The sequence below is a fragment of the Maylandia zebra genome, linkage group LG23, assembly GCF_041146795.1.
Source record: "Maylandia zebra isolate NMK-2024a linkage group LG23, Mzebra_GT3a, whole genome shotgun sequence".
Lineage (NCBI taxonomy): Eukaryota > Metazoa > Chordata > Actinopteri > Cichliformes > Cichlidae > Maylandia > Maylandia zebra.
Genome location: NC_135188.1, coordinates 3,127,693 through 3,358,957, shown reverse-complemented (window position 1 = coordinate 3,358,957; position 231,265 = coordinate 3,127,693). Strand labels below are relative to the sequence as shown.

The 231,265-nt window shown below is 40.7% G+C and overlaps 12 protein-coding genes and 2 long non-coding RNA genes across 27 annotated transcripts in view; 8 read left to right on the top strand and 6 right to left on the bottom strand.

The window, feature by feature from the left end:
* Nucleotides 1–5,392: 5,392 nt before the first annotated feature.
* LOC106675458 (cytochrome P450 2J6) lies at nucleotides 5,393–11,685 on the bottom strand. Of its 2 annotated transcripts, none has more exons than XM_014410033.4 (9): nucleotides 11,407–11,685; nucleotides 8,927–9,089; nucleotides 8,682–8,831; nucleotides 8,443–8,603; nucleotides 7,551–7,727; nucleotides 7,287–7,428; nucleotides 6,855–7,042; nucleotides 6,620–6,761; nucleotides 5,393–6,414 (listed from the first exon to the last, which is right to left on the bottom strand). In XM_014410033.4, exons 1-9 carry the CDS (start codon nucleotides 11,608–11,610, stop codon nucleotides 6,236–6,238), a joined length of 1,506 nt encoding a protein of 501 aa, XP_014265519.2. In that variant the 5' UTR covers nucleotides 11,611–11,685; the 3' UTR covers nucleotides 5,393–6,235. The 2 variants fall into 2 exon arrangements, with proteins under 2 accessions (XP_014265519.2, XP_076736200.1); XM_076880085.1 differs by lacking the exon at nucleotides 11,407–11,685 and adding an exon at nucleotides 10,794–10,988.
* Nucleotides 11,686–20,982: 9,297 nt separating this feature from the next.
* On the bottom strand, nucleotides 20,983–25,269 carry LOC101474698 (cytochrome P450 2J6). Its single transcript, XM_004555037.6, has 9 exons — nucleotides 24,984–25,269; nucleotides 24,734–24,896; nucleotides 24,341–24,490; nucleotides 24,098–24,258; nucleotides 22,937–23,113; nucleotides 22,673–22,814; nucleotides 22,241–22,428; nucleotides 22,006–22,147; nucleotides 20,983–21,800 (listed from the first exon to the last, which is right to left on the bottom strand). Exons 1-9 carry the CDS (start codon nucleotides 25,185–25,187, stop codon nucleotides 21,622–21,624), a joined length of 1,506 nt encoding a protein of 501 aa, XP_004555094.3. The 5' UTR covers nucleotides 25,188–25,269; the 3' UTR covers nucleotides 20,983–21,621.
* Nucleotides 25,270–26,334: 1,065 nt separating this feature from the next.
* On the top strand, nucleotides 26,335–29,413 carry uqcrh (ubiquinol-cytochrome c reductase hinge protein). Its single transcript, XM_004555038.6, has 4 exons — nucleotides 26,335–26,497; nucleotides 26,800–26,826; nucleotides 27,164–27,325; nucleotides 29,186–29,413. The coding sequence occupies exons 1-4, from the start codon at nucleotides 26,456–26,458 to the stop codon at nucleotides 29,216–29,218; spliced, it is 264 nt and encodes an 87-aa protein (XP_004555095.2). The 5' UTR covers nucleotides 26,335–26,455; the 3' UTR covers nucleotides 29,219–29,413.
* Nucleotides 29,414–39,894: 10,481 nt separating this feature from the next.
* On the bottom strand, nucleotides 39,895–42,798 carry LOC143415002 (uncharacterized). The gene is made up of 3 exons (XR_013095609.1): nucleotides 42,655–42,798; nucleotides 42,347–42,450; nucleotides 39,895–40,581 (listed from the first exon to the last, which is right to left on the bottom strand). It is a non-coding gene; the product is annotated as an uncharacterized LOC143415002 (long non-coding RNA).
* A 39-nt stretch (nucleotides 42,799–42,837) lies between these two features.
* On the top strand, nucleotides 42,838–65,652 carry LOC101475573 (vitamin D3 hydroxylase-associated protein). 5 transcript variants are annotated; one of them, XM_076880265.1, is made up of 15 exons: nucleotides 42,838–43,187; nucleotides 45,253–45,366; nucleotides 45,535–45,675; nucleotides 45,850–45,983; nucleotides 46,391–46,597; nucleotides 60,422–60,462; nucleotides 60,575–60,699; nucleotides 61,971–62,096; nucleotides 62,177–62,274; nucleotides 62,504–62,603; nucleotides 62,696–62,739; nucleotides 62,845–62,884; nucleotides 62,960–63,068; nucleotides 63,964–64,097; nucleotides 65,188–65,652. In XM_076880265.1, exons 1-15 carry the CDS (start codon nucleotides 42,939–42,941, stop codon nucleotides 65,308–65,310), a joined length of 1,785 nt encoding a protein of 594 aa, XP_076736380.1. In that variant the 5' UTR covers nucleotides 42,838–42,938; the 3' UTR covers nucleotides 65,311–65,652. The 5 variants fall into 5 exon arrangements, with proteins under 5 accessions (XP_076736380.1, XP_012775590.2, XP_004555097.2 ...); XM_012920136.5 differs by lacking the exons at nucleotides 60,422–60,462; nucleotides 60,575–60,699; nucleotides 61,971–62,096; ... (5 more) ...; nucleotides 63,964–64,097; nucleotides 65,188–65,652 and adding exons at nucleotides 46,682–46,722; nucleotides 48,572–48,696; nucleotides 48,824–48,949; ... (5 more) ...; nucleotides 50,206–50,351; nucleotides 53,025–54,099; XM_076880266.1 differs by lacking the exons at nucleotides 42,838–43,187; nucleotides 45,253–45,366; nucleotides 45,535–45,675; nucleotides 45,850–45,983; nucleotides 46,391–46,597 and adding exons at nucleotides 53,152–57,472; nucleotides 58,693–58,806; nucleotides 59,389–59,529; nucleotides 59,860–59,993; nucleotides 60,131–60,337.
* A 766-nt stretch (nucleotides 65,653–66,418) lies between these two features.
* LOC101475271 (vitamin D3 hydroxylase-associated protein) lies at nucleotides 66,419–73,900 on the top strand. Its single transcript, XM_024798874.2, has 15 exons — nucleotides 66,419–67,036; nucleotides 68,636–68,749; nucleotides 68,995–69,135; nucleotides 69,475–69,608; nucleotides 69,760–69,966; nucleotides 70,064–70,104; nucleotides 70,230–70,354; nucleotides 70,584–70,709; nucleotides 70,800–70,897; nucleotides 71,132–71,231; nucleotides 71,310–71,353; nucleotides 71,456–71,495; nucleotides 71,571–71,679; nucleotides 72,499–72,644; nucleotides 73,583–73,900. The coding sequence occupies exons 1-15, from the start codon at nucleotides 66,812–66,814 to the stop codon at nucleotides 73,703–73,705; spliced, it is 1,773 nt and encodes a 590-aa protein (XP_024654642.2). The 5' UTR covers nucleotides 66,419–66,811; the 3' UTR covers nucleotides 73,706–73,900.
* Nucleotides 73,901–75,665: 1,765 nt separating this feature from the next.
* On the top strand, nucleotides 75,666–81,460 carry LOC106676248 (vitamin D3 hydroxylase-associated protein). The gene is made up of 15 exons (XM_024798876.2): nucleotides 75,666–75,949; nucleotides 76,290–76,403; nucleotides 76,747–76,887; nucleotides 77,032–77,165; nucleotides 77,317–77,523; nucleotides 77,620–77,660; nucleotides 77,786–77,910; nucleotides 78,140–78,265; nucleotides 78,356–78,453; nucleotides 78,688–78,787; nucleotides 78,866–78,909; nucleotides 79,012–79,051; nucleotides 79,127–79,235; nucleotides 80,058–80,203; nucleotides 81,143–81,460. The coding sequence occupies exons 1-15, from the start codon at nucleotides 75,770–75,772 to the stop codon at nucleotides 81,263–81,265; spliced, it is 1,728 nt and encodes a 575-aa protein (XP_024654644.2). The 5' UTR covers nucleotides 75,666–75,769; the 3' UTR covers nucleotides 81,266–81,460.
* Nucleotides 81,461–88,759: 7,299 nt separating this feature from the next.
* On the top strand, nucleotides 88,760–92,692 carry LOC143415011 (uncharacterized). The gene is made up of 2 exons (XR_013095620.1): nucleotides 88,760–88,811; nucleotides 89,297–92,692. It is a non-coding gene; the product is annotated as an uncharacterized LOC143415011 (long non-coding RNA).
* A 4,439-nt stretch (nucleotides 92,693–97,131) lies between these two features.
* Nucleotides 97,132–111,795, top strand: LOC101474138 (vitamin D3 hydroxylase-associated protein). Its single transcript, XM_076880264.1, has 15 exons — nucleotides 97,132–97,429; nucleotides 97,764–97,877; nucleotides 98,224–98,364; nucleotides 98,704–98,837; nucleotides 98,989–99,195; nucleotides 99,293–99,333; nucleotides 99,459–99,583; nucleotides 99,776–99,901; nucleotides 108,288–108,385; nucleotides 108,620–108,719; nucleotides 108,798–108,841; nucleotides 108,944–108,983; nucleotides 109,059–109,167; nucleotides 109,713–109,858; nucleotides 111,481–111,795. The coding sequence occupies exons 1-15, from the start codon at nucleotides 97,250–97,252 to the stop codon at nucleotides 111,601–111,603; spliced, it is 1,728 nt and encodes a 575-aa protein (XP_076736379.1). The 5' UTR covers nucleotides 97,132–97,249; the 3' UTR covers nucleotides 111,604–111,795.
* A 5,221-nt stretch (nucleotides 111,796–117,016) lies between these two features.
* LOC101474422 (vitamin D3 hydroxylase-associated protein) lies at nucleotides 117,017–161,306 on the top strand. Of its 7 annotated transcripts, none has more exons than XM_076880131.1 (17): nucleotides 144,881–144,993; nucleotides 146,136–146,208; nucleotides 147,100–147,337; nucleotides 148,243–148,356; nucleotides 148,595–148,735; nucleotides 149,618–149,751; nucleotides 149,948–150,154; nucleotides 150,240–150,280; nucleotides 150,400–150,524; nucleotides 151,718–151,843; nucleotides 152,590–152,687; nucleotides 152,886–152,985; nucleotides 153,172–153,215; nucleotides 153,314–153,353; nucleotides 159,726–159,834; nucleotides 160,263–160,408; nucleotides 160,755–161,306. In XM_076880131.1, exons 3-17 carry the CDS (start codon nucleotides 147,158–147,160, stop codon nucleotides 160,875–160,877), a joined length of 1,728 nt encoding a protein of 575 aa, XP_076736246.1. In that variant the 5' UTR covers nucleotides 144,881–144,993; nucleotides 146,136–146,208; nucleotides 147,100–147,157; the 3' UTR covers nucleotides 160,878–161,306. The 7 variants fall into 7 exon arrangements, 6 of the variants coding, with proteins under 6 accessions (XP_024654468.1, XP_076736247.1, XP_076736246.1 ...); XM_076880129.1 differs by having other exon boundaries at nucleotides 144,964–144,993; nucleotides 146,785–147,337; XM_024798700.2 differs by lacking the exons at nucleotides 144,881–144,993; nucleotides 146,136–146,208 and adding an exon at nucleotides 117,017–117,156.
* Nucleotides 118,652–130,803, top strand: LOC106675967 (vitamin D3 hydroxylase-associated protein). The gene is made up of 16 exons (XM_076880133.1): nucleotides 118,652–118,728; nucleotides 121,308–121,545; nucleotides 121,890–122,003; nucleotides 122,347–122,487; nucleotides 122,827–122,960; nucleotides 123,112–123,318; nucleotides 123,415–123,455; nucleotides 123,581–123,705; nucleotides 123,935–124,060; nucleotides 124,151–124,248; nucleotides 124,483–124,582; nucleotides 124,673–124,716; nucleotides 124,819–124,858; nucleotides 124,934–125,042; nucleotides 125,229–125,374; nucleotides 130,489–130,803. Exons 2-16 carry the CDS (start codon nucleotides 121,366–121,368, stop codon nucleotides 130,609–130,611), a joined length of 1,728 nt encoding a protein of 575 aa, XP_076736248.1. The 5' UTR covers nucleotides 118,652–118,728; nucleotides 121,308–121,365; the 3' UTR covers nucleotides 130,612–130,803.
* A 14,014-nt stretch (nucleotides 161,307–175,320) lies between the features above and the next one.
* On the bottom strand, nucleotides 175,321–181,240 carry LOC101476045 (diencephalon/mesencephalon homeobox protein 1-A). The gene is made up of 5 exons (XM_004555042.3): nucleotides 181,059–181,240; nucleotides 178,941–179,108; nucleotides 178,592–178,770; nucleotides 177,290–177,725; nucleotides 175,321–177,098 (listed from the first exon to the last, which is right to left on the bottom strand). The coding sequence occupies exons 2-5, from the start codon at nucleotides 179,092–179,094 to the stop codon at nucleotides 176,680–176,682; spliced, it is 1,188 nt and encodes a 395-aa protein (XP_004555099.1). The 5' UTR covers nucleotides 179,095–179,108; nucleotides 181,059–181,240; the 3' UTR covers nucleotides 175,321–176,679.
* Nucleotides 181,241–224,991: 43,751 nt separating this feature from the next.
* LOC143414999 (transmembrane protein 275-like) lies at nucleotides 224,992–227,859 on the bottom strand. Of its 2 annotated transcripts, none has more exons than XM_076880259.1 (2): nucleotides 227,763–227,859; nucleotides 224,992–227,377 (listed from the first exon to the last, which is right to left on the bottom strand). In XM_076880259.1, the coding sequence occupies exon 2, from the start codon at nucleotides 227,334–227,336 to the stop codon at nucleotides 226,767–226,769; it is 570 nt and encodes a 189-aa protein (XP_076736374.1). In that variant the 5' UTR covers nucleotides 227,337–227,377; nucleotides 227,763–227,859; the 3' UTR covers nucleotides 224,992–226,766. The 2 variants fall into 2 exon arrangements, with proteins under 2 accessions (XP_076736374.1, XP_076736375.1); XM_076880260.1 differs by having other exon boundaries at nucleotides 224,992–227,358.
* Nucleotides 227,860–228,416: 557 nt separating this feature from the next.
* The window catches only part of mknk1 (MAPK interacting serine/threonine kinase 1), a 6,989-nt gene continuing 4,140 nt past the window's right edge, over nucleotides 228,417–231,265 (bottom strand). Inside the window, exons 13-14 of one of the 2 annotated variants that reach the window (XM_004555044.5) lie at nucleotides 231,144–231,187; nucleotides 228,417–230,819 (exon numbers count right to left, since the gene is read on the bottom strand). In XM_004555044.5, the coding sequence (XP_004555101.1) occupies nucleotides 230,600–230,819; nucleotides 231,144–231,187 (264 nt within the window). In that variant the 3' untranslated portion in view covers nucleotides 228,417–230,599. The remainder of the gene's footprint in view (nucleotides 230,820–231,143; nucleotides 231,188–231,265) is intronic. The other variant, XM_004555045.5, reaches the window with a different exon arrangement.

Here is a 231,265-nt window from a genome sequence, read left to right as displayed (position 1 = left end):
TGTGGGATCACTTCTTGGAAGTTCCATAATTCCTAAATAAAATGACCTATAATATTTGAAAAATGGATCCTAAAAATATTTATTCCCATTTACAGCAGGAATTATAATTGGTTGTACGGTGTGACTAAAGTAGGATGAAGTGTAAAGTTGTAATCATCAGACATATCGTGTATAGTTTCAAACACCATCTTATTACTTCAACTTAAAAGATCTGGCATAACCCATCTTTGTCAGGGTTTTCTTTCTATATGAGATCCTATTGTACATTAGGATCCACAGTCATGATTTTGGTGTGATGATCATGTAAAGAGGCTAGATGCTGTCATGCTGCTACAGCATCTGTTATTTCATAAGTGGACCATAATATCCTTACAGAAAATGGATCGATTAATGTTACTTGAAGGCTTTCTTTCCTCTCTCCACTGGTTTTGGCAAGAGTTTAAATTACCAGCTATCTGACTGATAGTGTTTGTTTGCTTGGGTTTGGTGGTGATCGACATATGGCTCACTCAGTCCCCTGACAAGTACACTTAGGTCAGTAAGTTTTTGGATATTGACACTACAATGTCCTCTGCACATCACCACAGTAGTGCTGGGTGATATGACGATATATATCTTGTGGACGATAGAAAAGTGTCTATCGTGCCATTTGTCTTCTATCGTTTCTAACCTAATTTTATAAATTATGACATAAAATATATCATTAACCCTTTAAAACTGGTCGGAGCAGGCACGCTCCGTTTTGCCTAACTATTTTTAAATCCCTGTAGAACTGGAACCACGTAAGCTAGCGCAATAATTTTTTTTGCATATTAAACCGGAGGAGTTGTACTTACGTCTTATGCCATTAGCTTGTCCTAGGTCACGGGTTACTTGCACATATAGCTTTGCAAAAATTGCATAAAAAAATGCTTGCAGCAACAAAAACATAATATTCCAGAAACACGCTTTGCTGATCCGATCAGCTGTTCATAACACTTCCTACGTTGGAATATAGGTCAGCGCGAACTATCGCATGTCCGCCATTATCTGCCCGAAACCGGAAGTGACGTCGTTTGCGCGGAAAATGTAATTTTTTTACCTTCAGGGCCTTATAAGCCTATGCTGGTGTTTTTAAAAGTTATGTTTGACTTCATGCTTTTCTGTATCGTTTCTGGGATGCTTAGAACTCAAATCACACTGTTGGAAATAGTTTATTTTGATGCACATGCTTTTTCATTGCAGCAAGCTGGGAAAAGTCTTGAGTTTGCATTGAGCCTGGGGGCTTGTGTGTATACAACATGTATACATCAAAAAGGCTCAGCTTCAGCCTTCAAGATTAACCAGTAACAAGATGGCTACACGTTGCACGCAACAAACATACTTAGCTTCAGTTGGAGCAGGTAGATTTACTTAAAGATGAAAATAAACACCACCGATGTCAAACATCAAAGCTATACTACACATGGACTCTTTTTCCTGTGTTCTCAATAAATCTAATACAGTTTTTAAGAAGTGAATTGGAGTCAATTGGAGACAAATAACCTTGAGCATGTTCCTAATTCATTCATTCATAATAAATTAGTACTTACTTTGTATGTTTATAATTATGTTCTGTTTACCAGAACAAATACTAGCGTATTTGTACTACTACTATAATACTACTACTAACTCAGGTGAGTTCAGTTAACTGGTGAGTGTTAAATTGAATGGCATTCATCAGCTTGTGTCTTTCTAGAGCTTTTTCTTATTGACCGCTCTTCCACTAAAAGCAAAATTCCTCCATTGATACTCACATTCATACTGTGCCTTTTACTCTGTGCTGTCTGCTAGCATACTATTAGCAGCAGACAGCTGAGGACACAAAAGCCTCGCGCTCCATGAATTACAGTTTGGTTTTTGATTTAACTAAGAGAGCTTTGAGAATTTGCACTAAAGTGCAGATAACAAAGAAGGTACCAGAATGATGACTTAGTTTTGTCCGATGTACTGAGGACAGTGTGTTTTAGAGAGTTAGTATTTTAATTTACATTGTGTTATAAAATCCAGTTAAATTAGTACAAGCTAAGAAAAAAACAAGCTGAAGTTGGAGGTACAGCAGACGTTTTGTTGTTGTTGTTGATTTTCACGATGCTCAATAGCGGAAAGTAAAAATAACATTGGCTTACGCATAATATTTATGTACTCCTTCACTGTTTTTCTTGTATATCACTTGTACAAGATTACATTTTTGCATTTTAGATGCAAATATTTTATCTTTTTTTAAATCTTTTTTTTCTTTTGATCATTTTTGTTTGATATTTTTGATGGGACTCTTATCTACTCTCATCCAAAGATGGGTGTACCATGAGGAGTAGTGTGTATCAGTTCAGTCCAGCTCCAGGTGCTATAAAAAACTATTATTAATTGCAGTTATATCTTTAATGACCTGGATTTCTTGTTACTGTGTAATATAGATGAAAATCTACCCCCAGTCTTAGACAGGCAAATAAAAAAGTGTACTAATGAATACAACACACCTGCCCCTGATGGAAGAAGTTCAATCTTCACAATGCAAAATATATTCTCCTACAAAGTCCTTCTCCAAGATGATCCTGGAAACAATAACTGCATCCAGCCTACAGTTCTATCAAACCACAATTATTGCTTAACTTCACAATAATTTAACTTTATTGGTCTCTGACCAGTTAATGAGCTCTAAAAGATATGACGCTTTAGGGGCATAGCAAATATTACCAGAGAGCAGGAGAACCAGAGATCTGAAGAGGTATAATGATGACTGCACAGATGACCAGATATCAAGGCAAACTGTCTTTAAAGAAAGGACCATACCATAAACTCCTCTGTATACCAAAGTAAGGAATTCTGCTCAACAGGTAAAGCTTGGCTGAAGCTGGGTTTGAAAACAGGACAGTGATCCTGACCACAGCAGCAAATCTACGACAGAATGTTTGAAAAAGTAAATGCATGAAACGCTGTGTTTATGCACAGGACTTAAGAAACCTGTGCATAAACAAAGGCCTTCCAACTTTAAACACTGTAAATTATATATAAGAAATGATTCCTCAGATAAAATGACTATGTTACTGCTGCTAAAGATGGTTCTACAAGTTCCTGAATGATAGGTTACGCTTAGTTTTTCACAGGTCTGCAGCAAATTCACTGAAAATGTTCTTTTTCACACAACTGTATATATACAAACCGAAATATTTAGAAGAGTAGGGTACAAAAATACATAAACATTATAAACTAGGAAGAACAGTTGTGCAAAGTCTGTGAACATAATGTGCAAAGTACACAGCTCAGTGTTATAGTAATATCACACTTTCAAACATTCTGTTCTCATTTCCAGGGGTACTGGTCCTGATGGGCTACAGCTCCTGGTACAGAGGAGTTTATGTCCATGGTGAAAGGTTCATCTCTAGTACTTCTTACCCACCACATGGTCCTGGCGTTGTACAGGTTTTGAATTGTAGGCAGAAGGCAACTAATGACAAGCAAGGTATGCAGAAGAGCATCTGTGAACACACAGCATGGTGAACCTTGAAGTGGATCGGCTACAGTAGTAGTTAAGAACAGAAAACCAAGACTCCAACTTCCATGGGCTCACCAAAATTAAATGCAAGTGTGTGCTGTATGTAGTTTTATGTGTTAGATGTAGTCTGCTATGACAAGGACAACTGTATTAAAGAGCAGCAGACTACTGAAATCCCAGGAAAGACAGGATCTGATTACAGAAAATACTGAATCTATACAAAAAATACAGCAAGTCAAAGTAAATACTACATCTCATCTAGGTCAAGTAAGCAGAATTTTATTGGAGGAATAAACAACACTCCTATCACGCAGTGAGTAAAATTTCCATTTTAATATAACTTAGGAACTACAGTATGTGCGACAGTAGTGATGCACACAGACTGTTTGACAGAGTCTTGAAAACCTATGGACAATTTAGAATCACCAGTTCACCTAACCCCACTAATTGCATGTTTTTGGACTGTGAGAGGAAGCAGGAGCTCCTGGACAGAACCCACACAAAGACTCTGAGAACATGCAGCTAACCACTGTGCATGCTGCCGTATTTAGCTACCAATTTGGTTCCTATTTAATTTTTATACTTTTTGTTTTCTGGTTTTGCTTTTAGGCCATTAAAGGACACCCAATCTACCTGTTTGTCCTCTCTTTAGCTGCATAATAAAAGTCCATCAAAAAGAAAAAGGTAAAGAAAAAAGGATAGGGATGGGTATCAGTTAGGTTTTATCCGATACCAGTACCAAACCGGTACTTTTGAAACGGTGCCGGTGCTTAAACGGTGCTCGAACCAGTGCTTAAAGAATGAAAAACACAAACTTTGTCCAAAACCCTCTCATGTTTAGCTGTTTCCCTCTTTTTCTTTGGTCATTTTAGCCTTTGTGGCCAGGGTGAAGGGAGTATCTGCCATCAAACAAGAAGACAGCCGCATGTAGCTATGATGATGTTTGCTAGTTCACCTTACATGCATTAATGTAATAACGTGGTTAGCCCACTCAATGTAAATTACACACGAACAACATTAAGCTACTCGCCCAGAGAAGAACGGCTGCTGCTGCCATCATCATCCGTCATCATTTCTGCTACACTGGCAGGGCTAGGGGCCAGGACTCTCCTCTTCGGGTTCTTGGGGGATGTTGCTAACTCCGGGTCTGATAACAGGCACCACACCCGCAGTAGATGTGCTCGGTGTGAGGGCTTGCAGCAAGCTATCAAATACGGTGCATTTCTTGGCTTTAAAAAACCCCCGCTATGCGTCGCCAGGTGTTTCATCAGATTCGAGGTGTTACCTCCTTTGACAGTATCACAGTATCAGCTTAAAGCACTTGTTGCTGCTGAGTTTGCATCTTTTGCTGTGAAGTACAGCCAGACTTTGACTGCTTCGCCTTGGGCATTTTTAATCTGTAGCTCTGCTCTAAAAGAACGTACGTACCTGGGCCCGCCTACTACGATTGCAAAGGTAAAATGATTGGCTAGAATCCAAAGTGTATGACATCTCAGTAAAAAAAAAGCACCGGAATAAAGCGCCGAAATGTGCGCTGCTTTTCGGTCTGGTTACTACCGTTTATGTCAGAACCGGTACTCATCCCTAAAAAAGGACTGACAAAAAAAAATGGACCAAAACCAAAGACTGTATGGAGACAATGACGTTGATGTAACTAACAAAAACAACTAAAGGAAATAATGCACTTATTATTAAAGAAAGCAGAGAAATTTCACTGGTGCGTAGTGAAATTCAGATCAAAATATGCAATCAACTATTAAACTTGTCATATTCTCTAAACTCTGAACTATATCAGAGTTTCTTTTTTTTTTTTTTTTTTTCTTAAATGACATCAGAAACAGCAGTATGCGACATTACGCTTCAGTTCATCCTTTGTCATTTTTTTTTTTTTTTTTTTTTTTTAATAAATAGGACAGGGGGAATGAATGAGAGAAAGAGGGGGAGAGAAAGAAAGAAAACCAAAGGGGAGAAGAGACGGTGAGAAGGGGGGGGAAGAGAGAGAAAAAAAAAAAGAACTCCTGGGTCACCTGTATGGAGAAAAAAAAACAAACAAACAAAAAAAACAAACAGAGGAGACAGCAAACAACAAAGAGTAACATAATAATAGAGAAAACAAAGCACCATCACAATAAACTAGCTAGTCATAGATATCAATATTTACTAAATAATAAACGATATTGTGCAGCACGCAAGATAGACAGCGCACAGTGTGCTTTGAGGCAGCAGCCAAGAAAGCTTTAGTCCGCGTCTGTGAATACCCATGTGTGCATACCTGTGTGGATCAGCATGCTTGCATTCCAAAGGTTTCTCCATGTAATGATCTGCTAGGGAGTGTGGGGGGGCCACAGCCCCGTCCTGACATAAACCTAATGACAGGACCAGGAGAGGAAAGCTAAATACAATGAACAAAGAACACATGACACTGTCAGAATAAAACAGGAAAAACTAAAACTAAACATGACAACACAAACTTAACAGACCTAATACGTGATGAATAATACAAAACCCCAAAACATAGAAAACCCAGGAACAATAACCAATAACTGCCCAAACTAAAGGCAAATAGGAAATAACACAAAACCTAATCACATATCAAAAATGAGAAAAATACAAAAAGAACTCAGAGCGCTGGGTCGGAGACCCAGCCTGTGATACTATTAATCTTGTCATTTTTTTCCTTAAACCTTGAACTGGTAATAAGATCACAAGTGCTGGCAGTTTCTAATGACGTGGGGTTACGCAGATTTCATAATTCTTCGGTGTCAGAGTGAGCCCAAAGCGGTAGTCCATATCAGGCTTCACCCCGGCAGGCATGGAGAATGTGAAGTGCTGCATGAAGGAGGTGAAGAAGAGGAAAAGCTCCATCTTGGCCAGGCTCTCTCCAAGACACACCCGCTTACCTGAGACAAGACACTGACATTAGTCCTAGATTTCCTTTGGATGACTGTGCACAGATTAGTTACTGATTCAATAGAATTACTTAGGATCTCTTTTTGTCCTTCACCAGCCATCTCTTAAACAGCACATTTTACAGTGCATGTTTGGAGAGGCTGCTGAAAAATCTTGCACAGACATTAATAAAATATCTACAGAGTCGTTCCTTACCAAGAGAGAAAGGCAGAAAAGCTGCTCGTTTCACAAACTTGCACTCCTCATTCAGAAAGTGATTTGGATTGAAGGTGTGAGGCGTCTCCCACTCTTTCTTGTCAAACAGCACAGATGTCAAATTGGGAATTACTATAACTCCCTGGCAATTGGAATAATGGTAAATAAAACACACAAAATGAAATATGACATAAACCATGTTTGTCTTTTACTGAAAATTGGTTTGAGCAATGACCTTTGGGACTGTGTAGCCCCCCAGCTCGACATCTCTGTTGGTGACATGCGGCACGCCAAGAGGAGCTATGTTTCCAATCCTCTGGATCTCATGGATAACAGCATCAGTGTAAGGCAGGTTTGCACGGTCCTCCATTGAAGGCTGTCTGGACTCTCCAATCTCTCTGTCTATCTCAGCCTGTACCTTTTCTGTGCAAAAGACAAAAGAAAACAGTATTTCAGCAATGAAATTTACAGCGTAGTGCAACAGCGCTGATTATTAAAGAGATTTGTGCACCATTGCACAATACATTATACATCTAAAAAGCTGAGTATAACCTGGAAATAGTAAAGTTTACACTTAAATTATGACCAGAATGTTCCTTTAGTGCCACACATGTCCAGATTATTTAATAAAAACAGAGAGCTTTCCAGGCCTGGTCAATACTCTTACCCTGAATCTCAGGATATTTTGCCATGTAGAGGAAAGCCCAGCGCAGGGTGGTGGATGTGGTTTCAGATCCAGCCACAAAAAGATCCAAAACACAAATAACCAGATTTTCCTCATCAAAAGTGTTGTCGTCCTGCCCCTTATTCTGAAAATACATGCAAACACACATTTTAAAACATTGGAAATGATTTAAAAAAGTGCCTTTATTGGCAGTGTTACCGGAAATATATGGCAAGTTATGATGGCAAATTAAGTCTAATCTCCTACCATTTGAATCTCACTGAGGTAACAATCAATGTAGTCACGTGTTTCTGAGGGATCCCAGGTCTTCTTGTGCTCATTTAGCTCTACCCATATGAAATCCTTCACTTCATTCCACATCTGCTTGACACTCTGATGTGGACCTGGTAAACGTCTCATCAGGACAGGAAATGCATTGTAGAGCTACAAACAGAAACAGATTGGAACAATACATTCACGTTAGTGCAAATGCCATGCCTCAGTCTAAAGCTGTTAACTATGAAGCAATTTGGTTTTTGGCAAGTACGATATATATTGGTTTGTTGGCGCAGTGGCATTTTAAATGATATTTACCAAGCAAAGTAAAACAGTGCTCAAGGGAAACAGGAGAGAAGTCTGCAGGATTATGAGTTTGATCATTGCTGTCAATGATTTTGCTGAATATAAAGCCCATAAGGTGAAGTTCTGATTGGGAAAATCGTTTGTCTTTGTGTTTTTGTAAATGACTGAAACACTGTTACAACTTATATGTCAAAAACATTCACTCGTACTGTAATATGTGTGTGTAATATGTCTAGAAGATGATCAGAATATCTCCAGACTCTGCCTTTATTTTGATCCCATACGCTCTTGGAAAGCATTGTGACTTCATCGCATGTTTTGTTTTGTTTGTCCAATTGTCCATTAACATAAACCATCTACAGTTACCTCCACACCTCTCTATGGTGACTGGTCTTAATTATGACAGACACTTACATAATCTTCAAGTAGTGAGAGTTCATTATTAATAAACTTTACATACCTGTGTCAAAAAAACATCATTCACTGACCTTACTATAAATTGTATCACAGTAACGAATACATTTCACAGTTGCGGCACATGAATTTAGGATGTGATCAGTATATTTAAATGCTGTACCTGTCCCCAAATGGAGCCTTCAATCTGGAGCGCTTTGTCAAACAGTTGCATCATTTTAATGAACTTCTCTTCACCGTACTCAAAGCGATGGCCGAACACCAGGGAGCAGATGATGTTGGAGACAGCATTGTTGAGAATAAGGTGTGGATCGAATGGCTTACCTCCAGAATAGACAAGAAACTTTTATGTAAACTGTGAATTTGTTCATTATAAAATCTCACTGTGTAATAAGCACGTACCTTTATAGCTTCTGATGTTTTTTGCACAATATGTAAATTCATCCAGGACCACAGATTCAAGTGACTTCTTGCCAAATCCAAACTGTCTAAGGGTCGAAAGTACAAAGCGTCTCTGCTGCTTCCAGAGGTTTCCACTACTGGTAAAGACACCTGACCAGAAATAGAGAGGGGAAAGCAAACAAAAAAGAACCTTAAAACTTTGAACTTTCAAGCTTTGGGTCTGTTTTGATCTATAGTAGTCTTACCCAGTCCATGTGCTATATCAGTCTGTAAAGGAAGGTCCGGGCGGTCCGCCAGGCTGTCTCCCTGCGTCACTAGAGCTTCTTTCAGAATATCAAACCCGTTTAAAACCACCATCCGTTCCTGTCCCATCCGTAGACTGTACACATTTCCATATCTCTCTGCTAACTGGTAAAGGATTTATCAAAGAAGATACACACAAGCAGTGTTGGGAAGGTTACTTTTAAAATGTATTCCATTACAGAATACAGAATACATGCCCCAAAATGTATTCTGTAACGTATTCCGTTACGTTACTCAATGACAGTAACGTATTCTGAATACTTTGGATTACTTAATATATTATCATGCTTTTTACAACAAAGTGAATGTAGGGGAGACCGGGGATAGTTGTAACGTGGGTCAGTTGTAACACTTCCAATTTCTCCAATCAGGGCTAAGTTTCAAATGATGCCCAATTCAGTTCTGCTATCACACGTGAAAAATCAGCACATTTTGTCAAACACAGACAATTTAACATGAAAAAAAGTAATTTGTATGCCAAAAAGTAAGTTTTTCTACTTTATTTCAATGTTTAATAGCATTATCTGCTTTGCAGTTAAACTCATCAAATTTAAATTATGTTATTTGTATGTCTATGGGGATATATTCTGCGCAGGTCTTTAGTGCTAATGCTTTAGCCGTTGGCTGTAATGTTAGCTAGTTCATGGCTATAGGAGTCTGGGTCAGTTGTAACAGCAACAGTCTGGGTTAGTTGTGACAATAATGCAGATGTTGCAACTTACCACACTATTACTTTAACTTATATTAAACAAGTTGGGGCAACGACATCAGCAGAGAGAGGTTCACTGGTCGCTTTTGTATATGCGGTTAATGCCATTGGCAACACAATTACTTCACTGTTTGTGTTCCCCACACATACATTATGCAGACCACTGTGTCAGAGATGGACCAGTAGGAAGTACTGGTAGTGGAAATAAATCAGGATGGGTGCAAGAAACAGATTTCCTCATCTTTCTGAAGCACTTTGCAAACCACACCAAGGTAAGCCATGATAAAAAGTAATGGAATTGCGATGCTGGTGAACAACTACATTTTTTCAGCTTCATTGTTATGTTTAAAATTGGTGCAAGAGTTGTAGGTTATAATGCCCACTGAGCCAATGAGGCCAAACTCAAGGAAGACCAATCAAAATTAATGAAATATTCAGTTGCAGAAAATTCCATAATTTGTCTTTTTTGGGGGGTTGGAATATGTTCAAAAGCTAGATGTCTGCATTCTGTCACACACACACAGCTGCATAAATGGCTCTAAGTGCATTCATGTGTTGAATAAACAAAGATTACATGTTAATATTTTGTCAGTACCCTTATTTCATTGTGTTACATTTCACCCCGGGATATGTTACAACTAACCCAGACTATGGGGTTAATTGTAACATTTCACTCTTTGTGTTTGAGGCCATACCATGCAATGGGTAATTGTGCTGCAGAGAAAATAGCTGCACTATTTAATAGCAGAGACATGTAAATACTTTGCATTACATTTTGAATCCACTACCTTAAACGAGCTCCAATTTACAGACAGAAATGTCAAAAATGTTACAACTATCCCCGGTCTCCCCTACTATTGCCGTGTGATTTATTACTATTACTGAAGGTCCGCGACTCCGAACTGTAGTAAAGGGACCTCTGTCTAATACGGCGGGGTCCCTGTCGGCTCGTAGCCGAAAAATAGCTTTACTTTGTTGTGTGGGTCAACTTTTCTTGCGAGAGACAGAGAGAGGCGTTGAAAGACTGCTCCAACGGAACTTATTGTTTTCGGAGGAAAACACGAACACGGTGTACAGTCGAGTCTTAATAGCTTACTTACAACTGGGCTCGTCAGGCTCTCTTCTTGGCTGAAGTGGTTATTATTATATTTACATGCTTCCAGCTCCCGGTTTTGCTCGATGACAACTCGTACCTTTCCACTCCCCTTTTTCTCCCTCCTCGCGCTCACAGACCCATAACGTGTATGGCAGTCCATTCTCCCTGCAGCACGAACTACACTGCCCATGATGCTACATTCTTTAGAGCTATGCTTGTAGCATTCTGCCTGTTATCTTAGCACAACAACAACAACGAAAAGGCGCTCTCTCACCCAGGAAACACACAGTCACAGAGAGAGAGAGCGTCGCCCTGTAACAACTGTAACGCTGCCGCCTGGAACAACAGAACGTAGCTGTCAAACAAAACCCAAACAGTCCTGACCCGCGACAATATGAAACAGGAAAGTACCGCAGTGTAATCCATTTATTTCAACAAAGTAACTGTTTTCTGAATACCACCTTTTTAAACGGTACCTGTAACGGAATACAGTTACTCATATTTTGTATTTTAAATACGTAACGGCGGTACATGTATTCCGTTACTCCCCAACACTGCACACAAGGCTTGAGATGAAAATATGAGTTAATAAGTAAAATTGTAAGATTCACAGGTACCTGTGTCATACTCTCATGGGCTCTGTTCTGATCTATAGTGAATAGGTTGCCCATAATTGGAAGACCCCGGGGTCCTGGAGGATAGCCTGCTGGCCGACGATTCTTAATATAGTCTGCAGTGATGATGAAAACTGCAGCGAAGAGCAGCAGACTCTTGAGATCCCAGGAAACATAGGTTCCAATTACAGAAATTATTGAATCCATTCTGTAAATACAGTCACTGTACGTGGGTACGATTTCTCCTGTAAGACAGATGACTCAGTCTGAGAGTAGGCAACAAGTGCTATCACTGCAGTGAGGGCAAAGCTCAGTATTACTATCACTTGGTAAAGCAAATAAAGTTTACTCTGAACTCTGGCCTTATTTCATGGGAAAAAAAAATGTGAAAAACATTTTTAATCTAGGATGCTAAAATCAAGTATTGTTGCTCAACAGTAGAGAATCTTTTTGGCTTGAGGGTGGCTTGATTAGATTTAAGAAATAGAGATGAAAATGAATTAAAAAAAAACACTTTTAAACCACTATCTTTGGGGCAACACTAACATACACAGAAAAAAAAACTGCTCATTAGAATCTTGAAGATGAGTTTGTAGTTTTGCCATTTGACAGAGTGGAAGATGTGAGATTTTTGCTCTAAATCAGAATCAGAAAGGGTTTTATTGCCAAATGTTGAGCAGGTTTACAACATTAGGAAATTGCGGCGGTGCTTCAGTGCAAACATACTGTCATAAATTATGCTAAAATAGACATTAAAATAAAAATAAGAATTAAAAGTGCTAAGTAGATAGATAAGATAAGATAACCTTTATTAGTCCCACACGTGGGAAATTTGTTAGATATATACATGAGTGCAGTTGGTGATCAGTGCCAAACATGGAATGATGCAGTGAACACAGCGTAGGGTCATGTGTTAGTGGTGGGAACAAAAGCGAACAAAAGTAGGACAAGTACAAAAACAGTGGCTTTAAGAACATGGCCAAATTCATTTTCCTTAATGTTGCAACACTTTTCAGCACAAGGTGGTAGCATAGAGTATTAAAAGTAAAGTTCCAAATAGCAATGCATTAACATTTTGATTAATGTTGCAAATGAATCGATTGCACGATCTGTTATGTTAGGATAATATGCAAAATTCGTTGTTGTCCATAAAGAGCGACCCGGACTGATTAAAAGTGAGATAAAGCAATTTTAAACATCAACACAGAGTTTAAACGATGGGTATTAAAATACAGTGTCTTTGTAACGTCGACGTTGCTTTCACGTTAATCTAACTTGAAACTCATAAACACCGTCTGGATAACGAGACGCCGTCCCAACTCGGAAATCCGACCCTCGGGGGGAGTAGAGGATTGACTTCAAAATAAAATACAGGTCGTTTAAATAAAACAGTTGGAGCTTTGATCTGTGAGTCGAAGTGAAATGTTTTGCTTATCGAGCATTTTGTGTCCTGCCTCTGAAGTATAAAAAGGATCCCAAATTGTGTTGCCACCAAATAATCCGCTTGGATTCGAGGTGGCCTCTAAATAATATGTTAAACGTGCACTCTGTTTAAAATTTGCAATACGTATGTTCACCTTTCCCCAGGCAATGAGTCGACAAAGGTAACGAACTGAAGTTTAATTTTGAAAGTAAAGCAACTGGAAGTCTAGTGTGTGCCTTCGCTAGCCTATTGCCCAGTGCCTTTTGATTGCATAACGTCTCCAAAATCTGAGAAGAAGGCTTAGTTAGGTCCTGTTAGATCTCCAGGGGACCAACAGGCAAATGAGTTATTTGGGGCATTTGAGACAAATTGTGTGTTTTCAATAGAAACCTACATAGATAGTGCCACCTTTAATCCACTGAGTCTTTTTTGGGTATTCCAACCTGACATTTTCTGGCAAATAGTTTCTTTCTCTAACCACTACGTACACCTTTTCTTCAAGTCCTTGTTGATGCAAATATCAGTGCATTCAGGGGCACTGACACTGTCAAGATGACCTACTGAAGTTCAAACTGTGTATCACAATGGATAGTAAAGGTTATTTAAGTCTATTTTTAGACAATGTTCCAAAAAGAGAAAATATCAACCTTCAAACACAGTAGTAGAGAGGACATGATTTAGCCACTGGACCTGGGCACGTCACAGTCCCTGAGTCTACCAAGAACTCCTCAAACATACCAAAGTAAGGCATTCTGTAAGTAAGACCTATGAAACAGGACAGTGATCCCAACCACAGCAGCAAATCTACAACAGAATGGTTGAAAAAGTAAATGCGTGAAATGCTGTGTTTATGCACAGGACTTAAGAATTCTGTGTATAAACAAATGCCTGCCAACCTCAGTGAACTAAACACTGTAAATGATTTCTCAGATGTTAATTAGTTACTACTGCTAAAGATGGTTCTACAAGTTCCTGAATGATAGGTTACGCTTAGTTTTTCACAGGTCTGCAGCAAATTCACTGAAAATGTTCTTTTTCACACAACTGTATATATACAAACCGAAATATTTAGAAGAGTAGGGTACAAAAATACATAAACATTATAAACTAGGAAGAACAGTTGTGCAAAGTCTGTGAACATAATGTGCAAAGTACACAGCTCAGTGCAATGAATCCAGTGAGCAAACTTTTTAAATCTGGAGTAAATACGTTTAAGTGTGTGTTATGGTTATATCACACACACTCACATATTCAGTTCTTATTTCCAGGGGTACTGGTCCTGATGGGCTACAGCTCCTGGTACAGGGGAGTTTATGTCCATGGTGAAAGGTTCATCTCCAGTATTTCTTACCCACCACATGGTCCTGGCGTTGTACAGGTTTTGAATTGTAGGCAGAAGGCAACTAATGACAAGCAAGGTATGCAGAAGAGCATCTGTGAACACACAGCATGGTGAACCTTGAAGTGGATCGGCTACAGTAGTAGAAGACCACACCATGTGCCATTCCACTCAGCTAAGAACAGAAATCCAAGACTCCAACGTCAAGTGCAGCAGACTATTGAAATCCCAGGAAACAAATACAGCTGTGAGACTGAGCTACCAGCTGGGCAGCAGGCTGAAGTGAGGGTGAGATGGCTGTTATGAAGGGTGGAGAGGATGAAAATGTTACAGCCGGCTCAACAAATTCCAGGGGTCCAGAGGCAACTGAGACCTCCAGTTCGGTCTCTGGGGAAGCCCTGGGGAGAACCTCAGTCTCCATGCGGCCAGACTGAGCCAAAAAGTCATTCGGGTCTGTATGCTCGGAACTCCCTAGCTCCCAGCTTACAGTCTCAGAGGGAATATTTTCTGAGTCTTTGGAGGTACAGCAAACAGTTTCTATTTTCATGTTTACAGGAAGGGAATTTATAGCACCAGCAGAGTCCATTTTACTCACTGTGGCATCCAGAGCCGCTGGTCCTGAGTCTTCGACCAGTACAGGAGTGAGTGTGGATGTAGTTGAACGCTGCTTGCGAGGACGCCTTCTCCTCCGTGAAGGCGGGGCCGGGTGTATGGAAACTGTCTTCTGTTGTTCATCTGGGTTTTGATTTTTAATGACATGATTAATAGACACAAATGAGTCGGGTTTACTCACTGCGGTGATGAGCGCTGTTGGTCCGTTGCCAGCTGACCGGGCTGAAACCGCAGGAGTGGGTTGAGGCGTAATGGGATGATGGTAGAGAGTGCGGCATGCCTTCCGTAACGGTGGATCAAACGATTGTGCCGCGAGCATCGACGGGAAAGCCCTCCGCCGACGCGTGAAAAACCAAGCGGCTAGAGTCTCTAGGAGAGCGGCCAAACTGTCCCTGCTCGGACCACCCAAGCCAAATAGTTCAAAACTCGAGCTCTCCCTTAACCTAGTGACCAGGTGCCTAAGTTTGTTAATGTCCAGAATGTTCGTGGTGAAGGTAGTGGATGTGAGGTGATGGTCAAGGAACACTACCTGTATGTGTCTCCTGTGTGGATCTACGGCCTGGACTACGCTCCGGCAATAATCCCATAGCTGCGCGAGCGATCTCTCCTCCGTGGCAACTCCTGAGTTTGCTGGGTCCATGGTGGTTGGCTGGATCGTTCTGTCACGGTCTGGCTGGCAGACCGTGGGGATGTGAGAAATGAGGACCCAAAATGCAGGACTTGACGCTAAAGGCAGTGCGTTTATTTACAGGGGTGAAAATCCAAACAACAATAAATCCCCCGTGCGATCCCGACTCCCGTTCCGTGTCTTCTCCCTTATCCCATGCTCTGTCTCCGTTCCCTGTGTACTGTCCGTGTGCTGCCTCCTGGTCGCCACAATTCCTCCTGAGGAAACACGCATACAAAAGGCAACCGTGAGTACAAAACCTAACGGCAGACTTGCACTAACCTAGATTAGATTAGATTAGATAGAACTTTATTAATCCCTCGGGTGGGTTCCTCTGGGAAATTCGATTTCCAAAAAAGCACAGCACCGACAGAAGTTACAGAGTTACAGAATATTATATATACACACACACACACACACACACACACACACACACACACACACACACATATATAATACAGAGACAATATAAATAAAATATACAAAGAGGATAAATAGAATAAATAGGAATAAAAAATAAAAATACAAGTGAATTGCACATTTAAAGTATTGAGGTCTATTGCACTGTTGACTATTTACAAAAGTATTGCACAAAAGGTATTGCACAGCAGGGACGTGCAGAGAGGTTTAAAGGGGCGGGTGCTCAAAGTTAAAAAGGGGCACATTGAACCAGGCTGAATAACAACAACACACATTCATCAAGAATCTAATATGGGAAGGGCAGGGCTGTGTTGATCTGAGACTGTAGACATTAAAAAGTCCACAGGAGAGATGGTAGCTGATTAAACAAGTGTCATGAGATAATAACAAAATGCAAAGATTGGTGACAGCGCTTGGAACCATAAGGCAACAAAAAACTGTGACATAAACTCGGCTCTGCCTGTGAATCACTCTTTGCTTCTCTTCTTCCTTCCTTCCCATCATTTCATATATCACTCTCCACTTGCTGTCTATCTGAGAACAAGGCACAACTTGCTATTGCAATAAACTATAATCTAATTATCCACACCTAACAACTCTTGCACTTAATCTATAATAAAATGATGACAGAAAAATGTTATAGCCCTGCCTTTAGTAGCCTCATGCAGCTCCTACTGTTTCCTCCTCATGTCCTTACCAGCCATGTCTGCACAATGTTATATCATGAGTAATATTTTTTTAAATCCAGCTAAATAAAACACACACATGCACGCACAGTGACATTTTAGACCTTCTTCAGAATACTGTATATACTATGGGCATCATGGTGCTGATCCAGAATCCTTACATTATTATTCATTACTAGAGCTACAATAATAAAGCAATGAGGAGGGGGAAGTAATAAATATGAAATAATGTATTTATGATGATTCCATTTGTTTCACTATCCACTCTGTGCAGGGCAAAGCTTATTACATCTTTAAACTGTAGAGATACAATCATTTTACTGCTGTAAAATCCAACTTTTGTCTTATTTAAAATATAAATCTAATATAATCTGCTTCTTAATGTATGTTTTTTAAAATACAGCTTGTGTTTTTTAATATATTATAATTATAATAATTATTATGTGGACATGCATATTAGATCGTTTTTTAGTGAAATATAATCCCTCCAGAAAGGCAGGAAATGCCCAGAAACTTACTTTAAAACTAAATATGTTCTAAATACTTTAAAACTAAATATGTTCTAAATACTTTAAAACTAAATATGTTCTAAATACTTTAAAACTAAATATGTTCCCTAAAACGGTGACAGAGCTACAGACCCATGACAGCCTTACACAGGTAGCCAGCAGCTGTGACCAGCACTACCTGTGCAGTTAATAAAAGGACAGGTAATGTTTGTCGCGCTGTTGCACACACAGCACGCTCGTTTGTTTCAGTTCGTCAGTTGCAACAAGACAACTTACCAACGTGTACGTAATAAGCTAATACTCCTGGGTGCTACACACTACAGTGTACGCTGTGCACCTACTTACTGGTTTTGTCGCATCAGTCTGTGTCTCTGAGTTAACTTGTGTTTCTCCTACAGCTCCGGACCGCAAAAAATGCGCGTGCTCTATGTGAGCTCGTTCCCAGCTCGTAACCAGCGCGTTCTGCCGTTGAGGGCAATCATTGGTTAATAGTGATCATGTGACTGATGCAAGCCAGATCCTTTTATTTAGCAAAACTGTGATTAATAGTTAAATATTATTGTTGAGGGGCACAGAAAGGACTCCGCACGCACACACACATAAAAAAATAAATAAAATTTTTTTAAAAGTTGCCTCAGCAAAAGGGCACTTTGGGCACTCATCAGGAAAGGGGCGGGTGCTCAAGCCCCTCTAGCCCCCCCCCTCTGCACCTCCCTGTTGCACAGTGAGGTGAAGAGGCACTACAGCTTAGTTGTTCCCCCCTCCTTTGTCCTCCTGTTTCCCCTCCCTCTCCCCTCCAGAGAGGAGTTAAACAGTCTGATGGCGTGTGGGACAAAGGAGTTTTTAAGTCTGTTAGTTCTTGTCTTTGGGAGAAGCAACCTGTCACTGAACAGACTCTTCTGGTTGTTTATGGCCATGTGCAGAGGATGCCCAGCATTGTCCATAATGTCCATCAGTTTCTTTAATGTCCTTTTCTCTGCCACTGTCACCAGAGTGTCCAGCTTCATGCCGACCACAGAGCTAGCCCTCCTGATCAGTTTCTCCAGCCTGGATGAGTCCTTCTTTGCTGTGCTGCTCCCCCAGCACACCACAGCATAGAAAAGTACTCCAGCAACCACCGACTGGTAAAACATCCTCAGGAGCTTCCTGCAGATGTTAAAAGACCTCAGCCTCCTGAGGAAGTACAGTCGGCTTTGGGCTTTTTTATACAGGTGCTCTGTGTTGCATGACCAGTCCAGTTTATTGTCCACCCACAGCCCGAGGTACTTGTACTTGTTGACCACCTACACCTCCTCCCCCTCTATCTGAACCGGCAGTGGACCTGCTCTAGACCTCCCGAAGTCCACAACCAGTTCCTTAGTCTTTGAGGTGTTGAGTTGCAGGTGGTTTGTGTGACTCCATGCGACAAAGTTCCTCACCAGACTTGCACAATACCACCTCTGTTCAAAGATGGCCATTCTTAACTTAACAATGTAGTGTATGCTGTAGAGTTTAGCGAGGAATGCTCAGACCTCTACATTGGAGAAACCAAACAGCCACTTCATAAACGCATGGCACAACATAGAAGAGCCACCTCCACAGGACAAGACTCGGCTGTCCATCTGCATCTAAAGGACAAAGGTCACTCTTTCAAGGATGCCACTGTTCACATTTTGGACAGAGAAGATGGTTTGAAAGAGGAGTGAAAGAAGCCATCTAATGATGATGATGTATACTTTATTGGTCCCCCCTGGGGAAATTCCTCTCTGCATTTAACCCATTCACTCAGTGAAGCAGTGGGCAGCCACTGGGCGCCCGGGGAGCAGTATATAAGGTCGGTACCTTGCTCAGAGGTACCTCAGGGTTGCCGTTGAATGGATTTGAACCCTAAACCTTCCGATCATGGGGTCACCACCCTACCTACTGAGATGTCCCTGCCCCCATCTATGTCCACTGTGAGCGACCACCTTTGAACAGAGGCGGTGACTTACGACACCAACTGTCTGCCATCTATAATCCAGTTTTGAGATCCCTGGGGGCATAGCTGGACTGGCCATCAGGTCTGATGGCCTGATGGTGATTTTTCGTTTTTATGGGCCGACGTTTTTTTGTTTGTTTGTTTTTTTGTAACGTTATAAACAATGAAAGGTGGATTGGTCAATTGGTCATGATTGACTCTGGGCTGGAACAATTACAGCCGATAATGTTGAACTTTAAAGTTCCGTATTTAGGTGTAAAGGAACGCAATTTGCCCCAAACTTCAGCTAGAATGAAAAAAAAGACACAAAGCTGGAGTTATTCTGCGTCTTTACACTGCACTGCTGCCTGTTCTTCTCTCATTTTCTCCCCCTCCCTCTCCTGTTGCTACTTCAATCATGAAACTGATCAATGATCAGCTGATTGGCTTTTCTGTAGTAAGTCCCGTCTCTCTTGTTTGTTTATCGCCCACTTTGCACCAGAAAGAAGAAACCAGCGGACGTCGCGCTAAACAACAGCAGCACGTTTAAGCTTGATCAGCTGTTGTTAGAATTTATTTAACATTACTTTCTAGTATCAGCTGATGTTTGCTGGATCCACAGCCGTAAAGGGGCTGGTCATGATATCGGTTTGGTGAGAGGGAAACATGAAGATGAAACCAGGAGATGTCCTTACTGAATCATCAGAGCTGAATAGGTGATGGAGAAACAGGTTTACCTTTTAGGTGACATGAATGAGTTGAAGGGAAGTTATGAACTGTTTCTGAGAGACAAATAACACCAGGATCCTTTTCTACGTAGCTGACAGCTGGTAACTGTACAGGGGCGGGTCTAGCAAAGTTTTGCCAGGGGTGCAGGTAGGGCATTAACAGGGAGAGGGGGGCACAAGGAAATACTTTTCTTTCTTATTATTATTTAAAATCTCTCGCTTTTATTAAATAATTATCTGAATCTTACAACCAAAGTGATCATCTGATGTAAAATGTATAGAAATCCATTATTGTATTTAGTCAACATTAAGTCTAATATACCCTAGTAAGCTATAGTACTTTTTCCTTTGAGGAGGTACCATGTGTGCAGTCTGCAATTCTGTTGAAGAAAGATGTTGAATCTATTTAATTACTGTAGAAAAATAATTGGTTTCTGTGCATTTGTTTTACCCTGGCAAAAGATGAAAGTTGATTACGTCGATTAAGCATCATGAGGCGGAGGATGGGGGGTGGTTCCCTATTTTTTTGCTGGGAGTTGGCAACCCTGCTAGTTAGGTATATGTAATTATTGATCAGGTTGTTTGATATTTCCGGTAGGTACTGTTTAAAATACCAGAATTGGGAGGATGGTGTAGGTTTAAGTTTTTTAGATACATATACACCAACAAGATAGTGTACAACACTGTCACACCAGCATTTGTTTTCATAGGCTTTATGGCTTTTCCTATAATACCTGGTGGGCTGGTCTATCGTCAAAATGCCCAGGCTGATTTTTTTGTCCCAGTCCAGTCCTGCCTGGGGGGCCACTCCTACAGGGGTTAAATCTGGGACTCTCCACCATTTGATCCTAGAGTTGAAGAAGCTTCTCAGATGAGAGGTGAAACATCTTCAAGCAACTTAACGAAGTCCAGACGCTTTTCTTTCCAAGCTCCTTAGACCATTCATGAAAGACAAAAACTCTCCATTCATGTCCCACTTAAAATAGTGTTTGAGCTGAAGTCTAGGTGTTTATTTTGCAATAGGAATTTTACTGTCTCTGACTGTTCGAGTGGTTAATTTGATTGATAGATTTGTCCTTCAGATGTAACTAACAGTAATAACTAAAGGTAATAATGCACTTATTGTTAAAGAGGCAAGAGAAATTTCACTGGTGTGTAGTGAAATTCAAATCAAAACATGTGATCAACTATTTGTCACGGCGGGGTGCGCCGATGTGTGTGGAAACAGGACCCAAAAGCAGATGACGACGAGGAGTAGTAAGGTTTTAACGGAAAAGTGATCCTTTAATGATAACGGCAAGGAAAAACCAGGAAACCAAAGCAAACTGTCAAAACACTAAGAAACAAAACACTAAGAGGTACTAAGACCAAAAACTATAACTATAACTGTGGCGGAAACTAACAGGCTAAGACTATAACTGTAACTCTGGTGAGATAAACAGACGACCCGACAATGGCATGCAGAAAACAAAGGGCTTAAATACATACAAGAGGTGATCAGGGGAAGTGGAGACACATGGGGGAACAGCTGACTGACATAAACCTAATGACAGGACCAGGAGAGGAAAGCTAAATACAATGAACAAAGAACACATGACACTGTCAGAATAAAACAGGAAAAACTAAAACTAAACATGACAACACAAACTTAACAGACCTAATACGTGATGAATAATACAAAACCCCAAAACATAGAAAACCCAGGAACAATAACCAATAACTGCCCAAACTAAAGGCAAATAGGAAATAACACAAAACCTAATCACATATCAAAAATGAGAAAAATACAAAAAGAACTCAGAGCGCTGGGTCGGAGACCCAGCCTGTGATACTATTAATCTTGTCATTTTTTTCCTTAAACCTTGAACTGGTAATAAGATCACAAGTGCTGGCAGTTTCTAATGACGTGGGGTTACGCAGATTTCATAATTCTTCGGTGTCAGAGTGAGCCCAAAGCGGTAGTCCATATCAGGCTTCACCCCGGCAGGCATGGAGAATGTGAAGTGCTGCATGAAGGAGGTGAAGAAGAGGAAAAGCTCCATCTTGGCCAGGCTCTCTCCAAGACACACCCGCTTACCTGAGACAAGACACTGACATTAGTCCTAGATTTCCTTTGGATGACTGTGCACAGATTAGTTACTGATTCAATAGAATTACTTAGGATCTCTTTTTGTCCTTCACCAGCCATCTCTTAAACAGCACATTTTACAGTGCATGTTTGGAGAGGCTGCTGAAAAATCTTGCACAGACATTAATAAAATATCTACAGAGTCGTTCCTTACCAAGAGAGAAAGGCAGAAAAGCTGCTCGTTTCACAAACTTGCACTCCTCATTCAGAAAGTGATTTGGATTGAAGGTGTGAGGCGTCTCCCACTCTTTCTTGTCAAACAGCACAGATGTCAAATTGGGAATTACTATAACTCCCTGGCAAATGGAATAATGGTAAATAAAACACACAAAATGAAATATGACATAAACCATGTTTGTCTTTTACTGAAAATTGGTTTGAGCAATGACCTTTGGGACTGTGTAGCCCCCCAGCTCGACATCTCTGTTGGTGACATGCGGCACGCCAAGAGGAGCTATGTTTCCAATCCTCTGGATCTCATGGATAACAGCATCAGTGTAAGGCAGGTTTGCACGGTCCTCCATTGAAGGCTGTCTGGACTCTCCAATCTCTCTGTCTATCTCAGCCTGTACCTTTTCTGTGCAAAAGACAAAAGAAAACAGTATTTCAGCAATGAAATTTACAGCGTAGTGCAACAGCGCTGATTATTAAAGAGATTTGTGCACCATTGCACAATACATTATACATCTAAAAAGCTGAGTATAACCTGGAAATAGTAAAGTTTACACTTAAATTATGACCAGAATGTTCCTTTAGTGCCACACATGTCCAGATTATTTAATAAAAACAGAGAGCTTTCCAGGCCTGGTCAATACTCTTACCCTGAATCTCAGGATATTTTGCCATGTAGAGGAAAGCCCAGCACAGGGTGGTGGATGTGGTTTCAGATCCAGCCGCAAAAAGATCCAAAACACAAATAACCAGATTTTCCTCATCAAAAGTGTTGTCGTCCTGCCCCTTATTCTGAAAATACATGCAAACACACATTTTAAAACATTGGAAATGATTTAAAAAAGTGCCTTTATTGGCAGTGTTACCGGAAATATATGGCAAGTTATGATGGCAAATTAAGCCTAATCTCCTACCATTTGAATCTCACTGAGGTAACAATCAATGTAGTCACGTGTTTCTGAGGGATCCCAGGTCTTCTTGTGCTCATTTAGCTCTACTCGTATGAAATCCTTCACTTCATTCCACATCTGCCCGACACTCTGATGTGGACCTGGTAAACGTCTCATCAGGACAGGAAATGCATTGTAGAGCTACAAACAGAAACAGATTGGAACAATACATTCACGTTAGTGCAAATGCCATGCCTCAGTCTAAATAAACTACTGGAAAGTACAGCACCAGTCAAAAGTTTGGTTAATAATACAGAACCAGACTCAGGGAGGGGCAGCCAAAAAAAGTGGACATATTATAAGAGTTTTATTAAGTCATATTTCCACTTTGTGATCCAAAGGTCCCAAAATTTTGTATGCTATACATTTTTCTTATGAATTGAATATTAACTGCAAACTCAAACTCAATCATTTTATAGGTTTCTGAATAAAATACATGTTTTTTCTTAAAGTTCTGATGGTGGAGAGACATGCTGGGAAAAAGATTACTTGTTCTTTCTAACCTTTTGTGGAAAATGTGTGCTAAGCTGTTAACTAAGCAACAATTTGGTTTTTGGCAACAGTGTTGCGGGATTTCTAATCATGCTTACCAAGCAAAATAAAACAGTGGTGGTCAAAAGAAAGAGGAAGAGACAAGACTCCAGGATGAATATAGCATCATGACTTTGGATTTGAGCATTGCTGTCAGTGATTTTGCTGAGTACAAAACCTAAAAGATAAAGTTCTGATTGGGGGAATCGTTTGTCTTTGTGTGTGTGTGTGTTTTTTTTAAAGTGTTTTTCTTTATTGCTAGTGTAAAAATGTGTCCATCAATATAAAACCTCTATAGCTTCATCTATACAGTTTGGATATTCTCTCCTACTCTGCATGTCACTGCTCAGTGTTAATTTCCTGTTTGTTATCACCTCTTTTCTCGCCTAAAAGGTGACTATTTTTCTTTTACTGCGTCAGACACTTCAGTACGTATGCTTCTAGTAGTGAGGAGACTTAATATTAATAAACTTTACATACCTGTGTTGAAAAAGATCATTCACTGACATTTAAAAAAAACATTCCTGTAAGGAATAAATGGCAGAGCTGTGGCCCGTGAATTTAGGATGTGATCAGTATATTTAAATGCTGTACCTGTCCCCAAATGGAGCCTTCAATCTGGAATCCTTTATCAAACAGTTGCATCATTTTAATGAACTTCTCTTCACTGTACTCAAAGCGATGGCCAAACACCAGGGAGCAGATGATGTTGGAGACAGCATTGTTAAGGATGAGGTGTGGATCGAATGGCTTACCTCCAGAATAGAAGAGAAACTTTTATGTAAATTTATGTGAATCTGTTCATTCTAAAAGTCTTACCGTGAAATAAGCACGTACCTTTATAGCTTCTGATGTTTTTTGCACAATATGTAAATTCATCCAGGACCACAGATTCAAGTGACTTCTTGCCAAATCCAAACTGTCTAAGGGTCGAAAGTGCAAAGCGTCTCTGCTGCTTCCAGAGGTTTCCACTACTGGCAATGACACCTGATCAGAAAAAGAGCAGGGACAGCAAACTTCTCAACTATAAAAAAGAAGGTTGTGTTTTAGGACTATATAACCACTTCTCTATTCTTATCCCTAACTCCTTTCTTAAAGTTAAATTTGAAGCAACCAAACCGAGAGTCTTTGGGCAAACCAGAATAATACAACTGGTTCTGGGTAAGGCCAAAAACCTTAAAAGTTTAAACTATCAAACTTTGTATCTGTGTTGATCTTTAGTACCCTTACCTAGTCTGTGTGCTCTATCAATCTGTAAAGGAAGGTCCGGGCGGTCCGCCAGGCTGTCTCCCTGCGTCACTAGAGCTTCTTTCAGAATATCAAACCCGTTTAAAACCACCATCCGTTCCTGTCCCATCCGTAGACTGTACACATTTCCATATCTCTCTGCTAACTGGCAAAGGATTTATCAAAGAAGATACACACAAGGCTTGAGATGAAAATATGAGTTAATAAGTAAAATTTTAAGATTCACAGGTACCTGTGTCATACTCTCATGGGCTCTGTTCTGATCTATAGTGAATAGGTTGCCCATAATTGGAAGACCCCGGGGTCCTGGAGGATAGCCTGCTGGCTGACGATTCTTAATATAGTCTGCAGTGATGATGAAAACTGCAGCGAAGAGCAGCAGACTCTTGAGATCCCAGGAAACATAGGTTCCAATTACAGAAATGATTGAATCCATTCTGTAAATACAGTCACTGTACGTGGGTACGATTTCTCCTGTAAGACAGATGACTCAGTCTGAGAGTAGGCAACAAGTGCTATCACTGCAGTGAGGGCGAAGCTCAGTATTACTATCACTTGGTAAAGCAAATAAAGTTTACTCTGAACTCTGGCCTTATTTCATGGAGAAAAAAGGATGTGAAAAACATTTTTAATCTAGGTTGCTAAAATCAAGTATTGTTGCTCAACAGTAGAGAATCTTTTTGGCTTGAGGGTGGCTTGATTAGATTTAAGAAATAGCCAAACTTTAATACTTCAGTTCTTATTTTTACCACTTTAAAACTGCTATCTTTGGGGCAACACTAACATACACAGAAAAAAAAATGCTCATTGGAATCTTGAAAATGAGTTTGTAGTTTTGCCATTTGACAGAGTGGAAGATGTGAGATTTTTAAAGCCTTGCATGATCATAAAACGACATGTTTTCACAACCAACCATGGTCAAATCTGCGTTTCTTCAAGGCTGACTTTTAAATGTACCAAAACTAAAATCCTGTTTCCATTCCATGGGAACTTTGCTTGGTTTGTATTTGCCATTAAGCTTTCATTTCAGAAGAGTTCTGGGAAAGCCAGTGGTGTTCTTCTCACCTTATTTAACAAACTAACTCTATTTCATATTGTTGAAACAGGAAAGCAACTCAGATGACCCATTTGAAGCAAAAAACTCTAAAGGGAACAAAGGAAGAACAAAGTACTCAAAAAAGGGCTTTAAGAACGTGGCCAAATTCATAATGTAGTACCACTTCCTAACACACGATGGTAGTATAGAGTGTAACAATTTTTAAGTCGTCGTGCATTAAAAATTTGGCTCATGTTTCAAATGAATGAATTGCATTATCTGTTATATGGGTTTAAAAACAAATAAGTGGCTTTGTAATGTGCACCTTGCGTTCACATCTTAAAACTGATAAAACTCGGATATCCTACCCTCGGGGGAAGTAGATGATTAACTTCAAAATAAAACATATGTCATTTAAATAAATACTTGGAACTTTCAATGTAAAACGTCTGTGAGTCGAGGCGAAACTTTGGCATGTTTGCGTATCGAGCAAAAAAAAGGATTCCAAGTTCTGTTCCAAGTTCAGGCAATGATCGAAGAGCAGTTTGATTTTGAAAGTTAAGCAACCGGAAGTGTTTGCCTTCGTTAGCTTATTAGCTCGTATGACCTGGTGTGTCCTCCAATATCTGAGATTTGACAGCTAGCTGATTCAAGGATAAGACCAGATCATGGTTTTCGAGGAGAAAAGGATCACGAACGGAGAACCAGAGGTTCTTAGTATTTGTTACAGATACGATTTCGTAAGCTAGTGACGTTTGACGTTCAGCTTATAGGCTAATACACCGAGGCTAACTACGATGCATCCTTAGTTGACATTAGCATTAGCCAACCTCTCTATACATCTCTGTTCAGAATAAGATTAAAGGTTAATTAACGCAGTAGAATCAAATCGCAGTCAGTGATAATAATGACGGACTAACTGGTGAAGATGAATCGATACAAAAGCAATTGATAACAATTTCTCGAGGGTGGTGGTTTATTGGTGTTATTAATTTGGTCTTGTGTATTTCAGGAGGAGGAAGAAGAGGAAGAGATGGTGGTATGTTAATTAAATAACCTTAACAGAATCAAAGTATATATCCCATTATGACTGATGGTTTTATTTTGGTCTTTACTGAACAAAACCAATTTAAAAGAACAAAAAGTGATAATTTACTTTGTCATTTGATATTTGAAAAAAATGTGTGGCAGTTTTCCCGTATATAAAAATAAAACAAAAACAAACCACCCACTTCATGGATTTTTTTTTTTTCTTTCCAAATGGACTTTCCTTTTTTCCTCAGCTATATGGCATTGCACTCATTTGAACACTGACACTGGCATATGTGTCTCTTATTGAAAGCCAGTTGCTTTGAGTGTTAAACTTTCTCCTTCAGGATCCTATTGAATCACTGCGGCAGAAGTGTGCGGAGACAGAACACTGCATTCACAACTGGGAACGTCTGGAGCAATGTGAGACCAGAGTTGGCTCCCGGTCTTCAACGGAGGAGGACTGTACCGAGGAGCTGTTTGACTTCCTACATGCTCGAGACCACTGTGTAAGTGTGCCGTTAGGCAGCTGTACCAGACAGAAAGACTAAAAAAAAAAAAACACTGACAAAAGAGCAGGTGTTCTCAGTCCCTCGTTTCTTTATGTTTTGTTTTCAAAGAGTCGATGTCAAGTGGCTTTATTGTCACGTCAACCATGTGCTGTGGTACAGTACACAGTGAAGTGAGACAGCATTCCTCCAAGACCATGGTGCTATGTATAACATATAACAGACAATCAACAGAGGACTACATAAAGTGCAAGTGTACAAAAATTGCAAAATAAAGAAAACAAAACAAAAACGGTGCAATAGAAAAGTGCAACAATGACAGTGGGTTGTGCTAAAAGACTGAGCATTTTACAAACAGTAACTTAAAAAAGGCATGTGTGTATGAGATTTTGCAGATAAGTGCTTGATATAGAGTGTGTGTGTGTGTGTGTGTGTGTGTGTGTGTGTGTTCTGTTTTCGGTTTTATTTGTCATATGCAAGTTAGCACAGGGTCAACATTGCAATGAAATGTGTTTGATGAGCAGCAGTCACTCAGTAGCATGATACAGTAGGAGAAAATATAATAAAATAATAAAAAAAAATAGTAAGGAGCAAAATATTAGAGAGACATGGTAAAAGAGAAAAGATGACTAAATATATATGTATCTATAAATATATGTACACTAGTGATTAAATAAGAAAATCTTGAAAAGAAATATGACGGGAGGGCAGATGGGATATTGCACAGGAATGAGCAGCAGAAAATTACAGTATTGCACTTTTAAATATAAATATCAATAACAATAAAGTGAAGTGACCAGTGCAGTTTAAACAGAGTACTTGTGAAGCTGCAGGGTAGCTTCTGAGTGCTGTGTTGTGTGTTTAAGTGTTGTGGTTGATGTGTCGTATGGCTTGGTAAAAACTGTTTTTAAGTCTTTTGTGTGTGTGTGTGTGTGTGTGTGTGTGTGTGTGTGTCAGTCCAGTCACTGAGTGTTCAGGAGTCTGAAAAATCAAAGTGAGGGTGTCAGAATCTTTCAAGTGATTTTGAGCAGTAGTTCTCAAAGCCCTTTCAGTAAGTATTGGGAGTTATTAAAAGTTACTTAAAGAAATTATAGAAAACCTTGCCTAACAGAGTTCAGGCTGTGTTGAATAATAAAGGTGGGCATACCTAAGTTTGACTTTGAAGTTTGTTAGAATTGTAAAAACTGTTCTTTTATCATAATAAATGCTAATAGCTGCTTAGGCTGTCTTATTATTTAATAGAAAATAAATAACAACCCCCAAAGTTGTTGTTACTTTAAGAATGCTCTTGGAGGAATTTTTAAATCTTTAGACAGTGTTTCCACCTCCACTGTCTGTCTCAAGAACTGCTGTTCTCCAGTTTCAAGTTGATCTATAACCAATTGTAGTTGATTGAGCAATCTGGATTGTGATAATAAACTAAACTAATAAATAGACCTGGCCTTCGGTTTTATGACTGAGCTCCATGTTTTGCTCTGTATGAGTGCAAACCTGAAAGTGAGTGGTATTATGATGTGTAAAGTAGGACTGCTTTTACTCTTGAAGACATTTTTGATCTCCTGAAGGCTTAGATAAATGTGACTGAAGGGAGATTTTTATCAGAAATCATAGAGATAATCATCATTACATTTTTACTCAACATTTGCAAGCAAAGCTGCAGTCCCTCATACATGAAGTTAACTTTAGCTTACCATGGCAATATGACACACCTTTATCTGGCAGTTGCCAACATAAGAGCAACATATACAAGAAACTATCCATTTGTATGGCCTACATGTAAGAGCAGTAACTTAAGTGATATGAAATGTCTGTGTTGTTTGTTTGCACTGATGAATTATTTGTTGTATGTCTTCTCTACAGGTGGCACATAAATTGTTCCATTCTGTCAAATGAAGCTCTCAGTAACTGACCACTGGCTAATGGCTTTCTTCACATATTGTATCGTAAGAAGAACTTGGAGTAAAATACATCCATTTGTGGATCTACTGTATGTTGTAACTTGAAGTGTATACATTATCTGCTCATGTAAAAAAGTATTTAACATGTCTGAGTCAACATTTCATTAAAGATGATGACTTAAACATCTTACCATCTGCCCCATGGTGATTTTTTTTTTTTTAAATATATATATTTTTACAATATGATAAAATCTCTGCTTTTCTACAGTCACTGGTAAATACTTGCTGAAATGTTCTTTCAGCAAGCCAGCTCCGCCAACAAGTCAACTACTGATATCCCAACTATGATGGCCACATCAGTTCTGTTTTACACAAACAGTGGTGCCGCTGTTCTGACAAAACGTCCTACTTTGGCAAAACGTCCTGCTGTAAGTAGTTTATGCACATTTCTGCTGTCAGTAGGTATGACGGTTTGCCACTGAACTTTGCCCATCAGAGTATGCTTGTAGCTTATAATTATAAAGCCAGGACGGGTTGCCACTAAATTTTAGCCGTTAAAGTATGCTTGTAGGTCACATTCACAAAGGTAGGATGGTTTGCCACTTAATTTTAGCTGTTAAAGTATGCTTGTACGTCACATTTGAAAAGGTAGGACAGTTTGGCACTTAATTTTACGTTAGTAGCTTATATTTGCATAGGTATGACGGTTCGCCACTGAATTTCGTGTTGTGCGCATGCGTAGAAACAACGGGTAGGATTGTTTGTCAGGTAGGATGGATTCCCAGAACACCGCCGCAGCTCCATGCCATTCATACCACTTTTGAGAGCACAAGTACTTGCTGCTGTATTCTCCACCAGTTAGACAAAATCAAGGAGAAGTCAACCCCAGAAGCAAAGAAATCACTTTTTTTTTTTTTTCCAGGTCTCTTTTTTTTTTTCTTTTTTTTCAAACTATTGCAGTAACTTTATCTGCATTGCCTTTGAATGTCTGAGCTTCTGTATTGTTATATCATCAAAATCCTGGTAAAAAAATATAATGAATCTACAGTACAGTAAAGGTTAATGATTAAACCTTCACTTAAAAAGCATCTCTAGACCCAGCAGTCTTAGCTAATTATAGGCCAATCTCCAACCTTCCTTTATATCAAACATCCTTGAAAGAGTAGTTGTCAAACAGCTAACAGATCATCTGCAGAGGAATGGTTTATTGGAAGAGTTTCAGTCAGGTTTCAGAGCTCATCACAGCACAGAAACAGCTTTAGTGAAGGTTACAAATGATCTTCTTATGGCCTCTGACAGTGGACTCATCTCTGTGCTTGTCCTGCTAGACCTCAGTGCAGCGTTTGATACTGTTGACTATAATCGATTAGAGCGATTAGAACATGCTGTAGGTATTACAGGTACTGCACTGCAGTGGTTTGTATCATATCTATCTAATAGACTCCAGTTTGTGCATGTAAATGGAGAGTCCTCTTCACACACTGAGGTTAATTATGGAGTTCCACAGGGTTCAGTGCTAGGACCAATTCTGTTTACATTATACATGCTTCCCTTAGGCAGCATCATTAGAAGACACAGCATACATTTACACTGCTATGCAGATGACACCCAGCTCTATCTGTCCATGAAGCCAGATAACACACACCAATTAGTTAAACTGCAGGAATGTCTTAAAGACATAAAGACCTGGATGGCCGCTAACTTTCTGCTTCTTAATTCAGATCAAACTGAGGTTATTGTACTCGGCCATGAAAATCTTAGAAATATGGTATCTAAGCAGATTCTTACTCTGGATGGCATTACCTTGGCCTCCAGTAACACTGTGAGGAACCTTGGAGTCATTTTTGACCAGGATATGTCCTTCAACGCACATATTAAACAAATATGTAAGACTGCGTTCTTCCATTTGCGCAACATCTCTAAAGTTAGAAATATCCTGTCTCAGAGTGACGCTGAAAAACTAGTTCATGCATTTATTACTTCCAGGCTGGACGACTGTAATTCATTATTATCAGGATGTCCAAAAAACTCCCTGAAAAGCCTTCAGCTAATCCAAAATGCTGCAGCAAGAGTCCTGACAGGGACTAGAAAGAGAGCAGATTTCTCCTGTTTTGGCTTCCTGTTAAATCCAGAATTCAAAATCCTGCTCCTCACATACAAGGTCTTAAATAATCAGGCCCCATCTTATCTTAATGACCTTGTAGTACCATATCACCCTATTAGAGCACTTTGCTCTCACGCTGCAGGCCTACTTGTTGTTCCTAGAGTATTTAAAAGTAGAATGGGAGGCAGAGCCTTCAGTTTTCAGGCCCCTCTTCTGTGGAACCAGCTTCCAGTTTGGATTCAGGAGACAGACACTATCTCTACTTTCAAGATTAGGCTTCAAACTTTTCTTTTTGCTAAAGCATATAGTTAGGGCTGGACCAGGTGACCCTGAATCCTCCCTTAGTTATGCTGCAATAGACGTAGGCTGCCGGGGATTCCCATGATGCATTGAGTTTTTCCTTTCCAGTCACCTTTCTCAGTCACTATGTGTTAACAGACCTCTCTGCATTGAATCATATCTGTTATTAACCTCTGTCTCTCTTCCACAGCATGTCTTTATCCTGTCTTCCTTCTCTCACCCCAACCGGTTGCAGCAGTTGGCCCCGCCCCTCCCTGAGCCTGGTTCTGCCGGAGGTTTCTTCCTGTTAAAAGGGAGTTTTTCTTTCCCACTGTCGCCAAGTGCTTGCTATATAAATAAAATTTAATTGAATAATGATTGTACACTCGTGTCTTCAGCTTCTATATTACCTTATAAAAATGTAGATGCGCATTGCTGCTTGAAATGGCAGCAAAACATATCTTGGGCCAGCAGATGCCGAGCAACTTTTGGTATCCAGCAGATAAGAAACATGTACTCATGTGGACATCTGCATGAACCCCCATGCTCACCAGCTGATGACAAAATTTATGTCACTTTGATCCACTCACACCATAGCAATGTCATATCCACCAAGGCAGTTATGGTGGAAGACTAATGTAAGACCTGAACCCAAAAGTATATTTTGAATAATTTGATTGGTTTGAAGAGAGGAAGCCTTAATGTGCTGATTGGATTAGATTCTTACTAGATTTTTTCCAGAAGGAAGGCAGCAACGGGTGTGACTGTTTAGAGTTCCTTAAGTAGGCAGAGATAGCGGGGGCTTGACAGGCAGGTGATTATGACTGGTAAATATTTAGTAATTCCTTTCCAAAGAACATGGACCATAAAAACCTGTCTTTGATGGTATGATGAGAATTAGGTGTGAAGGCTAAAGGGCAGGAACCCAAAAGACTACACCAGCAGGCGCAGACCAAGGCAAGGCACATGCTATCTTTGTTGTAAGTGATCACCACGGTGATTCTACTTCAGAATTAAAGTATCCGTGTACTTTAATGTGGTTTCAGCCACTGCAGTAGCACATCTGTCCTAGGCTTTGTAGATCTCATGGTTGGATGTTTCCTATTACTCCTCTGTGCATATTGTTGAAGTCAGCCTTCTTATGTTTCCTTAAAAAGTGGAGTCATTTCTGAATTTTCTTAAGAAATGTGATAGTCATGTGATACCAGGGAACCTACAGTATAGCTGTTCGTCTGCTGCATTTCAGTTTCAATAATATAAAAAAATTTAAAGAATGTCCAATAGCCGGTGACCCACCAATGGTGTCAGAGAAGTTTTCTTTCTCAGCCAGCTGCATGTTTACTTCATGTCATCCCCCACATTCCCTGTCACGTTCAACTGCTTGTATTTGATTTTCCCTTAAGAAATCACTAGGGTGTATCAAAAATAATCTGAGTTAATGAGTATTATTGTTAAATATTTTTAATAAAATGCCATTTTCTCTGGAATGTTAATAACCATTCATTTACAAACACAACAAAAGTCTAACTTAACTTTAACAAAGTTTTTTGTTAGAAAAAAATCAAATTGTTACGTGCTTAAATTTACACAAAATGTCAGAGATCTGCACTGTCATGAACAAACATTGAAACCTAATTTTTCATGATTTATTGGGCCATTTTTGACTACTTTTGATTTTACATTTGTATCTCACCTTCAAATTGTTTTATTTATTTGTACAACCATTTAAAAATACTACTATAACTAAAATGAGAGAAGAATCAAGTGTCACAATAAGATGCCCCACAAGTAAAAAAGAAAATTACTTGTCTGCCACGAACACCACAGGCATAAACCTGCAGGCCTGACAGCAGGAGGTGTAACACTCCTCTGATTTTCCACCTGGAGACAGTGTTTACCAATCTGCCTGTGTGACATTCATTAGTACCCTCACTGACACACAAAACAGAGCAAGGAATACACTACACACTAAGTTCAACACAACACACTAACTATACACTCCACGCTAAATGTCACAAATCTCTCACATCTCAAAACTCGCTATCGATCTCTCTCTCTCTCTCGTTGCTGTCACTCCCAAAACTTCCCCTAAACAACCAAATCATGTGTTGCAATTTTTTTTATTGGTCGACATAGTACGTTTCCACCAATAGGAAAGAGGTGGCTTTTTACCTTTCTTTAATTTTTTTTATTTTATTTTTTATTATAACTCTGGATTTTGTGGCCTGTCATTAAAATTTAGAAACTGATGTATACTTTGAAATCCGAACTTTCAACACGAGCTGAAATAGAGACTCAGCGTGACTGCAGCTTGTTGTTATGTCAGCTTAAATCAGTCATGTGATTTGGAGGTGCGGCGTATCCTGTGACCCCAGACGATTAATGACACTCACCTTCATTCCATTTCCACGGTGTAACAACCAACCACCTGTGCCAAATCTGAAATAAGATAAGATAAGATAAGATAAGATTAGATAGAACTTTATTAATCCCTCGGGTGGGTTCCTCTGGGAAATTCGATTTCCAAAAAGCACAGCACCGACAGAAGTTACAGAGTTACAGAATATTATATATATATATACACACACACACATACACACACATATATAAATACAGAGACAAATATAAATAAAATATACGAAGGGGATAAATAGAATAAATAGGAATAAAAAATAAAAATACAAGTGAATTGCACATTTCAAGTATTGAGTCTATTGCACTGTTGACTATTTACAAAAAGTATTGCACAAGGTATTGTACAGTGAGGTGCAGAGGCACTACAGCTTAGTTGTTCCCCCCTCCTTTGTCCTCCTGTTTCCCCTCCCTCTCCCCTCCAGAGAGGAGTTAAACAGTCTGATGGCGTGTGGGACAAAGGAATTTTTAAGTCTGTTAGTTCTTGTCTTTGGGAGAAGCAACCTGTCACTGAACAGACTCTTCTGGTTGGCCGTGTGCAGAGGATGCCCAGCATTGTCCATAATGTCCAGCAGCTTTTTTAGTGTCCTTTTCTCTGCCACTGTCACCAGAGTGTCCAGCTTCATGCCGACCACAGAGCTAGCCCTCCTGATCAGTTTCTCCAGCCTGCATGAGTCCTTCTTTGCTGTGCTGCTCCCCCAGCACACCACAGCATAGAAAAGTACTCCAGCAACCACCGACTGGTAAAACATCCTCAGGAGCTTCCTGCAGATGTTAAAAGACCTCAGCCTCCTGAGGAAGTACAGTCGGCTTTGGGCTTTTTTATACAGGTGCTCTGTGTTGCATGACCAGTCCAGTTTATTGTCCACCCACAGCCCGAGGTACTTGTACTTGTTGACCACCTCCACCTCCTCCCCCTCTATCTGAACCGGCAGTGGACCTGCTCTAGACCTCCCGAAGTCCACAACCAGTTCCTTAGTCTTTGAGGTGTTGAGTTGCAGGTGGTTTGTGTGACTCCATGCGACAAAGTTCCTCACCAGGCTCCTGTACTCCTCTTCCTGATCATCCCAGATACACCCCATGATGGCTGTGTTATGATGCCCATGGTGCTGATTCAAATGTGCTCTGGCACAGTCACAGGCATCAGTTGCTACCAAAAAGTTTTAGAATTTATATTCAGTGTTACAATTTATATTCAGTTTTAATTGCTGCTAGGCTCAAAGTGTTAATGCCATCTTATTTTAATGAACAACACTGTCATATGCACAAAGAGGGTGGCACTAAGGAGGTAAGAGATCATTTTAGAGTGGCACATGCACCCCCATACCACCCCTCTAGATCCGCCAAAGACTCCAGGGTGTGTACAGGCTGTACAAACCCTGGGCCTGTTCCTGTTTACCTTCCCTGGATTCCTGAGTTTGGCAGTGTGGTGTGGTGCCAGCGGAGCGAGAGTGTGTTTGGGCAGAAGAGGAGTGTGGCGTGTGATCGTGACTGTGTGTACGGACCTCCCCCCCTCCTTCCCGTTGATCCCTGGAAATCTCGACCCGGCACTTTGTTTATATTTCACCTGGTGATTGTAAATAAACTTTTCTGCAGACTTCAAAGGAAACATGTTAACTTGAGTATATCCTGTAATAATGAGCTAACCAGCTGATAAATGGTGGAGTACACTACAAGCACTACAAGCTCAATTTAAACACGTTTTTTGTCTATTTGCTAAAGGTTAAATGAAAGTTAAGCAATATTTAAAAAATAAGGTCACTAACATATCAAAACAGACATAAACTACGTGAGTGTTTGTGTGTATATTTTAGTTAATCAGTGGCAGTGAGCCGTCTGTGTTTCAATATCTCCGTTTGCAGACAGATATTAATCTTCTGAAAAAAGGTTTTGAGGAAGCTGGTGCCACCTATTTTAATTTTTTAAATATCATTAACATCCATCCATCCATTCGCTCCCGCTTTCAGGGTCACGGGGGGCGCTGGAGCCTATCCCAGCTGTCATAGGGCGAGAGGCGGGGTACACCCTGGACAGGTCGCCAGTCTGTCGCAGGGCCAACACACAGGGACAGACAACCATTCGCACTCACATTCATTCGCACATTCACAATGTGGATTATCCAATTAACCTATCCCCACAAGCTGCATGTCTTTGGACGGTGGGAGGAAGCCGGAGTACCCGGAGGGAACCCACGCAAACACGGGGAGAACATGCAAACTCCACACAGAAAGACCCCGGCCTGATGTTGGAATTGAACTCAGGACCTTCTTGCTGTGCGGCAACAGTGCTAACCACCGTGCCACCGTGCTGCCCATTAACATACTGTGATATTTACCCGACAGTATATGTTTCAACAAAGAATTTTGGATGAAATTGTGTTCGAAAACAATAAATTTCTCTTTTTGGACTTTAAAGTACACTAATTGCCTGCTGACAGCTCCCTTCTGATAGGTAACATGTGTCCTAACAGCACTCACTGAATTACTTTGAAAATAAATACATTTTTTAATAATAATAAAAAAATGTATTTTCATTGATAATGATGTTCACTTTGTTCCTCATGAGCAATTACTGCATGTGGTAGTAAGTCTCAATGATTAACGTTGTATGCATATATGAATTAGTACATAGTGCATTTGCTTTAGTCACCTTGCTGTTGAATTGTGCTATATTAATAAACTTGCCTTTGTTTAGTTTCCCATTCATCATATAAATTCTTTGAGAGAAATCTTTTTTTTATTTGATCATAAATAAGTGATCAAATGATTGAGTTGATTTAGGACCGGCACTATCTTTCCTGCACATCTCATTGTTTTAGAAAATTAGGAGCATAGGTGTAATCTGTGAGACCTCTGCTTCCTCTGCTCCATCCCCCCTTTTTTGTCCTAACAAGTAAAATAGTGACATTAACGAATATGTGAGTTCACAATCAGTTAATCTGGTTAAAATTCAAACGCCACAAAAGTATATTTCAATAATGAAAGTCAGTAAACCAAACTGAGTGGTCAAAGCTAAAACGGAGGTTATTTTGGAGTTTTCTGTTCCACGTGCAACATTTGGGATTTTACTATGTGGCAAGAATTGGGTAGACCAAAGTACAATTGGTAAATTTTTAACTTTTTCCTTTAGCACACAAAAGCTAGTCACTGAAAATAAGTTATTTCATATTATTTTTTCTTTAACTAGGTTTCTCAGTTGTTTATAACATAGAATGTATATGTTCATAACAGAGTTTTGGGCTGTTAATCACATAGCAGTGATTTTTGTTAGTGGTGTACTCACTCTGTATTGTATTCATTTTCTGATGTTGGTGGCTGCTGGTTAATGAGTAAATTTAAAAAAAAAAAGGCATTTTAGAGCAGCTCAAACTGTGAACATTAATAAGAAATAAGGAAACAACTAACACTGTGTTCTTTTTACGCCTTTGTTCACGTAGAACATTCTCTTGCCATGGGTCCAGTAAGTAGATATGTCACTTACCTGACTTTTACCCTCTATAAATTGGATGAACTACTCATGAACTAATCATTACACAAAAGGTGTTAACAAAGATAAAAGTTCTACCCAGCAATGTGCAATAATTCCCTTCTGTTTTTCTTTTCCTTCATCTTGGTCATCAAGTTGGGCAGCACGCTAACGTCCTTACTCCACTATGCTCCACTATGCTCGTATGGGTCTGACCCTTTCACTCCTTAGATTTTTTTCCTGGCACAGCACAATCACACTTTGTAACCAGTTATAGCAATTTCTCATAGGTAATACAGCAACAAGCTTTATGAATATTCATGTGTGTAACCAATAAAAACAGCCTGCAGAGGGAAAGCAAGTTGAAGTGGGCTGGAGACAACTGCTTCCGTCTCGCGAGTGAAAATTTGAGCTCTGTGTGACCTCGTTCCTGGGTGAGCTTCTGTTTATCCAGCAGTATCAGGGGTAAAACTCTGACAGTCGCTCCCTTATGACCTTATGATATGTCACTGTGTGCCCTGACAGCACTCGCTTTTTGGCTCAAGCTTTATTTAGGAAGCAATCAATTTATTCATATAGCACTTTCAGACAACTCCCAGCTGAAAACAAGGTGCTGTACACTTGACATAAAAAACCCTATAAATTAATTTAAAATAAATAATAATAATAATGATAATCAAAATTCAATTAAAACAATAAAATCAGCACATTAGATTAAATTAAAGCAGTTTGATCCTGTTTGCCTATGTTTTCTGGGACATCAGTAAGGATGCTCTTCCTTAACTTCAGCTTGGCCTTCAATACCATCATCCCAGACATCCTTATAGCCAAGCCAACTTGGACTTCCAAAAACTTTCTCACAGACCGTTCACAATCAGTCGAGATTGGCAACCAGAGATCATACACCCTGAACATCCTGCCCTCTGGAAAAAGTTCAGATCCATCAGGTTCAAAACCAATAGACTAAATAACTGCTTCTTCCCATGCCAGCCCTGCCAGGGCTCTGCTAGGACCAAACACAATCACCTCTGTTTTGCTTGAATTACATTTTAAAAAGTTTAGGGCCATACATGTTTTAATATCTTCTAGACATGCCAGAAGCGGTTTAATGGAGAAAGCATCTTTCTGCTTCAGAGGCAGATAAATCTGGCAGTTTTTGGCAGTGGAGGGATAATCCATGCCTTTTAAGAATGGTTCCCAAGGGCTGTAAATGTAATGAAAAGGGCAGAGGCCTTAGAATTGCGAACCTCAAACTGAAGAGCAGCAGAAAAGGATTCATACACTAAAAAGTTAACACAGTTCTGACAGAAAGATAAGACCTAAACCAATTCAAAGCAGTACCATGAATGCCTGCAAGACAGGTTTCTTGGGTTGTACTAGGGTTGTACTACTGCATGCTTAAAATGAGCAGGGATTACACCAGATATCAAACTGCTGTTTATAATAGTAAGAACAGCCTGTCCTAGGCAATCTCCTTTAACAATCGTTGAGGGACAGTATCATTTGGAGAACCAGAGGGCTGAACACAGCATAAAAACCTGTGGTCACACAAGTTAAAATGTACAAAAACACATGTTACAAATTCCCACAGAAGAGAGCTTATCTCACCTCACACTCCCAATGACGTTTCAAGAGACCTCTTCCGATCACACAACAGAAGGCAGTCAATTGCATTTTGACCTGACCCGGAATTAAAACAGGACTACAACAGTTCAAAATCTGGACTACTTTAGAGCTTAACCAAGACAGAACCAGAATCAAAACTAGATGATAGTAGCACTGAAAATCATCATAGACCTGCACGACACTGACAACACCTCTTTATTGTGGTAACATGAGACTGTATCATTGAGGCCTGAGTTTTGCGAACCTATTGATGACATTTTCAGGGTCAATATTATTCAAGTATTGCTTTTCAATACATAATTTGTACCATATTATTTTTTAATTCTACCAAAGTACACTATTTAGATTCAGAAAAGTTTACATAACTATTTAGCCTTGTTGTGCAAACAAGCCTGCATAACTTAATAAATATAGAATTTGAAAAATAACAAACCTAAAAAGATACACTAGGGACTGGATACATGTTCTGATGAGTTTTGGCAAACAACCATTTGACTAACATGTCTGTCTCACCTGCTCTTGTTCCCTCTCTGTTCCTCTCTCTCCCTCTTTGTGCTGACAATCAAGCCAAACACCAACATCATCAAATATACAGTTTACATACTCTTCAGGTAAAAACACAAACACTTTTTAATTGTAAAACATCAAATCAGACTAAATGTTTATTTATTTTAGATTGATAAATATAAAAAACATATTTGTTAAATTTCAAAGTAAAGAGAGAAATTGTCTGTATTTTTTAATTGCAAATGGAACCCAAATTGTATTCAATTCAATTCAATTTTATTTATATAGCGCCAAATCACAACAAAAGTTGCCTCAAGGCGCTTCATAGAAACGGAGAAAAACCCAACAATCATATGACCCCCTATGAGCAAGCACTTTGGCGACAGTGGGAGGGAAAAACTCCCTTTTAACAGGAAGAAACCTCCAGCAGAACCAGGCTCAGGGAGGGGCGGGGCCATCTGCTGCGACTGGTTGGGGTGAGAAATTGAGCCACACTTATGGAGCTCCACAATTCTTTTCCTGGTGTCTTGCTTGATATCTCTTGATTTTCCCATGTCAAAGAAACGGGCTCTGTGTTTTGGGGTGTCTTATATGCATCCACGTGGACTCTACTAACCTATTAGAAGTTTCTTAAGCTCAGAATGGAATCGTCTGGAGTTTTCTTATTAATTAAAGACACAATAAACTTCGTGCATATATACTCCTAAATTTGATTCAATTCAACTCAATTCAATTTTATTTATATAGCGCCAAATCACAACAAAAGTCGCCTCAAGGCGCTTCATAGATAAAGAGAAAAAACCCAACAATCATATGACCCCCTATGAGCAGCACTTTGGCGACAGTGGGAAGGAAAAACTCCCTTTTAACAGGAAGAAACCTCCGGCAGAACCACGCTCAGGGAGGGGCGGGGCCATCTGCTGCGACCGGTTGGGGTGAGAGAAGGAAGACAGGATAAAGACATGCTGTGGAAGAGAGACAGAGGTTAATAACAGATATGATTCAGTGCAGAGAGGTCTGTTAATACATAGTGAGTGAGAAAGGTGACTGGAAAGGAAAAACTCAATGCATCATGGGAATCCCCCGGCAGCCTACATCTATTGCAGCATAACTAAGGGAGGATTCAGGGTCAGCTGGTCCAGCCCTAACTATATGCTTTAGCAAAAAGAAAAGTTTGAAGCCTAATCTTGAAAGTAGAGATAGTGTCTGTCTCCTGAATCCAAACTGGAAGCTGGTTCCACAGAAGAGGGGCCTGAAAACTGAAGGCTCTGCCTCCCATTCTACTTTTAAATACTCTAGGAACAACAAGTAGGCCTGCAGTGTGAGAGCGAAGTGCTCTAATAGAGTGATATGGTACTACAAGGTCATTAAGATAAGATGGGGCCTGATTATTTAAGACCTTGTATGTGAGGAGCAGGATTTTGATTTCAATTCTGGATTTAACAGGAAGCCAATGAAGGGAAGCCAAAACAGGAGAAATATGCTCTCTCTTTCTAGTCCCTGTCAGGACTCTTGCTGCAGCATTTTGGATTAGCTGAAGGCTTTTCAGTGAGTTTTTTGGACATCCTGATAATAATGAATTACAGTCGTCCAGCCTGGAAGTAATAAATGCATGAACTAGTTTTTCAGCGTCACTCTGAGACAGGATATTTCTAACTTTAGAGATGTTGTGCAAATGGAAGAAAGCAGTCTTACATATTTGTTTAATATGTGCATTGAAGGACATATCCTGGTCAAAAATGACTCCAAGGTTCCTCACAGTGTTACTGGAGGCCAAGGTAATGCCATCCAGAGTAAGAATCTGCTTAGATACCATATTTCTAAGATTTTCATGGCCGAGTACAATAACCTGAGTTTGATCTGAATTAAGAAGCAGAAAGTTAGCGGCCATCCAGGTCTTTATGTCTTTAAGACATTCCTGCAGTTTAACTAATTGGTGTGTGTCATCTGGCTTCATGGACAGATAGAGCTGGGTGTCATCTGCATAGCAGTGTAAATGTATGCTATGTCTTCTAATGATGCTGCCTAAGGGAAGCATGTATAATGTAAACAGAATTGGTCCTAGCACTGAACCCTGTGGAACTCCATAATTAACCTCAGTGTGTGACGAGGACTCTCCATTTACATGCACAAACTGGAGTCTATTAGATAGATATGATACAAACCACTGCAGTGCAGTACCTGTAATACCTACAGCATGTTCTAATCGCTCTAATAGGATATTATGGTCGACAGTATCAAACGCTGCACTGAGGTCTAGCAGGACAAGCACAGAGATGAGTCCACTGTCAGAGGCCATAAGAAGATCATTTGTAACCTTCACTAAAGCTGTTTCTGTGCTGTGATGAGCTCTGAAACCTGACTGAAACTCTTCAAATAAACCATTCCTCTGCAGATGATCTGTTAGCTGTTTGACAACTACTCTTTCAAGGATGTTTGATATGAAAGGAAGGTTGATGAAAGTGCTAAAAAATAGACATCTCTCTCTCTCTCTCTTTACTCTGACATTTAACTAATTCAAAAAATATTTCAATATTTATTTATCTAAAACAAAAAAAATTACTAAATTGATGTTCAACAGTAAAAAAAATGTTTTATGTTTTTTTTCCCCCTAAAGTGTAAATATCTGGTTTAAACAGTGAATATACTGCTGTGTATTGAAATTCCTCTTGTTTTGCATAGAAATATACTGAACAACATACAAAGCATAATATATAAAATAACATCTACCTGAGTTATTTCTTTGAAAGAAGCCCCTTATGTCCATTGTTGTGGTCATCAGTACATAACTGAAACCGATTTAGAGTGCTTTATTTAGCCGTGGAGGGTAACAACTGAAAATATGAAATAAACATACATGTAAGCTAAGACTGAAAAAAACAGCATTGTTGTTGTTCGGCTTTTCATTTCGCCATTTGTTGATTCACTCGAAGAGCAAGTAACGTAATATGGGTCAAGTGATCAGTTTGATATCAATCTTTTGTGATACACCGTCATATTTACATTATTTGTACAGTAGGAATGATTTGCTTTGGTACCTGGTCAAACTTAAGCTCTCCTCTGTCTGCACTTCTACAGAAAACTCGCAGGCAGCAGCTTCTCCCCCCTCGCTCACGTGCGTAAGTGCTGTGCTCAGTCGGCTGAGCTCGGATCATACCAAATTTAGGGGGAATTTGCGCGCTATGTGCCTCAAATATTGTGTCGTTTTTTATACAGTTGTCAGTCAGGCATCTAACTGTGAAATAAACTAGATTCCAAAAAACCCTGGGCTTCTGAAACAACCCGGGCTTAAGCCCAGTAAGCCTCCCTACCCGCTCCGCCGATGATTTACAGCCCCAGGACAAAGACGAAAACCACGCAGAACACTGAACCATTTATTAAGAGAGTGAAGATGGACAACTGGACAGCGGCTCTGCTCACTGGTGTTGCCTGCATTGTGGGATACCTGGTTGTGCGGGTGAAAAAGATCAACAGCCTCCGACAGGCAGAGGAAAAGATACAGAGAGCCAGAAACAGGAGAGATGAGAGCTTGCAGCGGGCAGAGCAGGCGGTGCTCCGGTACAAACAGTCGGTGAGAGTTCAGAGCTTTAAACACTGAAATGTTTAACTTTTTCTTTAGATAGAAATCAAAACAAATTATGTGCTTTTAGTTCAGACCTGGCACTGGTGTCAAGCCAGCCTCCAATTCAAGCATTGCAGTCAAGCCAGCCTCCACTTTGTTTTACATTCCCTGTGTATTCAAAGTATTATGGCAAAAGATGTTGAAACCTGATTTCAAAATAACATGTCAATATTAAAGCCATCTCCTTTTGGATTTCAAAGTAAAAGCCCTGTGAATTTTCATTTTTGAACTTCTCTTTCAATGACTTCAGAATGCTCTTTACTCATTCACTGCCATTGACGTCTATAGATGTCAATTGAAAAACTTACGTTGACTGCCATTGACGTCTATAGATGTCAATTACGTTTTTCAATGGGAGGGGCTAGAATACAACCTCGGGCAGCTTGTCAGTGAACATCAGACTGCTTGAAATGTATTTTTCACAAAAAGCTCGTTTTCTCCCTTTTTGTGGTCAAAACAGGAATTTTTGGTGGAACCCACCTCTCTTCTACAGCTGATTACTAAAGAATGGAAAATGGTAGAAACAAGCTTTTTTTTTGGATGGAAGAAGAGAGTCTGTTCTTCATTTTGGTAGGTTCAGCGTTTATATGATCATAACACACAGTTTTCTGTGGCTCTTCAAAAATGAGTAAAAATGCTCAAAAACCCTGGCAGTGAATGAGTTAAAAGCAAAAGTCATATTTACAAAGACTAGTTGCATTTTATATCAACACTATCCAACCACAGAAATCTGAAATTGCCCATATTTGACTTACTCTTCTAACGATTTCAAAATGCTCTAAAAAGAAAAATTCTTGTTTCCACAGGATAATTTCACTCTGTATTTACAGTATAAAGCCCCACAGTGATACCATGTCAATATCAAGTCAGTCTGATTTTACTTTCCAAAGTAATTGAAATTGATATGGTAACATCGTGAGGTTGTATACTGTTGATCTAAGGTGAAATTATCCTGTGGAAACAGGATTTTTTCTATTTAGAGCATTTCAAAATCGTTACAAAAGTAAGTCATATACGGGCAACTTCAATGGGCCATTACCTGCCATGCTGGCAGGAGGGCTTTTAAACATGAGCATTAAAATAAAAGTTAAAAGCACACCAATAATATGCAGCTATTCTAGGTCGTTTGTTTGATTTTGGTCCATATTGACACAATAGCATTACCAGTTGCAGTTGATTTGTTGATTGCACATCAGTGATGTAAATCTCCTGTTCCACCACATCCTAAGGGTGCTCTGTCAGATTTAAATCTGGTAATTGTGGAGACCATTTGTTAGGGAAAATGTTCTAAAACACTTCTTCAGTAAAGACTCAGAGAAGAGAAACACACAGAACTTCTTGCTAGCAAGGGCAGCCTCCAAACTGAGACTCGCGCTGAGAAACTGCCCCGGTCTTTATTTTATACTTCAGTGTGTGTGTGTGTGTGTGTGTGTGTGTGTGTGTGTGTGTGTGTGTGTGTGTTGCTGATCAAAGGGTCATATAACATGAAAGCACAAAAGGTACATCCTTGGTCACAAAGACGGTAGTCTCCCCCACCCTAGATGGTTCACCCTAGATAACACGGTGAGGAAGTCCAGCAGTTAAAGCACTTAAACTAAAACAGACATAGCTACGTTAATCCTACCGTAAAACGATAAAACAAGGTACGAACTCTCATGCTCCCAGGACGTGGGGGTGCATTCCTGGAGTGCGCACCAAGCCTGCAGCCTGTTAGAGATCACACATCCTGTCACTACACAATTAATTATATGCCTCTAAGCATACATGGTTAAATATTTCCTAATACAAATAACTACATGCAGTATTCTACCATATGCAAACTTATATCACTAAAAGATTATACTGACTACTAAATACAATTTTCCATTGACACCATTTAAGCACTGTGAATTGTCATTGTCACGTTTGACAGAGTTTGTAAAGAAGTGGAAAATCTCTACATTCATATGCTTTTATTTGTTTGCTGCAGCTTTTTTAATGACATAATGATTCTGTGTGGGTCTGTGTCTTCTAGCATCCGACAACCGACTCTGCTTTCATCCTGACACTCTCCCTGTCTGAGCTGACACAGCAGCTAAAGGAAGGCTCACTTACCCCCGAGGATGTGCTTTACTCTTACATGGAAAAGGTTCAGTATCCAACATGACACAAATCTTTCATAATAGCTCAAATACACCAAAAGGTTCAATGTTTCCAACAAGAGTTCAATATTTTACAGAGTGATTACAAAGATCAAGGTCCCTTCAAGGTAGATAAGTTAATCTCAATCTGTCTGTGCTTGTTTCCTTTCCAACAGACTCTGGCTGTAAACAAAAAGCTGAACTGCTGCACTGAAATTTTGCTGGAGAGTTTGGACCAGCTGACAACTGTTGGCTCCAACAAGGATGGTCTCTTGTACGGAGTTCCAGTTAGCATTAAAGAAAATCTTGCATTTAAGGTATTACAAAGGTTAAATAATGCAAATATCAATTGCAGGCCTTCTGGTCAGTATTTCTAACTAATTTCTATGTTATGTCTAACTTATAGCATTCCCAAGCATTATTATTCACATCTTTGAAGCACCATTATCATCTTTTTTCTTCTTTCTTTCTCTTTTTTTTCACAACACAAGAATCATGACTGTTCTTGTGGTGTGATCATTAACCTGGACCAGCCCGCTGAAAAGGACAGTGTGCTTGTTCAAGTCCTGAAGAAACAAGGAGCTATTCCCTTTGTGAAAACCAACTTGCCTCAAGGTCTTTTGAGGTAAATCTTTTATCGGTGATTGACATAAATCTAGAGCCAATTTAAAAATACCGGTGTCTGCCATTTCTGCCCGTCAGCCTCCTAGATGCACCTATGGCATAAATTTGAAAATCCGGGTAATTTTTAGAAAAGCTGACCTATGACCTTAAGGGCGAAGTCATTGAGATTCAAAGTCATCCAAGATTTTTAGAAGATACACCAATTCGAAATTCCTATGTCACCTCACTTAATTCTGGAGTTATCACATTCACAAACTTGGGTATCCACTCTGCCCACCTGGAGGGGTGATGACAATACCCCATCTGCCTTTTATGTCTGATGTGGTTAAAACTCAGTCAGTTGTGTTTGCTATTCCACATGTGCATAACATGCAAAGACTTCTCACCTTCTTGTCTGTTCAAATTCAGCTGTGACTGCAGTAATCCTATTTACGGGCAGACTGTGAACCCTCATAACCCCCAGAAGACCTCTGGAGGTTCAACTGGTGGGGAGGGGGCTCTCATCGGGGGAGGGGGCTCCCTGCTTGGTATAGGCACTGATCTAGGTGGCAGTATCCGTATTCCTGCATCCTTCTGTGGAATCTGTGGTTTCAAACCAACAGCGGGTCGGCTCAGGTGGGTCTCATTCAGTCAGTTTCCTGGAAATTTATTATACATTGCTGAGAAAAACTTTTATCTCACCTTTTGTGTAATGATTAGTTCACAGGGAGTTTGTCCAACTTATAGAGGGCAAAAGTCAGGTAAGTGACATATCTACTTAGTAGGGGTGCAACGATACACAAAATTCACGGTTCGGTTCGATACTTTGGTGTCACGGTTCGATATTTTTTCGATACAAAAAAAATGTTCATGCCTTTTTAATTTGTCATTTATTAAAATTATAAATATATATTTTAACTCAAAAGTACAGTTTTTAAATTTAACCCTAACCCTTGTGCGTGTTTTTTATTTTGACAGCGAATGCGCACCTGCGGACCACTTATGTGCAGCCCTGGTTATTTAGCTCATCATATCACAGCCACAGAAATTCTTTTGTCCATGAAACCATAAAGCTGCACTTTCTTTTTGCCTTATAGTCTGATTTGTCATAACTTCTCCGTTTTGTGGTAAGCTTTTCCTTGGCTGTCACTTCTTCACCCTGACCTGTCTTATTTGGCTCAGCAGAACTGAAATATATATCCTGCTGCTCTTACACAGGCACTCACATAACGCTCAGCGATTCTCTGCGCGATCAACCTCTCACATGTTTAAGCTTGCTGTGGGAGATTTCACTTGTCATGTTTGCGTAGTAAGCTAACGATTGATAAGACGATGTCAGAGGAATTGGTGCACAAATTATCGTCACTCACCAATCAGTGCTGTCGCTCTCTATACACAGTTTGCGCGATTGCAAAGTGAAAGCAAAAAAACAAGCGCAAATTCAAACGTGATTTCAATATGTCACATATTGACAGTGGCTCACCGATGCCAATGACATAATTACCCAGCTACATTTCTGAAAGAATGCAAAAGCATTGACATATATTTTTCCTTCCTACGATAGGCCGACGGGCAGGGAAGAGATAGATTTTGGTAGCCCGACTGGAAAAATCGCTAGCCCCGGGACGTCGGGCTAGCGATATTGCGAGCCCTGTATCTGATTGAGGAATCACTCATCTTTGGAAAAGAGAGTTTATTACAGAGAAATGGCTCTTTCCAAAGTAAAAGCTATACTATACGCTTCTTCTGGGCTATATTCTCAGCAGCATATTAAACATATCAGGTCCCCATAAGGAGAATCATGTGCTAACGGCTGTCTAAATGACTCGGTTAAAGTTTGTAGCATACGCGCTTGTTGTTTTTGTCTGCTTCCACTTGTCTTTGCACTAGGATGATGTCGGCGTAAATGTGCAGTCATATTCGTTGTGTTCCCACTAGTGCTGTCAGGTTAATCTCGTTGAAATGACCTTAACGCCACAACACTGCAAATCTCCGTTAACGAGCTACCCCTGATCACCCGTGCATGGGGCTAGACGGCCAACACGTTAACGAGCTAACTGCGCTAACGCACTAGTTCCCAGCCATGTAATTGAGCATTGCATGGCACATCCAACATACTGTTTTACTTTAGTCCATGACTCGCTTACCTTCAGGGTCATACGTCACATGAAAACCAAAATAGTTCCAAAGGCCAGATCTGAATGAGGGTGGGGGAGGTTCAATTTTCCATGTTGCAAGGAGAGCTTAACTTCTGTCTCGCTAGCTTGCCCTGCGCTCTTCCTTCTGACAATGCTGTCTGTGTTGAGCGCTCAGTGGATCTGCGCTCAAAAGTGCAGCCTAGGCGGAGTAGTCGAACGCAGATTCACTGAGCGCTCAACACAGACAGCATCGTCAGAAGGAAAGCTGATAAAATAAATTACAAATTTTGTATTGTTCAATACATATGCGTACCGAACCGAGAGCACTGTATCGAACGGTTCAATATCGATACGAATATCGTTGCACCCCTACTACATATATACAGAATCAAAATTGGGATACTGATAGACAGTCCTGGGAAAAAACAGTCAGGGAATTTTGTTTACTGCTTCTTGTTTCATGTTAAACTAGTGCTATCTTCACCTGGACCCATGGCAAGAGATGTGGACAGCCTGGCTCTGTGCATGCAGGCACTTCTTTGTGACCACATGTTTTCTTTGGACCCCACTGTTCCACCATTACCTTTTAACATGGAGGTGTGTCTTGTACTGTGGGATTCATGTCACTTGTTGATAATCCTTTGTTGTAATTGCCTGTGCATATATATGCATAAATGGTCTCATTTCATGTGAGCATTAAAAACAAAAAGTGATTCCCTCTTAGAGATACAGAACCACCAAACCTCTAAGGATTGGTTGTTTGGAAAACGATGGCTACATGCATCCATCTCCAAGCATGGCCCGAGGCGTTAGAGAGGTGAAAGCTCTGTTAGAGCAAGCAGGACACACAGTAAGACGTCACCACACACACACACACACACACACACACAAAAACAAAAACAAAAACATATAACAATCATTTTCAAGTCATGTTTTTTAATGTTGGCTTTTGTTTCTCTAGTTGGTCCCTTACCATCCACTGAAGATGGATGAAATTTTCCCTGAACTAATGGTAAAGGGTTTTTTAGCAGATGGAGGTACCAGCCTGTTAACCAAACTGTGAGTTTTTTCTTTTAACAGTTTAGTTAATAGGTTTTTAATACCTAGAGATGCTGCCATTGTCTTCTTGAGCACACGATGGTGTTGACTGGTTTTGAAACTATTCCATTAATTAGTTAAGTATCTCAAAATAGGCTTTTTTCTTATGTGCTAATGAGCCCTTTCTTTTTAGGAAGGGGGGACCCGAGGACCCTTGTCTGAAGGGACAGTTTCATCGTTACCGTCTTCCTAAGTGGTATAAGACAATCCATTCATTTCTGCTCAAATCTAAGGTAAGCCCTCCAATTCTGTGACAGACACATACAAAAATAGTCAAATAGATGGTCTGTTTATTTAAATCACCGGATTGAGTGATTTAGCAGAATAATGCATACCTATCTATCTATCTGCAGTCTCCTCGTGTCTCTGCCAACATGAGGGCTCTTTGTGGAGTTCGGTGAGAAAGTATTCTTGAAATGTTTTATTTGTACTTCATCCTTTGTTAGATTTTCATATTATACATGTTCTAGGAATGATATGCTTCATTTTTAGATCTGTTCCTGAGCTGTGGAAGCAACATGCTGCTGTTGAGGTACTGTCAGCTGATGATGCATGGTCACGTATGAAAATCTGAAGATGAAATTGAGATTTCCTGTGTTTTCTTTAGGACTACATTCAAGAGACAATAGCACATTGGAGGAGCTGCAACATCGATGTACTGCTGTGCCCTGTGATTGGACCAGCCTACAACTTGTTTTACTGTAGCAAAATTCCAAGTATGATACACTCAGTGCAAGTGACAACATAGTGTTCTGTTTATCACAGTTTGTCCAATTTCAGCCACAAAACACTTGCTGATAAACTCCCTGTTAGAGAATGGATTATTTTTTGTGATTTTGCATTGAATCACAGCACAACTTTGACTCTTTGATTGTAACTGCTTTTTTTAACATTACTTTGGCAAGAGCAGCCTGACAGCCTGGACAAATAAATTTCAATATTAATTATTATATTGAATATTAATAAATATTCTACATAATAATATATTTATATTTTCTGTTATTTCAGCTGCTATTAGTTACACAGTTGTCTACAATCTCCTTAACTTTCCTGCGGGTGTAGTCACTGTTTCCACAGTGACCGCAAAGGATGAGGAGGAACTCAAGCACTATAAGGGCTGTTATCAGGACATGTGGGACAAACTCTTCAAAGAGGTAGGCAACATGTACCAGTGAGATAAGACTGATTGAAAACATAGTCACTCGTCAGTTTATTTGGAATGCTACACAAAGATGTGATTAAAAACATACAGATTACCAAGTAGGGATGGGAATAGATAAGAATTTAGCGATTCCAATTGCAAATCAGTTCTCTGACCTCATTGGGTTCTCATTGGCTCCACTTTGAGAACCACCATTTCTAAGCAGCGTATCAAAGACATTACACTCATGCAAATTAATTGCATTGTGTGAGGTCAAATGTTTCTGCCTGTTTGAGGTGTATCAAAGTTGGTGTCATTACTCAAAAAAGAGAAAAAGAAAGAGGAAAGTAACACATGCCAGTGAGGGATGACTAATTGAACACATAGTGTAGTTTAAGCTACTGTGACAGCAGGTTTTCCTGCAGAAATAATCTTCTGGGAGACACAGATGTAAAGCTTAAACTATAGATAATTTATTATGGCTAGATGAGAGATATCATGTCTCCAATGTAGCACATGCTTGGAATATCTCACCCTGAAGGTGTCCAGAAGGCATCCTAATCAGATGCCCGAACCACCTCAACCGGCTCCTTTCAATGTAGAGAAGTGACAGATCTACTCTGGCTTCTCTCGGATGGCTGAACACCTCACACTACTTCTAAGGGAGAGTCCAGTAATCCTTTGGAGAAGGCTTGGATCTGCGATCTTGAACTTTCGGTCACAACCCAAAGCTCATGACCATACTCCTCCCTGACTCAAAGTAGGCACTCCGTCCTTTTCTGGCTGAAGACCACAGTCTCAGACTTGGAAGTGCAAATTCTTATACCCACCGCTCCAGTTAGAGCTGGATACCACAACCTGATAAAGCCAACAGGAGCACATCATCTGTCAAAAGCAGAGATGAGATTGAAATGAGTCATGCAGGAGTTGTTTAACTACATCAGTCAAGTGAGGGTACCAACCGTCTCAACCAGTCAGTGAGAACTCTAACATACAGGCAGCAAGACTGTAACCACTGCCCATAAGTTTCATACATTACATTCCACCTCCTGCATGTGAGGGGCCTACAGGAGGGCTGCAAAGTAACTTAAATGTGAAAGTAAGGTTGAAGTGGACAGTCTTACTCTGTATCTGATTTATATGACTATGATAAATGAATGAATATTAGCAGATTATTTCAATTGTGCTGTTGTAGACACGGCCGTCAGAGTCATGTTCCTATTACACCTCTGTGAAGATTAAAAAGGGTTTGTTACTGCAATTTAGACCTCTGGAAATATAAAAGAAAGAATATAAAGTACTAAATAGTTCTTGTTTTTCAAAATCAGCCATTCTCCATTTTGCCAATTTTATATATATCTATATATATATATATATATATATATATATATATATATATATATATATATATAGATATATATATATATATATATATATATATATATATATATATATCTATATATATATATAGATATATATATATATATATGAGCGAAAATTGAATAACAGCTCACGGCGGTCTTGAGTTCTCAGAATTTGTTCTTTGAGCTCACGGCTCTCCAACGGGAGATTGAGAGACCAGTGTCGGACTGCTAGAACGGCTTTGAAATTCACGTAAGTTGTTCGCACTAAAGGAAAAAAACACCATCATTTCATGTAGCTACCATTTCGGCAACAGCTGTGGTCTCAAGGCTGGAGCTGAACAAAACAAATTCTCCCGGATAACGGACGGTGTTTAGACTCTTCCTCCCCTATCCTACGCAAAGCCACTTGGGTTGGCTGGAAGACTGTTTACTTAGCCTGGCAGGGCAAAGGATACTCTCTCAGCTGAACTCTGGACATACACAGATATACATTCATCCCCGCTCCCCTTCCAAATGCCTTCAATGCTTATCCCCTCCCAATGCAGACGGTGGATCACAGGGAACCAGCGCATATGCTGCAGGCCTGGATGCGCTGTCTACAGTGGCTGTCTCTCACCTTTTATCCATCCCTGTTGCTTGTCATGTGTTTCTATGGTGTATTAAGAGTTTTTCATGTACTATGCGCTGAGGTGTTTTTTTTCTGTTCTCAAACTGATCCCCCTGTTGGAGCTCAGTCTTGGGGGAGTTCTTTTTTCTCCTTGTCTTTCCTGATGTTGTGCATTTTTCCATTGTTCGGTCCCGGGTCGCTGCTCGTGTAGCTGACCGGCCAGCTACCCAGCCTGACCTGTCTCCCCAATGTGATGTTTGTCTATTGTATGTACGGTCGGCAAAGTCAGTCTCTTAATCTCCCCTTGGGGATAAATAAAGTCTTCTGAATCTGAATCTCGGTTGTGGGTAACTGCAACTGACAAATAAAGGCTATCTCATCTCATCTCATCTCATCTCATAAAGAATGTCCAATAATGGGCAACCCTCCAGTGCTTTCGGAAAGGTCATTGCCCAATTTGATCCATCCTACACAGGACCAAGAACTGAACCAGATCAGACTATTGTGACTCCAAAATTTGTCAGTGTTTTGTATCATTTCCTTGTGGTTCTGTCATTTATTGTCTCATCTTAGTCTTTTTGCAGGTCTTCTGGCCTTGCACTTATACATAATCTGTATCTGAAATTCCACAGTTTGTCAGTAGGTGAAGGCAAAAGACTGTGGTATGTTCAGCTGCTGAGCGTTAAGTGACAGGTGTGTTTTTTTTTGTGTTCAGGCAGTGACTGGAGGCGAGGGTCTGCCTGTGGCGGTCCAGTGTGTTGCTCTGCCGTGGCAGGATGAACTCTGCCTGTGCCTCATGAAGGAAGTGGAACAACTGGTCAAACAGAGCAAGAAGTAAAGCTGCTTTCATTCTGAGTCTCACATGAAAGACTGCAGACTTCAGAGGAGACACGTTAACTTGATGTTAGGTTTTGTATTGTTGATTGCCAATTATGCTTAGAAATATTTAACCATATATGCTTAGAGGTGTATAATCATTTGTAGATTGAAAGAATGTCTCATCCTAGGAGGTCTGTAACAACTCTGTGTAGCATGAAGAGGGGAGTGCGTTCACTCCTCTACAGAGTGTTCTGGCATAAGATCACACACCTCCTAGGAGAGGTCGTATCTTCTCTTGTTGATATATGGCAAACACACGTATATCTCATTAAGTATAAGAGCCTTTTGTTCAGATGGACCCGCTAGACTCCTGGCACCAGCTTTGGGGAGTCTTCACAGGGTCACATCTTGACCTCACACAGATCACACACACACACACACACACACACACACACACACACACACACACACACACACACACACACACACAAAGGCAAGGTACTCTTTGTGTGTATGTAGACGTCATATGTTCATGAACCTATGCATATTCATGTAACCTCAATAAAAGAGCAGTGTTACGGGAGAACGGACGAGAGCAACTGGGGTCAAGCGAAGGAACGGCGTTTGTCCGGTTCTCTCCCATGCACGAGAAACATGAAGAACTTTGCCTACTTCGTGTCTTGCTTGCTGTGTAATTATATTGTCCTCAACGTTCCAGCGAATAGGTTCAAGCTACAAACCTATCACTTGAGTTTTCCCCATAAATGCTATTTAAATGTGTCAAAGGGTTGAGCATCCTCTGCACTGCCAGTAGGGTTGACTGGGGTTGGTTGTCACACTGTTTCACTTGCATGCATTGTTGATGATTGAAACCCTTATATAGGATTGGTTGTCACGAGTTTTGGGCTTTGTTGTCACTTTGTTGTAATTATCAAGTGAGCTTCAGTAAAAAAAAAAATGTACAAACAAAATGTAGAACTTTTTCAATTTTTTGGAATTGAATTTACAGCATGTAATAATGTAGCCAAAAAAACAACAGAAGAGAGCAGCTTCCACATTCCACGACTGTATTTTGAACTCATGTATTATTGATATTATTGAAAAAAAAACTTCCAGAACTTCCATATAGCTTTTAGAAGACAGGCTTTTTGTTCAAAACTTCCCAACAGGTAACCTGAGCAGTAGTGAGCAAGGCAGTTTAAACATGTGAGAATTAAAACTGACTCAACTGCTCCATGTTTTAAGTCTTGATGCACGCTAGATAATAAAGGTTTCTCCGTTTTAGGGTTGCTAGTCTTGATCTAGCAACCCTTTAACTTACTCAGCTACTCAAGTCAGTCATGACAAATGTATACCCCTTGATAAAAGTATGACCTCTATAAACATTTTTCAATTCAATTCAATTTTCAATTCAATTTTATTTATATAGCTCCAAATCACAACAACAGTCACCTCGAGGTGCTTTATATTGTACAGTAGATACAGAGAAAAACCCAACAATCATATGACCCCCTGTGAGCAAGCACTTTGGCGACAGTGGGAAGGAAAACTCCCTTTTAACAGGAAGAAACCTCCGGCAGAACCAGGCTGGCCCACTTTGCACCAGAAAGAGGTCGCACTAAACAACAGCAGCACGTTTAAGCTTGATCAGCTGTTGTTAGAATTTATTTAATATTAATTACTAGTATCAGCTGATGTTTGCTGGAGCCACAGCTGTAAAGCTGCTGGTCATGATGTTGGTTTGGATATGTGGTGAGCAGTGTTGGGACTAATGCGTTATTAAGTAACGCGTTACAGTAACTACGTTATTATTGTGGTAACGAGCACGGTAACTAGTTATTATGCCAAAACCAGGAAGGCGTTACTCGGTACTGGGATTTAAATAGGCTTGTTATTCGTTACTTCGTGTGGTGGCTATCGCAGAGCTTCCACAGATTCAATAACATTAGCAAGTGGTGAAAGCCAGCAGGTGGATGAAGGAAAAGGGAGGCAAGAGGAGAGACCCGAAGCGGCTGCTGGTCCGAGTGTCAGGTGAACTGAACTTCAGGTAAGAAGTTATAACCTGCAGTCTCTCTGGGTCAGATATGAACCAAGTTTAGGTGGAGTTTATTTTCGTTGTGTTGACTTTTCCGTACTGCGTACTAGCTAGCATGACAGAGTTTCTATACAGCTGGGTGGGTGCTATGTTACTGATGTTGAACTTTATTTTGTTCATAAGGCTAATTATTAGAGTTGCCAACCGTCCCGTAAAAAACGGAATCGTCTCGTATTCAGAGAAAATATCAAGCGTTTGGTATTGAGGTGAAAAGGAACAGTTTGTCCCGGACTTCAGCTACAATGAAAAAGACACAAAGCTGGATTTATTCTGTCTTTGCTGCACAGCTGCCTCTTCTTCTTTCATTCTCCCCCCTCCCTCTCCTGTTTCTACTTCAATCATGAAACTGATCAATGATCAGCTGATCGGCTTTTCTCTCTTGTTTATTTATCGCCCACTTTGCGCCAGAAAGAGGAAACCAGCGGATGTCGCGGTAAACAGCAGCAGCACGTTTAAGCTTGATCAGCTGTTGTTAGAATTTATTTAATATTAATTTCTAGTATCAGCTGATGTTTGCTGGAGCCACAGCTGTAAACCTGCTGGTCATGATGTCTACATTTTAATAAATAATTATCTGAATCTTACAACCAAACTTTTTATCTGATGTAAAATGTATAGAAATCCATTATTGTATTCAGTAAATATTAAGTCTAGTATATGCCCTAGTAAGTTATGGTATTCTTTCCTTTGTTAAGATACCATCTGTGCAGTCTGCAATTCTGTTGAAGAAAGATGTTAAATCTATTTAATTACTGGAGAAAAATAATAGATGTCTGTGCATTTGTTTTATACGTGCATTAAATTAAAATCGGTTTTGTCAGTAAAGCATCTTGAGGCAGAGGGTGGGGGAGTGGTTTCCTATTTTTCTTTCTTTTCTTTTTTTGCTGGGAGGTGGCAACCCTATTAGTGAGGTATATGTAATTATAAATTAGGTTGTTTTATAGTTTTGCTAAGTACTGTTTAGAATACCAGAATAGGGAGGATGGTGTAGGTTTAAGTTTATTATAAAGGCTTTATGGCTTTTCCTATAATACCATGGTGGGCCGGTAACTAGTCAAAATGCCCGGGCTGATTTTTTGTCCCAGTCCAGCCCTGATCAGCTGTGTTGGATCAATGACACATCTAAAACCTGCAGGACACCGACCCTCGAGGCCTGGAGTCGCCCACTCCTGCTGTAGACATTAAAAAGTCCATAGGAGAGATGGTAGCTGATTAAACAAGTGTTATGAGATAATAATAAAATGCAAAGATTAGTGACAGTGCTTGAAACCATAAGGGAACAAAACTGTGAGAAACAAACTTTTCTCTGCCTGTGAATCATTCTTGCCTCTCTTCCTCCTTCCATCTCCTGATCTCATCTATCACTCTCCACTTGCTGTGAATCTGAGAACAAGGCACAATTTGCTATTACATTGATCTATTATTTAATTATCCACACTCTAAAACTCTTGCACCTATAATTCATAATAAAGTAATAATAGAAAAATGTTATAGAACCAAAACATTGCTGGTGTGTTTATGTCTGGCAAAAGGTGTGGCAAAGGGCTGGGAGACCTGAAGTACCACTCACAGCCTAATTGGATAGCACCACATGCTTCATTGCCTGGGGGGTGTTTCATGTTTGTTTAATTGACTTGTATTAGTTGGTTATATGGCAGCCATTTTATTTTCCCCGTGTGTGTCATTTGGTTTAGCTAAACCAGTGTTTAAGTTCCCCCATTTCAGCAGGTCAGTTTATCTTATGTTTGTTTGAGGTTTTGTTAATTATTATCTTGAGTTTAGTCTATTGAGTTGACCTCTTTTATTGGTCTTCCTGTTTAAGTTTTGGCTTTGTTAAATATATCTTCATGTTTTTGGGTCAATAAAACCCCCTTTTTGAATTAAAACAGCTGTGTCCTTTATGCTTTACTGCTTGGTCCCTGACAACGATTTAGGCACAACAGCGCCCTCTTGATTAGCATACTTAAGCCTGACTAAGGCTGACCTGTGCCGTTTAAAACTGGAGTTGCGGTGACAGGACAAAGATGCAAGCCTTGCAGAACATCCAGGATTTTCTCAAGGGAGTGAAGATGGACAGTCAGAGGGCGGCTCTGCTCACTGGTGTTGTCTGTGCAGTGGGATCTGTGGTTGTGTTGGTGAAAAAGATCAGCAGCCATCGAAAGGCAGAGGAAAAGATCAGGAGAGCCAAAAACAGGAGAGATGAGAGCTTGCAGCGGGGAGAGCAGGCGGTGCTCCGATACAAAGAGTTGGTGAGAGTTCAGCCTTAATTTAGGAGTTTTTTTGGGGAAAGTTTAACATTGAATTTTCTGCTTTTAGTTCGAACCTGACATAATTTATCAGATCACTGACAGCTTTTGTTGTCAGCAGGCTTACCTTGAGCAAAAAAAAATAAACTTAGCCAACAAACACAGCGATAATAACCTACTGCTATTTCTAGATTGTCTTTTGCATTTACACTCTGTGGAGAAGTTATTTGAGACACCTTGCTATTACTGGATTAGATTGCCTTTTCTTTTAAAGCCACCCCCCAAATTCTTCCTGGCAGAGATTCAACTAGTTGTTTTCTTAGAGTTTTGATCCAAATTGACACAAAAACATAATACAGTTTTGGTGAGTTGTTGGCTGTACATCCATAATGCAAATCTCCTATTCCAACACACTATAAAGGTCCTCTATTTGATTAGATTCTGGTGAATTTAGAGACCAGAATCAGAAGAAGAGTACAGTGAACTCAATAACACCAAGAAGAAGATTTGAACTTTGTTACATTAGTGCATAATCTTGCACTAATGTAGCAAAGCAGCCATCCGAAAACGAATACAATCAGGTATTTGTTTTTTTCTTTAGAAGTAAATATGGTTTTTCTGTTATTCTAAGGAAACCCTTGCAGAAGCTACTTTTCTGCCCGTGATGTGATTTATAAGCATAATAAGAAATACAGGAGCCTGTCGATGTTCTTGTCGAGAAGCCACTAAACTTTTGAGTATATGTATATCAACATCAACAAGGCATTTTCAAAACTTCAGTAGATCAGTAGCGTTTAAAATACTGAGATCGGAACATCTGGCACTGACAGTCATGCCACGTTTAGTCACATAAATCACGTTTCTTCACAATTTTGATGAATCTGAGCAGGTCATCTTGAACATGCTTCCATGCCTAAATGCAGTGAGTTACTCAAAATGCTTTTGAGCAATTCATCCCTCTGATAGGTCCATACAAAAGTCAGTGCTCAGTTTTCTTGAGCCTGTTCTGGTTCTATTCACATTGTTGTCTACACAATTTACGATGGGTTTTTCCTTCTATACGTCTTCATTGCTGTTTATTTCATCATTAGCAAGCTGTCTTTTATTCAATTTGGTAGGGAGATGCAACACTGGCAAATAAAGAATCTTGATTCTGTAGATCCATACCGTTTTAGTTCTTTGTTGCAGCTTTTTTCTGACATGGTTCTTTGTGTGTCTTCTAGCATCCAACCACTGACTCTTCTTTCATCCTTGGCCTGTCTTTATCTGAAGTGACAAAGCAACTGAAGGAAGGCTCACTTACCCCTGAGGATGTGTTTTACTCTTACATGGAAAAAGTTCAGTGTTCAGCATGACGCAAAGGTTCACTGCCTAACACAGGAGTGGGCGACTCCAGGCCTCGAGGGTCGGTGTCCTGCAGGTTTTAGATGTGTCCTTGATCCAACACAGCTGATTCAAGAGGCTAAATGACTTCCTCAAAATGTCTTGTAGTTCTCCAGAGGCCTGGTATTGAACTAATCATGTGATTCAGGTGTGTTGACCCAGGGTGAGATCTGAAACCTGCCGGACACCTGCCCTCGAGACCTGGAGTTGCCCACCCCTGACCTAACATAACACAGAGCTTACATAATGGATAAAATAGAGCAAAAGATAATGTCTACACTAAATAATCAATTTCATTTTCCAGTCTTGTATCAGTGTTCTACTTTAGGTATACTATCAGCTAACTAGGTATTTCTTATTACTTACACTTATGTCTTTGCTACGGTTAAGGTTTATAGACATATTTATGAAAGCAAACCAGATTTATGTGCCAAAGAAATATTTGAGTTTCCAAAAAGACTTTGATATTCCACAGAGGGCTTACAAAGATTGATATGTTTGTCTGAATCTGTCTGTGCTTGTTTCCTTTCCAACAGACTCTGGCTGTAAACCAAAAGCTGAACTGCTGCACTGAAATTTTGCTGGAGAGTTTGGACCAGCTGACAACTGTTGGCTCCAACAAGGATGGTCTCTTGTACGGAGTTCCAGTTAGCATCAAAGAAAATATTGCATTTAAGGTATTTCCCATCTACGGAAGAGGATTAGGACCAACGAAAAAAAAGTGGGCACGTCTTTTTTCTTCTTCTTTTCCAGAATTCTGAGAAAAGTAGAAAAAAAAAAGACGTGCCCACTTTTTTTTCGTTGGTCCTAATCCTCTTCTGTACCCATCAGTATTAGTAAGTATGTTATAGAATAGAACAGAATGCTTTTATTGTCACTATACAGATGTACAGTGAGATACAGAGCGTCTCCTACTCAGTGTAAACAGGACTGAGTATAGTATTCTCGAGCATCATAGCTCAGGTATTTGATGTACAATTATTGTCTTTGTTTTAATCCAACACTAGAATCATGACTGTTCTTGTGGTGTGGTCATTAACCTGGACCAGCCCGCTGAAAAGGACAGTGTGCTTGTTCAAGTCCTGAAGAAACAAGGAGCTATTCCCTTTGTGAAAACCAACTTGCCTCAAGGTCTTTTGAGGTAAATCTTTTATCAGAGATTGACATAAATCTGGAGTACATTTAAATACTATGTGCACTTATTTAGTTGTCTTTGCCCATTACAAGTGTGCATAATATGCAAGGACTCATTACCCATATGTCTTTGGCCACATTCAGCTATGACTGCAGTAATCCTATCTACGGGCAGACTGTGAACCCTCATAACCCCCAGAAGACCTCTGGAGGTTCATCTGGTGGGGAGGGGGCTCTCATCGGGGGAGGGGGCTCCCTGCTTGGTATAGGCACTGATATAGGTGGCAGTATCCGTATTCCTGCATCCTTCTGTGGAATCTGTGGTTTCAAACCAACTGCAGGTCGGCTCAGGTGGGTCTCATTCAGTCAGTTTCCTGGAAAATTATTATACATTGCTGAGAAAAACTTTTATCTCATCTTTTGTGTAATGATTAGTTCACAGGGAGTTCGTCCAATTTATCGAGGGCAAAAGACAGGTAAGTGACATATCTACTTACTAAACAAAGTAAAATGTGACGTTACATAACTGCTGTAATGTTCCACAGTCTGGGAATATGGTTTACTGCTTCTTGTTTTATATTAAACTAGTGTCGTCATCTCCTGGACCCATGGCAAGAGATGTGGACAGCCTGGCTCTGTGCATGCAGGCACTTCTTTGTGACCACATGTTTTCTTTGGACCCCACTGTTCCACCATTACCTTTTAACATGGAGGTGTGTCTGTTGATGACAATTTTTGTAATTGCCTCATACAGTGGCAGTATAACACCCTTGTAAGTGGACATCAGGCCCTTGTAGTATGTAGTATTTTGGTCTACACAACCCAAAATGTGATGTCCACATATGTGGACGCCAGGTGCTAGGAGGTTAACCTGAAAGTTGAAGGTGAAATGAAGACTGTTCAGGATTATTTTACTGGACTTTGACCAGATAGTTACTAAATGTTCAAACTTGTAAATTAATGAAATGGCTTATTGTCTTAACACACTTATTAAATGTATTAATGTCTTAGAATAAACAATACATTAACATTTATATTTAAAAACAAGTTAACTAAAGGCCATCTTTTCCTTTCTTCTTTGGCTCTCGGAGGAGGCGGGCGCACTTTTTCTCCTCTCCCTTATCTTCCCTGCTTATGTCCTTGTCTAGTCTCGTGGTTTTTTTTGTATTTTCCCTGGAACACTCTCTCACAGTCTGTTCTCTAAAATCTAAAAGAGGAATTATGGATTGGATCAACTGGTCTCTGAATGCAATTGACACCCCTTTCTCAACGAGAAGTTTGGGCTCGGGTGAGCCTGAGTGCTGAAGATATCTACCTATTCGGAACCATGGTAACAGGGTTCTGGCTGATTGGAGCTGGCTTGGCCCTGAGTTATCGAAGAATTAAGGAAGCGGAACTGGCTGTTCAAACCCCCACAAGGCTGCCCGCTGGGATTGGAACGATGGGAGAGGCGTGAGTTTCTCAAAATGGTCTTATTGAGTCAGCACGGATAAGATCTTGGAGAGGCTACGGCTGCTGTGAATACTCAGAATAAGATCTCTGACTGCAGACTGGATACATCTCGGAAGGGCTAGCCCGGAATAACATCTCTGGGCGCAAATTGGATGACATCTCGGGAAGGCACACTGCCGTGAGTTCTCAGAATTGGCTCCTTGAGCACAAGAAATGACAACATCACAGAACGCAAGTATGGCGAAGCTCGCGGCTCTCCAACGGGAGATTGAGAGACCAGTGTTGGACTGTAGAACTGCTTTGAAATTCAAATGAGCTGTTCGCACTAAAGTAAAAACCACCATCACTTATGCGGATACCCCTTTGGCGCCAGCTGTTTACACAGCTGTTTTGGCTGTTTACTTAGCCTGGCAGGGCGAAGGACATTGTCTCAGCTGAACTATGGACATGCACACACATACATATACTGATACTGCAACTGACAAATAAAGGCTATCTCACCATCTCATCTCTCAAAATGATTCACCCTTAGATATACAGAAGCTCCAAACCTCTAAGGATCGGTTATTTGGAAAGCGATGGCTACACGCATCCATCTCCAAGCATGGCCCGAGGCGTCAGAGAGGTCAAAGCTCTGCTAGAGCAGGCGGGACACACAGTAAGACGTCACCACACACACTGATTGCGGTCAAGTGTGTTATGTGAGCCATATGTCTTTAATATTATTTATGTCTTTAGTTTGTCCCTTACTGTCCACTGAAGATGGATGAAATTGTCCCTGAGCTGTGGCTTAGGGGCTTATTGGCAGATGGAACTACCACCCTGCTACAAAAACTGTGAGTTGGATCTTTTTTTTTTTTTTAATAATTACTTAATATGTTCTTGTTAACTTACATCATCTAATAGCTAGAAATGTAATTTTTGTTTCAGCGCTAACCAGTGAACATCGCCATTCTGACATTATCTATAGGGCACATGGGCTTGTGCTTCTTTTTGGAACCATTACAGTAATTTCTCTGACCAGATTACTTTCCCATGTGCCAAGGATTCCTTTTTTAATTTTAGGGAGGGGGGACCTGTGGACCCTTGTCTGGAGCCACAAATTTTTGTATACAGGCTTCCTAAGTGGTTGAAGAAAATAATTTCATTCTTCCTCAAACCTGTGGTGCGTTGTTTCGTCTTCTGACAGATGTATATGAATTCATACATCAGTTTGATCTTGACAGTTTATTCTGATGAAACTTTTTTTTACCCCAGTCTCCTCACACTTCTGCCAGAATGAGTGCTCTTTGTGGAGTTGGGTGAGAAAGTATTCGTGAAATTGTTCATTTGTGCTTGAATCTCAGTTTCTTTGTTACATTTCCATGTGCTAGGAATTATATCCAAACGTTCTGCTTCATTCTTAGGTCTGTTCCAGAGCTGTGGAAGCAACATGCTGCTGTTGAGGTACTGTCAGCTGATGATGCATGGTCACATATGAAAGTCTGAAGGAGAAATTGAGATTTCCTGTGTTTTCTTTAGGACTACATTCAAGAGACAATAGCACATTGGAGGAGCTGCAACATTGATGTGCTGCTGTGTCCTGTGATTGGACCAGCCTACAACTTCTTATACTGTGGCAAAACCTCAGGTATGGTACACTGAGTACAATAAAACAGCATAGTCTGTGCGTCACTTTGTTCTCAACAAATTGTAATCTCAAGGTAAACTATAAGATGTTTAGTTTTAAACATAAGTCACAAATAAGATCAGAAATATTTTTAGGTGACTGTTAGTTTTCTAAAATGTACATGTTCCAGAGATTACAGCTTTCCTGTCATTTATTTTGGAAGAGCCATTTCTGAGAGATGCTAGTCTGTTACCCCTGAAGGATGTCACCTGACATACAAAAAAACATGATGCAGAAAGTAGTGTTGATTTTGGGATCTTTTTGTTTTTACAAGACATTCCCTCTTAGTATTCAGTGAAGTCCCGAGGAGAGCGGTGTACTAAGTTTATGGAGAGCATTCTGCTGTGGTTCAAACCTGACACGGACAAATTTTTGAAATTTTGAACTGGAGCTGACTTTGTTACATTTGCATTGAAATATACACTGGGAGGTGTTGTGATAAGAAAGGCAAAGACATTCCAAAGCCCTGCGATGCTGAATAGAAGGCATTTGTACAACTTGATGAAGGCTTTCATGGGAAAGTTGCAATTTCTTTCAAGCCAGATGGAGAGCAACATTCATCCAGAGCTGTTTTGTTTAAAGATTCACAAAGTTCCACTTATTAGTGCAGCCCTCCAAGGCAGTTGTAGTTTCACATGTAGCCCCTTGGGAAAATTTATTGCCCACCATTGCTATAGAGATTACTCAGTTAAGAGAATTACATGTAGATTAGAACATTAAGACAAATGGCAATGTGAATGCATTTTTATTAAAATTTCCAAATCATGAGTTGATGAAATGGCAACAAAATTTGTATTGGTTAAAGAAAGAATTCTCTTTCCGTATTCTTCATCATTCAATGTTTTTTTTTTTTCAGTCAATACCAATTACACATTTGTCTACAATCTCCTAAACTTTCCTGCCGGTGTAGTCACTGTTTCTACAGTGACTGCAGAGGATGAGGAGGAATTCGAGCACTATCCCGACAAATTTGACAAGGTTTTAAAAGAGGTAAGTGAAACATACCAGTGAGGGAAGACTGGTGAAATATATGGAGCTGGATCTACTGTAAGACTAGGTTTTCATGCAGGTATAATCTCTCAGGAGACACGGATGTGAAGCCTAAACTATAGATGAATTTATTATAGAATAAATTTCTGGGGGGGTTTCAGTCACCTGCATCTTTCTGTCCTGGACCAGCCTGGCTTGTTAGTGGAAGTTAGGGCTCTTAGGTTTTCTAAAAGTGAGGTCATTTCTGAGCTTCTTTAACAGGATAGAACTGTGATGACCACGATAATGTTATGATGCCATAGAACTTACAGCTGTTGACCTGTTTCACTAATGTTAAATGTCCAATATGGGTGACCAATCAATAGTGTCAGTAAGAGATCAGTGGACCTTTTACTTGATGTCATTCCCCAAATCCTCTGTGTATTTCAAAATGGCAATTAAATTAATGCAACAGCTCTATATTGCAGCCCTGATAAGTAACATCATGTGAAACATTTGTGAGGCACGTAATTTTATTCTGAATGTTACCGATTGGGTAAGAGAATTTTTTTAAGTGTTTTCACAGTGTTGGTTGTTTATTCTAATAGTTGGATTGAGAAACCACAATGGGCACTCAAAAGCATCTCCACTAAATAACCAACAAATTAACAAACAGATGACCAAAACTTTGACAATATGTTTAAAGTTAAAAAGCCCTTAGACTGGGAACATTGAAACCAGCATTTTTTTTCTTGCATTTTATTAAAGAAAATGCTGTATAAGAGATAGGGAAACCAGCTGCCTTTACATGACTTTACATTATGGTTCCGGGAGCATTTATGTACTTAGAGATGTCCAGTGTGGTGGTGGTGGGTATAATGATTAAACAGACTCTTTAACACCAACATGTAAAAGGCCCATCCATACACAAAACCAAGAAATGAAACGTATCAGACTATTGTAACTAGAAATATTGTCACATTCCTTGTTGCCATGCAGATATACACACAATGTATTAGTAGTTTCAGAGTTTGTCAGTAGGTGGATGAAGGAGACTGTGGTGTGTCCAGCTGCCAAGCGTTAAGTGACAGGAGTGTGTTTTTGTGTTCAGGCAGTGACCGGTGGCGAGGGTCTACCTGTGGCGGTTCAGTGTGTTGCTCTGCCGTGGCAGGATGAGCTCTGCCTGCGCCTCATGAAGGAAGTGGAACAACTGGTCAAAGAAAGCAAGAAGTAAAGCTGCTTTCTTTCTCAGTCTCACAGGAGAGGCTGCAGACTTCAGAGGAGACATGTTAACTTGAGTATTTCCTGTAATAATGAGCTAATCGAGTCATAAATGGTGGATGAATCTTAGTAGTACAAGTACAGTCTATTCATTTTGTGTTTATTTTGGTCTTTGGTTGTTTCCTAAAGGCTTTAGGAACTCTAACTCTTTCATTTTTCATCTTTCTTTCATACATTCATTTAATAAACCATGTGTTTTTTTTTGTCTTGCTATCCCCATCTATGCTTTATATTTCTTTATATCCATAACAGCAAACATGCTAGATCTTGTTGAGAAAATAAAATGTGAAATCATTAGGCAAGTCTGCTTTATTTGTATAGACCAAAATGACCTCACAGACAATAAAAAGACCAAAAAGCATACTAAACAATATTACAAAAAAGTCACAAATTTATTCAAACGGTTACAAGTAAACAAACAAACAAACAAGCAAACTATGTGAAATACTTAAATATGTACACATACAATATATGCAGACATGAGAAGAATGAGACAAGAAAAGCGGTCAAATATCCAGACAGAACTATGCCAGAAGCTTGTTGAGGGTTACCAAAACTTTCTGAGGTACAGCTTGCAATCGGCCCACCATGGAAAAAAAGGACATTTCAAAGAAATTATTAGCCCAAAATGACCATAACATTCACTATATGTGTATTGTTCATCTGCTAATGACATTAAAACAAACCATTTATTTTTCTAATGTAGTGGTTTGACATTGATATTTATAAACGAATAAAATAAATAGTTCCTGTTTTATAAGCCGTATTACATTTGATTTGATCTTTCAAACCTGCCCCGAAGATCTCTGATGGGGGGGGGGGGGGGGGGGTGGCGGCTTTGTTTTGGGGTTGTTGTTGATTTTTTTGTTGTTGTTGTTTTTTTGTTGTAAAATGTTTCATATATTAAACGGAATTATGACATGATCATCGTGACAATAATAAAGGTTGAAACTGTTGTTAATATAGTTATATATATAATAATGTCAAAAGTAACTAAACTCGAAACACTAATATCCGTTGTTCCGGAGGGAGAATAATTTCCGGGTCACGGAAAGCTAACAGCTGATGCGGTGCAGAAAGGGGAAAAGAGGCGAGTAAGCGGTCGGCTCTCCTTTATCCTAATATAAAAATGATAATAATCACTATAAAATACAGAACTTACGTGAAAATGTTTAGGTGATCGTTCTAAGGAGAAGTCTTAAATGGACTTCTTGTAATTAATTTGGATGCACACGCACTTCAACACATATTTGTTGTTTTTGTTTCCTCTGTCATTCACAGAGTATTTGGAAGTACGCACGCGCAGTGAGTGAGCGTCATTGTTTTATTAAAGTAGGAGCTATTACTTGCTTAACGCGCCTATGTATTTTGCTCAAAGGTCAGCCTGTCCCATTTAAACAACCGTGTGTAAAGTCCACTTGTCATTTAGTCGAGTTTGCAGCAACAGGACAAAAATGCAAGCCTTGCAGAATATTGAACAGTTTATTAAGGGAGTGAAAATGGACAAGTGGGCAGTGGCTCTGCTCACTGGTGCTACCTGCGTTGTCGGATCCGTGGTTATGCTGGTGAAAAAGATCAGCAGCCACCGAGAGACGGAGGAAAAGATCAAGAGAGCCAGAAACAGGAGAGACGAGAGCTTGCAGCGGGCAGAGCAGGCGGTGCTCCGCTACAAAGAGTCGGTGAGAGTTCAGAGCCCTGGACTTTGAATTGTTTAAGTTAATCTTTGGAGATATTAGTTCAAACCTGGTAAACTATGGACAAACAATTTGGTAAATCCAAATTCAAATTTTATTTGTGACGTACACAGTCATACACAGTACGATATGCAGTGAAATGCTTGGACAACTGCTCGTGACCTAAAGAAAAGAAGAAAAGGCTCTGAATAAGATAGGAAATAAATATGAAAATTAAAAAGGGTAAATTTAACTAGGAAGGAATAAAATAAAATATAAAGATTAAAGTTAAAAATGAAATAACTGTACAACACAAATTAGACTGAAGGGTAAATTTAACTGGGAAAGAATAAGATAAAATATACAAATTAAAGTACCGGCAGTACCAAGAGTGACTGGGAAGATGATCTTAGTACTCTAGCAGGGGTGTATAATCTAAGTAGCTCAATGAGGTAGCTTGGAGCTATATTGTTAATAATTCGGAAGGTGAGCAGCAGGATTTTGAATTGAATGTGATACTTAACAGGAAGCCAGTGCAGGTCGGCAAGGACAGCGTTAATAGAGACACGCCCCCCACTACCAGTAAGGAGACGCGCAGCCGCTTTCTGAACAATTTGTAGTCTATGGAGAAGAGTAGAGTTAAGACCAAAGTAAAGGGAGCTGCAATAATCTAACCTAGATGTCACAAAGGGGTGAATAAGCTTTTCCAGGTCTCTATGCGGGACATAATGTCTGGCCTTGCTAATAAGACGCAATTGATAGAAGCAAGATTTGACAAGAGCAGACACTTGTTTGTCGAATTTAAAAGAGCTATCCAAAAACACACCCAGGTCACTAATAGTGTCGGTGAGGAAACTATCAAAGGAACCCAAGGCATCACGGAGTTGGCCACGGGGGATACTACTGTCACGTGTAGAATCGTTTAGCCAACATCGGGAAATTATCTAGGGCGCTTCATTTTAACAGGGGCAACAGTATTGAGGATGGAGGAGCATGTGGAAAAAAGGGTGCTAGCAAAATCATAAACCATGGGAGATAGGGAACAGTCAGGAATGGAGGAGGCAAGTTTCAGGAAAGACAGAAAAATTCTCCACAGTTGCAAAATTAATTATACGTGTAGGGCGTAAGAGAGCCTCAGGGTGAGGGTATTACTTAATTACATAAGTAATTAAGTATACAGAGGTGGAACACAAAGGAAAAATCCTGGTTCAATGCTTTTTTTGTTTAATTTAATTTATTTTATTTTATTTAGTTTTGAACCAGAAAAATCCCTTGAGATTAACATCAGTTTTTCAAGGATAAATTGGTCAAGAGGACAAACCCTTACATTGTTACAAGTTACAATTCAAATATAACATCAAAACACTTAATAAGTAGTTAGAGACAAAATAATACAAAAATACAGATCCAGCTTATAAATGGCAATAACAGTCTTCGGTTACATAAGTCTTTTTGAGTGTTATGAACTCTGTCAGGGAGAGCTTTAATGTGTTCTGAAGGTTGTTCCATGACTAGGATGCAAAATTAGAGGTGATACTAAGTCTTAAATTCTTGCTTTAAATGTTTTTTTGAAGTAATGATTCTGTGTGGGTCTGTGTCTCCTAGCATCCGACAACTGACTCTGCTTTCATCCTGACACTCTCCCTGTCTGAGCTGACAAAGACACTGAAGGAAGGCTCACTTACCCCTGAGGATGTGCTTTACTCTTATATGGAAAAGGTTCAGTATCCAACATGACACAAAGGTTCACTTAATATAACAAAACAAATCTTTCATAATAGCTCAAATACACCAAAAGCTAATTTTTAGAAGTAATCATTAGTAATCAAGTAACTATTTTAATTTTCAGGACTTGTCTCTCTTTTTTATTTTTGACAGGAATGTTCATCCCCTTGAAGCATGAAAACTTCTTTCAGGGGAAAACGTTTCTCTGAATCTGTCTGTGCTTGTTTCCTTTCCAACAGACTCTGGCTGTAAACAAAAAGCTGAACTGCTGCACTGAAATTTTGCTGGAGAGTTTGGACCAGCTGACAACTGTTGGCTCCAACAAGGATGGTCTCTTGTACGGAGTTCCAGTTAGCATCAAAGAAAATATTACATTTAAGGTATTACAAAGGTTATGCAATGCAAATTTCAGTTACAGTTAATAATAATAATAATGGATTGGATTTATATAGCGCTTTTCAAGGCACCCAAAGCGCTTTACAATTCCACTATTCATTCACTCTCACATTCACACACTGGTGGAAGCAAGCTACAGTTGTAGCCACAGATGCCCTGGGGGATCGAACCGGCGACCTTCCGGTTGCAGATGACCGTGGCTCAGGGGGTTGGGAGTATTGAAGTATTTCCCATCAGTATTTATAAGTATGGTACAGTATTCTCGAGCATCATAGCTCAGGTATTTGATGTAACATTATCATCTTTGTTTTTTCCAACACTAGAATCATGACTGTTCTTGTGGTGTGGTCATTAACCTGGACCAGCCCGCTGAAAAGGACAGTGTGCTCGTTCAAGTCCTGAAGAAACAAGGAGCTATTCCCTTTGTGAGAACCAACTTGCCTCAAGCTCTTTTAAAGTACATCTTTTATCAGTTACTCACATAAAAATCTACAGCACATTTAAAACTGAGTGCATGTGTTAAGTTGCCTTTGTCCATTCCAAATGTGCAAATAATGAAAATATGAATGAAAATAATATGCAGAGACTCATTAACTGTCTGTTGACAGCTATGACTGCAGTAATCCTATCTACGGGCAGACTGTGAACCCTCATAACCCCCAGAAGACCTCTGGAGGTTCATCTGGTGGGGAGGGGGCTCTCATCGGGGGAGGGGGCTCTCTGCTTGGTATAGGCACTGATATAGGTGGCAGTATCCGTATTCCTGCATCCTTCTGTGGAATCTGTGGTTTCAAGCCAACTGCAGGTCGGCTCAGGTGGGTCTCATTCAGTCAGTTTCCTGGAAATTTATTATACATTGAGTTACACTGAGTTAAACTCTTGTCTTTGTTAACACTTTTGTGTAATGATTAGTTTACAGGGCCTTCGTCCAATTTATCGAGGGCAAAAGTCGGGTAAGAAACATATGTACTTTACATATAAAGTAAATGTAGTTACATAACCACTGTATAGCAATATTTCACAGACACAAACTGTCTCAAATATTTGAGTCACTGCTTTATATTTCGTATGAAACTAGTGCCGTCATCTCCTGGACCCATGGCAAGAGATGTGGACAGCCTGGCTCTGTGCATGCAGGCACTTCTTTGTGACCACATGTTTTCTTTGGACCCCACTGTTCCACCATTACCTTTTAACATGGAGGTGTGTCCTGTACTGTGAGGTTCATATAATCTGTTAATGATTTTTTTTTTGGTTAAAAACTACAAATTAAGCGGATACATGGTTGTCCTAACGCTTCACTTTATATTACTCTTACCTCACCTGTTATTAATGTCCTGAGATACAGAACTAACTTTACAGGCTGTAATCTTAACCTTTGCAAACTGATTATGTTTAATTGACTGAGGAAGTAAAAAAGATTGACCCTTAGATATACAGAAGCTCCAGACCTCTAAGGATCGGTTATTTGGAAAGCGATGGCTACACGCATCCATCTCCAAGCATGGCCCGAGGCGTCAGAGAGGTCAAAGCTCTGCTAGAGCAAGCAGGGCACACAGTAAGACGTCACCACACACACTATGATCACTGTCAAGCCACGTATGTGATATGAGTCATAGGTCCTCAGTGTTGATATTTGTGCCTTTAGCTCGTCCCTTACTGTCCACTGAAGATGGATCAAACTATCCCTCAGCTTTTGATAAAGGGTGTATTTGCAGATGGAGCTACCACCGTGCTACAAAAACTGTGAGTTGTTCCATTTAATAAGTCAGTTAGTACCATTTGTTTTCTAAACTTAAATCATTTAACATTTAGAGATTTTGTTTCTTTTTAGTTCTAACCACTAAACATCACCATGCTGCCATTGTCTTTACGAGCAACATGGGGTTGTGGTTCTTTTTGAAACCATTACAGTAATTCTCAGTTCAGTGTCTCTGAACAGACTGTTTTCTCCTGTGCCAATGATCTCTTTCATTTTAGGGAAGGGGGACCTGTGGACCCTTGTCTGGAGCCTCAGGTTTTTCCTTATGGCTTTCCCAAGTGGTTGAAGAAAACCATTTCATTCTTGCTCAAACCCGTGGTGAGTCCTTGGTTTAACAGTTAACTTCACAGTTCAGTCTGATAAAACATTTATAATGATGCTGATTTTTTTTGGCAGTTTCCTCGTGTTTCTGCCAACTTTGATGCTCTTTGTGGAGTTGGGTGAGAAAGTATCCTTGAAATTCTTCATTTGTGCTTGAATCGTTTCTTTGTTACATTTCCATGTGCTAGGAATTATATCCAAACGTTCTGCTTCATTCTTAGATCTGTTCCAGAGCTGTGGAAGCAACATGCTGCTGTTGAGGTACTGTCAGCTGATGATGCATGGTCACGTATGAAAGTCTGAAGGAGAAATTGAGATTTCCTGTGTTTTCTTTAGGACTACATTCAAGAGACAATAGCACATTGGAGGAGCTGCAACATTGATGTGCTGCTGTGTCCTGTGATTGGACCAGCCTACAACTTCTTATACTGTGGCAAACTTTCAAGTATGATTAACTCAGTATGACAGACAACTTAGTTTCTGTATTTATCACTTTGTTTTCAAAAAAAATGTAATTACAGGACTTTAAAGATGTTTAAAGTGTGAAGCAAAAGTCACAAATTAGATCAGATATTGTTACTTTAATAGTTTCAGAAAATTACAAAGATATGTAAAATATAAAAGGCAAAAGATAACAGTAACTAATAAAAAAACACTTTATTTTTCCAGTTTAATTTTTATTGTGTTTAGTACTTCTATTTGTAAATGAAGTTTAGCTAAAGTGTAATTCATGTTGTAGTGGATTCAGCGGGTTTCATCACTGGGGAACTGGATAGACATGATAAAAAAAAAAGAATGACAGTGTACAAAACATGTCTGTGAACTCAGTCATCCAGGTCACTGTAGTCTAAGGAGCTTGGAAAGAAAAACGTCATTGCTGCTTGTGACTTACACCCGTTTCCACACCTTGGATGGTGTGATTAGGTATAGGATCAATGGGTGGTCCATGACCCTCTTGGGGACACTTCCATGGGGCTTAAAATCTGGGACTCTCCACCAGCTGCTCTTGGAACTGAAGAAGCTTCTCGAATGAGAGGTGAAACGTCTTCAAGAAACCTAAAGAAGTCCAGACACTTTTATTTCCAAGCTCCTTAGTGTACAAAACAGTTACACGTTATAATACAACTGAACTTTGAAAAGAGGAAAAAAAGAGACATTTCATCAAAGATGAGGACGACTCTCCAGACATTACTTGATTTAAAAAGTAACCTGGGTCTGGATATAGAGTAAGTAAGTAATTGTTTTGTCTTTTCTGCGTTTTAAGCTGCTGTTAGCTACACGATACTCTACAATCTCCTTACCTTTCCTGCGGGTGTAGTCACTGTTTCCACAGTGACCACAAAGGATGAGGAAGAACTCAAGCACTATAAGGGCTGTTATCAGGACATGTGGGACAAACTCTTCAAAGAGGTAGGCAACATGTACCAGTGAGATAAGACTGAGTGAGAACATAGAGCCAGATTTACTAACACGTTGTGTCAGGACAAACTTTTGGCATGAAAAAAAATAGATTTTTCCAAAGCGAGTGCAGTAAGAAGACTTCAGTTAAGAAGTGGGGGCTCAGAGACTTTTGTAAATGATCCATTTGCACGTGTTTAATGTTTATATCCACGCTGTAGACTGCGTCACTATTTTCCTCTTCTGGCATATGAAGTGAAATCAGCTGATTGCAGCACATGTGCAAGTGGAACCATTGAGCAGGATCGATAGGCAAGCAGACTAACAATTCCAAGGTACAGAGCTACCAAGCCACTTAATGCTAAATTTGCTCAATAGCTTCAGAGATGACCTGGAGCCTCTAACCTAAAGGAGTCACACAATGCCAGCGGCAACAAAACTGCTTCCAGCTCTTCAGTTTCACAGCCTGTGCAATAGGGTTCAAAGGGAAACGGCCAAAAAATGGAGAAACAGGGAGGAGGACAGCACTGATCCTCAGAAGAATCAGACCTTTGATGGACATTAAAGCAATGTATTTATGTTGATAAACTTTAAAAATACATTTTTCCTTAATAAAGTTTTATCACACTCCACTTAAACAGTTATAATTCCAGGAGTGTAAACAGCACACGGTTTTCAGCACATCAGCTGTGCTCCAACAACCGTTACTTATTACTGGTGGATCTACACAAGTTCAGCTGCATGCACTTTGACAATACGTGAGATCACAGATGAACACATGTACACACATGACTTCCCCATGAATTCAGCAAATCCATTTTTTTTCTAGGTAAACACCTTTCAGCACTATTTGGGGATTGTGCTCTTTTGCCCTGTTTAGTAAATTACACATTTAGGTGGTGCGTTCAGCTGCTGAGCATTAAGTGACAGGAGTGTTTTTTTGTGTTCAGGCAGTGTCCGGTGGCGAGGGTCTACCTGTGGCGGTTCAGTGTGTTGCTCTGCCGTGGCAGGATGAGCTCTGCCTGCGCTTCATGAAGGAAGTGGAACAACTGGTCAAAGAAAGCAAGAAGTAAAGCTGCTTTCTTTGTCAGTCTCACAGGAGAGGCTGCAGACTTGAGAGGAGACATGTTAACTTGAGTATTTCCTGTAATAATGAGCTAATGGTGTCATAAATAGTGGAGTATTCTCTACACTACAAGCTTAATCTGGGCACTTTTTGTTTTTTGGCTGTTTGTTGAAGGTTAAATAAAAGGCAATTGTTAAAATTACACATTTTTTGTTCTTATTGTTGTAGGTCTTTTGTCGTATTACCATCCATTTCATGTAATAAAGTATGAAAAGGCACTAAAAGAACGAAAACTGGAATCATGTCAACAGTAGGCAAAGAGACAGTGCTAGTACATGTGTAAAAATGTTAAGAATTAGCATTAAATAATAAGTATGTAAAGTAATATTACTGTTTGTGCACATAATTCTACGATTTACATTGTATACATATACAAATTAGTACATACTACATTTGCTTTTGTTTACAACAACAACAACAATAACCTTTATTTATACAGCACATTTAAAACCAGTGGTGTACCAAAGTGCTTAACATACAAGAGGGTAAGATGAAGTAACAGGGAAGGATGAAGGCTTGTTACGACCCGTCTAGGGCCAGGCAATAACATGAGTGAGGCACTCGCTTCCCACCCCAAGACCCAAGCAGCCACAGGAAACAAATCCGTTCGTTATAATGTGATTTATTTACAAAGTGAAAAAAAGGAACAACAAAACGGGAGTGTCAACACTTCAGGGTGAGCCAAGGCCAAAATAATAAACAAAAACAAATCTACACAAATCCCGCTCCCCTGACCTTACCAAAACAAAGTCAAAAGTAAAGACAGAGTCTGACCTCCTTAACTAATTCAAAACAGGAAAAAACGGGTGATCAAAAGAAACGGCAGCTCACCCCTACCCACTCCACTTCCACAACTTTTAAGCCGCACTGTAGCCAGCGGCTGCCACAGTTACACTGCTGGGTCATGAGGAGAAACGCGAGGACCTCTCCTGCAGTAGCACTCCAGACTCCTTTTAATGGGCGGGTCCTCCAGCTGGAACCAGTCACGTCGGGGCGGTGTATCCACGCACCAATCGGAGCAGGGCCCTGGCACAGCTGAATTAACATAAAAAGGTACATCACCTGCACAAAACAAACACATGAACGTGCAAGTTCGTAACAGGCTATGGCAAAGTACCAACATGCTAGCAGGTTAAATGGCATTAAAAACATAGAAGCAAAAGAAATGAATATAAAAGCATAAAAGAACAATATATGTAAAGGATAAAACAGTCAAAAATTTTAAAAATGATTAAAAGTAGTTAAGAATAGACCGGAGATAGAAATAAGCATTAAACTAACTAACAAGCATTAACTGGTAGAAAAAGGCAAGGCTAAATAGGTGGGCTTTTAACCACGATTTGAAGGATTGAATGGAATCAGACTCACGGACAGCGATGGGGAGGTTATTCCATAGATTGGGTGCAGCCAAGGCAAACGCTCGGTCACCTCTAGTCTTCAGCCGGGATCTCGGCAGTACCAAGAGTGACTGGGAAGATGATCTTAGTACTCTAGCAGGGGTGTATAATCTAAGTAGCTCAATGAGGTAGCTTGGAGCTATATTGTTAATAGAGCTGGGCGATATAAGATTTTTTCATATCACGATATGCTTTTTCATTTCGGGCGATAACGATATATATCACTATATAAGCCAAATAACTACATTTGTAGTTGTATCCATAATTTCTTGGAGCTAATGAATTTTACAGTGTTGAATGAAGTTTATGTGTTATGCTATTAATTACATAGCATATTGATTTTTTGTTAGTGGGTTAATCACTCTTTCTCACGCTCATATTAGTTGTTGGTGGCTACTGGTTAATGAGTAACTAAAAAAGGCTTTTTGTCTGTCCTGAAGTTAATCAACCCTACATGCTCACCACGCCCACTTTAGTTCACAGCTAAAACAAGGCAAGCCTGTCGCGTTTAAACAGCTGTGTGTTAGATCCATGTGGCATTTAAACCAATTTGCAGCCCCAGGGCAAAGACGAAAATCACGCAGAACACTGAACCGTTTATTAAGAGAGTGAAGATGGACAACTGGACAGCGGCTCTGCTCACTGGTGTTGCCTGCATTGGGGGATACCTGGTTGTGTGGGTGAAAAAGATCAACAGCCTCCGACAGGCAGAGGAAAAGATCAAGAGAGCCAGAAACAGGAGAGATGAGAGCTTGCAGCGGGCAGAGCAGGCGGTGCTCCGGTACAAACAGTCGGTGAGAGTTCAGAGCTTTGGGGATTTTTCTAGTTTCTCTTTATCGATAATCTCAGCTAATGATCTGCTTTTAGTTTAACCTGGCAGAGGTGTAGTTATTAAATACCAAAATACTGGCACTTTGCAATGTCTCCATGCTTGAGCATGAAAATGAAAGTTATGACTGTGCAAACCGTTTAAGTGCAGTGAACTCATTGCTGTGTTTGAGAAAGATTGTAAAAAAAAAAAAAAAAGTGGAAGGAAGAATCCTGAATCTGTACATGGATGTGGTTCCGTCTCTTTGTTGCAGCCTTTAAAAGAAATAATAACATAATGATTCTGTGTGGGTCTGTGTCTCCTAGCATCCGACAACTGACTCTGCTTTCATCCTGACGCTCTCCCTGTCTGAGCTGACACAGCAGCTGAACGAAGGTTTACTGCGCCCCGAGGATGTGCTTTACTCTTACATGGAAAAGGTTCAATATCCAGCATGACACAAATCTTTCATAATAGATCAAATACAGCAAAAGTCATTTTTTAAACAAGTAATCATTTAAATTAGTCAGACTTATCTTAATGTTTATTTTTGACATTACTCCTACTTACAACTCACTGCTTTTTAGTTCATTTTACACAGAATTGTCTTATTACAGTTAAAGTTTAGACACACTGGATAAAAATATTCATATAAGCAACACAGACTGATGTGTCAAGTAATGTCTGTGTTTCCAACAAGAGTTTAATATTTTACAAAGATTAAAATCCCTTTAGGTGAATAAGTTAATCTCAAACTGTCTGTGCTTGTTTCCTTTCCAACAGACTCTGGCTGTAAACAAAAAGCTGAACTGCTGCACTGAAATTTTGCTGGAGAGTTTGGACCAGCTGACAACTGTTGGCTCCAACAAGGATGGTCTCTTGTACGGAGTTCCAGTTAGCATCAAAGAAAATATTACATTTAAGGTATTACAAAGGTTATGCAATGCAAATTTCAGTTACAGTTAAAGTATTTCCCATCAGTATTTATAAGTATGGTACAGTATTCTCGAGCATCATAGCTCAGGTATTTGATGTAACATTATCATCTTTGTTTTTTTCCAACACTAGAATCATGACTGTTCTTGTGGTGTGGTCATTAACCTGGACCAGCCTGCTGAAAAGGACAGTGTGCTCGTTCAAGTCCTGAAGAAACAAGGAGCTATTCCCTTTGTGAGAACCAACTTGCCTCAAGCTCTTTTAAAGTACATCTTTTATCAGTTACTCACATAAAAATCTACAGCACATTTAAAACTGAGTGCATGTGTTAAGTTGCCTTTGTCCATTCCAAATGTGCAAATAATGAAAATATGAATGAAAATAATATGCAGAGACTCATTAACTGTCTGTTGACAGCTATGACTGCAGTAATCCTATCTACGGGCAGACTGTGAACCCTCATAACCCCCAGAAGACCTCTGGAGGTTCATCTGGTGGGGAGGGGGCTCTCATCGGGGGAGGGGGCTCCCTGCTTGGTATAGGCACTGATATAGGTGGCAGTATCCGTATTCCTGCATCCTTCTGTGGAATCTGTGGTTTCAAACCAACTGCAGGTCGGCTCAGGTGGGTCTCATTCAGTCAGTTTCCTGGAAATTTATTACACATTGAGTTACACTGAGTTAAACTTTATCTTTGTTAACACTTTTGTGTAATGATTAGTTTACAGGGCCTTCGTCCAATTTATCGAGGGCAAAAGTCGGGTAAGAAACATATGTACTTTACATATAAAGTAAATGTAGTTACATAACCACTGTATAGCAATATTTCACAGACACAAACGGTCTCAAATATTTGAGTCACTGCTTTATATTTCGTATGAAACTAGTGCCGTCATCTCCTGGACCCATGGCAAGAGATGTGGACAGCCTGGCTCTGTGCATGCAGGCACTTCTTTGTGACCACATGTTTTCTTTGGACCCCACTGTTCCACCATTACCTTTTAACATGGAGGTGTGTCCTGTACTGTGAGGTTCATATAATCTGTTAATGATTATTCTTTTGGTTAAAAACTACAAATTAAGCGGATACATGGTTGTCCTAACGCTTCACTTTATATTACTCTTACCTCACCTGTTATTAATGTCCTGAGATACAGAATTAACTTTACAGGCTGTAATCTTAACCTTTGCAAACTGATTATGTTTAATTGACTGAGGAAGTAAAAAAGATTGACCCTTAGATATACAGAAGCTCCAGACCTCTAAGGATCGGTTATTTGGAAAGCGATGGCTACACGCATCCATCTCCAAGCATGGCCCGAGGCGTCAGAGAGGTCAAAGCTCTGCTAGAGCAAGCAGGGCACACAGTAAGACGTCACCACACACACTATGATCACTGTCAAGCCACGTATGTGATATGAGTCATAGGTCCTCAGTGTTGATATTTGTGCCTTTAGCTCGTCCCTTACTGTCCACTGAAGATGGATCAAACTATCCCTCAGCTTTTGATAAAGGGTGTATTTGCAGATGGAGCTACCACCCTGCTACAAAAACTGTGAGTTGTTCCATTTAATAAGTCAGTTAGTACCATTTGTTTTCTAAACTTAAATCATCTAACATTTAGAGATTTTGTTTCTTTTTAGTTCTAACCACTAAACATCACCATGCTGCCATTGTCTTTACGAGCAACATGGGGTTGTGGTTCTTTTTGAAACCATTACAGTAATTCTCAGTTCAGTGTCTCTGAACAGACTGTTTTCTCCTGTGCCAATGATCTCTTTCATTTTAGGGAAGGGGGACCTGTGGACCCTTGTCTGGAGCCTCAGGTTTTTCCTTATGGCTTTCCCAAGTGGTTGAAGAAAACCATTTCATTCTTGCTCAAACCCGTGGTGAGTCCTTGGTTTAACAGTTAACTTCACAGTTCAGTCTGATAAAACATTTATAATGATGCTGATTTTTTTTGGCAGTTTCCTCGTGTTTCTGCCAACTTTGATGCTCTTTGTGGAGTTGGGTGAGAAAGTATCCTTGAAATTCTTCATTTGTGCTTGAATCGTTTCTTTGTTACATTTCCATGTGCTAGGAATTATATCCAAACGTTCTGCTTCATTCTTAGATCTGTTCCAGAGCTGTGGAAGCAACATGCTGCTGTTGAGGTACTGTCAGCTGATGATGCATGGTCACGTATGAAAGTCTGAAGGAGAAATTGAGATTTCCTGTGTTTTCTTTAGGACTACATTCAAGAGACAATAGCACATTGGAGGAGCTGCAACATTGATGTGCTGCTGTGTCCTGTGACTGGACCAGCCTACAACTTCTTATACTGTGGCAAACTTTCAAGTATGATTCACTCAGTATGACAGACAACTTAGTTTCTGTATTTATCACTTTGTTTTCAAAAAAATGTAATTACAGGACTTTAAAGATGTTTAAAGTGTGAAGCAAAAGTCACAAATTAGATCAGATATTGTTACTTTAATAGTTTCAGAAAATTACAAAGATATGTAAAATATAAAAGGCAAAAGATAACAGTAACTAATAAAAAAACCCTTTATTTTTCCAGTTTAATTTTTATTGTGTTTAGTACTTCTATTTGTAAATGAAGTTTAGCTAAAGTGTAATTCATGTTGTAGTGGATTCAGCAGGTTTCATCACTGGGGAACTGGATAGACATGATAAAAAAAAAAGAATGACAGTGTACAAAACATGTCTGTGAACTCAGTCATCCAGGTCACTGTAGTCTAAGGAGCTTGGAAAGAAAAACGTCATTGCTGCTTGTGACTTACACCCGTTTTCACACCTTGGATGGTGTGATTAGGTATAGGATAAATGGGTGGTCCATGACCCTCTTGGGGACACTTCCATGGGGCTTAAAATCTGGGACTCTCCACCAGCTGCTCTTGGAACTGAAGAAGCTTCTCGAATGAGAGGTGAAACGTCTTCAAGAAACCTAAAGAAGTCCAGACACTTTTATTTCCAAGCTCCTTAGTGTACAAAACAGTTACACGTTATAATACAACTGAACTTTGAAAAGAGGAAAAAAAGAGACATTTCATCAAAGATGAGGACGACTCTCCAGACATTACTTGATTTAAAAAGTAACCTGGGTCTGGATATAGAGTAAGTAAGTAAGTAATTGTTTTGTCTTTTCTGCGTTTTAAGCTGCTGTTAGCTACACGATACTCTACAATCTCCTTACCTTTCCTGCGGGTGTAGTCACTGTTTCCACAGTGACCACAAAGGATGAGGAAGAACTCAAGCACTATAAGGGCTGTTATCAGGACATGTGGGACAAACTCTTCAAAGAGGTAGGCAACATGTACCAGTGAGATAAGACTGAGTGAGAACATAGAGCCAGATTTACTAACACGTTGTGTCAGGACAAACTTTTGGCATGAAAAAAAATAGATTTTTCCAAAGCGAGTGCAGTAAGAAGACTTCAGTTAAGAAGTGGGGGCTCAGAGACTTTTGTAAATGATCCATTTGCACGTGTTTAATGTTTATATCCACGCTGTAGACTGCGTCACTATTTTCCTCTTCTGGCATATGAAGTGAAATCAGCTGATTGCAGCACATGTGCAAGTGGAACCATTGAGCAGGATCGATAGGCAAGCAGACTAACAATTCCAAGGTACAGAGCTACCAAGCCACTTAATGCTAAATTTGCTCAGTAGCTTCAGAGATGACCTGGAGCCTCTAACCTAAAGGAGTCACACAATGCCAGCGGCAACAAAACTGCTTCCAGCTCTTCAGTTTCACAGCCTGTGCAATAGGGTTCAAAGGGAAACGGCCAAAAAAATGGAGAAACAGGGAGGAGGACAGCACTGATCCTCAGAAGAATCAGACCTTTGATGGACATTAAAGCAATGTATTTATGTTGATAAACTTTAAAAATACATTTTTCCTTAATAAAGTTTTATCACACTCCACTTAAACAGTTATAATTCCAGGAGTGTAAACAGCACACGGTTTTCAGCACATCAGCTGTGCTCCAACAACCGTTACTTATTACTGGTGGATCTACACAAGTTCAGCTGCATGCACTTTGACAATACGTGAGATCACAGATGAACACATGTACACACATGACTTCCCCATGAATTCAGCAAATCCATTTTTTTTCTAGGTAAACACCTTTCAGCACTATTTGGGGATTGTGCTCTTTTGCCCTGTTTAGTAAATTACACATTTAGGTGGTGCGTTCAGCTGCTGAGCATTAAGTGACAGGAGTGTTTTTTTGTGTTCAGGCAGTGTCCGGTGGCGAGGGTCTACCTGTGGCGGTTCAGTGTGTTGCTCTGCCGTGGCAGGATGAGCTCTGCCTGCGCTTCATGAAGGAAGTGGAACAACTGGTCAAAGAAAGCAAGAAGTAAAGCTGCTTTCTTTGTCAGTCTCACAGGAGAGGCTGCAGACTTGAGAGGAGACATGTTAACTTGAGTATTTCCTGTAATAATGAGCTAATGGTGTCATAAATAGTGGAGTATTCTCTACACTACAAGCTTAATCTGGGCACTTTTTGTTTTTTGGCTGTTTGTTGAAGGTTAAATAAAAGGCAATTGTTAAAATTACACATTTTTTGTTCTTATTGTTGTAGGTCTTTTGTCGTATTACCATCCATTTCATGTAATAAAGTATGAAAAGGCACTAAAAGAACGAAAACTGGAATCATGTCAACAGTAGGCAAAGAGACAGTGCTAGTGTGACCAAGTGGTCGGCGGGGTTATGAACAAAATAAATAAACTTGACAACGCCACCTAGGGGAATTACACCCCCAGGAAATATATTTAAGAAAAATAAATAAAAGGAATAAAAGAAGACCGCACAGATTCAAGGATGCACACTGAGGCAGGTTGGCTTCCAATATTAAAACAGTTTTATTTATAGAAATAAATAAAATATTATAAATAATATTTTATAAATAAAATATTAAAAGTCAAGATGTAGCGTCATTATTGACAGTGTCCTACAGTAAAAATAAACAATCGTGGAACTTGGACTTACCAGCAGCCGTGGAACCAAAAGAAAATCACACCAAAAGAATCACTGCAGACCACCCAGTGCTGTACAAAAGAAAGTGTGAAAACGACCCACCACCTGAGGTCCCAGGGCCACTGGCTCGTCCTCCTTCACTGAAATAAAACACAGAAAAGTATGTTAAAAGAATAAAAGGACACTGAGCGTCAGGCTCGCTACAAATCATAAAAAGACTAAAACACACTTTAATAACTTTAATAAAAGAAATCACACACACACACGGGAAAGGCTTATTCCCCACGGGTCAAACTACCACTCGTGCTGGTAATAATTATTCTCAGGCGTAGGCCGGTCTGGCTCCCCACCGGCTGAGACCGGCCACCCAGGCGATTTAGAGTCCCAGCACGACACTCGGGCAGAGAATCACTTCAGCCCGATCACAGAAGTGTGGGTACGAGCAACAGTCCAGGGTAAAATAGAACACCAGGCGAACCCAAAAAAAGGTAAGCCTACTTAATAAAAACAAGATAAGACAAAACAAGACAAGACAGCAGACTCCACCAAGGAGGAGTTCACAACAGCAACTGAGAAGGCAGTCCACTCTTCCAATTTAGGTTGGACAATTTACCATGGAGAGGTGAGTACAGCAGTGAACCCTGAAACAGATAAGTGTAACCTTAAACTCTTATAGCTATGAATGCTAATAAAAGTAGTTCTAACAGCTTACCCCAGGACCGGAGGCACTATACTCTCATTGGTGGAGATACCACGAACACCTCTCTCCGCAATGGCAGAATTAAACAGACTGCTGCGCTACAACAGGCCGGAAAAGGATATTAACACCAATTCCAGTATTCGGAGGGAATCCAAGGTTAAGCGAGAGCATACCTGTAGCTGTCATATAATCGGCTCTTGCTGATCAGTCCGTCGCAGTACGCCAGCATTTACTGCTGTATCGTACCAGAAGCTCGGGAGGAATTAATCCAACAAGACATCGGCTTAGCTTTATACAGGCTAGCGCCACCCTGCAATCAATGTGCAGGTGGGTTCCCAATTAACCCGATCACCTGATACAAGGAGCGAGTGCAGTGGAAAGAGAGCGAGGGTGGTAGAGCGAGCGAGAGAGAGAGAGAATGAGAGAAGAAAAACAACGGAAGGCGAGTAGCCCATCTGGCTACATCAGTACATGTGTAAAAATGTTAAGAATTAGCATTAAATAATAAGTATGTAAAGTAATATTACTGTTTGTGCACATAATTCTACGATTTACATTGTATACATATACAAATTAGTACATACTACATTTGCTTTTGTTTACAACAACAACAACAATAACCTTTATTTATACAGCACATTTAAAACCAGTGGTGTACCAAAGTGCTTAACATACAAGAGGGTAAGATGAAGTAACAGGGAAGGATGAAGGCTTGTTACGACCCGTCTAGGGCCAGGCAATAACATGAGTGAGGCACTCGCTTCCCACCCCAAGACCCAAGCAGCCACAGGAAACAAATCCGTTCGTTATAATGTGATTTATTTACAAAGTGAAAAAAAGGAACAACAAAACGGGAGTGTCAACACTTCAGGGTGAGCCAAGGCCAAAATAATAAACAAAAACAAATCTACACAAATCCCGCTCCCCTGACCTTACCAAAACAAAGTCAAAAGTAAAGACAGAGTCTGACCTCCTTAACTAATTCAAAACAGGAAAAAACGGGTGATCAAAAGAAACGGCAGCTCACCCCTACCCACTCCACTTCCACAACTTTTAAGCCGCACTGTAGCCAGCGGCTGCCACAGTTACACAGCAGAGTGAAGCTGACCCCCCACCCGCTTGAAACGTAAAGGCAAATAGGCGGAGCGGTTAGTGCTACGTTTGTGCAGATTTGTGCAGGTAAAATTAGCGTTTGTGCTGCTACGGTTTCCGAGATATTAAACTTTATTTTATAGGTCATTCAAAGGTCACCATCCCCCCAGACTGCTCCAAAACAAACCAAAATGGTCTACTTTTTTAGTGCTACGTTTGTGCTGATTTGTGCAGGTAAAATTAGCGTTTGTGCTGCTTCTGTTTTAAAGATATTAATGAAAATGTAAAGGTCAACCAGCCCCCCCACATTACCCAAATCCAACAAAAGTGGTATCAAACGTTTGTGCTACGTTTGTGCTGGTTTGTGCTGCAAAGATTTTCGTTTGTGCTGCTATCATTTTAAAGATATTAATAACAATTTCTAGAGGTCATCAGAGGTCAACCAGCCCCCTGTGATATTATTCTGTTATTATATGTTACCTTATATATGTAATCAAAGTAGTTGAATTAGAATACTGCTGTAGATCACATTATACCCTTTAATATAGAGTGTGTGAGCTGTATGTAGTGTAGTTCTCATTATACTTTTGAGTTAACAGAACATATTCACATATTAGTTCATTAGATAAATGTGCATCACTCTGTATCCTTGATCTGCTGGGAATGTGTTACACTGTTTTCTTGACATGCTTAATTGTTGAATCATGAAGAGAAGGTTGTAAGCAGGAGACTCTGTGTCTAAAGACAGGGGAGATAGACAGACCACATTCCACACCCCCACCTTACAGAAAGCAGAGAAACAACTGCCGAGGTCATAACTTAGGCGCTGTAACAGAGAAAGAATGTGATGTTTTGGCTTTTACGACTAGCTGGGGGCCACTAGAGACTATAAAAAGCTGAGCAACCCGTCACCATTTTGAGACATGTGCCTGACCCTCTGGTAGCATCTCTCCCGTCCGGACGTTGTAATGCTCTGACTGTTGAATTGTATGGAAATAAATGATTGTTGATTGAGCATTTATACACCGAGTATTGTCCCTCCTTCAGCCCAAAGATTCAAAGAACTGCGTATTTTCAACAACTTGGTGCCGTGTGACCCGGATCTTTGGTGTGCTGAGGAGGTGCAGATTTGGCCTTTGGTGAGATCGTGGGGCAAAGTGAACAGAAGGCCGGCCTAAAACAGAAAGGTAAGCACAGCCTGTTGTATTATAAATACCAAATGTGCATATTGGGCTTTCCAAATTAATCTGTTCACTGAGTCACATGTATTTTCACAGTAAATTGGTCGGTGTCTGGTTTTTGGCGCAAGATACTAACAACATAAGTTGAGGCTGAATTCCAGTGTGTTAAATAAACTGCTTCTACCGAGAAACTAATAAGATACTACGTTGAGCTAGTTGCAGCCACTTTACCTTCCACATTTAATTTTGTCTAATACTGGCTTCTGTAGCAATAATACATTAGAATTTATTCTGAAGACACGGCCATTAGTTCAGTACATTGAAGTCGAGAAGTTTGTTTATGGTGTCGGTTACGTCCTGCTCTTGCCGGCTATGAAATAGAAGTTGATTTAAGGAAAAGCAGATGCTGGCTTCACGGTGCGGTTAAACACTGGCAACGCGAGAGCGAAACACGTCCGTAGGTTTGGTTTATGATACGGCCGTGTTCCGGTGATGCGGCCGTGAAGTGCAGTAGTGGTTGGTGCTAATTTTAGTACATTGAACAGAGGTTTGACGGTGGTTTGTGGCGTCAGTCGAGTTTTTTTTTTTTAAGGGCTGCGGTCATAAAACAAAGTAAAATTTTACTTGCCAAGAAGTACATAGAGCAAAACCTGGTTTATGATGTCTGGTATAACTTCGGGGATGCAAGCATCACGTTTATGATGCGACTTTGCCCCGTGGTGGCGGTCATAAGCGCAGAGAAAAGGGTATTTTGGTCTATGGTGCAGTGTGCTTTAAGAAGATCTAATAGTTGAGCTCAGAGGTTTCTGTGTAAAATTCCCGCTGAGGAAAAGTGTTGTGTGTGAGTGTCAAAGCGCGCTCTGGGTGAGAGAGTGTGTGTGAAGCTGCGAGGCGCGCTCTGGGTGCTGTCTTGTGGGTGAAGCGCGCACTGAGTGAGAGTGTGAGTGAGGCGCGCTCTGAGTGTGTTTTTGTGTGGAGTGTGAAGCGTGAACACAGTGACAGTGACGGTTAATGTGTTTGATTAGGAGGACATTAGAGCAAATACACATTTTAGGATCAAAGGTTGATGCCTAGTGTACCTGTGGAACATTTGCCCTAGGAGTGGCGACCCTCCTGTCCGTGGACGCGTGGCCAGGACCGGCGGCGTCCGGGTGCCGAGGTGGTGACTTGGGGAGGTGAGGGCCCCCGCATAGCTACGGAAATAACACTGGAACGGCCGTGTAATCACGGGTTCACATTTATTCCGGACTAGAACAAGACACATTTTGCGACCAAACGTTGAGTCTAGATTAGTAAAGAAATATAAAAAGGTTGAATTCCTCGTTGCAGTGGTTGAAATTGTTGTGTGCCTGTCCCCTGACGAGTGTGAAATTAAAATAAAGAGGGAATTTGGAGCCACATAGAGATAGACGGGCATAATTGGGTGTATTACTCTGTGGTGTAATAAAAATAAAAAGGAGAGATAGTAAGAGGTGTGCAGTGGAGAATTATGGAGGAGTACAGAGAGGAATGTGTTGGGAGACTGGCGTACAGTTTACGCTGTCAAGGTAGGCGTGTTGCCTGCTTATCGGTTTAAAAGTGATGAAAATGAAATTAAAATAAATCTCTTAGTGTGTTAATACAGGAAGCTGCGGACCTGGACCAACTGCCCCCACAAGCACAGCGGCCGAAGCAAAATTATAGGTAATGGGAACCACACCCAGCACGAATCAGCAGCTGTGAAACAGACAGCAGCGAGGAGAGAATTAGAGGAGAAATTAAGAGAAGTTTTAACACATAAAATTGGGGCCAACGGACTTGTGGAGGTTGGGAAGGCGTCCGGAGCATCACAACAAAAAGGTGAAACAAAAACACACACAAGCAGAGAAATCTGAGAGAAAGGCTCCTTTTAAGGTAACGCCTAGTTTGAGAAAAGATAAAATTAACCTGCTTTTATACAAATGCACATACACGCAATGAAGAAACAGCTTACACTCATGAACACGTGAAGATTTTCCAGCAAGGTTAAAGAAAAATTAACATACTTAAATGATGAAGTTTATACATTACTGACAAAGAAACCCTCTGGGTTGCAGGACAACAATTTAACTAAAAAAAAAAAGGAACACTGGTCTAACCAACCAGGCAAGACACAACAAATTTAGTGGTTAAAAGATTCAAATTGTGACATGTTTTCTGTTGATTGATTAATAAAAGTGATTACTGAATGAAAGAAAGTTCCTTTTTTGGGCTTTTAAACCTGATCTTAAGAATTTTAACATGTACCTGTGTTGTCCTGTCAACTTGGTGGGTTAGGAGTTGATTATATCGGGAGACAAAAAACAAAAAAAGGGGGAGAGAAGGCTGACATAGGGCCTGGCCCCATTGTCTCCCCTCTGAATAACACAGCCAACACAACAACATTTTCCTGTTCGTTTGTTTTTGCTTTTGTTTTTTGTTTTGTTTTGTTTTTGTTTTTTCTATACATATTTAATTACAGGCTGCTTTGCCGGCCCTGAAAGCCGAGGCTGACTGGACTCCTGCTCTCCCCCATACGTGACACTGACCAAATGCTGCAACAGCTGGACCCACAACAACGACCTGAGAATGTCAACAGACCTGCAGGAATGTGATCTCATGCAGCCGAGACGGAGAGCACTAAACCTAAGGCCCGTTTCACTACACGGGGGAAAAATTCCCAGACTGCGTCAGCTGACAGAGCTGTGACGAGACGCCCGCCAAGCCCGAATGAAAAGTAAGGCCGAGCGAAAGAATGCTGACCTTGATAACTTTGCATTCACACTGTACAGGACAGTGATGGACCAACACGGATGATCGGGTGGCGAAAAAGGGCGTGACCGAGACAGGAGGAGTAACTGAGGTCAGAAGGCACCTCAGAATGGACAAAAACACAGAAGAAGATGCAGGTTTCACCTGCGGTGAACATCGACACTGGAGAAAGGACTGCCCCAATTGGGGTCAGAACCAGGACGGACTGAATTTTGAGCAGCAGCAGCAGCAGCAATGGTCGCAAACAAACTGAAAAAGGAGGGGGGCAGGACCCCAGGGCATGCTTCAGGCCGTGGTTTACCCAGAACACCAGAACAGGAAAGTGATGAACACAAACACACACACACACACACACACACACACACACACACACACACACACACACACACACACACACACACACACACACACACACACGGGAAGGTTGATTCACTGAGAAGTGATGCACACATACACATGCACACGCTTGTGCAATGAAGAGTGATCCACACGCACACACACATACACGCTGATGCAATGAAGAATGCTTTGCTTATGCTGATATGCAAAATGCTGCACACAAACATCCCAATGCATAATTTTTATGAGGAGCCATTGATTTCCATTGATTACCATTGATTACTTAGAATGTGTTATATGTCACCTAGAAGGCATTTATGTAGAGTTAATAAGGTCTAAAAAAGTTTGGTTATGAAAACAATGTCTGTGCGTGATGTCTGTTTATGGCTCAAGGCCTTGACTGAATTCTTTGCTGTGCTTCACACAGCCCTGATGAGGAACAGTGGCACAGAGTGAAAATGATGAATTAATAGTGTAAGGTTAGGTTGGAGTACGGCATTTTCTGTGATTGAGTTTTAATTCAAGGAGGAACAAAAGGTGTTACGGCACCTGAGGTTCTCATTCCCACACAATATTGTCCCGGCAGGAAGCAAAATGTTCCTGTGAATTTCTGGTTGATTGTTTGGTTTTGTTTAGCGCTAGCTTGATTTTATCAGTGAGCTTTGGCTTGTGTTCTTTCTCGTAAGCGAGAGAGGGATAGTTTTATGCTTGGACATGTCTGCAACGGGCCCTAGTTTGTGTTATTTTAGTAGTATTTTGTTGGTTATGTCTGTTTTCGTTTTTGTTACAGTGCACTGGAGAAAAACATCTGAGAGGTGTGATCCACCGGTGGTGATATGGTGATATTTTGTGAGTTCATGATTTAACAATCAGCTCTTTAAACCAGGCCTGAAAGATTGAAATTTAAAGCGCTATGAAATATTCTTACAAAAACAGTTGCAAAGTGTGCTTCTCCATGATTGTAATTGGCTTGGGAGAAATTCACTTATAGGGAACACTGAGAAGTTCTGAGTCTAAAAGGATTGCACCGAGTCAATCCGGCCCAAAAAAACAACAAGGAATTGTTTTCCTTTAAAATGATGACGTCATCTTGCTGGTGATGGAGGCTCGAATAGGTTGCGCGGGAGACTCCATTATCAGCAACATCTGGTATGAATGTGTAGGGAGGTATGCATGCGAATGGACTGTGATGGACTGACAACTAAAAGTTTTGACTGACTTGATACTGAGACAATGACTGCACCCACTGTAGGATTAGTAAATGCCAATAAACAAGTCACCCAGCCGACAAGAGAAGGGTGGATGCTTCGCTTTGTTTTGTTTTGTTTTTTCAGGAGCAGGAGGATAAGAGAGACTGGAGGAGGAGACTCTAGCTTCACATAAGTATGAACTGCAGACTTAACACTGTGGTTGCTGATTTTGAGTTACTGATGTTTGCATTAAGAAAACTGTGCTATATTAGCTGTGTTTTGATTAAGGTATCATGTTATATTATTGGGAATGCCAAATGCTACAGTGGAGAAGACTTTTGATATCACTTATGACTGGAATATGTTACTATTAACCACAGCAGGCCACTGTAAAAAAGTCAATTAAATTTTATAGAGGAAAATCGCCAAAATTGAACAATACCTATGAATGACTGGCCACATTCAGAATAGAGATATGCAATAATAAACATTGGTCCACGTGATTTAGGTTCTCACTTGAAATAGTAAGTTATTAAATGTAGAATATAATCGACAGGGACATTTGATAGGATGTGGTACTGAAAAAGAACAAGAGCAAAGTAAATAAAGAAAATATTGTGTTTAGTTTGGATAAATTCAAATTAAAATGTACCATTACACTCAGAGGATCAATATGGAATAAAACATATGCAAAATTTGTAGGAAGTACATGACTGATAACTGTTCTGTCCTGAGCGTTTGTTTCCAGAGCACCCACTTGACCACACCAACAGTTTCTCGCCACCGAGGAGGGGTACTTGCGAAAAGAATAAAATAAAAATCTGAGTTTAACAAAACAGTTTGAATGTAAATATCAAGCTTACCTTTCTTTTTCCATGAAATGTGCTAGTGGGCACGCCAGCCATTTTGAAAAGGTGGGCAAAACAATTGGCAAGGCCACACCCCCACACATGTGATGCGAGCTACAAGCAAAAACTAAAATGTGTACTACAGTGTGCAAAAATGAAATACTGGGTCATCAGGGGGTCATGAGGGACATTTATAAAACTAAAAGTCCCACTAACCTTAAAGTGCACTTGAAAAGCCCACACAAGAAGGTTAACCTAGCTTACCTAGAAGACCTCATCAGGGGGAGCACACTCCCCCTCCTTGAAGAGCTCACCCACTCAACCCGCATCCCCAGAAAACAGCTAACCCCAGATAAGGCAGCGTGATGGATCCCGAGACAACAGGACTGGGACATCCAAATAAAGGTGTGAAACAATCGCCTTCAAAAGGTTATCAATTCACTTGAACCAAAATTAGGACCACACGGTGCGGCAAGAGTTAATAGTTATTAGTCTCAACACCCAAGGATAACCAGAAGAGCATGACTGATATGATGGAACTGGGATTTTGTTACACTTAATTTTTGCAAAACACAAATAAAACTAAATTGAAACTAAGGATTTTCAGAAAATAAAAACTACACTAAACTAGCAAAGAATTGGTAAAAACTAATTAAAACTGATGAAAATTGAAAATCTGAAGTCGAAGCTAAATAAAAATAAAAACTGATGAAAATTGCAAAACTATTACAACCCTGGTGCAGAGATTGGCAAATCTGACCAGGAAACGTTATAAAATGGATTGTCAGGATAGTCAGCGTTAAAGCCACTTTTGACAGTCCATACTAGGATGGCATTGGACATCTTCGGGGCAGAAAAGGGTTGGTGTGACCAAGGTGTGGTTTGGCTTGTTGTATGTACATTTCAAAATGTTACAGCTCTGGATGGACCAGTTACCAGGGCATGGAAGGATGACAGACTTTATTACATGAGGAGAAGGGACATTTTCGGGATCGAAGATCCTCAGGGATGACAAGGCTGGAGCAACGGTACTCGAGAGAAGAATTTCTGATACTTTCTGAGATATGATGTCACTAACCTTCTCTTTTAAGTGTCTAGCTCCAATGAATTGACACATGGGAGTGTGTCAAAAAGGGGGAGTTGAGTCCGAACATCAAACAATGGTTTTATGAACATCTTAAGACGTTATTTCTGTGTTTAATAATTTAGCTATGGTAAAACTTAAGCTTATAATGTGTTAGACTTAGAAAGGGTTCACTAATTTTTGATTTCTTTTACACACACATAGATTATGATTAGAATAAGTCCTGAACATAATATTTTAAACCAAATTTGAATCATTAGAACAACAATGGATAACAATATTAGATTATCAAGGCTAGGGAGAGAGGTGTTTTGGTTTTCTGTCTCTTGCAGAGAAAGGAACAGACACCAGACGGGGACACGGAGATGTGAGGACCCTTCACAGCAGGGACAGATGTAGGGACTGCCGAGACAGCAACTGGGGTCAAGTGTCATGACGTTTGGGCTCCTGGAGAAGATGGATCCCATAAACACAGCAATAACCATGAAGGGGTTGGCGAAAACCAGGAACACCAGACCAACGAGGTTCGAGAGGCTCTTGGCAAAAAGGGGGACACGCCGGTGAACCCAAAACACACAGATCCTTGTTTGAAATCGGGGCAGAATAATCCCCAGAACTGTGCAATGACTAAAGGGTGGTCTAACCCCGGAGGTCGAAGAAAGAAGCTGAGAATCACCCAACTGGAAGACACTGGTAGCTGCAGCAATAAAAATAAAGGTTAAAAGCTCCTTAGACAGAGGTTCTAGTCTAAGTACATTTGAAAGGTATAAGGGGGCATTAAAATGGGAGTGGAAAACTGGAGCACCAAAATAAAGCTGTGGGAAAATGGGGAGTGATGGGAGTGTCATCTGTAACTGCTGTTATGGTTGTAAATCTAACTTTGCTTGCATCTGAACTGCGTGAACACAGAGGTCATCCCCCATATGGTCCACCCGTTAAAGGGGGACAGAGGGCCTCAGGATCAAGAAAACCTGGACCTTGCAACGCTGAAGTGCATGTTATTAGTGATCTCTTTAATGAGAGATCAAAAGAGGGTATTGTGATATTATTCTGTTATTATATGTTACCTTATAGATGTAATCAAAATAGTTGAATTAGAATACTGCTGTAGATCATATTATACCCTTTAAAATAGAGTGTGTGATCTGTATGTAGTTTAGTTCTCATTATACTTTTGAGTTAACAGAACATATTCACATATTAGTTCATTAGATAAATGTGCATCACTCTGTATCCTTGATCTGCTGGGAATGTGTTACACTGTTTTCTTGACGTGCTTAATTGTTGAATCATGAAGAGAAGGTTGTAAGCAGGAGACTCTGTGTCTAAAGACAGGGGAGATAGACAGACCACATTCCACACCCCCACCTTACAGAAAGCAGAGAAACAACTGCCGAGGTCATAACTTAGGCGCTGTAACAGAGAAAAAATGTGATGTTTTGGCTTTTACGACTAGCTGGGGGCCACTAGAGACTATAAAAAGCTGAGCAACCCGTCACCATTTTGAGACATGTGCCTGACCCTCTGGTAGCATCTCTCCCGTCCGGACGTTGTAATGCTCTGACTGTTGAATTGTATGGAAATAAATGATTGTTGATTGAGCATTTATACACCGAGTATTGTCCCTCCTTCAGCCCAAAGATTCAAAGAACTGCGTATTTTCAACACCCCCCACATTAATTAAATCAAACAAAATGGGTGTCAATCAACTGTGCTACGTTTGTGCTGGTTTGTGCTGCTAAAATTTTCGTTTGTGCTGCTTCTGTTTTAAAGATATTAATGAAAATGTAAAGGTCAAAAGGTCAACCAGCCCCCCCACATTACCCAAATCCAACAAAAGTGGTATCAAACGTTTGTGCTACGTTTGTGCTGGTTTGTGCTGCAGAAATTTTTGTTTGTGCCGTTATTATTTTAAAGATATTAACAAAAATTTCTAGAGGTCAACCAGCCCCCCCATATTAATGGAATCAAACAAAATGGATGTCAAACGTTTGTGCTGGTTTGTGCTGCAAAAATGTTTGTTTGTGCTGCTAACATTTTAAAATGTTTAATAAAATAACGTCTTGATGCGTGCTTAATCATCCAGGTAAGTAAATCCCAAAAGGTTGATTCTGTTCATCTGGACATTTTCAGTTGGAGAAACGTTTCGTCACTCATCCAAGTGACTTCTTCAGTCTCAGCTGACTGCAGGTTTCCCCAACCTTATAAACACCCGTGAGTGAAGTTGCCCCCCCTACCTTCTTCAAATCGAACAAAATTGATGTCAAACATTTGTCCTGCAAATTATTTTGTTTGTGCAGGTTATGTTTCCCTAATTTTATAAACAGTACATGTACAGTGAGAGAGAGATGTTACATCTGTCTTCACTTGCATCCCAGTCATAGAAGCGTTGGAGGTCGTTCATAAGAGATTACAGGATCATCCCAACCTCAGCAACAGGACCACTCTCAGCACTGATCAGTTGTGTTTGCTTTTGGAACTGTCTTAATTCCACCTATTTTGCATAAGGGTCAGTACAGGCAGAAATCTAGGTGTGCCATGGGTTCCCACAGGCCCCTGGTCAAAGTCACCAAACCAGTTCGTAAGCAGGTACAGGTGTGGCCAGAAGGGTCCTCAGAGGCACTGCTTTTCCACCACAGGCCGCCACACACGACAACACCACAGACTTTCAGGAATATACAGAAACTGTCACTGCCTACATCCCAAAATGCATCGATGATGTCACAGAGACCAGGACTATCACTGTCTGGGCCAATCAGAAACCATGGCTCACAGGTCAGGTTTAAATGCTCCTAAAGTTGAAAAATGCAAGCCTTCAGAGCCGGGAATTAGGTGAGTCTAAGAACAGCAAGGGCAAACCTGTCACGTGGCATCAGCTACAGCAAAGCTTCAGCGACAGCAGAGATACTTGGAGGCAGTGGCAAGGAATACAAACCATCACAGACTACAAGCCCACTCTACAGACCGTGGTGACACAATCCCCAGACAGTGTGTGGAGATCCCTCCACCATCATTACTGAACCCAAGAAGTCATCTATCTCCTGCTTTAAGGACTACCGTCCTGTCAAACTCACCTCCATCATTATTAAGTTAAGTGCTTTGAACGGTTAGTCATGCATCAAATCAAATTATTGCTTTCCCCCAACCTGGATCCATTTCAGTTCGCATACCGGTCAAAACGCTCAACCGATGATGGAATTTCAACTGCCCCTCACTCAGCCCTCACACATCTGAACACTAGAGACTCATATGTCAGAGTGCTGTTCATAGACTTCAGTTCAGCATTCAACACCATCATTCCCCAGCAACTCATTCACAAACTGGATCTGCTGGGGATCAGCACCTTGCTGTATAACGGGCTGCTAGATTTCTTGACAGGAAGACAGCAGACAGTACGGGTCAACAGCAACACCTCCAGCCCAAGAACACGGAATACGGGGGCTCCCCAAGGATGTGTGTTGAGCTCCCTTCTCTTCACTCTGCTGACCCACGACGAGATCTACTACAGGGGTGAAGTTAACCATCTGCCAGAGTGGTACAGCAACAACAACCTGTCCCTGAATGTGGAGAAGACCAACAGTGACTCTACTTCCTCTGCAAACTGAGAAGCACAAGAGATTCAACCCCCATTATGAGCACCTTTTACAGAGGCACAGTTGAGAGTATCCTCACCAGCTGCATCACTGTGTGGTATGACTCCTGCATTGGGTTCTGCAGGAAAAAATGACAACGGGTAGTGAGAGCAGCCGAGAGCATTGTGGGGACCTCTCTTGCCTCCCTCCCCAGGAGATCTACTGCACCTGCCTCATCTGGAAGGTCGTCTCCATTACAGGTGACTCCACTCATCCCTTCAACAGCGTCTTCAGTTTGCTGCCATCAGGAAGGATACTGAAGAGCCTCCGGGCCAGAACCAGCAGACTGAGAGACAGCTTCGTCCATCGGGCTGTCAGGATGCTGACCATCTCTGGATCGAGAAGGGGGGCCCAAGGGTACATCTTTCGCCATCCTACAATGCTGTGATTGTAGCCATTCCCCACTTTCTGTGAATGGTACTCATGGCCATTGATCAGTAGGCTTTGATTAGTTGTCATTGATCAATGGTCATAAGAATTTGCATACTAACAATCATGGAATTAACCCCCCGGCACATTGTTCATTCAGTGGCGCTAGTTTCCTTCACTATGCAAATGTACTGTTTATATGGTTGGGGAAACCTACAGTCAGCTGAGACTGAAGAAGTCACTTGGATGAGTGACGAAACGTTTCTCCAACTGAAAATGTCCAGATGAACAGAATCAACCTTTTGGGATTTACTTACCTGGATGATTAAGCACGCATCAAGACATTATTTTATTAAACATTTTAAAATGTTAGCAGCACAAACAAACATTTTTGCAGCACAAACCAGCACAAACGTTTGACATCCATTTTGTTTGATTCCATTAATATGGGGGGGCTGGTTGACCTCTAGAAATTTTTGTTAATATCTTTAAAATAATAACGGCACAAACAAAAATTTCTGCAGCACAAACCAGCACAAACGTAGCACAAACGTTTGATACCACTTTTGTTGGATTTGGGTAATGTGGGGGGGCTGGTTGACCTTTTGACCTTTACATTTTCATTAATATCTTTAAAACAGAAGCAGCACAAACGAAAATTTTAGCAGCACAAACCAGCACAAACGTAGCACAGTTGATTGACACCCATTTTGTTTGATTTAATTAATGTGGGGGGGCTGGTTGACCTCTGATGACCTCTAGAAATTGTTATTAATATCTTTAAAATGATAGCAGCACAAACGAAAATCTTTGCAGCACAAACGTAGCACTAAAAAAGTAGACCATTTTGGTTTGTTTTGGAGCAGTCTGGGGGGATGGTGACCTTTGAATGACCTATAAAATAAAGTTTAATATCTCGGAAACCGTAGCAGCACAAACGCTAATTTTACCTGCACAAATCTGCACAAACGTAGCACTAACCGCTCCGCCTATTTGCCTTTACGTTTCAAGTGGGTGGGGGGTCAGCTTCACTCTGCTCAGTTACACTGCTGGGTCATGAGGAGAAACGCGAGGACCTCTCCTGCCGTAGCACTCCAGACTCCTTTTAATGGGCGGGTCCTCCAGCTGGAACCAGTCACGTCGGGGCGGTGTATCCACGCACCAATCAGAGCAGGGCACTGGCACAGCTGAATTAACATAAAAAGGTACATCACCTGCACAAAACAAACACATGAACGTGCAAGTTCGTAACAGGCTATGGCAAAGTACCAACATGCTAGCAGGTTAAATGGCATTAAAAACATAGAAGCAAAAGAAATGCATATAAAAGCATAAAAGAACAATATATGTAAAGGATAAAACAGTCAAAAATTTTAAAAATGATTAAAAGTAGTTAAGAATAGACCGGAGATAGAAATAAGCATTAAACTAACTAACAAGCATTAACTGGTAGAAAAAGGCAAGGCTAAATAGGTGGGCTTTTAACCACGATTTGAAGGATTGAATGGAATCAGACTCACGGACAGCGATGGGGAGGTTATTCCATAGATTGGGTGCAGCCAAGGTAAACGCTCGGTCACCTCTAGTCTTCAGCCGGGATCTCGGCAGTACCAAGAGTGACTGGGAAGATGATCTTAGTACTCTAGCAGGGGTGTATAATCTAAGTAGCTCAATGAGGTAGCTTGGAGCTATATTGTTAATTCAGCTGGGCGATATAAGATTTTTTCATATCACGATATGCTTTTTTCATTTCAGGCGATAATGATATATATCACTATATAAGCCAAATAACTATATTTATAGTTGTATCCATAATTTCTTGGAGCTAATGAATTTTACAGTGTTGAATGAAGTTTATGTGTTATGCTATTAATTACATAGCATATTGATTTTTTGTTAGTGGGTTAATCACTCTTTCTCACGCTCATATTAGTTGTTGGTGGCTACTGGTTAATGAGTAACTAAAAAAGGCTTTTTGTCTGTCCTGAAGTTAATCAACCCTACATGCTCACCACGCCCACTTTAGTTCACAGCTAAAACAAGGCAAGCCTGTCGCGTTTAAACAGCTGTGTGTTAGATCCATGTGGCATTTAAACCAATTTGCAGCCCCAGGGCAAAGACGAAAATCACGCAGAACACTGAACCGTTTATTAAGAGAGTGAAGATGGACAACTGGACAGCGGCTCTGCTCACTGGTGTTGCCTGCATTGTGGGATACCTGGTTGTGCGGGTGAAAAAGATCAACAGCCTCCGACAGGCAGAGGAAAAGATACAGAGAGCCAGAAACAGGAGAGACGAGAGCTTGCAGCACGCAGAGCAGGCGGTGCTCCGGTACAAACAGTCGGTGAGAGTTCAGAGCTTTGGGGATTTTTCTAGTTTCTCTTTATCGATAATCTCAGCTAATGATCTGCTTTTAGTTTAACCTGGCAGAGGTGTAGTTATTAAATACCAAAATACTGGCACTTTGCAATGTCTCCATGCTTGAGCATGAAAATGAAAGTTATGACTGTGCAAACCGTTTAAGTGCAGTGAACTCATTGCTGTGTTTGAGAAAGTTTGTAAAAAAAAAAGTGGAAGGAAGAATCCTGAATCTGTACATGGATGTGGTTCCGTCTCTTTGTTGCAGCCTTTAAAAGAAATAATAACATAATGATTCTGTGTGGGTCTGTGTCTCCTAGCATCCGACAACTGACTCTGCTTTCATCCTGACGCTCTCCCTGTCTGAGCTGACACAGCAGCTGAACGAAGGTTTACTGCGCCCCGAGGATGTGCTTTACTCTTACATGGAAAAGGTTCAATATCCAGCATGACACAAATCTTTCATAATAGATCAAATACAGCAAAAGTCATTTTTTAAACAAGTAATCATTTAAATTAGTCAGACTTTTCTTAATGTTGTTTATTTTTGACATTACTCCTACTTATAACTCACTGCTTTTTAGTTCTTTTTACACAGAATTGTCTTATTACAGTTAAAGTTTAGACACACTGGATAATAATATTCATATAAGCAACACAGACTGATGTGTCAAGTAATGTCTGTGTTTCCAACAAGAGTTTAATATTTTACAAAGATTAAAATCCCTTTAGGTGAATAAGTTAATCTCAAACTGTCTGTGCTTGTTTCCTTTCCAACAGACTCTGGCTGTAAACAAAAAGCTGAACTGCTGCACTGAAATTTTGCTGGAGAGTTTGGACCAGCTGACAACTGTTGGCTCCAACAAGGATGGTCTCTTGTACGGAGTTCCAGTTAGCGTCAAAGAAAATATTACATTTAAGGTATTACAAAGGTTATGCAATGCAAATTTCAGTTACAGTTAATAATAATAATAATGGATTGGATTTATATAGCGCTTTTCAAGGCACCCAAAGCGCTTTACAATTCCACTATTCATTCACTCTCACATTCACACACTGGTGGAAGCAAGCTACAGTTGTAGCCACAGATGCCCTGGGGGATCGAACCGGCGACCTTCCGGTTGCAGATGACCGTGGCTCAGGGGGTTGGGAGTATTGAAGTATTTCCCATCAGTATTTATAAGTATGGTACAGTATTCTCGAGCATCATAGCTCAGGTATTTGATGTAACATTATCATCTTTGTTTTTTCCAACACTAGAATCATGACTGTTCTTGTGGTGTGGTCATTAACCTGGACCAGCCCGCTGAAAAGGACAGTGTGCTCGTTCAAGTCCTGAAGAAACAAGGAGCTATTCCCTTTGTGAGAACCAACTTGCCTCAAGCTCTTTTAAAGTACATCTTTTATCAATTACTCACATAAAAATCTACAGCACATTTAAAACTGAGTGCATGTGTTAAGTTGCCTTTGTCCATTCCAAATGTGCAAATAATGAAAATATGAATGAAAATAATATGCAGAGACTCATTAACTGTCTGTTGACAGCTATGACTGCAGTAATCCTATCTACGGGCAGACTGTGAACCCTCATAACCCCCAGAAGACCTCTGGAGGTTCATCTGGTGGGGAGGGGGCTCTCATCGGGGGAGGGGGCTCTCTGCTTGGTATAGGCACTGATATAGGTGGCAGTATCCGTATTCCTGCATCCTTCTGTGGAATCTGTGGTTTCAAGCCAACTGCAGGTCGGCTCAGGTGGGTCTCATTCAGTCAGTTTCCTGGAAATTTATTACACATTGAGTTACACTGAGTTAAACTCTTGTCTTTGTTAACACTTTTGTGTAATGATTAGTTTACAGGGCCTTCGTCCAATTTATCGAGGGCAAAAGTCGGGTAAGAAACATATGTACTTTACATATAAAGTAAATGTAGTTACATAACCACTGTATAGCAATATTTCACAGACACAAACTGTCTCAAATATTTGAGTCACTGCTTTATATTTCGTATGAAACTAGTGTCGTCATCTCCTGGACCCATGGCAAGAGATGTGGACAGCCTGGCTCTGTGCATGCAGGCACTTCTTTGTGACCACATGTTTTCTTTGGACCCCACTGTTCCACCATTACCTTTTAACATGGAGGTGTGTCCTGTACTGTGAGGTTCATATAATCTGTTAATGATTATTCTTTTGGTTAAAAACTACAAATTAAACCGATACATAGTTGTCCTAATCCTTCACTTTATATTACGCTTTACAGGCTGTAATCTTAAACTTCGCAAAAACATCTGATTATATTTAATTGACTCAGGAAATGAAAATTCTAACCCTTAGATATACAGAAGCTCCAGACCTCTAAGGATCGGTTATTTGGAAAGCAATGGCTACACGCATCCATCTCCAAGCATGGCCCGAGGCGTCAGAGAGGTCAAAGCTCTGCTAGAGCAAGCAGGGCACACAGTAAGACGTCACCACACACACTATGATCACTGTCAAGCCACGTATGTGATTTAGGGCTGTGCGATATCACCAAAATCTCATATCCCAATATAGGACATTTTTCATCCTGATAACAATAGATATCACAAAACAGGGCATTTTCTGTAAATTCTGTAAATCTCGGGCAACTCGACTTGCGTGAAGTATTTTCAGCTGGGCGTTGTGTACCTGGAGTCGAGTACTTTGACCCATGCATGAAGTTATACATTTTTAAACATAAGTTGTGACAGGGGCTCCAATTTCTATTTGTATGTATTTATTACATGGCGTGCTGCGGGGAAAAGCCTGTTCTAATGTTTGAGTCTAAAGTTTATTTTGAGCACCTGACGACTCTTTTTTGCTTCCCATCCATAAACTCGCTCCATACGCTTTCACATGATTCTTGTGTAGGTGGTAGAAAAAGTTTGTCGTGTTTGAGTCTGTGGTGGTGAGTGGTTTGCAGCGTAATTTGCATAGTACAGTTTTCCGCTCCGCGTCAGTCCTTTCATAACCAAACCATGTCCATGCTTCAGAGGTAATAAGGTCCTTGATTTATTTTGACTGGTCCTTCCATTTGGAGCTACCTGTTGTTGCCTCATTTTCACTGGCTAAGCTGGTATTCTCTGTGTCCCGATGAAAAAATATTGCTGTAAACAGTTTATTTTGCGACACCATGACAAACGATAGCATATAATTTGAAATGATAGATGTTTTCATAAAGTCATCTGATATACACTGAACAAAAATATAAACGCAACACCTTTGTTACTGCTCCCATTCCCCATGGGATGGACGTAGAGACCTAAAATTCATTCCAGATACACAATATAACCATCCCTCCCAAACAGTGGTCACAAATCAGTCCAAATGTGTGGTAGTGGGCACATCTGCTATATTGAGATATGTGACAAAGTGGAGAAGCAGTTGTAATTCTCTCCATTTGTCCCATATGTGTTTACCTTTTTTTTGCACATTATACACATTATTCTGTTTCTATGTATTTGCTATGATTTGCTATTTGTCAAGTAACATTGCTTCACTCACTATCCCGGGTTTGTTTGTGTAAGCGTTTTGTTGCCGGCAAATCAAACATTCTGCAAATTAAGACAAATACTAAGTTATGTTTCTTTATACTTTATTATGTTACAGATTAAGTCATTTGTTCATACTTACTCTGTTTGTCTTTTCAGTCTTCATGAGTGTCAGGTGTGGGGAAACGCCCGCTTGGCATTTCCTCATTTTAAAGTCCTGATCATGTCACACATGACATCATCAGGTCAAACCATGTGGAGGGGTTTCTTTTTCCAGAGAGATGCTTCCTTTTGTTTGTGTTAATGTTTAAAGGGATTTGTTGAATGTTTTTCCTTTTGTTAATACTGCCATTTAGTTGTGTAAATGTGCATATTAGAAGTGTGTAGAGGTTTTGTGTTTTTAGATAACCTGAGTAGAGTTTTAGATCCCTCAGTTGAGTGAGTGGTACTGGCTGGGCAATTGGAGGGAAATTGATGGCCCTATTTAAAGCCAGTCTCTACCAGATGCAGGAGAGAGGAGAGGTGAGCTGTGTCACCAGAGCCATGTTATGTTGAGTTTTGTTGAATGAATTGATTTGGGGAAAGTTTTGTTAAGTTATACATTAAATTAAGTTCACTGCAAATAAATTGCTCACCTTGGAAACCCAAAATGTCTGCATAGTCTGCTTCCCTACCACCTTCCTTGACGTTCGAGTGTGACTACCTCACAAATGGTGGCAGCAGTGGCTCCAGGCCAGTAGGTAGCAGCAATGCAGAAAGGGGCCAGACCAAAAAAGCACCAAGTGCCAATGGACTCTGCAAGTGAGGAGCCTCCAGTGCTCAATCAGCTAGAGGAAGCAGAGCAAGAGCAAGGTACTGAACTGCATAACCTTGCTGAACTTTCAAACCTCCTGCGTGGTTTTATGAGGCAACAAAGCGACAGAGAGGCCCAATGGGAACTGGAGAAGCAGCGGCAGGAAGATCGCTGGCGGAAAATTCAGCACCAGTTCACTCAGCTCCAGCAGGAAGTGCAATCAGAACGTCGAGAGCATCAGCTGTTGGTGGAAGGTGCAACAGCAGATTCAGAGACACGTTTGAGGCCTACTGCGGAGCATCCAGCAATGCCTCAGTTACAATCTAACGTCATGGAGGCCGCAACAGCATCTCAGTCTGCCTCCTTAACAAGACCACCAGTTTGGAAAGGGCCTAAAATGCAGCCTTATAATGAGGACGAAGACATTGAGCATTACCTAACAACCTTTGAGAGGATCGCAAGCGGGTGCCAGTGGCCACACGAGGATTGGGCATTACATCTTGCTCCACTTCTCACTGGTAAGGCACGAGCTGCTTTTGTAGCCATGGACATTGATGAGATTATGGACTATGTAAAGGTGAAGAAAGCTGTTCTTGAAAAGTTTGAAATATGTGCAGAGACTTACAGACTCCGATTTCGCTCCACTACGTTGGGCGATGGCGAGACACCTAAAGAGTTAAGGACACGCTTGAAAGAACTGTATGATAAGTGGATAGTTCCAAGAGAAAAGTCCAAAGATGAAATAGGTGACGTCATTGTTTTAGAGCAGTTCCTGAGAGTTCTCAATCCCGAACTGCGCACGTGGATAAAGGAGCATAACCCAACCACGTCTAAGCAAGCAGCAGAGCTGGCTGATGCTTTTCTTGCAGCCCGTCGGCCACTAAAGAACTATGCAAGTCCCAAACAATTAGCCCCTGTAATAGCAGGTAGGACAGAGAGTGGTAACAGTCAAAAAACTAGGAATTTCAGGCAGGGCCCCCATAATTCCACTAGTAGTCGGGCTAGGGAAATCAAGCAACGTGGGCCTTTAGTGTGTCACTCCTGTGGTCAAACAGGTCACTTTAGGGCAGATTGTCCAAGTCAGACTGTCAGTAACACATATATGTGCTTTTCTTCAAGGGGTGTCGAAGATGAAGTTGAGTCTTCAGCGCCCTCTTCTCAGCATGAGCGCACCACATGCGTTTTTATTGAGGAAAAGCCATGTGTGGCTCTTCTGGATTCAGGAAGCAGCCGTACCTTGGTTAGGCAGGAATGTCTTCCTAGGGATGCTACATTTTGTGGCAAGGTAAAAGTTTGGTGTGTTCACGGTAATGATGTGGATTACCCAATTGCCAACATTAATATTCAGATTGACGGCAAGCTGTATTTACTTTCCGTGGGAGTTATGAGTAAACTGCCATATCAGGTTGTGTTGGGCCGTGATCTTCCCATTTTGCGAGATCTGATAGCCAGGGGAGAGGAAATCAACCCAAGTGTTACAGCTGAGTCTATGGTAGCAGTCACCAGGTCAAAATATAAGCATCACGCGGAAGAAGGTTTAGGTTGGGGTGAATTTCCTTTCGCTAACAGTGATGTTCCTGATTTTGAAGGATTAAGTCAGGGTCGCATAAGAAAGAGCAGAGCCCAGAGACGACAGGCTAAGCTGAGGGGGACAAAGTTCACTGAACCAGTTCCAGTGCCACAATGTGATGAATTACTAGTCGTACCTGATGAAATGGCTCAGCTTCAAAGAGAGGATCCATCTCTAGCTCCCCTGTTTTCAAAGAGTGTCACAAACGCAACAGAGGTCACTGAGAGAGGCAGAGAGCTATTTTTCCTAAAGGGCGAGCTATTATATCGCCGTAGTAGGGTTGGAGACCAGTTGGTTGTGCCTAAGAGTTTAAGATCCACAGTACTGCAGTTAGCTCACTCAGTCCCTTGGGCAGGACACCTGGGTCAAGCCAAAACCTTCTCTCGTATGTCAACTAGATTTTACTGGCCACAGCAGTTTACGGACACTGTGCAGTTTTGCAAGTCTTGTCCCGAGTGTCAGTTAACAGCACCCGAAAGGAAAGGTGACAGGGCTCCCCTGATCCCTATGCCAGTCATAGACACCCCGTTCTCTCGTGTTGCGATGGACATCATAGGCCCATTAGAGAGGAGCAGTGCAGGGCACAGGTATATTTTGGTAGTGTGTGACTACGCTACAAGATATCCCGAGGCTTTCCCCTTAAAAAAGGTTAAAGCTCGTCAGATTGCCAACTGCTTAATACAAATGTTCTCGAGGGTAGGCATCCCAAAAGAAATCATTACTGATCAAGGGTCCAACTTTACATCTAACTTCATGAGAGAAGTCTATAGATTGCTGGGGATCAAAGGTATTAAGACAACTCCCTACCACCCACAAACAGATGGCCTTGTTGAACGTTTCAACAAAACCCTTAAAGCTATGTTGAGGAAGTTTGTGAAAGATTCAGGAGCGGATTGGGACCAGTGGCTTCCTTTCTTGCTCTTTGCCTACAGAGAGGTACCTCAAGCTTCCACAGGGTTTTCTCCTTTCCAGCTCTTGTATGGCCATGCTGTCCGGGGTCCCCTTGATGTGTTGAAAGAAGCTTGGGAGGCTCCAAATCCCAGAAAACAATGCAATGTTCTTTCATATGTACTGAAAATGAGAGATAAGCTTGAGGAGCTCCAAGAGCTGGCCAATACTCATCTGGTTGGTGTCCAACAACGTCAGAAGCAGAGTTATGACAAAGCAGCTCGTAGGAGGATTTTTCAAGAGGGACAAAAGGTTTTGCTGCTTCTTCCATCATCTGAGAACAGTCTCCTTGCCAAGTGGCAGGGACCGTATGTGATCAGTAGGAAAGTGGGTCCAGTTACCTATGAACTGTACATGCCTGAGCGTCGCAAGAAGCATCAGATATTTCATGTCAATTTGTTGAAAGAATGGTGTGATCGGCCAGCATCTTCACTAGAGTGTTGGGCTCGTGCCGTGGTCGAAGAGGAGGAACCACGGGAGCTGTTCTTTCCTTCTCCAGCAGGTCAACAACTAGTTCCTGATGTGAGTCATCTTACTTCCAAACAACAGACAGAGGTGAAAGCAATTATGCCTGCTGATCTTTTTAGCACCAAACCAGGTTGCACCAATCTCATCCAACATGAGATACGTCTCCACTGTCCCAATCAAAAACCTATTAGGGACACCACCTCACGGGTTCCTGCGAAGCTGATGCCAGCATTAAAACAAGAGGTGGAAGACATGCTTGACATGGGGGTCATTGAGCCATCTAGAGGTGAGTGGTGTAGTCCAGTGGTTCTAGTGCCGAAGAAAAATGACCCTAAACAGAGATTTTGTGTGGATTTCTCTAAACTCAATGCTGTTTCTGCTTTTGATGCTTATCCGATGCCAAGAGTAGAGGAACTGATTGAGCGTTTGGGGAACGCTAAGTATCTTACGACATTAGACCTTTGCAAGGGCTACTGGCAAGTACCTTTGACTGAGTCTTCGAAAGATTTGACAACTTTTAGAGTTCCCAGTGGACTTTATCGCTTCAGAACAATGCCTTTTGGTCTGCACGGTGCACCAGCCACATTTCAGAGGTTGGTGGACGAGGTTTTGAGAGGTGCAGATGGGTATGCTGCAGCATACATTGATGACATTGTGGTGTTTAGCGAGACCTGGGAGGATCATGTTCAGCATCTTTCTGATGTCTTTCAACGGATTAAGAGAGCCGGGCTTGTCATAAATGCACACAAATGTCACATTGCTAAGTCTGAGGTGGAGTACTTGGGTTACGTCATCGGGGGTGGGGTCATCCGCCCTCAGGTGTCAAAGATTGAAGCCCTGAGTGCCTACCCACCTCCTACGACCAAACGGAAAGTGAAATCGTTTTTGGGTCTGGCGGGGTGGTATCGCCGCTTCATTCCCAACTTCTCTGCTAGAGCAGCAGTCCTTAGTGACCTTACTCGCAAATCTAGCCCCACAAAGGTTAAATGGACTGCCGAGTGTGATGCAGCTTTTGTTGATCTTAAAAACTGTTTGTGTAGTGAACCTGTTTTGCAGTGCCCGGATTTTACCCGGCCATTCACTTTGCAGACGGACGCTTCCGGAGAAGGACTTGGAGCAGTGTTGCTGCAGGGTGAGGGTGAGGATAAACGACCAGTGGTGTATATAAGCCGTAAGCTCTTTCCTAGGGAAATGAAATATTCCACTATTGAGAAAGAGGCACTGGCAATAAAATGGGCTCTGGATACATTGAAGTACTATCTAATGGGTGATGAGTTTGTTTTGGAAACTGACCATCGTGCATTACAATGGATGAACAGAATGAAAGACTCTAATGCCAGAATCACTAGATGGTATCTGTCCCTACAGCCATTTCGCTTCAGGATCCAGTATAGACCAGGGCACAAGAATGTGGTGGCCGATTTTCTGTCCCGTTCCATGGAGGAGTGAGTGCCTTAAGGGGGGGGGAGTGTGACAAAGTGGAGAAGCAGTTGTAATTCTCTCCATTTGTCCCATATGTGTTTACCTTTTTTTTGCACATTATACACATTATTCTGTTTCTATGTATTTGCTATGATTTGCTATTTGTCAAGTAACATTGCTTCACTCACTATCCCGGGTTTGTTTGTGTAAGCGTTTTGTTGCCGGCAAATCAAACATTCTGCAAATTAAGACAAATACTAAGTTATGTTTCTTTATACTTTATTATGTTACAGATTAAGTCATTTGTTCATACTTACTCTGTTTGTCTTTTCAGTCTTCATGAGTGTCAGGTGTGGGGAAACGCCCGCTTGGCATTTCCTCATTTTAAAGTCCTGATCATGTCACACATGACATCATCAGGTCAAACCATGTGGAGGGGTTTCTTTTTCCAGAGAGATGCTTCCTTTTGTTTGTGTTAATGTTTAAAGGGATTTGTTGAATGTTTTTCCTTTTGTTAATACTGCCATTTAGTTGTGTAAATGTGCATATTAGAAGTGTGTAGAGGTTTTGTGTTTTTAGATAACCTGAGTAGAGTTTTAGATCCCTCAGTTGAGTGAGTGGTACTGGCTGGGCAATTGGAGGGAAATTGATGGCCCTATTTAAAGCCAGTCTCTACCAGATGCAGGAGAGAGGAGAGGTGAGCTGTGTCACCAGAGCCATGTTATGTTGAGTTTTGTTGAATGAATTGATTTGGGGAAAGTTTTGTTAAGTTATACATTAAATTAAGTTCACTGCAAATAAATTTCTCACCTTGGAAACCCAAAATGTCTGCATAGTCTGCTTCCCTACCACCTTCCTTGACGTTCGAGTGTGACTACCTCACAAGATAATCCATCCCACCTCACAGGTGTGCCACATCAGGATGCTGATCTGACATCATGAGTAGTGCACAGGTGTACCTCAGACTGCCCACAACAAAAGGCCACCCTGGAATGTGCAGTTTTGTCTCACAGCAAAATCCCACAGATGCCACAAGCAATGAGGGAGCGTGCAATTGGCATGCTGACAGCAGGAATGTCAACCAGATCTGTCGCCCGTGCATTGAATGTTCATTTCTCAACCATAAGCCGTCTCCACAGGCGTTTCAGAGAATATGGCAGCACATCCAACCGGCCTCACAACTGCAGACCTCGTGTAACCACACCAGCCCAGGACCTCCACATCCAGCAGGTTCACCTCCAAGATCGTCTGAGACCAGCCACCCAGACAGCTGCTGGAACAATTGGTTTGCACAACCAAACAATTTCTGCACAAACTGTCAGAAACCGTCTCAGGGACGCTCAACTGCATGCCCGTCGTCCTCATCGGGGTCTTGACCTGACTCCAGCTCGTCGCCGTAACAGACTTGTGTGGGCAAATGCTCACATTCGATGGCGTCTGGCACGTTGGAGAGGTGTGCGCTTCACGGATGAATCATTGTTCACATTGTTCAGGGCAGATGGCAGCTGAGAATGTCCCAGTTCTTGCATGGCCAGCATACTCACCGGACATGTCACCCATTGAGCATGTTCGGGATGTGCTTGACCGGCGTATACGACAGCGTGTACCAGTTCCCACGACTATCCAACAACCTCGCACAGCCATTGAAGTGGAGTGGACCAACATTCCACAGGCCACAATTGACAATCTGATAGACTCCATGCGACGATGTGTTGCACTGCATGAGGCAAATGGTGGTCACACCAGATACTGACCGGTTCTGGGTCCCCAGACCCCCAATAGCGCACAAAACTGCACATTCCAGGGTGGCCTTTTGTTGTGGGCAGTCTGAGGTACACCTGTGCACTACTCATGATGTCAGATCAGCATCCTGATGTGGCACACCTGTGAGGTGGGATGGATTATCTCAATATAGCAGATGTGCCCACTACCACACATTTGGACTGATTTGTGACCACTGTTTGGGAGGGATGGTTATATTGTGTATCTGGAATGAATTTTAGGTCTCTACGTCCATCCCATGGGGAATGGGAGCAGTAACAAAGGTGTTGCGTTTATATTTTTGTTGAGTGTATTTCGACATATCGCATAGCCCTACGAGTCATAGGTCATTAATCCTGTCATTTTTGCTTTTAGCTTGTCCCTTACTGTCCACTGAAGATGGATCAAATTATCCCTGAACTATTTTTAAAGGGTTTATTTGCAGATGGAGCTACCACCCTGCTACAAAAACTGTGAGTTGTTCCATTTAATAAGTCAGTTAGTACCATTTGTTTTCTAAACTTAAATCATTTAACATTTAGAGATTTTGTTTCTTTTTAGTTCTAACCACTAAACATCACCATGCTGCCATTGTCTTTACGAGCAACATGGGGTTGTGGTTCTTTTTGAAACCATTACAGTAATTCTCAGTTCAGTGTCTCTGAACAGACTGTTTTCTCCTGTGCCAATGATCTCTTTCATTTTAGGGAAGGGGGACCTGTGGACCCTTGTCTGGAGCCTCAGGTTTTTCCTTATGGCTTTCCCAAGTGGTTGAAGAAAACAATTTCATTCTTGCTCAAACCTGTGGTGAGTCCTTGGTTTAACAGTTAACTTCACAGTTCAGTCTGATAAAACATTTATAATGATGCTGATTTTTTTTGGCAGTTTCCTCGTCTTTCTGCCAACTTTGATGCTCTTTGTGGAGTTGGGTGAGAAAGTATCCTTGAAATTCTTCATTTGTGCTTGAATCGTTTCTTTGTTACATTTCCATGTGCTAGGAATTATATCCAAACGTTCTGCTTCATTCTTAGATCTGTTCCTGAGCTGTGGAAGCAACATGCTGCTGTTGAGGTACTGTCAGCTGGTGATGCATGGTCACGTATGAAAGTCTGAAGGTGAAATTGAGATTTCCTGTGTTTTCTTTAGGACTACATTCAAGAGACAATAGCACATTGGAGGAGCTGCAACATTGATGTGCTGCTGTGTCCTGTGACTGGACCAGCCTACAACTTCTTATACTGTGGCAAACTTTTAAGTATGGCTGATTATGATAGCTGTAAACTATAAAAGGCAAAAGATTGCAGGGACTAAGAAAACAACCGCTTTATTTTTCCAGTTTAATTTTTATTGTGTTTAGTACTTCTATTTAAATTATATTTAAATTAAACAATGAAGTTTAGCTAAAGGTGTAATTCATGTTGTAGTGGATTCAGAGAGTTTCCTCACTGGGGAACCGGATACATATAAGAAACAAAACAGTTACATGTTACAATACAAGAATGTGACAGGACTTAAAAAAGTGAAGAAAAAGAGACATTTCATCAAAGATGAGGACGACTGCTTTTGTCTACTGCTGGGAAAACTGGGCATTACAGGACAGAGTGCAGCACAGTAAGAGTCATGAAACTGTCTCCAGACATTACTTGATTAAAAGGTAACCTGGATTACAACATCTGGATAAAGAGCAAAGCAAAGGCATTACTGCATTAACTAAATTATATTTAAATTAAACAATAATTGCATTTGTAAAGGCTAAGAATGGTGTTTATGTTTCTTTATTTTTGTTTTCTACACTTTCAGCTGCTGCCAGCTACACGATGCTCTACAATCTCCTTACCTTTCCTGCGGGTGTAGTCACTGTTTCCACAGTGACCACAAAGGATGAGGAGGAACTCAAGAACTATAAGGGCTGTTATCAGGACATGTGGGACAAACTCTTCAAAGAGGTAGGCAACATGTACCAGTGAGATAAGACTGAGTGAGAACATAGAGCCAGATTTACTAACATGTTGTCTCAGGACAAAACTGGGTTTTAGCATTAAAAAGGCATAAAGTAGATTTTTGTAAAGAAAGTGCAGTAAGAGTAAAATTAGTGCTGCATATCGATGTTGATTCAGTTTTATCGCAGACATCCAGAAATATTATAATTCTGATCATTTATCAGTACATATTCCTATTGTTATATCTATGTATAAAAACAAAGCTGACACATGTGAGACTTTATTAGAAGTGTAAGCATCACAGCAGATGCCTTTGTGTCAAAGTAACTGAGGATAAAATACAGAGAATGTGAATCAGATTTTCCTGGCCTGTCTTTTTATAGCAGATAAATGCCTTCAAAATATTGTGCAGTAGATTAAAAACTGTTGCAGTTGTTTCTGTTCTGGACGTTTTCACTGTAACTTAACGCTCGTTCTTTTCTGCAATTTAAAATAAAAGTAATGTTTATATCCACGTTGTAGACTGTGTCACTATTTTCGCCCTGCGGCATATGAACTGAAATCAGCTGATTGTATCTCATGTGCAAGTGCAACCGATAAGCAAGATCGATAGGCAAGCAGACTAACCATTCCAAGGAACTGACTACCAAACCACTTAATGCTAAATTTATTCAATGAAGTCAGAGGTGACTTGTAACCTTCAAGCTAAACGAGTCACACAATGCCAGCGGCAACAAAACTGCTTCCAGCTCTTCAGTTTCACAGCCTGTGCAATAGGGTTCAAAGAGAAGCGGCCAAAAAATGGAGAAACAGGGAGGAGGACAGCACTGATCCTCAGAAGAATCAGACCTTTGAAGGACATCATACTAAACAATGTATTTATGTTGATAAAAGTTATTAAGTAAAAGTGTGCTTTTAAAGTTTTATTATACTCCACTTAAACAGTTATAATTCCAGGATCATGAACAGCACACGGTTTTCAGCACATCAGCTGTGCTCCAACACCATTACTTATTACTGGTGGGTCTACACAAATTCAGCTGCATGCACTTTGACAATACGTGAGATCACAGATGTACACGCGTACACATAAATCTGGTGTCTTAGACTCAGTGTCAGGCTAGCTTTTCATGCAGCAACAACAAGTCAGGAGCCCCTGATGTAAAGTCTAAAATACAGATACATTTATTTTTTGTATACTTGTGAATGTGCGTCAGTGTACTTTAATGCGGTTTCAATCAGCTGCTGTAGCACATCTGTCTCGGGCTATGTAGAGCTCATCGTTTGATGTTCCCTATTACTCATCTGTGCATGTTGAAGTAATAATAAACATTACTTGCTTGAATCTAATTTTTCCCTTAGTATCAGTTTTATCTTGTAATAGCTAAATTAAGAAATGCAATTTTTTCTGTGGAATGTTATTTAAAAATGTGATGTATTACTCTGGACATTCACTTCAATTCTATGTACTTAACATGACTTTACACAGAACCAAGAACTGAACCAGATCAGTCTATTGCGGCTCCAATATTTATAGAGTTTCTTTTTATCACAGTAGGTGGATGAAGGAGACTGTGGTGCGTTCAGCTGCTGAGCATTGAGTGACAGGAGTGTGTTTTTGTGTTCAGGCAGTGACTGGTGGCGAGGGTCTACCTGTGGCGGTTCAGTGTGTTGCTCTGCCGTGGCAGGATGAGCTCTGCCTGCACTTCATGAAGGAAGTGGAACAACTGGTCAAAGAAAGCAAGAAGTAAAGCTGCTTTCTTTGTCAGTCTCACAGGAGAGGCTGCAGACTTCAGAGGAAACATGTTAACTTGAGTATTTCCTGTAATAATGAGCTAATGGTGTCATAAATGGAATATTCTCTGCACTACAAGCTTAATCTGGGCACTTTCTGTTTTTTGGCTGTTTGCTAAAGGTTAAATAAAAATTAACTGGCAAAATTATGCATTTATGTTTTTTGTTCTTATATTTTAAAGGCGGGTCTTTTATATATGGTCTTGCTATCACCATTGTTATCATGATCATTTATCCACTTTTAGGAACCTGCAGTCAAAACGCTTCATCTTTTGGTGTATTTATTAAAGCATTGGATGATCAAAAATCAGCACATACATGGATCTCTTCTGTTCAGAAAACTACAGTGTGTCCGAAAGTCTCCTTCTATTTCAATCGCATCGCTATAAGTGCAGTGTTAATTTCTGCCGATAAGTTCCACTTTGTTCTTACTGTTTGCTACGGTCCTGCCGTATCACGAGTCCGAGGAGCACTAGGCATGTTTTTCTCCATGAGTGCGGGGGAATAGCGATCTCCAGACGTGTGCGTTCCTGTGCAAATGTGAGTCAAAATCCCTCCAGTTCTACGAGTCCATTCCCACTTATAGCACGGGCTGTACTTTGACGTTAATTACAGGGGGTTTATGCTAGGAGATTTATCGAGATTGATAGAGGCATGTGACTTACCACCGTAGCATTTGTTGCGGGTTGGATCTGTGCACCGCAGTTGGGTTATTTAGCCACTAGAGGGCACTGAAGACCATGTAATTGCTGACCTTTCCTAATTTGGGGGCATTAGGTCTTTTCTGTTGCCTGAGATATGCAGATATTCTTGTTTCCTGCCTGTTCAAATGGGATTGTGGGACTTTCTTATGTCAGAGCATTCAGCTGATTATTTGTGTTACAGTTCATTATATTGGCATGATGTTGGGAAGTGACGATTGTTGTTTACATGTGAAAATTGTTTCTCCTTGTTTCTTGTTATTCAGAACCACACGTCTGTCCACCCCTCCCACATTCGTTAAGTATGCCTACTGCTGTACTGTTGAGCTGCTGTTAACTTCCATTAAAGTATATCCGGACATCACTCTCTGTGCCCCACTCTCTGACCGGAGTTTAAGTCCTGAGGGAGCTATCATCCCAGCATCCCAGAAATAACTCTCTAACATACAGTCTGCAAGCAGTCAACTTCCAAAAGAGAGTAAACTATCTTAGCAGTTATAGAAAGATTTACATGAGAATGTGCATCTGTCTGATTGGTTGAAAGAATGACACAGGGAAAGAGCCGTGGTTAAGAATTGGCACTCCCTGATTTGTTCTCCTGATAGTCTTTCCACGTGGCAACAGTCATTGGCTTACAGTGAGAGATCTCACTTGACAGAGTGCCCCGTGTGAGAAAACACCTTACCTCAGTTGTTATCAGGGATGTTTTATTGTCATGCTGATATCAGCTTTAACCGACACAATAAATTCTCTCTTTCTTATTGCAGAGAACGCTGTTAACGCTGTTTGAGACGACCAGGCCCTCAGCTGCCACACCACTTCCACCCGCCCCCAGCACTGGCACACTAACACTCAGGGAGCACCAAGTGAGGTGTGTTCTAAGGTCAGTGAATCCCAGGAAGGCGGCAGGTCCTGATGGAATACATGGAAAGGTTCTCAGAGCATGTGCTGACGAACTGACCGGAGTCTTCACTAAAATCTTCAACCTTTCCTTGTCATCAAACACCGTCCCGCCCTGCATCAAAACCTCCACCATCATCCCCATCGCCAAGAAGACAGCTGTGGCCAGCCCAAACGACTACAGGCCTGTTGCACTTACGCCTGTAGTGATGAAGTGCTTTGAGAGGCTGGTCTGTCAGCACATCAGGGCCGGTCTGCCTCCCAGTCTGGACCCCCACCAATTTGCCTACAGGACAAATCGATCCACCGAGGACGCTATCACCATAGCGCTCCACACTGCGCTGAGTCACCTGGAGCACCGAGGAAGCTATGTGAGAATGCTCTTTCTGGACTTTAGCTCAGCATTCAATCATATCATCCCGGAGATCCTGGTCCAGAAACTGTCTCACCTGGGACTCTCCACCTCCATCTGCCTCTGGATCAAGGACTTCCTGACAAATAGACCACAGTCTGTCAGACTCGGCCCCCACCGGTCCAGCACCATCACACTCAGCACCGGGTCTCCACAAGGATGTGTTTTGAGTCCCCTCCTGTTTACGCTCTACACATCCGACTGCTCGTCTCCACGTCAGCGTCTCCACTTTCTGAGAGTGCTCAGGAGGAACAACCTGGAGGAGAGGCTGCTGGTGACATTTTACAGAGCCACCATAGAGAGCATCCTAACGTACGGCATAACAACATGGTATGCAGGGTGCTCAGCTGCGGACAGGAAAGTACTGCAGAGGGTCATTAACACAGCCCAGAAGATCACTGGCTGCTCTCTGCCCAGCCTGGAGGTCACTGCAAACTCTCGGTGGCAATATCATCAAGGACCACTCTCACCCCAGCAACCAACTGTTTGAACTATTACCGTCAGGCCGACAGTACAGGTCACATAAAACCAGGACAAACAGATTCAGGGATAGCTTCTTTCCCAGAGCTATCACCGTAGTAAATAAGCACAAAACAATTTAACCTGCTTAGCTATACCATACCGTCACTGCCATTATATTATGCTGCTATTCATACTGTCATTATATTAATGCTGCTATCCTGTATATATCATACTTACTATTGTTTGAGTACTTACGATTGTTTTTTGTACTTTTTATACTTTTTATATTTTACATTTATATTTATTATTGAATCTTGCACCAAGGGAGTGGCACTCCAATTTCGTTGTACTCTGTACAATGACAATAAAGGCTATTCTATTCTACAAAAAATATAGAAGTATAAAAGGACATCTTAACCATACATGAAAATATTTCTCCCTAACACCATCCATTTCATGTAATAAAGCATGAAAAGGCACTAAAAGCCTGAAAACTAGAAGCATGTCAATATTAGGCAAAGGGACAGTGCTAGTACAAGTTTGAAAATATTGAAAATTAACATTAAACGATAGGTATCGAAAATAATCTGCACAAAACACACCTATATCTCTTTGCTCTAAGCTGTCTGTAACATTCGTTTTATGTATTTTACTAAAGTCAAGTCAGTTGTATTTGTACAGGCTAAAGTCATGTGTGTTTAAATTGCTTCACAGCTAATGTTTAAAAAATAAGCTCACTAACATATAAAACAGAAACTGTGTGTGTGTGTGTGTGTGTGTGTGTGTGTGTGTGTGTGTGTATTTTAGTTAATGAATGGCAATGAGCAATCTGTGTTGCAACATCTATGTCCTGAATGTGCAGCAACTTATAGATACTAATCTTCAGAAAAAAGGTTTTGAGGTCAAGGTAGCTGGTGCAACCCAGTTTATTTTTTAAATATAGTTAGCATACCATGATATTCACCCAACAGCATATGTTTCAAATTATTTTGGATGGAATTATATTATAAAAATGATAAATTACTCTTTCTGGACTTTAAAGTGGGCTAATTTCCTGTTGACCGCTCCTTCCTGATAGTTAACATGTTCCCTGACAGCACTCACTGAATTACTTTGAACTGAAATTATTGTAAAATAATAATAAGAAACCCCCAACTTATTTTCATTGATGGTGATATGAGTTAGTACATAGTACATTGGCTTTTGTGTCGTATGTCATTCATTATGTAAACTTTTGGGAAAATATTTTTTTAATTTCAACATAAATAAATAATGAAAATGTTGCATTCTGAGCAGAAGATGATACAAAACTGAGAAGGCTGACAGAAAGAGTTCTATTTGCCAGGCCTAATATGATGAACCACATCCCCTAAAATCAAGAGAGTCACAAGCTCAAACTGAGTAAAAACAACAGAGACAGAGAGGTCAGAGTCAGAAGCTGTATGAGAGCCCTGGTGGTGACATCCTTTACTATAAAAAAGCTCAGAAAATGATTGCACATATTAGCAGAAACTTCCAAACAGACATTCAATGGAGTATTAAGAACAGCCTCAATGGTTTTAAATAACACAAGTGGGTTATGACTGTTGGAAGAAATAATATTTGCAAAGTATTCCCTTTTTGCCTCTTTGGCAGTGTTCTAGTAGCAATTCCAGCAGTCTTAGAGTTTGAAATGATATCTAGAGCCACAGATTCCAAGATAGTTTGACAGCAAGAATAAGACCAGGAATTAAGGTCTTCTGTATCAGAGGAGACAAAGTCAGAAGGGCCACAGGGCTGATTAAAAGCAACAGAAAACTGCGTGGCAGTGGAGGGGTTAATAACCCGACAGTGCAGAGCGGCAGCGCGAGATTTAACTGCAGTATGTGTAAAAGCAACATTGAATAACACAGGCATATGATCTGAGAGCACAGAGTCACAGATCTCCAGGTTAGTGACAGGCAGACCACATGAAAGAACAAGGTCCAGTGTGTGTCCGTGCTCATGTGTAGGGCCAGGCACGGACTATACCAGGTTAAAAGAGTCAAAAGGCCCAAAAAGTCCTTTACCAGTGGTTTATCAGGACAACACACGTATATTAAAATTGCCAGCAATAAGAACATGATCATAGTTGGGCATAATCCCAGCTGGAAAAAATGGAAGTCGTTTATGAAGTTCTTGTTTTATTTCCATGCAATAGATGAGGCGCAGAAAACCGGGTTTGTGTGACTCACCTCAAGCGAGGTAAGTTCGAAGCTGGAGAATGAAGGCTTCAGAAAACACTGCTTACATTTGTCATCCTTTTTGTAAATAGCCGCTGTGCCTCCACCTCCGCCTGACGTCCGTGGCGAGTTAAAATAGCAGCAATCCACTGGTAGAAGTTCAGACAGAGCACTGGACTCGCCACCACTCAGCTACGTCTCAGTCACACACAGGAAATCCAGATCACGGGAACCGAAAAAGTCCAGAAGATCAAAAGTGTCGTTCAAAAGCGATCTGTCACTCACCAGGCCAATCCTGGCAGGAGCTGGAGCTGGAGCTGGAGCTGGAGCAGGAGCAGGAGCAGGAGCTGGAGCTGGAGCTGGAGCTGGAGCTGGAGCTGGAGCTGGAGCAGGAGCTGGAGCTGGAGCAGGAGCTGGAGCTGGAGCTGGAGCAGGAGCAGGAGCAGGAGCTGGAGCTGGAGCTGGAGCTGGAGCTGGAGCTGGAGCTGGAGCTGGAGCTGGAGCTGGAGCAGGAGCAGGAGCTGGAGCTGGAGCTGGAGCAGGAGCTGGAGCTGGAGCTGGAGCAGGAGCAGGAGCAGGAGCTGGAGCAGGAGCAGGAGCTGGAGCAGGAGCTGGAGCAGGAGCAGGAGCAGGAGCAGGAGCTGGAGCTGGAGCTGGAGCTGGAGCTGGAGCTGGAGCTGGAGCACGGGCTTCAGCAAGTCGAGAAATCCGACGCAGCGGCCTCAGGTTTCACGGCGGAGGTCATCAAAGCCGACCACGACTAAGCAGATGTTGCCCCCCTGGTGTGACAGGTGCCTGGGAGGGGTGCGATCCTAGATCCTGCAGCTTATAACGGTATACTTTCATTCACGAGTTCACAACAGTCTTATTTCTTCTACTGTGTTACCTATTAGTCATTTTGAGGACTAGTAACCCACCTGTATATTGAAATAAAGAGGCACAGATCATGAACTTGTTTACGTTTCAACTGCAGGATTTATTCTGCAGATTTGCCTCCCAGGGGGGTTTACGCTCCTCCCGGCCGCTATGCGCCACCTAGTGGTATTTTTTAAGTAATGCCATGGAAGATGTAAAGTGTAATTAGAAAATACTGATTTAACACTGAACGATATAACAAAGACCAAATTATAACTGGGGGGTTCCCTTTTTTCCTTGTATGAAGACATAAACTGAACTAACATCCCCATAAGCCTTTTTATCTCTTAACTTTTTAACTATTAGTGTAATCCAGATTTACCAGCCACACATTTCAACTTAAACACAGATGTTAACCTTTTACACAGACATCAAGCAGACATCAACAGGATCCAGAAAATGCCGAGACACAAACGATCTTGGGAACAATCCATGCGCTGGTCAGAAAACAGCAGAAAAATTCCTTCGGGAAACCTTTAGCTTCAACAGCCAATATCATTAATGTAAATTGCAATACAAAGTTATGTGAACGTAGTTTCAAAAGGATTACATCCAAGGCTTTTATTCGTTGTGAAGTTATTAAAGTTTAAATCGTGTAACAGATACATATATAAAATAAAAAATATGAAATGTTGATTTGAAAACATTGAAAACATTAAATAACACCAGCTGCAGTAGTGGTGGTTTGTTGTTCAGGAGAACAGTTTCCAGTATGTTGGCTGATCAATTTTTTGCGTTTAAAAATAATCGTTACGCTGATTTAACGCTTTACAAGAAGTGTTTTTCATTATTATTTTGTATTCATATTTACATACACTTTTATATTGTTTATTGTGTTGTTGGACAAGAAATCTTTTAAGTCAACAGTGATACAAATTTAATGGGATTTAGTTGCATTTAATTTGTAAGTGTAGCCGGATGGGCTACTCGCCTTTCTTTTTCTCTCTCTCCCTCGCTCGCTCTACTGCGCTTGCTCTCGGCTGCGCCACTAGGTTAATTGGGAACCCACCTGCATATTGATTGCAGGGTGGCGCCAGTCCATATAAAGTTAAGCCTGTCACGGCTGGGGCGGCAGTTGTGTGGAGGGTGAGAAAGGAGGATCCAATAGCAGACAATGGCGGAGGTGCAAGTGGGTTTTATTTACAGTGCACAAAACCAAGGTGTGGGCAGAACCGAACATAAACTTAAACTGGGAAAACTAATACGAAATGGAGGACATAGAGCGAGGAGCAGAAAGACACGAAGAAACATGGAACAATGTAGACTACACAGGAGATTCACAGAGAAACACAGACGACGCGACAAGAAGCACAGGCAGACACAAAATATAAATACACACACCAGGTAATCAGGAAACGGCACACAGGAGGGGACACAGCTGGAACTAATGGGCATAACGAGACACAGCCCTACAAAGTAAAACAGGACACACACAGACTGTTTTACAACACAAAACTCGGGGACCTGTACAGAGCACAGAGGGAGACACAGGTAGGGAAAAGAAACACGACAACCAAACCCCAAGAACTAATACAAAATCAGAATAAACTAGAAAATAATAATCATAAACTCAAAGCGCTGGGTCACCGACCCAGGACCATGACAAAGCCGGTGTTCTCCTGGTTTATTCCTCCCATCCGTTTGGCAAAAAGCAGCAGCCAATGCTGGCACACCACAACGGATTGATCAGCAAGCGAGTAGATCATATGACAGCTACAGCGCGGCAGTTTGTTTTATTCCGGCGTTGCGGAGAGAAGTGCTCCAGTTATCTCCACCAGTGAGAGTATAGCGCCTCCGGTCCTACTACTTTTATTAGCATTCACAATTACCGGAGGTTAAGGTTATATTTATCTGTTGTTATAGGGTTTGATTGCTGCCTTCACATCTCCCTGGCAAACTGCCCGACCTTAATCGGAAGAGTGAAACGCCTTCCCAGCTGCTGTTGTGAGGGCTCCTCCTCGGTGGAGCCTGCTGTCTTGTCTTGTCTCGTCGTGAAACTGTAGGCTTACCTTTTTCTGGTTCGCCTGGTTTTATTTTATTTTATTCTGGATTGTTGCTGGAGTTGTAGTTGACTCGTGGGGCGTACGCCTTCCAGTATTGTGTGCGTGCGCGCGCGCGTGATTTCTTTAATTAAAGTTGGTTTTAGTTTTTTATGATCTGTAGCGAGCCGGACGCTCAGTGTCCTTTTATTCTTTTAACGTATTTCTGTGTTTTATTTCGGTGCACGGAGGACGTGCCAGTGGCCCTGAGACCTCAGGTGGTGGGTCATTTTCGCACTTTCTTTTGTACAGCACCGGGTGGGCCGTAGTTAGGGCTGGGTATCGTCACTGATTTCTAGAATCGATTCAATTCCGATTCACAAGGTCCCAAATCGATTCGATCCACGATTCGATTTAATTCGATTCGATTTAAATCTGGGAAATTTTGACAGTCAGAAGTATAATTCAGATCAGAACATTTACATATTTTTGTATCTATAAAAAGGAAGCTGACACTCGCAAGACTTTATCCAAGGTGTGAGCATCACAGCAGATGCCTTTGTGTCAAAGTAGCTGAGGATAAAACACAGAAAAACATGAAGGTTTTCCTGGCCTGGGATTTTATAAAAATATTCTGCAGTACATCAAAAACGAAAGAAAACCATTAATTAATGAACATTACCTCTGACGTTACAGCGGTTTTATTAGACACACGGCTAAGCATTTTGCATTTTGAATAATATTAAAAAGTTTAAATTTGTTCAGTATTGAACAGCAGAAATGAGGTTTTCTTTTCGGAAGAATGTAAAAGGGAAAAAAACAGCGGCCGACAGCGCTGTAAGCAACAGTAGACTTGTGCGTAACAAGCAAGCGAATAATGAAGAAAGCGAAACTGTTCGAGAGAGGGGGGGGGGGGGAGGGAGGGAGAGAGAGAGAGCTGCGCATCGCAATGGAAGCAAAACAGTAAAAGAGTGAATTCATGACGATGTTTATGTGAAGCGTTTGGATCTTCTTTTGCTGCTGGTTCGGTCAATATTGTTTGGAGAGAGATCAAACTAACAGCTTTAGAATCAGCGCATAAAGGGCGTGAACACAAAGCGCGGACCCGGATCAGCGAGCTGTCGGCTTTCAGCCCCGACTGTGAGAAAGGCGACATCTAACTGATTCTGATCCGCGGGTTGCGCTGTGTGTTTAAGTCTATGTGCAGAATCCCTGTACCTGCTCTCATTTACTGTTTGGTGGTTCTTGAAATTTTGTGAGATGTCACCAGAGATTCTGGCATTTCGGACAAAATAAATTTATATTAAAAAATCGATTCAGGATTTTAATGAATCGATTTTACGTTATCCAAGCCAGAATCGATTTTAATCGATGAATCGATTATAAAAACCCACCCCTAGCTGTAGTGATTTTCTTCTTGTGGTGCGTCGTTGTTGACAGTGTCCTAAAGTTTTAGGACACTGTCAACACGACGCTACATTTGATTTTCTAATATTTTATTTATTTTTGTTATAAATAAAACAGTTTTAATATTGGAGCCAATCTGCCTCGGTGTGCATCCTTGAATCTGTGCGGCCTCTCTTTATTCCTTTTATCTATTTTTCTTAAATATATATTTCCTGGGGGTGAAATTCCCCTATAGCGTTGTCATTTTATTATTCTTTTATAACTCCGCCGACCACTTGGTCACATAAGCAAAATGTTAAAACGTAAGTTACCACAAACTATTTTTTAATTTTGCTGAACAATAAATGTTTATGTCAGTTAACATTTAGTATTTCTCACTCAGAAAAATCAAGCTATTCTTACTGCTGTGTACTCACAATGAATATGTTGCTCTAACTCAGCAATCTTAAGTAAGCTGTACTTTTCTTTAAGGCAGAGATTTTGCATAATTTATTTACATTCTGAGAACTAATTAGATTTTACATTTTGGAATGTGGCTTATTATTAAAATGAAAGGACATGTTGCTGTGCATGTAGATTAGGGAAGCTACGGTACACAACACGGCCACGCCTAAAACAAGACAAGCCTGTCGTCGTGTTTAAACATCTGACTGTTAGGTCCGCTTGGATTTTTGCATCTTGCAGCCCCAGGGCAAAGACGAAAATCACGCAGAACACTGAACCGTTTATTAAGAGAGTGAAGATGGACAACTGGACAGCGGCTCTGCTCACTGGTGTTGCCTGCATTGTGGGATACCTGGTTGTGCGGGTGAAAAAGATCAACAGCCTCCGACAGGCGGAGGAAAAGATCAAGAGAGCCAGAAACAGGAGAGATGAGAGCTTGCAGCGGGCAGAGCAGGCGGTGCTCCGGTACAAACAGTCGGTGAGAGTTCAGAGCTTTAGGGATTTTTCTAGTTTCTCTTTATCGATAATCTCAGCTAATGATCTGCTTTTAGTTTAACCTGGCAGAGGTGTAGTTATTAAATACCAAAATACTGGCACTTTTCAATGTCTCCATGCTTGGGCCTACTTGAGCATGAAAATTAAAGTTATGACTGTGCAAACCGTTTAAGTGCAGTGAACTCATTGCTGTGTTTGAGAAAGTTTGTAAAAAAAAAAGTGGAAGGAAGAATCCTGAATCTGTACATGGATGTGGTTCCGTCTCTTTGTTGCAGCCTTTAAAAGAAATAATAACATAATGATTCTGTGTGGGTCTGTGTCTCCTAGCATCCGACAACTGACTCTGCTTTCATCCTGACGCTCTCCCTGTCTGAGCTGACACAGCAGCTGAACGAAGGTTTACTGCGCCCCGAGGATGTGCTTTACTCTTACATGGAAAAGGTTCAATATCCAGCATGACACAAATCTTTCATAATAGATCAAATACAGCAAAAGTCATTTTTTAAACAAGTAATCATTTAAATTAGTCAGACTTATCTTAATGTTTATTTTTGACATTACTCCTACTTACAACTCACTGCTTTTTAGTTCATTTTACACAGAATTGTCTTATTACAGTTAAAGTTTAGACACACTGGATAAAAATATTCATATAAGCAACACAGACTGATGTGTCAAGTAATGTTTGTGTTTCCAACAAGAGTTTAATATTTTACAAAGATTAAAATCCCTTTAGGTGAATAAGTTAATCTCAAACTGTCTGTGCTTGTTTCCTTTCCAACAGACTCTGGCTGTAAACAAAAAGCTGAACTGCTGCACTGAAATTTTGCTGGAGAGTTTGGACCAGCTGACAACTGTTGGCTCCAACAAGGATGGTCTCTTGTACGGAGTTCCAGTTAGCATCAAAGAAAATATTACATTTAAGGTATTACAAAGGTTATGCAATGCAAATTTCAGTTACAGTTAATAATAATAATAATGGATTGGATTTATATAGCGCTTTTCAAGGCACCCAAAGCGCTTTACAATTCCACTATTCATTCACTCTCACATTCACACACTGGTGGAAGCAAGCTACAGTTGTAGCCACAGCTGCCCTGGGGGATCGAACCGGCGACCTTCCGGTTGCAGATGACCGTGGCTCAGGGGGTTGGGAGTATTGAAGTATTTCCCATCAGTATTTATAAGTATGGTACAGTATTCTCGAGCATCATAGCTCAGGTATTTGATGTAACATTATCATCTTTGTTTTTTCCAACACTAGAATCATGACTGTTCTTGTGGTGTGGTCATTAACCTGGACCAGCCCGCTGAAAAGGACAGTGTGCTCGTTCAAGTCCTGAAGAAACAAGGAGCTATTCCCTTTGTGAGAACCAACTTGCCTCAAGCTCTTTTAAAGTACATCTTTTATCAGTTACTCACATAAAAATCTACAGCACATTTAAAACTGAGTGCATGTGTTAAGTTGCCTTTGTCCATTCCAAATGTGCAAATAATGAAAATATGAATGAAAATAATATGCAGAGACTCATTAACTGTCTGTTGACAGCTATGACTGCAGTAATCCTATCTACGGGCAGACTGTGAACCCTCATAACCCCCAGAAGACCTCTGGAGGTTCATCTGGTGGGGAGGGGGCTCTCATCGGGGGAGGGGGCTCCCTGCTTGGTATAGGCACTGATATAGGTGGCAGTATCCGTATTCCTGCATCCTTCTGTGGAATCTGTGGTTTCAAGCCAACTGCAGGTCGGCTCAGGTGGGTCTCATTCAGTCAGTTTCCTGGAAATTTATTACACATTGAGTTACACTGAGTTAAACTTTATCTTTGTTAACACTTTTGTGTAATGATTAGTTTACAGGGCCTTCGTCCAATTTATCGAGGGCAAAAGTCGGGTAAGAAACATATGTACTTTACATATAAAGTAAATGTAGTTACATAACCACTGTATAGCAATATTTCACAGACACAAACTGTCTCAAATATTTGAGTCACTGCTTTATATTTCGTATGAAACTAGTGCCGTCATCTCCTGGACCCATGGCAAGAGATGTGGACAGCCTGGCTCTGTGCATGCAGGCACTTCTTTGTGACCACATGTTTTCTTTGGACCCCACTGTTCCACCATTACCTTTTAACATGGAGGTGTGTCCTGTACTCTGAGGTTCATATAATCTGTTAATGATTATTCTTTTGGTTAAAAACTACAAATTAAGCGGATACATGGTTGTCCTAACGCTTCACTTTATATTACTCTTACCTCACCTGTTATTAATGTCCTGAGATACAGAACTAACTTTACAGGCTGTAATCTTAACCTTTGCAAACTGATTATGTTTAATTGACTGAGGAAGTAAAAAAGATTGACCCTTAGATATACAGAAGCTCCAGACCTCTAAGGATCGGTTATTTGGAAAGCGATGGCTACACGCATCCATCTCCAAGCATGGCCCGAGGCGTCAGAGAGGTCAAAGCTCTGCTAGAGCAAGCAGGACACACAGTAAGACGTCACCACACACACTATGATCACTGTCAAGCCACGTATGTGATATGAGTCATAGGTCCTTAGTGTTGATATTTGTGCCTTTAGCTCGTCCCTTACTGTCCACTGAAGATGGATCAAATTTTCCCTGAACTATTGATAAAGGGTTTTTTAGCAGATGGAGCTACCACCCTGCTACAAAAACTGTGAGTTGTTCCATTTAATAAGTCAGTTAGTACCATTTGTTTTCTAAACTTAAATCATTTAACATTTAGAGATTTTGTTTCTTTTTAGTTCTAACCACTAAACATCACCATGCTGCCATTGTCTTTATGAACAACATGGGGTTGTGGTTCTTTTTGAAACCATTACAGTAATTCTCAGTTCAGTGTCTCTGAACAGACTGTTTTCTCCTGTGCCAATGATCTCTTTCATTTTAGGGAAGGGGGACCTGTGGACCCTTGTCTGGAGCCTCAGGTTTTTCCTTACGGCTTTCCCAAGTGGTTGAAGAAAACAATTTCATTCTTGCTCAAACCCGTGGTGAGCCCTCTAATTCTGTGACAGGAACATATTAATTTAGAGATTGGTTTGAAAATTAATTTTACACCTCAGTTTGTCTTCTTTTGGCAGTTTCCTCGTGTTTCTGCCAACTTTGATGCTCTTTGTGGAGTTGGGTGAGAAAGTATCCTTGAAATTGTTCATTTGTGCTTGAATCGTTTCTTTGTTACATTTCCATGTGCTAGGAATTATATCCAAACGTTCTGCTTCATTCTTAGATCTGTTCCAGAGCTGTGGAAGCAACATGCTGCTGTTGAGGTACTGTCAGCTGATGATGCATGGTCACGTATGAAAGTCTGAAGGTGAAATTGAGATTCCCTGTGTTTTCTTTAGGACTACATTCAAGAGACAATAGCACATTGGAGGAGCTGCAACATTGATGTGCTGCTGTGTCCTGTGACTGGACCAGCCTACAACTTCTTATACTGTGGCAAACTTTCAAGTATGATTCACTCAGTATGACAGACAACTTAGTTTCTGTATTTATCACTTTGTTTTTAAAATACTGTAATCTAAGGACTTTAAAGATGTTTAAAATGTGAACACTTTAAACATCAACATTCAACAACATTTGTAAAGGCTAAGAATGGTGTTTATGTTTCTTTATTTTTGTTTTCTACACCTTCAGCTGCTGCCAGCTACACGTTGCTCTACAATCTCCTTAACTTTCCTGCGGGTGTAGTCACTGTTTCCACAGTGACCACAAAGGATGAGGAAGAACTCAAGCACTATAAGGGCTGTTATCAGGACATGTGGGACAAACTCTTCAAAGAGGTAGGCAACATGTACCAGTGAGATAAGACTGAGTGAGAACATAGAGCCAGATTTACTAACACGTTGTGTCAGGCCAGGCCATCCAGTACATTACTTAATTATTCCCAGGTGAAGCCAATTTGTTACACAACTCATTACATTACATTCGTATTTCTCCATAAAATTAGTGCTGCGTATTGATTTTGACTCCAGTCGATTCAGTTTTAACTCAGATCTCCAGAAATATTATAATTCTGATCATTCATCAGTACATATCCCTATTGTTATATTTGTATAAAAAAAAGCATCACAGCAGATGCCTTTGTGTCAAAGTAACTGAGGATAAAATACAGAGAATGTGAATCAGATTTTCCTGGCCTGTCTTTTTATAGCAGATAAATGCCTTCAAAATATTGTGCAGTAGATTAAAAACTGTTGCAGTTGTTTCTGTTCTGGAGGTTTTCACTGTACCTTAACGCTCGTTCTTTTCTGCAATTTAAACTGACTGTGTCACTATTTTCGCCCTGCAGCATATGAATTGAAATCAGCTGATTGTATCTCATGTGCAAGTGCAACCGATAAGCAAGATCGATAGGCAATCAGACTAACCATTCCAAGGAACTGACTACCAAACCACTCAATTAATGTTCCCTCTAAGCTGCGCACGTGCTCAATTGCGCACTGCTGGCACGATCTCTGCGCACAGAAAATCTGCGTTGCGCACAAAATAATTCTAACCTGAATTGAAATTAAAATGAATACTTTAACAATTCTGTTTTGCAGTGTTAGTCAGTGAGTGACTGGCTGCTCCCGTATGGGATTAGAACGATGCCACCTTATCCCGTAGTCCAGCCAATGATGCGATTCACATTCGTATATACGCAGCTAATCAACGTGGTTGACAGGCTATGGCAGCGTCCTTATGTGCCGACACCGGTCTTTTAGCTGGCAAAGCGGCTGATGTGGAGTGAAGCCATGTTAATGACAACATGTACAACCATTGGAGATGTGAGCAGGACAGACGGAGCAATTGACGGAAAAAGTGTGGACTTTATATCAGTTTTTAAATTGTGTTGATCGGCCACGTAAAACCAGAGTTATGATAAAAATATCTGCAATGTTTGGTTTTCTTCCTGTTTACATTTACTGCCCCAGGGCAGCTGTGGCTACAAGCTGCCCTGGGGCAGACTGACCGAGGCGAGGCTGCCATATTGCGCCGTCGGCCCCTCTGGCCAACACCAGTAGGCGGTAGGTGAAGTGTCTTGCCCAAGGACACAATGGCCGAGACTGTCCGAGCCGGGGCTCAAACCAGCAACCTTCCGATTACAAGACGAACTGCCAACTCTTTGAGCCACGATCGCCCTATTACTATATAATTAATTGCCCAGCATTGGTCATTATTTACTGTATTTTGCAGACAGAGTTACAGGACTCTCTCACAGACCACAGACTCATAATACAAGTCAGAGCTTTATAAAAAAAAAAAAAAAATAAGAAAAAAAGAAAGTTGTGTTTTTGAAATTGGAGTTCAAGTTATTTTTACTTCCAATAGTGTTAACATGCTACACAGGTCAATGATTAGATTTTTTTTTTTTAACATTGTCATTGTAAGTGGGCTAAAGCACTTACCGTATTTCCCGGACTACAAAGCGCACCCGAATATTAGCCGCACAAGCTAAAATCAGGGGAAAATCCTGTTTTGTACATACGTTAGCCGCACCTGACTAAAAGCCGCAGGTGTTTCAATGTTGACTTATCATATGTAAGAGAATATGCACAAAGGGAATTGTCAGGAAAGAGATGGCTGTTTGGAGACACACCCCTTTTATTAATATTTTGAAAAACAAGTTATGGGTACATATTTGCACATGTAGTACATAACAGTAACCTATAGCACACCAGAAAAATAGATTCAGACTACCTTTTAGGCTCAGGTGCAGTGACACGGCTTTAACAAGAAGAAAAGTCAGTCATTCACCATCTTTCTCTTCTTCCTGCGCTCTAAAACCACCAAAGTCCTCTTCTCCAATGTCGGAAACGAACAGGCTCAGGATGGCTTCGTCATCCACTCTCCGCTTCTCTCCTTCGTTGTCACTTTCAAAACCAAAGAAATCCTCGTTGTCAGCGTCAGAGTCGAACACCCTCAGAAGGGCCGTGGCGGTGTCCTCCTCTCCATCATGCAGCAGTCCAGCCCTTCAAAATCCGTTGGTGATCGTGGATGTTTTCGCACTTTTCCACGCTGTCAGAATCCACCGGTGGAGTTGGGCATAACTTGCTTTTCGCAAGTTTATCGCCGCTCATCATCCACGCCTCCCGCTGAATGCGTAGCGCTACTTTGAAGTTTGTTTTTCGCGCTACTTCGTACGGCACTACGTTGCCTGGCGGACGGACATGTGACTAACATACCACTCTTGAACCCCGATCCTTCCGCCAGGCAACGTAGTGCCGTACAACAGCGGAACAAACAAAACAAATCGTCTTACGATATGACAAAAATCATGGACAATCCATAGAAAAGCCGCACCTGACTAAAAGCCGCAGGGTTCAAAGCTTGTGCAAAAAGTAGCGGCTTATAGCCCGACAATTACGGTAATTAAAAGTAGTCTAACATAAATGTAAACGTTGTAATTGGATTATTTTAATAAACCATGTAACTTGGATGGATTCGATGCTGGTGTGACCACAGTGCACACGTCTGCTGTTGCTCACAGTGGTCCAAGGGACCGCTCAAGGAGTTTGCGTGTTCACTCAGACACGTGAAAAATTGAGGGAAAATTGCACTCAATGCTAAATTTATTCAATGAAGTCAGAGGTGACTTGTAACCTTCAAGCTAAACGAGTCACACAATGCCAGCGGCAACAAAACTGCTTTCAGGTCTTCAGTTTCACAGCCTGTGCAATAGGGTTCAAAGAGAAACGGCCAAAAAATGGAGAAACAGGGAGGAGGACAGCACTGATCCTCAGAAGAATCAGACCTTTGATGGACATCATACTAAACAATGTATTTATGTTGATAAAATTTAACAAATACATTTTGAAACAGTTATAATTCCAGGATTGTAAACAGCACACGGTTTTCAGCACATCAGCTGTGCTCAAACACCATTACTTATTACTGGTGGATCTACACATATTCAGCTGCATGCACTTTGACAATACGTGAGATCACAGATGTACACGCGTACACATACAGGTCCTACTCAAAAAATTAGCATATTGTGATAAATTCATTATTTTCTGTAATGTACTGATAAACATTAGACTTTCATATATTTTAGATTCATTACACACAACTGAAGTAGTTCAAGCCTTTTGTTTTTATATTGATGATTTTGGCATACAGCTCATGAAAACCCAAAATTCCTATCTCAAAAAATTAGCATATCATGAAAAGGTTCTCTAAACGAGCTATTAACCTAATCATCTGAATTAACTCTAAACACCTGCAAAAGATTCCTGAGGCTTTTAAAAACTCCCAGCCTGGTTCATTACTCAAAACCGCAATCATGGGTAAGACTGCCGACCTGACTGCTGTCCAGAAGGCCATCATTCTGGACATCATTCCCTCAAGCAAGAGGGTAAGACACAGAAAGAAATTCCTGAACGAATAGGCTGTTCCCAGAGTGCTGTATCGAGGCACCTCAGTGGGAAGTCTGTGGGAAGGAAAAAGTGTGGCAGAAAACGCTACACAACGAGAAGAGGTGAGGAAGATTGTGGAGAAGGACCAATTCCAGACCTTGGGGGACCTGCGGAAGCAGTGGACTGAGTCTGGAGTAGAAACATCCAGAGTCACCGTGTACAGGCGTGTGCAGGAAATGGGCTACAGGTGCCGCATTCTCCAGGTCAAGCCACTTTTGAACCAGAAACGGCGTCAGAAGTGCCTGACCTGGGCTACAGAGAAGCAGCACTGGACTGTTGCTCAGTGGTCCAAAGTACTGTTTTTTGTTTTTTTGGGTTTTTTTGTTTTGTTTTGGTTTTTTTTGGATGAAAGCAACTTTTGCATGTCATTCGGAAAGCAAGGTGCCAGAGTCTGGAGGAAGACTGGGGCGAGGGAAATGCCTGAAGTTTTTTCATTTTTCAGCACAACCTGGCACCTGCTCACAGTGCCAAAACCACTGGTAAATGGTTTACTGACTATGGTATTACTGTGCTCAATTGGCCTGCCAACTCTCTCTCCTGACCTGAACCCCATAGAGAATCTGTGGGATATTGTGAAGAGAAAGTTGAGAGACGCAAGAGCCAACACTCTGGATGAGCTTAAGGCCGCTATCGAAGCATCCTGAGCCTCCATAACACCTCAACAGTGTCACAGGCTGATTGCCTCATGCCACGCCGCATTGAAGCAGTCATCTATGCAAAAGGATTCCCGACCAAGTATTGAGTGCATAACTGAACATAATTATTTGAAGGTAGACTTTTTTGTATTAAAAACACTTTTTTGTTATTGGTCGGATCAAATATGACATATATGAATATCACAATATGCAAATTTTTTGAGACGGACCTGTACATAACTTTCACGTGAACTCTGCAAAACCTTTTTTTTTTTCTAGCTAAACGCCTATCCGCACTATTTGGGGATTGTGCTCTTTTGCCCTGTTTAGTAAATCTGGTGTCATAGACTCAGTGTCAGGCTAGCTTTTCATGCAGCAACAACAAGTCAGGAGCCCCTGATGTAAAGTCTAAAATACAGATTTTTTTTTGTATACTTGTGAATGTGCGTCAGTGTACTTTAATGTGGTTTCAATCAGCTGCTGTAGCACATCTGTCTCGGGCTATGTAGAGCTCATCGTTTGATGTTCCCTATTACTCATCTGTGCATGTTGAAGTAATAATAAACATTACTTGCTTGAATCTAATTTTTCCCTTAGTATCAGTTTTATCTTGTAATAGCTAAATTAAGAAATGCAATTTTTTCTGTGGAATGTTATTTAAAAATGTGATGTATTACTCTGGACATTCACTTCAATTCTATGTACTTAACATGACTTTACACAGAACCAAGAACTGAACCAGATCAGTCTATTGCGGCTCCAATATTTATAGTTTCTTTTTATTACAGTAGGTGGATGAAGGAGACTGTGGTGCGTTCAGCTGCTGAGCATTGAGTGACAGGAGTGTGTTTTTGTGTTCAGGCAGTGACTGGTGGCGAGGGTCTACCTGTGGCGGTTCAGTGTGTTGCTCTGCCGTGGCAGGATGAGCTCTGCCTGCGCTTCATGAAGGAAGTGGAACAACTGGTCAAAGAAAGCAAGAAGTAAAGCTGCTTTCTTTGTCAGTCTCACAGGAGAGGCTGCAGACTTCAGAGGAAACATGTTAACTTGAGTATTTCCTGTAATAATGAGCTAATGGTGTCATAAATGGAATATTCTCTGCACTACAAGCTTAATCTGGGCACTTTCTGTTTTTTGGCTGTTTGCTAAAGGTTAAATAAAAATTAACTGGCAAAATTATGCATTTATGTTTTTTTGTTCTTATATTTTAAAGTCTTTTATATTGTCTTGCTATCACCATTGTTATCATGATCATTTATCCACTTTTAGGAACCTGCAGTCAAAACGCTTCATCTTTTGGTGTATTTATTAAAGCATTGGATGATCAAAAATCAGCACATACATGGATCTCTTCTGTTCAGAAAACTACAGTCTGCAAGCAGTCAACTTCCAAAAGAGTAAACTATCTTAGCAGTTATAGAAAGATTTACATGAGAATGTGCATCTGTCTGATTGGTTGAAAGAATGACACAGGGAAAGAGCCGTGGTTAAGAATTGGCACTCTCTGATTTGTTCTCCTGATAGTCTTTCCACGTGGCAACAGTCATTGGCTTACAGTGAGAGATCTCACTTGACAGAGTGCCCCGTGTGAGAAAACACCTTACCTCAGTTGTTATCAGGGATGTTTTATTGTCATGCTGATATCAGCTTTAACCGACACAGTAAAGTCTCTCTTTCTTATTGCAGAGAACACTGTTATCACACCCAGAGCCAAGAAGGTTTCTCCTGTATGAAACTGTGTTGTTCATATACACACACAGGCCCTGAACTATTTACATCTTTTGGCAACAAGTTGTGGAATGGCTGATTCCACTTTCCTTTATCCCTGCAAAATGGTCAATTTGGTAAAGTAAATCCGTTGGGCATCTTTCTTTGCCTTTAGACAACAATTCTGATGGCAAAAGAGCCAAACAGGCCAGGCAAAAAAAAAAAAACATACATGAAAATATTTCTCCCTAACACCATCCATTTCATGTAATAAAGCATGAAAAGGCACTAAAAGCCTGAAAACTGGAAGCATGTCAATATTAGGCAAAGAGACGGTGCTAGCACAAGTTTAAAAATGTTGAAAATTAACATTAAACGATAGGTATCGAAAATAATCTGCACAAAACACACCTATATCTCTTTGCTCTAAGCTGTCTGTAACATTCGTTTTATGTATTTTACTAAAGTCAAGTCAGTTGTATTTGTACAGGCTAAAGTCATGTGTGTTTAAATTGCTTCACAGCTAATGTTTAAAAAATAAGCTCACTAGCATATAAAACAGAAAGTGTGTGTGTGTGTGTGTGTGTGTGTGTGTGTGTGTATTTTAGTTAATGAATGGCAATGAGCAATCTGTGTTGCAACATCTATGTCCTGAATGTGCAGCAACTTATAGATACTAATCTTCAGAAAAAAGTTTTGAGGTCAAGGTAGCTGGTGCAACCCAGTTTATTTTTTAAATATAGTTAGCATACCATGATATTTACCCAACAGCATATGTTTCAAAGTATTTTGGATGGAATTATATTATAAAAATGATAAATTACTCTTTCTGGACTTTAAAGTGGGCTAATTTCCTGTTAACTGCTCCTTTCTGATAGTTAACATGTTCCCTGACAGCACTCACTGAATTACTTTGAACTGAAATTATTGTAAAATAATAATAAGAAACCCCCAACTTATTTTCATTGATGGTGATATGAGTTAGTACATAGTACATTGGCTTTTGTGTCGTATGTCATTCATTATGTAAACTTTTGGGAAAATATTTTTTAATTTCATCATAAATAAATGATCAAAGAACATGATCATAGTTGGGCATAATCCCAGCTGGAAAATCAGAGAAGTCGTTTATGAAGTTCTTGTTGTATTTCGGGAGGCGACAGATGAGGCGCAGAAAACCGGTTTTGTGTGACTCACCTCAAGCGAGGTAAGTTCGAAGCTGGAGAATGAAGGCTTCAGAAAACACTGCTTACATTTGTCATCCTTTTTGTAAATAGCCGCTGTGCCTCCACCTCCGCCTGATGTCCGTGGCGAGTTAAAATAGCAGCAATCCACTGGTAGAAGTTCAGACAGAGCACTGGACTCGCCACCACTCAGCTACGTCTCAGTCACACACAGGAAATCCAGATCACGGGAACCGAAAAAGTCCCGAAGATCAAAAGTGTCATTCAAAAGCGATCTGTCACTCACCAGACCAATCCTGGCAGGAGCAGGAGCTGGAGCTGGAGCAGGAGCTGGAGCTGGAGCAGGAGCTGGAGCACGGGCTTCAGCAAGTCGAGAAATCCGACGCAGTGGCCTCAGGTTTCACGGTGGGGGTCATCAAAGCCGACCACGGGCACTAAGCAGACATCAACAGGAAGCAGGAAATGCCGAGACACAAACAATCTTGGGAACAATCCATGTGCTGGTCAGAAAACAGCAGAAAAATTTCTTCGGGAAACCTTCAGCTTCAACAGCTGTAGCAGTCCCCCGGACCAAGGAAGAAATAGAGAGAGCCTTGATGGGTGCAGTAATTTTTACATTACCACAAAAACTGGTCTGAGCTGGAAGTGCAGCTTGCCGCTAACTAAGCAACAGAGCCCTGTACTGGAAACTACGTGTAGCTGCTCAGGCTTAGATCAATAAAAAAAACTGGACCTTTACGCTCCCACCAAATCATGTATTATAAACAACATTCTATACATGATTTCCAGCTTTAACATATGCACATTACTACAAGAACAACACAATTTCAAATACATCATCAATAAACCTTCGCTAAAATACGCCTGGTGTGACAGTATTGATTGAAACATCAATTAGTTATTTTCTAATAGAACTACAAGCTTTTGAACAGGTCGCTCAACTATGTGAGGTTTGTGTGCTGTTCCCTGCTTCTTTGTTAAGCTTCGATCACCAACTTGAAGCTTGACTGTGTGGACCAAACCATCATCTTCTTCTGATGCTTCAACCACTCGAGCCAGTTGCCACTGATTTCTGTGAAGCATCTCTTCTTTGATAATGACTATGTCATTGACTTTAAGATTTCGATGTGGTACGTGCCACTTTTCCATCTACTCCAAAACTGCTCAGTGAGATACTGGACTCTGCGCCACCGTTAACTTGCATATAAGTCTTCTTTCGCGAACTTTCATGGTGAAGGCAGTGCAACCTTTGATTTCATCACTATCAGGTGATTTGGAGTTAGAGGTTCAGGAGATTTAGGATCATTGATTCCATCGACGCTCAGTGGTTGGCCATTAACGATAAACATCGCCTCATAGAATAGAGTTCTTAGAGAGCTGTCATCCAGCCTGCCTTGGCATTGAGCAATGGTGGCATTGAAAACATTGTGGATGGTTCGAATCTGTCGTTCCCACACACCTCCGGCGTGGCTAGCAGATGGGGCACTGAAGACAAACTAACACTGTTTATTGGCAAGGAATGCTTCTAAGGCATCTGTGTCATATTGTTTAAGAGACTCTTTGAGCTCATTTTTGGCTCCAATAAAGTTTGTACCCTGGTCACTGTACAACTTACAAACAGCTCCTCTTAAGCTGATGAAACATCTCAGAGCGTTGATGAAAGAGTCAGTAGAAAGATCCTCAAGCATCTCAATTTGGACTGCACGTGAGGAAAGACATGTAAAGAGGAGTCTGTATCTTTTATGCTCTTTGCGACCTTGTTTTGTGACAAATGGTCCGAAACAGTCCATTCCACAATGCATGAAAGGATCTGAGATTTCAACTCGTTCCTTTGGAAGTTCAGACATGCGTTGTTCTTCTGGTGAACGTCTTGGTTTTCCACATTGAACACATTTGCTTATAAGTTTTGCAACTTCCTTGCTCCCACCAATCACCCAAAATCCGTTTGATCTGATTTCCATGAGAGTTTGGCTTCTACCTTGATGACAAATCTGTGCATGAAAAAGAGCAATGATCAACTTTGAAATGTGATGGTCTTTTGGGAGGATGATGGGGTGTTTAAGTCCCTGACAGAGTGTTGACTTCTTAAGTCTTCCTCCAATACGGAGAAGTCCTTGATCTAGTACTGGATCTACTCTAAAGAGGGGACTTGAACTCAGAAGGTTATTTCCCACCTTCAACACTTCCATCTCTCGAGAAAAGGCCTGCTGCTGAAGAAGCTTTTTTATTATTTTATTATTGTGTCGGCAGCTGTTTTCCATTCGTCTACTGTTACAAAATTGCCATACTAAGCTTTGCTGGATCTCAGTCTTTTTTATCCTTGCAACCATTTTAAGGAGCATTGACCAGCTTGAAAGCCTTGACAAATGGCTGAGGATATTGTCTTGTTTACTTGTTTGAGTTGTGAGAGCTTTGAGTGCTTTGACGTCTGGATCCCCTACTAACAACACAGCTGACGGGCTGGGTGCATATGAAATGTCATGTTCCCACAGAAACTTTGGACCAGACAACCAACATGTTGACATGATCTCTGATGCACTGAGCCCTCTACAGGCGTAATCTGCAGGATTCTGAGCTGGTGTCAATGTAGTGCCACTGTTTGGGATCTGTAGTTTGCCTAATTAACTGGACACGGTTAGCAACATAGACTTAGAACCGTCGTGACTCATTGTTAATATAGGCTAAGACTACTTGGGAGTCAGTCCAAAAGAACTCTTCATTAATGCACATCTGAAGCTCTGCTTTTAGCATGCTGCTCATTCTGGCTGATATGACTGCGGCTGAGAGTTCTAATCGAGGGATACTTGTGACCTTGGTAGGTGCGACTCTTGCCTTAGCCATAACAAGACTACAGTGGACCTTCTCATTGCTGAGGTACTTAATATAGGAGCATGCACCATATCCTAAATCACTAGTATCACAAAGGTGGTGCAGTTCCACCGTTACAATGTCTGTTAGTTCTGGTGGGTGGTAACATCTAGGCCCTGCAACCGATTTTAGTCTTTCCAAACCATCTTTCCAGTCCTCCCACCGTGAACGCAAGTTGTCAGGAAGGGGGTCATCCCATTCAGTGTCTCTGTGACACAGTTTCTGTAGGATACCTTTGCCTCTTAAGGTGAAGGGAGCTACAAACCCTGGTGGGTCGTACAGGGATGAGATCACTGACAGTATGCTCTGGCGAGTAGGAGGCTGGTCCTTAGTGTTTATTTTGAAATTGAAAGTGTCATTTTTGATTAACCACTGGATGCCGAGCACATGTCCTTCAGCTGTTGTGTCAGATTTGAGATCGAGCGGTTCTGTGGTGTCTGCTCTGTCTGAGGGTTCCAGCTGTGAATTGCATCGCTTTAGTTTTGAGTTGAACTTGTGCAGATGCAGACCGCCAAGTCTACAAAGTGCTTATGTTTCGGTGATGAGTTCTTGTGCCTCTATAACTGATGGGACACTAGTTAGACCATCGTCTACATAAAAGTTCATTTCAACAAACTCTGAGGCCTTAGGATAGTCTGCTCTGTGCTGTTGTGCTAAGTATTTCAGACCGAAATTAGCACATCCAGGGGAAGAACTGGCACCGAATAGATGTACAGCCATTCTGTATTCTCTGGGTTCTGTATCTAATTGTCCATCCTGCCATCACAGAAATCTCAGATAGTTGCGCATGTCTGGACATAGGGCTGGGCGATATGGCCTAAAATCCATATCCCGGTATAATTTGAAGCACGTGCGGGAACGATATATATCGCGATATATTCTTTTCTTCTGTATAACGTATTTTCCACACTATAAGGCACACTTAAAATCCTTTAATTATCTCAAAAATCGAGAGTGTGCCTTATGTATGAATTCTGGTTGTGCTTACTGACCTCAAACCGATTTTGGCGTGCAGAAATCTGTTAAAAAATGTTTTAGTACAACTTTGGTAAGCCGCCCTGCTTGATGGATTGTCAGAGCATTACGCCTGCTGTGGTGAGAGCTTCGCGGAGTAATTTGGGTCCAAAACTCCGTCCGCTTCGGGTCCCAAAGTCAAACGAACACTGAGAGTTAAAAACGGTCTAAATTCTTTCATCTTTAATAAAATGATCAGCGTTGCTGCTTTACCAGGTGTAACAATTACGTTTAACATCCAGGCATCCATGAAAACAGAAGTTATTAAATTTAATGGAGTTACAAGTTAACAGGAAGTTAGCTTGCTAGTTTACACATAAACATGACATACCATGTTCTGACCGAGAGATTTTGGAAACTAATTAAAACGTACAGCTCTGCTACCACTTCCGACATAAATGAAGACAGAAAACTAAACAACAGTGGCATTTGCAGGGTTACTTAAGTTGGACTACCTGGTATATAATGTCGTGCTATGTGATTGCTAGCGACACAGCTATGTTAGCATAACATTAGCACAGTGAAGCTGGAGGATGAACGCCAACTTTTTTTCCACTCGATAAAAGTTAGCGTGACGGATTCTGGTGGTGAGGGACAAATGCAATCGCATAGCAGGATGCTATACACGGGGAAAACTTCAGTCAGGAGAACAACTGAGATTATTCATCCACAATACGAGGTTAGTTATTAACCCTTTATGACCTACCATAGAACCAAGTCCGCCAGAGCTTAGTTTATATTTTTACATGCTGTAGTGCCATTTTTGGGAGCATTTCAAGTTGCTATACATTAATACAACTGCTATAACCCAAATTTTAATAATATTTATGCATTAAATCCATAGTAACCACATAAATTGCAAAAAAGTGCAATAAACTACAGAAAATCTTTTTTTTTTTTACATATATTTCTAATTAGAGAAATTTAAGAGGTTTAGCCCTCAAAACTTTAAATACAAAAAAGTTCCAAAAAATTGTTTACAACCACAGGAAATTTATTTTGAGTGTCTTCATAGTTTTATTTTTGAGATACACCAATTTTTATATACTGCAGAAAAAACGAAAATCGATCCTATGATGCAAATTTGCAAAGAAAACAGCATGTGCATCAAAATAAACTATTTAAAGCAGTGCAATTTGAGTTCCAGAAACTATTCAGAAAAGCATAAAGTCAAACATGACAAACACCAGTATAGGCTTTTAAGGCCTACAAGTAAAAAACTACATTTTCCGCAAAAATGACGGTCAATTAAGGTAAATACAACCACGTCACTGTTATAAAAAAGACACACAGCTTATCATCTTATAGTTCTAAAATCGCTGTTGTTAATTCGTTTGCTAGATTAGCCGCTAGCATACGCACTGTGTTGGAGGCTTGTTTCTAGCTAGTTAGCGATGCTACACACCTGTTACTCTAATAGTTTGTATTATTGAAGGATTCAGCACTTCTTATGTTTTTTTTAAATCCATTTTTAGACAGCGATGAGATCAGCTGCACACTCCACAGAGGCCCAGAGTTACTGTTAATATTAAAAATATATGCTGTCCTTTGAGATTTTAACATAAGACTGTGAGTGTAATGGATCTAAAACTGTTTAAATCTTCAGAGCCCTCTACAACCTGGTAACATGGAGACTTTAAAAACAGCAGCATGAGGTTTCAGTAGTGTAGTGTGATTTGTTCTTTTCATTTAATAATAATCTAGGGCTGCTCAATTAATCGAATTTTAATCACGATTACGATTTGGGCTTTCAACGATCATTAAAAATGACTGAGATGATTATTAGCCCCTCCCTCATGCTTTACTCTTGCGCTGCTCCGTGTGGCAAATCGAGCGCACCTCTCTGCATTTCGAACACGCGTCACAACAATTAAGAGGACCCGAGGGAAGCTCGGAAAGCTAAGCAGAAGTTATTTGGAGAGGAGAGTGACTGCCGTTGGTTGAAAAAAGAGGTAAAAAAACCCCCAAAAACTTCAGTGGTGTGGAAACATTATGGGTTCGCGGAGTCAGACGTGTATCAAGTAGACATAGTGTGTAAACTTTGCTACGGTGTAGCTGCACCACAGAGCAACACTGCAAAGTTCACTAAACATAGATGTTTACATTTTTCATTTATTTCTTATATTGCAAACATTTGCACTGTTATCAGTATTTTTACACTATTTTATATTATTTTTTAAAGTCATTCAATACATTGTTATTGTTAACCTTTTAAAGCCGGTCAGAGCAGCACGCTCCGTTTTGTGTAACTATTTTTAAATCCCTGTAGAACCTGAACCATGTAAGCTAGCGCAATAATTTTTTTTGCATATATGAAACCAGAGGAGTTGTACTTACATCTTATGCCATCAGCTTGTCCTAGGTCCCGGTTTCCTTCCACATAAAGCTTTGCAAAAATTGCATAAAAAGTGCTTGCAGGAACAAAAACATAATAATCCAGAAACACGCTTTGCCGATCCGATCAGCTGTTCGTAATACTTCCCACTTTGAACAAGACGTCATGTCCGCCATTTCCTGCCCGAAACCGGACGTGACGTCATTTTCGCGGAAAATGTAGTTTTTTACTTATAGGCCTTAAAAGCCTATACTGGTGTTTTTATAAGTCATGTTTGACTTTTCTGAATAGTTTCTGGGATGCTTAGAACTCGAATTGCACTGCTGGAAATAGTTTATTTTGATGCACATGCTGTTTTCTTTGCAAATTTGCATCATAGGATTGGTTTTCATTTTCCTGCAACATATAAAAATTGCTGTATCTCCAAAATAAAACTATGAAGACACTCAAAATAAATTTCCTGTTGTTGTAAACTATTTTTTGCAACTTTTTTGTATTTGTATTTGTATTTTGTTTTAAGGGATAAGCCTCTTAAATTTCTCCAAGTCGAAATATATGTAAAAAAACAAACAAAAACGATTTTCAATTTTTTTGTAGTTTATTGCACTTTTTTGCAATTAATGTAGTTACTATGGACTTAATGCATACATATTATTAAAATATGGGCTATAACAGTTGTATTGATGTATAGCAACTTGAAATGCTCCCACAAATGGCACTACAGCATGTAAAAAAAAATAATATAAGCTCTGGCGGACTTGGTTCTATGGTAGGTGTTAAAGGGTTGAATAAATATCATCAAATAATCTAGATCTCAATTTCAGTGAAAATAATCGTGAGTATCATTTTTGCCATAATCGAGCAGCCCTATAATAATCCATATTATATCAACAGCTACATTCACCCTGGAGAGAAACTAGTGAGGGAGACCATCAGGACCAAGCTGAGTTTCCTGGGTCCAGAGGTTTGGAGAAACTTCTTCCCTTTCTTTCATCACAGCTGTCCTGTGCCAGAAGTTCTGTTGACCCACTGAAAGAGGCATCATTTAAGAAACAACAGGAAGACTGAAGCTCATCGCATTGATCAAGCAGAACTCATGATCTTCACCAGCAGCTCCCTGACAGGGAAATCTTCAGCACCCCTCCGTAGGCCCGCCCCAGGTGATGAATAAACCCAGCATTTCATGAACACTGTGATGGTGACCTTTGCTTTGTGTAATGTTATAAATACTCTGATACTCCCCAGAGGCTCCGGACTTTTACATAAACATAATATATTCAGTCCTGTAGAAAGTTATATATTTAAAAATATATGATCCTCTCTGGTTACTCTGGTATGAATAACTCTGAATTACTGTATGGTAAATAACACTATCTGCAAAAAACTGTGAAAGAATTCCAGATGACAAGTTTGTAGTTCAACATAGAAGTGATGACCTTTGACCTTCATCAGGTTTTATTAAATTGTGTTAGACAAAATCTCATATGCTCTTCATGCAGCTGAGTACATCAAGTGTTTAAAACGGAAGCTGTGCAGGTCTGAGATCAGCAGCTCTCTGAAACACCAAATTGAGGTCCTGTTAATGCTGATATATAGTGACACAGTTACATGGGTGATTAATCCTTTTGGTTTTTTGTCTTTAACTTTATCAATGAAACAGCTGCATCTTTCATTAACCTTTGTACTATTTTCATCAGTTAATTTTGCAGTTAACATATGAACATGTTGGATGATCTGTCTGCTGTCACTGGGTGGTGCTGAGGTCTGAATCTGAGGGCAGCTCCTGTAATCACAAAGACAACAGAACCATCCATCCATCCATACATTCGCTTCCGCTTATCCTTTTCAGGGTCGCGGGGGGCGCTGGAGCCTATCCCAGCTGTCATAGGGCGAGAGGCGGGGTACACCCTGGACAGGTCGACAGTCTGTCGCAGGGCCAACACACAGGGACAGACAACCATTCGCACTCACATTCACTCGCACATTCACTCGCACATTCACACCTAGTGGTAATTTGGATTATCCAATTAACCTATCCCCACAAGCTGCATGTCTTTGGACGGTGGGAGGAGGAAGCCGGAGTACCCGGAGGGAACCCACGCAAACACGGGGAGAACATGCAAACTCCACACAGAAAGACCCCATCAAACTCAAATATTAATTTTATCCCTCAAAATTGAAATAAAACTGATTCTTCTGTCCTCACACACTCAGGATCTGAAGTTCTTCCCTTGCATTTTTTTCAGTATTACAGTACACTACAGTACTTTAATCCATAGTTCCTGATTAATGAGGAGTTACTGAAGTACAAGCTTTAAAAAAAAAATGTTACTGTCTTTGCAGATGTGGCAAGAGACTGAAAACATGCTGTTGTTTGCACATATTTAATATTCAGCTCTGCACAGGAGCTGCAGGAGGGTGCAGCCTGTTGTTTATAAAGTATAATACTTGTAATAAAAGTACAGTAACAGTAATTAGTGACTGAGCAGCCCGGAGCGTTTCTCTTGATTTCTTTAGTCAGGGTAAATTCATTCACCTGCATGGGTTAGCTAAACGAACCCTGACAGCCGAGTGCTCATTTTAGCTAGCTAGGTCTCAGGAGCTAGCTAAGGATGGTAATTACGGAGTAGCTTACAAACACATTTAACTTACCAATCTCTAGGGGGGCTAGTGCTGATGGGCAGTCATAACCAATCAATAGACCTACTTCACAGTTCTGCAATGGCTGTAACTTGTTAGCTAAGCCTTCAAGGTGTGACCACTGAAATGCAGTTTCATTGGTAGGGATATGAGACGTGTCAACTGGGTTAAAGTCACGAGAGTAGGCTTGTTCTATTCGGACACGAGTCTCAGAGTCAAACCCACGCACCTGTTGTTGGCAAGTTTACTTGCAACAACTGTGTCGACGGAAGTCATGGTGCTAAGCTTTAACTGCACTGGTTGGGCATTTACATTTAGTTCTGAGGCCAAATCCTCTAAAATAAAGGATGAGTCACTCTGGGTGTCAAGCAGGGCATATGTAAGTATTTCTTTCTCAGGCTCAGATGCAACTGACACAAATACTGGTACTATGCTGGATGTGGAAGATGTTTTGCTTGTTAGTACATGAGTCATAACATTATGCACTTCCTTGTTTGCACCTTCATCTGGGGATTTAGAATCCTCAGTTTTCCTTTCTTTAGGTTCATTCGCTCTTTTTGTGTGTAGACAGGTGGGGTGACGCCGGCCACACTTACTACAGGAGTGACGTCCTCTGCATTCTTTGGTTACATGACCCCTTCTCAAACATCCAAAGCAGAGAGGATTTTCCTGAATGAAAACTTTCTTGTCATCACTAGTTTTCGCTGCAAAAGCAGGACACTTAGCTATGCCATGCGATTCTTCTTTGCAAAACTAACATGGGGGTTTAGGTCTAGAAGTGGATACTGGGATTGGTGGAGACTTTGGTTGAATGGTAGTACTGAGTGCCTTCGCTCTTTTAACGTGCCGCTCTTCTGATGCCCTTTCGTTCATTAGGAATGGTGAGGCAACAGGATTGCAAACTACTTTAGCTTCGTTTTGTATGAACTTTGTAAAGCGAGCGAAGTTGGGGTAGTCTTGGCTTTTGTCTAGCTCCTCCACTACAATGTGGCTCCATCTCTGTACTATCCACTTAGGCAGTTTTCTTAGAAGCTTGTGATTTTTCTCACAATCAATAAGGATATCTAGTCCTTTGACTTGGGGGATAGCCTCTGCACAGCTTTGGAGAAAATCTGCAAACTCCCTCAGTGCTATAGGATCATTGGCAGCTATTTTAGGCCATTTTGTGAGTTTAGCCCTAAAGGCTCTTTGGATAACGAATAGGCTGCCATACCTTTCCTCTAGAACGCTCCAAATGCCTGCGTATGTCTGCTCACTGTTGGGGAAGAAATATCCCTCTACTGCCTTTCGTGCTTCACCTGCAAGATAGCTCTTTAGATACAACATTTTCTCACACACAGGTAGAGGTTTGTCACCAATTAGTGCCATAAAGGATACCTTCCAATCCATAAACGTTAGGGGGTCGCCACTAAAGATGGTGGGCTCATGTACAGGAAGCCTGTTTAGGGTAAGAGCGCTGGCAAGGGCTTGAACTAAGCTAAGTTCTTCTCGTTCTGGAGTAGTATTGTGAGGTCTAAATGTCGGTACTCTTTCCTTTTAAAGTCGATCATTAAAGAGCTGATTGATATTTTCCTGTCGTTTAGCAATAACTTCACAAATGTCAGTTGTAAGCACTGCACAAGCATCCATTCGCTTAACAATGTCTGGCGTCATGGATTGGCTGCGGCGAATGGGTTCATAATGCTGTTGTACTACAGCGTGCTTGTCTCTTATGTCATGACTGATATTATTTAGTTCTTTAGGTGAGCAGAAAGTTTTCAGCTTTGTTCTGATTTCTTTAGCTGCCTTCTTCCAAGTGTCATAAACCTTGTAAAATGCCTTTTCATTTTTCTTTGCCTCATATTCCTGCATTTCTTTACCTTTTTCAGTTAAATGCCTTTCCCGATTGCTGGTTCTCACTCCTTGTTGCTCTGAGTCGTCGGCTTCTTCAGCAGGGTTCAACATTTTGTTACTGTAATGTGTATGTTGCTCTATGTAATAACGTCTGGACTTACTTTAACTTTTTGGAAACAATGCTCACATCAGTCGTTTACATCACATAAATAAACAGATTAGCACCCACATATTAGACAAAATGTAACTGTAAATCCTGCTGATATACCATAACGTTACTTTCAAGAAGAATAAACCAATACAATTTAAAGATTGTAATTACTTAGTGCAATACAGTATACCTTTAAGGCTGTAAACCACAAAATATTTAAGGCAAGTTACTCTGAATTAGTGTGCAGACATTTTAACTTTGTTATCAGCAAAGTCCTTAATGGGCATAACACCTGCACCTTTGTAAAGTGACCATCAGAGTTCAAAGTGGAGGTAGGCGATGAAGCAATGATGATGTCGACTGGTGTAGAAATTTCTCACAGCTGACACACGGACCCAGCTCGACAGGCACGGGCTGCACTCATCTGGCATGGCAGCTAGCAAGTAGTCTTCACTCAGCGACCGAGTTTTCACTGTAGCAGTCCCCCGGACCAAAGAAGAAATAGAGAGAGCCTCGATGGGTGCATTAATTTTTACATTGAGATTCATTCAGAATCTAACAGTGCTGAGGTGCGCCAATGCACTGTGAAAACTAAACAAAAACACAAAGTACATTTTCTTAGACGCTTATTACAAATATGAACTCAAACAAAGCAGAAAATACAATAAAATATCAACTAAGCAATCAAATACAAGCTGGAAGTGCAACTTGCTGCTAACTAAGCGACAGAGCCCTCTACTGGAAACTACGCGTAGCTGCTCAGGCTTAGATCAATAAACAAAACTGGACCTTTACAACAGTCAATATCATTAATGTAAATTGCAATACAAAGTTATGGGACGCTTAAATGTAGTTTCAAAAGGATTACATCCGAGGCTTTGATTCATTGTGAGATTATTAAAGTTTTAAATTGTGTAACAGATACATATATAAAATAAAAAATATGAAATGTTGATTTGAAAACATTTAAAACATTAAATAACACCAGCTACAGTAGTGGCGGTTAATTGTTCAGGAGAACAGTTTCCAGTATGTTGGCTGATCAATTTTTTGCATTTAAAGATAATCGTTACGCTGATTTAACGCTTTACAAGAAGTGTTTTTCATTATTATTTTATATTCATATTTACATACACTTTTTATATTGTTTATTGTGTTGTTGGACTAGAAATTTTTTAAGTCAACAGTGATAAAAATTTAATGGGATTTAGTTGCATTTAATTTGTATGCAAGAAAAATGTTAAAACGTAAGTTACCACAAACCAGGCACGTGCAGAGGGGGGGCTAGAGGGGCTTGAGCACCCGCCCCTTTCCTGATGGATGCCCAAAGTGCCCTTTTGTTGAGGCAACTTTTTTTTTTAAAAAAATTATTATTTTTTAATGTGTGTGTGAGTGCGGAGTCCTGTCTGTGCCCTTCAACAATGATATTTAACTATTAATCACAGTTTTGCTAAATAAAAGGATCTGGCTTGCATCAGTCATATGATCACATTTAACCAATGATCGCCCTTGTCGGCAGAACGCGCTGGTTACGAGCCGGGAACGAGCTCACAAAGAGCACGCGCATTTTTTTGCGGTCCGGAGCTGTAGGAGAAACACAAGTTAACTCAGAGACACAGACTGATGCGACAAAACCAGTAAGTAGGTGCACAGCGTACACTGTAGTGTGTAGCACCCAGGAGTATTAGCTTATTACGTACACGTTGGTAAGTTGTCTTGTTGCAGCTGACGAACTGAAACAAACGAGCGTGCTGTGTGTGCAACAGCGCGACAAACATTACCTGTCCTTTTATTAACTGCACAGGTAGTGCTGGTCACAGCTGCTGGCTACCTGTGTAAGGCTGTCATGGGTCTGTAGCTCTGTCACCGTTTTAGGGAACATATTTAGTTTTAAAGTAAGTTTCCGGGCTTTTCCTGCCTTTCTGGAGGGATTATATTTCACCAAAAAACGATCTAATATGCATGTCCACATAATAATAATTATAATTATAATATATTAAAAAACACACGCTATACTTTAAAGAACATACATTAAGAAGCAGATTATATTAGATTTATATTTTAAATAAGACAAAATTTGGATTTTACAGCAGTAAAATGATTGTATCTCTAGTTTAAAAATGTAATAAGCTTTGCCCTGCACAGAGTGGATAGTGAAACAAATGGAATCATCATAAATACATTATTTCATATTTATTACTTCCCCCTCCTCATTGCTTTATTATTGTAGCTCTAGTAATAAATAATAATGTAAGGATTCTGGATCAGCACCATGATGCCCATAGTATATACAGTATTCTGAAGAAGGTCTAAAATGTCACTGTGTGTGCGTGCATGTGTGTGTTTTATTTAGCTGGATTTAAAAAAATATTACTCATGATATAACATTGTCCAGACATGGCTGGTAAGGACATGAGGAGGAAACAGTAGGCGCTGTGTGAGGCTACTAAAGGCAGGGCTATAACATTTTTCTGTCATCATTTTATTATAGATTAAGTGCAAGAGTTGTTAGGTGTGGATAATTAGATTATAGTTTATTGCAATAGCAAGTTGTGCCTTGTTCTCAGATAGACAGCAAGTGGAGAGTGATATATGAAATGATGGGAAGGAAGGAAGAAGAGAAGCAAAGAGTGATTCACAGGCAGAGCCGAGTTTATGTCACAGTTTTTTGTTGCCTTATGGTTCCAAGCGCTGTCACCAATCTTTGCATTTTGTTATTATCTCATGACACTTGTTTAATCAGCTACCATCTCTCCTATGGACTTTTTAATGTCTACAGTCTCAGATCAACACAGCCCTGCCCTCCAGCACTATCAGCAGCAACCCCTCAACAGCAACATTGTACCCATCAGGTAAAACATTGGCTACGTTTGCTTTGCCTTGTTGCCCATATTAGATTCTTGATGAATGTGTGTTGTTGTTATTCAGCCTGGTTCAATGAGCCCCATTTTAACTTTGAGCACCCGCCCCTTTAAACCTCTCTGCATGGCCCTGTGTGTGTGTTTGTACGTGTGTATTTTAGTTAATCAGTGGCAATGAGCTGTCACTGTTTAATGAGAAGCAAGATAATAATACCAATCTTCTGAAAATGTGTTTTTGAGGTCAAGGTAGCTGGTGTTCATTTTTTTAAATAATTAACATACTATGATATTTACCCCACAGAATATGTTTCAACAAAGTATTATGAATGAAAATATGTTATAAAGGCAATAAATGACTCTCTTTTTTTACCTTTTACCTTTTTAGTATTTGCCTGTGGCACTTCTCTACTGATAGGTATCATGTTATGTACACATGTAAACAAACACACACGCACGTGTATATATACACGCCTGCGAGGCATTGGCTGGTGCCACAGCTAATATGTCTTTTAATGTCACACATTGCGCTGAATTCATTTTTACTTTCATTTTCTTTTTCTGTCTTAGCCTTTCAGCTGAAAGTTTTCACACTAAACTCTTCAATAAGTCACAGCGAAGGTAGGAGAGGCCCAAGTGTCATTAAGAGATTTGATTGGGTATTACAGTGTCGGCAATGAAAATGAACGAATGGGCTAGAATGGTGCGTGTATGGTACAGTGCGCAGCGGTGCTTCAATTGGCCCCGAGGTGCGTCGGGTAAATTAACTGTCCACCCCTAAATTAAGGCACGGTACATGCACAACACGCCCACAGCTAAAACAAGATAGCCTGTCGTGTTTAAAAAGCTGTGTGTTAGGTCCACTTGGATTTTTGCATTTTGCAGCCACAGGGCAAAGACGAAAGCCACGCAGAACACTGAACTGTTTATTAAGAGAGTGAAGATGGACAACTGGACAGCGGCTCTGCTCACTGGTGTTGCCTGCATTGTGGGATACCTGGTTGTGTGGGTGAAAAAGATCAACAGCCTCCGACAGGCGGAGGAAAAGATCAAGAGAGCCAGAAACAGGAGAGATAAGAGCTTGCAGCGCGCAGAGCAGGCGGTGCTCCGGTACAAACAGTCGGTGAGAGTTCAGAGCTTTAAACACTGAAATGTTTAACTTTTTCTTTAGATAGAAATCAAAACAAATGATGTGCTTTTAGTTTAAGCCTAGCGGAGGTTTAGTTATTAATTTCCAAATTACTGACACTTTTTGTTGTCAAAAAACTTAAAAACACATTAATATTATGCTGCTCTTCTGGATTTGTTTTGTTGGCCCAAGTTGACACATAACTTCACACACGCGGTTTGTCAGCTGCACGTCTCCTGTTCCACCTCACCCGAAAGTTGCTCTGTTGGATCTGTGGTGGCCCCTAAAGACGAAGCACGCACAAACTCCAAAACACTTGCAAAATCCAAAACTTTTGTAAGTGTTTTGGATTTTGTGCGTGCTTTGTCTCTAGGGGCCACCGTAGAAATCTGGTGATTGTGTAACGCGAGGGCTCACTAGATGGTTTGGAATCTCTCTGAATAATTAGGAACAGCAAGATGGAGATGGATAACTTTTTAGCAGCCTCTTTGCTCTCCACACACCGCAACAACTCACACTTTCTGTATACCGCCCTCATGAATACTTCACTGGCCTCTCAGAAGCCAGGAAATCTTGAACTCAGATCAGAACAGGGAGAACAACTAGGTAGATATAACACATATTACTGGTTTGAACATGCATGTCTAAACATTCAAACGTGTAAACATGTAAATATCAAAACACGTAACCACCAAATAGCTACATAACTAGCTTTATAACCTTTGTAAACACCTCTTTGTATATCAAATTAGATTTAAATTTACTTCTACACTTTACAATTGTGCAGAAGTACAGGAAGTAGGAGTCCTGAATCTATACACTGATATGGTTTTCTTTCTTTCTTACAGCTTTATAAATTTTTATAACATAATGATTCTGTGTGGGTCTGTGTCTTCTAGCTTCCCACGACTGACTCTGCTTTGATCCTGAAGCTCTCCCTGTCTGAGCTGACACAGCAGCTGAAGGACGGCTCACTGAACCCTGACAATGTGCTTTACTCTTACATGGAAAAGGTTCAATATCCAGCATGACACAAGAGTTCACTGCCTAACATAACACAGATCTTTTTATCTGAAGGTTGACCGAAATACAATATATACACCAGTTTATTTTAGCTAGCATAAACACTAAGTAATCTATTTTATTTTCCAGTGAGAGTTTAATATTTTGCAGAGCGCTTACACAGATCAGTATCCCTTTAAAGTAAATAAGTTCACCTGAATCTGTCTGTGCTTGTTTCCTTTCCAACAGACTCTGGCTGTAAACCAAAAGCTGAACTGCTGCACTGAAATTTTGCTGGAGAGTTTGGACCAGCTGACAACTGTTGGCTCCAACAAGGATGGTCTCTTGTACGGAGTTCCAGTTAGCATCAAAGAAAATATTGCATTTAAGGTAAGAATAATTTAATAAATTAATGTATTTGTAGTGCAAACAAATGGCAGTTACGCTATAGGCAGTATAATAATGGACGAATGCAGCTAGGACACCAACCATTGCTTTCTGGAGTCCAACCTCAAGATGAACTTTTCCACCATTGCCAAGTTGGTTGCAAAAAGCTAAACCTGACATGGAGGAGTGGGTCTAAATTGCTCACTTAGCCAGTGAGCAAGCAGTTTCACAATATCCTTGGGCAAGATACTAACCCATATTTGCCTACTGGTGGTTGTCAGAGGGCCCGGTGGCGCCAGTGTCCGGCAGCCTCGCCTCTGTCAGTGCGCCCCAGGGTGGCTGTGGTTACAATGTAGCTGCCATCACCAGTGTGTGGATGACTGAATGTAGTGTGAAGCACTCCGGGGTTCTTAGGGACTAAGTAAAGCGCCATTTACCATTTTACCAAGTATTAGAATTAAAACAGTTAATTTTATAAATCATGAGCAACACATAAATACTGACTCTAGTTCTTATTTCCACAGAACTTGGAAAAGCTGGTTTTAAATGGTTTGCTGCCTATGAATTAAATGAACTACACAAAAACTATGATGTTACAATCTTTGATTTCATTTGATAATTTAAAAAGGTTTTAGACACGTCTTTGTTAATTTGTGATCACGTTTACTGTGTTGTTTTATCTTTCTCAATTTCTTGGCATTTTTTGTAAGCAGGTCCCTCTTTAGAAAGAGATCTCAATCTCAGTGAGAATACTGTATAAATTAAGGTCTTAATAATAATGTTAATTATGATCTCTGAATTTCACTTACAGGTTTTCAAAATATTAAGGTATGGCATTTGTGTAGTCTTTGATGCACTCTTGTGTTCTTTAATTTACTTCACAAGGATCATGACTGTTCTTGTGGTGTGATCATTAACCTGGACCAGCCCGCTGAAAAGGACAGTGTGCTTGTTCAAGTCCTGAAGAAACAAGGAGCTATTCCCTTTGTGAAAACCAACTTGGCCCAAGCCCTCATGAGGTACATTTTTTAATCAAGAATTCAAATTTAAAACAACTCTGTGTACTCATGGGTGAATGAGGAGAGTGCTTTAAGTCCCCTGATAGAGTAGAAACACACTATATAAGAACCAATACATGTACCATTTGCATCTTCCATGTGTGTATTTTATGTAAAGACTCATAACCTGTCTTTGTTTGTCTGCGTCCACCTTTAGCTATGACTGCAGTAATCCTATCTACGGGCAGACTGTGAACCCTCATAACCCCCAGAAGACCTCTGGAGGTTCATCTGGTGGGGAGGGGGCTCTCATTGGGGGAGGGGGCTCCCTGCTCGGTATAGGCACTGATCTAGGTGGCAGTATCCGTCTTCCGTCTTCATTCTGTGGAATCTGTGGTTTCAAGCCAACTGCTCACCGACTGAGGTAGATCCTTTTTAGTCATAGAAAATTATTGTAAATTGATGAGTTAAGGTTTCTTTATTTGTTAACACCTTTGGATAATGAACAGTTTACAGGGTTTTCGTTCAATTTGTCGAGGACAAAAGTCAGGTAAGAAACTAGCACATGAAGTAAATGCAGATTATATATAACCAGTGTCTAATAATATTACACAAATTTTCTGGAACATTTTGTTCAAAACATTTGCTTTATGCTTGCTACTAAACTAGTGTCGTCATCACCTGGACCCATGGCAAGAGATGTGGACAGCCTGGCTCTGTGCATGCAGGCACTTCTTTGTGACCACATGTTTTCTTTGGACCCCACTGTTCCACCATTACCTTTTAATATGGAGGTGTGTCCTGTACTGTGGGATTCATGTCCTCTGTTGATGATCATATTTTCTATATATTTTCAGATCATTCATAGATGTTAGAAACTAGAAATTAATCAAGTTAATTTTCTTAACACATCTCTCTATGCTAAAAGACGAAGTTCTAAAGGACAAAGTTAATAGTCTTCCTATAACATTTCCAAGTGCTTTTTTTTATGAGAGCAAACGATTTTCAACATTTTCACCATTTCTAAATATACCAGTTTTCTTTTGAACACATACACTATTTCTGTTTACACACAATCTTTGAACTGTAGCAGAAATACAACAAAATTAACCTGGGCCAATAATATAATAACCCCCGGAAAAGCTGACCTTTTTAAAAGTTAAAACTGAGGGCTATTTTCCAATTTACAGTACAAAAACCTCAGGAAGGGTTTGAGCTGTTGAGAAAGCATCATGTAAAAAAAAAAGCAAATAAATACATAAATAAAGTTTTAAACTTGAGAAAAAGAATTGTTAATCCTTGCAAAGGATGAGATGGTTATACAAAGTTATCACAGCATTTCCAAGTGTCACAATGTGGAGTCAGAAGTATCAAGAAATTCAAAGAGAGCCACAGAGTACAGAACAAGCCTGGCAGAGGTGAAAATTGAAAGATTTAATTGATTCTGGGAAGAAAACTAGTGAGAAATATGTCTAAAGACCTTAGCCAGGACACTAGTGAATGTCTTAACCAAGCCTGGAATTGTAATCTCAAAGAAAACATTCGCTATGACCCTGCATACAGTCAGGTCCATAAATATTGGGACATCGACACAATTCTAACATTTTGGGCTCTATACACCACCACAATGGATTTCAAATGAAATGAACAAGATGTGCTTTAACTGCAGACTGTCAGCTTTTATTTGAGGGTATTTAGATCCAAATCAGGTGAACGGTGTAGGAATTACAGCAGTTTGCATATGTGCCTCCCACTTGTTAAGTGAACGTTATTGACTGGCCTGCACAAAGCCATGGCTGTAATCCCATTGAAAATCTGTGAGTTTAAACAAAGACCAAAGTAAAATAATGTAACCATCCAAAATAAAATTAAGATGCTTGGAAAAAACCGTGTTAACAATCCCTTGCTCTTCTTAACAGCACTTGGGAATACTTTTAAAAAGCTGAAATTTTCTTTGGTGGGCTAATAATTCTGTCCTCATCTACAGATATACAGAAGCTCCAGACCTCTTAGGATTGGTTATTTGGAAAATGATGGCTACTTGCAACCGTCTCCAAGCATGGTCCGAGGTGTCAGAGAGGTCAAAGCTCTGTTAGAGCAAGCAGGGCACACAGTAAGACGTCACCACACACATGTAATCGTTACTGTCCTGAATTGTTATGAACCCCCTGTTATGTTACAGGACAATCAATCAATCAAGGCTTTATTCGCCACATGCACGTTGCCCCCCCCCGACCTTACACACACAACACAGACATCACATGGGGATACAAGTCGGAAATCGGTAGCGTTACAGAAAAACACTGAAATATACACTACAATGGGAAAGTACAAGAGGAAAAAAAGAGACCTCTACTCATGCTGGGCTCCTGGGAGGACAGCATGAGAACGGGAAACAAAAAAAACCTCCTCTGCACAAAAAGCACATAAATGTCCACAGCACAACATTGGGCGGGGGGGGTGAAGAGTAATCCGAAGCAAACGCAGCAGCCATCCTGCCCTGCGCTATTATTCCAGCGCGGGCCCTGACCCGCCGTGTTCCCAGGAGGGAACAAGCATCGAAGGCGTTTGGAAAGGGAGGGGGGATGAGTGAGTGCGTATCAGTGTATGTGTATGTGTGTGCGTGTCCAGAGTTCAGCTGAGACAGTGTCCAAACTGACCCTTTTAAAAGTTAAGCCATCTAAAAAATCTAAAAAATTGTTAAAAGTATTTTTTTTATATAAAACTTCTTCTGCTTGGCTTAAAGAGTGTAAATATGTACACACACACACACACACACACACACACACACACACACTAATAATCACTGCCTAGTATTTGATAGCCATACATCTTTAATGTTCTCTTTTATGCCTTTAGTTGGTTCCTTACGCTCCACTGAAAATCAGCCAAATTGTTCCTGAGCTATTAATAACGGGTGTATATGCAGATGGTGCTACCACCCTTCTACAAAAACTGTGAGTTGTACCTTTTAATAATTCATCTAATCACTTCTCATGAACTTAAAACATCTAATAAATGTATGATTTTTTTTCAGTGCTAAGTTGCAGGTGCTAGCATGATAAACTAAAATACTGTAGAATACTAAAATCATTACATGTCATTAAGTGTCAACACAGTTATTTTGTGTGTGTAAATAATTCATTTCATTTTAGGAAAGGGGCACTTCTGGACCCTTCTCTGAAGCGGCAGGTTTTCATACACTCGCTCCCTAAGTGGTTTAAGAAAATCCTTTCCTTCCTACTAAAACCTGTGGTGAGTTTTCTCATTTGGTGACAAACATGTGTAAATTCAAGCACAGGACTGAACATAATCTTGGAACTTTTATCTGATAGAGCCTATGTTGTAAAGTGCCAGAATGTTTAAACTCACAGATTTTCAATGGGATTAAAGCCATGGCTTTGTGCAGGCCAGTCAATAACGTTCACTTGTTTTTTGCAGTCACCTCGTCTGTCTTCCAACGTGAGTGCTATTTGTGGAGTTCGGTGAGAAAGTATTGTTGAAATTCATCATCTGTACATGATTCTTTTTTCATATAATACATGTAATGGGCAAAGTCACAAAATAATGCTTTATTTTTTAGATCTGTTTCCGATCTGTGGAAGCAACATGCTGCTGTTGAGGTAACTTTAACTTTCAACTAATGATGCATGGTTGAGTATCACAGTACAATTTCAAAAGAGGTGGGACACTGTGTATAACGTAAATTAAAACAGAATGCAATGATTGGCAAATCTTACCGACCTACATTTATCCACAATAGCACATAGAAAACAAATCTAATATTCAAACTGAAAAAATAATGTATACCATGTTCAGAAAAATGATTCTTCTACTACAAAGCCATGCTATTGTAATAGCTGCAATATACACTTTAGCATTGACTTGCTCAAATATCTTCAGCAAGAAAATATCATTCTAATGGAAGTTTTATGTTCCTCTAAACCTAAACCTGTACATATGTCTGTGAAGGTTAAACCTGTACACAACTTTCAGCATTAAAAAGTGTCTTTCCAGATATGCAAGCTGCCAATGCCATGGCACTGAAACATGCAGGCTTTTGAACTGAGCACTAATAACAAACCAGATGGTTCCTTTTTCTTTAGTCCGAAGGATGCCGCATCCATGTTTTTCAAAACTAATGTCAAATTGTGATTTGTCTGGCCACAAAACAGTCTTTCACTTTGTGTCAGTCCATTCTAAAGAGGTTTGGCCCAAAGAAGGTGGTGGTGGTGTTTATGGATTATGTTCATATATGAATTCCCGTTTGCATGAGCTTTAGAGCTTTAAGCTGTATTTCAATAGCGACAGCTCATTTGGAAGAATTGAACATGATTTACTGAGATACGGAGTTCAGCTACTGGTTTGGCGATTGACCCATCATAGCAGAATCTTAGAGGTGATAGCAATTAGAAGTAGAGTATGGTAGTGGTGAAGATGAAGCTGGAGGCTTGCATGGAGCTCTGAGTGGACAGGCTAGAAGATGAGTGAACTAGAACAACGCTGTCGACACTGAGTTTGGCAGTGTGGAAAGAAAAAGTTATATAACAAAGATTAGCAGCCAAATATCCAGGACAGCAGGCAGATGAGTGATCGTATAAAGACAACACATAAGATTCATTTGTGGATAGCATGGCGAACTGTGTTCGCAGACAGTGATCTCTGGAAATGTTGCTGAGCCAAAGCAATGATTTCCATGACAAAATCATCCCTGTTTTTAATGCACTGCTGCCCAAGGGCCCAAAGTTCACAAACACAAACTTTTGGCCTTGTCCCTTGCACAGAGAAATTTCACCAGAGTCTCTGAATCATTTAATGATAATGTACCATAGATAATGAGATAGTTAAAAGTCTTTTTGTTTGTCAATTTTACATTGACAAATATTATTTTGAAATTGTTCTGTAATATGTAGATGCAGTTTTCTTTACTTCTGAGAAACTCTGCCTCTCTGAAAAACTTTATTTTTCCATCAGTCATGATACTGAGCTAATTAGCTGCATCGGTTTCATCCAGCTCTTTATTTCTCTTTTTTTCACATATCTTTTGGCTTTTGTTGACCCCCTTACACCTTTTTTAGGTCTGTTTTTGCTGTCATCAAAAACAAAATAAGGTAATGTTTTTCATGAAAAAATTAAAAACATTCGAAAAGGTGCAGGAGGCATTGTAGCAGTCAGGTGCAAGTGAGTTAAACATGAAGGGAAGTATTTTCATGTGTGATTTAATATCCATATAGAAAAGAAGAAAATGTAATGAAGCGATTTTAATGAAGTAACCTCTACCTCATAGACAGTGTTGGGAAGGTTACTTTTAAAATTTATTCCCTTACAGAATACATGCCCCAAAATGTATTCTGTAACGTATTCCGTTACGTTACTCAAGGAGAGTAAACTATTCTGAATACTTTGGATTACTTAATATATTATCATGCTGTTTACAACTACGTGAATCTACTATTGCTGTTCCACACCGTAGTAAAGGGACCTCTGACTAATACCTTGGGCTCGTAGCCAAAAACTAGCTTTACTTTGTTGTCTGGGTCACTTTGCTAGTGAGAGACAGAGAGAGGCGTTGAAAGGCTGCTCCAACGGAACTTATTGTTTTCAGAGGAAAACACGAACACGGTGTACAGTCGAGTCTTAATAGCTTACTTACACCTGGGCTCGTCAGGCACTCTTCTTGGCTGCAGTGGTTATTATTATATTTACATGCTTCCAACTCCCGTTTTTGCTCGATGACAACTCGTACCTTTCCTTTTTCTCCCTCCTCGCGCTCACAGACACATAACGGGTATGGCAGTCCATTCTCCCTGCAGCACGGACTACACTGCCTATGATGCTACATTCTTTAGAGCTATGCTTGTAGCCTTCTGCCTGTTAGCTTAGCACAACAACAAAAAGGCGCTCTCTCTCACCCAGGAAACACGCAGAGAGAGAGAGCGTCACCCTGTAACCATGGCATCCATAGCTGTCAAACAAAACCCAAACAGTCCTGACCCGCGACAATATGAAACAGGGAAGTACCGCCGTGTAATCCATTTATTTCAACAAAGTAACTGTATTCTGAATACCACCTTTTTAAACGGTAACTGTAACGGAATACAGTTACTCATATTTTGTATTTTAAATACGTAACGGCGGTACATGTATTCCATTACTCCCCAACACTGTTCATAGATACCTCAGAGATAAAAGTGGGTGAAAAGTCAGAGAGAGAAAGGTTCAAGGTCAACAACACTGAGTGAATGTACGCAGAGGAAGAGGGGACAAGAGAGTGGGGGATGCAAATGTGAAAATTAGTATAGAAGAGGGCCTTCAGGGAACCAATCCAGGGCGAGAATGGCATTTTTTTGAAGGAGAAGGTGGCTGAAGCAGTCCACAGAAGCCAAATCGAGGGAGGCTCCAGCCAAGAAATTGGTGTATAGACCCAGAGAAACTGGTGCTGGAGCAGAATAACATCATCACAGTGGCCCGCATGTGGCCTCCATCTGAGGGCCCAAGAGATAGTGACTCAGGAGGCATGGGTCACCCTGCGTAATGTCTGCAGGTGGGAGAAGATATCTGCGCATCAGTGGAGAAAATCCCTCATTTGATGGACAAAAAAGCAGAAGAGCAGAAGAGTTCATGTGGAAATTGGGGCAGGTCTATGACACACTGGGCCATGTAGCCAGTAAGTCGAGACAGAGAGCCCCTGGCAGACAGCAGCAGATCTGGATTCCCACATGCCAAATTAGGCAAGATCGGAAGGTCACAAACTCTGTAGTTTATGGAGCTCAGTGAAAATGATAAGAACAATAAAAATAAAAAAAGAAGACTAGACGCTGCATCACAAAAACAATCCAAGCTGGGAGAGAAGCAGGGACCAATGGCCAAGAATACCAGACCCACCACCCAGCGGGAAGAGTGATTATTCTGCAGCCTGAGGGTCACAGAAAAGTAAATATTTGGGAACAAGGGTGTGTGTGTGTGTGTGTGTGCGTGTGTGTGCGTGTGTGTGTGTGTGTGTTTGTGTGCGTGTGTGTGTGTGTGTGTCTTTGTTGGTGTTATTTGTACCCAGGGGGTATGCAAACATGGCACACAGCCCAGAGCCTGTCTTGGTCAAATTGACTAAGTAAACAAGAGAATGTCAGATTTTAACATGTGTGATTAAAAAAAACAAAAAACACTTATATTGTGTATATTGTGATTGGCATAGTTATAAATAAAAAGTAAGAAAAGCAGTCCTATGTGAATAAGTTGATGAAAATCGTGTTGAAATTAATATTCATATGTCATTGAACTATTAATAAATCCTAGTGAAGAAAAATAGCATAAACTGAATAAACGTGTACGGAAGTATATTCATATTGTGATTTAATATTCATATGTGATAGAATGTTTGATAAATCATGTTAAAGTGCAACATAGAAAAGTAGAGAATGCAATGAAGTGATGTTAATGAAGTAACCTCTGCTCTAGTTAAAAGTGGGTGAAAAGTAAAGACAGAATCATAAGGTATGAAGGTAAGATGCAGTAGGTATGGATATGAGATACCTATTGTGAACAGAAAATTTACAAGGTGGTAGAAAAAATGACTATGTTGGTGGACAACATATATAGAAAACCATCTAAGGTTTTAAGGTAAACCAGCATTTAAGGAGTGGGTGGATACAAAATCAAACCAAAAAATTCTTTTTATTTATGGGGATTTCAACACAGATGTGATAAGTCCAGAAAAACATTAATAGACTGTATTTTAACTAATGAATCAGAAAACAAAATTGCCTTCTAATTAGTGACATCAGTGATCATTGTGCATTTTTTTCAGTATATGACAACAATCATAGTAACGACAAACAGGAAAATAAATTAAAATAAAACAGGTGAGAACAGAGGAATCCATGAATGCATTTAAAAGTGACCTACTTGAGGGGAAATTTGGAGGTAGTGTATAAGGAAAGGGATATTGATAAAGTTTATGAGACATTCTTAGGAAAATTTAAATTATTACATGACAAGCATTGACTAATAAAGCAATACTGCAACAAAGAAAAATATGCAGTTTGCCCATGGATCACAATAGGATTACAAAATGCATGTAAAAAGAAAAATACCATATATACCATATGAAATTAAAAAGCTGAAAATAAATATAACAAAATGTAAATTAAATAGCATTTTGACAAAAATTGTGCAAATTTATTAGACATGAAGAAAAACATTAACAGAGATTTGGAAAACATTAAACACCATTATAAAATAGGTCTAGGCATTTAAATTACCCTGTGTAATAGGGTATTAATAAGGATACAAATATTAGTGATGTTGATGAAGTAGTTCATGAATTTAATAGATTCTTTGTAAGTGTTGGACCAGACTGATAGAAGTTTTGCAGCGAGAGCAGACAAACTTCAATGTTTGTATCAGCTGTGGAAGAAAAGAAAATCATGGACATTGTTGGGAAACCACAAAATAAAACTTCTACAGACTTTAATGGCCGTGATACAAAAATTGTTAAATAAACTATTAATGGTATCTCTAAAGCTTTAAGCATAAATGTGCGAATTCTCTCTACAAACTGGTGCATTAACATCACAAAAGTGATACAATTGTACAAAAATGGAAATCACAAATTACATGTACAGACTTTCACAATTCTCCAAAATACTGGAAAAGGTTTTCATTAACAAGCAGGGTTTCGTGAGGCTATGGGCAAGTCGTTGATAAACATAAAATATTAATGGACTCAGTATGGTTTCAGATCAAACAAATCAACTATGGCATTACTGGAATTAATTGAAAACATCGCTAATTACATAGATACAAAACACAATATAACAAGACAATGCACACTTTAGAGTTTTCATTGATCCAAAAAAGCTTTTGATAAAATGAATCGTGAAATATTGAAATATTACTTGATAAAATGGAGCACTGTGACGTTAAAGGAGTTGTGCTTCAGCGGGTTGAGAGGTATTTGGAAAAATTGGGAAAATTGGGGAATTTTCATTTAGTGTGCAGACATTGTTTGTAGAGTCCTACAAAGGTCCGTATTGGGATCAAAATTGTTTATCCTGTACATCAAAGACATATGTAAAGCATCTGATATATTGCATTTTATTTTATTTGCAGATGATACAGATGATACAACTACTTACTGCATTAGGGCGCATTCAGAGCAGATCTTGAAAATTGTCACACAAGAAATGATTCAGTTAAAAACATGGTTTGATAAAACTAGTTATTACTAAATTTGAACAGAGCAAGTGTATACAAGAGCTGGGGGGAAGAAATGATGATTACTGTAAATCAATAGATTGCTAAGCACGAGGTAGGGATTAATAAGTATGTACATACTTCTTCCTACTCCATTTTGGACGCGATGATCAAGTGATTTTATGTCATATATGTGTGTGTGTGCACACCCGTGTGTGTGTGTGTATTCAGCTATCTATGTATATGTTTATGCGAATATATTTGTTTGTTTGTTTTGTATGTCTGAATTATAAAAGGTTATCCCATTATCCCATTCCCATTGCCTCCAACCTCAAGAAGGACTGGGCAGTTCCCCTCAGCCATCGGTTCCATCCAAGCCCTGCACTGCCTGCTGTGTAATACTCATAGGATCAGAGACTAGACTATTTATCTAGAGTTCCTGTTTTGGAGTGCTGGTTCCACAGATCAACATAGGAGGAGACCTCAGAGTAGAACCAGGACATGCAGAAGAGGTTATTTCTCTTGGCTCGCCTTGAAAGGCCTCGTTGTTCCCTCGGATAAACTAGAGGAGGTGGCTGGGGAGAGAGAGGTCTGGGCTTTGCTTCTTAGGCTGCTAACCCTGTGACCCGGCCCTGAATAAGTGGAAGAAAATGGATGGATAGATATTAAAATTTCTCAGTTTAAATATTTCAAAATTTGTAAATCACTGCATTTTGTTTTTGTTTACATTTTACACAGTCTCCCAAATGTTTTGGAATCGCAGTTGTATAAAGGATCAAGAAAATTTCCTGTTTTTTCTTTAGGACTATATTCAAGAGACAATAGCACATTGGAGGAGCTGCAATATCGATGTGCTGTTGTCCCCCATGATAGGGCCAGCCAGCAGGTTATTGCACGCTGACAAAGTTTCAAGTATGGTATACTGAGTATTTAAAAAAAGCATTATTGTCCATCTATCTCTCTCTTTTTTTCATTATTGTAATCTCAGGATAAGTTTGTGGATGTATGAAATGCTCCTAGGTGGCAGCATAGTTCCTGGGATTTGGGATCACATAACAATTATCTCATAAAAAATTAGGATTGCTGCCCTTCTCTAGTGCTAACATGCATGATTAAAAAAGGCAGAGAGTGAAGAAAAACAATATCTCCAGACATTAGTCAATTAGGAAAGTCACCTGTAGATTAGAACATTTGGACAAATAATAATATAAAGGCACTGTTACACTAAATAAATCACATGTTAATTAAAGAGCAACAGAATTTTGAAGGGCTAAAGAAAAGTGAATCTGTCTTAAAATTTTTCATCATAACTAATCTACTTGTATTTTCTGTTATTTCAGCTGCAGTCAGTTGCACAATGCTCTACAATCTCTTAAAATTTCCTGCGGGTGTAGTCACTGTTTCCACAGTGACTGCGAAGGATGAGGAGGAACTAAAGCACTATAAGGGCTGTTATCAGGACAGTTTTGACAAGTCCCTCAAAGAGGTAACACATACCAGTGTGGGGAGACAGATTGAACACATTTACTGTGAGACCAGTTTTTCATGCAGTTTTAAAATTTCTAAACAAATGAATACAACTTTCAACTACACTGACTACACACAGGAAGATTTCAGGTGTGGTGGTGGGTAGGCCCATCTATCCTACATGGAACCAAGAGCTAAACCAGATCAGACGATTGAGACAATTTTTTCTTGTGGTTCTGTAATTTATTGACTCTCAGTTATACATGAACTTTATTAAATGTTCCACAATTTGTTAGTCGCTCGAGGCAGAAGACTGCGGTCCAGCTGCTGAGCGTTAAGTGACAGGAGTGTGTTTTTGTGTTCAGGCAGTGACTGGTGGTGAGGGTCTACCTGTGGCGGTTCAGTGTGTTGCTCTGCCGTGGCAGGATGAGCTCTGCCTGCGCTTCATGAAGGAAGTGGAACAACTGGTCAAAGAAAGCAAGAAGTAAAGCTGCTTTCTTTCTCAGTCTCACAGGAGAGGCTGCAGACTTGAGAGGCAATGTGTTGACTTGAGTAGATCCTATAAATGAGAGCTGAATCTTTCATAAATAGCAGAGCATTCTCTTTTTTTACAAATATAATCCGACAATTTTTGTGCCTTGACTATTTGCTAAAGTTTAAATAAATTTTAACAGTTAAAATTCAGGTTAAAGTCAAGGCAGTTTTATTTCTTTATGCCAAAATCACATGTAAAGGTTCTTCACAGGGAATGAACAAATAAATACATACAGCCATTAATAAATGGAACAGTACATTTTAAAAAATTGAAATCACTAAGATATTAAAACAGACATAATTTATATGTATAGGAGTATCTATGAAGCGCCTTGAGGCGACTTTTGTTGTGATTTGGCGCTATATAAATAAAATTGAATTGAATTGAGTGTGTGTGTGTCTTCTTATTCAGTCACAATGACGGAGATATTCATGATACAATATCTGGGTTAAAGAAAGCTGGAGGACGCAATGAAGTAAGTTAAAAATCAGCATCTGCTGTCAGTCAGGATAAACATATTGATACTATTTTTATGAGAAAACTTTAGGGGACCATTCGTTCTCGTCATACTCGAGAGGTCAAAGTAGATTCTGCTGCCCGATATTTACCCTGTAATATATGCTTCAGCACAGTAAGGTGTATTAAACCCGCTAAATAATGCTATTTTGTTTTCTTTAGACTTTTAAGTCCACTAATTGTCTGTTGACAGCTCCCTTCTGACATGTAACCGTCTCCTGGCAGCTCTCACTGAATTACTTTGAAACTAAAAACTGCTATTCTTAGGCGAGCTCTACTGATTATCAACTCCTTCCCTATGAAAAGTTACTGCGTGTGCAGTTAATGCGCAGTGATTTACAATAGACATACATTTTGTTTAACATGCCATTCACCAGATGATTTCTATTTTGGAGTTTTTCTTTTAATCATAACAAATGAGTGGTAAAATTTTCCTTGCAAATTTCATGAATGGAAGTAGTAGACCAACATGGTTGGTCAAAGCTTTAAAATTAACATTTTGTAAATAGATGTGTAATTAGCACATGGAGCCATCTGGTAAATAGTAAATGGACTGGTTCTTATATACAGTAGCACTCTTCTACTGTAAGCTGCTTTATTTAACATGCTTCATTCATCCATTGAAACACAGTCACACAAGCACTTTTTCTACACCTAAGGGCATTCTAGCTGACATTTACACATATTCATACTCTGATGAATGCATTGGACAGCAACTTGGGATTCAGTCTCTTGCCCAAGGATACATCCAGGGCTCAAACCAGCAACCTTCCAAGCTGCTCTACCTCCTACACTGCAACCACCTGATGAGCCATTGTCAGGATGTCAGGGGAACATGACGGTTTCCACAAATGTTGCACACTCTGTGGTGACCCTATTTTTATAGGATTAAGCTTAAGTTTATGAAAATTTCTCAGTTTGTTGGAAGATGTAATTACACACTAATTAATGTATATTTATGTATTCAATATTAAGATTTTGTATTAAATAACCTTTAAAAAAATGACTGCCTGCACATTTAACAAACCAACCCTTCTGGGGGAATGCTACTGTTTCTTGTGAATAGCTGTTTCAGGAAGACCCCCACCCCCTCATAAACTTCTACCAGAAGAGTTCACCCTTTTATCAAAGTATATTGAGATTCATTTCAAACATGCTTTCAACCTGTGGTCATGCATTTTATTTTGTTAGTAGATACTTACTGTTCTTGTTTTTGACCCAGCAGTTTTTGCTGTTGTATGAAGAATGTGGTTCATTATTGACATGAACATGAATATTAGTGCTTTATTACTAGATAACCAACAGAACTTTACTCTACCACTGATTTTTGAGGTTGCATCTTCATGCTAATTTGCCCCCTTTAGAAAGTTAAAATGTTAATTGATTCAACTCAGCTCTTTCACATGCAAAAACAAAATAAATATCATGCAAAAGAAAAAAAAACAACAACAACAAAAGTGTGACTCAAGTATGATTCAAAAGTATTTTTAGTATTAATACTAAATATAGTTAAGATCTTAATTATCATTAGCATTATTAATATGTTAATTGTTTCATAAATCATGACACACTCCCTCTGCAAGTGTATCTAGAAAGTTCTTTGACTCTTTGCTAAAGATTGAATAAATGTTAACTGTAAAAATTAAGGTTTTATATTTTTTTAAGACCAGGCTTTTTATTTTGTCCTCTGCTCTCAATTTTACGTAATAAAGCTTGAAATTAAATTACGGACTTCAGAGAAAATGCAGTCATGTAATAAAAAATGTTGAAAATTAGAATTCATAACAGGTATGAAAATTGGTAGCACACCCATGTTTCTTCACCCCAACCAATACATTAAATAATACAATACATTAAATATATATATATGGTTAGACTACATGTCTTTGGAGTGGAGGATTGCAAGTTCAATTCCCGCCTGGGGTGTCTGCATCCAGTAAGGGTCCTAAGGCTAGACCCCCCCATGCTAAGCGAGCCTACCGCGGACATGATAGATGAATATGAAGGCATGCTGGCTCGGACGTCGCCCGGCTCAATAAGGTCCGCGTCAGGTGATGAGGAACCAGGGCACCCTGACAAGAAATGGGCTACTGGAACAAGAAGCTATCGGTGAGCAAGAGACAAAAACAGGGCGTTTTTGGCATGCTACTACGCAAGTAACCCTGGCAGAAGGGCTACATGAATAGGATGAGGGACCTATGGATTCTTCGATACCCAACATCCACGACGACGAAACAACTAGTAGCTCAGTGTTCCAACATTCAAAAGAAGGGACTGCTCTCACAGCTAGAGATTGATGAGGTACAACATAAATGCGACGGCAAGGGGGAGCCAGGACACCAGGTCAGGGGGGAGATATCATCACCCCCACCTGAGATGGTACCACGCCCCAAGTGCGATAGGAGAAGGATCGTTGAGTGTGAGAGGAACTGACCTGAAAGATAAGATCATGGCCAAGCTTGAAACCTGGACCCCCCACAGGCGGTTACCCAGACTACATGAAGTACCCTCAGAAGGTCTGCTAGATGATGTTACGGACAAGTTGAACAGACACAAGGGGGCAGTACCCTCCATGGAGAAGGAGGCTAGAGGTTAAGATCAAGGTAGCACTGAGGGAGGTTAGCCAACTATCAAAGCTGCAGAAAGGTGGGACAAGGTGTCCCGTTTGGTTCTTTTGCCATCAGAATTATTGTCTAAAGGCAAAGCAAGATGCCCAACGGATTTACTTTACCAAATGGACCATCCCAGCCTTACCGTAATGGTCTATTTGATTTACCTTTGCTTTTATTGTTTATTTTATTGTATTTTATTTCCACTTGCTACACACGGGACAGACATGACTGGGGGAACGAAAAGGGTGAAAAGGTGTGAAAGAAAGAGAAATACAAAACAAACAGAGAAAAAATACATATATGAATCACCTGGATCACCTGCTGAGAAAGAAAAAAGAGAAAACAAGCAAAAAAAAAGAGAGAGTTGTGCAGCACGTAGGATCGACAGCACACAGTGTGCTTTGTGTGTGTGAGCACCCGTGTGTACACCTGTGAGCATGATTCATTAGTATAATATGAAATAAATTCTACATGTGTCAAGTTGTGTGCCAATATTTGCTGTGTAGTAGAACTGAGACATAAGTCATTGCAAAAATTTATTTGAAATAATATTTAAATTCTCGGTAGAGAAAGCAGCTGGTGTCCTACAGCTCCAGGTGGTTTGCTACGGCGTTGATGAGCCTTTCCTCCATATTGAATGAAGAATGAAGGGCTTTGGCTGGATCTACCCCTTTGACCTAGGTCAGAGCATCACGTCACCAGGCTCCTAAATGGTTGTCGCAGCGTGACTTGACGCTGGAGTTCCTATTTTTCCAACTTGAGCGGTAAACGCAATACGGTCAAATGCACAAAATGCAACACACAAACAGCCGCGCGTATTTTTATTCGCGCGAGCAAGTAGCGCGACTGACGCGTTTTTGCATCGCAAATCTGCTTCTGAATTTTTGCGGGATGTTCTAGAGGGTGAATCGGGAGCCCGGGAGATAATAGAAAGAACGACAACCGCCCACCGAATGGCCAGGCACTCAACAATGCTATACCAAGATTCACGCTCTGACAGTTTCCTGCTGATATAGACCGCAGGGCAGTGACTCCCTTTACCTGCGGGACAAAATGGCCTCCAGCCCTCTGTTCAAGGCATCAATAGGCAGAATAAAAGGGAGGGAGAAATAGGACTGTGAAGCAGGTGTTCCCCACAGAGAGCCTACTTCACCTGCACGAATGCCGCCTGGCACTGCTACCTTGACCTGGGGCACCCTTCCAGCTGAGATCAGTCAAGGGTGCTGATCAGGTTTTTCAAAGAACCGTCTCAACACTTTTTTCTGCTCTCTCTTTCTAGTCCCTGTCAGGACTGTTGCTGCAGCATTTTGGATTAACTGAAGTTTTTTCAGGGAGTTTTTTGGACATCCTGATAATAATGAATTACAGTTGTCCAGCCTGGAAGTAATAAATGCATGAACTAGTTTTTCAGCGTCACTCTGAGACAGGATATTTCTAACTTTAGAGATGTTGCGCAAATGGAAGAAAGCAGTCTTACATATTTGTTTAATATGTGCGTTGAAGGACATGTCCTGGTCCATGAGCGCTGGAAAGTGGCTGGGGCTCCGAACAAACCGAATGGAAGTGTGACAAATGTCAGCAGAGAAGCGGTTTCAGCCTCTCTCCGTGCTTTAAGGAGGTTGAGGTGTTATACCTGTGTGACCATACCATTTCATGGTCTACGTCACCCCCTCGCCATGTGACCACGAAGGGTCCTTGCCACTTGGTGAGTAAGTTTGACCTGGAATAAAGGAGTAATACAAGCACTTTATCTTTACCTTCCTCCCAGTTTTCTTTAATTAGGTCAAACAACCTCCATGGCTTCCGGATGAACAGTTATTCAAAGGAAGAAAATCCCATTGAGGCCTGGGGCAGATTCCGCACTGCAAACAACAGAGGGTCTAACCAGCAATCCCAATTGCATTCATCCTCGTGAATTAACTTACGGATCATGGACTTTAAAGTTTTATTCAGCCTTTCCACCGGCCCATTAGACTGAGGGACAGTGTTGGGATGTAGATATATATTTTTAATGCTTATTTTCTGCTTATATTGTTTTATGTATTTTAATAAGAGAGGCCTTTGGAAACCAAGCCCAGACGAGACAAAAACTAGGTCAGAGGGTGACAGGTCGCCCTGGCAACAGACTTTAGAAAGGGGAAGTTTAGTGCAGAGCTGCACAGGAAATCAGACACAAAAAGAAAGAGGAACTAACTGTGTGTGTGTGTGTGTGTGTGTGTGTGTGTGTGTGTGTGTGTGTGTGTGTGTGTGTGTGTGTGTGTGTGTGTGTGTGTGTGTGTGTGTGACGTGCTGCAGAACTATATAACCATGCTGGCTGCTACTGCACTCAGACCTGAGCATGTGTGTTCGGTCTCCATTTCCCGAAATGTAAAATAAAGATTATTTTTTTGAGCTATAAAATTTTTTTTTATTTATTTATTTTTTTTAAATTAGGATTTCTTCAGTTTTATTGGCCCACCCAATGCAGGGCCAATAAAACCGGGCCACTATTCGCTCCACAGTTTTAACAGAACCCATATGACACGCAATATGGCTGTAATGAGCCGCCTGGAAATAATTTCAGGCGGCTTTTAGACACCAACAAGCAGCAACTACAAAATACTTGTCATTTTGTATTATGATTTATGTCCACTTTGTTTGTCTTGAGTTTATTCTATAGTGCCATCGTTGTTCTGTTTAGCTTTTGATTATTCGATTCCCTCTTGTGTTTGTCCTCTGTGTCTCTTTCTGTATGTCTGTGTTTATATTTGAGTTCATGTGTCTTGCTTCCCTCTTCGTGTTTCATTCTTTTCCCCGCTGACTGTCAAGTTTATCCATGTTTCCCCAGTCATGTCTCTGTGTGTCTGTCTGTGTCTCTGTACGCATGTTCCTGTTGCTTCCTGTTGCTTCCTGTTTTACTTTGGTAGGCTCCTGTCTGTGTGCACCATGTTTGTTTTTCTTCTCTTACTTTGAAGGTACCTCGTCTCATGTGTTATGTTTAGCCTTGCGTCCTCTGTCTCATTCTGTGTAATCTGATATGCTGTGTGTTTCCTCTGTGTTCCTTGAAGAGTCCTAGTCCTGGTTCTAGTTTTCCCCAATTTGGTGCCATGTCTCTAGTTTCCAGAGTTTTAGTTCGCGCTCTTTATTGCTACAGCAATAAAGCTGCCTCTTTGAGTTAACTTTTTGAGTTTGAGTCCTGCATTTGGGTCCACATCCTGCCTGCGACACAGTGACATTTACTTGTCTTATTTCTTACTTAGTTTTTCTCATATTATGTTTCCTTTCTTAAATTCTGTCATCTTGTACTATGTTTTTATGTTATTTGATTATTTTCAATATACAGGTCAACAGCTGTTATTTTAGATGTGCTATAGAAATAAATCACACACACACACACACACTTTGACTTAATGTGTGTGTATACTCAGACTTTTTACTTTTTAAAACATGTCAGTAAATTGTGTATAAGCATTCTATTTGTATTTATAATATGTCAGTATATTTATGCTATCTAAATCTCATTTGCTGGACCACATGTGGCAGTATTGCTTATGTAATGACAATAAAGAGTCTTGGCTCTTGGATATTGAAGCTGAAATGAACGTTTTTTCTGTTAAATAAATAAAAACGTAAAAATGATGTATAAGTCTTCAACAATCATATCAACTCTGTTTTTTTAACATGACTTCACATCAGAATAAATGCACTCATGCACAGGCAGATTTCCAGTGTGGGTATGATAATGTAATAACAGGCCCTTGAACACAGGCATGTAAAAGGCCGGTCCATCCTGCACAGAACTGAGAACTGAACCATGAGGTGACTCCAATCATTTTAGAAGTTTTATATCTTTTTTTCTGCTGATTCTGTTACAGTTTTTGTCACTTGTTAGTCTCCTTGAGGTCATACAGATATATACAGTAGTTCCATAGTTTGTCAGTAGATGGAGGCAGAAGACTGTAGTGAGTCCAGCTGCTGTGTTATTTTGTTCAGGCAGTGACTGGAGGTGAGTCTGTCGGTGGTGGTTCAGTGTGTTGCGCTGCTATGGCAGGATGAACTCAAGAAAGCGGAACAACAAACAAAGCAAGAAGTAAAGCCTGTTTTCTTCCTCAGTCTTGCAGGAGTGGCTGCAGACTTCAGAGGCAACATGTTAACTTGAGTATATCCTGTAAATAAGAGCTCAATGTGTCATAAACAGTGGAGCATTCTCGGTTTTAAAAAGATGATATGTTCAGTTGAGTCAATCCTGTGAGATTCTAGTTGCCCTTCATATTTTATGAACGATAGCATGAAAAGGTGCTACAGATGCTTCAGAGAAAAATTAGATCATGTAATCACGAGGGACAAAAACGTTAAACACTGTAGCAAAAGTAATGCCTGAGCATTTGTACCCTGACATCAGGGTACAAAAAACAACAGCTTTTCTTTCAACTGATTTGCACGGGAAAAAATTTGATTATTATCCACAGCAAAAATCTGTTAAACTACGACTCTTCTTTCTCTCTTTCCTGTACATCTAACATCAGCTGTTAACATATATTATGTTTGGCTTGTGGTAGATTTATGTGTCCTTTGAATTACTCCTGTTCAGTAAACTGTTCTGTTGAACTGTGCCAGTATTTAATAAACTACCTTCACCTACACAAACGCGCATCCTCGAGGCACCCGAGGACGCGCGTGAAGGCACAAAACATCTTCCTTTACCTTCTCCCCCCTCCACCTCAGCCTTTCCATCACTGTCCCACAGATGAGCGCAGATCATTTTCATTCATATTGTGAGTGATTGTTACACTGATGATAACAGGAAAAAGAAAAGAGATAAAGGAGACTAATGACACATGGCGCCTCCATCTCCAAGGCCAGCGCACCATGTCGTCATATTGTGATTACCCTGTGCTATTGTAAATATGTGTTTCTCTTAGGCTTACATAAATTTACATATGTTTTAAAACTCTCCTGGGATGGGAAACCATTAGGGACAATGTTAGCGTTTTCCATTATAGGCACCCACGTTTTCAGTGCTGTTTCACAGAATGGAAATGGCCATGCGCATGCAATAGAGGAAGGAGGGCACATTAGGCGAGAAGGAGAGCTGGAATTGAGAGGTTGTTCTTAGCATTATCTGAGGCACATAGAGAGAGAGTGTGTGGCTCTTGCTGTGCTACTCAGTCAGGGAGCATTAAGCTTTAAGAGGCAGTGAAGAGTCTCAGGTCTTCTGAGGGAACTTGACATTGTTCATAAATCCCTCAGGATCTGAGACAGAAGTAATGGTACACACACACATACAAGTGCCTGATTTCAAATTGGCCTATTAAATACAATTTTGCAGACATTACGATACATTTAAATATTATTTTTGTCCAGCATTGTGAAAAAATAAAACATACAATATTTGTTAGTATGCCAAAAATGTGTAGTCGTTATGTCATATCTTCGTTTTATTTTTTACAATACTATCAAAACCTTTTCCCTTTGATTTTTTTAATTTTAGCATTAATATTTTGCAAAATGGATAAAAATGTTCTTTTGTAAATGGTAATGTGTTATGTGTTTAGTCATTAGTAGTAACTTAAATTTTGCTGTTATTGGCAGCTTTCTGGAAATCATTGCAGATGAAAAATTGTTGTTTTCAGCTGATGCAACGAAATTAATATTTTAATTTGGCCCAATTAATATAAGCTCTCCTTTGGAGAATGCAAAGACTTATGAGTTTATAAGTAGTACAATGGCTATTTCAGTTATTGTCTAATAACTGCTTATTATACAATACAATACAATGCTGTTATTGTATTTTATTTTGGATGTGTCATGTGGTTTGAAGTTTCCACTGTGCTGAGAACCAGGCAGGTTTTAGCAAGAACCCCTTTCCCAGCCGCCAGCACTGATAAAAGAGGAGAAAGAAATTAATAGCAAATAAGATTTAAAATATGTTGTGCAAAGAGATGGAGCATGGTGTTTCTGACTTCACAGGTTTGTGGCTGCAGGTGTAGCTATCACATCAGTGTCTTTGATACCGGGTAGTGCACAGATGGGGAAAGTTCATATCTTGTTGTATCTTGTTGTAGCATACATAGGCTTGTAATACACATATGCCGTAATATTACATTTTAATCCTGGTAAATTTAGTCATTTCCTGTAACTTAGTTCTTACTGTGAATTCTGCACAGCTCCTTTCTAAATTTGAACAGGTGTGTGATTGCAACTGTCCAAAAAACGTATATACATCTGCATCGCCAACACAGCAACTAGTTTTTTACACTTTTTAAAGTAATTAACAAAACCCTGTGCATTTGCTAATCATAGTCTTAAGGATTAATACCATAATGTTTTCATAAAAGCTACTGAATATAGCACCAAAACTTGAAAAAGAAAATAAGTGAAAGAGAAGGAACCTGTTGTAATCACCTAGTGAAAGCATCCAGTGGTCTTCACAGTCAAGACAGTGCCAGGTGTTATTCTCATGTAACGTCTCATTGATAAGAGCAGCAAACACCTCATTTACAGGAACCTTAGGCTATAAGATCAGGTACTTTAAAAGCCATCCAAACACATTCAGACCCTGCCTGTGAGCCAGCAAATAAAACACCTTGATATCACCACAACTAAACTAGGATGATTCTGTCTTAATGTCCCATTTCAGGGACCAAGGAGCCCATAGTCTTTATGGCTCCACAGAATTGCAGGAAGTAATGTTTGACACAGCAGGAGTCCTGCCTTTCAGATGATCAAAGTGACAAGTTCATCCTGCAACCAGAGCCACTTACAGGCGACATCAAGAAGCAGCAAGATTGGCAGCTTTTAGGTCCTTGGTCCATTTCATCAGCCATTACTACCAGCAGTGGCGGCATGCTGTGGAGGACTAGTGGGAGGAGGGGAAGGCAGATTAACAGACAGCTGATACAGGTGTATAGGCGGTATCAAACAGCAGCTCTGTCAATACTGCAGGCTTCAAAATTCTTCAGATGGGGCTGGGATCCCTAAAGTATGCCCACTGATTTCACTATGACAGGATTAACTGGGAGCTTCATATGATTTTCTCAGATTCTGTGACTCAACAATTCAGTGATCCACGTTCTATCGGCTTTAAAGGCCCCTATCCCAAGTTTCAAAAGCTTACCCTTCGGACAACGAATGCTCTTTTTCTCCCATGGTTCCGCTTTTCCTTTTTTGCTGCATTCACGTGTTCATCAACCCCCGCATCTTTGCCAACTCTCCCATCCTCCTTTCTCTGCACATCTGCTAGGTTTGGGTTTTCCTTTCTTCCCTCCAGCGCCTTGCTTGGCCCAAGGCCCTTATAGCCAAATTGGTTTACATTGGAGAGATAAATGCTCTGCAAATGCGCTTAAATGCGTACAGTAAAAAATGCAGACAGTGCGTGTCAGGATTATCACCCAAGTCAGGGGGAGAAAGGAGAGCGTCTCTGTAGCACAAAGCTTGGGAGCCAGAGTGAAGCCTGCAGATACAGTCCGTCTCATCCACTTCTCAGGAGAAAGAGAGGAGGATTTAGCATTTGCATGCTAGTCTGTAATTCCTAGCATTATATAACTTGTCGCCAACAATCAAACTCCTGTGGTATTGTGAAAGTATTGTTTCACATGGGTGAGCAAAGTGCGGAGTTTCACTTTGGGGGAAGGTGTTTTTTCGTGGTGCTGTATAGTGGCAGTTGGTCCAAGATGCATCCCGGAGACCACCCTGTAATCCCAGTTGGAGTAGCTATTCTTCAACACAGCCTGAGGCCCAACTAGAGAACATGCACTTAAAAATCCTGAAAATATACAGCTTAGCGCATAAATTACTTACTTGGGCATGTGATATGTTCAAAGGGCAATTTAAAGATTTTTCACCAGAGATGAGGGATCAAGGATTTAGCACATTATAGCTACTTATGCTGTTCCCCCTGTGTGAGTGTGCCATGTCCACATCTGTAAATAAATCATATTGCCTGACTGTGATGTGGGTGCTGTAACAATACAAGTTGCCTTTATAGGCTACTGACAAAGAAACCGTGACGCTCAGTGTGTGTTCTTTCTTTGAACAGTTTATATTTATTGGGATGGTGAAACACTATGAAAATGAACCCTTCACGTGGTTAAATGTCTTTAACACTTTGCTAAGCTTATTCAGTATTTGTATTCAGAGATGGGCTGTAACGCGTTACTGTAATCCGATTACTTTGTTCAAGTAACAGGTGATGTAAGGGATTGCTATTGCAAAAAAATAATTAGATTACTGTTACTTTCCCGTAAGCACACTGCGTTACTGCGTTGCTAAACTGTCTTGATTTTATTTGTGAGAGTGTCTCATGACAATAACGTAACCACGTGTGACAGACATGTGCAGATCAACAATATGGAGCGCGGGAGAGAGTACGACCATGCAGCGTTTAAAGTGTGGACGTACTTACATTACTTTAAGTTTTAGTCTGTAAAAAGTGACAAAAACATTAGCGTCCGCTGTACGCGCGTGGGAGGAAAGCTTCTTTCTGCAGTGAAAAATTTAACTTCAAATCTGAGCGAGCACCGAGCACGCTGCCACGGGAATGTCACATTCATAGACAAAGCACCGGACCCCCCCACTGACATGACCGCTGTATTCAGGTGGTGTATCATGTTTTTAAAAAGTAACTAAGTAACTAATTACTTTTGAAAATATGTAATCAGTAAAGTAATGGGATTACTTTTTTGGAGACGTAATCAGTAATTAGTTACTAATTACTTTTTTCAAGTAACTTGACCAACACTGTTTGTATTATATCAGCGGTCCCCAACCCCGGGCCTCGGACCGGTACCGGTCCGTGAGTCGTTTGGTACCGGGCCGCGAGAGTTGAGGCTCAGGTGTGAAATGTCTGGTTTTCAGGGTTTTTATCGGTTTTCAGCGTTATTTTGTTATTGTTTTTATCGTTAACTCGGTTTTCCTGGGTCTTTTCACGTGTGTTATCAATAAATCTTCTTTTTTCGGTACCGGTACTAGTTTTATTTTGTTGTATTTATCCGCGACACCTTAAAGGCCGGTCCGTGAAAACATTGTCGGGCATAAACCGGTCCGTGGCGCAAAAACGGTTGGGGACCGCTGTGTTATATGACACACACAAAATCCTGTTTTTAATTTCTGTGTCCACTTTTTATGTACAGTCTATAGGACTGACATCATCATTTCCATGTTTACAGCATTTTCACTGCTAACAGAGAAGCATTATTCTCTAAGGTAATGTTAAAGCATATTCAGTTTGATATTGTTTCCTTTCTGGCACTGTTCAGAAATGACAAATACAAGATCTGATGCACAGGGAAAAGATGCAACAACTCAAGTGAAGCCATTTCCAATGACAATGTTCAGACTCACATATGAAGAGTGCAAAACTGTAATGGTTTGGGCTTAACATATGGTTTCCCATTGTATTGTGTACTGCAAAGTTTACTTTAAATGCAATTGCATGTTTTAATAACATTTTTAAAGTTTCTAGTGTAACTTAAGGAGCCCATTACAGGCTATACGCTGTAAAACAAAAATAAGCTTATCTACACAGAGGCATTATCTTAACCTCAGAAAGCCTACAAGTGTAAAAGAGACATGATTCTAAGACGCTGTGCCATCACAAGGTGAAAGAGCCTTCACGTTGCAAAGGCAGGCAGGCAGGGCTTATACAAAGTGAAGAAACAGCTTTCTTCCTTCCCACCTGCTGCTGCTGTCGTCCCCTGGGGGACACGAAACTGCTGTCCCTGTCTGCTAGCATCAGTGTAAAAACCCTCCACATGCTCTTCTGTTTGGATTTGGATGTAAAACTCCCAAGAAAGACCAAAAGCAGCCCCCCCCCCCCTTCTCCAGCCTCTCCCCCCCAAAAAACCTTTTTCTCATCCCCCTGACCTACCCCTCCCTCCAAATCAATGCAGTCCTCCCAGACCTCCCAACACAAAGCCCTTAGAGCAAACCCAGCACAGAAATCATAGCACACCATTCAATCATTGTTTTTTCCCCTCTCTCACCCCTTTTATGGTCCCACTAAAGGTTTTAACCGGGCAGAGAAGGAGGGCTGTCACTGAGGAAACCTTAGCCCATTGATGAAGTGACAGGAGCTGCCAGAATATGATCCTAATCCTGTTTCCAGCATTCTTTTAGCCTGCTGGCATCGCAATTCCTCCACACATTCTCTGAGCTGTCAACTAGGAAAATCCCTCTAATAGCGCATTGCCCAGATACACATCAAAGAGCTCCTGGAAACCTTCAGCGGCTTAGCTGCCATAGACACACTAGCACACACAAACACACCATTCCCAATAACATACATCCACATGATCTTTAGGAACACACAAAACCCAGATGTCCGTGGAAAATTGACCACATATTTAAAGTAATAAACCAAGGATATTGGAATGAGTGATCTTTGCGCCCCCAAAATTATTTTTACACGCTGTAACCATGCCCTATTTTAAAACAGCCACCTACCTTTTGCTAGTCAGAAAGTGATATAATCTTTATGGTCGTGGATTTACGGGGCAGGACAGAGCAGGGGGAAAACAGGTGTCTGAACTTTGCTGACTCTAGAAACCCTTTTAGCCCTATTTTATCTCATTCTATTCTTACTTAATCCATCGATATTCCAACCAAAGGTAATCTTCTTATGGCGAAGCATTCTGTTTTGGTGCAGCCAAACCTCTGCTGACAGGGTGGGGGAAGAGGGGAAGCAGCGAAAGAGAGCGTATGAGGAGTGGGTGGGTGGATGGTGGATTGGGAGACTCTTTAGGGCCTGACACTGTGCTTCAGTCATTTCATTTGGGATTAAATCTTCTGCAGTGAGTGAACAAGTGGCAGGTTCTCCCCTATCTGGTGTGTAAACCTCAGCATGAACCCTGTGGATAAATTATTTATGGATCATCAAGGTGTCTTCAATAAAACAGGAACTAAAATTTAATTTTTACTATAAAAAAGTGAAGGTAAGTTTTCTGAAATTTTAAACCATTTATTATGAGCTAGACTTTCTCTGGTCTGCACAATCTAAGCCAAGCCCACCCTTGTTTTGTTGCCAACTTATTCTCATTGGAAAGTAACGTCTGTGAGAGGGCACGGTAACTGGTTCAATATCCTGGTTAGAAAGTAAATGGCTTTCCTGGTCTTCTTCAGACTCACCTTTTGGCTAACTTCCTTCAACTCATCCCACAAGAGTTTTATCATGTATTTTATGAAGAAGTTGATTTTTTCTCAATGTCACATTTTCTTAATAAATACTTAATTACCTAATAAATAGCTGGTTTGAAAGTGTTAATGAAAAAATACAGACAGACATTTTCATGCTGTGAACATAAGTCATTCTTATGTTTTGATTTATTCCCTTGCATTGAACAGATAAATTACTCACATTTAAAACAAATGAGAAATACATGTTTTCAATGTACAGTCATATAATACATAGAGAACTGGCCTGTGCATTTTTCTGCTGAAGCCACCGGCTCAGGAAAAGTGGTGAGTTCAGTCTGACAAAAATAAATGTTGGCGGTGCGAAATTATTTTTAACTGTGCCTCATCTGCAGATTCTCCTCTTTGCTTCATTTTCTCTGTTAGGTCCTTTGCTTAAAGCCAAAACTGGAAAATACATGGGCTACTTCCTGTTAAATCCTTTAAAAAGAAGAGACATGGAGGTATTCCTTACTCAGGAAGGTGGACAAATACTGAAGGATATTTACAATGCTCAATGGATTCTTGAAAGCTGACCTGAAAGCTCTGACTGTGAAAGTCGTCTATCAAGAAAAATGTATTTGGTTGTGAGATTATAGTAACCAATTTGATATCAGAACTTTACCCTGCTGCCAATGCCATGTCAACTATGTCATGTGGCTATAAGCCATGCTTCAGTGGGGTACAAGCATGCATAGTTCGAGTTCTTGTAGGATTATAAGATTTTTTTATATATATATCTTTCATATCTGTCCTGGAATGAGACTGACAGCTCTGGAGTTCAAGCCTTCCTGCAGTGACTTTATAGAAGAAGCTTAAATCATAGTGAACAGCTGGCATTAGAACTTCCTGATTCTATTGACCAGGTGGTGTCAAATGCAAGCAAGTGCTAAACAGTGCTGTTCAGTCACAGCTTCAGTCCAGGTGGGATTTTCATTAAGTCCGTTGAGTTCTTGTCATAATCGTATTTTCTCTTCGGTCTATCCAGCAGAGATGTTCTTTGTGTTTCCGTGTGCTCCCAGCAGTGAGCCGCATGCTCAAATGATGGTGTTGAGGATAAGGGCAATACATGAACTGACAACCCTGGCACTCAGTTAAAGGAGAGCCCCTAAAACATGCTTTATGCTCTTTTGGTGTGTACTTACAAATACTTTGAAACTGGGTTTATTTAAAATCGACAAAAGAGCAAACAAAAAATCTCAGCTGTGCAATTAATTTGTATGAGCACAAATTTGAAATGTGGGCAGACTTTGTGATTCTCATTACAACATCTGAAGAGCAAATAATCTTGACATTAAACTGGAGAGGGTTCTACTGCGGTTTTGGAGGTAATTCTGAATTCTGGGTGGACACACAGTTCTTTTGCTGGTTCATGAGAGGTCAGGAGGAGGTGTTGTTAGGTCACTTCCTGTGCAGGCCTCCATTCTGTAGCGTAGTCCCTGACCTAGAGGCCAAGCACGTACAACGAGCAGCCAAGCTTCAGTTGGGGAGTGTATCCAATCCCAGCGAGGCCGCATGCTGCTTGGCCCTCAGACGGAGGTTTTCGATGCTGGTGGTCTTGCTGTTGAGGCTTCCTGGGAGGTTGCCCGGCGCTGCCTGCAACAGTGGGTTGTTCCATACCTGCTGAGCCTGCGACAAGGTCTGGTAGTAGGACTGGCAGGGCAGCGACCCCAGTGGGGAAGGCATGTTAACGTTCATGCCCAGGTAGGGCAGACTGGACGGCGTGCTCATGTCAAACGATGGGTAGTGCACCAGGTTGTTGGTGGCCGCCATGTGTTGCCGAAACTGCTCCTGCAGGCGAAAGAGACTGAGAGGAGACGAAGCGTAGGAGTTGCTCTGCGCTAGACCACTGCTTACACTGCTGGAGGAGGGCAAGGCGGGGGAGCTCAAAGGAGAATCTGGAAGACAGGAAGCGAGAAGGAGGACTTCAGTATGTTTTGACGCACCTTTTGCATGGATAACTTCTGTATATACCGTCCATTTGAATGAATTCTATAAAACTATCTCGCACATGGATGGATTTCTAAAATAAAGTAATTGATTAGAGACTACAAAAGAAAGACAAACTGAATATGTTTGTTTTTTTTACCTGAGCTTGGACTCAGCCGTTTACAGGATGGGGAGCTGCTCCCTGTCGGCAGTACCCCCTCCCCCTGAATCTCCTCCCTGAGTTTCACCCTCGTCTCTCCTCTTATTTCGTCCTCCTCTCTGTCAGCATTATCTTCTGCTGCTGACTCGCTGTCTGATGGTTCAGGGGAGGTGACGTTTACTTCCACGCTCATCTCGCCAGGCTGGGGCCGTGCTGCTGCCTGCCTCTCTGTCTCTGAGTGAGAGGATGAAGAGGAGGAGGGAGGAGGAGGAGTGCGAGTCTCAGGAGCCAGGGTAGTGGCAGTAGTGAGATCATTCTTGGAGTCCTCTGTAGCACCTTCGGCAGCTCCTTGAGTTTCTTTCTGTTTCTGGAGCTGCTCCTTTTGCAAGCTGCGCTGCTTCTTACGAAACTTGGCCCGACGGTTCTTGAACCAAACCTGGCAGATAGAAAAATAGATAAGTGCCTGAGTAAAAGAGTAAAAATACATTAAAAGTTAATATTCTAATATTCTTCTTCTTGTGTGTTGTAAAAATTTAGTATGGCTACCATGGCTCTTTGGACAAAAACCCCTGATGTGGTGCACATGTGAAAAACTAAACTGAGCCTCAGGAAATTCATCGTCTACCAATGCAAATGTCCTGTTGTACAATTTTAATGAAAAGGATCCAGTCAGTCTTTCAAGCAGGTGTGTAAATAATGAAAACAGCAGGCCATTTCCCCAATTTCATTTTTATTTTTAGATTTTGCAGGGTCTAGAACGTCACGCCAATGAAAAACTGTAGTCTTACAAGACTCTTATTAGAATACCTTGATATGTTTTCTGATATTTAATGAACTGCTTTTGCCTTGATCTGTAATAGTTTTGCCTTAAAAGTGACTGAACGCTGTGCATTTCTTAAAACATTTACTTCTGCAGAAGCTTCTGGTCTAGGTCTAATTATGGTTAAAGCATGATCTTAAAAAGATCTTTTACGTGGCTTTTTACCAAGAGAAAAACTACGAAACGAACACTTTTTTTGCGCACCCACCTGACTAATCAGGGAGCCTCTTGGCAGGTGGGCTTTAAAAGATACAAAAGGCTAAATCTGAGTATGCCAGAGTTTCAAACAGAGGTGAAAAGCAGTGCACTGTATAAGAAAACAAACGTAAGACTATCCTTATAGGATAGTGAGTCTGAAAGAGCACAGTATCGGCTCGTAAACAGCGAAAAACGACCATTCATATCACGTGACTGCGTTATTTCACATTTTTAATAGCGAAACGAGACTGCTAGACAAATGAATTTTGGGTTTGTTTTTTTACCTGCACACGTGCCTCGGGCAGGTTGGTGCACATGGCCAGGCGTTCACGCATCACCACGTCAGGGTAGTGCGTCTTCTGGAAGGTTTTCTCCAGAGCTTCCAGCTGCTGGGCGGTGAACGCTGTCCGACTGCGCCGCTGCTTTCGGTGCTGGGAGCCATAGCGGGCCTCAAGGATAATGTCTTGAAATGTACAGCCGTTGAGAAACAAGAAACATGACCAGTTTAATTTAGGGACAAGCTAAACGTTCACGCGAGCACCTTCACGTGCCAGGGTCACATAAATATAATAACTTAACTGAGAACGGGAGGAAGTGACGATTTGGGATAGAAAATGAGCAACTGAGTCTTACCAGCCAGTCTCTCCGCGAGAGTGAGCGCGTGCACCGAGGGCCTGTAGTCAGGCGCGTGCTGTGCTTGCTGCGCCGCCTGCTGGTGAAGGTTGTACATGGCGCTCAGTGAATTCATGGCGTGCAGAGAGTAGCCGTTCACTCCGTAGTGCTGCATGACCGGCGAGCTGACTGAAGAGTCACAAGCTGCTGTGAGTTTCAGGCCTCGGAACAAACAAACTTACTTCTAAAGAAAAGTTTAAGCTCCAGGAGGCCATTTCTTATTTTTTATTTTTGTGTGCGTCTTTGTTCCGAGAGGAGAAAATTAAATGGCAACAGGTGAAAGACAAGCTTTAGACTCCCGCCAAAGGGAAGATGGTTCATTTTATAAAAGGATAACAAAGCGAATAACTGATAATGATTTATGAGTTAATATACAGTTAGAATTTTCAAAGAACTTTCATGTGTGTCGTCAGATCCGCACAAATGTAGCAAAGTAAAACGAAAAACTGAAAGAAACTAAATCAATTTAGTCAAAAATATCATCAAAAACATGGAAACTAGAAAATCGATAACTTTTATATTACATTTGATTAAAGACCCCAGCACCAAACACTTTTTGTTCAATTTAGTGTTGAGAAAAGTCGTAAAATAGATTCTCCATTGATCTCATTGCTAATAATCTGCTTTGTATTTTGCTAATATAAAGTGTTGTTTCAGATCAAATGTATTTTTAAAGTAGTGTATAAAGTAGAATTTTCAATATCGGCTTTTTTGGATTGTTGCATTATTCTGTGGCTTTTTGTGGTGATTTTACCTTATTATTATTAGTATTGTAATACAGTTCTGTAAAATCATTATTACTGAATTATAATGCAGGCATGTATTATTATTATTATTATTATTTTTATACAAGTCTGTATAGTAATAATAATAATTATTATTATTATTATTATTATAATAAATTAAAGTGGTTTAATTTATATCCAAAAATATTCCAGTGAAAATTATCTTCAGTATTTTTTATCCACGGTCTGGGTTTAAAATGAGCTTTTACACTGAATATATTTTAATCATGATTATTATTGTTATTAATATTTTAAAGGTTTATTTTTGCGCGCTCGCAGTTCACGGTAATCGCTGCCAAACCTCTGCAGTCTGCACCGGCAGAATTGCGGGAAAATATTTACTTTGCTCCCTGTGAGTTCGCCTCGAGTGGGAGCCGTTTATTTCAATCTGCGGCGGGTCCCAGGCCGGTTCCAAGCGCCTAGAGGCTGACGGCGACGTGTGACAGGTCTGCGGTGAAATATGCACAAGATCCCCGGTTGGACTCCTGTTTAATGTGGGTGCAAATAGGTTTCAACTATACAGGACTATTAATTTATCATCAGGCCTGACACGTGAAACGTGGGCCCCGGTGGGCGTGTGTGTGTGTGTATAAATCACTGTTTGAGAGGAAACCGTGTAACTAATACAAAATTTTCTTTCGCTTTTAATTTTCTTTTTCTTTTTGTCTGTTTCATTGCATTATTTTGCTAAATGAGCCTCTGGCTGGAAGTATGTAATCTGCTAGTTTCCCCCCACATCTACAGCTTAAAAATTCAACATAATGCTCTTCTTTCAGGACAATGTCACGATGCCTCGGGCTCTGATTTAAGTCTAATTATGCTAATTGCCGTGGATTTATGAGTTATACTGCATTTACTAAAGAGTGCCTTGGGGCCGTAGTTCTGTATGCGTGGCGTCAATCCATCACCATTTACAAACTGAAAAGGCAGAGAGAGCGAATGGGAATCATTAACCTACGGAAAATTAACAACATGGAGTAACACACCGAGAGGAACCGAGGGATCTTCTGACAAATCCTATAACACTGCGTGTTATTTTACAGTCAAAAATAAAGGGAAACCGAGCAAACACGTGCTGTTATTGACCGCTGCCACTGTTTATTTTGGACACCTCGAGATCGCTGCACTTTGGGAATCATTTCTATCAGGAAGTTTGGAACACGATGTAAGCGAAGACAAAAACAGAAGAGACAAGGCTAAAACAGTTTTAGTTTAAACGTTTGTGTAGTTTAAAATCTAAAACCTGTAGGAAAATGATCTGTAATGCCCAACTTGCGTTCAGCAAACTTCTTACCTCTCTGTCTTATAGAAATTTCTCAGCCGAATATTCGCCTTTCAAATCTTCTGCTCTAAAATCCCCAGGTGGTTGATCATCTTATTCAGTTCATTACAGTTTTTCATTCAGCCAGATATCCTGAGAATATTCCGGTCTGTCCGCTCCGTGCACCGGCTCGCTTCTCTGCTTGAGGGAGGATGCCGAGCTGCCATCTATCGGCCTTTAAAGCGCTCCGGGTGGGGTCACCGGGGCGCCCAGACGCTTTCCTCTCTGTGCCAATCACGTCGCTTTCCTCATCCACCCGCCCCACCTCTCTTCTATACACCTCACTTTGTGGGTGAGTGCTGCACCGAGGTGCCGCTGTACTTGTTTTAACACGTTCTGTCACATTGGACAATTATTATTACTATTATTATGATCATTATTATTATAGGTCCTCCTTGTTTTAAGCATATCGCTCGCAGGTGACCGTGATGATGAAATGCGTGTTGCTTTTTGCAGGCTGACGAAGTTTCATCTTGATAACTTAAAGTTGTTTTGTACAAATGTAAAGAGAAAATTACGCGACAGCGTGAGTTTGATTTCATAATTTCAACATTACAGGGTTATTCTGAGAATTTGTTGCTGAGTAAGCGCTTAAACCCACTTCAAAGGGGAACCTGTACTTGTTTTCATTTCTAATTCTCAGTTGCCATTCTTTACTTTTAATTTTAGTATGTTTCATGCTGCTTTATTAAAAAATTTTTTTTTAGAAAATTACTTAATCCACTACAGAGAAAATACAAAAATAAAAAAGTCCATTAAAGCTTCCGTTTGTTTGCCTGTCAGTGATGCTTTCTGGATTGATTTTTAGCTCCAAACAACCTTTTAGAAAACAAAATAATGAAAACAAATCCGAGATAATCTAGAAAGTAAACATTTGCTTCACATGATCTTTAATGTTTGTAAGAAATATGAGCTGATTTAGATGAAACTCATAAAAATCAGCAAAAGGAAGGGGGGAACGTTAATCACACGGGTCTTAATGAAATGATATGCAAATGACGAGAAGCTACTGGCCTTTGCTACCCTCTTGCAGTGACTACAGCGACTTTCAGGTTAATTCCGTGCATTAATTTTATTTTCCTGCTGCCTGGCAATGACTACATTTTTTGGTCGGAATGCAGCTGAGATGGAGAGATGCGGGCTGGGCTGCACTGCCTCCAGCAGCTCCCCGGCCCCGAGGGATTTAGGTTAGGATTGGGTAGACAAGACGCCATTTCACCCTCCAAAAAATGTCTTAAAATGACTGCTGGTAAGAGGATTAAAACAATAATGCCCCTCTCTTCTTCTTCAAGGTTTTTAGAAAAGATTTCTTCTTCCGAGGAAAAACCGTTTAGGCTGGAATTAAGGGCAGCGAAAGTAGCCTTTTAATGTAAAGCTTGCATATTTTGTTGAATTTTCTCCGAGAGTGAGGGAGAAAGACGAAGGTGGGCTGGGAGGGGGTTAAAATCCTAAATTTGATCTTTGCTCACCTTCACTCATAGAACTTTAGACGTCTGAAAACAGGCTGTATGCGCCTTATAGCTCACGTCAGCGCGTTTGAGCAAAGATCAAAGTCCCTCTTTAGATTTTTCATGTTGTTGAGCTAAGGTCGGTGTCTTATAGAGCTTAATCGAGAAAGTGCAGAATATGAAAAAGCAACAATGAAAATCAACGATTTATAGCAACAAGTGGGTTTCACTGCGCACATGGGTCTTAAAAACCTGTTAGCTAAACATAAGTTCCGATTTCATATATATATATATATATATATATATATATATATATATATATATATATATATATATATATATATATATATATATATACTCCGAAGCTATGTTTTGTCCTATGCCTTTTTTTGCCGGAGAGCATTTGGGCAGAGAGGAGAAGAAAAATCGGATTAACTTGTGAACCGATGAAAATAAGAACTTAAACTGGAGGTAAATCTGTCCAGTGTCTCTTTGTGGGAACCGTTTCTAAAGCAATTAAAGCGAGAAGGAATTCCTCTCAGCTGCTCTTCCTCAAATCAGCTTTTTTACGGAACGTATAATGCGGGCTAATGTCCAGCATGGCTGAGGGTTTTAGCGCAAGTGTCAAGAGGGCCTGCTATTAGAGTGATATTAGGCCAGTGGAGCAGCAGCCCCTCCCACGCAGGGATTGAATGGACAATAAACTCACTGTGATTTACAGAATTGGTTTTAACTTGTAAAATAACATTTAGACAAATTATAGATGTAATCTTTTAAAATGTAATCTTCCTAAAAGTGAAGATGCTTTCAAAATATTGTTATTAATAGTCGTTATGTAGCTATTATAAATTATAAGCTTATTTATCAATTAAGAAAAAGGAGTGAAAAACAGTTTTAAAGTAGTATTCGGTGAGATCAGCCCTTTCCCTTAGAAGAGGTGAGTCTGGGTTCTTATTAGCATGTTGCAGAACTTGCCCCAGTTCCTCTGTCTTCTGTTTATTTCTTTAATGTTGGACAGAATCATGATGTTGAGCTCAGGGCTCACACTCGCTGAGGCTCTTCATGACTCTGGACTCTGGGATGTCACATTTTCAGGTGATGTTTTTTTTTTAATTTAAGTCAAAATAATGGGCATAATCTCAGTTTTTAAAAGTATTCGACTTCTGGTGCCTAAAAGACGATTTGGACAGGCATGTCTGGATTAAATCCCAACAGTGTGTCTATTGTATGTGGTGTAACAGAGCAATTTAAGAACAAATTAAATGTATATGAATTTGTTTACCTTTCTTACTGGTCTATCATTAAGAGCTTGTGATAAGGGGAGAGAATGTTTGACATTTATAATGAGAAAATGTTTGTTTCATTCAAACGGTTTAATAACATCTAATCTAAATTTCGGATGTGGATAAAACAGGTCATTTGAAACATGACTAATGGGATTATTAATAATGCATTATTATCATTATTATGTATACTGATTTACCTTTAGTGAATATAATGTCTGCTTTTCTGAGCAAAACATCACCAGTCCCACTGGTGTCACCATTGCTTGTTTAAACGTTCACTCAAGTTTATTCGGTTCTCAACCATCTAAAACTGTAAAATATAAAAACTATCAAAATATTACGATTTATCAGTCAATTGATTTGCAAATCATTGACGTTTAGAGAAAAAATCAGTAGTTCCAAATTTGTTATCCCTTGCAGAACCTCACTGCTGTTTTTGAGGCCTAATGATAAAGATTATTCTGAATAAAACCCGTAGTTCACCCCTCGTCATTTACCATTTTCAAACCACACTTCTCATCCTGCTCACCTTCAGGATCTGAGCACTGTTCACCCCAGGCTAACTTTCTAAACCCCAAATTCATCTCAGATTTCTGTGGATTTTATCAGCACACTCATTGTTCTCTGCACTCTGGCTGCATTCAGGCTTTATCATGTTAAAGCCTCTCCTCAGATCTGAGTTATCGCCTTTGCTCTCAATCATCCTCGCGCCTCAAAACTTTATCCCTGCATCAGGACTTTGGCAGCCTGAATCAACGCTCAGCCGAGGAAGCAGCAGCGATTTATAAATCATCTTCAGTTTTTAATCAGGTTTATAACGCATGAGTGTTTGTAATTTCTTCTCCTCAAATGGCTCCCTATACTTCCAAGTGGCATTTTACATCAACTCCAGGAGAAAGTTGATGCCTTCAGCCTTCAGAGCCCATTAACTTTTGTCATTAGGTTTTCTTTAACTTCATGAATATATTAGGTTTCAAACCAGCTGCTCTGGCCGGCACATGCTCTTAGTCAAGGTTAGCTTGTGCTCATTTGGGTAAAATTAATCATTTTGATGTATCGTTTAGAATTGACTGCTTCCATGGGACTTGTGTGACTGGAGTAACAAAGCAACTTGCCATTAGCAATTCTCCAGCTGTGTATTAGCAGGGCGTTCACCTTTAAGACCGTCCTCATATGTGTTGAATACCTGATTTAAATGGACAAATCTCCAGCTCCATAGACTTTGTTTCCAGACTTCATGTATTAAAACACTTATTTTAAAAGTAAACAGCTTTCTGTGCGACAAAAGCAAAGCAAAGCATCACATTTAAAACTGCACTAACTGCCTTTTATTTCGTCATGTCAACACATAACTTACACCTTTTTGCATTTATTAACTTGCAATGTTACAAATGCTAAATTGTCAGTGCTCATCACTAATTTGTCTGACAGCTGCCTGTTGCTTACCACATAGCCTACATAGTGTGAGTCTAATAGATCTGCTGTAAACACTGGTGACTTACTCGCCCCTTTTATCGCCAACTCTTTTCATAATACACACAGTTGTCAAATCAGCTGTTTATGTAAAATTATTATTAGTGTACCGTTTTATAGAGTACTCTGCACTCTCTATACACCGATTAATATGAGATAGTAAAAGAAAGAAAAAATACACATACATTCAATGCAACTGTCATTTTTCTATGTTATCTAATGCAACTCAAACACCAAAAGCTCAGTCAGAGACTCGGGTGTGTTACCCCAGCAGCTCACGATGTAGCCTCAAGCCTGCAGATTCGACCAGTTAGCGATGTGGTTGTGTTAACCTCACTTCTTCTAACTCCACAACCTTCAGATTTCACTTTCAAAACAGCCTTCAGGCCTACCTGATGCTGACTTAAGTGCCATCACTTAAGAGCTATTTTTAAAATACTCCACAATATCTATAAAAATCTCCCCAGAGTGGAGCATGCATCTGAAACTTTCTACATTAAGCACTTTGGTAGAAACCAAAGTGAGGTGAACAGAGAGCACTGAGATAGAGACACAGTTATTCTCCACATGTGAGGCTGACCACAAGTTGTTCACTCTATTGTTTATCCTTGTATGATCCTGTAGATGCGGCGCACCATGCAGCAGCCAGGGCCGCTCCTCTGAACGGTTTCTGTGGCAGACTTGACATATCGAGGTTGGCAGGTTTGTTTCCTCCCTCTTTCTCAGAACTGGTCTTTGGTTGTGCCCCTCAGGCTGCGGCCCAGCACAAGGGTTCCTATTGTCAAGACCTAATCCAGGGGCTACACAGCTTTAGCAACATGGTGGGATAAAAGCCCATCAAACCACTGCTTTATGGGGGCAAATCTTTCCTAATCCCTCGCTTTATCTAAACAAAAGGAGAGAAACAAGAGGATAGAAAGAAATTGTGCAGACACAGGGCAAGACCGGGAGCTAAGATGCAAAGAAGTAGTTTCACTGGAGAAGCTAACCATTTTTGACAGGCTTTCACTAAAAGACTGACAAAAAACAGACACCAGGATTCCAAAAAGGGCTGTACAGGGTTTTTTTCTTTTCGAAAGTTAAGCTTTAAGATCCTTAGAGGGATATGTTGAAATTAGCGAGATTAAATGCAAAAACCTTAACTATTAAGAGTACTTGGCAGGGGACACCTGTCAGATGGGGACGCTATAAAAATTTGTTCTCGGTTTGCTCGGTTGATGTAAACAAGCGACAACTGTGTGATCTTGAACCTATTCTTTTGCGCTTTTCTCAGACTGCGAAAAGGGAGTATGGGAATTTCTCTTTCCCGCCTTACACACTGCTTAAACCCCCCAGCTCCATCACACCGACTGGGTGTTTCAACCATGAAGTCTTTACTTTTAAGAATCGAAGTCAGAGAGAATGTATTTCATTCAATGTGTATGGATTCTTTAGCAGACACTAAAATACAGCAACAAATTAATATTTTGATTCAAAGCCCGTTTTTTAGTTTATCTGCAACATCATTGAACTGGCTACTCATGAATTCCTGAAACTTACATCTTCATTATTTATATATATATATATATATATATATATATATATATATATATATATATATATATACGGACATATATATGTGTGTGTGTGTGTGTGTGAGAGGGTGTCGGGGGCAAATCCCCTGACCCCATTTCATGTCTGCTGCCAGTTCCAATTTCTATCTTTGCTCTGTGGCAACTCGCTTCGAATCCCAAGTGTCGCATCTGCAAATGACTGTGAGTTAGAGGCTCCATTTTCTGCCACAGCCAAGATGCTCCACAAGAGGACCATTTGGAGCCCGGCGGTCACAGAGCCGAGCAAAGATTGAGAGCAAGCCAGTTCTGGCTCTATGTACATAAACCACGACAGCCGGGGGGCTTTCAATGTCCCGCTCGCTCTCTCAGGTACATGAACAGAAACACGGTGACATACATAATTCACCATCTGACAGTAAATACACTGCCCTCATCCACACACACAACGATGTTCAGGCTTTTGAGCACAAACTATTTTACGCGCATTATATTCCTTATTTTTATTTGACTGCCCGCCCCCTGCTGGCCTGTGTTGTTGCCTCTCGAATGGGGTAATTAAGAGACAATAGGCTGGGGATGTTCATCAGGGACTGAGTGATTAGTGATTCATTACATAAGCTTAGAATGAGGAATAAGAGAGGAGGGAAGTGGCTGGTCTTGGGTGGGTGGGTTGGGTGGGAATACTGAAACAGCCTGACAAATTGCCGATGGATTTATCCAGTGTAATTAACTATCACCGAGGGAAAGGGCTGGGACTTGGGATATCAGTAACCTACATGGAGCCATCATGCGGAGGGGAAAACTCACCTGCCAGCACCTCCACAGCTCACATATTTATACAGTGTCTCACTACTTTTTTAGTGATTCACAGAATTGTATTCTTTTCCTTTAATGTGCTGCAAGACTTATTATTTCCCCAAATATGTGCTGCTTAGGTATCTGTATAGCCTGTAGCAACTGGGTATTTTCCACCTGAGAAAACTGAGTAAAAACTACAATGGGATCATGCTACCCATGATGCCAGTGAGTGGTCATATTGTACCCATCTTTCAATATATTATTTGTTCAGATACTAGATAAAGATACTTAATATGGAGATAAAGCAATGCATTACACAGCTGAAACCATGACACTGATATTCCTTAAAGGGGAATGTCTTTGTGAGTAGGGAGTCATTTATCTCATGCTTTTAAGTCAGTAAAACCCGTTCACGTAAGGATGCATTCAAAAGTGGATGTGTTCTGACACGCCATTTTGATGCATGACTGAAGGTTTGAAAGATCTTCCCACTGGTAAACAGGTGGATGGACATTTGTGGTTTTTCCTGCTGCAGCAGATAAAGTTTTTCCAAGGTGTGGATGTCAAAGGTGAAAACAACACCAGTAACATTGTTACATTCTGCTCTGTGATTCTCTGACTTTGACTGATAACCTTCAAACTGTGAACTATGACAGGCCATTAGAGAACTGGTTAACCAACACAAGAATCTGAACAATACTAATTTTCTATAGTCAAAGAGTATTTTGTTTATAATATGCTATGGAAATATGTTGACGAGTTATGCTGTCTCCTTAGATTCGTATTTATATACAGTACTAGAAATATACAAGAGCGAATGAGAACACAACCTTGATAGTGTTGTGGGTAGTGTTTCCCCTCTTGAGTCAAATGAAATGCTTATGAACATCTGTTCTGCAGATAGTTCTGTAAATACATGGACAGACATCATGAGCATCACAGCCAAGCAAGAAACACGCACAACACTCTACAGTTGTGTAGCTGTGACCAAAACTCAATAATCTGAGGGTGTGGTCGAACCCTTGAGTGCTGAGTTTATATGTTATAATGTAGCCATGACTATGAGTCATATATAAAAAATGCTGGCAGGTTTGCAAAAACTGGCACAGAAATTCAAACCAAACTGCTAAAACATTTTTCTTTATTTGAGTCTGTTGATTTTTTTTTTCTCAAAGATATTTTTATTGAGTTGAAGCAACAAAGAAAAGCAAATACACGCAGAATTGACAAACACCAAACAAGCAAGTTTCACAGCGACTGTTAAAACTGAAATATCAGAATACAGATTAATGACACACTCACATGTCTTATAATTGCTTCCAGCAGTTTATCCCCTACCCACAACACTTAGAACCCCTATCCCTCAGACCAGGAAGGAAAAAACCAAACAAACAAAGCAAGAAAAAAGAAGCAAACAAATAAAAACAACATCGCAGATAAATCAAAAACAAAATAAGAAAAACACACAAACGACTAACAATAAATAAATAAGTAAATAAGTAAATAAATAAAAAGAAGAAGAAGGGGGGAGGATTTACTGAGCAATGCTGGAAGTCGGGTTTGTAGCCTGGAGGCTGGAAAAGTATTTCAGGAATTGCCCCCACACCTTGTAAAACTTACCGCTGTTGTTGCTAATCGCATACCGGATCTTTTCAAGGCTCAGATAGTACATAAGGTCCCTCAGCCACTGAGCCTGGGTGGGCAAAGGGGCACCCCTCCATCTTAGGAGGATTGTACGTCTAGCTACAAGGGAGGCGAAGGAGAGCATGCAACGCTGTGACGAGGTCAACCGTGCATCAGCCTCTCCAGTGGTGCCAAAAAGCGCAACTAAAGGATCCGGATCCATATGGTGTCCAACAAGTAGGGATAAGGTCTGAAATATATCTCTCCAGAATCCTTCGAGGCTAGGGCACTTCCAGAACATATGAATAAGGGAAGCCTCCGCACTCCCACACTTATCACAGGTAGGGTCAACGTTCGGATACATACGGGATAGTTTGACTTTGGAGAGATGGAACCTATGCACAACCTTAAATTGTAAAAGACAGTGGCGGGCACATAGGGACGTGGAATTAACTAATTTGAGTATTAAGTCCCATGTATCCATAGACAGGGACTGATTTAAATCTTGTTCCCAGGCCGTTTTAATCCGATCTATCGAAGAACCGTTCATGCTCACCAGCCTGTCATAAATAAGAGAGATAAACCCTTTACGTGTTGGGATTAGGGTGAGGAGCATATCCCCTGGGCTTGCAGCTGGTGCTACCGGAAAGTTTGGAATCTGAGATTGGAGGAAATGTCTGGTCTGCAAATATCTGAAAAAATGTGTACGTGGGAGATTAAATTTTTCAGAAAGCTGGGCAAAAGATGCAAAAGTATTGTCAAAAAATAGATCATTGAAACATGTAATGCCCCTATCATGCCAATCTCGAAATATAGGATCAGATAGTGATGGCTGAAAAAGGGGGTTAGAAAGAATTGGACTTAGAAGGGAGAAACCTGTTAATCCAAAATGCTTCCTCATCTGAGCCCACACCCTCACCGTGTGCCAGACAACTGGGTTATCGATTGTCTTGTTTGGGGGAAGGGGGAGTGAAGATCCAATCAGGGCCAGGACAGAAGAGCCTGTGGGCGAGTTCAACTCCATGAGCACCCAGGATGGGCAATTACCCTTGTTGTGGAAGTAAAGCCAAGATATAATGTAGCGCATGTTTGCTGACCAATAGTAATATCGAAAGTTAGGCAGTGCCAGGCCTCCACGACTCTTGGGTTTTTGGAGTTGAGCCTTGTTCAATCGAGGGCGTTTACCCCTCCATATATAAGATGAGATAATTGAGTCCAAGGAATCAAAGAAGGATTTGGGGATAAATACTGGTAACAATTGGAAGAGATACAAAAATTTAGGAAGTATATTCATTTTGATTGAGTTGATTCTTCCCACCAAAGAGGTGGAGAGAGGGGACCACTGTGCCAGATGTTTTTTTGCATTATTTAACAGAGGAAGGAAGTTCGCTTTGAAGAGACACTTATGTGTCCTTGTAATAATTACACCTAGATATGTAAATTGATTCCCTGCTATTCTAAAGGGGAGGGTAGTATAGTCAAACACTGGTGCCCCTCCATCCACAGGAAACAACTCACTTTTACATAGGTTGAGCTTGTATCCTGAAAACTGGCCAAATTGGCGAAGTATGGATAACATTGCAGGTATAGATATTTTGGGGTTTGAAATAAAAATTAAAAGATCATCGGCATACAAGGATACTTTATGTTCAGCACCTTTCCTCCGGATCCCATTGATCTCCCCACAGCTGCGGAGTGCAATGGCGAGTGGTTCTATAGCCAGATTGAAAAGAAGAGGACTTAAGGGGCATCCCTGACGGGTTCCTCGTTGGAGGTTGAAAGGCCGCGACTGTATGGAATTAGTAAAAACTGAAGCGTTAGGGCACATATATAATAACCTTATCCATGAAATAAATTTCGATCCAAAATTGAATTTATCTAGGATCGTGAATAAATATTTCCACTCTACCCGATCAAATGCCTTCTCCGCATCTAGGGAGAGAATGCACTCAGGACCCTGATTGGAAGGGGTGTATAATACATCCAATAGTCGGCGGATATTGGAATAAGAGTAACGATTCTTAATGAAGCCTGTTTGATCTTCGGATATAACTGAGGGCAAGATATTTTCCAGCCTACGCGCCAAAACCTTGGCCAAAATTTTAGTATCAACATTTAATAGAGAGATTGGCCTAAAGGATGAGCATTCCACAGGATCCTTACCTTTCTTTGGGACAAGAGCAATACTTGCCTCGTAAAAGGATGGCGGAAGTCTACCACACTTCCATGAGTCGGAAAGGGTTAAATGTAGTTGAGGTAAAAGCAAGGGTGAGAATGCTTTGAAAAATTCTAGAGTCTGTTGATTTTTAATGCATATATACATTTAGTGCTATGTTCAGTAGAAATAAAATAAGAAATAAAATTCTATTCTTTGTATGGCACACACACACACACACACACACACACACACACACACACACACACACACACACACACACACACACACACACACACAAATGGCTTCCATCCACTTCTTGACTGTAATGATAGTATAAAGTAGGAAAGTCTATATTCCTGTCTTCATAGTCCTTCCAAAGCCTGCCTCCCATGCAGGAGTAATCCTCTCTGGTCCATATCAGCCTCACAAAGCAGCACTCACTTACATGGAGAACTTGGTTTTCTCTGTCTGTTTTATCTGATTTGGAAGCACTTAGAAACAGCTCTAAGTCTTTCCTCGATTAAAGGGATGGGGAGAAAAAAAACTCAGCCGGTATGATAACCACTTCCCTTATACAAGCTACCGCTCAACATCCAACATCTGTCTATTGTTGTTAAATCTGCTTTAAAGCATCTGCGGGTCATCTGGATTCAAACATTTAGTGAATTGAGGCTCATCTGTTGAGCTTATATCACTCTTGAGTTGCTTTCCTCTCCTCTTTACTAGTGAGAGCCCCTCACGAGAATAACGGCTCTGTTTCAAATACCTCTTGAAAGTTTCTACCTAACGACTAATAACTGAGCAGTAATCGCGTATCTGTATGTGTGCAGAATATACCGTTTTTATTAACAGCACTTATTTTTGCTTACTCACAGCTCCTCACTTATCAGCTTGCAGAGAGTGCAAAGAGTGCAGCACACTGGACTTGTTAAGTCAAGCTCTTTCCCCATAAGCTTTATTATATAGTGTTTTATGAAATGAGCATAAGGGATTGTTTTATTGTTATTTCATAATCTGGATTTATGCCTTGTTCGGCCAAAGCCTTCTTAGAAAGGCTTTGGATTGCCATCAGGACACAGCGACATCCAGCATTAACCCACTGAGTGTCCACGGGGATGCCAACTGAACATGACCACTTACACTGGAGTGAGACAGACTTTGGCAAGAAGAGAAGAGACAATGGTTTAAACTTTGTGGCTAATTATATTTTAATATTTCTCTGTTTGCTCTGAAAGTATAATATATATATTCACAGTTCCTGTGAATAATTTTTTAATATCCACAGGAATAGAGGTAACAATAAAAGAGCTTAGTAAAATTTAAAGTGTAGACTTTGTTACATTAAACTACCCTTAATTACTGTGTTTCAACAATGGGCAGTAAAGATGGCATAATATTTTATTGGGTTACCTGCAGATCAGCAGGCCTGCTCCCAGACATTTGCTTTCTAATTACATACAGTCTGGTGCAAAGACTGCCGCAGAGATGGCAAGCCAGTGTGGATATAAGTGCTTAAGAAATTACAGTGTGACATGGCCTGAGGCCATCAATCTCTCTGCAGGGAGGCTGCAGTGGACCACTTAACTTACCTGCACACACAGATCGCACCAATCAGGGACGTATGAAGAACACTCATTGCAACACTAAAGTGGTTGAGGTGAGACAGAAAGAGTAAGAATGAATTGAAAGGGCACAAAACATCAACAAATTTTCAAGCATCAGGACAAATCGGGTACAAATGGGGAGAGAGGGGCTTTAAGAATAATAAGGTTTCGTGCTGGGCCCAACTGGCCATGTAAAGAGTCGGGCCATCCTGGCTGTCAGATGGCGACTGAGCAGAAACCACAGGAGTGAGAGCCGCAGTCTTCTTGTTAGATAATCCCTCAAGCACACATCGCTCACGGGGGGAGGCCTGAAATAAAGAGGCCATGGATATCTATACATGTTTATCTGTTTCTAATTAGCTGATTCCCAAAGTGGAGCGTGAGCATGAGAAAACTAAAACATGGCATGAAGAGGATGCCTTTTTTCAAAATACCTTAAAATAATTTCCCACATTTTTTTATACATTCTCTTGTTTTAATAAACGCTTCACAGTGGGACTGTGATGGTTTATGTATGTATTTATTACGACGTGTGTTTTGAGTGCTTTTTCTTGCCTCAGGGTCTTGCATATTATTCACACACACACACACACACACACACACACACACACACACACACACACACACACACACACACACACAAGTATCAGAAGAGCCCTTTGGCAGAGATCTGACTCACATGAATATGAATGAGGAGGTAACACACAGGGGAAAGCTGGAGAATCTGATGACAGTGCAGGAAAAGACCAGAGCATCTACGGGGATGTATGACTTCTCAGCCGGGCCACTGATATGATAAAGTGGCTGAATTTGAATAAATGTGTGTGTGGGTGTGTGCGCCGTGCCTCTGAGCGGGTCCCATCAGATGGACATGAATAATGTATCGATAGCCAGCCCCTGTGATAGTCCATACAACCCTGCGTGTGTGCGTTGTGTTTAGCCTGCCCAGCTGGCAGGGTCACAGGGGATGCACACACATTATGTCACAGTCCCTGGAGAGGTGTGGGTGCATGTTCCCTTTTCATCATCAATCAGCAGAGCAAACTGTTTAACAACAACAAAGAGGCAGTTAAGAGGCCCCTCAGTTCATGCCAGAAGTGGTGATAATTACCCAAACATGAAGTTGTCAGTCTTCTCCCTCTTCAGCTTCTCTCTGCATCTGCCCCTTTGTGCGCTGAGTCAGGCGTGACTCACTCACAAGTGAGACAGACAGTAATTGGTGAGATTGATTTTTAAAAGCTTATTCATTTGACCTGCCCCTTGTCCATATGGAGCATTTTCTATAAGCTTGATAAATGCCTCAATACATTTCCACGTGCTCTTTGCTTCCCAAAGGTTTTGTTTCCATTTTGCAAAACAAATTTAAATCTCTGCGGTTAGCTGTTTTCTGTGCAATCACCCATTTCTGCTAAAAGGAGCAGTTAAACACACCCCCTGTCAAAGGTCTGCCTAAAGATGCCAAATGCATTACACTCCCAGATCTGCCTCCACTTGTGTGTTTGCTCATCTTTCGACATGTTCCACATAGTGACCTGTTTTCGCTCTCAGTCTTAGTCCCTTACAAAAAACAGAAGCAAACAGAAATCAAAGAAGAATCATTTGTTAAAAAACTGTGAACGAAAATTCATGGTCCAATGTGTTTGGATGTAAAGCGGACTCAGTAGCTGTTTTTAAAAAACAACTCAAAACTCACCTTTTTAAAACTGCTTTATTTTCTCTTTTTAAATCTTTTTATGACTTGTAATCTTATGTGCAGCACTTTGTGATTCTGTCTTGAAAGGTGCTATATAAATAAAAATTTATTTATTTATTTATTTAAAGCTGATAAAAACTATTTTTTATTTGGTAAAAAGCCGGTTTTTATAAGTGAAAGTAGGGAAACTGCCCGAGTAGTGATATCATTTTGTTAAAAGCACCAGTTTGTACATATAGTTGTGTTTTTTCTGATTAAAGAAGTGTTTAAACGATTCATATTTAGTCTATTTGTAGCCTGTCTCGGCTGCTCTTTTCAGCAATGTGTCTTTTGTCCTGTTTGTCGCCGCTCACACCCAGCTTGGTTGTGGCAGATGGCTGCTCCTCTTTGAGCCTGGTTCTGTCGGAGGTCTCTTCCTGTTAAAAAGGAGTTTTTCCTTCCCACTGTCGCCAAATGCTTGCTCATGAGAGATTGTCTGCTTGCTGGGGGTTTCTCTCTTTGATTGTAGCATCTTTTCCTTACAATACAAAGCTAACTAAATTATACTATATATACTATATATATTATAATATATATAAATGTGTGGCTCAAGCTAAATGCTCCACTGTTTTCTGGTCGTCAGTCTTCTACAGAGCAATGTGTATCTATTTACTACTACTTGAATTTAAGTGATTTAATCAGAAAAAATCTCAAAATTATCTTTCATGTAAAATAAAAGGCATAAAAGATTGAAGTGACCCCTTTAAAGTCATATATACTCAGGTTTGCTTTGTTTCCCCCCACAGTACTTCACCAAAACACTTGCACAACTTGAACACAGTGTTAGGAGCAATTTAAAGATCATGGAGAAACAAGCACCCTCGTGATCTCTGCCCTTTGGAGCGCTTGGCCCTCGATTGATTTCTGAATTTTTCTGCCTTCAACACATCATTATGTGTTAGCAACAGTAAAGAAACTCCTTGTTTCGACAGTGTACAGTAAAAGACAAAGCACAGGAGCTGAAGAAGAAATGAAAAAGGAAAGATAATGGATCTTTAACTGTATACACTAGAAATCGTTCATGTGACCACCTGACAAAGAAATAACAACCTTATAATATTAATCTATTTTTTTCTTTTTTTACTGTACAGCTGTGATTTTTGTTGATGTTGCGTACAAGTGCGGCTTTACTTAAATTCTATCAGAGGACTTTATTTGCACTGAGAATTTTGCAAAGGCAGACTTGAGAAACGTGCTCTCAGAGAGTTGGATAGCCTTGAAACACAGAAACTAATCCATGGTATTGATCAGTGTGTTTCATATTGGCCCCTGTAATCCATCAAGCTAACAAGGTGGGATAGGCCTAATTTATATCATCTGAAAGGTGTAATCAAAGATGAATGAACCCTAGCGTGATAGAAATGTGCGCTGGGTCATAATTTCTACCACTGTGAGTAATGGTAGGAAGGGATAAACACAACGGCCGCTGTGGAAAATAGGCAGAAATAAACCCAAGGTTTGTAAAGCCCTGCTGAGCGTGCATGTGTGGCAGACTTTTTTCTACCACCACCTCTGAAAAACTTTTTTAAATGAGATGAGCATCCTAGTAAAGCATGAACTGGCCATAACATAAAAAGGGAGTGTATATATATTTATGGATAAGCAAACTTTACTTCTCTGGAATAGCCTACTTCATCTGGGGCTTTCACCTCAGCCAGGCTTATTCAACCCGACCTGAAGTGTTGTCACCAACGCAGCCAACAAAGCTGTAATAATTTAAACTCCTGATGAATTTTGAGCACTTTAAAATTCAAATTCAAAATTCAAATTCAAATTTTATTTGTCACGTACACAGTCATACACAGTACGATATGTAGTGAAATGCTTGGACAACTGCTCGTGACCTAAAGAAAACAAAAAAGGAAAAGGCTATGAATAAGATAGGAAATAAATATGAAAAATTAAAAAGGGTAAATTTAACTAGGAAGGAATAAAATATAAATTAAGGTTAAAAATGAAATAACTGTACAACACAAATTAGAATGAAGGGTAAATTTAACTGGGAAGAATAAGATAAAATATATAAATTAAAGTTGAAAATAAAATAACTGTACAACAAAATACACAATACACAATATAGAACTATATAAGAATGTATGAAGAAATCTAAATATAAATAAATATATACACAATAACAGCAGCTGTACAAGTATTAACTGGAAATGAAGAATATAGTGACCAGTGTTGTGCAAAAACAAAGTCCAGAAAGTCCAGTGTGTGTAAGAACTGTATGTGTGGGTCAGTACTGTGTGGTGGTGTGATTGAGAGACCGTATCGCCTGCGGGAAGAAGCTCCTCCTCAGTCTCTCTGTGTTTATGGCCTTTATGTACTCTTTACAGTAATTAAATGAATGAGCCGGTCAAACAGCTCCAGTTTCCCCTAATGGTTCCCTTTATAATAAAACCCAAAGGTACAAAAATACTTGTACAACATGTAAAATAGTTAATTTTTTATTTTATGTGCACCAAATACATTTCTTTATGTATTTATCTGTGTCTGTATCTTATTCTGTATGATCTAAAGTAGCACACAACATAAAATTTACATACATTTTTTTAAAATGATACAATAACACCTTTAGGGAGAAAATGTAAGGAGATGACACGTATCTACAGTCATCTGCTGTGAATTATTTGAATGTACATGTTGCCAAAAGCTTCAATAATATCTTTATCCACTGTACAACAAGGATGCTCTTGTACATGGCTGACCCGGAGGGTAAAAGATGGCAGTGAGGGAGCCTCAAGCGGCTGCGGAGAGGTAGAGAGAGTAGCAGTAAATATATGTGTAAATATATATAAATGTTTCCTTTTAAAAAGCCACTTAAGAACTCCAACCCTTTAAATAAGGCCAGGAATAATCTGTTTCCTCCTTTGCGGTAGATCCAGCAGGGATTTGCAGAAACATTCGGCAGTGACACAGATCTACATAATCATTTTAAGTTTCTACCCGCTCCTTCCAATGATTCTCCTGCTGTCACTTTAGATACCGCTAAAACTGATTTGGGCTCCCTAATCTCCCAGTATTTCTTAGACTTTAAAAATCTCTAATATTATAAGGAGATTATTTCATTTATAATTGATTGAGTGCATTTGCTGTAGTGCCACTTCAAAGTTGCTGAATTAAAGATGCATTTAAGAAGCCTGGTGCCGGGCGTTGTGAGTCGCAGGGTGGGGTGTGAGGTTATGATGGAGAAGAGGATGGAGGAGGGGGGTTTGGGAACAGTGGAGGTGGTGGTGGGGGGGAGGAGGCTTGTGTCTTCTCGGTGGCTGATCCACGGAGATTTCTTAAAAATTGGCTCTTGCAAAGCACCGCGCTTGGAGAAGGCACGAGGGGACTGGCAGCCCACCAGCCGTGGCAGCAATCTGTCTGAGGTGCCTCTCGTTACATTTGCTTTCTCAGAGATACGGCATCAAGTCCTGTCAATCCTCAGAGTTCTTCTAAGAACACATCAAGAGGATGATTCTCAGGTGAAGTCCGCTTTACCTGTAAGGCAAGGCAAGTTTATTTGTATAGCACAATTCAACAACAAGGTGATTCAAAGTGCTTTACAGAGACATTAGAAACAAGAACAAATAAAAAGCATGATTTAAAATTGAATAAAACAAGCAAATAAACTAACTAACTAATTAACAAACAAACAAACAAACAACAGTATATAAAATCAAAACAGATAAAATCAGAACAGTAGATAAAATCAGTAGTTAAATGTAAGTTTTGAAATTTAAGCTTAAAGTGTGGATTTGGTGCTTTATTCAAATGCAGCTGAGAACAGGTGAGTCTTCAACCTGTAAGAGATTTTACCTAAATATCTTCCTTTTCTCTCAAGTCAAACCACTTGGGAAGGCCAAAAAAGTGTCCGTTTTTCAAAAGCCTTTTTGCTTAAGCTCCATCTTTGGATTCCCCAGCACACACGACCCTAAAATCTTCACAGGCCCAGGCTGAAATATGAAGTCCCCTGATTCCTCCATCTGCCCCTTTCCCAAACTGAGTAGGGCTCCCACCTCCTCATTGGCTTACCAATACCACTGGTCTTCATTAAGGCAGAGAAAGAGATAGAGAGTCTTTAAAGAAAATCCTCCCCAGCCCGAAAGAACAGGACGAAGATATGGCCTATTGGAGAGCTCAGGTCTATTGGAGTGCTTAGTTCTGACTAAATGAATCTTGACAGTGAGGAGGATGCTCTCCTCCTGCCCAGTATTGTACCAGCCAATATGTGCCCCCCTCCCCCCACATCAAGCTGCCTTAGATGCTCTGACTCCCCCTCCCCTACTTTCTCCAGCACCGCCACGGCCCAACCAGATCATAATCCTCTTAACGCTTTGCCTTATTAACCACTCATCTAAATGACATGAAAGCAACCGGCTGGAGAGGGGAGAGGAAAAAAAGTAAATTATTTCCATTGGAATAAAGTCCTGGCCCTTTCACCATACAGTACTTTGTATTTCACATTTGATTATGTGACAAGTGTATCTAAGTCTGCTCGGGGCTCAAGAGAAATGTATTTTGGAGCCCATCAAGCAAAGCAAATTTAAAAGAGGGTCCGACGTGCCCCGTGATTGTACATGCTCACACACAAGCTGCTACACACACACACGCACACACATACACACACTCCTAAATTGAATTCCAATTAAGACCCAGATGACGAATAAATGGATGATCCATTTGGCTAACTCTTTCAATTGCAGAAACTGTGAAACACTGATCCCTCTTAACCCCCGAGGAATCCACTCATTAGGCTCCAATTCTAAATTAAGAATTTACCTCTATTTGCCCCCTTGCCCTTTATCATCAACCCGCCTATACAACCTGGTGAACCTTTATATTACTCAATACCAGCACCTGTAAATTAATTCTTGGTTCAACCATCTGACCCAGTTTTGGCTTCAGAGGTAATAGAGGTTTGTCCCTCTGTGTATTCTGACCAAAGCTTAAGGATAACTAACCGTGTGGAAATTACTTGCAGTCACAGAGCTGCGTGCGCACACACACACACACACACACACACACACACACACACATGCAAGTCAACTCTTGGCTGACATATTGCAATCAATATATGAAGTCCTTAGGTCAACTTCATATTTCAGTGCGTGTTCTTTACATCACTTGATACACTACAGATTACAAGTGTATGTAAAAATCACTGTTCTTCTTAAAAACAAATATATATATCTTCTAACTACATTTATCGACAGTTTTATAAAAGGCTTTAGGCTGTTTCAGCTGGTTCTTTAAGCACTTTTTCCAGCCATGACTGTAACGGTCAATTCAATTCAATTTAGTTTTATGTATATAACACCAAATCACAACAACAGTCACTTTAAGGCGCTTTATATTGTAAAGTAAAGAGCCTAAAATAACAGAGAGAAAGCCCAACAATCAAATGACCCCTTATGAGCAAGCACTTTGTGACAGTGGGGACAAAAAACTCCCTGTTAATAGGAAGAAACCTGCAGCACAACCAGGCTCAGGGAGGTGCAAAGATCTGCAGAAACCAGTTGAGGGTGATGGGAGGAAGATAGGATAAAAGACACACTGTGGAAGAGAGCCACAGATTAATAATAACTAATGATTAAATACAGAGTTTTGTTTAAACAGGAAGAGAGGGAAAGAGGTGAGTCCTGGTCCTGGGACTATGAACCAGAGGTTGTGTTTGGACTCTGGGGCGATCGTGGCTCAAGAGTTGGGAGTTCGCCTTGTAATCGGAAGGTTGCCGGTTCGAGCCCCGGCTTGGTCGTTGTGTCCTTGGGCAAGACACTTCACCTGTTGCCTACTGGTGGTGGTCAGAGGGCCTGGTGGCACCAGTGTCCGGCAGCCTCGCCTCTGTCAGTGCGCCCCAGGGTGGCTGTGGCTACAATGTAGCTGCCATCACCTGTGTGTGAATGGGTGGATGACTGGATATGTAAAGCGCTTTGGGGTCCTTAGGGACTCGTAAAGCGCTATATAAATACAGACCATTTATTATTCTGTTTTGTTTATTATCCGAGTGTTGGTAGTTTGAGTCCTTGTTTTAGCGCTTCTTGGTTTCTTTCCTTAGTTTACCTTCAAGCTTAGGTTTAGTTCTTATGCTTTTGTTACTGATTCCTGGATTTTTAGGTTATCCCCGCTTTTCCTGTGTTTCCCGTTAAGTTTCTGTCTGTGTAACATCCTTTGTTAACTACTTCCTGTGTATTCTGATGGTGTATTGAGTTTGACTTCCCTTGTCTTGCTATCAAACCCTTCTCTCGATTTGTCCCCGCCGTATTTCCCACCTGGTTTACCCAAGTGTCATGACCTTGTGTATAAATGTCTGTATCTTCCCTTGCTCTTGTCCTAGCTCCTCCACTGCCATTATCTGTATTTGTATTTTTGTGTATTTGGAGAACCTAAAGAAATCTAATGAAGTCCTGAATACTGGATCTGGATCTTACCATTGTGATTCGTGACAATAAGAAGGAGCCGTTTCCAAATAATTTTCACGTTGTCTTCAAAGTGAATTGGTGGCTTTCAATATTTTGTTCACGACGCGTTGCTGTTTAAAGTTGATACAGATTCAAGAACTATTACCAGTAGTCACAGAATTAAGTTTGCCTCATCATCAGACAACGATGACTGCGGTTCACCAAAAGTCTTTGTGTTATTCACTAATCTCATGTTGTAAATGTAACTACTTCAATGTGAAAAAACAATGTTAATTAGATCAATCAGAAGGAAATCAATTAAAAAAATAATCTTAATTTGATTCACAAACAACAGGCAGAGTTTTAAATATCTGGGGGAAATAAAGCTTCTCGTGTTAAATAAAAGAAACCTGCATATTCTCTAGCAGCTGTCCAGGTTTAAAATTCCTCATACACTTCCTGCCTGCTAAGCCAGTGTGTGGACTGTATTATCGTGACTGTGACAGAATCTCACACCATGACCATACATGACACTGCAAGGCCCGAGTCCGTGTTTAGCCAGAATGAACATTCCCCTCATGTCATCAACGGGCAATAAGTAATATATTATATTATTTGATTGCCTCAACTCCCACAGGACACTAAAAAAAAGTGCTCCCCTCAAATATCATAAAATGCAGAGAGAATATACACGTTGAAATAAATATTGTACACCACTCAGAAAATTGATTTAACAGCTCCTCAGACTTTTCCTCCATTCTCTGTTGCTATCACTCGGGCACTTTTCGGCATGAAATGCAGAGCACTGGTGTGTGTTTGGACCTGCTAAGATAAAACGGAGTTCAAATTCGCCTTTTCATTTTCTCCCCTAAGTGAACACCATACTTCTGTTAAGTTGCCTAAAGACACCATGTCCAGGGGCTTTGTAAGGTCTGTTTGGTTTCCCCACATCTTGTTTTCTTATGGCTCCTCAGCACTCTAAGTCCTTTCAGGGAGTTTATGAGGGCCTGCCTTGTGGAGAGAAAGATCTGGCTATGTTTGCTTTGGGAATAGTCTCCTGACAGGGTGCTAAAGGAGCATGTCAGAGCACGGGTCCCAAAGTGTTTGGGTAAAGAGAGCCGCTACCTCTTGCCACTGAGGAATCCGCCCTTCTTCGGTAATCTGTCACACCTCCTTCCAAATAAAATGGCTCAGAGATTTTCACAGAAGTCTGTCAGGGTTAATATTTACCCCGTGCCCTTTGGTCAAGAGGGAGAGAGAGACAGAGGGATGGAGAGAGTGAGAGAGTAGAAGTTTTTTACAGGTAGTCCTCACAACAACATAGTTTATCTGACATTTTTTTTTATTCTAATGACCAGATAGAATTATGGTGTTAAAATCGACCAGATGTCATATAAAAGGAAATACTGGCATCTAATATGCCTTTACAGAGTTCACATTTCTCTACTTAAAATTGAAACCTGGATTCAAATGGTCATTTTTTAGCTAAACATCATGAGTGAAAGCTAACCTGGCTCTCCCAAACAACAATAACACCCACCCAACAGCATGTTACATCTCGTTTTGTTAATTAGTGCAAAAGTAAAGCATGAAAACCACAATTTGTTTCTGCCGATAACACACCATGAAATCACAAACTGTCATTCTCACTCTTTGATTTTGTACCTGCATACCAAAGAGCGATCTTTAGGGAGCTAGAAGGTGAATACACTGGACACTGGCAATGTACTGCTATTATTTTTTGTGGATAGATGATTTTAAAACTCCCTTGTATTAGTTCCTCTGTTTTTTTTCTTCTGTCTGACTGTCACAGCCTGTCAAACACGTGTGACGGTGGATGAATTGGGGGAGGAGCTGCAAGAGAGTACAGGAAGAAGGAGCAAGTGGGACGTAGGGGAGGAGGCAGGGGGATTTAGCATGGCCTGTCGGAGGGCTAATTCCTGTGCTGGCGTTGGAGCGCCTCAGCTCCGCCATGGCTCAGATATTCAGATTTGGGCTGGGCTGCCATGTGGGCTCTGAGATACTCTGCAACCGGCTCCTCCCCCGCTCTATTCAGGGCCTGCGAGAAGCCTAGGGATGGCGTTAAAAAAGAAGATTAAGTTCCCTCTAGAGAGTAAAGCTCCTTAAGGGGGTATCTGTGTGCCTCAGCCGCCTGGTCAGTGAAGGATGCGTGAGGGGGGCCTCGCCATGAACTCCGCTGAGACAGTGGAGGGTGGCAGGGCGGGATGACACGCAAGAGGTGGGGTAAAGAAACCGAGGGAGGCTGACCTGACTCGCACCCCATAACTCCCACCACTCTGACCCTAAATCCTGCTCAAATCCTGATCAAATCTGATTCACAGGTTTGGTGATAGCTGAAAGAATCCCCTGATAAATGATGGTATCAGTTCAAAGGATTTGATTTGATTTGTCTGGCTTTTACTAGGTAATCATGTCATTTCAGAGTAGATCTCAAACGTTTGCTGAGCATCTCCAGTAGGGTTGGGAAATATAGCCTCAAAATTATGTCACAAAATTTTTAAAGAACATTTGCTGTAATGATACCGATACTAATCCTGAAAAATACAGAAAAATGTTTTATGGGGTAAAGCAGCTTTCAGGTTGCAGCTTTTACTAGTGCAAACAAAGGACATTTTCCATCTTTTTCCAACAAATTCAAAGTGTGAATCTATTGCCATAAGATAGAAGCAGCAGCATCAGCAGCATAGTGAGACAGTATATATCAAATTAAATACAAAGGTAGCGCATTTAGGGTTTTACCTAAACTTTTCTAAGTATAACATAACTGTTTAACACTTTAATAATAACAATGACTAAAGTAACTTAATTTTGTAACTCATGATCTGCATAACAGTTATTAAATAAATTAAATTCAATATTTTCTACTTTAAAGCCAGTGGGTGTCATATACTTCACCAAACAACATGTAAACACATCAGCGATGGAGTCATATGGAGTGCGGTTAGCGAGTGCTCCCACGTTGCTCAGCTGAGTCAACAGTGTACGTGACGGTGTCCTTTTGCTTCGAGTACTGAAGCAAGTTTGTTGTTTCCACTTTTAGCGGTTTCTTGAATATTTTGCAAAGTACTGTCCTTTGTTGGAGGTGTGACCTCTCGCTCTCACTCTCAGACATGGTTGGGCTTGTGTTATGGCATTCGTATATCATTGATGTTACAATGTGATACTTTTTATTACATACAGATTTATGCCAGCATTATTGAGGAGATACAGTATCTCTTTATGTAAAGGCCTCTGTCATTGTTAGACCTTTAAAACTGCTCTGTAAATGTAGTAGATACAATTTGTAACTGAGACTAAAGGCTAAAACACACAATATGTTTGTGAACAAAGAATAAGCTAAATGTCAAAACGATAAAGTAGAACCTTTCTTTTTGATGGATGGATGCATGGATTGTGTCAGAATCACTCGAGCATCTGTACTTCAGATATAATCATTCAAGACCACATTTATAGGCATCTCCCATTTAGAAGTAAAAGAAATGAAATCTTCCCTTCAAACGGCTGCGATTCATTCCTTTGAATGTAAAATTGCATTAAACATTCCTTTAGTTGATTAGCAACAACGCAGACAGGGTGGAAAAAAAATCTAATGGTTCCTTCATCTTTGCAGCATAGCAGGGCTGAAAAAGCCTTATCTGCTCCATTCAGCAGTGGTCTCTCCTGGGAAGGGAGAATCACTGTGCTGTGGGACTGTCAGGTCCTGCCAACAGACGTAATGGGCCCTAATTCCACTTTAATGCAGTCTAAATGAAGTGTCACAGGAAGATTGATCTGGTGTGGGCCTTGTCTTGATGAAGGTTGTTCTGGTGAGTGGGTGTCTCAGTGGACATCTGGTTACTCTCTGCAATGCCCCAAGGGCCTCATCTGAAACCTGCAGAGGAACCTGTCATGCTATGCATGCTTATGTGCATAATTGCACATTCAAAGAAATCATAAATATAGTTGAAATTCTGTAATGTAGTCAAAATGAGAGAGTATTTTTCTTGATAAATGCTAGCAGATGAAGGGACTCATCTGTCCTGTCTCTAATGTTTTGAAAATCGTCTAACATTTGCTCAGCTCCTTTTCATGAAGGTACATTTTTCGTCATGTTCTGTTGTCTGACAGGTGCATAGGCCGGATAATGCTGCCAGTGGGAGACTTTGCAGGAAGCTTAAATACAACCAGTCCTCCTACTGTACATATCTAAAACCCCATTTTACTCCTTTCCATTAATAATTCTTGTCCATAGAAAAGGATTTTACTCACTGTCAAGTTTAAACTGCTACTTTTCCTGTATGTAGCGTATTAGGCTAATCATGCAGTAATTCTCATTCCTCTATGCCTGTCAAAAAATGTATATTTAGCTGGGCAGCCAGTTTTGACACAATCAGTTTTTCTTTTTTTTAATCTTTATAGTGGAGGTCCTAGGCAGGCCAAATGATTCACAGATGTTATTGTTTATTTCTGTTGGTCCATTTTTATCTTTTGGGCCTAATGATAAGGGAAACATTTTTGACACATATTAAAAAATATTTAAAATTGATGATGAATTATGAAAAACAATAATCATCTTGCACTTGCACACATATATATCTAGTCCCCATAGAGCATTACCAGGATATCAGATTACGTAATTTTATTGAACTTGGGGAATCTATTTGTTTTTAAAATATTCTAAAGGTTTTGTTCAGAATTAATTTTGCTTTTCTTTATTATAACACAGTCCATTTTTCACTTGACCCTAATGATTTGATGTACAGCTTTAAATAACACCTATAGTTCCCATTTGATGTTTAAATCCCGTTCCTGCGGTGGTAACTATTAGTCATGAGGCTCACAGTACCAGACACACTTCCTTCAGTTAAAGTAGTCCTCTACAGTTAATTGAACTCCAAAAACGATATCTCATGGAGTCAGGGTTGGAGAGCAGGATTGCAACAAGCATGGCAGTTTGTTAGTAAGTGTGTGCAAGAACACGTCAATTTTATTTATTTATTTTTTAAACTGTGCATACTTTGTGTGTATAACTTCGGCATTAGAAGCAGCGGGGCACGGGATGAGCTTCCCAGGTGACCCAGAAGACTGCAGCAAGTGTGTCAGTGTCAGTTTGATTAACTCTAATACCAGGGCTTTTGGCACATGTGGTCAGGTTAATGAAACTCAGTGAGAAGGCACTTTCTCCTGGTTCCCTCCCTGCCAGGAAGCTGTGGGTGACGGGATGAGGTTCAGTAGCTCACCCCGTTTCTCCCTCAGCAGCCCCCCTCTCCACCAACGGGGCGGTCCGATACCCTCTTTAGGTGCCAGAGCTGTTGAGATGTATGACTCTTCAGCTGTACATCCTACCTTCTTCATCATATCCTGCTGATTTTCAATAACCCCTTCAATTTATACTCCACTGATGAGATCATCTGTTTGGTTCTGTTTGCTATGGGGAAATATCAAATATAAAGGGACATTTTAAAAAGAAGACTACTTTTTTCTCCGTTTTTAATGGTTTTATCCACATTAACTAGAGAGAAAACTTGATTTTAGAGATGTACATGTGGATTACTCGAATCCTGAAAACTTCCTGCTTCAGAAATTATACCAGTAAAATATTTTTCAAACACACACTCGTTTAAGGTTTTCTTGGGGTTGCAGAGGTTATCATGACAACTATTCTCCAAAACTGCAAAGTGTTTTCCTTGCTCTCTCTTTCTTCAGTGACAGAGAAGTAGGGCACACCGGAGAATAAGCAACACAATTGGAAGGTATCCTGTCGCTTTAAGAGGGGGACCCATCTAATCTCTCCCTATCCACTCAGGCCCTGGATTTATAAATTTCCTGCAATCTCGATACTCAAAGCTGTCTTGATTTTGAGTGTGTGTGTGTGTGTGTGTGTGTCTCCTTGTGAGAGAGGAAGTTTAGGACTGGCAAGAGGTACTATTGGGGGGTTGTGGTTTGTTTGTGCTGTCCTTTAGAAAAAGAGCTTACGGGTTCAGCAGAAGAAACGCGGGGAGCTAATGTGAAGATTTAGGACTTTCTCCGAGGCTTGGCCTCTTCTAAGCTGTGTTTGCTTGAGCCGTTTGTGGGGTCCTGCTCACACTAAACCCAGATTAATATTCCCCCCATATCCAACCAGCCCAGACACCGGCTCCCGGCCTCCCTGTCCCCCCCCCTTCCCTGCCTTTTCTGGCCGTGATCGTCTCCCTTCGCTAATCCAAGTCCGCTGCCTCTCATCTTCCTCTTTATCTCGTCTAAGTAAGCACCTTTCTCACGGCTTCCTTCCACGAGGGGGAAGCAGCAGGAGGAGCATAAATATGTTTTTTTCCCTATCACTCCTCATTGCTCACTGACCTCTCTAGAGGTGTGATTATCAGAGTGACTGCTAAGCCCTGAGATTGCTTTTAGTCAGGTTCACCAGGGGAAAGTAAGGCTGGCTTTAATGGCTCTGCATTGGTTTACATGCAACCCAAAAAACACAGAAAGCATTCTACTTATTGTATCAGGCAATTATTCTCAACACTTATGAAACAATTTACCCAAATAAAAAATAAATTTATATCCCAACTCCCCTAAATTCTACCTTTGTTTTATTCATGTGGCATCCGCACATTTACCCTTCTGCAAATGCCTCATGCAAAAATGTTGGGCTATTTTCCAAAGCTAAATGCTGTTTTGTATCAAGTGTGGACCAATTTATAACTGATATTTTGCACAAAAACAGCATGTTAGTGACACTTTGCTAGTGGTTTCCAAGACTCTTCTTCTCCTGACTTTTTTATTTTTGTTTCTTTCCTTCTTCTTGTTCCCTTTCTCGCATCTGGATAAAGATTGAGGGAAGAATAACAAACACATTTTGAGCCGAGGAAAAAGGAGATGAATTTGGCGTGCTAAACAGGCAGGCTAAACCCATTACCTAAGTGTTCTTTATCTTCCCCTATGCTTTTGTTGTTTAATCAGCTTTGTATCTCTCTAAATCCTGGATTGAGATAACAAACAAATGGATGAGCTCAATGTGCAGAGTAAGAAAGCCTTTTTGCTGGCACCTTTCAGCATCAGAGACTATCCCGGTACTGCACAGTGGTCAGAAAGAAAAAAGAAGAAAGAAAAAAAACTTTGTTACATTCTTTGATTTTTGAACCGGGCCAACGTCAAGTTGTCCATAAAATTATCTTCTGTGCAGCCTTCTTGATGTTTGGGAATAGCCTTCGGAAGAGGGGGAATGGGGAAGTAAATCTCAAGCTCCCAGATTTGCAATCTTCAGCCACAATTTGTGTCTCCTTCTTCTACATAAGAAAAGACGGATTCTAGATTATCTCTGGCAGTCAAAGCCCGGGAGAGTCAAAGACTCTTTGAATACAGATGGCCATTTGCTGCCAATATGGTTGCATTTGTTGTTATAAGAGTGATCTGTGGGTCTCTGTGAATATGGTTTGTATCTGTTTCCCTCATTTTATGTTGACCACATATGGTTAAAGGTGATAGTAAACTTAAAACAAATGAAAGTGATTCTTCTTCATTTTTAGGATCATTTGTCTTTGATTAACACGTTAACAGGTTTTTTGTGTTTATTATATTCTGTTCTTTTGTAATTTGTATTTAGTTAATTCCCTTTCGCTCTCTTTAGTTACATCAAGCCAGTCATGTCTCAGTGTTTGTTAAAGTTGTTTGTCTTGTGTTGATGCTTCCTGTCTGATTTTGATAGTCCCTCATATTGTGTGTGTGATGTTCTGCTTTAATAATAATAATGGCTTGCATTTATATAGCGCTTTTCGGGGCCCTCAAAGCTGTACAATTCCACTATTCATTCACTCTCACACACTGGTGGAGGCAGCTACAGTTGTGGCCACAGCTGCCCTGGGGCAGACTGACAGAAGCGAGGCTGCCATATCGCGCCATCGGCCCCTCTGACCACCACCAGTAGGCAACGGGTGAAGTATCTTGCCCAAGGACACAACGACCGAGACTGTCCGAGCCGGGGCTCGAACCAGCAACCTTCCGGTTACAAGACGAACAGCCAACTCTTTGAGCCGTGATCGCCCCACATTGCTTCCCTTGATTCATTAGTAGATTCTGTTCAGCTGTGTACCCCAGGTGTTTCCACTCTTCAGTTTTCCTCATATATCCTCTCGTGCTTTGTGCTGCATCTTTCCTCTATAGTGTCTAGTTCCAAATTCCTGGTTCATGTCTTTCCAGTCCAGAGTTTTATATTTTAGTTCTTGCGAATTCCAGCAATAAAACAGTTTTTTGAGTTCACATTTTGTCTCCAGATTCCTGCATCAGCGCTAAACAGCAAAACAACTACGAGTTACTCTTGAAGTTTGATCTGGAATAGTCGCCTTTGATAACCTGTCCTCAATGTGGAAGAAAAAAGAAAACCTTTATGTAACAGTAAATGTTTATGTCTTATATGTCTCAACTAAGATGTGATTTAGGCTATGTCCACACGTACCCGGGTATTTTTGAAAATGCCAATTTTTCTATGCGTTTGCACCTTTCGTCCACACGTAAAACGGCGTTTTCGGTCACTGAAAACGGAGATTTCTAAAAACGCCTGCCAGGGTGGATATTTTCGAAAACTCCATTTTTGCATTTACGTGTGGACGAGAAAAACGCAGAAAACGCAGAAAACGCAGCGTCAAAGGTGTGCGCCTTTTTTGACGTCACACTGTGCGCCACGTTATTGTTTCGGTGAAATGAATTTCTACAATACTGTTACTGTTAATTCTACTCTCTGCAGTGTTTAAATGCTTACATATACACACAGTTACTGTCCCTCCACACATACGACTCGGTTCTGCTTCTATGCCCCAGCTTTGTTTACTTTTTCCCACCGAGGCTTCCAGACTTCTGATTGGCCAGCATTTCTGCACGGTTAGGAATATATCGCCACCTGTTGCTTTGGCATGTTCATAGCAGCGTTTTCCTTCATTTCTGCGTTTACGTGTGGACAGGATTATTTTTTAAAACGAAAACGGAAAATCTCCGTTTTCAAAAATACCCGTGTACGTGTGGACGTAGCCTTACTTTTTTCATTCATAACTTATTATCATTATCATTGAATTCACCTAACAAAGTGAGTTCCTAGTTCAGTTCTGGGAGGGGACACAAAGCCCTTTGGGGGTACATCAGGAAGGGCATCCAAAAAAAACCCAAAACTGCCAAATCAAACATTTGGCACTGCCCCCTGCAGGGACCCCTTGAAATGACAATGTGGCCGTTAAATATTACAGTGAATGCAACATTCTGAGGTTTTGGTTGATATCTGAATTATTCTCACCGTGGATTCTGTTCCTCGTGCACCGTCATGGTAATGCCAACAAAGTGATGTTGCAGAAAGAAAATGCAAATGTGCTTAACTCACATTTTCATTTGACTCTTGACTCTTAAAACGCAATGTGTTTTTGCAGATCAATTCAGCAACCACCAAGACCCACAAGCAATACTGCATTACTTGTTTCGAGAGCTCGGAAGTTCCTCAGAGTGACACCCAAACTCATCTTTGAAAGAAAAAGAAAACATGCACAGAAACAATTCTGTTCAGACCAGTGAAAGTGATGATCAGAGTGGGTGCAGGCGACCTCAATGTGCATCTCACAGTTGAATTCCCCCAGGGTAGAGGGGCTCATCGCCCTGTCTTGTTCCCCCCATCAGCTACACACAGACACACACACGGACACACACATGCACAGAGTCTTGGCATTCTGAGGGAAATAGCCCTCATTTATTATTGCCACACTCCCTCGACTCGTCCCCTCGGTTCAGCGGGTGCGCCGCCAAAGCACGTCTTCCACCGCCAATGTCACACAATTACCTCTTAACTGCTCAAACAAATAGAGCGACCCAGAGAGTGACATCAAATCAAAACTGTCACAGGTGATTGAGTCTAGTCATCAAGGCAGCCGCCCGCTACCTGTCAGGAGAGTGTGGGAATGAAAGGGAAAGGGAGAGAAGAGGCGGAATGTGATAGCTGCCTTATAATAGACCCCTAATAATGTATAAACACCCCCTCTCTCGCTCTCTCTCTCTCTTTTTTTTTGCTGTACTCATATTAAAGTTGGGAACAGAGTGCACGATGCCCTCCTTTTCAGCCTCTTGGGACTCAGGATGGAGAGAAATGGTGGTGAATGGAGTAATGATAGGGAAAATGATAGAGGGGAGATTGAAATTTCCATCCGCTCTGAACCATGCCAGCTCTGCTCCTGAAAAGACATTGGCTGCTAATGGGGTTAGATCACACGCATGAGAGTTTGAGGGCTGAGTGATGTTAGCTCTTGATGCTCAAGACGCAGATAAAAATAAATAAATAAAATAAAATAAAAGTAAAACTCCCTTTAGATTTGGTCATTGGGTGAGTAGCCAGACCACAGATTCAGCCAAACTCTTTGGGTTTCACTCTGCACAGGAAATCACAGGTGGATCCAGAAAACAACCAGGTGCATAGGACACAGACAGGCAAATGATACAGGAGGGGAAAAACAACAAACTAAAGAGCATGAGCAAAGGGTTGAGCAAGAGCAAGCCAAGGGGACATTAGCTATATGATGATGTTGTCAATGCCTGATGTAAATTCGAGAATGACACAGTCAACAGACATGGTTGGCTGCTCACTGCAGCAACGCGTCGGGGCTGTGACACTGACAAATGGAATATTTCACCGGACTTAATCAGAGGAAATGGGGTTTGGTCTGCAGGTGACACAAGTCCCGCTCCAGTGCTTACAAAAAGGAAACTGATTTCTTGCTTTGAGACACCCATCATTTCTGTATATTTCTGTCTTTCTCTTACTGTTTTCCTGTCATTCCAAGAGATGCTTTACCATGTGTGCGCAATATAAGTACTTTTAATGAATGATGAAACCGTACAAACGAGCTCAAGCAAGAGTATAATAGACATAGAGTGTGCAGTTCTGTTGACTGTTAATAGCACTGCAACAAAAGTAGGAAAGAAAAATAAGCTTAGAGGCTGTAGTCCAACAACACCATGCGTACAGGTATTGCTGCATGTTTACTATATTCAGGTTAACATGCAAACTATTGATTTTTATTGATTTTTATGCTGATTTTTTCCCTTTTTTCCGTGTGAGCTTACCTGCGATAACTTCTGGACACTTGTAGATCATTAGGACTAGAGTGTTCTTAACAGAAACAGCAACATTTTATGGTTACCTTGTCCTCAGCGCTCCGTGTGTCTGTGGCCTAGGCTGAAGCCTGATTACAGCGTCTGGGCACCGAGCAGCCTCAATAGCCTGGAAAGGTGCTAACCGCTAGGCTAACTAGCAACAAGATGCCTTCCCTCTCCACAGATGACTACCACAGCCTCCTGCAGAAGATTGCAGTACTAGAGACAAAAATTCATCGCTTAGAAGTAAACGTGGAGGTAAATGGACTGTGTGGAAATGAAACAACCTTGCCTTTGATTCAAAACAATGGCGATGAGCAAGCTAGTACACAGCTAAGGAGCACAGATAACATGACCAAGAAAGTAGACTCTGTGCATTATTATAAATCCTCAAGTGATAATCCCCCCTTAGACTGTCTTGGTGCAAAACCAAGACATAAATCATGTCTCCTGGAAGGGGGAGGACGTATCACAGGCAGGGCACAGCGAGCTGAAATCTCTGAAACCGACTGGCCTTCACTTCCTACGAGACAGAGAAGCTCTTCTACCCCTGTATACGGGAGGAAACAGGACTGGACAACCGTGAATAGGAAGGTTAACAACAAACCTCCAAAACAACTGAATGTGAAACTGCAGAACAGATTTGCTCCACTATCAAAGGACCCTGGATCTATATCGGACAACCATCCATCTAAAAGCAGCGAAATAAGGTCTGAAAATCTGTTGAAAAGTGAAAGGCCACAGGGAAAGCTAAAGGCTAGGCCTGAAACTGTACTAAACTGGTTCAAAACATACGTAGAAAACAGGAAATACTTTGTATCAATAGGTAACTTCACATCTGAGCAGACAAGTATCACATGTGGAGTTCCCCAAGGTTCCATCTTGGGACCCCTTCTGTTTAACATTTACATGCTCCCACTGGCACAGATTATAAACAACAACAAAATAAACTATCACAGCTATGCAGATGACACACAAATATATATCACAATGTCACCAGGAGACCGAGGCCCTGTACAGGCTCTTGGTAAATGCATTGAGGAAATCAATGACTGGTTGTGCCACAATTTTCTCCAGCTAAACAAAAACAAAACTGAGGTAATAGTCTTTGGCGCCAAAGAAAAACGATTACAGGTCACCAGAGAACTTCAATCTATACATCTAAAAACCACAAACCAGGCGAGAAATTTGGGTGTAGTGATGGATGCAGACCTAAACTTAGAAAAACACATTAAGACAATAACAAAGTCAGCTTACTATCACCTCAAGAATATATCAAGGATAAAAGATCTGATGTCTCAACAGGACCTGGAAAAACTAGTCCATGCATTCATCTTTAGTAGGCTTGATTACTGTAACAGCATCTTTACAGGTCTACCTAAAAAATCAGTCAGACAACTACAGCTCATTCAGAACTCTGCTGCTCGAGTCCTCACTAAGACCAAAAAAGTGGACCACATCAGTCCAGCTCTGAGGTCCTTACACTGGCTGCCTGTCCGTCAGAGGATAGACTTTAAAGTTCTGATGCTGGCCTATAAAGCTCTGAATGGTTTAGGACCAAAATACATCAATGACCTCCTGACCCAGTATGAACCTTCCAGATCCCTCAGGTCATCTGGATCCGGTCTTTTATCAGTTCCCAGAATCAGAACCAGACACGGAGAAGCTGCATTCAGCTTTTATGCTCCTTATATCTGGAACAAACTCCCAGAAAGCCTCAGATCAGCTGAAACACTCAGTTTATTTAAATCCAGGTTGAAGACTCACCTGTTCTCAGCTGCATTTGAATAAAGCACCAAATCCACACTTTTAAGCTTAAATTTCAAAACTTACATTTAACTACTGATTTTATCTACTGTTCTGATTTTATCTGTTTTGATTTTATATCCTGTTTTGTTTGTTTGTTTGTTTGTTAATCAGTTTGTTTGTTTGTTTGCTTGTTTTAATCAATTTTAAATCATGCTTTTTATTTGTTTTTGTTTCTAATGTCTCTGTAAAGCACTTTGAATCACCTTGTTGTTGAATTGTGCTATACAAATAAACTTGCCTTGCCTTGCCTTGCCTTACACCTCTTCAATTGCTTATCAGTGCAAAACTCCTGATAATCAGCCAGTCACATGGAAGCAACTCAATGCATTTAGAGACATAGACAAGGTCAAGACGACCTGCTGGAGCTCAAACCTAGAATCAGAATGGGAAAGAGAGGTGTGACATGCGTGTGAATGTGGCATAGCTGTTGGTGTCAAATGGGCTGGTCTGAGTATTTCAGAAACTGCTGATCTACTGGGATTTACCTGCACAACCATCTCCAGGGTTTACATAGAGAAAATATCAAATGAACAGCAGTTTTCTGGGTGAAAATGCCTTGTTGATGCCAGAGGTCAAATAAAAATGGACAGACTGGGTCAATCTGATAGGAACAGTAACTCATGTAACCATTCTTTACAACCAAGGAAGAGCGTCTCTGAATGAAACCTTGAAGCAGATGGGCTACAAGAGCAGAAGACCACCAGCTAAGAACAAGAAACTGAGGCCACAATTAAAATGATCTACTAGAAGATTTTTTATAAGTGCCTCATCTGACAAGTAGAATTTAGTAAAAACAACATGAAAGCATAAACCCATCCTGTTCCTGTATCCATTGTTCAGGCTGCTGCTGATGGTGTGGCTATATTCTTTGATAAACCTGAGTATTTTTGCTGACATCCCTCTGTTACACACTAATGACTTCTTCCAGCATAATACACCATGTCTTGTGATGGAACAACAGATTCACGTTATAGATGCACAGCTGACAAATCTGCAGCAACTGCGTGATGCTATCATGTCACCATGGACCAAAATCTCTGAGGAATGTTTCCAGCAACTTGTTGACTTTATGCCATAAAAACGAATACTAGGAAAGTGTAATTAATTAAATAAGTTTAAATAAGACATGAAAACGACTGCCTAGATACCATTCATTGATTTACAAATTCAACCTAAAACCTCAGTTTTTAGCATTATGGTTTTTGTCATCTTGTGAAATGTGAAGTGAGTTTATTTTGGGAAGATTGGTCATCAGCAAATTCTGTCAAGTTTGGTTATTAAGTTGTATCAACAGACTGTAGGGGCACATCATAGAGATACGGAGCATATACCTGAGCATTGTTGATAAGTAACATACGAATAAAATATTCAAATTTCACTCATCAAAGCTGGATCACAGATTCTTGGATGGTCTATTAATAAAGTGAAATACAAAGCAAATCATATTATATATCATATTTAGGAATGTTGAAGCCTAGCACACTCAAAGTGAGAAATTAGTACTGTAAACGTATTTCTGCTAAAGTTGGGCGTTTAGCACAGATGTCTATGAGCATTAGTGTTGTGTGTAACAGAGTTGGGCATTACTGAAATCAAATTACATTTTTCAGTTATGTGGTATACAATGATGTCATAACTTGAATTACAAAGGTTCTTTGGTTATCGGCATGTCAGGTTTCTAAAACGGGAAAGAAACGTCAAATAAACATGTTTTTCTGCTTCTTGCGCACTCACGCTACAATCAACTGATTTCATCCAGGACAGAAATAACTGCATAATAATGCTAAAGCAACTCAAGGTTTTTGCAAGCATCTTCTCAGACAGAATGCTAATGCTAAGCTAGCCAAGAATCCAGCGGGATAATTTAAAGCTGAGCGCTTGCCTCAGCAGGCAGACCCTGAACACCGGTTTGAATCTTTGCTATGTGTTCTCTGCATTGTGTTCATACCTAAAAACTAAAAGAAAGATCTCATGTGTGTCCTCATTAGGAGAGGGATTTGTGTTGGTGCGTGGACTGTAGCTTCTAGGTTTATATTGTTAACTGATAATCATGTGACTGTGCGTTTCAGGTCATTTGTTACAGAGTAACAAGACAGTAATGAAATGAGTAGTTTAATTCATTATTTTCTCCTTAGCTTGCAATTATGTAACAATTATGTAACATTCTAAATTGCTTTCAAGAAGAGTAATACATTGTTTTCTTGAGTAACAACCCCAGCACTGATGGGCATACACCTCAATAGCCTCAAGTGGCCATTTGAGAAAACGCAGCTTCTGGCATTTCTGGAATAATTGTAATTTTGCAGCTCTACTTGAATTAGACAGCTGCAGGTGCTAAATATTAAGTCAGGGGATTACCAAAGTCATTATCTTTGGTCCTCCATAACGTCCACACAAAACCTTCAGAGAAAACAGTTGAAATGTCTTAAAGCTGCTGAGATACTCCAGTCTGCCCCAAAGACGCAGCATCCTAAAGCCATGCTAAACACTTGTGGCTTGAACAGTTGTGGCTACACAACATAGTACAATAACATTGTGTTCTGACATATTGTGTTTTGCTTCTGTCACTGTGCCGCAGGTTACCACAGAGTTGCATAGGAGCAGTGATTGATTTCCCTGCTTAGAAAGTGGGGAGAGTAGACAGCACACGGCTGCTGCACAAGTAAGAGAGCAACGTGAGGGCAAACAACAATGGGTGAGGAGAAGAAGAAGAAACAATAAAGAGAAGTTGTTGTTTTTTTAACTTCCTGCAGGTGACTTTGCTGTCTGAACAAGAACAGCACAAAGTTAGCATCAGAATTCATGCCATGCGAGACTCTTGCTCACAATTAGCCTTATATAAAATTGCCACCCAGGAAGCAACAAAAAAAAGCTGACATCCATCTCCTAACGCCTTTGTTTCCAGGACGCAGCATGGCAGTGCCACCAGAAGCTGCATGTGGCTATGAGACTGGTGATTTGGTGCCTCAAGTCCAGTAGTCCCATGTAGCGTATGAATCACAGCAAGGGGCGGCTGCCCTGTCACAGCGGCTACAGATCAATGATAATTACCACCTTGACATGAGTACGCTTATTACTGAACAGGATCAGGGACAGGGGCCCGAGTTGTGGTGGCCGTAGGGCCCAATCGATAGTCCCGGAATAATGGCTCTCTGGGGCCCTAGATTGGACTTTGCCACTAAACAAGCCATTACAGCTGCACGCATGACAGCTTAGGTCTAGATATGCGTCCTAACTCTCCTTCTCCTGAAGGCTTCTCTCTCAGAGCTCGCCTCACTATGGCTCCCACATGCCTCAGTACTCAATCTTGTCATGGACTGTTATGGGCAGGCGAGACACATGCCTCTGGCTTTGAGACGTGTTAACCAGAAGTGAGTGATTATGGGAAGCATGCTGCTACAACACAATGTGCTCCTGTGCAACACACCAGAGAAAGGGGCCTTGCAGTGTGACCTGATGATTGCCACTGAGTACCGAGATCAAACACAGCTGCACCGAAGTGTGTCTACATGTGCATACCAACACACACGCACAAACAAAATACACAAGCAAACACATCAGTGGGTATAAGCGATGCTGATCCGTCTATGGCAGCCCTCATCTTCTTTTCTCTTTGATTTTTACCATTTCCCTCCTCCAGATCCCTTGTTTTTTTTCCCTCTCCTTTTTTAATCCGGTCATACCTGTAATCGGGCTCTGCGACAGGAAACTTCAGAGAATCAATTAGTCCTCGCCTCATCCGGGAGCCAAGACGATTCCTCTCGACTTGAGCCGCAAACTCCTTCTATCAGGAGTCATTCTGCCTGCCTAACACCCAGACTCCTCTCTCCTGAGCCCGGATAGGTTTGACTCTAAGCCTCTAAAACGTTGACAACCCAAAGCGCCTTTCTCTCGACAAGCCCTAACCGCCTGCCTCACCCCGGCCCCTTCTCCTCTTTCTAACCGTCATTGCTACTAAATAAAGAAGGATTTGGGTTTTTTTTCTCCACAGCAGAACTGTGATAATAGTGCTGCGTTATGGTGCTTCATCCACAATTTAATAAACAGTCCCTTTTACAAAAACATCCCAACTACATTTTATGCTAGAGTTTGATAAGACTGGAGAAGCCGGTGACTCCGGGCCTTCCTTTATGCTTTCAAAGTTAGCCACTAAAGAGGCAGTGTTGTTTGACGGTGTTGTTTTTAAAATGCCGCCACATGGCATAAAGGAAAATGCAAACCTGGGACTCTGCCGGCTACAGCGGGCCCTTGAGTGGAGTATGGAACAAACAGAACACTGAGGGGTCAGATTTAATACCCCCGCCCCTGCCTTTTGTATTCAGATTAAAGACTAAGGAGGATTTGCAGGAGCCTAGAGTCTCTTGTTTAAAGACTGTGTTCTCCACTTAACCTGCAATTTACCTGTCACTTAAACCAGCAGCAGCAATCATCCACACCTCTGGAAGTGAAAGGAGCTGTTGTTTTTCTCTTGGTTTTTTTCACAGCTCTGCAGAAAGGCTTTGTGCTCACTAAAAGTGGCATAATGAATCCTCTGACAGATGCTGATTAAAGGAGCAGCGGCATTTTGTGAAAGATAGGTAATGCTTTGGAAATCAACACAAATGAGATTGCCGCTTGCACACACATAACGCACACGCACACACCTCTACTTCTAATAAACCAGAAATCACTTCTTCACCAGCTGGACTGTTCTGATGAGGTTGACTTCATTGTGTACTCTCTGGAGTGCCATGAAAGAGATGCCTGCAGGACACGACGCAGAAACACACTGGGAAGCCTTTTGACTTGATTTGTATTGCCAAGCTTTCTCATCTGCTCTAGTGAAAAATCCTGCCATGGAAACCTGACCTTCTTTTTCCCTCCATAACCCTCTCACAGAGGCCAAGCATGATTCATCTCCCCCAGACCAAGTCCGGGAAAGAATGAAACTGCCGTCATCTTTCTACCCCACCTCATCCATTTCATCCTCTCCTGTGAGTTGTCTTGCCCTCCGCTGGACGGCCATAATGCCCTTCTAAATCTTCCTCCTGAACAGAACTAGCAAGTTCCACAGCAGCACTAAAGTGGACCATTCGTTTTCACAGCACGGCCAAAAGGAGTAATGGGAGTGATGTTGAGACATTATCAGTCACTCACGGCTGCCAAAGCTCTGTGAGTCACTTCTGCCCCCTTTTTTTTCAAACTACCGTGTGCAGATGCCCACCGAACTGCCTCGCTCTTGATGGAGCTTTACACAAGTCTTTGATACGTCCCTTAATCTCCACTAAACTATCCCACTGGTTTTAACACCCTTACGCATTAGCCTATGTCTTATAACTTAAGAGTTTATCGTTATGCACTAAATTTAGACGCCCTTACTTAAGACTCAAGGCAGCTTGGAAGCTGTGTGCGTACAGCGTGCAAAATTATAAACCTCCTGACTTAACAAAGAAACTTAACAAAGAAAATGGAAAATGTTCATTGTTTTCAAAATCACTACCTTCTGTAATTGAGCCATAACAGATTTGGAAAATCATCTTGATGCTGGAGATGATTTTCCACTGGGTCTGTAAAGACATTTAAAGGAAATTTAAAGGAAAGTAAATCTCTCTTAGTAAGCCCGAAGGGAAGGGCAAGCCCGAAAACAAAAGCCACTCGTCTAGTGAAACCTTCTTCCTGATTTCCTTGTGTTAAAGAGGCTCACCATGTGGTGCAATTTATTTTTAGAACATTTCCCGTCCTGCTCTTTCCTTTTCCTCATTCCATTCCCTCTTTCTCGAAGAAGTCAGTTTTCTCCGGTGCCCGTGAGAGTTGCCTTCGTTATTTGGTGGGAACCCACCTGTCCGCCTACACATCAAACCCATCCCCGGTGGGCTTCTGTGTTAAATTCCGAAGTTAAAACCCATTACCGAGCTATCAGCCCACTCGTAATGCTGTCTAACGACCTCATTTCCCTAAGTGTCGGCCCTGTCACTCAGCAGAGACCCTGTCAGCATGGCCTCCCGTGTCCGAGGGTCCCGGCTGCTCTCGGGGCATCACCGCCACTGCCGCTGCACGCACCTCAACTCGGCCCATCCTCATCAAAAACAGGATAGAGCGCTCAATCTCTAAAAATATGTCAAGGCAAAGTGACTGGGGACACAGGGGGTAAGAGACTTTGGAATGAAAGTGCTGGGTATTTCATTTACCATATCCACTCTATTAGTCGGAGCGGCACAGTCAATCAGAGCCCCATTTTGATTCGAAGGGAGTCAGGGGAGTGAATTGGGACACGGCAAAATGGCTGACGGTCACGGCGTGGCCATTCCTGCTCAGCCGAAATCAGTTTTAGGAGTTGGTGTGTATAAAATGGATTATTACCATATGGATCCAACACATCGCTGCCCGTCCTTGTTAACTCAGGAGGACGCAATGAGCAGGCGCAGTGAGCACAGTGATGAGAGGGGGGTGAGGCTGAGGCTGAGAGGGTCGAAGCCGTAGGTGTAAGTGTGCGTCCGTGTGTGCGTGTGATTGTGCTGTCTGCTCAGTCTCCTCTCCAGGTCTCCTGGAGTTCCTTTCTACGAAATGATTTGGTAAGTATGGAACGGGGCCCCTAGGCCACACAGGCTCTGCCCTTCTTTTAGGAGTGGATAATTGACTCCTTTTCCTCCTTATAATTCATTGCTTGCATATGCCAGCTAATACAGCAGCTGAAAACTGCTCTGGCCCTCATCTCCCTCGACACGCACATGCACACGCACATCGCTGCCCAGAGGAATGAGCGACGGTGGAGACACTGAGCATAAAAAATGGGGATGACAAATGGGAGCACTTCTAGATCTATGAATGAATTATGTCTTCTAAATACCTTGAGCAGAGGCAACTGTCAGCCGTCATCTATACTAATCTGGGACAAAATATGACCAGCTCCACATTGAAAACGGAAAGAGCAGAGCTGCTAGAGAATGAGGCGAGAAATGAACGTGCAATCAGGCCATTAAAATGTGGTGTCTGATTCAGCTTTGGTGGACATTTGCACATTTATCATGAGATGGAAATATCCCCCCTCCCCTTTGTCATTTTAATGCAGTCCCTTCCATTCAAATAGATTAGGATTATGCCAACAGGACAGAGATATCATTTGTTTTACAATAGCAGAGTCAGCACTCACACCAGTCATTAGGAATTAGAAGAAGGCAGCCGCTGTTTGGAGGGACAGTGCGCAAACTGAAAAGAAGGATAAAATTAATGGCACTTCATCTTCAGAGGTGGGATATATTAAACACCCCGTTTCCCCCAACAACAGAAGTGGGATGGAAAGACAAATGGCTTATGCAAGATGGAGGAGGAAACTATTTATGAGCTGTAACAAGTTCAGTGTGTATGAGACACACTGGGTCACTCACCTGGTGATGATTATGTTCACAGAAGGATGCAAAGACACGGTAACCTTGCTATTGTTCTAGCTTCCTGTTATCTGGGAATGTAGTGTATTACCTGTGGGAAATGCATTTTTACAGGCAGCAGCTCTGAGACAACCTGGACGTGGTTCAGAGCCACAGGAGGATCACAGGAGGCCCAAGGACGATGCAGTACAGCCACCAACAGGAAAGCACAGATAGAGGCCGTGGTGCATTCGTGGTCCACACACTGTGAATGTGAGAAAAAATAATAATAACAGTGACCACCCATCTGGTGTAATGAAAAGTTCGTTATGTTACTACCATGATAACAATATTCTATATTGATTAAAGAAAAAAATCAGCAGTTGGATAGAGTATTTAATTAAAAATAAAGCCTATCGCTTTTTATTTATTGGTTCTTAAAGGTTTTTTTTTTTTTTTGCTTGATCATTTTCTTTATTTCACATTAAGCACGTGTGAATTAGCAGATTATGCCGTTATGCTTTTAAAATCCAAGCTCTCAAACATGTTTTGTACTGAATTACTTTGTTCCACACAAAGAGGCACAAGAAAAAGATGCAAAAAGAAATCTATGAAAAATGCGGATGAAGGCGTTAAATGTAAACATTTGACTTCTGCTATAAAATAATTTCACTGTTAGACTGTTAGATTCAAAGTAAGCGGAGAGAAACTCTGTGGGGATGATACTGACTTTAAATTTTAAATTTTCTGCAAAGGTGCAGTTTAAAACTTCTGCAACATGGACCTGTGCAGTTTTACATTTGTTTTTTTATTCATACTTGCCCATTACGTTAATATTAGAACGAGACTGTCTTAATTCTGCGGTATTCATTTTGCTAGGTTGGGGACACTTTAATTATGTTCTTCTGGGGTACAAACTAAAAAAGCGTCAAATTCTTACACTTTTTAGAGTTAAATTTTACTTATTAGGCTACTAATTAAATGTCCTTCACCACCACATTAATCCGATTGACCACCCACCCCTCCAAAAACAGAAGAAGAAGAAGAAAAAAGAAAGGTTAGTGTACCTTGGATGATTATCGCGCTCAGAAACACGGTGAGAACGACGATACTGCCCTCTAGTGTCCTAAAAGAGCATTGCATCCTATACAGGCCAAGAAAGGAAATAAATACTTTTTCTCAGTTATCTGATTTGGGGATATTCATATTAGCGTTTTTGTTTTTCTTTGTTTTTTATGGTGATAATCTGAACACTGAATTTAATACATAATCCACCCACCTGCACAAATCATCAGACTGTCGCAAGGCTAACACATATAACCGTTCGCACTCACACCAGTGCGCATTTTAGAATTACCAGTTACCCTTACCCAACTGATTTCGACTGCAATAAGCTAGCACAAGAGGAAACGTGCAAACACCACACAGAAAGGCCCGGATGGTGGAGTCGAACGAGGACAACATGATCAGACTGAGTCAGTCACAGACTTGGATGGGAGAGCGCGAGGTAATAATTATTCATTATAATTATTAATTACTGCAAGACTCACCAGTGACACACTACACACTACACACACACATTTCAATGCACACTTAAAGCTATGTTTACATATTGGGTCAGTGAACGGCGCATAGTGACACTCACCCTGCAAAGGCATCTTGCAAGATTGCTGGAAACCCACAGAACCAACTTTGTGTGTGTTTCAAATATAAAACATCTTGGCTTACATAATATAAAGAACTGTCCGACAGTCCTTTAGTTATCTAGGTGTTTGTTATGCCATCTGTAGACTTATACATACAAAATGCAATAAAAGGAAAGTCCCATCACTTGTTTAGTATATAGCAAAGAATTATTTGGAGAAGCTTTATACAGACTTAATACTTACCGATGAGTCAAAAGATTCAGGGTCTGGGCACAGTAGTACTGCAATGTTCGTCCCATGACTTGGAGTAACTACTAAGAAGAGAATAGCAGATAATTTATCACTACACGCAGTACAGCTGCTGGCCATAATGTTAGGTTTAGATTGGATATACGTAATTATTGCATCTGCATTACTGCATTTATCAGCGCTGATGGGTACTCGATGTTCGATATAAAAATATGAGGGCATATTTAAGTGGAAATAAACACTCTTTCAACCGTAAAAAATGTATTACCAAGAAGCATTGTTACAAAAATCGCTCAGACTTTCATAAGTTTTGTCCCATGTTTATAAAGCAGTGATATACGGTACTGCTTTTCATCCACAGGGTGGAGTCATGAGATCAGATATATCTCCCGGCTGAGCCGAACTCTTTTTAAGCTGATTTTAACTTTGAATCAAGCAACGAACATTCAGTTTGAACCATTGCTCAAATTAAACAAACTTGCTGCTCTTTAGGTTCATTGTATCCACTTTGTCTAGACTCTGCTTGTATCTCTGTGTCCAGAGATAAAAACTGTCAGACATCAATTTAATGTGGTGAAAGATGATGAGACGATTACTCACTTTTATTTGGATTTTATTATTTAATATGCTAGCCGTGGTAGGTTTTTTGGGTAGGGAAATACTTTACAGCAATGTTCCTGCAGCAGTGTGTTGATGTGTAGAAAATATATGAAAATAAATATTAAAGTGTTTAATGTTTGAATTAAAGAAGAAAAAGTAAATGTCAAGATGTTCTGTGCTTGTGTGGAGGAGGAGAGACATGAGATCATTTTCTGTGAAAAAAGACATCATCATCAACAGAAAGTATCACGAGTAAAATTAAAATACATCTGTTGGCTGATATATTGCTTTATAGGGCATTACACTGTTATTAATGATGATGCATCATTACAGTGCATAAGTAATATTCTGGTGAAAACAATTAAAAGGTTTACTTCAGTGGCTGACAGACCCCAAACTGTCATTCTTGACTTTTATGATTAGGTTTTACAGGTAGCTGCAAACCTTTTATAGCTTTGCAAAGACAGTTAATTTACAAATAATATATCACCATCAGATCAACTAGAATAGATTAAAGCTACTTTATAGGTTATTGAGTTTGCGTTACTCTTAAAGTTTAGAGTTGTGGCACGATTGCTCCATTTTTTCTAACAAAATTAATTGTATGCTTTTATGAATAAAACTCATTTTGTTTCTGCTTTACTTGATTTTCTCTCAAACGTCCCCCTTTGTGTTAGACAGGAGTGGGTGCTCCTTGAGATGATCTTGACCTGTGTCCAGTACAGACAATAAATAATTCCTATTCCTGGAGGCTTCTGTGGGAATACTTCCACTATTATGATCCCAGTGACAACACAGGTCAGAGAAAATTTCCAGTCATTGCTTAGCCTCAGAGCGTCCTTCATGTTCCAGCATGCCTCAGGAAGTTGTCTGCCATTTACTGCACACTGCGCTCTGGCTCGGGGCTTAGAAATGCCTCGATCCTGAACAGAGAGAATAAAACCAGAGCACCAAACTGGAAATGCACACTCCTGCAAGCCTTTCTAATAACAACAAAAAGGAAATATAAAGAGAAACTCCACATTTACGGTAAAAAGAAGCAGCTGCAAGAGAGTAGTTCAATTCAATTACATTTTATTTATATAGGACAAATTCACAAAAACACTTGCCTTAAGGTGCTTTATGCAAGTTACAAACTACAGTATTCGATAGAAAACAACAATCAGACAACCAACTATGATCCAGCACTTGGCAACAGGGATGGGCAACTGGTTATACACAATGGGAGTAAGACTTGGTACACAGGAGGCTTATCTGGTGGTGGTTAGGGTTAGAGATGCTAAGTATTTTGTTGAAGTGACCAGGATGGACAAGATTAGAAATGAGTATATCAGAGGGACAGCGGTTTGGAGACGAACGTAGAGAGGTGAGGCTGAGATGCTAGGCTGGGATGGAGGCAGATGACCTGCTATAGCTATTCCTAAAGCGGCCAGTCAAAAGAAGAAAATGATATCTATGGATAAAAGTTCAGATGTGCCTTGGAATGGTGATTTGTTCAGGGTTTAGCGCACCTCTCATCCATGATAGTGGGGTTAGGATCAAGTCTGCATGAATGGATGGAAGTATTTTTTTTAGATAAAAATTGCTCAGTTACATTAACCTTTGCTGAGTTAAACCCAGCCCTGCGCTAAATTAATCCCGCTGTGCCATTCTTCAGAGCAGCATGACCTCATTACTAGTTGAGCTGAGGTTGCCAAGACATGTCACCTTCTTTACAGAAACGAGTCATTGAATAACTACAGACACCCACACAGCCTGCCTGTATCCACTCAAAAAACACTGCAATAACAGTGGGCGTTGGCCACCGTGTTATCTTTTCCGTGGTTTGATTGTGTGAGGGGAACACGCTGTGTTTGAGGACAGCTGATGTAAAACGATGAGTAAACAGGGCTTTCGCATTTGCCAGCAGCTGTTGGGTCAGACGCCAAATGATGGGCAACGTAGCCGTTTGTACAGTCCCTGCTGGGGTTACTCAGATAACAAATGACTTATCATCACAGCCTGTGCATCTTCTCATTTAGCCTGACAGTTCCAGTGGCTTTGTTTCTGTGTATTCTTCACAAAGGGGGTCAGTAGAAGTATTATTATTATAATTTGCTCAAGATAGCATCCTTAATAGTTTTAGTGAGCTGTCTGAATAGATAACTCTTAACTTGAACAGAAGTATATAGTGTATCTATATTTATAAAATATACAGGGGTCCCAAGCATGTATTAGCACCTGTAGTAATCATGCACGACAACACAAGTAGAGAAATTCACAAAACACTCCTGAATCTATTTTAGCACAGCTCAAGGTTACACCATCACTCAAAGCAGCTGGTGCAGGAAATAAGAAGAAGAAAGAAAAGTTATGTTGAAGTGTGTAGAAAAGCTGTGACTGCATTCACCCGGCTTTTATAACTGCACTGATCCTCCTTCACAAAGGTGGCAAACACTAACCAAAATCAATCCATAGGAAACGAATACACAATGAATACACAATCACTAGATGTGTTCTACAACAAGAACTACATAACACAGGCACTTGGATTACAGTATCATCTCCTTCCCTGTTTCATTTCCTGGAAAGATAATGTACATCCTGGGACAGGGCAGTAAAAGTACAACTTCCTGAAACACACGGAATAATTATCAGGGAGTTTGCACAATACATTTACGCTCACAGGCTGAGTCTGCAGGCCTTTTCGCTCTTGTATCATATTACCACGCCATCATTCTAGTTACTTAAGTCATGTGTTATTTGAGTTTACCAACTTTGGCATGAATAAAGTACGACTTAGCTTATAACTTATAGTAGCAATTAATCCTTGCAGTCACGCCAGACAGTGTAAACAGAACAAAGTCCACGCTATGTAGTGATCTGATCTATGTGGAAGTGCTCTCCCGGGAGTCAGAGCTCAGAGTGGGTTTATCTCCAGTAACACCAGTGCCACAGGTCTCTGTGTGCTGCTCAGTGGCTTCATCCTGACAGGAAGGCAGGGCAGTGGCTTCCCCTTGGATGGAGCTGGATTTGTGAGATGAGCTAGGGGAGTTGGTGGGGCTGAGCTGGACAGCTGTCGTGTCCTGAAGCGTGTGCTCGCTCGTCTCCATCTCAAAAGCAACTGCCCCCATCCTCATCAGCGCCCATTTCTCACCTCCTTTGGCCTTATGGGCAGTGTGGGCTTGAGGTCTCCTGCTGATGACACAGCAGGCTGTAAAGAAAGCCAGCGCTATGAGTAAAAGAAGAGGCCCAATGAAGATGGGAGGATTGCTTGTAGGGATAAAGGTACCAAACGCAAAAGCTCCCACCAGGGTGATGTTGATGCCAGCCAGCATGATGCACAGCCCACAGGCGCAGCACAGGGCTGGAGAGGGCATGCTCTGGTGCCTCGGAGCATGCTGCTCGGGGGTCTTCTTGGGAGCAGATGAACTGGAGTTTTTTTCAGGTAGCACCATGTCTCAGGAGAGCTCAGAGAAGCTGTTGATCAGACAAATGGCTGAAAATAGATCATTTGATCTCTTTAGAAAGAGAGGCTGAAAAGTAACATGACACATTTTAGAAGCAGTGCAAATGTTTTAAAGACTTTTCATTCTTCTGATTTTGAACTCTGGCAACTTTTTTTTCTTCCAAAGTAATTTCTTAGCTGTTAAAAAACTGTGAGCATTCCCGTCCAATTAAACGCATTAGTTATGAGACTTTAAACCTCAACAACATTAAAGCGCGAATACAATTCATCGAAGGCAACAACGCTGATAATGCCAAGTGAGAATCTGCAAATATAAAAACAGTCTTGTTCTCTCGCCGATGGTCCACAGACACACACACAAACCTGAAAGCAACACTTGCTGCAAAATTTCTCTGCACCATTCTGTGTCGCTTACCTTACATCGGACACATGACTCTGGCCGTTTGGGCGCTTTGTCCGTGTGTCATGTTGCACAGGAGCGGCGGGTGTGATCTGCTCCTCCTGCAGGTGAGCAGCGGAGTGATCTGCAGCTGATGCACTGCTTAATATCGGCCACTGGCTGCGCTGTGGAGCTGCTTCAAACAAACAGCCCAATCACAGCCATCACCCTCTGAAGTGCTTAAGCTTCTAACGTGTCACATTAAAGGTGCTCTCGGGAAAAGTGGAAACACACACACCACTGCACTCCTACATCTATCTGATGTTTATTTCCTTAAATCTAATGATGGGAAAAGTTTGTGAAACCTGGGTTATTAAAGTGCAAAAAAGAAAAAAGGCTCGAGACTATGGCCTCGCTCCTCTTTCTCCTTTGCTTTTCAAAGAAGTCTCAGCAAGGACACGGCCTCTGTTTCTTACCAGTGTGCGTAGAGGTTATTCACCATCTCCTGTCCCCTCCTCAGCTGTTTAGTCCAAAACAATGAGTTGTTACCATTTATCACTCCTGACTGAAATAAATCTTTGTAAACTAAAGCACATCTGCTGCAGTGAAAACAAAAATCCATTTGCTCACGTCTTGTGAACGAGACCTTTGAGTGCACAACACAGTAATATTGTCTTGATGTAACACAGCTTAGACAAGAAGAGCTTTTTATTGAGAACACAACATGCCAGTGAAAACACGCTCTACACATGAGAGCTTTATGCATAGGACCCCATATGAGCTTTGACACATTTCAGAGCGACTCTATAATCGCATACCAATTACTGCATCTCATTCTAGGCCATCTCAAGTAGACGGAGGGAAACAAACAGCTTCTTTTATGAATCATACTAGTGTGGGGGCTTTATCATAGCAAGCAGTCGTTTCCTAACATGTGTATTCATTCTGAGCAAATCTCCATCAATTCATGCCAGCCTATGAAGGCCCTTAGTTGCTATAGGGATGGGTTGTCCATGGCAACAGTGTGAAATAAGGGAATGAGTTGGCACTGGCACATAAACTTTGTAAGGTACGATAAACAGGAGTCTTTGGAGATCCCATTCAAACACAGACAGTCTAAATTATAAGACAACATAAAGAAAAAGTAGCTTCTTCTAAAAACAAAATCAAAAATCAGAAAATATCAAAGAATTCTCAGTTCATCCATAACAGTTTCCATTGGCACAGACAAAATCAAAACAGGGACGATTAAAAAAATATTTAACAGTTTTATAAACTCACTTCACAGAATGGAATCACGTATCTCACTAGTGTAACATAAACTATTCTCTCATCCCTTTAAACCAGCCATGCAGGGCTTGTAACAGGTAGATTACACAGATACCATCAACAAGTGCTTGTGATGCAAATCTAGAACAAGGAAAGGCTTATCCACCGCTAAACGTTTCTACTCGCTGTCAACCGCTTTCCCTCCCAGTGACACTTATCTGAAGCAGCAAACGATCTCGCTCAGTCCCGTTCTACTTTTTTAAGCCACACCATTTGCTTTAGCTGCAGCTCTTTTGAGGACTGGCAAACCCAGTCACTGCTGGTTGATCTAAGCCAGCGAGCCAGCCCAGGAATCAGGAACACTACAAAATACAGAGACCATACCTGCTGCTCATAGGGTGAATAATCTTTGTGTGCACACATTAACATTATATATAAAAGTCCCACAGTTCAGCTTTAAGTCTCATGAACTGCATAAAACTTAAAACAAATGCAATTTTCACATTTCAAGTAATTTAGACTTAAAAAATATATATATAAGATCACTAAGACAATAAGAAATTAAGCAAAACCTCTTGGAATAATCTGCATCACAACACCAAACATGACCTCCAACGAGAAGTTATAGCAAAAGCGCTGAAAAGATAAATACTATTTTTAAGTGTCAAATTCATATCATTGGTGAAGCTTTAAAAACACAAGAACCTCCCATTCTGGGCAAACTAAATAAGATATTTATTTTAAAGTACATCAGTGCTGCAGGTAGCTTGTATTGACATGAAGAAAAAAAACTTTAAGATCCAGTCTCACTCCATGAGTTTCTGCAACCTCCAGCCACACTCTCAGGTAGTCATGAAGACACAGCTCGACAAAAGAGTCAACAGGTAAAACAGGGGAAAGGCCCTGTTTAACCCTCAGACTCCTCTAAGTGTTGTCTGTTTTTATCACTTAAATCACATACATTCACACATAAAAATCATATAAAAAAAAAAAAAAAGAAAAGAAAACATGCTTTAAAAAAGCAACAAAAAAAATCCCTTTTCTTTAGTCACTAAAAAGCTTTCAAATAAAATAACTAATTCACAGCTGGAAAAACAAGTAATAAAATAAAATAAAATCTACCTATAAGACGATATTGCATTAAAGCAGCAGCTGCTGCTGCGTAGCTGTCCTGATTCTTAAAATGCTGTTTTTGGTGTTGATATGTATTTTAGTAAAAACTGCTGGCACTGAGAGCAGTTTCTGGTGTTTTGGGTAACGATGACTAACCCAACCTGTGAAGACAATACATAAATTTCTTAAAGCCAAAGTTGTTCTGAAAGAAAATCAAACCTTTGTTAAAAATACTCATCAGCTTAAAGTAACTCCTGGCCAAATCCTGGAAGTTTTACTGTTTTCTATTAGTAGGCAGAAGCTGAGGTTTAACTGCGCACTTGATGTTCAAACTCTCACTGATAAGACTACTGGCCAAGGAGAGGACTTTCAACAACAGAGACACTTTCCATACTGTGTGACCAATCCTACAAGGCTCCCTATAAAAATAAAAATCCACACAGGAGGTAACTAAAATTATTCAGATAACACGATAAGGAGGTTAAGGACCCTCAGGCTGTGGCGTCATCTGAAGTGGGTGCAAAGTCTCCGTGCCGGAGAGCACTGGACTGTGCCCGTCTGCGAGCCAGCCTGGAGTTAGAAGGAGGAGAAAGCCTCATGGAGCAAACGATGGCTCCGACGTCCTCCCGCTGCTCCTCGTGCTGGGATAGCTGCCGGTTGAAGGCGATGGCTTCTGCTGCAAACTGGGTCAGATCTTTGGTGCTGCTGTTCCTAGAACAAGAAAGAAGGCAGAAAAAGATATGAGAGACATCTAAGCACATTTCTGCCACTTCTCACTTTAATAATGTGATTAGAATAAAGTATCCTAGATCCTTGTTTCATCTATCCCAATATTTTCCATCTTAAAAAACAAAAAAACAAAAACAAAAACCATCTTGAAGCAGAGAGAACCTGAAATTGTTCTCAAAATTAAAAAAAAAAAGTTGTTCATAAACAAAGGTATGTGCAGAAACTCTAGTTTCCTATGAAAAACCACAAACACTAAAGGTCTGATTCTACTTCAACCACAGAAACGGAGCTAAAATAAAGACAGACCTCTGCAGAACACGAGGAGTTGGAAGACCTCTCTCTGGAGCATTCTGGAAAAAAATAAATAAATAAAAGAAAGAAAGAAAAAAAAAACTCACAGCTGGAAAATAAGGACAATAATTCCAGCT

What these genes read in the sequence shown, in the direction of transcription:
- LOC101475573 (XM_004555040.6), top strand. Translation starts at nt 42,939, where the DNA reads ATGATTTACAGCCCCAGGACAAAGACGAAAACCACGCAGAACACTGAA. An exon ending in AGCAACATGCTGCTGTTGAG is followed by an intron (nt 49,730 to 49,804) that starts GTACTGTCAGCT and finishes TGTTTTCTTTAG; the next exon opens with GACTACATTCAAGAGACAAT. An exon ending in GGGACAAACTCTTCAAAGAG is followed by an intron (nt 50,352 to 53,024) that starts GTAGGCAACATG and finishes TTTTGTGTTCAG; the next exon opens with GCAGTGACTGGAGGCGAGGG.
- LOC106675458 (XM_014410033.4), bottom strand. Translation starts at nt 11,610, where the DNA reads ATGGATTCAATAATTTCTGTAATTGGAACCTATGTTTCCTGGGATCTC. An exon ending in CCCATGAGAGTATGACACAG is followed by an intron (nt 9,090 to 11,406) that starts GTACCTGTGAAT and finishes ATCCTTTACCAG; the next exon opens with TTAGCAGAGAGATATGGAAA. An exon ending in TTTTCTGCCTTTCTCTCTTG is followed by an intron (nt 6,415 to 6,619) that starts GTAAGGAACGAC and finishes GTCTTGTCTCAG; the next exon opens with GTAAGCGGGTGTGTCTTGGA.
- LOC101475271 (XM_024798874.2), top strand. Translation starts at nt 66,812, where the DNA reads ATGCAAGCCTTGCAGAATATTGAACAGTTTATTAAGGGAGTGAAAATG. An exon ending in CATTACCTTTTAACATGGAG is followed by an intron (nt 70,355 to 70,583) that starts GTGTGTCCTGTA and finishes ATTGACCCTTAG; the next exon opens with ATATACAGAAGCTCCAGACC. An exon ending in GGGACAAACTCTTCAAAGAG is followed by an intron (nt 72,645 to 73,582) that starts GTAGGCAACATG and finishes TTTTGTGTTCAG; the next exon opens with GCAGTGTCCGGTGGCGAGGG.
- LOC143414999 (XM_076880259.1), bottom strand. Translation starts at nt 227,336, where the DNA reads ATGGTGCTACCTGAAAAAAACTCCAGTTCATCTGCTCCCAAGAAGACC.
- LOC101474138 (XM_076880264.1), top strand. Translation starts at nt 97,250, where the DNA reads ATGGACAACTGGACAGCGGCTCTGCTCACTGGTGTTGCCTGCATTGTG. An exon ending in ACCACCCTGCTACAAAAACT is followed by an intron (nt 108,386 to 108,619) that starts GTGAGTTGTTCC and finishes CTTTCATTTTAG; the next exon opens with GGAAGGGGGACCTGTGGACC. An exon ending in ATACTGTGGCAAACTTTTAA is followed by an intron (nt 109,168 to 109,712) that starts GTATGGCTGATT and finishes CTACACTTTCAG; the next exon opens with CTGCTGCCAGCTACACGATG.
- LOC106676248 (XM_024798876.2), top strand. Translation starts at nt 75,770, where the DNA reads ATGGACAACTGGACAGCGGCTCTGCTCACTGGTGTTGCCTGCATTGGG. An exon ending in TGCTCCGGTACAAACAGTCG is followed by an intron (nt 75,950 to 76,289) that starts GTGAGAGTTCAG and finishes TGTGTCTCCTAG; the next exon opens with CATCCGACAACTGACTCTGC. An exon ending in ATACTGTGGCAAACTTTCAA is followed by an intron (nt 79,236 to 80,057) that starts GTATGATTCACT and finishes CTGCGTTTTAAG; the next exon opens with CTGCTGTTAGCTACACGATA.
- LOC101474422 (XM_024798699.2), top strand. Translation starts at nt 146,114, where the DNA reads ATGGACTTTTTAATGTCTACAGTCTCAGATCAACACAGCCCTGCCCTC. An exon ending in TTGGCCCAAGCCCTCATGAG is followed by an intron (nt 149,752 to 149,947) that starts GTACATTTTTTA and finishes GTCCACCTTTAG; the next exon opens with CTATGACTGCAGTAATCCTA. An exon ending in GCACGCTGACAAAGTTTCAA is followed by an intron (nt 159,835 to 160,262) that starts GTATGGTATACT and finishes CTGTTATTTCAG; the next exon opens with CTGCAGTCAGTTGCACAATG.
- LOC101474698 (XM_004555037.6), bottom strand. Translation starts at nt 25,187, where the DNA reads ATGGATTCAATCATTTCTGTAATTGGAACCTATGTTTCCTGGGATCTC. An exon ending in ACCTCAGTGAGATTCAAATG is followed by an intron (nt 22,815 to 22,936) that starts GTAGGAGATTAG and finishes ATGTATTTTCAG; the next exon opens with AATAAGGGGCAGGACGACAA. An exon ending in GGGGCTACACAGTCCCAAAG is followed by an intron (nt 22,148 to 22,240) that starts GTCATTGCTCAA and finishes TCCATTTGCCAG; the next exon opens with GGAGTTATAGTAATTCCCAA.
- LOC101476045 (XM_004555042.3), bottom strand. Translation starts at nt 179,094, where the DNA reads ATGCAGCACTACGGAGTGAACGGCTACTCTCTGCACGCCATGAATTCA. An exon ending in TCTCGCGGAGAGACTGGCTG is followed by an intron (nt 178,771 to 178,940) that starts GTAAGACTCAGT and finishes GTACATTTCAAG; the next exon opens with ACATTATCCTTGAGGCCCGC. An exon ending in TGCCCGAGGCACGTGTGCAG is followed by an intron (nt 177,726 to 178,591) that starts GTAAAAAAACAA and finishes TCTATCTGCCAG; the next exon opens with GTTTGGTTCAAGAACCGTCG.
- LOC106675967 (XM_076880133.1), top strand. Translation starts at nt 121,366, where the DNA reads ATGGACAACTGGACAGCGGCTCTGCTCACTGGTGTTGCCTGCATTGTG. An exon ending in TGCTCCGGTACAAACAGTCG is followed by an intron (nt 121,546 to 121,889) that starts GTGAGAGTTCAG and finishes TGTGTCTCCTAG; the next exon opens with CATCCGACAACTGACTCTGC. An exon ending in ACCACCCTGCTACAAAAACT is followed by an intron (nt 124,249 to 124,482) that starts GTGAGTTGTTCC and finishes CTTTCATTTTAG; the next exon opens with GGAAGGGGGACCTGTGGACC.
- uqcrh (XM_004555038.6), top strand. Translation starts at nt 26,456, where the DNA reads ATGGTTTTCGAGGAGAAAAGGATCACGAACGGAGAACCAGAG. An exon ending in TCACGAACGGAGAACCAGAG is followed by an intron (nt 26,498 to 26,799) that starts GTTCTTAGTATT and finishes TGTGTATTTCAG; the next exon opens with GAGGAGGAAGAAGAGGAAGA. An exon ending in TACATGCTCGAGACCACTGT is followed by an intron (nt 27,326 to 29,185) that starts GTAAGTGTGCCG and finishes TCTTCTCTACAG; the next exon opens with GTGGCACATAAATTGTTCCA.